Source organism: Stegostoma tigrinum, unplaced genomic scaffold, assembly GCF_030684315.1.
Source record: "Stegostoma tigrinum isolate sSteTig4 unplaced genomic scaffold, sSteTig4.hap1 scaffold_80, whole genome shotgun sequence".
Lineage (NCBI taxonomy): Eukaryota > Metazoa > Chordata > Chondrichthyes > Orectolobiformes > Stegostomatidae > Stegostoma > Stegostoma tigrinum.
The window spans coordinates 374993-650905 of NW_026728747.1; the positions used below are offsets into that span (position 1 = coordinate 374993).

The 275913-nt window shown below is 47.7% G+C and overlaps 1 protein-coding gene and 1 long non-coding RNA gene across 10 annotated transcripts; both read left to right on the forward strand.

Moving 5' to 3' along the window:
• The first annotated feature begins 30312 nt into the window (after positions 1-30312).
• Positions 30313-63852, forward strand: LOC132209283 (uncharacterized). Of its 2 annotated transcripts, XR_009445386.1 has the most exons (4): positions 30313-30469; positions 59620-59689; positions 62145-62520; positions 63623-63852. It is a non-coding gene; the product is annotated as an uncharacterized LOC132209283 (long non-coding RNA). The 2 variants fall into 2 exon arrangements; XR_009445385.1 differs by lacking the exon at positions 63623-63852 and having other exon boundaries at positions 62145-62937.
• A 12264-nt stretch (positions 63853-76116) lies between these two features.
• On the forward strand, positions 76117-233452 carry LOC132209282 (dystrophin-related protein 2-like). 8 transcript variants are annotated; one of them, XR_009445381.1, is made up of 11 exons: positions 76117-76168; positions 77323-77459; positions 98154-98355; positions 107451-107536; positions 111754-111911; positions 112189-112355; positions 113507-113618; positions 125006-125274; positions 156986-157180; positions 169145-169350; positions 169854-170550. XR_009445381.1 is itself a non-coding variant. In XM_059644410.1 (6 exons), the coding sequence occupies exons 4-6, from the start codon at positions 112234-112236 to the stop codon at positions 233126-233128; spliced, it is 357 nt and encodes a 118-aa protein (XP_059500393.1). In that variant the 5' UTR covers positions 76117-76168; positions 77323-77459; positions 98154-98355; positions 112189-112233; the 3' UTR covers positions 233129-233452. The 8 variants fall into 8 exon arrangements, 1 of the variants encoding a protein (XP_059500393.1); XR_009445378.1 differs by lacking the exons at positions 156986-157180; positions 169145-169350; positions 169854-170550 and adding exons at positions 228594-228673; positions 233006-233452; XR_009445380.1 differs by lacking the exon at positions 169854-170550 and having other exon boundaries at positions 169145-169838.
• Positions 233453-275913: the final 42461 nt, after the last annotated feature.

The window sequence follows — 275913 nt, forward strand, 5'->3', positions numbered from 1 at the left end:
CCCCCGCAGCCATGACATGATCACAGGCACTGTCCACCGCAGCCCTGTCCCGCTGACATCGACTGTGCCCCGCAGCCCTGACCCTCTGACAGCTATTTGCCACCGCAGCCCTGACCCGCTAACAGGGACTGTCCCCCGCAGCCCTGACCCACTCACAGGGACTGGCCCCCGCAGCCCTGACCCGCTCACAGAGACCGGCCCCCGCAGCCCTGACCCACTCACAGGGACTGGTCCCCGCAGCACTGACCCCCTGGTAGGGACTGGTCCCCGCAGCCCTGACCAGCTCACAGGGACTGGTCCCCGCAGCCCTGACCCGCTCACAGGGACTGGTCCCCGCAGCCCTGACCCGCTCACAGGGACTGGTCCCCGCAGCCCTTACCCGCTCACAGGGACTGGTCCCCGCAGCCCTGACCCGCTCACAGGGACTGTCGCCCGCAGCCCTGACCCCCTGACAGCTATTTGCCACCGCAGCCCTCACCCGCTCACAGGGACTGGCCCCCGCAGCCATGACACGATCACAGGCACTGTCCCCCGCAGCCCTGTGCCGCTGCCATGGACTGGCCCCCGCAGCCCTGTCCCGCCACTGGGACTGGCCCCCGCAGCCCTGACCCGCTCACAGGGACTGGCGCGCGCACCCCTGCCCGCTCACAGGGACTGGCCCCCGCAGCCCTGACCCGCTGACATGGACTCGTCCCCGCAGCCCTGACCACCTGACAGGGACTGGACCCCGCAGCCCTGACCCGCTCACAGGGACTGGTCCCCGCAGCCCTGACCCGCTCACAGGGACTGGTCCCCGCAGCCCTGACCCGCTCACAGGGACTGGTCCCCGCAGCCCTGACCCGCTCACAGGGACTGGTCCCCGCAGCCCTGACCCGCTCACAGGCACTGTTCCCCGCAGCACTGACCCGCTCACAGCGACTGGTCCCCGCAGCCCTGACCCGCTCACAGGGACTTGCCCCCGCAGCCCTGACCCCCTGACGGTTATTTGCCACCGCAGCCCTCACCCGCTCACAGGGACTTGCCCCCGCAGCCATGACATGATCACAGGCACTGTCCACCGCAGCCCTGTCCCGCTCACAGGGACTGGCCCCCGCAGCCCTGACCCGCTCACAGGGACTGGTCCCCGCAGCACTGACCCCCTGGTTGGGACTGGTCCCCGCAGCCCTGACCCGCTCACAGGGACTGGTCCCCGCAGCCCTGACCCGCTCACAGGGACTGGTCCCCGCAGCCCTTACCCGCTCACAGGGACTGGTCCCCGCAACCCTGACCCGCTCACAGGGACTGGCCCCCGCAGCCCTGACCCCCTGACAGCTATTTGCCAACGCAGCCCTCACCCGCTCAAAGGGACTGTCCCCCGCAGCCCTGTCCCGCTGCCATGGACTGGCCCCCGCAGCCCTGTCCCGCCACTGGGACTGGCCCCCGCAGCCCTGACCCGCTCACATGGACTTGCCCGCGCAGCCCTGCCCGCTCACAGGGACTGGCCCCGCAGCCCTGACCCTCTGACAGCTATTTGCCACCGCAGCCCTGACCCGCTAACAGGGACTGTCCCCCGCAGCCCTGACCCGCTCACAGGGACTGGCCCCCGCAGCCCTGACCCGCTCACAGGGACTGGCCCCCGCAGCCCTGACCGGCTGACAGGGACTGGTCCCCGCAGCCCTGACCCGCTCACAGGGACTGGCCCGCGCACCCCTGCCCACTCACAGGGACTGGCCCCGCAGCCCTGACCCTCTGACAGCTATTTGCCACCGCAGCCCTGACCCGCTAACAGGGACTGTCCCCCGCAGCCCTGACCCGCTCACAGGGACTGGCCCCCGCAGCCCTGACCCGCTCACAGGGACTGGCCCCCGCAGCCCTGACCGGCTGACAGGGACTGGTCCCCGCAGCCCTGACCCGCTCACAGGGACTGGCCCGCGCACCCCTGCCCACTCACAGGGACTGGCCCCGCAGCCCTGACCCTCTGACAGCTATTTGCCACCGCAGCCCTGACCCGCTAACAGGGACTGTCCCCCGCAGCCCTGACCCGCTCACAGGGACTGTCCCCCGCAGCCCTGACCCGCTCACAGGGACTGTCCTCCGCAGCCCTGACCCGCTCACAGGGACTGGCCCCCGCAGCCCTGACCCGCTCACAGGGACTTGTCCCCGCAGCCCTGACCCCCTGACAGGGACTGGTCCCCGCAGCCCTGACCCGCTCACAGGGACTGGTCCCCGCAGCCCTGACCCGCTCACAGGGACTGGTCCCCGCAGCCCTGACCCGCTCACAGGGACTGGTCCCCGCAGCCCTGACCTGCTCACAGGGACTGGCCCCCGCAGCCCTGACCGTCTGACCGCTATTTGCCACCGCAGCCCTGACCCGCTCACAGGGACTGGCCCCCGCAGCCCTGACCCGCTCACAGGGACTGGTCCCCTCAGCCCTGACCCCCTGGCAGGGACTGCTCCCCGCAGCCCTGACCCGCTCACAGGGACTGGTCCCCGCAGCCCTGACCGGCTCACAGGGACTGGTCCCCGCAGCCCTGACCGGCTCACAGGGACTGGTCCCCGCAGCCCTGACCCGCTCACAGCGACTGGTCCCCGCAGCCCTGACCCGCTCACAGCGACTGGTCCCCGCAGCCCTGACCCGCTCACAGGGACTGGCCCCCGCAGCCCTGCCCCGCTCACAGGGACTGGTCCCCGCAGCCCTGACCCGCTCACAGGGACTGGCCCCCGCAGCCATGACACGATCACAGGCACTGTTCCCCACAGCCCTGACCCGCTGACATGGACTGGCCCCCGCAGCCCTGGCCCGCTCCCAGGGACTGGCCCCCGCAGCCCTGGCCCGCTCCCAGGGACTGGCCCCCGCAGCCCTGTCCCGCCACAGGGACCGGTCCCCGCAGCCCTGACCCGCTCACAGGGACTGGCCCGCGCAGCCCTGCCCGCTCACAGGGACTGGCCCCCGCGGCCCTGACCCGCTCACAGGTATCTTCCCCCGCTGCCCTGTCCCGCTGACAGCTATTTGCCACCGCAGCCCTCACCCGCTCACAGGGAATGGCCCCCGCTGCCCCGTCCCGCTGACAGCTATTTGCCACCGCAGCCCTGACCCGCTCACAGGGACTGGCCCCCGCAGCCCTGACCCGCTCACAGGGACTTGCCCCCGCAGCCCTGGCCCGCTCACAGGGACTGGCCCCCGCTGCCCTGGCCCGCTCACAGGGACTGGCCCCCGCAGCCCTGGCCCGCTCACAGGGAATGGCCCCCGCAGCCCTGGCCCGCTCACAGGGACTGGCCCCCGCAGCCCTGACCCGCTGACAGGGACTGTCCCCCGCAGCCCTGACCCGCTCACAGTGACTGGCCCCCGCAGCCCTGACCCGCTCAAATGGACTGGCCCCCGCAGCCCTACCCGCTCACAGGGACTGGTCCCCGCAGCCCTGACCCCCTGACAGGCACTGGTGCCCGCAGCCCTGACCCGCTCACAGGGACTTGTCCCCGCAGCCCTGACTCGCTCACAGGGACTGGTCCCCGCAGCCCTGACCCGCTCACAGGGACTGGTCCCCGCAGCCCTGTCCCGCTGACATGGACTGGCCCCCGCTGCCCTGTCCCGCCACTGGGTCTGGCCCCCGCAGCCCTGACCCGCTCACAGGGACTGGCCCGCGCATCCCTGCCCGCTCACAGGGACTGGCCCCGCAGCCCTGACCCTCTGACAGCTATTTGCCACCGCAGCCGTGACCCGCTAACAGGGACTGTCCCCCGCAGCCCTGACCCGCTCACAGGGACTGGCCCCCGCAGCCCTGACCCGCTCACAGGGACTGGCCCCCGCAGCCCTGACCCGCTCACAGGGACTGGTCCCCGCAGCCCTGACCCCCTGACAGGGACTGTCCCCGCATCCCTGACCCGCTCACAGGGACTGGTCCCCGCAGCCCTGACCCGCTCACAGGGACTGGTCCCCGCAGCCCTGACCGGCTCACTGGGACTGGTCCCCGCATCCCTGACCGGCTCACAGGGACTGGCCCCCGCAGCCCTGACCCGCTCACAGGGACTGGTCCCCGCTGCCCTGACCCGCTCACAGCGACTGGTCCCCGCAGCCCTGACCCGCTCACAGGGACTGGCCCCCGCAGCCCTTCCCCTCTCACAGGGACTGGTCCCCGCAGCCCTGACCCTCTCACAGGGACTGGCCCCCGCAGCCATGACACGATCACAGGCACTGTCCCCCACAGCCCTGTCCCGCTGACATGGACTGGCCCCCGCAGCCCTGTCCCGCCACAGGGATTGGCCCCCGCAGCCCTGGCCCGCTCACAGGGACGGGCCCCCGCAGCCCTGGCCCGCTCCCAGGGACTGGCCCCCGCAGCCCTGTCCCGCCACAGGGACTGGTCCCCGCAGCCCTGACCCGCTCACAGGGACTGGCCCGCGCAGCCCTGCCCGCTCACAGGGACTGGCACCCGCAGCCCTGACCCGCTCACAGGTATCTTCCCCCTCTGCCCCGTCCCGCTGACAGCTATTTGCCACCGCAGCCCTGACCCGCTCACAGGGACTGGCCCCCGCAGCCCTGACCCGCTCACAGGGACTGGCCCCCGCAGCCCTTGCCCGCTCACAGGGACTGGCCCCCGCAGCCCTGGCCCGCTCACAGGGACTTGTCCCCGCAGCCCTGACTCGCTCACAGGGACTGGTCCCCGCAGCCCTGACCCGCTCACAGGGACTGGTCCCCGCAGCCCTGTCCCGCTGACATGGACTGGCCCCGCTGCCCTGTCCCGCCACTGGGTCAGGCCCCCGCAGCCCTGACCCGCTCACAGGGACTGGCCCGCGCAGCCCTGCCCGCTCACAGGGACTGGCCCCGCAGCCCTGACCCTCTGACAGCTATTTGCCACCGCAGCCGTGACCCGCTAACAGGGACTGTCCCCCGCAGCCCTGACCCGCTCACAGGGACTGGCCCCCGCAGCCCTGACCCGCTCACAGGGACTGGCCCCCGCAGCCCTCACCCGCTCACAGGGACTGGTCCCCGCAGCCCTGACCCCCTGACAGGGACTGGTCCCCGCTCACAGGGACTGGTCCCCGCAGCCCTGACCCGCTCACAGGGACTGGTCCCCGCAGCCCAGACCGGCTCACTGGACTGGTCCCCGCATCCCTGACCGACTCACAGGGACTGGTCCCCGCAGCCCTGACCGGCTCACAGGGACTGGTCCCCGCAGCCCTGACCCGCTCACAGGGACTGGTACCCGCAGCCCTGACCCGCTCACAGGGACTGGCCCCCGCAGCCCTGACCCCCTGACAGCTATTTGCCACCGCAGCCCTCACCCGCTCACGGGGACTGGCCCCCGCAGCCATGACACGATCACAGGCACTGTCCCCCGCAGCCCTGTCCCGCTGACATGGACTGGCCCCCGCAGCTCTGTCCCGCCACAGGGACTGGCCCCCGCAGCCCTGTCCCGCCACAGGGACTGGCCCCCGCTGCCCTGACCCGCTCACAGGGACTGGCCCCCGCAGCCCTGACCCTCTCACAGGGACTGGCCCCCGCAGCCCTGACCCGCTGACAGGGACTGTCCCCCGCAGCCCTGACCCGCTCACAGGGACTGTCCCCCCCAGCCCTGACCCGCTCACAGGGACTGGTCCCCGCAACCCTGACCCGCTCACAGGGACTGGTCCCCGCAGCCCTGTCCCGCCACTGGGACTGGCCCCCGCAGCCCTGACCCGCTCACAGGGACTGGCCCGCGCAGCCCTGCCCGCTCACAGGGACTGGCCCCGCAGCCGTGACCCTCTGACAGCTATTTGGCACCGCAGCCCTGACCCGCTAACAGGGACTGTCCCCCGCATCCCTGACCCGCTCACAGGGACTGGCCCTCGCAGCCCTGACCCGCTCACAGGGACTGGCCCCCGCAGCCCTGACCCGCTCACAGGGTCTGGTCCCCGCAGCCCTGGCCCGCTCCCAGGGACTGGCCCCCGCAGCCCTGACCCCCTGACAGCTATTTGCCACCGCAGCCCTCACCCGCTCACAGGGTCTGGCCCCCGTAGCCATGACACGATCACAGGCACTGTCCCCTGCGGCCCTGTCGCCCTGACCTGAACTGGCCCCCGCAGCCCTGTCCCGCCACAGGGACTGGCCCCCGCAGCCCTGACCCCCTGACAGGGACTGGTCCCCGCAGCCCTGACCCGCTCACAGGGACTGGTCCCCGCAGCCCTGACCCGCTCACAGGGACTGGTCCCCGCAGCCCTGACCCGCTCACAGGGACTGGTCCCCGCAGCCCTGACCTGCTCACAGGGACTGGCCCCCGCAGCCCTGACCGTCTGACCGCTATTTGCCACCGCAGCCCTGACCCGCTCACAGGGACTGGCCCCCGCAGCCCTGACCCGCTCACAGGGACTGGTCCCCTCAGCCCTGACCCCCTGGCAGGGACTGCTCCCCGCAGCCCTGACCCGCTCACAGGGACTGGTCCCCGCAGCCCTGACCGGCTCACAGGGACTGGTCCCCGCAGCCCTGACCGGCTCACAGGGACTGGTCCCCGCAGCCCTGACCCGCTCACAGCGACTGGTCCCCGCAGCCCTGACCCGCTCACAGCGACTGGTCCCCGCAGCCCTGACCCGCTCACAGGGACTGGCCCCCGCAGCCCTGCCCCGCTCACAGGGACTGGTCCCCGCAGCCCTGACCCGCTCACAGGGACTGGCCCCCGCAGCCATGACACGATCACAGGCACTGTTCCCCACAGCCCTGACCCGCTGACATGGACTGGCCCCCGCAGCCCTGGCCCGCTCCCAGGGACTGGCCCCCGCAGCCCTGGCCCGCTCCCAGGGACTGGCCCCCGCAGCCCTGTCCCGCCACAGGGACCGGTCCCCGCAGCCCTGACCCGCTCACAGGGACTGGCCCGCGCAGCCCTGCCCGCTCACAGGGACTGGCCCCCGCGGCCCTGACCCGCTCACAGGTATCTTCCCCCGCTGCCCTGTCCCGCTGACAGCTATTTGCCACCGCAGCCCTCACCCGCTCACAGGGAATGGCCCCCGCTGCCCCGTCCCGCTGACAGCTATTTGCCACCGCAGCCCTGACCCGCTCACAGGGACTGGCCCCCGCAGCCCTGACCCGCTCACAGGGACTTGCCCCCGCAGCCCTGGCCCGCTCACAGGGACTGGCCCCCGCAGCCCTGGCCCGCTCACAGGGACTGGCCCCCGCAGCCCTGGCCCGCTCACAGGGAATGGCCCCCGCAGCCCTGGCCCGCTCACAGGGACTGGCCCCCGCAGCCCTGACCCGCTGACAGGGACTGTCCCCCGCAGCCCTGACCCGCTCACAGTGACTGGCCCCCGCAGCCCTGACCCGCTCAAATGGACTGGCCCCCGCAGCCCTACCCGCTCACAGGGACTGGTCCCCGCAGCCCTGACCCCCTGACAGGCACTGGTGCCCGCAGCCCTGACCCGCTCACAGGGACTTGTCCCCGCAGCCCTGACTCGCTCACAGGGACTGGTCCCCGCAGCCCTGACCCGCTCACAGGGACTGGTCCCCGCAGCCCTGTCCCGCTGACATGGACTGGCCCCCGCTGCCCTGTCCCGCCACTGGGTCTGGCCCCCGCAGCCCTGACCCGCTCACAGGGACTGGCCCGCGCATCCCTGCCCGCTCACAGGGACTGGCCCCGCAGCCCTGACCCTCTGACAGCTATTTGCCACCGCAGCCGTGACCCGCTAACAGGGACTGTCCCCCGCAGCCCTGACCCGCTCACAGGGACTGGCCCCCGCAGCCCTGACCCGCTCACAGGGACTGGCCCCCGCAGCCCTGACCCGCTCACAGGGACTGGTCCCCGCAGCCCTGACCCCCTGACAGGGACTGTCCCCGCATCCCTGACCCGCTCACAGGGACTGGTCCCCGCAGCCCTGACCCGCTCACAGGGACTGGTCCCCGCAGCCCTGACCGGCTCACTGGGACTGGTCCCCGCATCCCTGACCGGCTCACAGGGACTGGCCCCCGCAGCCCTGACCCGCTCACAGGGACTGGTCCCCGCTGCCCTGACCCGCTCACAGCGACTGGTCCCCGCAGCCCTGACCCGCTCACAGGGACTGGCCCCCGCAGCCCTTCCCCGCTCACAGGGACTGGTCCCCGCAGCCCTGACCCTCTCACAGGGACTGGCCCCCGCAGCCATGACACGATCACAGGCACTGTCCCCCACAGCCCTGTCCCGCTGACATGGACTGGCCCCCGCAGCCCTGTCCCGCCACAGGGATTGGCCCCCGCAGCCCTGGCCCGCTCACAGGGACGGGCCCCCGCAGCCCTGGCCCGCTCCCAGGGACTGGCCCCCGCAGCCCTGTCCCGCCACAGGGACTGGTCCCCGCAGCCCTGACCCGCTCACAGGGACTGGCCCGCGCAGCCCTGCCCGCTCACAGGGACTGGCACCCGCAGCCCTGACCCGCTCACAGGTATCTTCCCCCTCTGCCCCGTCCCGCTGACAGCTATTTGCCACCGCAGCCCTGACCCGCTCACAGGGACTGGCCCCCGCAGCCCTGACCCGCTCACAGGGACTGGCCCCCGCAGCCCTTGCCCGCTCACAGGGACTGGCCCCCGCAGCCCTGGCCCGCTCACAGGGACTTGTCCCCGCAGCCCTGACTCGCTCACAGGGACTGGTCCCCGCAGCCCTGACCCGCTCACAGGGACTGGTCCCCGCAGCCCTGTCCCGCTGACATGGACTGGCCCCGCTGCCCTGTCCCGCCACTGGGTCAGGCCCCCGCAGCCCTGACCCGCTCACAGGGACTGGCCCGCGCAGCCCTGCCCGCTCACAGGGACTGGCCCCGCAGCCCTGACCCTCTGACAGCTATTTGCCACCGCAGCCGTGACCCGCTAACAGGGACTGTCCCCCGCAGCCCTGACCCGCTCACAGGGACTGGCCCCCGCAGCCCTGACCCGCTCACAGGGACTGGCCCCCGCAGCCCTCACCCGCTCACAGGGACTGGTCCCCGCAGCCCTGACCCCCTGACAGGGACTGGTCCCCGCTCACAGGGACTGGTCCCCGCAGCCCTGACCCGCTCACAGGGACTGGTCCCCGCAGCCCAGACCGGCTCACTGGACTGGTCCCCGCATCCCTGACCGACTCACAGGGACTGGTCCCCGCAGCCCTGACCGGCTCACAGGGACTGGTCCCCGCAGCCCTGACCCGCTCACAGGGACTGGTACCCGCAGCCCTGACCCGCTCACAGGGACTGGCCCCCGCAGCCCTGACCCCCTGACAGCTATTTGCCACCGCAGCCCTCACCCGCTCACGGGGACTGGCCCCCGCAGCCATGACACGATCACAGGCACTGTCCCCCGCAGCCCTGTCCCGCTGACATGGACTGGCCCCCGCAGCTCTGTCCCGCCACAGGGACTGGCCCCCGCAGCCCTGTCCCGCCACAGGGACTGGCCCCCGCTGCCCTGACCCGCTCACAGGGACTGGCCCCCGCAGCCCTGACCCTCTCACAGGGACTGGCCCCCGCAGCCCTGACCCGCTGACAGGGACTGTCCCCCGCAGCCCTGACCCGCTCACAGGGACTGTCCCCCCCAGCCCTGACCCGCTCACAGGGACTGGTCCCCGCAACCCTGACCCGCTCACAGGGACTGGTCCCCGCAGCCCTGTCCCGCCACTGGGACTGGCCCCCGCAGCCCTGACCCGCTCACAGGGACTGGCCCGCGCAGCCCTGCCCGCTCACAGGGACTGGCCCCGCAGCCGTGACCCTCTGACAGCTATTTGGCACCGCAGCCCTGACCCGCTAACAGGGACTGTCCCCCGCATCCCTGACCCGCTCACAGGGACTGGCCCTCGCAGCCCTGACCCGCTCACAGGGACTGGCCCCCGCAGCCCTGACCCGCTCACAGGGTCTGGTCCCCGCAGCCCTGGCCCGCTCCCAGGGACTGGCCCCCGCAGCCCTGACCCCCTGACAGCTATTTGCCACCGCAGCCCTCACCCGCTCACAGGGTCTGGCCCCCGTAGCCATGACACGATCACAGGCACTGTCCCCTGCGGCCCTGTCGCCCTGACCTGAACTGGCCCCCGCAGCCCTGTCCCGCCACAGGGACTGGCCCCCGCAGCCCTGACCCGCTCACAGGGACTGGCCCGCGCAGCCCTGCCCGCTCACAGGGACTGGCCCCCGCAGCCCTGACCCGCTCACAGGTATCTTCCCCCGCTGCCCAGTCCCGCTGACAGCTATTTGCCACCGCAGCCCTCACCCGCTCACAGGGAATGGCCCCCGCAGCCCCGTCCCACTGACAGCTATTTGCCACCGCCGCCCTCACCCGCTCACAGGGACTGGCCCCCGCAGCCCTCGCCCGCTCACAGGTACTGTCCCCCGCAGCCCTGTCCCGCTGACAGCTATTTGCCACCGCAGCCCTCACCCGCTCACAGGGAATGGCCCCCGCAGCCCCGTCCCGCTGACAGCTCTTTGCCACCGCAGCCCTTGCCCGCTCACAGGGACTGGCCCCCGCAGCCCTGTCCCGCTGACATGGACTGGCCCCCGCAGCCTTGTCACGCTGACATGGACTGGCCCCCGCAGCCCTGGCCCGCTCACAGGGACTGGCCCCCGCAGCCCTGGCCCGCTCACAGGGACTGGCCCCCGCAGCCCTGGCCCGCTCACAGGGACTGGCCCCCGCGGCCCTGGCCCACTCACAGGGACTGGCCCCCGCGGCCCTGGCCCCCTGACAGCTATTTGCCACCGCAGCCCTCACCCGCTCACAGAGAATGGCCCCCGCAGCCCCGTCCCGCTGACAGCTATTTGCCCCCGCAGCCCTCGCCCGCTCACAGGGACTGTCCCCCGCAGCCCTGTCCCGCTGACAGCTATTTGCCACCGCAGCCCTCACCCGCTCACAGGGAATGGCCCCCGCAGCCCCGTCCTGCTGACAGCTATTTGCCACGGCAGCCCTCGCCCGCTCACAGGGACTGGCCCCCGCAGCCCTCGCCCGCTCACAGGGACTGGCCCCCGCAGCCCTGTCCCGCTGACATGGACTGGCCCCCGCAGCCCTGTCCCGCTGACAGGGACTGGCCCCCGCAGCCCTGGCCCCCTGACAGATATTTGCCACCGCAGCCCTCACCTGCTCACAGGGAATGGCCCCCACATCCCCGTCCCGCTGACAGCTATTTGCCACGGCAGCCCTCGCCCGCTCACAGGGACTGGCCCCCGCAGCCCCGTCCCGCTGACAGCTATTTGCCACCGCAGCCCTCGCCCGCTCACAGGGACTGGCCCCCGCAGCCCTTTCCCGTTCACAGGGACTTGCCCCCTGCAGCCCTGACGTGCTCTCAGCGACTTTGCCCCCGCAGCCCTGACTTGCTCACAGGGACTTTGCCCCCTGCAGCCCTGACGTGCTCACAGCGACTTTGCCCCCTGCAGCCCTGACGTGCTCACAGCGACTTTGCCCCCGCAGCCCTGAGATGCTCACAGGGACTGGCCCCCGCACTCCTGACCCACTAACAGCGACTTGCCCCCGCTGTCTCGACCCGCTCACAGCGACTTGCCTCCTCTGTCCTGACCTGGTCACAGCGACTGGCTCCTGCAGTCCTGACCCACTCTCTACCACCCCACCCTCCTCCTCCTCCCCACCCACCCTCCTCCTTCTCCCCCCCGACACTCTTCCTCCATCCCCCCCTACACTCCTCTTCCTTACCCCCCCAACACCCCCTTCCTTCCACCCCCGCACCCTTCTCCTCCTTCCACCCCCCCACTCTCCTCCTCCTTCTACCCCCCCACTCTCCTCCTCCTTCCACCCCCCCACTCTCCTCCTCCTTCCACCCCCCACCCTCTTTCTCCTTCCACCCCCTATCCTCCCCCTCCTTCCACCCCCCCGCCCTCCTCTTCCTTCCACCCCCCAACCTCCTCTTCCTTTCCCCACCACCCTCCTCCACAACCTCCTTTGCCCCCACCCTCCCCCCACCCCCCTCGTTTCTCCCCCCAACCCCCCTCGTTTCTCCCCCCAACCCCCCTCGTTTCTCCCCCAACCCTCCTCCTTTCTCCCCCCAAACCCCCTCCTTTCCCCCCCAACCCCCCTTTCCCCGACCACCCTCCTCCTTCCCCCCACCCTCCTCCTCCTTCCACCCCCTACCCTCATCCTCCTTCCACCCCCTACCCTCCTCCTCCTTCCACCCCCTACCCCCCTCCTCCTTCCACCCCCTACCCCACTCCTCCTTCCACCCCCTACCCTCCTCCTTCTCCTCCCCACCCTCCTCCTCCTCCCCACCCTCCTCCTCCCCACCCTCCTCCTCCTCCTTTCCTCCAACCCTCCTCCTTCCCCCCACCACCCTCCTCATTCCCCCCCCACCCTCCTCCTCCTCCTTTCCCCCCAACCCTCCTCCTTCCCCCTACCACCCTCCTCCTTCCACCTCCTACCCTCCTCCTCATTCCCCCCCCACCCTCCTTCTCCCCCAACCCTCCTCTTGCTCCTCCTTTGTTATCACGGAGTAGGAGGAGGGTGGGGTGGAAGGAGGAGGAGTGGGCTGGGTGGCAATGGAGGAGTTGAGGAGGAGGAGGAGGAGGAGAGATCAGGGGAACTGCAGACGCTGGACAATCCACGTGAACAAACTGTGGAGCTGGATGAACAGAGCAGGCCAAGCAGCATCTCAGGAGCAAAAAGCTGACGTTTCGGGCCCAGACCCTTCATCGGAGATGGGGATGGGGAGAGGGAACTGGAATAAATAGGGAGAGAGGGAGAGGCGGACCGAAGGAGGAGAGAAAACAAGATGGGTAGAGAGGAGAGTATAGGTGAGGTCGGGAGAGGATAGGTCAGTCCAGGGAAGATGGATAGGTCAAGGAGGCAGGATGAGGTCGAGGTAGGAAATGGAGGTGTGGCTTGAGGTGGGACAGAGGGATGGGTGAGAGGAAGAAGAGATGCAGTGGGGGGAGGGGACGAGCTGAGCTGGTTTTGGGATGCAGTGTGGGGAGGGGATGAGCTGAGCTGGTTTTGGGATCCAGTGGGGGAAGGGGAGATTTTGAAGCTTGTTTTCTCTCCATCTTGGGTCCGCCTCCCCCTCTCGCCCTATTTATTCCAGTTCCCCCACCCCATCCCTGTCTGTGATACAGGGTCTGGGCCCGAAACGTCAGCTTTTCTGCTCCTGAGATGCTGCTTGGCCTGTTGTGTTCATCCAGCTCCACACTTTGTTAAGATAATAAAATGAGAGGCTGGATGAACACAGCAGGCCAAGCAGCATCTCAGGAGCACAAAAGCTGACGTTTCGGGCCTAGACCCTTCATCAGAGAGGGGGATGGGGGGAGGGAACTGGAATAAATAGGGAGAGAGGGGGAGGCGGACCGAAGATGGAGAGTAAAGAAGATAGGTGGAGAGAGTGTAGGTGGGGAGGTAGGGAGGGGACAGGTCAGTCCAGGGAAGACGGACAGGTCAAGGAGGTGGGATGAGGTTAGTAGGTAGCTGGGGGTGCGGCTTGGGGTGGGAGGAAGGGATGGGTGAGAGGAAGAACCGGTTAGGGAGGCAGAGACAGGTTGGACTGGTTTTGGGATGCAGTGGGTGGGGGGGAAGAGTTGGGCTGGTTGTGTGGTGCAGTGGGGGGAGGGGATGAACTGGGCTGGTTTAGGGATGCAGTAGGGGAAGGGGAGATTTTGAAACTGGTGAAGTCCACATTGATACCATATGGCTGCAGGGTTCCCAGGCGGAATATGAGTTGCTGTTCCTGCAACCTTCGGGTGGCATCATTGTGGCAGTGCAGGAGGCCCATGATGGACATGTCATCAAGAGAATGGGAGGGGGAGTGGAAATGGTTTGCGACTGGGAGGTGCAGTTGTTTGTTGCGAACTGAGCGGAGGTGTTCTGCAAAGCGGTCCCCAAGCCTCCGCTTGGTTTCCCCAATGTAGAGGAAGCCGCACCGGGTACAGTGGATGCAGTATACCACATTGGCAGATGTGCAGGTGAACCTATATCACAAACCATATCACAAACAGCAGAAATCACATCGATGCGGAACACCACTCGTCACTGAACTGCAGCCAGAAAAACAGCTTTCCACCACTGAGACGGCAAGAACTGCAGATGCTGGAATCAGAGTTAACCAAGTGTGGAGCTGGAGGAACGCAGCAGGTCAGGCAGCATCAGAGGAACAGGAAAGCTGACATTGTTGATGCTGCCTGGCCTGCTGTGTTCCTCCAGCCCTATACTGTGTTCTCTTTGTCCGCCTTCCACCGCTACCGTCTGCCTTATATGGGCAGGCCAAGTCACCACGGATCTCATGGATCTTAATCTTCTGGATGAGCATACCATGAGGGACCTTATTGAAAACGTTCGTAAAATCCATGTATATGTTATCAACTGTTCTACCCGAATTGATCACCCTTGTCACCTCCTTGAAAACTTCAACTGACTTGGTAAGACATAACCTGCCTCGCATAATACCATGCTGGCTGTCCCTTATTAGCCCATACTTTTGAGACATGAGACACTCACCAGTCTGTAGTTTCCTGGAAAGTCCCTGTTTTCCTGCTTGAACAGAGGAATGACTTTATCCACTCACCAGTCTCCGCAACCCCTCCAGTGCCTGGCAAGGATATCAGATCCTGTTGAAAGTGGTGTGTTGATGCATTTGTGTCATGATTGTGTTTTGTTTCAGCCCTAACATTGAAAGCAGTGAAAGAATGTCTTTGTGCAGCAGGCGAGGTGTGATGAGACTGAGCCTTCATACAATTGCAAGATGTTGAAAATTTGCCATTATTTATGAAAACAGTGATAAATTTCCATGATCAACATTTCTGTTACACTGCAATGATTATCCCGTGGCATGTAAAATGAGAAAGATACGATAAAATGAGACTGGGTCATATGCAGGGAGAATGTTTGCCTTTCATGTCTATCGAAGGAGTGAAATATTTCCATGAATCTAAAAGTCACTTTTCCGTTCATTGAAGGACACAATCATCGCCTTGGAAGCTTCATCACGATACTACTTTGCATTTCTGAAGAGGGAAGAAGAAATCAACATGCAAATTCAATTCCATGGTTTTGGAAGTCCCATTGAGAACACGATTCATTTGCGCCGGCATAATGCTCTGACCGAGAAAGAATTGAAGGTGAGTTTGTAGTTTAGAAGATCGCAGCAATTTATGCATCAACTTCTTCATCGATAATGTTCCATTGCTTTCAAACTGCATTTTCCACTCTGCGAGATAATAACTGTTAGAACAAGCAACAGCATCGGTAGATGGTCTATGGGGGATGCAATGTTACAAAACCCAATCCATTCAACAACATATTTCAGATATGTCAACAAATTAAATATTCCAGCACAGGATAAAACAAGGAAGATGAGAGTGAGGAGGCAATAGCTCTGATGACAAAAGAACAGAAATTTACCTTTATCCATTCGAGCAAAAAAGCAGGCACGCAAATAAATAATCATCTAACAATGCACATGTGCAACGGAGACTACAGGGGGACTAAAAATGCCGAATTGTTGTCATGCGTATTGCTGAAAGGATGATTGAAACAGAATCTGTGGTAAATTTGAAGAAATACAGATGATGCATCTCAGGATGTTGGAGGAAGAACATTTATGGACTGAGGCAAATTGTATTTCCCTTTTCAGGAGTTATTAGGTTCATAATGAATTGAAACACTTCCTTCTGTGCTGAAAGCTTTAGTTTAGTTGCAGCTGGATGACAATTTCTGTTCCTGGTAGTATTTAGCAAACTGTTAAAAGTGAATGTCACTGCACAGAATTCCAAACATGACTCCAATCAGTAGAGAAAATATCCAAGGGGTGTGATGAGTTGTATCCTCTCATGTTGAACAGCGCAGCTTCAGATACAATGGAGGCACTGATGATAATGTTCCAAGAATCCTTAGATTGTGGAAAATTCTCAGAGGATTGAAAGATGGTGAACATAACACCATTATTACAAAGATACTTTGACAAAATAGTAAGCAAGTATTGCCAATTTAGGTCAACCTGGGTAGATGTTCATGCCGGCAATGAAAGATGAAATAACAGGGTACTGAGTGTGCTATAACATCCGACAGAGTGAACATCCTTTCATAACGGGGAAATAATACTTGACAAACTTGCTACAGTGCTTTGAGAAGGAAACAAACATTACTGATGAAGGACCACCAGTTGATGTCGTACATTGAGATTTCAACAAAGCATTTGATAAGGTACAGCTCGTAAGGTGTCTCGAAGGAAAAGAGCCCGTGTGTTCAAGGGTAGTATGTTCGGATGGACAGAGGACTGCATCGTTAATAGAAGTAGAGTTGTAGCAGCAAGATGGTAACTTAAAAGTCATGTACGGCCACAGAGCGAATGCTGCGGAGGCCGTACACCTCATGTTGACTGGGTTGATTTCGGAAATGGCGTAGGGGATTGCTATGCTTAGGAAAGTTGGGCAGGCAGGGACTACGTTCATTGGCGTTTATAAGATTGAAAACAATCTTATTTTTTCAACATGTAAGATTCTTAAGAGGCTTGATAGTGTATATCCGTAGAGATTACTCCCATTTGTGAAAGATTTTATGACCAGAGGCCACATTTTCAAATTGGTTGCCCATTAATTCAGGGAAGAATTACTTCTTTCAGGTTGTAGCAATTTATTGAACACTTTAGCCAAGAAGGTTTTAGAGGTAATGCCATTAATCATATGCTAGGCTGTAACGGCCAGGTTAATTTTTAAATCAAGAAACAATGATAATGAGAAAAGGGTCTCGGCCTGAAACGTCAGCTTTTGTGCTCCTGAGATGCTGCTTGGCCTGCTGTGTTCATCCAGCTTCACACTTTGTTATCTTGGATTCTCCAGCATCTGCAGTTCCCATTATCAGTGATAATGAGAAAAGGGTAGTCTTTACAGTGGAAGATACTTCAAGGATCCCCTTATTACTAAAGAAAACAGGGAGGAATTAAACACATCACTACCACACCATCAGTACCATGAGAGAAGTAGCAGTCGACAATCTCATGGAGTGAAAGCAGATTAGACTCTTTGCCGTGATGGTTTACTTTCTAATATTCTAAACAATGAGCTTCAGAGTCGGTGTATGCATTGATTGTAATTTCCCAAAAAGGTTTAGATTCCAGAGAAGCATCTGAGGGCTGGAAAACTGCCGATGTGACATCCCTGTTTAAAAAGGAGAGAGGCAAAAAGAAGATAACTACAACCGAACCAGCCTAACATCTATTGTTGGTAATATGTGGCAATCAACTATGAAGAAAATAGTAGCAGAACATTTGGAAAATCAGAATCTAATCAAACAGAATCACCATAGCCTGATGAAAGAGAAATTATGTCTGGCTAATTTGTTTGGGTTTTTGGAGGAAGTTTTGGGAGGAGAATTAATAGAGGAAAACCAGTAAATGTGTTGTGTTTGGACTTGGAGAAAGCATTGAGAATGTACTCAAAAGTAATAAGCTAAGAGCTGAGGTTTTGAAGGTAGTATATTGCTATGGATCAGTATGCTCTGCACGTTCTGGAAGGAGACATGACATCTCGAGTGAAATGCACCAAGTGAATATATATTTTGGGGAACTTGGTGGCAATGCGGTAAGTCAGTGCAGAGGGTAAGAGGTGCCATTTGCTTGCTTTTTTTGCCTGATAGTTGGTAAGCATTTTTTTTGAGACAGGGTGAATTGAAGCCAGAATCAGGGACCGAGAGGGTGAACCAGTTTCATTGGTTGGTGATCGCTCCTGGTTTAAGAATCTATCAGAGGAAGTGACGAGGACCAGAGGGGCAGCCGGGAAGGAAAGCAGTGACCATATATATCAGCAAGGCGGCTTAACCCGAGACTCTACAACTGTAGTGTCTCCCACCCGCCCTCCTCCTCTAACCTAGTTAATAAGGTAAGGTTCATTCTAAACTTTCTCTAGTGAACATAAGTTTGTTATTAATTTGTTATTATTACTTGAAGTGAGCTTTCTGCTTTAGTATTGAGTGGGTGTTCAGATAAGTGGGGTATGGATGCTAGGGCAGTTGCTTGCTCCTCCTGCAAAATGTGGCAGTTGGGAGATGTGGCACACTTCTCCGCTGGCTACATCTGCGGGAAGTGCACCCAGCTACAGCTCCTTGAAAACCGTGTTAGGGAAATGGAGCTGGAGCTGGATGAACTACGGATCATTCGGGAGGCAGAGGGGGTAATTGAGAGGAGTTATCGGGAGTTGGTCACTCCTAAGGCTCAGGACGAGGATAGATGGGTTACAGTTAGGGGGAGGAAAGGGGACAGACAGACAGTGCAGAGATCCCCTGTGGGCATTCCCCTCAGCAATAAGTATACCGTTTTGGATACTGCTGGGGGGGTTGACCTACCAGAGGAAAGCCATAGTAGTCAGTTCTCTGGCACTGACCCTGACACTGTGGCAAAGAAGGGAAGGGGGCAGAATAGAAAAGTACTCGTGGTAGGGGACTCGATAGTTAGGGGAATTGACAGGAGATTTTGTGGGCAAGATCGGGATTCCCGGAAGGTATGTTGCCTCCCTGGTGCCAGGGTCCGGGACGTCTCCGATCGGGTGTATAAAGTTCTGAAAGGGGAGGGTGAACAGCCAGAAATCGTGTTACATATTGGCACAAATGATATAGCCAGAAATAGGTTTGAGGATATAAAAAGTGATTTCAGGGAGTTAGGATGGAAGCTGCAGAGCAGGACGAACAGAGTAGTGTTCTCTGGTTTACTACCGGTGCCACGAGATAGCGAGGTGAGGAACAGGGAGCGGGCGCAGCTGAACACGTGGCTACGCAGCTGGTGTAGGAGGGAGGGTTTCAGATATGTTGATAATTGGGATGCCTTCTGGGGAAGGTGGGACCTGTACAAGAAGGACGGGTTGCATCTGAACTGGAAGGGGACCAATGTCCTGGGTGGAAGGTTTGCTCGAGTAGTTCGAGAGGGTTTAAACTAGTATGGCAGGGGGGTGGGAACCTGAGCTGTATACCAGAGGTGAGCGTTGATGCAGGTGAGGCAGTCGCAAGAGGTAGACCAGCTAGTGGGAAGGATTTTCCTGGGAAGGAACCAAGGGATCGGTTAAAGTGTGTTTGCTTTAATGCAAGGAGTATCAGGAATAAAAGTGATGAACTTAGAGCATGGATCAGTACCTGGTGCTATGATGTTGTGGCCATAACAGAGACATGGGTTTCTCATGGGCTGGAATGGTTGCTGGATATTCCAGGGTTTAGAACATTTAAAAAGAATAGGGAGGGGGGAAAAAGAGGAGGGGGTGTAGCACTACTAATCAGAGAGGGTATCACAGCTACAGAAGCTTCCATTGTCGGGGAAGATCTGCCTACTGAGTCAGTATGGGTGGAAATTAGGAACAGCAAGGGAGTAGTCACCTCGTTAGGGGTTTACTACAGGCCCCCCAATAGCAGCAGGGAGATTGTAGAAAGCATAGGTCGACAGATTTTGGAAAAGTGTGGACGCAGTAGGGTTGTTGTAATGGGTGACTTTAACTTTCCTAATATTGATTGGAACCTCCTTCGAGCAGAAGATTTGAATGGAGCTGTTTTTGTAAGGTGTGTTCAGGAGGGTTTCCTAACGCAGTACGTTGACAGGCCGACGAGGGGAGAGGCCATTCTAGACTTGGTGCTCGGAAACGAGCCGGGGCAGGTATCAGATCTTGTGGTGGGAGAGCATTTTGGTGATAGTGACCATAACACTCTCTCATTCTACATAGCTATGGAGAAGGAGAGGATTAGGCAGAATGGGAGGATATTTAATTGGGGAAGAGGAAACTATGATGCGATTAGACACGAGTTAGGAAGCATGGACTGGGAGCAGTTGTTCCATGGTAAGGGAACTATAGACATGTGGAGATGGTTTAAGGAACAGTTGTTGGGAGTGATGAGTAAATATGTCCCTCTGAGACAGGCAAGAAGGGGTAAGATAAAGGAACCTTGGATGACGAGAGCGGTGGAGCTTCTAGTGAAAAGGAAGAAGGTAGCTTACATAAGGTGGAGGAAGCTAGGGTCAAGTTCAGCTAGAGAGGATTACATGCAGGCAAGGAAGGAGCTCAAAAATGGTCTGAGGAGAGCCAGGAGGGGGCACGAGAAAGGCTTGGCAGAAGGAATCCGGGAAAACACAAAGGCATTTTACACTTACGTGAGGAATAAGAGAATGGTCAAAGAAAGAGTAGGGCCGATCAGGGATAGCATAGGGAACTTGTGTGTGGAGCCTGAGGAGGTAGGGGAAGCCCTAAATGAGTTTTTTGCTTCTGTCTTTACGAAAGAAACGACCTGTGTAGTGAATGAAACCTTTGAAGAGCAGGTGTGCATGCTGGAATGGATAGAGATAGAGGAAGCTGATGTACTGAAAATTTTGTCAAACATTAAGATTGACAAGTCGCCAGGCCCGGATCAGATTTGTCCTCGGCTGCTTTGGGAAGCGAGAAATGCAATTGCTTCGCCACTTGCGAAGATCTTTGCATCCTCGCTCTCCACTGGAGTCGTACCTGAGGACTGGAGAGAGGCAAATGTAATTCCTCTCTTCAAGAAAGGAAATAAGGAAATCCCCGGCAATTATAGACCGGTAAGTCTCACGTCTGTCGTCTGCAAGGTGTCAGAAAGGATTCTGAGGGATAAGATTTATGACCATCTGGAAGAGCATGGCTTGATCAAATACAGTCAACACGGCTTTGTGACGGGTAGGTCATGCCTTACAAACCTTATCGAATTTTTTGAGGATGTGACTAGTAAGGTTGATGAGGGTCAAGCTGTGGATGTGGTGTATATGGACTTCAGTAAGGCATTTGATAAGGTTCCCCATGGAAGGCTCATTCAGAAGGTCAGGAGGAATGGGATACAGGGGAACTTAGCTGCTTGGATACAGAATTGGCTGGCCAACAGAAGACAGCGAGTGGTAGTAGAAGGAAAATATTCTGCCTGGAAGTCAGTGGTGAGTGGGGTTCCACAGGGCTCTGTCCTTGGGCCTCTACTGTTTGTAATTTTTATTAATGACTTGGACGAGGGAATTGAAGGATGGGTCAGCAAGTTTGCAGACGACACAAAGGTCGGAGGTGTCGTTGACAGTGTAGAGGGCTGTTGTAGGCTGCAGCGGGACATTGACAGGATGCAGAGATGGGCTGAGAGGTGGCAGATGGAGTTCAACCTGGATAAATGCGAGGTGATGCATTTTGGAAGGTCGAATTTGAAAGCTGAGTACAGGATTAAGGATAGGATTCTTGGCAGCGTGGAGGAACAGAGGGATCTTGGTGTGCAGATACATAGATCCCTTAAAATGGCCACCCAAGTGGACAGGGTTGTTAAGAAAGCATATGGTGTTTTGGCTTTCATTAACAGGGGGATTGAGTTTAAGAGTCGTGAGATCTTGTTGCAGCTCTATAAAACTTTGGTTAGACCGCACTTGGAATACTGCGTCCAGTTCTGGGCGCCCTATTATAGGAAAGATGTGGATGCTTTGGAGAGGGTTCAGAGGAGGTTTACCAGGATGCTGCCTGGACTGGTGGGCTTATCTTATGAAGAGAGGTTGACTGAGCTCGGTCTCTTTTCATTGGAGAAAAGGAGGAGGAGAGGGGACCTAATTGAGGTATACAAGATAATGAGAGGCATAGATAGAGTCGATAGCCAGAGACTATTTCCCAGGGCAGAAATGGCTAGCACGAGGGGTCATAGTTTTAAGCTGGTTGGTGGAAAGTATAGAGGGGATGTCAGAGGCAGGTTCTTTACGCAGAGAGTTGTGAGAGCATGGAATGCGTTGCCAGCAGCAGTTGTGGAAGCAAGGTCATTGGGGTCATTTAAGAGACTGCTGGACATGCATATGGTCACAGAAATTTGAGGGTGCATCCATGAGGATCAATGGTCGGCACAACATTGTGGGCTGAAGGGCCTGTTCTGTGCTGTACTGTTCTATGTTCTATGTTCTATGTTCTATTATCGGTAGCTTTCAGATTGAAAGTAAATCGGAGAAATATTTCCAGGCTACAAACTAAAAGACCAGAATGTTTTCAAATCAAATTAAGATCGAAGTAATTGAAATGGAGATGCCAGGCCAGATGATGATTTGTACCTACATGACGGGCGAGTGGTCAGGCCCCATACTCCAGCTTAGGGTTGATGAACTGGAATGTCAGTTTTTACCAATCAACAAATCATGTGGGGGACAGTTACTGGGGAATGCTGTGCTTCAGGAGGCAGTCACACACCTTAGATTAACTCGCTGAAACTTGGTCAGTGGCCAATGACAAAGAACAGGGCAGGTGGAAGGATTCAGGATGTAGTGCAGAAGGAACCTTGGCCTTTGATCTTATCTAACAGGTTTGAGATTCTTTCTTCGTGTGTGGATGAGAGTGCAGGGTACAGGGAAGATGAGTAAACTGACTGTAGCACTGTGGTACAGGGGGACATTGAAGCGGGAATAAAAAGTGAAATCTAGTTATAATCAGAGGTAGTATAGTTAGGGGAATGAACACTGTTCGTTGTGACCAGGATCGAGAGTCTCGAAAGCAGTGTTGCCTGCCTGGTGCCCAGGTTCAGGATATTCCATCTCGGCTACAAAGGAACTTGAAGTGGGAGGAGTAGAAATCCAGCTATCATGGTCCACACAGGTACCATTGATATGGAAGAAAGAGGAAAGAGGTTCTCCTGAGGGATTATGAGCACCGAGGTGCTGAGGTGAGAAAGCAGAACCAGAATGGTAATAATCTCTGGATTATTATCTGAGCAATTTGGCACGGTGTGAACATAATTATAGATGTACATTGTTCAAATGGTGGCATGGCAGAAATGTGTTTGAATTCATGGGACATTGGCATCGGTATGGGGAAGGAGGGAGTTGTTCTGGTGTTCTCGGCTCGACGAGAATCATATTGGGATAAGTCTCCTGGCAAAATACAGACCTAGGCCTGGGGCTAGGGCGTTAAAATAAAAAGTGTGGAGTGGGTGAGCTCAGTTGCATGGAAAATTGTGGAAAAAGTTAGAAGCTGGTAAGTGCTCAGCAAAGTTTCCAGAGCAAGTAATAGGACAAAAAGTATGGAAATGGTCAGGAGTCTCACTTCAGCTGCAGCAGATAAGAAGGGTGGCTGTAAATGCCAGACTGAAGATCTTGTATTGAATTGCAGGGAGTGTATGAAACAAAGTGAATGAGTTTGTGGTGCAGATTGAAATTGACAGATACATCACTCTGGGTATCACAGAGAGGTGGTTGTTAGGGGATAAGTGTTGGGAACGAAATAGCCAATGATTCATGTCCGATAGAAAGAACAGGCAAATGGACAGAGATAACAAAGTGTGGAGCTGGATGAGCACAGCAGGCCAAGCAGCATCTCAGGAGCGTAAAAGCTGACGTTTTGTGCCGAGACCCTTCTACTTCTGTGTGTTCATCCTGCTGTGTTCATCCAGATCCACACTTTGTTATCTTGGATTCTGAAGCATCTGCAGTTCCTATTATCTCCGATACAAATGGACAGAGATGCCAGGGTTGGCTTGTCAGTAAGAAATGAGGTCGCGCTGAAGGAACCACAGCTCTTGTGCTTGTTTATTAATGACTTGGAGGAAAGAGGTGCATGTGCTGTGGCGAAATTTGTTGATGACTGAAAAAATATTTAGAAAGACAAGGCATGGCCCAGAAACAGAGATTTACCAGGATGTTACTTGGATCAGCATGTATTAGCTATAAGCAGGGTTTGGTGGAAATGCTGTGTCATGATACATGTAATGAGATCAACCATGATCTCACCGAATGATGGAGGAATATTCAATGGGCCAAATGACTTTTTTTGTGAGTCTTCTTGTTTGACAATGCATTCATGAAGGTGTTTTTTTTTCTCTCTTGGATAAGATGTGAAAATGAAATGTATACGAGATAATGGGAACTGCAGATGCTGGAGAATCCAAGACAACAAAATGTGAGGCTGGATGAACACAGCAGGCCAAGCAGCATCTCAGGAGCACAAAAGTGCTCCTGAGATGCTGCTTGGCCTGCTGTGTTCATCCAGCCTCACATTTTGTTGTCATGAAATGTATACACTTCCTTTTCATCTGGGAATAAATAATTGTTCTGAACGATTTCCATTGACTAATAGCAATCTGACAAGCTTCGCAATGTAAAGAGATTTTTAGCTTCTTTTTAATTGTAAAGGTATTCTTTGGAATTAATTTGGCATATATTATTTGCATCTCAGGAAGTATGTTCATCACTGCATCTCAAAAAGTGCTCTGTTGTATGACAGCAGCTTTTTAAAGCTCACTTCAATGGTTGTGATTTTGAGTTGCCATAACACACATTAAATTACACTGTTGGCCAATCTGTCCATGATTATTTCATTATGTTATGCTTCAAACAGACAAGGAAATATTGGTGATGCAATGAAGTGGTTGACTCTCAAATATAATTGCTGTTATAGTTTCCACTTGGAAGAAAGATTCACATCAAATTGACTGGTCAAGGAAATGGGACACTGACTGTGAGTACTTTGAATGTTCGAGTTATTCCTAAAATGAAAGTTATGACCTTGATGATTTCTCTTTCATGCAGATATGAAGAGACTCTTTTAAAATATCCTCTCGGTTAGTGGTTCAGGCATAAAAGTGCAATATGTATATTTATGTATATACATGTACATGCGTCATCTGAAAAGATAATGAGGAAAAATCACTTGTGACAAGGTGAGAATGAGTTATCCAGATAGTAAGAACTGCCAATGTTGGTGTCTGAGATAACACATTGTGGAGCTGGAGGAACACAGCAGGGCAGGCAGCATCAGAGGCTCAAGAAAGTTGGGGTTTTGGGTCAGGACCCTTCCTGAGAAATGGAGGGTGGAAGGGAGCTCAGAAACAAATAGTGTGGAGGGGGAGGAGGTGGTAGGGAAGGTAGGTGGGATGGTGATAAGTGAGTACTATCCAGATTGGAACAGATTTTCCCCAGGGGGTATTGAGTACGAATTCCAAATCACTCTCAAAATCTTAGTGACTGTTAACATTGATGTTTTTTGTCTGTGTGTTTCAGTAATTGCATGACAGTTGAATGGTTCGTTGAGAGTGAGGAACCTATGGACTCTCACACACCAAGATGGAATTTAGTTTGAAGAGTGACTTCAAAATAGTTGCTTGCTTTTAAAATCTTGACCGTTTTTGCTGTCCAGTTGAATGAATTTAGCTTCATACTGCTTCAATAGGAATTAGTGTTTAATAGGAACATATTTGTGAAACTTACAGTTCCGTAAGTTTTAGCATAAACTGGTGCAGCCTTTCGGTGCTTGCAAAAAGGCTCACCTCTCCATTAATACCGAAGGAAAATTGGAGTTTAAAAGTAAGTTCACCCGCTGTCAGGGAATGAAATGTTAATGTTGACTCGAACATAATTTTTAAAAAAGTCATATCTTTGTGTAACACTGAACTCAAATTAAAATTTGGATATGCTAGTTTTACAGATGGTTGGATATTGAATTCATTTTAAATGAGGGTGAAGATCACTTTAAATCCAGCATATTTGTGAAGAAAAGAAATAGCATGTCAAATAAAATTAACTGCATGACTCTTCATAGCCCTATCTGTAGAATTTCATTCTGAACTGTGAGACAGTTGTGACCCCATACTACCTCAGTGCTCATGGCAAGAGTAAGACTCCTGTTTGACGTGCTGTGCACTGCATGGAATGGCGGCAACATCAGATTCATTGATGCTTGAGAATCAAAAGAATATGACGATAAGATTTAAAATCAAAATTTCATTGAACACTTCAAGGAATGTATTACAGGAAGAGGGGGAAAGCATGTATGACTAATAGAAGGTGGTGGCGCAGATCACATAGACCTGTGTGCTAAAACTTATCACAAATTTCACATTGAATGGAACAGTTTAAACAGGCTGGAGGAAGCAGACATGCCAGCCCAAACTTTTTCAATTTGAGCATTCTGTTCATAAACATCAGCAAAATTGTTGGAAACATGTTTATTCTTTCTCTTTTATTGCACAGAACCATACGATTGGACTGTTTTGATGAGAAATTTAAAGATTACGTGTCCCATCCGTTTGACTCACCGTTTGGTACCATAGGTTGGTACGATCTTCGTTCGAGAAGGAAAGGGGATGTTCCAGATACAGAAAATCGTCAAACCATTTACTACAAAGTCCGTTTCTGATTAGTATTAATTAATGCAGTTAACATTTTTAGCTCGACATGATTGCACAATCGAGTCAATAAGAAAATTCCATCTGATATTCCACATAAATTTTAAGTGGATATTAAAGCAGCTCATTTCTTTTTCATGCCGTCTGCTGCTTTGAAGAATGGTTGTCTTATTGTCGAAATGTTTAGCTTTGACTCCATGGCTTCTTCCATTAGCTCACATTGAAACACATGTTTCTTCAGCCAAAAATGCACGTTTACCCGGTGTTGACTAACCTTCCCCTGAAATCCCCTGCGGTCGCTCCCCTGAAAAACAACTATACCGTTTTGGATACTGTTCCGGGGGACGACTTACCAGGGGTATGCAGTAGGGTGCAGGTCTCTGGCACAGAGTCTGTCCCTCTTGCACAGAAGGGAAGCGGGGATAGGAAGAGAGTGATAGTCATTGGGGACTCAATAGTGAGAGGGACTGATAGAAGATTTGCCGGGAACGAAAGAGACTCACGATTGGTGTGTTGCCTACCAGGTGCCAGGGTCTCTGATGTCTCGGATCGTCTCTTTCGGGTCACGAGGGGAGAGGGTGACCAGCCCCAAGTCGTGGTCCACATAGGCACCAACGGCATATGTAGAAAGAGGGATAGGGATGTCAGGCAGGATTTGAGGGAGCTAGGGTGGAAGCCGAGAGCTAGAACAAACAGAGTGGTCATCTCTGGTTTGTCACCCGTACCACATGATAACGAGGCAAAGAACAGGGAGAGATTTCAGCTGAAGACGTGGCTGCAGGGATGGTGCAGGTGGGAGGGCTTCAGGTACATGGATAATTGGGGCTCATTCTGGGGAAGGTGGTACCTGTACAAACAGGACGGTCTCCACTTGAATGAGAGGGGCACGAATATCCTGGGTGGGAAATTGGCTAGTGCCATTCGGGTGGATTTAAACGAGCTCAGAAGGGGGATGGGAAACTGAGGTGTAGTCCTCGTACACAGGAGGATGAGCGTAGGGAGGACATGGTCAGGACCTCACTGTCACAGAAGTGTGCTGGCAGACAGCAAGCTGGATTGAAGTTTGACGACTTTAATGCCGGGAGTATCCGGAATAATGTAGGTGAGCTTGCAGCTTGGATAGGTACCTGGGACTTCGATGTTGTGGCCATTTCGGAGGCATGGATAGAGCAGGGTCAGGAATGGATGTTGCAGGTTCTCGGGTTTAGATCTTTCATTAAGGTCTGGGAAGGTGGAAAAAGAGGGGGAGGTGTGGCTTTGTTGGTCAAGGACAGCATAACGGCGGCTGAAAGAACCTTTGAGGACTCATCTACTGAGGTGGTATGGGCTGAGGTTGCCAAGGAAGGTTTGTTGACTGAGTCAGTGTGGGTGTAAGTTCGGAACAGCAAGGCAGCAGTCACTTCACTGGGGGTTTTCTACAGACCCCAAATAGCAGTTGGGAGATCGAAGAACTCATTGGCCGGCAGATTGTTGAAAAGTGCAAACGTATCAGGGTTGTTGTTATGGGTGACTTCAACTTTCCCAATATAGATTGAAACTTCCTGAGTGCAGATGGTTTGGATGGAGCCGTTTTTGTCAGGTGTGTTCAGGAGGGTTTCCTGACTCAGTATGTGGACAGGCCGATGAAGCGGGAGGCCATTTTGGATTTGGTGCTCGGCGATGAGCCAGGACAGGTGTCAGATCTTGTGGTGGGAGAAGACTTTGGCGACAGTGACCGCAAGAGCCTCCCATTTACCATAGCCATGGAAAGGGAAAGGAGCAGTTACCAGGGGAAGATATTTCACTGGGGTCAAGGAAACTATGATGCTATCAGACAGGAGTTGGGAAGTACAGATTGGGAGCAATTGTTCCACAGAAAGGGCGCAGCAGACATGTGGAGGCTGTTCAAGGAGCAGTTGTTGCGAGTGATGTATAAATTTGTTCCTCTGAGACCGGTAAGAAGGGGTAAGATTAAGGAGCCTTGGATGACGGGTACAGAGGTGCTTCTTGTCAAAAAGAAAAGGCAGCGTACGTAAGGTGGAGGAAGTGAGGGTCTGGCACAGCTTTAGTGTATTACAGGCCTGCTCGGAAGGAGCTCAAAAGATATTGCCTGTGCAATTGTTACCTGTTACAACCTTTGCGTCCACGCTTGCTCATTCAATGGTGTCAAGATGCCAGCAGTGCATGTACCTTCTCCATCCCCCAATGCCGTCAGCTCACACAAGACATAGTCCTTACTTAAAATCTTCTGATCAACCAAAGTTCATTGTAATGGACATTTTAGTTATCTGTCATGAAACGAAAACTGATTCTGACTGGCATGACCTGCAGTACAAATGAATATAATCTGCGAAATGAGATTTCTTATGGGCTTGCAGCCGCGACAAATAATTGCTTTTCAAAGACGTTGCATACATACATTTTTTTCTCCTATCACCTTAGATTATTTTTTTGTTTATGCATGTTGTGTGGGTTTCCAGTCAGGCCCATAAACACAGGTTGATGCCGTCACTGTTACAACACGGTATTGAAGGAGAATTTGTGATCTTTGGTGTTTCATTCCAGTGTCTGAAGGAGTGCACCATCACGCCACTTCAGAGCACTACTGGCGACGAATTGTTGCAAGTTTTCAAGTGTTACCGATTGTCACATAAAATATGGCCTTTTTGTTGTTGCACTATTCATCTTACCTGCACCATATCTCGTGTTTAGGCTTGGAAACTATTTCAAGTTTTTTGATTTACTTGTTCAAAATCATTTATGATTGTTGTCGTGATATCTACAATATGTTATTTTGATTGGACATAGAGGATTGGATCTGTCTTAATGGAAATAATGTATGCGCTTATAAAAGCCCTTCTGGGCAAGGTAGTTGCTCAGTGGTTAGAGCTGCTCATGCACTGGGGAGCCAATTGAGATTCCAGTCTTGGGTAAATATCTGTGTGGAATTGACACGTCCTCCCCGCGTCTGCGAGGGGTTTCTGCCAGGTGCTGCAGTTTCCTCCCATTGTTCAAAGATGTGCAGGTCCTTATATGTGATTTGTGAAGCATTTCTTAAATGTTTCAATCCTGCCAGCATCCAGTGCCTTGGACAAAATAACTGGAGATGAATAAAAGATACTGTGCCTTTTGTCACCATTTCCTGCTGGATTTTCATCAATCCTGCTTTATATCGGTGACAACTTCCATGACCTTTTTTGATGCTATGTCTGAATTGACAGTCTAGTTCCAAATATTTGTTGTGCAGTATTTCAAGGTCTCTGTTACAGCATACCCATGAATGTCCACTTCAAAAGATACTTCCATATCATAGAATCCCTACGGTGTGGAAACAAGCCCCTTTTGACCCAAGAGGTCCACAGCCACCTTCCAAAGAGCATCTCACCCTGACTCATCCCCCAACCCTTTCCTCAGTAACCCTACATTTCCCATGACTAACACACCTAATCTACACATCCCTAAACACAATGGGCAAGTTTGGCATGGCCCAGACACCTAGCCTGCACATCTTTGGACTGTGGGAGGAAACCAGAGCACCCAGCAGGAACCCGTGCAGGCTTGGGCAGAATGTACAAACTCCGCATAGAAAATCGTCCAACGGTGGGATCGAACCTGGGTCCCTGGCGCTGTGAGTCAGCAGTGCTAACCACTGAGCCACCGTGCTGCCCTTGGAGTTAGACAGAGCTTGTTTGTTCCTGGGTGGCCTCAAACTGCCAACCTCCACTTCGTGGCAAAAGTGCTGACCAACTGCACTCATCTTCACTGGTTTTTGCTTTTTATCATTGAATTCAATCCTTCAAACTCTATGATAAATATTTAAATTTCCATTGATATGTGAGGGTTGTTTTTAGTACGCAGTATTGGTTTATTATGTTTCATTGGTACATAATGAATATTGTATGTATATGCAAATGGGCAAGTTGGTAACGATGCAGTCCACAGACCTGGAGGATAATAACACTGTCCTTCAATCGCCCACGATGCCCTCTGCAAATTGGTAGAAAACAAAAATTTCTATAAAATTCATCTCTCCTCCCGTCAGTCGATCAAAATTAATTCAGGATTTTGTACAGGCCAATAACCGTAAGATTACACGAGCCTAAACAAAACTACTGGCTCATATTAGTTCAGTAAAGTGAAAGGGCAACAATAGAGGTAGTAGGAACTGCAGATGCTGGAGAATCTGAGATAAGAAGGTGTAAAGCTGGATGAACACAGCAGGCCAAGCAGTATCATTCGGCTCTACACCTTGTTATCTCAGATTCTCCAGCGCCAATTTTCTGAAGCAGGGTCTCGTCCCGAAACATCAGCTTTCTTGCTTCTCTGATGCTGCTTGACCTGCTGTGTTCATCCAGCTCTCCACCTTGGGCAACAATAGAGTATGCTTTAAGTCACTAGGTATGTTACGTGGGTTTGTCTTCCTTAGGGTGGAGTTAGTGGAACCGAAAAAGATGTCTCCCTCACAGCGTTTGTGACAAAAGAATTGCATCGTTCCTTGGCGGCCTTTCAACAGAAGAATATTCAGAGATTTCACGAGTGGTAAGAATGTAACTTCTTTTACTTCTCTTTTTCTCACTTTTTCCAACAATTGGAAAATAGATTTTAGAAATAACATTGAGCTGATGAAGTGTGAAAAGAAGAATAATTCCAAGCAGTGGTGGGAGTTGGTCAGTGAGGTGGGAGGAGTGGATAGGTGGGAGAGAAGGCGGACAGGTCATGGAGGCGGGGATGAGGGGAGGAACTAGTCTTGGGATGAGGTTGGCGGGTGGGGAGATTTTGAGGGTGGCCAAGTCCACATTGAGGCTGTTGAGTTGGAAGCTCCCGAGGCGGAATATGAGGTGCTGCTCCTCCAGTTTCTGGGTGGTTTGGTTGTGACACTGGAAGAGGCCCAGGATGGACATGTCATTCAGGGAGTGGGAGGGGGAGTTGAAGTGATGCAATGATTTGGACATGAAAATAGAAGGTGTGGTTAGTAAGTTTCCCAATGATTGAAGGTGTAGTAGCCAGCCAAGAAGGTCACCTCAGAATACAATGGGACATTGACAAGGGCCAATAAACTGAGGAATGGCAGGTGGTGTTGAGGTTAGACAAATGTGAGGTGCTACATTTTGGAAAGGCAAATCAGGGCAGCACGCTGGAGTGCAGTTTCGTAGTTCCATCAAAGTACAGCCACCGGTAGAAAGGATATGAAGGAGACATTTGGTGTGCTCGCCTTTATCGGTCAGTGCATTGAGTATAGGAGTTGGGAGATCACTTAGCAGCCATGTAGGACGTTGGTTCGGCTGCTTTTGGAATACTGCAATCGATTTTGGTCTCCTTGCGAGAGGAAGGATGTCGGCGCAACATTGAGGGCCGAAGGCCTGTTGTGCGCTGTATTGTTGTCTGTTGTAAACTTGAAAGGGTTCAGAGAAGATTTACAAGGATGTTGCCAGCATCGGAGGTTGGAGGTATACCGTGGGCTTGAACAGGCAGCTATTTCTTGGAACTTTGGAGTTCAGGGCTGACCATATAGAAGTTTATACAATTACGAGGGACGTGGATAGAGCGAACAGCCAAGATCTTTTCCCCGGATTGCTGGAAGCCAAAACTGGAGGGAATAGGTTAAAAATGAGAGAGGGAAGATTTAAAATGGACCGGATTTTTTTCATAGTGGTGCATGTATGGAGTGAGCTGCCAGAGGAAGTGATGGAGGCTTGTACATTTAAAAGGCATGTGGATGGGTATATGAATAGGCTGGGTTGAGAGGAATATGGGCCAAATGCTGGCAAATGGGACTAAATTAATTTAGGATATCTGGTCAACATAGACAAATTGGGCCAAAGGATCTGTTTCCCGACTGTACATCTCTGTGATTCTAAGTGTCTTTTTTCTTAACCACGTGGCCCATAATTAGAAAAACGTGAATCAGGATTTGGGAATGTGACAATTCTAATTGGATCTGTTTGATGAAATTAACTCTGTAGGTAATGGTGGTTAATTTATGATTCGTCAAATTTGAGTTTATTGCAGCGTCCTATAGAATAGAGGAGACACATGTAATCAAAATTGAAAATCAAAACTTGGTAAAATTTTGCATTGGAAATACATGACCAACCATTGGAGGAGATTCATGACCATTGCATTCAAGTGAGAACAACAAATGTGATTCAGTGACTCAGTGAAACGGGATGCAGTGACTCAGTGAAATTGGATGCAGTGACTGAGTGAAATAGGATGCAGTGACTGAGTGAAGTGGGATGCAGTGACTGAGGGTAATGGGATGCAGTGACTGAGGGTAATGGGATGCAGTGACTGAGGACAATGGGATGCAGTGACTGAGGGTGATGTGATGCAGTGACTGAGTGAAATGGGATGCAGTGACTGAGGGAAATGGGATGCAGTGACTGGGAAATGGGATGCAGTGATTGATGGAAATGGGACGCAGTGACTGAGGGTAATGGGATGCAGTGACTGAGGGAAATGGGATGCAGTGACTGAGGGAAATGGGATGCAGTGACTGAGAGAAATGAGATGCCGAGACTGAGTGAACTGGGATGCAGTGACTGATGGAAATGGTATGCAGTGTCTGTTGGAAATGGGATCCTGCGACTGAAGGTAATGGGATGCAGTGACTGAGGGTAATGGGATGCAGTGACTGAGGGTAATGGGATGCAGTGACTGAGGGTAATGGGATGCAGTGACTGAGTGAAATGGGATGCAGTGACTGAGGGGAATCGGATGCAGTGAATGAGGACAATGGGATGCAGTGACTGAGGACAATCGGATGCAGTGACTCAGGGCAATGGGATGCAGTGACTGAGTGAAATGGGATTGCCGTGACTGTGGAAAGGAGATGCAGTGACTGAGGAAATGGGACACAGTGACAGATGGAAATGGGATGCCCTGACTGAGTGTAAAGTGAAGCATTGAGTGAAACGGGATGCAGTGGCTGTGTGAAATGGGATGCACTGGCTGTGTGAACTGGGATGCAGTGGCTGTGTGAACTGGGATGCAGTGACTGTGTGAATAGGGATGCAGTGACTGAGGGAAAGGAGATGCAGTGTCTGTTTGAAATGGGATGCTGTGACTCAAGTGAATGGGATGCCGTGACTGTGGGGAATGGGATGCAGTGACTGAGATAAATGGGATGCAGTGACTGAGATAAATGGGATGCAGTGACTGATGGAAATGGGATGCAGTGAATGTGGGAAATGGGATTCAGTGACTGTGGGGAATGGGATGCAGTGTCTGAGGGAAATGGAATTCAGTGACTGAGATAAATGGGATGCAGTAATTGGTGGAAATGGGATGCAGTGACTGAGGGAAATGGGATGCAGTGACTGTGTCAAATGGATGCAGTGACTGAGTGTAATGGGATGCAGTGACTGATCAAAATGGGATGCAGTGACTGACAGTAATTGGATGGAGTGACGGACGGTAATGGGATGCAGTGACTGAGGGAAACGGGACGCGGTGTCAGAGTGAAATAGGATGCAGTCAATGAGTGAAATGGCCTGCAGTGATTGAGTGAAGTGGGATGCAGTGACTGAGTTAAATGTGATGCAGAGGCTGAATGAAATGGGATGCAGTGACTGCTTGAAATGGGATGCAGTGACTGCTTGAAATGGGATGCAGTGACTGAGTGAAATGGGCTGCTGTGACTGAGTGAAATGGGCTGCTGTGACTGAGCGTAATGGGATCCAGTGACTGAGGGAAATGAGATGCAGTGTCTGTTTGAAATGGGATCCTGCGACTGAAGTTAATGGGATGCAGTGACTGAGTGAAATGGGATGCAGTGACTGAGTGAAATGGGATGCAGTGACTGAGTGAAGTGGGATGCAGTGACTGAGGGTAATGGGATGCAGTGACTGAGGACAATGGGATGCATTGACTGAGGGTAATGTGATGCAGTGACTGAGTGAAATGGGATGCAGTGACTGAGTGAAGTGGGATGCAGTGACTGAGGGTCATGGGATGCAGTGACTGAGGGTAATGTGATGCAGTGACTGAGGGAAATGGAATTCAGTGACTGAGATAAATGGGATGCAGTAATTGGTGGAAATGGGATGCAGTGACTGAGGGAAATGGGATGCAGTGACTGTGTCAAATGGATGCAGTGACTGAGTGTAATGGGATGCAGTGACTGATCAAAATGGGATGCAGTGACTGACAGTAATTGGATGGAGTGACGGACGGTAATGGGATGCAGTGACTGAGGGAAACGGGACGCGGTGTCAGAGTGAAATAGGATGCAGTCAATGAGTGAAATGGCCTGCAGTGATTGAGTGAAGTGGGATGCAGTGACTGAGTTAAATGTGATGCAGAGGCTGAATGAAATGGGATGCAGTGACTGCTTGAAATGGGATGCAGTGACTGCTTGAAATGGGATGCAGTGACTGAGTGAAATGGGCTGCTGTGACTGAGTGAAATGGGCTGCTGTGACTGAGCGTAATGGGATCCAGTGACTGAGGGAAATGAGATGCAGTGTCTGTTTGAAATGGGATCCTGCGACTGAAGTTAATGGGATGCAGTGACTGAGTGAAATGGGATGCAGTGACTGAGTGAAATGGGATGCAGTGACTGAGTGAAGTGGGATGCAGTGACTGAGGGTAATGGGATGCAGTGACTGAGGACAATGGGATGCATTGACTGAGGGTAATGTGATGCAGTGACTGAGTGAAATGGGATGCAGTGACTGAGTGAAGTGGGATGCAGTGACTGAGGGTAATGGGATGCAGTGACTGAGGGTAATGTGATGCAGTGACTGAGGGAAATGGGATGCAGTGACTGTGGGGAATGGGATGCAGTGACTGTGGGGAATGGGATGCAGTGATTGAGATAAATGGGATGCAGTGACTGATGGAAATGGGATTCAGTGACTGTGGGGAATGGGACGCAGTGACTGATGGAAATGGAATTCAGTGACTGAGATAAATGGGATGCAGTGAATGAGGGAACTGGGATTCAGTGACTGAGATGAATGGGACGCAGTGACTGATGGAAATGGGATGCAGTGACTGAGGGTAATGGGTTGCAGTCACTGAGTGAAATGGGATGCTGTGACACTGTGGAATGGGATGCAGTGACTCAGTGGAATGTGAAGCATTGACTGAGGGAAAGGAGATGCAGTGAATGTGGGAAATAGGATGCTCTGTCTGAGGGTAATGTGATGCAGTGACTGAGGTTAACGCGATGCAGTGACTGTGGTTAATGGGATGCAATGACTGAGGGAAATGGGATGCAGTGACTGATGGAAATCAGATGCACTGTCTGAGGGAAATGGGATGCAGTGTCTGAGGAAAATGGGATGCTGTGACTGAGCGTACTGGGATGCAGTGACTGAGGGTAATGGGATGTAGTGACTGATGGTAATGGGATGCAGTGACTGAGGTGAAATGGGCTGCAGACACTGAGTGAAATGACATGCAGTGATTGAGGAACGGAGATGCAGTGACTGTGGGAAATGGGATGCAGTGACTGATGGAAATGGGATGCAGTGACTGAGGACCATTGGATGCAGTGACTGAGTGAACTGTGATTCAGTCACTGAGTGAACTATGATTCAGTCACTGAGTGAACTGTGATGCAGTGGCTGAGTGGAATGGGATGCAGTGACTGGGAAATGGGATGCAGTGATTGATGGAAATGGGATGCAGTGACTGAGGGAAATGGGATGCAGTGACTGAGGGAAATGGGATGCAGTGACTGAGGGAAATGGGATGCAGTGACTGAGAGAAATGAGATGCCGAGACTGAGTGAACTGGGATGCAGTGACTGATGGAAATGGTATGCAGTGTCTGTTGGAAATGGGATCCTGCGACTGAAGGTAATGGGATGCAGTGACTGAGGGTAATGGGATGCAGTGACTGATGGTAATGGGATGCAGTGACTGAGGTGAAATGGGCTGCAGACACTGAGTGAAATGACATGCAGTGATTGAGGAACGGAGATGCAGTGACTGTGGGAAATGGGATGCAGTGACTGATGGAAATGGGATGCAGTGACTGAGGACCATTGGATGCAGTGACTGAGTGAACTATGATTCAGTCACTGAGTGAACTATGATTCAGTCACTGAGTGAACTGTGATGCAGTGGCTGAGTGGAATGGGATGCAGTGACTGGGAAATGGGATGCAGTGATTGATGGAAATGGGACGCAGTGACTGAGGGAAATGGGATGCAGTGACTGAGGGAAATGGGATGCAGTGACTGAGAGAAATGAGATGCCGAGACTGAGTGAACTGGGATGCAGTGACTGATGGAAATGGTATGCAGTGTCTGTTGGAAATGGGATCCTGCGACTGAAGGTAATGGGATGCAGTGACTGAGGGTAATGGGATGCAGTGACTGAGGGTAATGGGATGCAGTGACTGAGTGAAATGGGATGCAGTGACTGAGGGTAATGGGATGCAGTGACTGAGTGAAATGGGATGCAGTGACTGAGGGGAATCGGATGCAGTGAATGAGGACAATGGGATGCAGTGACTGAGGACAATCGGATGCAGTGACTGAGGGCAATGGGATGCAGTGACTGAGTGAAATGGGATTGCCGTGACTGTAGAAAGGAGATGCAGTGACTGAGGAAATGGGACGCAGTGACAGATGGAAATGGGATGCCCTGACTGAGTGTAAAGTGAAGCATTGAGTGAAACGGGATGCAGTGGCTGTGTGAAATGGGATGCACTGGCTGTGTGAACTGGGATGCAGTGGCTGTGTGAACTGGGATGCAGTGACTGTGTGAATAGGGATGCAGTGACTGAGGGAAAGGAGATGCAGTGTCTGTTTGAAATGGGATGCTGTGACTCAAGTGAATGGGATGCCGTGACTGTGGGGAATGGGATGCAGTGACTGAGATAAATGGGATGCAGTGACTGAGATAAATGGGATGCAGTGACTGATGGAAATGGGATGCAGTGAATGTGGGAAATGGGATTCAGTGACTGTGGGGAATGGGATGCAGTGTCTGAGGGAAATGGGATGCAGTAATTTGTGGAAATGGGATGCAGTGACTGAGGGAAATGGGATGCAGTGACTGTGTCAAATGGATGCAGTGACTGAGTGTAATGGGATGCAGTGACTGATCAAAATGGGATGCAGTGACTGACAGTAATTTGATGGAGTGACGGACGGTAATGGGATGCAGTGACTGAGGGAAACGGGACGCGGTGTCAGAGTGAAATAGGATGCAGTCAATGAGTGAAATGGCCTGCAGTGATTGAGTGAAGTGGGATGCAGTGACTGAGTTAAATGTGATGCAGAGGCTGAATGAAATGGGATGCAGTGACTGCTTGAAATGGGATGCAGTGACTGCTTGAAATGGGATGCAGTGACTGAGTGAAATGGGCTGCTGTGACTGAGTGAAATGGGCTGCTGTGACTGAGCGTAATGGGATCCAGTGACTGAGGGAAATGAGATGCAGTGTCTGTTTGAAATGGGATCCTGCGACTGAAGTTAATGGGATGCAGTGACTGAGTGAAATGGGATGCAGTGACTGAGTGAAGTGGGATGCAGTGACTGAGGGTAATGGGATGCAGTGACTGAGGACAATGGGATGCATTGACTGAGGGTAATGTGATGCAGTGACTGAGTGAAATGGGATGCAGTGACTGAGTGAAGTGGGATGCAGTGACTGAGGGTAATGGGATGCAGTGACTGAGGGTAATGTGATGCAGTGACTGTGGGGAATGGGATGCAGTGACTGTGGGGAATGGGATGCAGTGATTGAGATAAATGGGATGCAGTGACTGATGGAAATGGGATTCAGTGACTGTGGGGAATGGGAAGCAGTGTCTGAGGGAAATGGAATTCAGTGACTGAGATAAATGGGATGCAGTGAATGAGGGAACTGGGATTCAGTGACTGAGATGAATGGGACGCAGTGACTGATGGAAATGGGATGCAGTGACTGAGGGTAATGGGTTGCAGTCACTGAGTGAAATGGGATGCTGTGACACTGTGGAATGGGATGCAGTGACTCAGTGGAATGTGAAGCATTGACTGAGGGAAAGGAGATGCAGTGAATGTGGGAAATAGGATGCTCTGTCTGAGGGTAATGTGATGCAGTGACTGAGGTTAACGCGATGCAGTGACTGTGGTTAATGGGATGCAATGACTGAGGGAAATGGGATGCAGTGACTGATGGAAATCAGATGCACTGTCTGAGGGAAATGGGATGCAGTGTCTGAGGAAAATGGGATGCTGTGACTGAGCGTACTGGGATGCAGTGACTGAGGGTAATGGGATGTAGTGACTGATGGTAATGGGATGCAGTGACTGAGGTGAAATGGGCTGCAGACACTGAGTGAAATGACATGCAGTGATTGAGGAACGGAGATGCAGTGACTGTGGGAAATGGGATGCAGTGACTGATGGAAATGGGGTGCAGTGACTGAGGACCATTGGATGCAGTGACTGAGTGAACTGTGATTCAGTCACTGAGTGAACTATGATTCAGTCACTGAGTGAACTGTGATGCAGTGGCTGAGTGGAATGGGATGCAGTGACTGGAAAATGGGATGCAGTGATTGATGGAAATGGGACGCAGTGACTGAGGGAAATGGGATGCAGTGACTGAGGGAAATGGGATGCAGTGACTGAGGGAAATGGGATGCAGTGACTGAGAGAAATGAGATGCCGAGACTGAGTGAACTGGGATGCAGTGACTGATGGAAATGGTATGCAGTGTCTGTTGGAAATGGGATGCAGTGACTGGGAAATGGGATGCAGTGATTGATGGAAATGGGACGCAGTGACTGAGGGAAATGGGATGCAGTGACTGAGGGAAATGGGATGCAGTGACTGAGGGAAATGGGATGCAGTGACTGAGGGAAATGAGATGCCGAGACTGAGAGAAATGAGATGCCAAGACTGAGTGAACTGGGATGCAGTGACTGATGGAAATGGTATGCAGTGTCTGTTGGAAATGGGATCCTGCGACTGAAGGTAATGGGATGCAGTGACTGAGGGTAATGGCATGCAGTGACTGAGGGTAATGGGATGCAGTGACTGAGTGAAATGGGATGCAGTGACTGAGTGAAATGGGATGCAGTGACTGAGGGGAATCGGATGCAGTGAATGAGGACAATGGGATGCAGTGACTGAGGACAATCGGATGCAGTGACTGAGGGCAATGGGATGCAGTGACTGAGTGAAATGGGATTGCCGTGACTGTGGAAAGGAGATGCAGTGACTGAGGAAATGGGACGCAGTGACAGATGGAAATGGGATGCCCTGACTGAGTGTAAAGTGAAGCATTGAGTGAAACGGGATGCAGTGGCTGTGTGAAATGGGATGCACTGGCTGTGTGAACTGGGATGCAGTGGCTGTGTGAACTGGGATGCAGTGGCTGTGTGAACTGGGATGCAGTGGCTGTGTGAACTGGGATGCAGTGGCTGTGTGAACTGGGATGCAGTGACTGTGTGAACTGGGATGCAGTGACTGTGTGAATAGGGATGCAGTGACTGAGTGAAATGACATGCAGTGACTGTGGGACATGGGATGCATTGACTAAGGGACATGGGATGCAGTGACTGAGGGAAATGGGATGCAGTGACTGAGTGAAATGGGATGCAGTGACTGAGGGACGTGGGATGCAGTGAATGAGGGACATGGGATGCACTGACTGAGGGAAATGGGATGCAGTGACTGAGCGTAATGGGATGCAGTGACTGAGGGACGTGGGATGCAGTGAATGAGGGACGTGAGATGCAGTGACTGAGGGACATGGGATGCAGTGACTGAGGGAAATGTGATGCAGTGACTGAGGGAAATGAGATGCCGAGACTGAGTGAACTGGGATGCACTGAGTGAAGGAAATGGTATGCAGTTTCTGTTGGAAATGGGATCCTGCGACTGAAGGTAATGGGATGCAGTCACTGAGGGTAATGGGATGCAGTGACTGAGTGAAGTGGGATGCAGTGACTGAGTGAAATGGGATGCAGTAACTGAGGGTAATGGGATGCAGTGACTGAGTGAAATGAGATGCTGTGACTGAGGGAAAAGGGATTCAGTATTTTTGGGAAGTAGGATGCAATCACTGAGTGAAATGCGATGCAGAGACTGAGGGAAAGGAGATGCTGTGACTGTGGGAAATGGGATGCAGTGAGTGTGGGAAATTGAAAGCAGCGTCTGTGAGATACGGAGAACAGTGAGTGATGAAAATGGGATGCAGTGACTGTGGTGAAGGAGATGCAGTGACTGAGTGAAATGGGATGCAGTGACTGACTGAAATGGGATGCAGTGACTACGTGAAATGGGATGCAGTGACTGATGGAAATTGGATGCAGTGACAGAGTGACATGAGCTGCAGTGTCTGAAGGAAATGTGATGCAGTGACTGAGGGAAATGGGATGCAGTGACTGAGGGAAATGGGATGCAGTGAGTGTGGGAAATTGAATTCATCGTCTGTTGGATACGGGAAACAGTGACTGATGGAAATGTGATGCAGTGACTGCTTGAAATGGGATGCATCAGTGAGTGCAATGGGATGCAGTGACTGGGTGAAATGGGATGCAGTGACTGATGGAAATTGGATGCAGTGACAGAGTGACATGAGCTGCAGTGTCTGAAGGAAATGTGATGCAGTGACTGAGGGAAATGGGATGCAGTGACTGACGGAAATGGGATGCAGTGACTGAGAGACATGGGATGCAGTGACACACGGACATGGGATGCAATGACGCACGGACATGGGATTCAGTGACTGAGGGAATTGGGATGCAGTGACTGAGGGAAATGGGATGCACTGACTGAGTGAAATGTGATTCAGTCACTGAGTGAAATGGGATGCAGTGACTGAGGGACATGGGAAGCAGTGACTGAGGGAAATGGGATGCAATCACTGAGTGAAATGCGATGCAGAGACTGAGGGAAAGGAGCTGCTGCCACGATGGGAAATGGGATGCAGTGAGTGTGGGAAATTGAATGCAGCGTCTGTGAGATACTGGGAACAGTGAGAGATGAAAATGGGATGCAGTGACTATGGTGAAGGAGATGCAGTGACTGAGTGAAATGTGATGCAGTGACTGAGTGAAATGGGATGCAGTGACTGAGTGAAATGGGATGCAGTGACTGAGGGAAATGGGTTGCAGTGACTGTGTGAAATGACATGCAGTGACTAAGTGAAATGGTAAGCACTGACTGAGTGAAATGCGATGCAGTGACTGAGTGAAATGAGATGCCTTGTTTGATGGAAATATGATGCAGTAACTGACGGAAATGAGATGCATTGACTGAGTGAAATGCGATGCACTGACTGATGGAAATTGGATGCAGTGACAGAGCGACATGAGCTGCAGTGACGAAGTGAAATGAGAAGCATAGAATGCACTGTCTGTGAGATACGAAATCAATGACTGATGGAAATGGGATGCACTGACTGTGGTGAAGGGGATGCAGCGACTGAGTGAAATGGGATGCACTGACTGACTGAAATGTGATGCAGTGACTGTGTGAAATGGGATGCAGTGACTGTGTGAAATGGGATGCAGTGACTGTGTGAAATGGGATGCAGTGACTGCGTGAAATGGGATGCAGTGACAGAGTGAACTCTGATGCAGTGACAGAGTGAAAGTGGATGCAGTGACAGAGTGAAATGGGATGCAGTGACTGAGTGAAATGGGATGCAGTGACTGAGTGAAAAGGGATGCAGTGACAGAGTGAAATGGGATGCAGTGACAGAGTGAAATGGGATGCAGTGACTGAGGGAAAAGGGATGCAGTGACTGCGTGAAATGCGACGCAGTGACTCAGTGAAACGTGATTCCGTCACTGAGTGAAATGTGATTCCGTCACTGAGTGAAATATGATGCACTCACTGAGTGTACTGTGATTCAGTCACTGAGTGAACTGTGATGCAGTCACTGAGTGAAATAGGATGAAGTGGCTGAGTGAAATGGGATGCAGTGACTGAGTGAAATGAGATGCAGTGACTGAGTGAAATGAGATGCAGTGACTGAGTGAAATGGGAAGCAGTGACTGAGGGACATGGGATGCAGTGACTGAGGGACATGGGATGCAGTGACACACGGACATGGGATGCAGTGACACACGGACATGGGATGCAGTGACTGAGGGAAATGGGATGCAGTGACTGAGGGAAATGGGATGCAATCACTGAGTGAATTGCGATGCAGAGACTGAGGGAAAGGAGATGCTGTGACGATGGGAAATGGGATGCAGTGAGTGTGGGAAATTGAATGCAGCGTCTGTGAGATAAGGGAAACAGTGACTGATGGAAACGGGATGCAGTGACTATGGTGAAGGAGATGCAGTGATTGAGTGAAATGGGATGCAGTGACTGAGTAAAATACGATTCAGTGACTGCGTGAAATGGGATGCAGTGACTGTGGTGAAGGAGATGCAGTGACTGAAGGAAATGGGATACAGTGACTGAGTGAAATGGGATGCAGTGATTGAGTGAAATGGGATGCAGTGACTGAGTGAAATGGGATGCAGTGACTGATGGACATAGGAAGCAGTGACTGAGGGACATGGGATGCAGTGACTGACTGAAATGGGATGCAGTGACTGAGGGACATGGGACGCAGTGACTGAGTGAAATGAGATGCACTGTCTGATGGAAATGCGATGCAGTGACAGAGTGACATGAGCTGCAGTGACAGAGGTACTGGGAAGGAGTTTCTGAGTTAATAGGGAATCAGTGCCCGAGCGGGCACGGGGTGCAGTGACTGAGGGAAATGGGATACAGTGCCTGACCGAAAAGGGACGCAGTGACTGAGTGACATGGGATGCAGTGACTGAGTGACATGGGATGCAGTGACTGAGGGACATGGGATGCAGTGACGCACGGACATGGGATGCAGTGACACACGGACATGGGATGCAGTGACACACGGACATGGGATGCAGTGACTGAGGGAATTGGGATGCAGTGACTGCGTGAAATGCGATGCAGTCACTGAGTGCAATGTGATGCAGTGACTGAGTGAAATGTGATGCAGTGACTGCTTGAAATGGGATGCATCAGTGAGTGCAATGGGATGCAGTGACTGGGTGAAATGGGATGCAGTGACTGATGGAAATTGGATGCAGTGACTGAGGGAAATGGGATGCAGTGACTGAGGGAAATGGGATGCAGTCAGTGTGGGAAATTGAATTCATCGTCTGTGAGATACGGGAAACACTGACTGATGGAAATGTGATGCAGTGACTGCTTGAAATGGGATGCATCAGTGAGTGCAATGGGATGCAGTGACTGATGGAAATGTGATGCAGTGACTGCTTGAAATGGGATGCATCAGTGAGTGCAATGGGATGCAGTGACTGAGGGAAATGGCAGGCAGTGACTGACGGAAATGGGATGCAGTGACTGAGGGAAATGGGATGCAGTGACTGAGGGAAATGGGATGCAATCACTGAGTGAATTGCGATGCAGAGACTGAGGGAAAGGAGATGCTGTGACGATGGGAAATGGGATGCAGTGAGTGTGGGAAATTGAATGCAGCGTCTGTGAGATCAGGGAAACAGTGACTGATGGAAACGGGATGCAGTGACTTTGGTGAAGGAGATGCAGTGATTGAGTGAAATGGGATGCAGTGACTGAGTAAAATACGATTCAGTGACTGCGTGAAATGGGATGCAGTGACTGTGGTGAAGGAGAGGCAGTGACTGAAGGAAATGGGATACAGTGACTGAGTGAAATGGGATGCAATGATTGAGTGAAATGGGATGCAGTGACTGAGTGAAATGGGATGCAGTGACTGAGGGACATGGGAAGCAGTGACTGAGGGACATGGGATGCAGTGACTGAGGGAAATGGGATGCCGTGACTGAGGGAAATGGGATGCGGTGACTGAGCGAAATGAGATGCACTGTCTGATGGAAATGCGATGCAGTGACAGAGTGACATGAGCTGCAGTGACAGAGGTACTGGGAAGGAGTGACTGAGTTAATAGGGAATCAGTGCCCGAGCGGGCTTTGGGTGCAGTGACTGAGGGAAATGGGATACAGTGCCTGACCGAAAAGGGCCGCACTGACTGAGTGAAATGGGATGCAGTGACTGAGGGACATGGGATGCAGTGACTGAGGGACATGAGATGCCGTGACTGAAGGACATGAGATGCAGTGACTGAGAGACATGGGATGCATTGACACACGGACATGGGATGCAGTGACGCACGGACATGGGATTCAGTGACTGAGGGAATTGGGATGCAGTGACTGAGGGAAATGGGATGCACTGACTGAGTGAAATGTGATTCAGTCACTGAGTGAAATGGGATGCAGTGACTGAGGGACATGGGAAGCAGTGACTGAGGGAAATGGGATGCAATCACTGAGTGAAATGCGATGCAGAGACTGAGGGAAAGGAGATGCTGCCACGATGGGAAATGGGATGCAGTGAGTGTGGGAAATTGAATGCAGCGTCTGTGAGATACTGGGAACAGTGAGAGATGAAAATGGGATGCAGTGACTATGGTGAAGGAGATGCAGTGACTGAGTGAAATGGGATGCAGTGATTGAGTGAAATGGGATGCGGTTACTGAGGGACATGGGAAGCAGTGACTGAGGGACATGGGAAGCAGTGACTGAGGGACATGGGATGCCGTGACTGAGGGAAATGGGATGCAGTGACACACGGACATGGGATGCAGTGACACACGGACATGGGATGCAGTGACGCACGGACATGGGATTCAGTGACTGAGGGAATTGGGATGTAGTGACTGAGGGAAATGGGATGCACTGACTGAGGGACATGGGATGCAGTGACTGAGGGAAATGGGATGCACTGACTGAGTGAAATGTGATTCAGTCACTGAGTGAAATGGGATGCAGTGACTGAGGGACATGGGACGCAGTGACTGAGTGAAATGAGATGCACTGTCTGATGGAAATGCGATGCAGTGACAGAGTGACATGAGCTGCAGTGACAGAGGTACTGGGAAGGAGTTTCTGAGTTAATAGGGAATCAGTGCCCGAGCGGGCATGGGGTGCAGTGACTGAGGGAAATGGGATACAGTGCCTGACCGAAAAGGGACGCAGTGACTGAGTGACATGGGATGCAGTGACTGAGGGACATGGGATGCAGTGACTGAGGGACATGGCATGCAGTGACTGAGGGACATGGGATGCAGTGACACACGGACATGGGATGCAGTGACACACGGACATGGGATGCAGTGACTGATGGAATTGGGATGCAGTGACTGAGTGAAATGGGATGCAGTGACTGAGTGAAATGCGATGCAGTTACTGAGTGCAATGTAATGCAGTGACTGAGTGAAATGTGATGCAGTCACTGAGGGACATGGGATGCAGTGACTGTGGGACATGGGATGCAGTGACACATGGACATGGGATGCAGTGACACATGGACATGGGATGCAGTGACTGAGGAAATTGGGATGCATTGACTGCGTGAAATGCGATGCAGTCACTGAGTGCAATGTGATGCAGTGACTGAGTGAAATGGGATGCATCAGTGAGTGCAATCGGATGCAGTGACTGGGTGATATGGGATGCAGTGACTGCGTGAAATGCGATGCAGTGACTGCGTGAAATGCGATGCAGTCACTGAGTGCAATGTGATGCAGTGACTGAGTGAAATGGGATGCATCAGTGAGTGCAATCGGATGCAGTGACTGGGTGAAATGGGATGCAGTGACTGATGGAAATTGGATGCAGTGACAGAGTGACATGAGCTGCAGTGTCTGAAGGAAATTGATGCAGTGACTGAGGGAAATGGGATGCAGTGACTGAGGGACATGGGATGCAGTGACTGAGGGACGTGAGATGCAGTGACTGAGAGACATGGGATGCAGTGACACACAGACATGGGATGCAGTGACACACGGACATGGGATGCAATGACTGATGGAATTGGGATGCAGTGACTGCGTGAAATGGGATGCAGTGACTGAGTGAAATGTGATGCAGTGACTGAGTGCAATGTGATGCAGTGACTGAGTGCAATGTGATGCAGTGACTGAGTGCAATGTGATGCAGTGACTGAGTGAAATGTGATGCAGTCACTGAGGGACATGGGATGCAGTGACTGAGGGACATGGGATGCACTGACACACGGACATGGGATGCAGTGACACATGGACATGGGATGCAGTGACTGAGGGAATTGGGATGCAGTGACTGCGTGAAATGCGATGCAGTCACTGAGTGCAATGTGATGCAGTGACTGAGTGAAATGGGATGCATCAGTGAGTGCAATCGGATGCAGTGACTGGGTGAAATGGGATGCAGTGACTGATGGAAATTGGATGCAGTGACAGAGTGACATGAGCTGCAGTGTCTGAAGGAAATGTGATGCAGTGACTGAGGGAAATGGGATGCAGTGACTGAGGGACATGGGATGCAGTGACTGAGGGACATGAGATGCAGTGACTGAGAGACATGGGATGCAGTGACACACGGACATGGGATGCAATGACTGATGGAATTGGGATGCAGTGACTGCGTGAAATGGGATGCAGTGACTGAGTGAAATGCGATGCAGTCACTGAGTGCAATGTGATGCAGTGACTGAGTGCAATGTGATGCAGTGACTGAGTGCAATGTGATGCAGTGACTGAGTGAAATGTGATGCAGTGACTGAGGGACATGGGATGCAGTGACTGAGGGACATGGGATGCAGTGACACACGGACATGGGATGCAGTGACACACGGACATGGGATGCAGTGACTGAGGGAATTGGGATGCAGTGACTGCGTGAAATGCGATGCAGTCACTGAGTGCAATGTGATGCAGTGACTGAGTGAAATGTGATGCAGTGACTGTGTGAAATGGGATGCAGTGGCTGAGTGAAATGGGATGCAGTGGCTGAGTGAAATGGGATGCAGTGGCTGAGTGAAATGGGATGCATTGACTGATGGAAATGAGATGCAGTAACTGAGGGAAATGGAATGCTGTGACTGAGGGTAATGGGATGCACCGTCTCAGTTCAATGAGATTCACTGTCTCAGTTAAATGGGATGAAGTGACTGAGTTAAATGCGATGCTCTGACTGAGGGAAATGGGATGCTGTGACTGATGGAAAGGAGACGCAGTGACTGTGGGAAATGGGTTGCAGTGACTGTGGGAAATGGGTTGCAGTGACTGTGGGAAATGGGAGGCAGTGATTGAGTGAAATGGGATGCAGTCACTGAGTGAAATGTGATGCAGTCACTGAGTGAAATGGGATGCTGTGACTCAGGGTAATGTGATGCAGTGACTGAGTGAAATGGGAAGCAGTGACTGAGTGAAATGGGATGCAGTGACTGAGTGAAATGGGATGCAGTGACTGAGTGAATGGGATGCAGTGACTGATGGTAATGGGTTGCAGTGACTGAGGGAAATGGGATGTCGCGACTGATAGAAATGGGATGCAGTGACTGAGGGAAATGGTACGCACTGAGTGAGTGAAATGGGACGGAGTGACTGCATGAATTGGGAGGCAGTGACTGAGTGAAATGGGGTGCTGAGACTGAGTGAAATGTGATGCAGTTTCTGTCGGAAATGTGACGCAGATACTGAGGGAAATAGGATGCAGTGTCTGAGGAAAAGGAGATGCAGTGACTGTGTGAAATGGGTGCAGTCACTGTGCGAAATGGGTGCAGTCACTGTGTGAAATGGGTGCAGTCACTGTGTGAAATGGGATGCAGTGACTGAGTGAAATGGGATGCAGTGACGGATGGTAATGGGATGCAGTGACTGACAGAAATGTGATGCAGTGACTGACAGAAATGTGATGCAGTGACAGTGGGGAAATGCTATGCAGTGACTGAGGGAAATGAGATGCAGTGACTGACTGAAATGGTAGGGAGTGACTGACTGAAATGGTCGGGAGTGACTGACTGAAATGGTAGGGAGTGACTGACTGAAATGCGAGGGAGTGACTGAGTGAAATGCGAGGGAGTGACTGAGTGAAGTCGGAGGAAGTGACTAGGTGAAATGGGATGCAGTCCCTGAGTGAAATGGGATGCAGTCCCTGAGTGAAATGGGATGCTGTGACTGATGGAAATGGGATGCTGTGACTGAGGGTAATGTGATGCAGTGACTGAGGTTCATGGGAAGCAGTGACTGAGGGTCATGTGATGCAGTGAGTGAGGGCCATGGGAAGCGGTGACTGAGGGAAATGGTATGCAGTGACTGTGGGGAATAGGGTGCGGTGACTAAGGGAAATGGATGCACTGTCTCAGTTGAATAGGATTCACTGTCTCAGTTAAATAGGATGTAGTGACTGAGTCAAATGGGATGCAGTGACTGCGTGAAATGGGACGCAGTGACTGAGAGAAATGGGACGCAGTGACTGAGGGAAATAGGATGCAGTGACTGACTGAAATGGGAGGTAGTGACTGAGTGAAATGGGATGCAGTGACCGAGTAAAATAGGATGCAGTGACTGACTGAAATTGGAGGTAGTGACTGACTGAAATGGGACAGAGTGACTGAGTGAATTGGGAGGCAGTGACTGAGTGAAGTGGGTGGCTGTGACTGCGTGAAGTGGGAGGCTGTGACTGAGTGAAAAGTGATGCAGTGACTGAGTGAAATGCGATGCAGTGACTGAGTGAAATGGGATGCAGTGACTGATGGTAATGGGATGCAGTGACTGAGTGAAATGGGATGCAGTGACTGAGGGAAATGGTATTAGGTGACTGAGGGAAATGGTATACGGTGACTGAGGGAAATGGGATGCGATGACTGAGGGAAATGGAATGCGGTGACTGTGGGGAATGGGGGGCGGTGACTGACGGAAACGGATGCACTGTCTCAGCTGAATCGTATTCACTGTCTCGGTTAAATGGGATGCAGTGACTGAAGGAAAGGAGATTCAGTGAATATGGCAAATGGGATGCAGTGACTGAGGGAAATGGGTTGCAGTGACTGACTAAAATGGGAGTGACTGAGTGAAATGGGAGGCAGTGACTGAGTGAAATGGGAGGCAGTGACTGAGTGAAATGGGAGGCCGTGACTGAGTGAAATGGGAGGCCGTGACTGAGTGAAATGGGAGGCTGTGACTGAGTGAAGTGGGAGGCAGTGACTGAGTTAAATGCGATGCAGTTAATGGCGGAAGGAGATGCAGTGACTATGGGAAATGGGATGCAGTGACTGAGGGTAATGGGATGCAGTGACTGAGTGAAATGGGGTGCTGTGACTGAGGGAAAGGAGATGCAGTGAATGTGGGAAATGGGATGCCGTGACTTAGGGAAATGGGATGCAGTGACTGACTGAAATGGGAGGGAGTGACTGAACGAAGTGGGAGGCATTGACTGACTGAAAAGGGAGGCAGTGACTGACTGAAATGGGAGGCAGTGACTGACTGAAATGGGAGGCAGTGACTGAGTGAAATGGGAGGCAGTGACTGAGTGAAATGGGATGCAGTGACTGAGGGAAAGGAGATGCAGTGAATGTGGGAAATGGGATGCCGTGACTTACGGAAATGGGATGCAGTGACTTAGGGAAATGGGATGCAGTGACTTACGGAAATGGGATGCAGTGACTTAGGGAAATGGGATGCAGTGACTTACTGAAATGGGAGGGAGTGACTGAACGAAGTGGGAGGCATTGACTGACTGAAATGGGAGGCAGTGACTGAGTGAAATGGGAGGCAGTGACTGAGTGAAATGGGAGGCAGTGACTGAGTGAAATGGGATGCAGTGACTGAGTGAAATGGGATGCTGTGACTGAGTGTAATGGGATGCAGTGACTGAGTGTAATGGGATGCAGTGACCGAGTGAAATGGGATGCAGTCACTGAGAGAAATGGGCTGCTGTGACTGATGGAAATTGGATGCTGTGACTGAGGGTAATGTGATGCAGTGATTGAGGGTAATGGGATGCAGTGACTGAGTGAAATGGGATGCAGTGACTGAGTGAAATGGGATGTAGTGACTGAGTGAAATAGGATGTAGTGACTGAGTGAAATGGGAAGCTGTGACTGAGGGTCATGGGAAGCTGTGACTGAGGGTCATGGGAAGCAGTGATTGAGGGTCATAGGATGCAGTGAGTGAGGGTCATGGGATGCAGTGACTGAAGGAAATGCGATGCGGTGACTGAGTGAAATGGGATGCGGTGACTGAGGAAATGGAATGCGGTGTCTGTGGGGAATAGGGTGCGGTGACTGAGGGAAATGGATGCACTGTCTCAGTTGAAGAGGATTCAATGTCTCCTTTAAATAGGATGCTGTGACTGAGTCAAATGGGATGCCGTGACTGAGTGAAATGGGATGCAATGGCTGAGTGAAAAGAGATGCATTGGCTGAGTGAAATGGGATGCAGTGGCTGAGTGAAATGGGATGCAGTGGCTGAGTGAAATGTGATTTCTGTGACCGAGGCTAATGGGATGCAGTGAATGTGGGAAATGGGATGCAGTGACTGAGGGAAATGGGATGCAGTGACTGACTGAAATGGGAGGGAGTGACTGAACGAAGTGGGAGGCATTGACTGACTGAAAAGGGAGGCAGTGACTGACTGAAATGGGAGGCAGTGACTGACTGAAATGGGAGGCAATGACTGAGTGAAATGGGAGGCAGTGACTGAGTGAAATGGGATGCAGTGACTGAGGGAAAGGAGATGCAGTGAATGTGGGAAATGGGATGCCGTGACTTACGGAAATGGGATGCAGTGACTTAGGGAAATGGGATGCAGTGACTTACGGAAATGGGATGCAGTGACTTAGGGAAATGGGATGCAGTGACTTACTGAAATGGGAGGGAGTGACTGAACGAAGTGGGAGGCATTGACTGACTGAAATGGGAGGCAGTGACTGAGTGAAATGGGAGGCAGTGACTGAGTGAAATGGGATGCAGTGACTGAGTGAAATGGGATGCTGTGACTGAGTGTAATGGGATGCAGTGACTGAGTGTAATGGGATGCAGTGACCGAGTGAAATGGGATGCAGTCACTGAGAGAAATGGGCTGCTGTGACTGATGGAAATTGGATGCTGTGACTGAGGGTAATGTGATGCAGTGATTGAGGGTAATGGGATGCAGTGACTGAGTGAAATGGGATGCAGTGACTGAGTGAAATGGGATGTAGTGACTGAGTGAAATAGGATGTAGTGACTGAGTGAAATGGGAAGCTGTGACTGAGGGTCATGGGAAGCTGTGACTGAGGGTCATGGGAAGCAGTGATTGAGGGTCATAGGATGCAGTGAGTGAGGGTCATGGGATGCAGTGACTGAAGGAAATGCGATGCGGTGACTGAGTGAAATGGGATGCGGTGACTGAGGAAATGGAATGCGGTGTCTGTAGGGAATAGGGTGCGGTGACTGAGGGAAATGGATGCACTGTCTCAGTTGAAGAGGATTCAATGTCTCCTTTAAATAGGATGCTGTGACTGAGTCAAATGGGATGCCGTGACTGAGTGAAATGGGATGCAATGGCTGAGTGAAAAGAGATGCATTGGCTGAGTGAAATGGGATGCAGTGGCTGAGTGAAATGGGATGCAGTGGCTGAGTGAAATGTGATTTCTGTGACTGAGGCTAATGGGATGCAGTGAATGTGGGAAATGGGATGCAGTGACTGAGGGAAATGGGAAGCAGTGACTAACTGAAATGAGAGGGAGTGACTGAAATGGGAGGGAGTGACTGACTGAAATGGGAGGGAGTGACTGACTGAAATGGGAGGGAGTGACTGACTGAAATGGGAGTCAGTGACTGAGTGAAGTGGGAGTCAGTGACTGAGTGAAGTGGGAGTCAGTGACTGAGTGGAACGGGATGCAGTGACTGTGTGGAACGGGATGCAGTGACTGAGTGAAACGGGATGCAGTGACTGAGTGAAACGGGATGCAGTGACTGAGGGTAATCTGATGCAGTGACTGAGGGTAATCTGATGCAGTGACTGAGGGTAATGGGATGCAGTGACTGAGTGACGTAGGAGGCAGTGACTGAGTGAAATGGGATGCAGTGACTGAGTGAAATGGGAAGCTGTGACTGATGGAAATTGGATGCTGTGAGTGAGGGTCATGGGATGCGGTGACTGATGGAAATGGGATGCGGTGTCTGAGTGAAATGGGATGCGGTGACTGAGGGGAATGGATGCACTGTGTCAGCTGAATAGGATTCACTGTCTCCGTTAAATAGGATGTAGTGACTGAGTCAAATGGGATGCCGTGGCTGAATGAAATGGGATGCAGTGGCTGAGTGAAATGGGATGCAGTGGCTGAGTGAAATGGGATGCAGTGACAGAGGGAAATGGGATGCCGTGACTGAGTGAAATTGAATGCAGTGACTGAGGGTCATGGGATGCAGTGAGTGAGGGTAATGGCACGCACTGACTGAGTGAACTGGGACGCAGTGACTGAGGGAAATGGGGTGCAGTGACTGAGTGTAATGGGATGCAGTGACTGAGTGACGTAGGAGGCAGTGACTGAGTAAAATGGGATGCAGTGACTGAGTGAAATGGGATGCAGTGACTGAAAGAAAGGGGATGCAGTGACTGAGGGTAATGGGATGCAGTGACTGAGGGTAATGGGATGAAGTGACTGAGGGCAATGGGATGCAGTGAGTGAGGGTCATGGGAAGCGGTGACTGAGGGAAATGGTATGCGGTGACTGTGGGGAATAGGGTGCAGTGAATAAGGGAAATGGATGCACTGTCTCAGTTAAATGGGATGCAGTGACTGAGTGAAATGGGATGCTCTGACTGAGTGAAATGGGATGCTCTGACTGAGTGAAATGGAATGTAGTGACTGCGTGAAATGGGATGCCGTGACTGCGTGAAATAGGTTGCAGTCACTGCGTGAAATAGGATGCAGTGACTGAGTGAAATGGGATGCAGTGACTGAGTGAAATGAAATGCAGTGACTGAGGGAAAGGAGATGCAGTGACTGTGTGAAATGCGATGCAGTGACTGTGTGAAATGCGATGCAGTGACTGTGTGAAATGCGATGCAGTGACTGAGTGAAATGCGATGCAGTGACTGATGGAAACGGGATGCCTTGACTGTGTGAAATGTTATGCAGTGACTGTGGGAAAGGAGATGTAGTAACTTGGGGAATGGAGATGCAGTGACTGTTGGAAATGGGATGCAGTGATTGAGTGAAATGGGATTCAGTGACTGATGGAAATTGAGTGCAGTAACTGATGGAAATTGAATGCAGTGACTGCGTGAAATGGGATGCAGTGACTGCGTGAAATGGGATGCAGTGACTGCGGGAAATGGGATGCAGTGACTGAATGAAATGGGATGCAGTGAATGAGTGAAGTGAGATGCAGTGACTCATGGAAATTGAATGCAGTGACAGAGTGAAATGAGCTGCAGTGACTGTGTCAAGTGCGATGCAGTGTGTCATGGAAATGGGATGCAGTGAATGAGTGAAGTGAGATGCAGTGACTCATGGAAATTGGATGCAGTGACTGTGTGAAATTGGATGCAGTGACTGTGTGAAATTGGATGCAGTGAGTGAGGGAAATGGGATGCGGTGACAGAGTGAAATGGGATGCAGTGACAGATTGGAATGCGATGCAATCACTAAGTGTAATGCCATGCAGTGACTGAGTGGAATGCGTTGCAGTGTCTGAGTGAAATGCGATGCAGTGTCTGAGTGAAATGCGATGCAGTGTCTGAGTGAAATGCGATGCAGTGACTGTGTGAAATGCGATGCAGTGTCTGAGTGAAATGCGATGCAGTGACTGTGTGAAATGCGATGCAGTGACTGTGAAATGCGATGCAGTGACTGATGGAAATGGGATGCCGTGACTGTGTGAAATGTTATGCAGTGACTGTGGGAAAGGAGATGCAGTAACTCGGGGAATGGAGATGCAGTGACTGTTGGAAATGGGATGCAGTGACTGAGTGAAATGGGATTCAGTGACTGAGTGAAAAGGGAGGCAGTGACTGATGGAAATGGGATGCAGTGACTGAGTGAAATGGGATGCAGTGACTGATGGAAATTGAATGCAGTAACTGATGGAAATTGAATGCAGTGACTGAGTGAAATGGGATGCAGTGACTGAGTGAAATGGGATGCAGTGACTGAGTGAAATGGGATTCACTGACTGAGGGAAATGGGATTCACTGACTGAGGGAAATGAGATGCAGTGACTCTGGAAATGGGATGCAGTACCTGACGGATATTGGATGCAGCGTCCGTGAGAAATGGGATGCAGTGACTGAGTGAAATGGGATGCAGTGACCAAGGGAAATGATGTGCAGTGACTCGGGGAAAGGAGATGCAGAGACTGTTGGAAATGGGATGGAGTGACTGAGGTAAATGTAATGCAGTGACTGAGTGAAATTCGACGCAGTGACTGAGGGAAGTGGGATGCAGTGACTGACTGAAATGGGATGCAGTGACTGAGCGAAATGGGATGCAGTGACCAATGGAGTTGGAGTGCAGTGACCACATCAGATTTGATACTGGGTCATGAGCCCGGCCAGGTGTTAGATTTCGAAGTTGGTGATCACCTTGGTGATAGCGATCAGAATTCTGTTATGTTTACTTTAGTGATGGAAAGGGATAGGTGTACACCACTGGGCAAGAGTTATATCTGGGTGAAAAGCAATTACGATGAGATTTGGCAAGATTTAGAGAGCATAGGATGGGGAAGGAAACTGCAGGGGATGGGCACAGTAGAAATGTGGAGCTTATTCAATGAAAAGCTCCTGTGCTTTCTAGATAAGTATGTACCTGTCAGGCAGGGAGGAAGCTGTAGAGCACGGAAGCCATGGTTTACGAAGGAAGTGGAATCTCTGGTCAAGAGGAAGCAGAAGGCTTCTGTTACTATAAGATGTGAATGCTCAGTTGGGGTGGTTGAAGGTTACAAGGTAGCCAGGAAAGACCGAAAGAGAGATCTCAGAAGAGCCAGGAGGAGACATGAGAAGTTGTTGGCGGACAGGATCAGGGTAAACCGTAAACTTTTCTGTCGGTATTTAAGGAATACAAGAATGACAAAAGTAAGATTAGGCCCAATTAAGGATAGTAGTGGTAAGTTGTGTGTGGAGTCAGATGAGATAGGGGAAGCGCTAAATGAATATTTTTCAACAGTATTCACTCTAGAAAACGACAATGTTGTCGAGGAGAATGCAGAGATACAGGCTACTGGACTAGGTGGGATTGAGGTTCACAAGGAAGAGGTATTTGAAATCCTACAGAGGGTGAAGATAGCTATGACCCCTGGGCCGGATGGGATTTATCCTCGGATCCTCGGGGAATCCGGGGAGGAGATTGCCGAGCCTTTGGCATTGATCTTTAACTCATCATTGTCTGCAGGAATAGTGCCAGATGACTGGAGGATAGCAATTGTGGTTCTCCTGTTCAAGAAGGGGAGTAGAGACAACCCTGGTAATTATCGGCCAGTGAGCCTTACCTCAGTTGTTGGTAAAGTGTTGGAAAAGGTTCTAAGGGATAGGATTTACAATCATCTAGAAAAGAATAAATTGATTAGGGATAGTCAGCACAGTTTTGTGAAGGGTAGGTCGTGCCTCACAAACCTTATTGAGTTCTTTGAGAAGGTGATCAAACAGGTAGATGAGAGTAAACTGGTTGATGTGGAGTATATGGATTTCAGCAAGGCATTCGATAAGGTTCCCCATAACAGACTATTGTACAAAATGCAGAGGAATGGAATTGTGGGAGATACAGCAGCTTGGATCAGAAATTGGCCTGCTGAAAGAAGACAGAGGGTGGTAGTTGATGGGAAACGTTCATCCTGGAGACCAGTTACTGGTGTTGTACCGCAAGGGTCGGTGTTGGGTCCACTGCTGTTTGTCATTTTTATAAATGACCTGGATGAGGGCGTAGAAGGATGAGTTAGTAAATTTGCAGACGACACTAAGATAGGTGGAGTTGTGGATAGTGACAAAGGATTGGTTGCAGAGAGACATAGATAAGCTGCAGAGCTGGGCTGAGAGGTGGCAAATGGAGTTTAATGCAGACAAGTGTGAGGTGATGCACTTCGGCAGGAGTAACCAGAAGGCAAAGTACAGGGCTAATGGTAAGATTCTTAGTAGTGTAGATGAGCAGAGAGATCTCGGTGTCCATGAACACAGATCCTTGAAAGTTGCCACCCAGGTTGACAGGGCTGTTAAGAAGGCCTACAGTGTTTTAGCTTTGATTAATAGAGGGATCGAGTTCTGGAACCGAGAGGTTATGGTGAAGCTGTACAAAACTCTGGTGCGGCCGCACTTGGAGTATTGTATACAGTTCTGGTCACCGCATTATAAGAAGGATGTGGAAGCTTTGGAAAGGGTGCAGAGGAGATTTACGAGGATGTTGCCTGGTATGGAGGGAAGGTCTTACGAGGAAAGGCTGAGGGACTTGAGGGTGTTTTCATTAGAGAGAAGAAGGTTGAGAGGTGACTTAATTGAAACATATAAAATAATCAGAGGGTGAGATAGGGTGGATAGGAAGAGCCTTTTTCTTAGGGTGGTGACAGTGAGCATGAGGGGTCATGGCTTTAAATTGAGGGGTGAAAGATACAGGACAGATGTCAGAGGTAGTTTCTTTACTCAGAGAGTAGTAAGGGATTGGAACGCTTTGCCTGCAATGGTAGTAGATTCACCAACTTTCGGTACATTTAAGTGGTCATTGGACAAGCATATGGACGTACATGGAACAGTGCAGGTTAGATGGGCTTGAGTTCGGCATGACAGGTCGGCACAAGATCGAGGGCCGAAGGGCCTGTACTGTGCTGTAATGTTCTATGTTCTATGTTCTATGGCTAGCTCTCCCTGTGCTCCGTGTGATTTAACTTCCCTACTGGACCTCTGTGAGGAACCTTCTTGAACGCCTTACTGAAGCCCATATACGTCCATGTTTCTGCCTTCATCAATGCTCTTCATTACTACTTTAAAAAACTCATTCAAATTACATGAGTTATGATTTCCTGTGCACGTGTCCTTGGATCCCATGGACTGTTTCCTGTTCTAACAGTCTTCAAATGGGGGATCTTGTCAAAAGCTTTGCTGAAGCCCAAGTAGACTGTATCAAATGCATTGCCCTCATCCACACACCTAGTTAGCTCTTCAGTCATAGATTCATAGAGTCATACAGCACAGAATCAGGACCTTCAGCCCCAATCATCTGTACTGACCAGGTGTCCCAAACTTAACCGGTCTCATTTGCCTGCGTTTGGTATCCATCTAAACCTTTCCTCATTGTGTACCTGTCCAAATGTCTTTTAAATACAGTAATATTATCTGCCTCTACCACGTCTGTTGGCAGCTCATTGCATTCACGCACCACCCTCTGTGTGGGACAAGTTGCCTCTCGGGTCACTTTTAAATCTTTCCCCTTTCACATTTGAACCTCCTCCCTTCTAGCTTTGGACTCCCCGACCTTGGTTATTCCCCTTATCAATGCCCATCATGATTTTTTACACCTCTGGAAAGTCACCCCTTCGTCTCCGATACACCAGGGAAAAAGTCCGAGCCTATCCACCACTCCTCGTAAACCCTCCAGTCCCGGCAATGACCTTTTGTAATTATTTTTGCACTCTGTATAGTTTAACAGCATTCTTCCTACGGCAGGGTAACCAGAATTCACTGAAGTATTATGACATAGAACATTACAGCGCAGTACAGGCCCTTCAGCCCTCGATGTTGCGCCGACCTGTGAATCCAACCTGAAGCCCATCTAACCGACACTATTCCATTACCATCCATATATTTAGCAATGTTCATTTAAATGCCCTTAAACTTGGCAATCTACTCCTGTTGCAGGCAGGGCATTCCGCACCCATACTACTCTCTGAATAAAGAAACTCCCTCTGACATGTGTCCCATATCTATCTCACCTCAATTTAAACCTTTCTCCACTCGTGCTCGCCATCACCATCGAGGAAAAAGGCTGTCGCTGTCCACCCTATCTAATCCTCTGATTATCTTGTATGTCTCCATTCAATTGCCTCTTCACCTTCTTTTGACAAAAACAGCCTCAAGTCTCGAAGCTTTTCCTCATAAGACCTTCCTTCCACACCAGACAAGATCCTAAGAAACCCCCTCCAAATCCTTCGATAATGTGGCGATCAGAACTGTACGCAATACTCCAAGCGCGGCTGCACCAGTGTTTTGTACAGCTGCAACATGACCTCATGGCTCCGAAACTCAATCTCTGTACCAATAAAACCTAACACGTCGTACGCCTTTTGAACAAGCCTATCAATCTGCGTGGCAATTTTCAGGGATCTACACACATGGACACCGAGATCTCTCTGCTCATCCACACCACCAAGATTCTGGGCAGCACGGTGGCTCAGTGGTTCGCATTGCAGCCTCGGGCAATCGTCTGTGCGAAGTTTGCACGTTCTCCCCGTGTCTGCTTGCATTTCCTCCGGGTCCTCCGGTAAAGGCGGATAAGGGAGAGGAGGGGAATATGTGTCTGGTGGCGGCATCCTGCTGGTGGTGGTGGAAATGGTGCCTGATGTTTGTATGGATGTGGGCATGTGGGTTGATAGGTAAGGTCAAGTGGAAGCTTATTGTTGTCTTGGGAGGGAAGAGAAAAGGTGAGGGCAAAAGTGCGGGAGCTGGGTTGGACACAGTTGAGGGCCTTGTTGACCGCGGAGCCGGGGAATCCTCAGTTGAGGAAGAAGGTGGACATTTTGGAGGCTCCCTTGTTGATGTTGGCCTCATGAGAACATATTCGATGGAGATGGAGGAAGTGAGAGAAGAGGTTGGAGTCTTTACAGAAAGTGGGGTGTGAGGATATATAGACCAGGTAGCTGTGAGAGTCAGAGAGTTTGTAATGGATATTAGTGCGAAGCCTACCCCCAGGAATGGAAGCAGAAATGTTGAGGAAGGGAAGGGTGGAGTCAGAGATAGAGCAGGTGAAAGTGAGGGCAGGATGGAAATTGGAGGCGTAGTTGATGAAGTTTTCCAATTTCAGACAAGAGAGAGAAGCAGTCGGATGATATCATTGATGTATCGGAGAAAGTGTTGTGGGTGGGAATGTTCCACGTACCCCGTGAAGAGACAGGTATAACTCGGGCCCATGCAGGTGCCCGGAGCTGCTCCTCTTACCCGAAGAAAATGAGAGGAGTTAAAAAAGAAGTTGTTGAGGGTGAGGATGAGGTTGACCAAGTGGAGGAGGGTGGTGGTGGGAGGGGAATGTTCAGCTCTTTGCTCCAGGAAGAAGAGGACAGCCCGAAGAACCTCCCGGTGGGGAATGGATGTGTAAAGGAATTACACGTTCATGGTAAAGAGAACGCAGCTGGAACCGGCAAACTGATGTTTTTAAACCTGCATAAGATGTCAGAGTATTTCTGGATGTACGTGGGCAGGGCTTGGACCAGGGGACAGAAGATTGAGTCAAGGTCGGAAGAGATGAGTTCTGTGGGGCAGGAACAGGCTGAAACAATGGATCTGCCAGGACACTCTCATTTGTGGATTTTTAGGGGGCGTAGGAGCAACCTGTGGGGAGCTGTGGCCTTTCAGCTTGGAAACAGAGGGGGAAGATCACCGGATAGACCAAGATCAGTTACTGTAGTAGATACAATGGCCCGGTGCGGTCATGGTCCAGGAGAAGTTGGAGGAAGTATCTGAGAGCTGGCGCTCAGCCTCTGCAAGGTAGACTTCAGCTCACCAGACCACAGCAGCAGCACCTTATCGGCAGGCTTAATAACAAAGTCAGGGTGAGATATGAGTGCGTGGAGGGCAGTCAGTTGGGCAGGACGTAGGTTGGGTTTGGTGCGGGGAACAGAGAAATTGAGGTGATATCACATCGACAGTTCTCAATGAACAGATTGAGTGCACCTGCATCCCCACCTTAACAATTCTGCACTGAGGGGTGCCATTAACTGTATATTTTTCCATTATAGTTGATTTCCCAAAGTGGAGCATCTCACATTTAATGGATTAAAATCCACTTGCCGTTTCTGCAACTGATCTGTATCCTTTTCTGACGTCTACACTCATCACGATTCTACCAATCATTCTATTGTCTGCAAACTTGCTAACCCATCCATCTATATTTTCACCTCAGTCATTTTGTATAGACCACAAACGGCAGAGGTCCCAGCACAGATCCCTGCGGAACACCAATCCTCCTGGATCTACAGCCTGAAAAGCACCTTTCCACCACTTGCCTCTGTCTTCTCTGGGCAAGCCAGTTGTGAATCCAAGCATCCAAGCCACCATGGACTCGGTGCATCTTAATTTTCTGGATGATCCGACCATGAGGCACCTTGTTGAAAGTATTGCTGAAATCCATGAAAACAATATCCACTGCTCTACCTTCATTGATCACATTCGTCACCTCCTCAAAAAATTCAGTCAAGTTAGTAAGACGTGTCCTGCCCTGCACAAAGCCATGCTGACTGTCCCTAATTAGGCCATGCTGTTCCAAATACAGATAAATACAATCCCTAAGAATTCTCTCCAATAGCTTCCCAATGAACGATGAGAAACTCGCTAGTCGAGTTTCCTGGATTGACCCTATTTCCCTTCTTGAACAGAAGAAGAACATTTAGCAACTTGCTAATCCTCCAGTACCCCTCCAGTGGCTACCAAGGATACAAAGATCTTGCTGAATGCCCCGACAATCTCCTCTCTCACCTCGCTCAGAAACCTTGAGTAGATACCACTGGGTCCTGAGGACTTATCCACCTTAATGCTCTTTCTTGATTTCAAAATGCTGTTATCATTTTCGCATGCTCCACACAAATCCCACTATCCTCCATACCCTTCGCCTGAGTGAATAGTGATGCACAGTACTCATTTAGGATCTTGCCCACATCCTCTGCTTCCAAACACAAGTTCCCTCCTTTATCCTGAATGGTCGTACCTTCTTGCTATTTATCCCCTTGTTTTAGATGTATGCACAGAATGCCTTGGGATTTCCTTCAACCCTCCTTGCCAAGGTCATTTCATAGCCTTTCTTTTTATGCTTTCTTTATGTCGGCCCTGTTCGATTTTAGCTTCGTAAACCTGACATATTTTTGTTTTTCCCTTTTGACGAACTTCACAACCTCCCCAATTATCCAAGGGTCTTTTACCTTGCCATCCTTGTCCTTCCTCCTTCCTGATCCTAAACTCATAAGCAGGCCTTTAAACAATTCCCATATGGCAAATGTGACAGCTCCTCCCAATTAACACACCCCAGCTCCTACCTAAAATTGATATAATTTACTCTTCCCCCAAGGTCCTGACTTATCCTTCTTCATAGCAATCTTAAAATTGAAGGAGTTGTGATCACTATTTCCAAAATGCTTTCCCACCCTTCTCACCAGTTACCTGACCAGGACAAAGTCCAGTATGGCCCATCTTCTATCCACACACTGTGTCAAGAAACTCTCTTGGATAGTCTTAACAAATTCAGCCTCATTTAAACTCTTGTTGTAAGGGAGTCCCAGTCAATACCGGGGAGGTTAAATTCACTGACTGTGACAACTCTGAGTTATTGCATCGTTTCAAAAGCTGCCTACATATTTGTTCCTCAGTGTGTCAGTGGCAACAGGGGAGCAGGCTATTAGTTTAATCTGATCAGAGTGATTGTGTCTATCTTATTTTTCAATGCTACCTCTGTTGCCTCAGTGGGCAAGCCCTCCAGAATGTCCTTTCGAGGTGCAGATGTAACATTTCCCACAGGTTAGGAGTGCACCTCCTCCTTTTATCTTCCCCTCTATCTTGTCTGAAGCAATGAAACCCTGGAACATTGAGCAGCCAGTCCTGTCTCTGTCTCAACCAAGCCTCTGTAATGGCCTCAACATCAGAGTCCCATGTACTGATCCAGGCTCTAAGCTCATCTGCCTTACCTGTAATACTCCTGGCAGTGAAATAAACATATTTCAGCTTGTTCGTGCCATCATGTTCATGTACCTGTCTCTGACTGCCATTCTTTTCTGATTTATTGGTCCCAGCATGTACCTGCCATCAATTCATCTACTTGCTGACCTGCTGCTCTGGTTCCCAGCTGCCTGCCAGTCTTTAAATCCTCCCAAGTAGCACTAGCAAACCTCCCTGTGAGGGTATTTGTTCCCGTTCAGTTTAGGTGCAACCCATCCCTCTTAGACAGGTCACCCCTTGCCCAAGAAGCGGTCGCAATTATCCATGAACCTGAAAGCCTGCCCCCAGTACCAGCTCCTTAACCAATGCATTCATCTCTCACCTATCTTTCTCTGACTTAACTCACTAACATGTGGCACTCGTGGCAACCCATAAATTATTACCCTCTAGGTCCTGCCTTTCAGCCTCTTTGCTAACTCCTTGTACACAGTCCGGAGGATCACATCCCTCTTTCTACCTACGTCATTGGTACCAATGTGCAGAATGGCCTCTGGCTGCTCACCCTCCCCGTTAAGAATTTGTTGCAACCACTCAGAGATTTCCTTGACCTTGGCACCAGGGAGGCAACACACAGCCCTGGTATCTCAAATGTGGCTACAGAAACTATGCCCCCAACGAATGAGTCTCCAACCACGATCACTCACTTGGATTTACCTGACCCTGTCCCACAGCAGGGCGGTTTGTACAACGGACCTGGCTACTGCTGATTATATAACCGTTCCAGTTTGGTTTTAGATCAGTGTTAACCTTGATGAAGTGGATAGCCAAGCACCTCAGTGGTCTACAGTACAGGAGAAATAAATTCTGAAGCTCACGGATTCTGTGACAGTCAAAGACAAGCACTGAATTGTTCTAACCTCATTTCCAACACCTGGCCCATAGCCTTGCATGGCTTGGATAACACTTGCACATTTAAAAAAAATGTAAGGATGATGGTAAGGACATGGAATTTTGTGATATGGTCATATTCTCTCTTGTTGGAGCTGATTGCTGCTTAGCACTTGTATGGTGCAAATGTTACTTATCCTTTGTCAGGCCAAGCCTGATAATTGTCCAAGTCTCACTGTATTTTCTCATCGTTGACTTCACTGTTGGAAAAGTCATGAATTCTGCTGGACACCTGGACAATATTCAATGAACATTCATGTCTCCACTTTGGTTCAAGTGAAGACATGACTTCAACCAGTGCAGGTATCCAGTGAATGCCACTGACTCAACTTCCTATAACTCTGCTGAACACCACATTCAATCAGAAGTTGCCTTGGTGGAAATGACAGATTGCAGTTTCCTTCCTTTTCAAGCTCAGGATCTCTGATCATATTTGTGGTAAATCCTGAATGAGGTTGCGAGAAGTGTGGCATGACGAAAAGTGAACTGAGCCTCAGTGTGCAAATATTTGACAGCACTGTCATCCAGATGTTGCATTACTTTGCTGATGATTGAGAATACATTGAGGTCAGAATTGGTCAGGACAATTTGTCTGCCGATTGCGTGATAGGTCATCTTTCTCTGAAATGTGAGTGTTGCAAGTGTTTAAAAATGTACTGGAAAACATTTACTGTTGGTGTGGTGACGTTGGGGCACATTGTTCCAATACAGTTTGTGGGATGCTGCCAGGTGCCATGGCATTTACAGTATCCAGAACATTCAGTCTTGTCATTGCGTGAAATAATTTGAATTGCGTGTAAGTTGAGATCTGTGATGCCTCCTCAGGATGAGCGCAAGAAGATCATCCAGACTGATGCTATGAATCGTTTCATCTGCTCCTTCACCTTTTGCTCATAACATCTTGTAGTAACTCCATGTAGCCTGATGAGAAACTAAAGCTCATCTTGATTCATTTGCATTCGAAGGTGCCTATTTTTCCCAAACAAAAGGACCCATCACTGAGCGGGAAGTATGGAGAATGTTATAGACATCAGTGGTGAGATAATGCTGGATCTTGACCAGCAAAACCATTGTTGTGTTGTTGAAATGCAAACAAAAATCTATATGATGTAAACTTTATTCTCAGCTAATCCCTTTCTCAAATGACAGATTGTGATGTTGGTAACTGGAAAGCCTCCATTGTTGGAGGACGAGAAGCCGTATCTAATTGAAGCAGCACGGGCTTTTGCGATGACTGTGGAAACCACTGCTTATGCCTTGCTTCAAGCATTGTCAAGGAATGATTTTGACTATGCAACACCGATTGTGAGGTGGCTAACGATGCAACAGAACTATGGTGGTGGATTTCACTCGACGCAGGTAAATGCTTGAGATCACAACAACAGGCATTCAGATATTTCCATTGATCATGTTACTAACTGGTGGTTGTTGCTGTTTGCAATCAAACTGGACACTGCATTTTCATCTGCAGGTTTGGTGCATTGGCACAAATTCCAGTTCTTCAATGGTGTTAATCCTTGGTTAAATTCTTACATGCACTTTGCCTGTGCATCAGTTTTCCTTCAGGCATTGTCCTTGAAAACTATCTCTTTCTGCAAACCTTCACTTACTTGTCATAGGATCATTGAGGGACAGCATAATAGAGTGCCGTGGCAATGGAACAGACCCTTCAGCAAATTGTATGTGCCCTCACAAGATGCAAGTCCCTTACTATTCTAATCACATTTCCCAGCACTCGACCCAGAGCCTTGTATGCCTTGGTATCGCAAATGACCAATCAAAAACTTGTTAAGTGTTATCATGGTTTCTGCCTCTACCACCCACACAGTCGGTGCGTTCCACATTCTCACCACAGTTTGGGTGCAAAAACAAGTCAGTTTCCTCGAGAGATAGTAGGAACTTGCCAATTCTGGAGAATCTGAGAGAACAAGGAGTAGAACTGGATGAACACAGCGGGCCGAGCAGCATCAGAGAAGCAAGAAAGCTGACGTTTCGGGTCGACACCCTTCTTCAAATATGGTTGGGGGAGAAGGGGATTCTGAAAAAAATAGGGAGAAGTGGGGAGGCAGATAGAAGATTGGTAAAGGAGAAGTTAGGTGAACTGTCCTGTGCTGTCCACTCACTGTCCCCTGCTCCAGAATCATAGAATAAGAGAATACTTCAGAATTAGACCATCAGGCCATGAGACATAGGAGTGGAGGTAAGGCCATTCGGCCCATCAAGTCCACTCCGCCATTTAAATCATGGCTGATGGGCATTTCAACACCACTTCCCTGCACTCTCCGCGTAGCCCTTGATTCCTTTTGAGATCAAGAATTTGTCGATCTCTGCCTTGAAGGCGTCCAACATCCCGGCCTCCACTGCACTCTGCGGCAATGAATTCCACAAGCCCACCACTTTCTGCCTGAAGAAATGTCGTCTGATTTCAGTTTTAAATTGACCCCCTCGAATTTTAAGTCTGTGCCCACGGGTCCTCGTCTCCCCTCCTAACGGAAACAACCTCCTAGCGTCCACCTCTTCTGAACCATACATTATCTTGGAAGTTTTTATTAGTTCTCCCCTCAACCTTCAAAACTGTAGTGAGTACAATCCCAGGATCCTTAGCCATTCATCATAGGTTAAGCCTACCATTCCAGGGATCATCCGTGTGAATTGGACAAGCACTTCATTCCATTGTGTCTGTAACCACTGAAGCCACACTAAGTTCACATTCGGCTCATGTTTTAGCAATAGGCCCGTTGCCTTGAATGTTATTTCATTTTAAGTGCTGTACCAACCCTTTTTCTTTAATGTGAAAAGATTATCCACCACCTCAACTAAAGTCCCAGACAATGAATTCCAAACACCCAGCACCTTCTGGGTGTCTTTTCTTTCCTGAAATTCCTTCCCCCTGGCCCCGCGACCTCCCACCCCATGAATGGTCGTTCTGCTTCCCTCGCCTAGACCCATCAGAATGCAGACCATTTTTTCAGGACCTTCTTCAACCTTCTCTCTTCGGAAGAAAACAAGCCAACCTTATCCAGATAAAACAGTGATGCTGCCTGGCCTGCAGTGTTCCTCCAGCTCCACGCTGTGTTATCTCAGACTCCAGCATTGACAGTTCTTGTGATCTCAAACTTATCCAGACTCTCCATCGAGTTAAAATGCTTCACCCCCTCAGAACATCCTGATGAATGTCCTCCACACATGCTCAAATGCAATCACCTCTTTTCGATAATGAAGAGACCATTAGAACATAGAACATTACAGCGCAGTACAGGCCGTTCGGCCCTCGATGTTGTGCCGACCCGTCATACCGATCTGAAGCCCATCTGACCTACACTATTCCATGTACGTCCATATGCTTATCCAATGACGACTTCAATGTCCCGAAAGTTGGCGAATCTACTACCGTTGCAAGCAAAGCGTTCCATTCCCTGACTACTCTCTGAGTAAAGAAACCACCTCTGACATCTGTCCTATGTCTTTCACCCCTCAATTTAAAGCTATTCTTTCACCCTTCAATTTAAAGCGAGAGCAGAACTGCACTCAGTCCTTCAGCTGGGGCCTAACCAAACTCCTGCACAGCTCTTCAGCCATTTGCTTTCCTAACTGTCCCTTTAAGCTGCCATGCCATGTTCAGCAATCTGTGCACAAGCACCCCAAGATAACACCATTGCTCTGACCTTCCTGGTGTCCTGGCATCCATTGAAAGATTCCTTGCCATGTTAGTTCTTCCAAATTGCATTACCATACACTTATCAGTGTTAACACTCCATCTACCACTGACCTGCCCATTTGACCAATGTATAACTTTGGATTGAACTTGCTGTATTTTCCTGGACCCCACGAGCTTTTACCTTCTTTGCCAGGCTCCCATGTGAGACCCTGTCCAAGTCTTTGCTGAAATCTGTTTTCACTGCATCAATTCCCATCTACACACTCCGTCACCTCTTTGAAAGGATCATCTAGGTTTGTGAGGCATGACCTCCCTCTGACAAAGCTATGCTGACCGTTGCTGATCAAACCCCGCTTCTTTCCAAGGAAATTAAGCCTGCCGTTCAGAATATTCTCCAATATTTTCCTATCTACTGATGTGATACTCTCCAGACTGTAATACTCTGCTTTATGTTTGTCATGCATTTTGATAAGCGGAACTATGTTACTTGTTCTCCAGGTAATTCTTCTGATTTTAAATTCACCGGATCACCTTACATGTCCCCAGTCTCTGTTAATTCTGCTCAGGAATTGTGTGCCGTAATGCTCCTTCTCACATGTAAAAGGTGATGTGAATTTCTTGTTTAACACCTGACAATTGCTGTCCAGTTCAAACCATACATTTGCCTCTTCATCCCTCATGAGACCTGGTTTTCCCTGGATTTTCTCTTTCGCTCTGAGACACTTGTAGAAGATTTTGAGATTCTCCCTGATCCTAATCCTGGTCACCAGCGTTCTGTTGCCCTCTATTTGTTCTCTTAATTGCTATGACAAGATCCCCCTGCACACCATACATCATCATCATGGTGGTTTCTCGCGGATGACAGTCTCCCACTCTCAGGCTGAATCTCCGGGTGGCTGTCCAGACCGATGCAGCTACCGTAGGCTCTGTTGCACTTGGGGCAGAAGGCGGTCTTGGGAAGGGGTGAGGGGGTTGTTGATGTAGCTGCATGGCTTCCGCTGCTTCCAAATCAAGCCTCGAGGTGTTGATGCCTTCCCAGGTGCTCCTCAGGCGTCGGACCGTCTTCGGCCGGTGATTCTCGGTGTCTGCAGGAATGTTGCACTTCACCGTTGAGGCCTTGAGTTTATCACTGAGTGCTTCCTCTGCACATCTGGGTCTCGCCTGCTGTTTTGAAGCTGGGATTAGAACATGCGGGGAGTCTCGTGTCAGTCATACAGATGAAGTGTCCAGCCCATTGTGGCTGATCGAGGATGGTCAGTGCCTCAGTGCTGGGGATGTTGGCCTGGTTGACATTAGTGTGTCTACAGGGACTCTGTTGATTTATTCCCTTGATAACTGTTATACACCTCCCTTTTCCTTCTTATCTGATCCAAGAACAAAGAAAATTACAGCCCAGGAACAGGCCCTTCGACCCTCGAATCCTACGCCAATCGAGATCCTCTGTCTAAACCTGTCGTCTATTCTGTCAGGGTCTTTGCTCCCTGCCCATCCATGTACCTGTCCAGGTACATCTCAAAAGACCCTATCGTGTCTGCGTCTTCAAGCTCTGCTGGCAACGCATTCCAGGCACCCACCACCCTCTTCCTCAGGAACTTCCCTTGCATATCTCCTTGAAACTTTCCTCCTCTCGGTTTGAACTCATGACCCCTTGTAATTGAGTCAATAACTCTGGGGGGAAAAGCTTCTTGCTATCCACCTTGTCTGTATCCCTCATGATTTTGTAGCCCTCAATCAGGTTCCCCCCTCAATCTCCGTCTTTCTCATGAAAATAATCCGAATCTACTCAACCTCTCTTCATAGCTAGCACCCTCCATACCAGGCAACATCCTGGTTAACCTCCTCTGTACCCTCTCCAAAGCATCCACATTCTTTTGGTAATGAGGCGGCCAGAACTGGACGGAGTACTCCAAGTGTGGCCGAACCAAAGTCTTATACAACTGCAAAATGACCTGCCAACACTTGTACTCGATACCCCGTCCGATGAAGGAAAGCACACCATATGCCTTCTTAACCACTCTGTTGACCTGCATTGCCAACTTCATGGAACAATGGACCTGAACACCCAGATCTCCCTGAACATAAATTTTCAGGGAGAGGGGGAAGGCAGATTGAAGATGGACAGAGGGGAAGATAGGTGCAGAGGAGACAGACGAGCAATAAGGAAGGAGAGGAGCAAATATGAAGGAAGGCTAGCTAGTCATATTAGAAATCACAGTGAAAGCTTCTTTCAATACATAAGAAACAAACATGAGGCAAAAGTAGACACTGGGCCGCTCCAAATTGATGCTGGAAGGCTAGTGATGGGAGATAAGGAAGTAGCTGAAGGACTTAATAAGTACTTTGTGTCAGTCTTCACAGTGGAAGACATGAGTAGTATGCCAACAATTAGGGAGAGTCAGGGGGCAAAGTTGAGTATGGTAGGCATTAGAAAAGAGCAAGTGCTGGAAAAGCTAAAAAGTCTAAAAATTGCTAAATCTCCTGGCCCCGATGGGCTACATTGTAGAGTTCTGAGGAAGGTGGCTGAGGAAATAGCAGAGGCTTTGGATGTGATCTTTCAAAAGTCCCAGATGATTAGAAAATTGCTGTTGTAACCCCCTTGTTTAAGAAAGGATCAAGGCAAAAGATGGAAAATTACAGGCCAATTAACCTGACCTCGGTAGTTGATAAAATTCTTGAATCATTGTCAAGGATGAGATTTTGAAATTCCTGGAAGTGCAGGGTCAGATTAGAACAAGTCAGCATGGATTTAGTAAGGGGAGGTCGTGCCTGCCAAACCTGTTAGAATTCTTTGAAGAGGTAACAAGTATGTTAGACCGGGGAAACCCAGTAAATGTTGTCTATCTAGACTTCCAAAAGGCCTTTCATAAGTGTCTCACAGGAGGCTGCTGAGCAAGGTGAGGGCCCATGGTGTTTGAGATGAGCTACTGGCTTGGATTGAGGATTGGCTGTCTGATAGAAGGCAGAGAGTTGGGATAAAAGGCTGTTTTTCGGAATGGCAACCAGTGACGATTGGTGTCGCAGGTTTCGGTGTCGGGGCCGCAGCTGTTCACCTTACGTATTGATGATCTGGATGAAGGGACTGGGGTCATTCTGGCGAAGTTTTCCGATGATACGAAGATAGGTGGACAGGCAGGTAGTACTGAGGAGGTGGAGGGGCGGCAGAAAGAGTTAGACAGTTTAGGAGAGTGGTCCAGGAAATGACTGATGAAATTCAATGTGAGTAAATGTGGGGTTTTGCACTTTGGTAAGAAGAATACAGGCATGGACTATTTTCTAAATGGTGAGAAAATTCGTAAAGCTCAAGTACAAAGGAATCTAGAAGTGTTGGTCCAGGATTCTCTAAAGGTTAACTTGCAGGTAGAGTCCGTAATTAAGAAAGTGAATGTAATGTTGTCCTTTATCGCAAGAGGGTTGGAATATAAAAGCAGCGATGTGCTTCTGAGGCTTTATAAAGCTCTAGTTAAGCTCCATTTAGAATACCGTGTCCAATTTTGAGCCCCACAGCTCAGAAAGGACATACTAGCCCTGGAGCGTGTCCAGCGGAGATTCACACGGAATATCCCTGAAGTGGTAGGTTTGACATACGATGAACGGCTAAGGATCCTGGGATTGTACTCATCAGAGTTTAGAAGGTTGAGGGGAGATCTAATAGAAACTTACAACATAATGTCTGCCTTGGAAGGGGTGGACGCTAGGAAGTTGTTTCCGTGAGGCCGAGAGACGAGGACCCATGGGCACAGCCTTAAAATTAGAGGGGGTAAATTTCAAATGGAAATGAGATGACATTTGTAAAGCCAGAGAGTGGCGGGCTTGTGGAAATCATTGCCACGGAGTGCAGTCGGGGCCAGGACGTTGGATGCCTTCAAGGCAGAGATTGACAAATTCTTGATCTCACGAGGAATCAAGGGCAACGGGGAGAGTTCAGGGAAGTGGAGTTGAAATGCCCCTGAGCCATGATTTAAATGGTGGAGTGGACTTGATGGGCCGAATGGCCCTACTTCCACTCCGATGTCTTCTGGTCTTAAGTAAAAGGGGCGGACATGAAGCCAGTAGAGGTGAGTGTGGGTGTGGAGGTAGGGAGGGGATAGGTCAGTCTGGGGAGGACGGACAGGTCAAGGGGGCGGGAAGAGGTTAGTCGGTAGGGAATGGGGGTTTGGCTTGAGCTGGGAGGAAGGGAATCGGTAAGAGGAAGAACAGATTAGGGGACGAGCTGGGCTGGTTTTGGGATGCAGTGGTGGAAGGGGAGATTTTGGAGCTTGTGAAATCCACGTTGATACCATTGGTCTGCAGAGCTCCCAAGGCTCAGTTAAGGAAGGACAATAAACACTGGTCAGTCAGTCATACATCCAGCAAAAAAAGTTTATTTTTTTCAAAAAATAGGATGCATCTGTTAATCAAGTGGCAAAGCATTATCGAGTTTTGAGAAGATTTGTAGCTCAGGGTTGAGGTTCTGGATGTAAGATTGCTCACTGAGCTGGAAGGTTAGTTTGCAGACGTTTCGGCACCATTCCAGGTAAAATCATCAGTGAGCATCCGGAGTTAGGTCCCGCCTTCTCTTTAAGTGTTCCGGTTTCCTTGGGTTGGTGATGTCATTTCCGGTTCCTTTTCTCAGAGGATGGGAGATGGATTTGGCGCCAACGTGTTCTCCCGAGTGTAGTCTGTGTGTGGCATGAACTGCCAGAGGAGTGACAGAGGCTGTTATACTCACAGTATTTAGAAGTCACCTGCAGGGACACATGAATAGGAAGGGGCTGGAGGGATATGGGCTACAGGCTGGCAAACAGAACTAGTCAGTTACGGTATCTGGTCGGCCTGGAGGAGTTGGACTGAAGAGTCTGTTTCCCTGCTGTACAACTCGACGACTCTGTCTCTCTCTCTCCCATTTTCTCCAAACCCACCCCCCGCCACACACACACAATCTCTGTCTCTCCATCTTTCTGTGTGTGCCTCACTCTATGTCTCTGTCTCTCTCTGTCGTCTTGTCTCTGCCACCTCGCTGTGCACTTCTGTCTCTCTCCTCTCTCCGCTTTCACTCTGTCTCTTTGGTCTCTGTGTGCGCCCCTCTCTATCTCTCGTCTTGTATCTGGCTCCGTCTGTGTGTGCTCCTGCCGTTCTCTCTCCCCTGTCTCCTTGTCTCTCCGTCTCTCCCTGTGAACCTCTCTCTGTCCCCTCTCCCCCGCCCCTCTGTCTCTCTCTTCCTCTCTATCCGAGCCTCTCCACCCGCTCAGCAGGGAGCGTTGTGAGTTTTTTGAACGAAGTTTAAAAATCTCTATTTAAACCCAACCCATCCGCAATCAGACTGCATTTCTAATCCCCTCTCTCTCTCACTCACACACACACACACACACACACACAGAGAGTCTGTCTCTTTCTCCCTCTCAGTCAATCCCCTTCCTCTCCTGTTCCGACTCACGCCTTCCCCCCCCCTCCCTCGGCGACGAGTCCGCTGTCTGGATCCCTTTTCCCGGGAGGGTTCTGAGGACCCAGCTGTTCGGCAACGGGGATCATCGCACCACGCTCCCGTACCCCTACAACCTCCTGTTCTCCAGCGGCCTCCAGCATGACCACCGGGCTGGGAGCAGGCATCCGGGCTGCTGGAGCGCTCGCTGCTCAGTGGCTCGGCCCTGTGCCGGGAGCGGGGATCCGAGGGGGGAGAAGGCCTCTTCGCCCGGCGCCTGAGCACAGCTGCCTGGCACTGAGCCCGCGCTCCCCGAGCACCCGGCCGCAGGTCCGCGACGCCTTCCGTAGCTGAGCAGCCGACAACTATCTCCTACTGCAAGGTAAGCTGGGGGTGGTGGTTTGGGGTGAAGGGAGGGTTGGGGACATGAGCACAGTCCCTGTTTCACATCCTGCGCCGCTCCTATCCCAAAGCGAGGGGTTGGGAATGGATGTTTTGGGGGTGAGAATTCCCCTCCCCGGGTGAGGGGAAGGCTGGGGACATTGGGAGGGTGTCTATTATCCAGCCTTGCGCGGGTTTCCGGAGCCGACCAGCCTGCAGCTCTCGTACTACATGGTAAAGGGAAGGAGGCGGATGGGATGGGGTCGGGGTTGGAGGATTGCCGTCCTGGAAGTGATTGGACATGGGGAGAGTCACTATTGTACAGCCCAGTGACTGAGTGGCCTACAGCTACTGCAAAAGTGTCGGATTAGGAGAGGGGTGTTGTAGGGAGGTTTGGGGTCACGGGCAGCGCCGCTTTCTGCAGCCGAACAGCCATCGCCACAAGATTGGATGGGAGGGGGTGTTTTAGGAGCGAAGGGATGCCACCTCCCCCTGCCGCTGTGGGAAGTAGGATCTTTATCGCACAGCCCTCCGTAGTCGAATAGCACCCCGGCGACAAGGTGAGAAGACAGGAGGGGCTCCCGGGGATGAGGGAAGGACACAACCACTGTCAGTATAAGGTTAGGGGGTGATCATACCCCTTCCTGGGGCTGAGGGGAGCTCCTGATGCCCTGCGCCAAGCGAACAGCCAAGATGGAGCCGCAGCTCTCCGACCTCAAGGGGACCCTGTCTCAGAGGCTGGAGCATTTCTAGCTGGAGCTCTGAGGGAAAGGGTCATCGCACCCAAAACGCTACCTCGGGACTTTTTCTTCACAGATGCTGAGCATTTCCAGCAACTTGTGTTTGCATTTCCACCCGGAGGTGGGTTTGTGGAGAGACACCATGGGACGGGAATGGGTGTGGGGTTTGATGGGGCAGTCACAGAGACTGTCGAGAGAGAGAGAGGCAACCCCTGCGTCAGGGTTTGGAAAATCTCCGGCATTTCTTCATTTCTCTCTCAGCCGAAGGCGCTGCGTGCTTTGGTTTCCTTTGCTCTTGTACTCTCTCCCCCTGTGAATAAAGCCAGAGTGAGTTTGTGGGCGGAGAGAGAGAGAGAAGGGACAGAAAGATGGAAATAAGGGAACATGACAAGGGAGTGAAATTAGAGCCAGCAGAGGTGAGAGAGGGGGAGAGAATCAGAGGGAGGGAGGAAGAGCAAGAAAACACAAACAAAGGAGAATGGGGGGTAACAAGGTGTTGATGTGGATGAACACAGCAGGACAAGCAGCATCAGAGGCTCAGGGAAGCTGATGTCAGAGATGATGGGAACTGCAGATGCTGGAGAATCCAAGATAATAAAATGTGAGGCTGGATGAACACAGCAGGCCCAGCAGCATCTCAGGAGCACAAAAGCTGACGTTTCGGGCCTAGACCCTTCATCAGAGAGGGGGACGGGGTGAGGGTTCTGGAATAAATAGGGAGAGAGGGGGAGGCGGACCGAAGATGGAGAGAAAAGAAGATAGGTGGAGAGAGTATAGGTTGGGAGGTAGGGAGGGGATAGGTCAGTCCCGGGAAGACGGACAGGTCAAGGAGGTGGGATAAGGTTAGTAGATAGATGGGGGTGCGGCTTGGGGTGGGAGGAAGGGATGGGTGAGAGGAAGAACAGGTTCGGGAGGCAGAGACAGGTTGGACTGGTTTTGGGATGCAGTGGGTGGAGGGGAAGAGCTGGGCTGGTTGTGTGGTGCAGTGGGGGGAGGGGAAGAACTGGGCTGGTTTAGGGATGCGGTGGGGGAAGGGGAGATTTTGAAACTGGTGAAGTCCGCATTGATACCATTAGGCTGCAGGGTTCCCAGGCGGAATATGAGTTGCTGTTCCTGCAACCTTCGGGTGGCTGGTATCATTGTGGCACTGCAGGAGGCCCATGATGGACATGTCATCTAAAGAATGGGAGGGGGAGTGGAAATGGTTTGCGACTGGGAGGTGCAGTTGTTTGTTGCGAACTGAGCGGAGGTGTTCTGCAAAGCGGTCCCCAAGCCTCCGCTTGGTTTCCCCAATGTAGAGGAAGCCACACCGGGTACAGTGGATGCAGTATACCACATTGGCAGATGTGCAGGTGAACCTCTGCTTAATGTGGAATGTCATCTTGGGGCCTGGGATAGGGGTGAGGGAGGTGGTGTGGGGGCAAGTGTAGCATTTCCTGCGGTTGCAGGGGAAGGTGCCGGGTGTGGTGGGGTTGGAGGGCAGTGTGGAGCGAACAAGGGAGTCATGGAGAGAGTGGTCTCTCCGGAAGGCAGACAGGGGTGGGGATGGAAAAATGTCTTGGGTGGCGGGGTCGGATTGTAGATGGCGGAAGTGTTGGAGGATGATGCGTTGTATCCGGAGGTTGGTGGGGTGGTGTGTGAGAACGAGGGGTATCCTCTTTGGGCGGTTGTGGCGGGGGCGGGGTGTGAGGGATGTGTTGCGGGAAATACGGGAGACGCGGTCACGGGCGTTCTCGATCACTGTGGGGGGAAAGTTGCGGTCCTTGAAGAACTTGGACATCTGGGATGTGCGGGAGTGGAATGTCTTATTGTGGGAGCAGATGCGGCGGAGGCGGAGGAATTGGGAATATGGGATGGAATTTTTGCAGGAGGGTGGGTGGGAGGAGGTGTATTCTAGGTAGCTGTGGGAGTCGGTGGGCTTGAAATGGACATCAGTTACAAGCTGGTTGCCTGAGATGGAGACTGAGAGGTCCAGGAAGGTGAGGGATGTGCTGGAGATGGCCCAGGTGAACTGAAGGTTGGGGTGGAAGGTGTTGGTGAAGTGGATGAACTGTTCGAGCTCCTCTGGGGAGCAAGAGGCGGCGCCGATACAGTCATCAGTGTACCGGAGGAAGAGGTGGGGTTTGGGTCCTGTGTAGGTGCGGAAGAGGGACTGTTCCACGTAACCTACAAAGAGGCAGGCATAGCTGGGGCCCATGCGGCTGCCCATGGCCACCCCCTTAGTCTGTAGGAAGTGGGAGGAGTCAAAAGAGAAGTTGTTGAGGGTGAGGACGAGTTCGGCTAGGCCGATGAGGGTGTCGGGGGATGGGGACTGGTCGGGCCTGCGGGACAGGAAGAAGCGGAGGGCCTGGAGGCCATCTGCATGCAGAATGCAGGTGTATAGGGACTGGACGTCCATGGTGAAGATGAGGTGTTGGGGGCCAGGGAATTTGACATCCTGGAGGAGGTGGAGGGCGTGGGTGGTGTCACGGACGTAGGTAGGGAGTTCCTGGACCAAAGGGGAGAAAATGGAGTCCAGATAGGTGGAGATGAGTTCGGTGGGGCAGGAACAGGCTGAGACGATGGGTCGACCAGGGCAGGCAGGTTTGTGGATTTTGGGAAGGAGATAGAAACGGGCCATGCGGGGTTGGGGAACAATGAGGTTGGAGGCTGTGGGTGGGAGGTCCCCAGAGGTGATGAGGTCATGAATGGTATTGGAGATGATGGTTTGGTGCTCGGGTGTGGGGTCATGAGCGAGGGGGCAGTAGGAGGTGGTGTCGGAGCGTTGGCGTCCGGCCTCGTCGATGTAGAGGTCAGTGCGCCATACTACCACTACGCCACCGTTGTCTGCGGGTTTGATGGTGAGGTTGGGGTTGGAGCGGAGGGCTGCCCGTTCTTCAGGGGAGATGTTGGAGTGGGTGAGAGGGGTGAAGAGATTGAGGCGGTTAATGTCTCGACGGCAGTTGGAGATGAAGAGGTCGAGGGAGGTTAGGAGGCCTGGGGGTGGTGTCCAGGAGGAGGACTTGTGTTGGAAGAGGGTGAAGGCGTCAGTGGAGGGAGTTTTAGGCTCCCGGTTGAAGAAGTAGGCGTGGATGCGAAGATGGCGGAAAAACTGCTCTATGTCCAATCGTGACTGGTATTGGTTGATTTGTGGTTGTACGGGGACAAAGGTGAGCCCCCTACTGAGGACTGACCGTTCGTCCTCAGTCAGTGGGAGGTCTGGGGAGACGGTGAACATGTGGCAGGGCTCAGTGTGGCTGTCTCCTCTGGGGTTGCTGGCTGTGGAGGCTGTGGGCGGAGCGATGAGGTCGTCGGCCGTGGGCGGGGTTCCGTCGGCCGTGGGCGGGGTTCCGTCGGCGGTTGGTGTATCGGGGGAGGCGGCAGCAGCTGCGGTGAGGGTGGTGTGTGAGGTGTTGTACCTGGAAGTGGAGGTGGTGAGTGCAGCAGCGGTTCCGGAAGTGGTGTCGCCGGCGGAGGCGGATGTGATGTCATCGGTGGGGTCTCCGGCCGTGTCTTCATGGTCAATGGCGGCGGGGCAGGTACAGACTCGGGATTTGGGAGGCGCAGGAATCCTCTTGTGGGTGGCAGGGGCCCGTGAGTTGGTTGTACTTACGATTTTTGGTGTCCAGTAAAGCTGAGTGGAACTGGGTGTTCAGTCTGTGGAACCTGCGGCGGATAAAAAACAGCAGGGGTCCTTTGCAGGTCTGGGAGAGGAGGCTCTGAGCTGGGGCAGGCTGGATTGCAGTGTGTGGAGGTGCCGGCGCATGGCTGCGAGTGTCTGTTTCAGGAGTCGCAGGGAGAAACGCTTATCTAGGGTCTGAATATTCTGGGTGTCGAGGTGATGTCAGCGTGTCTGCTGTGTTCATTTCCCTTCCTCCTTACGCCCCCACCTCGTCCTGCTCCCTTCCCCCCCCCCCGTCCTGCTCCCTCCCCCCCCCCTCGTCCTGCTCCCTTCTCCCCCCCTCGTCCTGCTCCCTTCTCCCCCCCTCGTGCGGCGCCCTTCTCCCCCCTCGTGCGGCGCCCTTCTCCCCGCCTCGTGCCGCGCCCTTCTCCCCCCCTCGTCCCGCGCCCTTCTCCCCCCCTCGTCCCGCGCCCTTCTCCCCCCCTGTATTGATCTCATCTTTGACTCAATACAAAAAACCAAAAAAATGAAACCCAATGAGATGAATTTTGGATCAGTAATTATACATGGCATAATTGGACAAAAAATGCACTGTTGTTAAAATAATTAGCAATTCAACCAGAAAGGCCACTAATGTGAATCATTTGAAATTACTTAATTGTATAGTTTTAGTATTTGACCACAAGATGGAGAATTCTGTTCAGGTGATGTTGTAGCTAGAAGATAGAAAGATGATAGAAATGTTTGGAGAGATATCGGCCAAGCACAGGCAGGTGGAACTAGTTGAGTTTGGGATTGTGATCAGCATAGACTGGTTGGACCAAAGGATCTTTTTTCATGCTGTATGACTCTATGAAACTCAAGCTTAATTGTTCGAAATTCACATTCAGACATATCTAACCTTTATCATAATCTTACAGAAAGATAGCGACTTTATCCCTCAGAATTGCAGACTCTTTAATTTTACATCCTCAAAGACATTTAGCAGCGATAGCATGGATTATAGAGTGAGTTGAGTAGATTGGTTCATTATTAATTCTTAACTGAATTTGATTTATTTTACATTTTTAGACAACATCAGGTGAAGATGTGCGTGATTTTAGCAAGGTGCTGAAAAATAAGTTCAGATCAAAGAAATACTTTGCCAAACATCCTCGCTTGGGTTATTTACCAGTACAAACAGTTCTAGAAGGCGAGAACCTTGAGACGTAAGTTTATTGATGTGCGATTTACTAATGTATCAATGCCCATTTGGGAGTTGACAAATATTGCAGCATTATTCATTCTGCAGCTTTGCAGGAGAGTGAGGTTGTCCATTTGCGCATATGTCAGAAGTACACAATACAAAAACAAGGGGGGCTTAACTGATATCATTGGTCCTCTCGCCTTCAAAACAGTGTAGTTCCTCAGAGAGTACATTTGCTGAGGACTTGTTGATACTGTCACTAACGTGCAACCTTCCTTGATATCTTTCTCTGTCCTCCAGTTCTGTCTTTAAAAACTACAATCAATTACTCTCTCCTGAAAAGAACCTTTGGCTGAACATAGAACAAAGAACAGTACAGGCCCTTCGGCCCACGATGTTGTGCCGTCCTATTATCCCATTAAGATCAAACTACCCTGCATACCCTTCATTTTACTGTCCTTCATGTGCCTATCCAAGAGTCGCTTAAAAGCCTCTAAATGTATCTGACTCCATTACCACTGCCAGCAGCGCATTCCACACACCCGCCACTCTCTGTGTAAAGAACTTAGGTCTGACATCTCCCCTGTTCCTTCCTCCAGTCACCTTAAAATTTCTCCCCCTCGTGATAGTCATTTCTGCTCTGGGAAAAAATCTCTGACTATCCACTCCAGCTATGCCTCTCATCATCTTGTATACCTCTATCAAGTCACCTCTCATTCTTCTTTGCTCCAATGAAAAAAGTCCTCGCCCCCTCAACCCTTCCTCATAAGACCTGCCGTCCATTCCATGCAGCATCCTGCTAAATCTCCTCTGCACCCTCTCTAAAGCTTCCACATCCTCCCTGTAATGAAGCGACCAGAACTGAAGGCAATATTCCAAGCGCTGCTCCATCCCCATGAACGAATGCTGGATTCCAAATCTCTTTCCTCTTGATGCTTTAAATTCATTGCTGTCTTTCGTGTAATTTCATACTTGAATTCACCGGATCAACTTGCCCCTGCATTTCTGAGACGCTCACAGGGACCGGCCCCCGCAGCCCTCTCCCACTCACGGCGATTTGCCTCCGCAGCCCTCTCCCGCTGGCGGCAACCGGCCCCCGCAGCCCTGTCCCGCTCACTGCGATTTGCCCCCTGCAGCCCTGTCCTGCTCACGGGGACGGGCCCCCTGCAGCCCTATCCCGCTCAGGGGGACCGGCCCCCGCAGTACAGTCCTGCTCACGGGGACCTGCCCCCGCAGCACTGGCCCGCTCACGGCGATTTGCCCCCGCAGTCCTGACCCGCTCACGGCGATTTTCCCCCGCAGTCCTGACCCGCCCCCGCAGCCCTGTCCCCCTCAGAGGGACGGCCCCCCGCGGCCCTGTCCCGCCCACGGGCCCCGGCCCCCCGCAGCCCTGTCCCGCCCACGGGCCCCGGCCCCCCGCAGCCCTGTCCCGCCCACGGGCCCCGGCCCCCCGGTCGGCATGGAGTAGTTGGACTGAAGGGTCTGTTTCACTGCTGTACAACTCTACGACTCTGCCTCTTTCTCTCTCTCTCCCATTTTCTCCAAACCCACCCCCTGCCCCACACACACAATCTCTGTCCCTCCATCTCTCTGTGTGTGCCTCACTCTATGTCTCTGTATCTCTCTCTCTGTCGTCTTGTCTCTGCCACTTCGCTGTGCACTTCTCTGTCTCTTTGGTCTGTGTGTGTGTGCGCCCCTCTGTCTCTCCTCTTGTCTCTGCCTCCCTCTGTGTGTGCTTCTGCCGTTCTCTCTCCCCTGTCTCTCCGTCTCTCCCTGTGACCTCTGTCTGCCCCCTCTCCCCCGCCCCCCTATCTTTCCCTGTGTCTCTCTTCCTCTCTGTCCGAGCCTCTCCACTCGCTCAGCAGGCAGCGTTCTGGGTTTCGTTCGAACAAAGTTTAAAAATCTCAGTTTAAACCCAACCCATCCACAATCAGACTGCATTTCTAATCCCCTCTCTCTCTCACACACACTCTGTCTCTTTCTCCCTCGCAGTCAATCCCCTTCCTCTCCTGTTCCTACTCACGCCTTTTTCCCCCTCTCCCTCGGCGACGAGTCCGCTGTCTGGATCCCTTTTCCCGGGAGGGGCTGAGGACCCAGGGTTTCGGCAGCGGGGATCATCGCACCACGCTCCTGGACCCCTACAACCCCCTGTTCTCCAGCGGCCTCCAGCATGACCACCGGGCTAGGAGCAGGCATCCGGGCTGCTGGAGCGCTCGCTGCTCATTGGCTCGGCCCTGCGCCGCCTTTGCCAGGAGCGGGGATCTGAGGTGGGAGAAGGCCTCTTTGCCCGGCTCCTGGGCACAGCTACCTGCCTGAACAGCTGCCTGGCACCGAGCCTGCGCTCCCCGAGTACCTGGCCGCGTTACGCGACGCCTTCCGTGGCTGAGCAGCCGACAACAATCTCCGACTGCAAGGTCACAGCGGGGTTTGGGGTGAAGGGAGGACTGGGGACATGAGCACGATCCCTGTTTCACACCCTGCGCCGCTCCTATCACAAAGCGAGGGGTTGGGAATGTATGTTTTGGGGGTGAGAATACCCCTCCCCGGGTGAGGGGAAGGCTGGGGACATTGGGAGGGTGTCTATTATACAGCCCTGCGCGGGTTTCCGTAGCAGAACTGCCTACAGCTCTCCGACTACAAGGTAAAGGGAAGGAGCGGGATGGGATGGGGTAGGCGTTGGAGGAGAGCCGTCCTGGAAGCGAGGGGACATGGGGAGAGTCACTATCGCACAGCCCTGTGACTGAGTGGCCTACAGCTACTGCAAAAGGGTCGTGGTGGGGGTTGGGTTCGGAGAGGGGTGTTGTCGGGAGGTTTGGGGTCATGGGCAGCGCTGCTTTCTGCAGCCGAACAGCCACTGCCACAAGATGAGATGGGAGGAGGTTGAGGAGTGAAGGGATGCCCCCTTCCCCCGCGGCTGTGGGAAGTGGGCTCTTTATCGCACCGCCCTCCGTAGCCAAATAGCACTCCGACGACCAGGTGAGAAGGCAAGAGGGGCTCCCGGGGATGAGGGAAGAACACAACCACTGTCAGTATAAGGTTAGGGGGTGAACATATCCCTTCCTGGGGCTGAGGGGAGCTCTTGATGCCCTGCGCCAAGCGAACAGCCGAGATCGACCCGCAGCTCTCTGACTACAAGGGGACCCTGTCCCAGAGGCTGGAGCATTTCTAGCCGGAGCTCGGAGAGAAAGGGTCATCGCACCCAAAATGCTACCTCGGTACTTTTTCTTCACAGATGCTGAGCATTTCCAGCAACTTGTGTTTGCATTTCTACCCGGAGGTGGGTTTGTGGAGAGTCACCATGGGACGCGAATGGGTGTGGGGTTGGGTGAGGCAGTGACAGAGACTGTCGAGAGAGAGGGAGAGAGGCAACTCCTGTGTCACGGTTTGGAAAATCTCTGGCAGTTCTTAATTTCCCTCTCAGCCGAAGGCGCTGTGTGCTTTGGTTTCCTTTCCTCTTGTACTCTCTCCCCCTGTTCATAAAGCCAGAGTGAGAGAGAGTGAATTTGTGGTGGGAGAGAGAAAAGGAACAGAAAGATGGAAATAAAGGAGCATGACAAGGGAGTGAAATTAGGGCCAGCAGAGGTGAGAATGGGGGTGAGAATCAGAGGGAGGGAGGAAGAGCAAGAAAACACAAACGAAGGAGAATGGGAGGTAACGAGGTGTTCGTGAGCATGAACACAGCAGGACATGCAGCATCAGAGGCCAGGGAAGCTGATGTCAGGATGTCTGCTGTGTTCAACTCCTCCCCCCCCACTCCCCGCTCCTCCTCCTCCTTCCCCACCGTCCTCCTTCTCCTTCCCCTTCCCCACCGTCCTCCTTCTCCTTCCCCTTCCCGACCGTCGTCCTTCTCCTTCCCCTTCCCCACCGTCCTACTTCTCCTTCTTCCCCCGTCGTCCTCCTCCTTCCCCCCCCGCCACCGTCGTCCTCCTCCTTCTCCCTCCCCCACCGTCGTCCTCCTCCTTCCCCCCCCCACCGTCGTCCTCCTCCTTCCCCCCCCCCCCACCGTCGTCCTCCTCCTTCCCCCCTCCACCGTCGTCCTTCTCCTTCCCCCCCCCTCCCCGGTCCTCCTCCTCCTCCCCCCACCCCCCGGTCCTCCTCCTCCTCCTCCCCCCCCCTCCCCGGTCCTCCTCCTCCTCCTTCCCCCCCGACCCCGGCCCTCCTCCTCCTCCTTCCCCCCCCCGCCCGGCCGCCGCCCTCCTTCTCTCTCCTCCCCCGTCCTCCTCCTCCTTCCCCACCCCCGTCCTCCTTCTCCTTCCCCCACCCCCCCACCCCGTCCTCCTGCTCCTTGCCCCGTCCATTCATCCATCCATTCCTCCCTCCCTCCCTCCCTCCCTCCAGCGATCCATTCCTCCTTCCCTCCAGTCAGTCAAAACAACAAAGCAAATTTCAGCACACGAACAGGCCCTTTTGCCCTCCAAGCCTGCGCCGATCAAGATCCTCTGTCTAACCTCTCACCTGTTTGCTCACGTTCTGTGTCCATTTGCTCCCTGCCCGTCCGTGTACCTGTCCAAATATATCTTAAAAGATGCTAATGTGTCTGCGTCGCCCACCTCCACTGGCAATGCGTTCCAGGTGCCCACCAACCTCTCTGTAAAGAACTTTCCATGCATATCTCCCCTAAATTTTCCTCCTCTCACTTTAAACTCATGACCCCTAGTAATTGAGTCCTCCGCTCTGGGTGGCAAAAGCTTTTTGCTCTTCACCCTGTCTATACCCTCATGATTTTGTCGACCTCAATCAGGTCCCCCCCAATCTCCATCTTTCTCATGAAAATAATCCTAATCTACTCAACCTCTCTTTGTAGCTAGCACCCTCCTTACCAGGCAACATCCTGGTGAACCTCCTCTGTACCCTGTCCAAAGCGTTCACGTCCTTTTGGTAATGGACACAGTACTGTAAATGTGGCCGAACCAAAGTCCGATACAACTGCAACATGACCTGCCAACTCTTGTACTCAATACCCCGTCCAATGCCATATGCCGCCTTGACCACGCTATTGACCTGTATTGTCACCTTCAGGGAACAATGGACCTGAACGCCCAGATCTCTCTGTTCATCAATTTTCCCCATTTACTGTATAGTTTGTCCTTGAATGTGATCTTCCAAAATGCATCACCTCGCGTTTGCCTGGATTGAACTCCATCTGCCATTTATCTTCCCAACTCTCCAGTCTATCTATGTTCTGCTGTAACCTCTGATCGTCCTCTTCACTATCGGCTTCTCCATTCCTCCCTTATAAGGTGATGAGTCAAGACTTAGGAGGCATAGAATGGGTTAGCAAAATGCAGGGGATGGGGACAATTGAATTGTGGAGCTGGTTTAAGGAACAGATATTGCGTGTTCTTGATAGGCACGTCCCTGTCAGGCAGGGAGGAAGCGATAAGCTAAGGGAACTGTGGTTAACTAAAAAATACTTGTATCTCTAGTTAAGCAGAAGAGGGAGGCTGATGTGATGATGAGACCAGATGGTTCAGATGAGGTGATGGAGAGCTACAGATTAGCTGGGAAGGATTTAAAGAGAGAGTTAAGAAGAGCAAGGAGGGTGCATGAGCAGACATTGGCAGGTAAATAAAGGAGAACCCGAAAGCTTTCGATAGGTATGTGAGGAATAAGAGGATGTCTGGGGTAGGCATAGGGCCAGTCCAAGACAGAAGTGGGAAGTTGTGTGTGGACGCTGTGGAGATTGGAGAGGTGCTAAATGAATATTTCTCATCTGTTTTCACTGAGGGACAGGAGAATATTGTAGAGGAGGTGACTGAGTTAGAGGCACTAGAATTGAAAGGGTTAAGGTTAGTAAGGAGGAAGTGTTATCAATTCGACAAGGTGTGAAGGTAGATAAAACCCCTGGGCCTGATGGGATTTTTCCGAGGATTGCCTGGGAAGCGAGGGAGGAGGTGGTGGAGCCTTTGGCCTTGATCTTGGAGTCCTCATTGTCTACAGGTTTCGTACCAGAGGAGTGGAGGATTGCAAATGTTGTGCCCTTGTTCAAGAGGGGTAGTAGGAATGACCCAGGCAATTATAGACCTGTGAGCCTTGGGTGTGTTGGAGGAAAAATTTTGGAAAGGATTATAAGAGATAGGATTTATAATCATCTAGCAAGTAACAATGTGATTGGAGATAGTCAACATGGATACGTCAAGGGCAGGTCGTGTCTCAGAAACTTCATTGAATTTTTTGAGAAGGTGACCAAACATGTGGATGACGGTCGGGCAGTTGGCGTGGTGTACATGGACTTCAGTAAAGCCTTTGATAAGTTTCCCCGTGGTAGGCTATTGGAGAAAATACAGAGGCACAGGATTGAGGGAGATTTAGCCATTTGGATTAGAAACTGGCTTTCGGTAAGAAGGCAACGAGTGCTGGTTGATGGAGAATATTCAGCCTGGAGTCTGATTACTAGTGGTGTGTCTCAAGGATTTGTTGTGAGACCACTGCTGTTTGTCATTTGTGTAAATGACTTGGACGCAGGCATTGGTGGATGGGTTAGTAAGTTTGCATATGACACTAAAGTTGGTGGAGTGGTGGACATTGTGGAAGAATGTTGCATGTTGTAGGGAGAATTGGATAAACTGCAGAATTGTCCCTAAAGTTGGCAAATGGAGATTAATACGGATAAATGTGAGGTGATTCACTTTGGGAGGACTAATAGGAAGGCAGAACACCGAGTCAAGGGAAAGATTCTTGACAGTGTAGGTGAGCAGAGGGATCTTGGTGTCCATGTGCATAGATTCCTGAAAATTGCTACCCAGGTAGATGGTGCTGTTCAGGAGTCTGATGGTGTGTTAGGTTGCAATGGTAGAAGGATTGAGTTGCGGAGACGTGATGTCATGCTGCAACTTACAAACACTAGTGCGGCCTCGGAATCGTTGGAACAGGTGCAGAGGAGGTTTACCAGGATGTTGCCTGGTCTGGAGCGAAGGTCTTGTGAAGAAAGGCTGAGGATCTTGGGTCTGTTCTCATTGGAGAGAAGGAGGCTAAGAGGGAGTTTAATAGAGATAATATAAGATGATCAGTGGTTTAGATAGGGTGGACAGTGAGAGTCTTCTTCCGAGGATGATGACTTCAGCTTGTACAAGGGGGTGCAGCTACACATTGAGGGGTGATGGTTTTAAGACAGATGTCAGAGGCAGGTTCTTTACTAAGAGAGTGTTAAGGGCGTGGAATGCTCTACCTGCCAATGTTGTTAACTCAGCCACATGAGGGGCATTTAAACAGCCCTTGGATAAGCATATGGTTGACGATGGGGTAGTGCAGGGGAATGGGCTTAGATTAGTTCACAGCTCGGCGCAACGTGGAGGGCCGAAGGGCCTGTTCTGCGCTGTGTTGTTATATGTTCTATTACAGTTCACAGATTACTCTACCACACATTTTAGTGTTAAGTGTGAAGAGGATAATGAACGTCTGCAGAAGGACACAGAAAGTGTAAGTGAATGGACAAGGGTCTAGCAGATGGAGTGCAATGATGGAAAATGTGAGGCTATCCATTTTGGTGGCAATTCGGGCAAAATGGAGTATTACTTAAATGGTGAAAAATTGTAGCATGCTGCTATGCAGAGGGAGCTGGGCAGCCTTGTGTATGAAGCACAAAACGTTTGCAGACGCAGCTGGTAATTGAGGCAACAAATGGAATAGTGTCCTTTATTGCTCGAGTGATGCAGTTTAAAAATCGGGAGGGGATGCTCCAGTTGTATAGGGTGCTGGTGAGGCTTGATGTAGAGTAGTTTGTACCGTTTTAGTCTCCTCACTGGAGAAAGGATGTACTGGCACTGGAGGGGGTGCAAAGGAGCTTCACAAGATTGATTCTAGAATTGAAAATGTTGCTGTATGGGGAGAGTTTGAGGAGACTACGATTGCACTCACTGAAACTTCGAAGAATGAGGGATGTTCTAATAGCAACTTTTAAAATTACGAAAGAAATACACAGGAAAGGAGCACTGAAGTTGGTTCCACTGATGGGTGAAAGTACAACTCCGGGGCACAGCCTCAAAATAAGGGTGAACAGATTGAAGACTGAGTTGAGGATGAGCTTCTTCATCCAAAGGGTTGTGAATCTGTGGAATTCTCTGCCCAGTGAAACAGTTGAGGTTCCCTGGTTGAATGTTTTAAAGGCCAAGACAGATAGATCTTTGAACAGGAAAGGAATTGAGGATTTTGGTGAATGAGAGGGTAAGTGGAGCTGAGTCCGCAAAAAGATCAGTGATGACCTTATTGAATGGCGGAGCGAGCTGGAAGAGACAGATGACCTACTCCTGCTTTATTTCTTATGTCCATATGTCCTTAGATTGCCATCCTTGTCATTCCTCCTTCCCTGGAATAGGCCAGATCTGAACGCTGATCACTAGGTCTTTAAATAACTCCCACGTATCAAATGTCGACATGTAAAATAAAAGCTCCTCCCAATTAATACTGCTCTGCTCCTACCTGATACTCCTTCCCCCAATTTAGTAGCTTCCCCCAAGGTCCTGATAATTCATAGCTATCTTAAAATGTAAGAAGAGGCGATCACCTCGTTTGAAGAAGCTCCTGGTTCAGTGTTTTTCCCCATGTGGGAGTCAGCTACAGGTTTTCTTGTTCCAAGATTGGGGAGGAAATGGCCGAGTGGTATTATTACTGGACTGTTAATTCAGAGACTTAGATCACATTCTGGGGACCTGTGTTCAAATCCCAGCACAGCAGGTGGTGGAATTTGAATTGAATATAAAAGAAAATCATGAATGTAGAATCTCATGATGACCATGAATCCATTGCCAAATGTCAGAAAAACCCACCTGGTTCACTGATGTCCTTTAGAAAAGGAAACTGCCATCCTTACATGGTCTGGCCTACATGTGACTGCAGACCCACAGCCATATGATTGACTCTGAACTGACCCCTGGGCAATTAGGGATGGACAACAAACACTGCGTAGCTAGTGATGTCCTCCTCCCGTTAACAAATAAATACAATTGGATTCTACGTCTTCCGATCGAAGATCGTTTCTTGTTCTCACAGTAATTTCATCGCTGACAGTCAGTTTCCCTCCTGCCTGTCTTTTTGGAATGTCATGTCGCCCTGCACATTTACCTCCAGTGTTGATCTCCTTATAACCATGTCTTTGTAATAGCTCTCAAATCATGCCCGCCAACCTGTATGTGTGCTATTAATTTGTTGATTTTGTTCTGAATACAATGAGCATGTAAGCAAAGAGCCACTAATTTAGCTCTATAACTTTATTTCACCTCTTGACAGTATTTACAGCTGTTTTCTGTTTGTACATGCCGTCTTTTCCAATCCCACACTGAGTATTGTTATCTCAATAGTTCTTGAATGTCAGATCGTGTGTATTCCTGGGCGACTCTGCTCGTGTGGTCTATGGAGTTGTGGAGGTCACAGTTCTAGGACAGCCATTTCATAGGCCTATGCTGCAGGTTAGAAGAAAAGACAATCTCTTGCTCTGAGCTCTGCAAACCAGGGCAATGTCAAAAAGGAAACAAGGTCAAAAGAATTTCAACAAGAATCTCAAAATTAACTGCTGAATTCATATAAGCATTCCGGGGATCGCCCAACTTAGTGGCCACAACATCCCACTTTCTATTCTTCACAAACAATCCAAAGGCTGAACTATCCGTATCCCTCTTAACGGTTATGTTTTTTGAGCTAATTTCTTGTTTCTAACTTGTGTGTATTTGTGGTGCCTTCTGACTTCTTGCATTTAGCAATTGATAAACTCACTCTCTCACTAATTTAGTAAAACCTGGTTTTATAGAATCCCTGATGTGGAAACAGGCCATTCAGTTCAACAAGTCCGCAGCAACCTTGCAAAGAGCATCCCACCCAGACCCATCCCCATTCCCTACTCTATCCCTGTCAGCCTGCATTTCCCATGGCTAATATACCTAACCTACACGTATGTGGGCACTGTGGGTAATTCAGCATTCCCAATCCACCTAACCTGCACATCTCTGGACTGGTCAAAACAATGATTCAATATGAATTAGTTATAATGCAGCTGTTAACAGCAATCCTCCGTCCCTGTGTTGGAGCGAGATTTAACATTCAAGATCCAAAATGATACACTTGAACAAGGTAGTTCAAAACAGCCAGCTCTCTGATTGAGGTTGTTGACTTGCTCGCCGAGCTGGCTTGTTTTCATTGAGACGTTTCGTCACCATGATGTGTGACATCATCAGTAAAGCCTCCAGCGAAACAATGTTACTCTACTCTGTCTGGAATTTATACTGTCCGGTCTGTTACCATGAGTACTGTCATTTCGGGTTTTGATCTGTATGCTTTTGTATGTGGGGGTCCAATTGTATCTGTTTGTTGGCTGCATTATGGGTGGAGGATCACGCCTCTCATACGAAACTGGGACAAGGTAACCATAGTAGCCCAAGCCAAGCATAGACCCGCAGAGGGATTCTCGAGGCATGGTTCTCCACCCATTCTCCAATCTCACATTCTTGGTCTCTTCAGTTTGAATATGATCACTCAACCATAGCCTTTATGACAAACAACGTAGTCTTAGTTCCCATAATCTTCAAACAGGACTGTCCCGACAGATCCACTTGTTCTCATGATTTCGTCTTCTGTTGGAGGGATTCTGAAATGTCTGCATTCTTCCTCAACTGAGTATTCCTTGCGTTTGTGGTTGACAGAGCTCTCAGCTGTGTCCAACCCATCTCCTACACTTTGGCCTCACCCCTGATGATGTGCACTGGTCCTCAAAGCCCAACCCATCAATATCCACATCTAGAAGAACATCAGCCACGATTTCCAACAAGATTCCACCACCAGGCAAATATTCCCCTCCCCTCTCTTGTCAGCCTTCCGCAGAGACCATTCCGTCAGGACACCTCAGTCCACTCTTTATCCATTCGCAACACCTCCCCATTACCCGACAGCACTTTCCATGCCACCACAGAAGGCATAATATCTGTCCATTTACTTCCTCCCGCTTCACTATCCAAGGCTTCCAGGAGAAGCAGCGATTTACCCACACTTCACTCAATCTAGTCTACTGTATTCACTGCTCACAATATGGTCTCCCTCTGCATCGGGGAGACGAAACACAGACTGACCAACCACTTGGCAGAACACCTATATTCTGTCCATAAAAATGGCCCCAGGTTTCCAATTGCCTGTCACTTGAGCACTCCATCATGATCCCTGGCCAAAATCTCTGTCTCAGGCTTGCTGCAGTGCTCCAGTGAGTGCAAGCTAGAAGGAAAAAATCTCATGTTTGCGTTGCAGAACACCTCCGCTCGGTTTGCAATAAAGAACAGCACCTCCCAGTCGCGAACCATTTTAACTCCCCCTCCCATTCCTCAGACGACCTGTCCATCGTGGGCCTCCTGCAGTGCCACAATGGTGCCACCCAAAGAGTGCAGGAACAGCAACTCATATTCCGCTTGGGAACCCTGCAGCCCAATCGTATCGATGTGAAGTTCCCAAGCTTCAAAATCTCCCCTCCCCGACTGCATCCCAAAACGAGCCCAACTCATCCCCTCCCCCCACTGCATCCCAAAACCAGCCCAGCTTGTCCCGCCTCCCTAACCTGTTCTTCCTCTCACCTATCTCCTCCTCCCACCTCAAGCCGCACTTCCATTTCCTCCTGACTAACCTCATCCCGTTTGCTTGACCTGTCCGTCCTCCCTGGACTGACCTATCCTCTCCTGACCTTCCCACCGATACTCTCCTCTCCACCTATCTTCTTTTGTCTCCATCTTCGGTCCGCTTCCCCGTCTCTCTCCCTATTTATTTCGGAGCCCTCTCCCCAACACCCTCTCTGATGAACGGTCTAGGCCCGAAACGTCAGCTTTTGTGCTCCTGAGATGCTGCTTGGCCTGCTGTGTTCATCCAGCTTCACACTTTGTTATCTTGGATTCTCCAGCATCTGCAGTTCCCATTATCTCTGGATAAAGGAGAAGATAGGTGGAGAGGAGACAGACAGGTTAAAGAGGCGGTGGATGGAGCCAGTCAAGATGAGTGTACGTGGGGAGTTAGGGAGGGGATCGGTCAGTCCAGGGAGGACAAACAGGCTAAGGGGGTGGGATGAGGCTGGTAGGTTGGAGATGGGGGTAGGGCTTGAGGTGGGAGAGTGGATAGGTGGGAGGAAGTACAGGTTAGGGAGGTGAGGATGAGCTGGGCTGGTTTTGGGATGTAGGTGGGGAGGGGAAATTTTGAAGCTTGTGAAATCCACACTGATACCATTAGGCTGCAGGGTTCCCAAGCAAAATAAGTGGTACTGTTCCTGCAACCTTTGGGTGCCATCGTTGTGGCACTGCAGGAGGCCCAGGATGGACAGTCCATCTGAGGATTGGGAGGGGTAGTTAAAATGGTTGGCGACTGGGACGTGCAGTTGTTTAGTGTGAACCAAGCCTCCGCTTGGTTTCCCTGACGTAGAGGAGGACCACACAGGTAGTGGGAACTGCCGATGCTGGGGAGTCTGAGATAACAAAGTGTAGAGCTGGATGAATCAAGGGCTATGGGGAGAGTACAGGGAAGTGGAGTTGAAATGCCCATCAGCCATGATTCAGATGCCAGAGTGGACTTGATGGGCCAAATGGCCTTACTTCCACTCCTCTGTCTTATGGTCTTATGAACACAACAAGCCAAGCAGCATCATCCAGCTCTAAGATAATAAAATGTGAGGCTGGATTAACACAGCAGGCCAAGCAGCATCTCAGGCTCCTGAGATGCTGCTTGGCCTGCTGTGTTCATCCAGCCTCACATTTTATTATCTTGGAATTCTCCAGCATCTGCAGTTCCCATTATCTCTCATCATCCAGCTCTACACCTGTTATCTCAGATTCTTTTGTGTCCAATTCCTGACAAAAGATCTGGACCAAAAACGTCAGCTTTCCTACTCCTCTGATGCTGCTCAGCCTGCTGTGCTCATTCAGCTCGACACCTTGTTATCATAGAGACAGCACATGTTAGGTGTCTTTGCTACATCAAGTTTTCTGAGTGTCATAACCTATATGACAATGTGTATCAGCTCTGAACTTATTTGTATGTTGAAGCCATTCATGTAATTTGCATGTGAATAAATTTACATTTGGACTCTGGTGAAATACAAAGAAACCTAGACTTGTTTGAAAATTAAATCGACTTAATTAATTCAGTCATATAATTGGCATAAAAATATAAGAAATTAATCCTACTCAAAATCTTGGAGATGTGTTTGTTTGGCATTAGGGTATTGAAGGTGGAGATGTGGTCAATAAGTAGGAGCTTGATGTAGATGCCCTTGTTATCTGGACGTTCCAGAGATGTGTGTAAAGCCAAAGAGAGGACATCGACGATGGATCTGCTGCATCAGTAGGTGAATTGCAGTGGATCAAGGTAATGTGGGAGGGTGGAGTTGATGTGACCCATGACCAACCTCTCAAAGCACTTCATAGTGATGAAAATGGATGTAAGAGCCACTGGGCAGCAGTCATTTGAGGCTTCTGGAAAAATTTGCTGACGTTCAGTGCGGGGATCTTAAAGCTTTAGCATGAACATCAGAAAATTGGAGAAGCCTCGAGCATATGAGCCCAGGTAGCTGAGGGTAGGGAGGGCGGGAATTCCAGAAATCAAAGAGGGCAAGACACAGAGAGAGAGAGAGAGAGAGAGACGGAGATCATAGTGAAGAAATGATTAGCCTGGTAGGCAGTGGAAAATACATGATTTTCCATGGAACATGCAGACATCTTCGAAAAACAGGACATTGAGTTTTCAAAGTTTTGAAAATTAGTGTTATAGTTGATTTAGAGTGAATCAAATTGCTGTTCACACCATTGCCATCACCTTGCCCTTGTCAAGACAGACATGGATAAAGTTCTCAAAGCTGATAGAAAATTGAAAGCACTGGCATCCTGTGACGATGGTACGTTTCCTTCCTTTAAAAATAATGCTTGCAGCTTAATTGGCATAATAAAGAGCACAGGGGCTCTGTTTGACGCTGCCGCCTCACGGCACCAGCAACTTGGGTTCAATTCCACCCTTTGACTATCTGTGTGGAGTTTGCACATTCTTCATGTGTCCGCATGGGTTTTCTCTGGGTGCTCCAGTTTCCTCCCACAGTCAAAAGACGTGCAAGGTCGGTGGATTGGCCATGCTAAATTTCCCAAGGTGTTCAGTGATGTGTAGGTTAGGTGAGTTATGGGTGGATGGGTCTTGGTGGGATGCTTTGAGGGGCAGTGTGGTTGTGTTGGACTGACGGACCTGTTTCCACACTGTAAGGATTCTCTGATTCATGATTCTATGATTTTACTGAGCACAAAGGTACAATATTAGCCCGTCATATTTGTCTCACCTCTTGACACATTGACAAGAAAGCTTTAATTTCAGTTTCTGTGCATTTTCAATGTGTCTGCTGTCTCTAACAAGGCTTGACTGTATCTCCTTCTCGAATGCACATCTCCTGTCCCCTAACAAGTAGAGGTGTCACTTGCTTTTCATTCAGTACCATCAGTAAAACAATAGCCTCCATATTATAAGATAATAAAATGTGAGGCTGGATGAACACAGCAGGCCAAGCAGCATCTCAGGAGCACAAAAGCTGACGTTTCGGGCCTAGACCTTTCATGAAGGGTCTAGGCCCGAAACGTCAGCTTTTGTGCTCCTGAGATGCTGCTTGGCCTGCTGTGTTCATCCAGCCTCACATTTTATTATCTTGGAATTCTCCAGCATCTGCAGTTCCCATTATCTCTGATACTATTTTAGCCTCCATATTCTATCCAGCGGCTTCTATTAACACTCTCACACTGTTCTTTTTTACCTCCAGGTATTGACCACTCATCATTTCTTATTCCTCTCCTCATCTCATCTCTCTCACATACGCTCTCTCGATCTCTCCTCTCCCTATTCTCCCCCAACACTTCACTCAGGCACAAACAGAAGTTCACAGTCACACTATGTTGCACATGCATATCCTATCCCTCATGCACAAACATACTATCCACACACACTGACCACGGACAGACACACGCGGGCAGACACACACGGACAGACACACACACACAGAGTCACGTTCTCACTCATTCATACTCCATACTGTCATACAATCATGCATGGTCTTGCACACATTCCGTGGCACACTTGCATGCCCTGTTCGCAGGATCTTTTGCCAATGTTCATACACTCAACTACACACAGACACACACACACAAAACTCTCCCTCACACACTTGGGGTTACAAATTCACTTGCTCTCAAGCTCACTCGCTCTCACAGACACTCTCACTGCCTCATGCATGCTGTTACACTCGCTTTTGTGCTGACTCTCGTTTACACGCTCTTGAGCACAGTCACTGGCGCACACATTCTGTCCTGCGCACACTCACACTTTCGTGCACTGTCTTTGCACTCTTGAACACAATCATATGTTCACCTCTCTCTTGCACACAGTCAATTTGATTAGAGTATTCATTGTTACATATGCCTAGGTACAGTGAAAAGTTCTGTGATGCATGCAGTATAGACAGATCATACCATACAAGGTGCATTAGTGAAATGGAACATAATGACAGCAACAGAGAAGATGCACAGAGAGCAAGATCAAAATTAGATTTAAAATTTTAAGAGTTCTATTCAGATGTCCAATAACAGTGGTGAAGAAGCTTTTCTGGGATCTGTTCACACATGAATACAAAGTTTTTGACACCTTCCCTTCAGAAAAGGGTAGAAGAGAGTGTAATTGGCGGGTGAGAAAGACCTTTGATTATTTCAGTTGCTTTCCCGAGGCAGCAGGAAGTATAGGTGGAATGAATGAGTGGAAGGCTGATTTGCATGATGCACTGTGCTGTGTTCATGACTCTGGAGTCTGTTGTTTTCTTAGGAAGAACAGTTGCCAAACCATGCTATGATATGCATCCAGATAGGATGCTTTCTCTGGTACATCAATGAAAGTTGCCCTTTATATTTGAATTGCCTTAGCCTCCTGGGAAGTAGAGACATTGGTGTGCTTTTTTGCCCATTGCGACGATCTGGGTAGACCAGATTTTTCACAGTCATTGATGTGACTCCATTATGGTGTGTTAACCAGATCAACAATGTCATTAAAAATATCCTGAAGGAGGAGGACTGTAAGACGCAGCTCGATGTACACTTTGGTAAGATGAGTGATTAGGTCTTGCATCAAGTGTTCCGAGAGCTAGGCAGTGGATTAAATAGCAGAACCTCTAAAGTTGCAATCTCTGGATTATTCCTGGTGCCACATGCTGAGAAGGCAAGAAAAAGGGGAAGAAAACAGATGAATGCTTGGCTCAAGTGTTTGTGTTTGGGGAGGGATTTAGACACATGGATCTGAAGGACAATTTGTGGGGATGGTATATCCTCTGCAAGTTGGCTGGTCTGCAGCTGAAGCAGAAAGGAACCAAAATCCTTGCACAAGGGTTTGCTAATGTGGTGAGGAATTTAAGCTGTCGGCCTCCAAGCAGTGGGCAATTGAAGAGCAGGTAATTCACTGAGGGGTGAGAAAATAATAATATAAAGATTATATTCGGGGATTTCAACTGCACAACATTAATTGAGATAACATAAAAGTTTGACTTGGGAAATAATTCTTTAAATACATTTGAGAGATTATTTAACATCACCATGTAGACGAGCTTGTAAGGGACGGTGCAATGCTGGACCTACTTCTGGGACACAAAGGCAGTGTTCAAGGTGACAGTGGCTAAGTGCTTTAGTGATAGTGACCATGACAACAGAATTTTCAACGTGGGAGAGGAGATCTGTTTAAAAAAAAATGTTTTTGGTTTGGGGTAAGGCATATTTGACTGAAACAAGGCAGGATCTGGGTGTAATATTTTGGGAAGTTGGTTGAGGGCGAATCTACAGCAGAAAAGGAACTGGGAGAGTAAAGGCCAGCTATGTTCCGTTTTGGGTGAAATTTATGATCAACAAGCCTGGAGAACCCTGGATCTTGAGGAATGTTCAGGACATGTTTATGACAAGTGCAAAGGGAGCAAATGAATGGATGACTAGTGACGTATAAAAATGAAGTGTGAAGAAACGGTGGTGGCCAAGATTGGAAAGAATATCAAGATATTCTGCAGGCATATCAAGCAGGAGAATAACCAGGGAAAGAGTAGGGCCAATTAGAAACCGGGGTGTACGAAGGGTGATGGGGCAATCTGTGTTCAGAACTGAAGAGCATCGATACAGTCGACAAGTACCTCCCATCTGTCCTCCCTTCAAGGAGGAGCATTGATGTCTATAAAGCAGGAAGATGCAGGGTGAAATTGAAATTATTGGCTGGTTTAAAAGTGAACAAATCCCCACGCCCATATGAGTTGTTTCCAAGACTGCTGTGGGAGAAGAGAAAGAAAATCTCTTCAGAGATAGTAGGAACTGCAGGTGCTGGATAATCTGAAGAAACAAGGTGTAGAGCTGGATGAGTGCAGCAGGCCAAGCAGCATTAGAGGAACAGGACGGCTGATGTTTGGAATCTGGACCCTTCTTCAGAAATGGGGCAGGGGAAGGGATTCTGAAATAAATATGGAGAGAGGGGGAGGCGGATTGAAGATGGATAGCTGAGAAGATAGTTCGAGAGGAGACAGACAGTTCGAAGCGGCGAGGATGAAACCAGTGAAGATGAGTGCTGGTGGGGGGTTAGAACATAGAACGATACAGCGCAGAACAGGCCCTTCGGGCTTTGTTGTTGCACAGACCAGTGAACTAATATAAGCCCACCCCGCGACACCAGCCCATCAGCACTCATCTGCTTACCCAAGGACTGTTTAAATGCCCCGAATGTGGCTGAGTGAACCACATTGGCCAGCAGGGCGATCCACGCCCTTACCACTCTCTGAGTAAAGAACCTGCCTCTGACATCTGTCTCAAATCTATTATCCCTGAATGTGAAGCTGTGCCCCTTTGTACAAGCTGAAGTCATCATTCTCGGAAAAAGACTCCCACTGCCCACCCGATCTAATCCACTGATCATCTTGTATGTCTCTATTAAATCCCCTCTTAACCTTCTTCTCTCCAATGAGAACAGACCCAAGTCCCTCAGCCTTTCTTCATAAGACCTTCACTCCAGACCAGGCAACATCCTGGTAAATCTCCTCTGAACCTTTTCCAATGCTTCCACATCCTTCCTGTAATGGGGCGACCTGAACTGCACGCAGTATTTCAAGTAAGGCCGCACTAGCTACATCTTTTAATATACTAGCACAGAGTACATCAGGTCCCAGATACCTATCGACCTTTAACCCCATTAGTTTCCCGAGCACCTTTTCTCTGGTGATATTTCTTGTCTGCTTTTTGCTCTTTGTTCACTAAATATTTTTGAGATGGTATTTGTGCCTTTTGCTGTGAAGACTGACATAAAGTATTTATTTGTCTCATTTGCCATTTCCTGATTCCCCATTATTATTTTTGCAGCCTCCATTCTTTAAGGGATCTGCGTTCACTTTGACCTCTTCCTTCCTTTTCATTTGTTTAAATAAGCTCTTATTGTCGGTTTCTTTTCTATTTCTCGGCTTTGAAATCTTTCCTTATTTCTGGGTTCCCACTAACCTTGGGCACTGACTGTTGAATTGGCAGAACATTGGAGAGAATGCTGAGGATATGGAAGTTTTGGTCTGGTGAATAGTACTCGACATGGTGCTGTTGCCCCCACTCCTGCTCAGGTGTCTCCCAGTTGAAATGCCAAATGGGACCCTGCCCATGCTCTTCACAGCTGCCCTGCAGCATTAAATGGCTGGAGGCAGGACATGGGGCGCCCTCTTGGATGGAAGTTCTACCTTGTAGAACTCCTGGCCACTTAGAGCCCAGAAGAGTCTGAAGTTGCTGATGGCTGGATGGCAGGTCCCGGACTAGAGGTGCGGAGTGGTCGAGGGTTGTTCGGGGTTGTTGAAACGTTGGATGAGAGTTTAAGGGCGTGAAGTGCCTTGGATCAGGCCAAGGGGCCTGTGGATGAGGATCCCCTACCAACTCAGTTTTTCGAGGCTGGATTGTGCATGTAAAGCTGACTGCCTTCCTGATTGACATCTATCTCCTTACGCAATAGAGGGGATCCCTTAAATTGCCATCAATTAGTCTCAGGAGGTCAAAGGATAGGCAGGCTGCTTGACAGTTCCCCAGAACTTCCACACATGTACACACAGTGCCCTCCAGATTTTATGTGTTTCTTCCCACCTTCGTATCTGTGGGATGGGGCTTTATAATGTAGCTCATGCAGTGCTAAAACAAAGAAGTTATCCTGAACCTTGAAATAGGACTGGAATGATACACCCAAATCTGGGACTAAACTTCAAGAGTAATAATTTTGGTAATATTGAGTAATAATGATGAAATTTACCCAACCTGTTTTAGGATTGTGACATTTTATCAACAAATTTAGCTAACGCTATTTTCATTGGAGTACAGGGGATTAATAAGTAGTTAATGGAGACATAAAGGATTATGATTGGTTGGGATAAGATAAACGTGGAGAGGCTGTGTTCCCATGGCTGGTGGATGATGTTACAAGGAGAAGGGAATGCATTCATGTTTTGGGGAAAAGATGTAGGGCGATGTCGAGGGGAATTTTTTTCAAGCAGTGAAGGTTCATGGGCCAGGATCTCTCTGCCTGTGAAAGGGTTAGAAGCCGAGAAAATCAACGATTTCACTCAGATGAATGCATATCTCTGGGAGCTTCATTCCTCATATTGCCATTAGATTTTATTTATGGAGGTTCTGTTGTATTTGGAGTGGTTCGATTGGCATTCCATGTTTTGACCATGTTTGCCAGATTTTGTTGGCATCATGTGAACTAAAATTGAATTGATACTTGTTTAACTACTAATTGTTTTTGGTAGACGCTGTAGAACATACCATGTGTATGACAAAAGAGCAAAATTATAAGAGAAATCTAGTTCAAAACCGAGGTAACAGAGCGCCTTTTTAAAATGAACAAGAATGTGTGATTAACACACTTCATAGCTGCAACCTAGTGTGATTTAAATGAATGCTGATTACCAGCAGTGAAATAGGGGCTGTAAGATCCACTATTTGAAACGAGTAAAGAGCCAATTAGTTTGTACTTTGGATTTGGATGTAGTGAGAATGCACGTCGGTTGAAAGAGATGGATGTTTTAGTTTAAATTGTACTGAGTCCTGCTTCATAAATATAAAGGAGGGCTTCATAACATACAAAGCTACTGTTCCTCCACCATTGTTCTGCAGAAATTACTGAACCAAACGACAGAATATGACCAGCATCATAAGACCATAAGACATAGGAGTGGAAGTGAGGCCATTCGGCCCATCAAGTCCACTCTGCAATTTAAATCATGGCTGATGGGCATTTCAACACCACTTCCCTGCACTCTCCCCCTCGCCCTTGATTCCTTTTGGGATCAAGAATTTGTCGATCTCTGCCTGGAAGGCATCCAACGTCCTGGCCTCCACTGCAATCTGCGGCAATGAATTCACAAGCCCACCACTCTGGCTGAAGACGTGTCGTCTCATTTCAGTTTTAAATTTACCCCCTCTAATTTTAAGGCTGTGCCCACGGGTCCTAGTCTCCCCGCCTAACGGAAACAACTTCCTAGTGTCCACCCCTTCTAAACCATACATTATCACTGACGGTTCCCGAGTTAGATTTGACATCGTGCATTTGAGAAGGAAATGGCCTGTTTCCTTCATTCCAGAGTACTTTTGTGAATCATTGTATTTATTTCTAGGCCAAATACAGGAATTAATTTTATTTGATAGCTCAATAAGTTAAAACTGTAATCAAAGTTAGTTTTCTTCCTCCTTTGTAGTGGATCTGTTGGAGTTGCACACAGCGCAACGCGTCTTTGATCAACACAAATTGACACAAACCGAGCAACTTCTGAATGTGACTGAAGTAATCAACTGTTTAACGTCCATTTATGATGTTTTGGAACAAAACCACAAGGACTTGGTCAATGTGCCACTCTGTGTCGACATGTGTCTGAACTGGCTGCTGAACGTATTTGATACGTATGTATGATTTACACTTTAATGTAGTATGTTTAGATTCTCCTAAGGTGCATTTAAACTGCATCCGACGGATTGGATTTTGATATGTATATGATCCGTTCAGTGAATATGAAGATTGTCGACTGATTAAAATCAATCCTGGTATTGTTGACATAAGGTTTCAGTATGTTCTAATTTCATTTCACTTAAACAGATAAAGTAGTTGAAAGTTTTAGCGATTTTTGTTTTAAATCGTAAAATTGAAACTGATATACTTTGGAATCCATTTGGTCAGATCTGTACAGGATCATGTAGACATCTCGACACTCTGATTGTAATGCTCTTCACGGTGACAAATGTTAGTGCTGGAGAAAGACGTGTATAAAGTACACAATATGAACATCATCCAGTTAATGTCAAGGAATAAACGGCCAGATGTAGAATAAATTTTTATGTGACCCTCAATCTCGTAGAGTCATACAGCATAGAAACACCGTGTCTATGCCTCCCAACATACACCAAGCTGCACTAATCTCATTTATCTGCACTTGTTCCACAGCCTACTTGACCGAGCATTTTAAATGCTCATCCCAGATGCTTTTTAAATGTTGAGAATACCTGCCTCAACTACCCTCTCAGGCAGCGTGCTCCATACGTCTACCACTTTTTAGATGAAAAAGCTTTTCCTCAGACTTCCTCCAAAGCATTTAATCCTCACCGTAAACTTGTGCCATCTGGTCTTAGACACATGTGCCATGGAGAAAGGATTCTCACAATGTATTCTGCCCGTGCCTGTCATAATTTTCTTTGCCTCAATCAGATCCCAACCCCAACCTCAGCCTCCTCTGCTCCAAGGAAAACAAACCCAGCATACCAGTCTATCTCATAACTGAGACTTTTTAACCTAGCCAGTATCTTGAAGAGCATTAACTGTGCCATTGTGGTATTTTCCAGACTAATTGTCGTTCAGCTTATCTCAGTCAGATTGTTTAGTAAACTCCATTTAGGAATAATGTTATGCACTTCACTTGGAAATGTATTAGGACTGTGACAGTATATTGGGGAATCCTTGCAAGCGGAGAGAATTTTATTTTCTTTCAGTCCAGGCTGGATACAATTCTAGGACTTGGCAATGGACGTCCAGGGTTAAACTTTCGGTGTCCTCCTATCCACCCCAACCACCTTGAATTTACCATTAATATAAAATTGAGCTTTGTCTGCATGAGATGTGTTCCAATATTAAATTGTTATTGCGACTGTCAATTTTGACATTCTTCATTAGGTGCGTACCCTTCATATTGATAGCAGCTCAAGCTGCTTCAGGATGTCAAAACCAAAATGTTGCCTTTTCCAGGGAAATTGTAGATATTGAGCTGAAATTCTCGCTAGGGAGCACTGAACGACATGCACTATTTCCCAGTACCACCTCATTAGTACTTATTCCCTTTTTCTACCTGCCAGACAGAAACTGGATGCTCCGAATTAACGACATGAAATTCTGAGTGGGTGTGTGGTGCTTCCACATTGCTCGATGCTCCTCTGCACCTCCAACTTGGGCACTAGTCCGCAGCATCTGCAGCCACACCCATCAGGATCACCCCATGTCCACAGTTTTGACATGTGACATGTTCCAGCCTCAGAACATCATGGCACATCACAGATCTGCTTTCAGTACTCTTCTGTACTTCATTGCTGCATTCTGGATTGCAGCAGCCCCCCTCATTGCAGTGCTACTGCCAGGGCACTTTTGGATGCAGGGACAGGCACCCATTCATGTATTGGGCCATGTTACACATCAGGACACCTTGCTTGAGCTCTCAACTCTCATTGTGTCCCTGCATGAATGCTAACAGCTCCTCTGCCTTGTCTTCATTTGCCTTGTCTTCTTAAGGTTTGCCCCTCCGCCACATCTAACAGACTCATAACGCTACTATGTTGATTAACTTTTTAGCATCGAGACCAAGCCAGACAGCTTGTCATGCTTGTTAGCAGTCATCAATCAAAGGAGTGGATGTGTTGCCGTTCAGCACCGTGATATGTTGATCTCACACCTGCAGTCTGTGCCAGCTGCAGAAGCACAGAAGGCATTGCATTGTCTCCAACCACATGGTCATGCTTCAGGTTCCGAGGGGAATGGTCTCCAGTCAAGCGAGGCACTTTCAGGTAGCAGATCTAGGTAACTCCAGGGCATTGTCTGATATCACTCGAGGGGCTTGGATGCAATTAGTTGGCTGCTCAGAATGACCATGGTCAGGACACTGTCGTCATAGGTTGTGAGAAGTCAAACATTAGACACCTCACTACCTGTGTTAGCTCTTTCTGCCCTACTGTGGGCTGTTTTTCCTGGAATGAAACAAAGGGAGGAATTGAGTGAGATGAAATGAGCTGGTGCATTTGTTAGTGCTCATGTATGTTTGGGAAGGGAGGTGAGGTCTCCTGGGTGAGAGCAAGAGGCACAGAGAACATACAGGAATAATAGCCTTGGGGCCTCAAGTAGACGAGAGCAAGCGAAGACAGACATTGAATGCTTTGGTGAGAATGGTATTACATGAGCTGTGCTGAAGGGTGGTGCAGAATTAGAGAGAGTGTGAATGTGAGGTAGCACAGACCAATGAGGATCCTCTTCCATTGGAGCAGAGGTCACTGATCCTGCAGCACTGCTGTATGGTTCTTTTGGTGGTTGAGACTGCATTGACACTGGACAGCCTCAGATGAGTCTGGCTGAATATTGTGTTGTGGCCTCCTGTGCTTGTGCTTGGGAAAGAGGACAGTCCTCCACTGCACCAAGCCATCCACCAGGACCTCCAGGTCTCTAACTGTAAATAAGGTGCTAATTTCCCCTTTCCTGCCCTGTCTGGGACAATTGCTATGAACTGTACAAGGCAGTTCTGGATTCTGGGTATTTTACTGGTTCACAATAGCCTTTAAACATGGCACTAGTGCCAGTAATACCGGGATGTTTCAGTGGTGGCAAACACGTGCAGTTACGATGAGTGTAGAACTAACTAGCGTCGGCTGAGGGAGGCACTATAGGAGCATTGTTGCTAGTTATTGAATATGTTTGCAACAACAGAGTGGGAAAATTTGTTAGGTCTTTTGGAGAGATACTGTCCTTGCAGTGCAATAAAAATAACACTGAACTAACATTCCAGTGTTTTCGACCTTCAGATTTCAGAACAGATTTAGACCATTCAGCCCATTGAGTGGGATCTGTCATTCTCAACCTCCTGTGTCCTCACTAAGCAAGAACATATCTATCTATGCCTGAAATCAACTCTGACTTGGCCTCCACAGCTTTCTGCATCAATGAGTTCCACAGATTCACAACTTTCTGACTGAAGAAATTCCTCCTCACCTCCATCCTGAAAGGTGGTCCCTTTGACTCTGAGGCTGTGCCCTCAGGTCCTGGTCTCTCCTACTCGTGGAAACATCATCTCCATGTCCACTCTATCCAGTCCTGACTGACCTTCAGTGTGACCCCCTTCGTCCTTCTAAACTCCATCGAGTACAGACCCAGAGTTCTCAGCCACTCCTCACGTGACAGTGCCTTCATCCCCAGGATTATGTTTGAGAACCTCCTCTAGACCCTGACAAAGGCCAGCACATCCATCTTTAGATAGATGGCCAAAAACTGCTCTTAATATTCCAAATGCAAGATAACCAGAGCCTTACACAGCCTCAGCAATACATCTCTGCTCTTATATTTTTGCCGTCTTGAAATGAATGCTGATATTGCATTTGCCTTCCCAACTGCCAACTGAACCTGCATGTTAAAAGAATCCTGAACTGGGGCATCTTTGTGGTTCAGATTTCTGAAGCCTTTCCCCATTTAGAAAATAGTCTATGCCTGTACTTGCCCATCTCTACAGACTCTCTGTGACCTCCCCACTTCCTCAACACTACTTGCCTCTCCACCTATCGAAATGTCATCTGCAGACTTAGCAACAACGCCCTGTGGACAACAATACCATCAGTTCCTTTGTCGAGATTGCTAATGTATAACGTGAATGGCTGTAGTCTGATCTCTGATGAGTGCGGAACTCCTGTAGTTGCTGGCTGCCATCCTGAAAAAGACCCTTTTATTGCCACTCTCTGCATTCTGCCAGTTAGCCGATCCTCTGTCCATGCCAGTACCTACTCCCGAACACCATAAGCTCATTTTTTATTTTGAAGACTCCTGTGTGTCACCTTGTCAAAGGCTTTCTGGAATTCCAAATAGATAAAGTTCAATGGCTCTCTTTGGTTTTGACTCACTGGTTACATTCCCAAAGAAACTAACAGAGACCTTCCCTTGACAAAGTTGTGTTTTCTCAGCCCAATTTACCATGTATTTCCAAGTATTGCCATGTACTTCCAAGCATTGTCTGGTCTCATCCTTAATAATAGACTCTGAAATCTGACCCAATGACCAGCGCCAGGCTAACAGGTCTGTAATTTCTCATCTTTTGCCTCCCTCCATTTTAAACAGGGGTGTTATATTTGCCATTTTGCACTCCTTTGGGACCCACCCTGACTCCAGTAATTCCTGAAAGATCACCAATGGTCTTCTCACTTATCTCCTTCAGAACTCTGGGGGACAGTCCATCTGGTCCATGTAATTTACCATCTTCTCTGAATTATAGAATTCCTACAGAGCGGAAAGAGGCCATTGGGTCTGCACCACCTCCGCAAAGAACATCCCACCAAGACCCAGCCCTGTACTCTTTCCCGGCAAGCTCACATTTGCCACGGCTGATCCACCTTGCCTGCACATCTTTGGACTGTGGATGGAAATCAGAGCACCTGGCGGAGACACATGCAGACATGGAGAGAATGTACAAATTCCACACAGACCCTTCAGCTTCCCCTGTACCTTCTCCTTAGTGATGGCCACTGCACTCACTTCTGCTTCAGACTCCCTTAAAGCTCTACTACTGGTGCCTTCCAACCTCAAGACTGATGCAAAATACTTGTTCAGTTCCTCTGCCATTTCTTTGTTCCCCAACACTACTTATTTGGCCCCTCTTGAAATTTTCTTTGCATTTTCAGGGGTGTTTACAATAACAATATCTACTTTATAGTGTTGACAAATGGATTGTTTAGATCATCACAGAAACAATAAGCAAAATTCGTCAGTATTCTCATTTAACAATTATATATATTAATATCACAGTCAATGCATTTCCATCAGGTAAGCGCGTAGCTGGAACTTTCTAACCCGGCAGTTTTCACTTTTCTGTTCTTAACAAGAATACCTATTTATTACAACAGCATAGATTCTAGCTACAGACAGATGTTTACAAACATTGGACATATATCTGTATGAATTAAAACTGTAAACCCCCTGTCAACTCATCTTCCTGCAGACAAACATAGAGTGGAGATGGATAAACCATGGATATTATAGGTGGAAAAAAATGCGAATTAAGTCCTAACTAAGTGGTCCCGGTTCACAGGATTTGCCAAGATGATCTTGAGAATGAAAAACAAATGAATAAATATCGCAGAGTGACTTATTATCTATTAAAGCATGTGTTGATGATATGGCATTGCTGTGATCATAAAATAGAACATTGTCCAATTTCCTGTGAGCATTACCGTAGTTTTCATTTGTATTCTCCATGTCGGGAACATATTTATTTGGTACTTTACTGACTAAGTGACGCTCGCTCATCTACAGTGTTCAGTTGCAAACAGCCAATATTTTATTATTCTAATTGAGTAACCATGGTTTGGAATTTTGTCATGGAAATGTATTTCACTTATGTTACTCTGCGTAATTGTAGCCAATCCTCCATTGGCAAAGAAACACACAACTACAGCAGTTAATAAAAGAAAGAACTGCATTTATGTAGCACATTTTATGGTCTCAGGCATAAAAAGTACTTTATAGGCAGCTAAACTACCTTTGAAATGTCGTCACTGATGTAGCATAAGAAAACCTGTTGTATTTAAAATAGTCAGAAGTAAAGAAATATGAAATGAAGTAATAATAAAAATAGTGAAAAAATATGAAATTATAAATGTGAAGAAATATAAAATCTCCAGTCCCTTGCGAGTGGAGACATAGAATCAGGAGATGTAGAGTCAGTATGGAGCCTACCAGGGAGGAGGCCATTCTGGATCTGGTGTTGTGCAACCAACCGGATTTGATCAGGGACCTCGAAGTAAAGGAGCCATGAGGAGGTAGTGACCATAATACAATAATTTTTGATCTGCAATTTGAGAGGGAGAAGGGAGAATTGGAAGTGTCAGTATTGTAGGAACGAGGGAGCTATGAGGGAGGAGCTGGCTAAAGTTCAATGGTTCAATACCCTCGCCGGGATGGCAGTGAAACAACAATGGCAGGTATTTCTGGATATAATGCAAAAGATGCAGGATCAGTTCATTCCAAGGAGGAAAAAAGATCCTAAGGGGAGGCAGGGATGGCCGTGGCTGACGAGAGAAGTTAAGGACTCTATAAAGATAAAAGAGAAGTAGTATAACCGAGCGAAGATTAGCGGGAAGCCGGAGGACTGGGAAGCTTTTCAAGAGCAACAGAAGATAACTAAAAAGGCAATACGCAGAGAATAAAATGAGGTACGAAGGAAAACTGGCGAAAAATATAAAGGAGGATAGTCAAAGTTTTTTTTAGGTGTGTGGAAAAAAAATGGTTAAGACTAAAATTGAGCCCTTGAAGACAGAAACGAGTGAATTTATTTAATGGGAACAAGGAAATGGCAGAAGAGTTGAATAGGTACTTTGGATCTGTCTTCACTAGGCAAGACACAAGCAATCTCCCAGATGTAATCGTGGCTGAAGGACCTAGGGTAATGGATGAACTGAAGGATATTTATATTAGGCAAGAAATGGTGTTGGATAGACTGTTGGGTCTGAAGGCTGATACGTCCTGATGGTCTGCATCCCAGGGTACTTAAGGAGGTGGCTCTAGAAATTGTGAACACATTGGTAATCATTTTCCAATGTTCTCTAGATTCAGGATCAGTTCCTGCGGATTGGAGGGTGGCTAATGTTGTCCCACTTTTCAAGAAAGGAGGGAGAGAGAAAATGGAAATTATCGACCGGTTAGCCAGACGTCAGTGGTGGGAAAGAATTATAAAATTAAATTGCGATTCATTTGGACAGCAGCAACAGGATAGGTCAGAGTCAGCATGGATTTACGAAGGGGAAATTGTGCTTGACTTATCTTCTGGAATTTTTTGGGAACGTAACTATGAAAATGGACGAGGGAAAACTCGTGGATGTAGTCTACCTGGACTTTCAGAAAGCCTTTGATAAAGTCCCACTTAGGAGATTAGTGAGCAAAATTCGGGCACATGGTATTGTGGGCAAAATACTGACTTTGGTTGTAAACTGGCTGTCTGACAGGAAGCAAAGACTAGTGATAAACGGGTCCCTTTCAGAATGGCAGGTGGTGACCAGTGGGGTACCACAAGGTTCGGTGCTGGGACAGCAGCTGTTTACAATATACATTAATGATATAGATGAAGGCATGAAAAGTAATGTTAGCAAATTTGCCAATGACACATAGCTGGGTGGCAGTGTGAAATATGAGGAGGATGTTATGAGAATACAGGGTGACTTCGACAGGCTAGGTGAGTGGACGGATGCATGACAGATGCTGTTTAATGTGGATAAATGTGTGGTTATCCACTTTGGTGACAAGAACAAGAAGGCAGATTACTATCGAAATGGAGTCAAGTTAGGTCAAGGGGAAGTACAACGAGATGCAGGTGTTCTTGTACATCAGTCAATGAACGCAAGCATGCAGGTACAGCAGGCAGTGAAGAAAGCCAATGGCATGCTGGCCTTCAAGAGGAATTGAGTATCGGAGCAAAGAGGTCCATCTGCAGCTGTACCGGGACATGGCTTAGAAGGATGAGAAGGGGTCTGATTGAGACGTATAAGATTATGAAAGGATTAGACACTCTGGAGGCAGGAACCATGTTTCTGCTGATGATTGAGTCCAGAACCAGAGGACACAGTATAAAAATAAGGGATAGGGCATTTAGAACAGAGTTGAGGAAAAACTTCTTCACCCAGAGAGTGGTGGATATATGGAATGCTCTGCCCCAGAAGGCAGTGGAGGGCAAGTCTCTGGACACTTTCAAGAAGAGATAGGTACAGCTTTTAAAGATAGTGGAATCAAGTATTATGGAGATAAGGCAGGGACAGGATACTGATTGTGGATGATCAGCCATGATTATAATGAATGGTGGTGCTGGCTCGAAGGGCCGAATGGCCTTATCCTGCCCCTGTTGTCTATTGTAAAAGTTAATTGTATAAGAATGATTAAGACGGTCCCTTTATGTATGGTGTTGGCAGCTTGTTCAGATAGGGAAAACAACATGGCTGATCTTGATTCCGCTCCTATTTGTTACACAGAAGCCTCTTCGAGCAATAATTCTTGAATGTTGATGGGACGTTGAAACACAGGTAGATTATCGTGATCACTTGTTGAAAATGGATAGCAGCTAGTAGTTCTCTTTCCACTCAACTAGTGACCAGTCGGCAATGGTCAAACAGTGCATAACCCAGAGATCACAAGCTCCCCTGAGACATGATGTCAGTTGAGTCTCATGAATAACTACCTGCAGATGGACTATCTGTAGATTAAACATGGTATTAAATCTCACATATACTGCTCTCAACCATTTTAATCAAAGTGTTTATCACTCGTTGCATCGAAACAGATCACACAAACTGAAATGGCATATGCACAAATACCAACATACAAGTTCTATATAGTGGCATTTTGTTTAAAGTTGTATTTATTAAATGAAAGGGTGGAGTATAATCTTCACAAATCATATTAAGATGCTGTAGAAATCTATGGAAGTGAGAAATTTGTTTTTTGATTCAATACATGTCTGACAAATGACAATTCAAAGAGATCTTTGTTTCAGCTCGAGTGGGTCGCGGAGTCGTCCTCATTAGGGGCATTTAAGTGACTATTAGACAGGCATATGGATGGTAGTTTAAGATAGGGGTGGAGGTTAGATAGACCTGAGGTTTAGGGTAAAAGTTCGGCAGAACATTGTGGGCTGAAGGGCCTGTACTGTTCGATGTTCTATGTATGTTATGCTGTATTCAAATAAGTAAAGTCAGTCATGACATTCTGCAACTTCCTTTTCCAGGGGTATGAGTGGAAGAATCAGAGTGCTTTCTTTGAAAATTGGCTTGACGTGACTCTTCAAGGATCATCTAGAGGAAAAATACAAGTGTCAGTACTAAATCTATCATTGCTGATACACATGTAAACTGTAGATTTAACTGTATGTAAACTTTGTTTAACAAACTAGCACACTCAATAAACTGACAAAAATTATACACCAGATGTTTACTGTATTCTCATAATCTCTGTGATGTCTGGTGAGGGTGCAAGTGAGAAGGCTCCCTGCCAGTAAGTTTTAGTTAAGGCAAAGTTGCTTCATTACTGAAGGTATTTATACTGTAAATGAAGGAGAACAGTGATGCATATATCCTGTGCATTATGTTCCGATTATTGAGTGTGTGTTTTTTTGTGCGTGTGCACCTATTGATCAACTGGAATTTTTGATTACTCAGCACATTCCTGGTACCACGGGTGCTGTTTAACAAAAGGTTTGCTGTATTAGTATATTTCTGTAATTAGTCATTACCACTATGAATGTTAAGTCATAACTTGGTCTGTGCAGAATCTGCACAGTGCATTCCTGCAAGATAAATGATGCGCTACATATGTATGATGCTATTGTTTCTCAAAGACACTAACCTTAGCAGCTGTTTTTGTTCCCAATCATGTTTTCATCATTAGAATACTGGGAAAAATATTCAGAACTGTGGTATGACTCAAGTGCTCAGTTGCAGCAGTGGTAACACTTAGTGTGAGGTTATGTTTTTGCCCATTTGTTGTGCTGTTTGTCAACAATGTATCTCACAAACTAATGGGCATATTTCATTGAAAGCTGGTACGTATGGGTATGGTCAAAGGAAGAACTGATTAGTTTTTGACAGATCCAGATTTATTTCTCTATTTTTTTAAAGCATCAGTTAAAATCGGTCGGATAGGCAAATGATCATCTTTCTGGAATATTGTTGATTGATTTAGAATGTTGTGGATTGTGTCAGCCCTGACAGTAGAATTTGTCCCAACTATCAAAATATGAGCAGATCTTTGAGAGCAGATTATCAAATTGGCCTGAAGCTTTCTCAGTGAGATGGAAGCTTTTAATAAAAAGGATTTATTTTGTTAGCCTTGCTTTTACAAAGAATCAGTCAAGTGGAGAAATGCCTCCAAGAAAAGCTGTGTAATTATAGACTCATGGATGTTTGTTGCACAGGAGGAGGCCGTGTGGTCTGTAGTTCCTGCACTACTCAACAAAGATCTGTCTACATTGAACTCACATGGCATTGATTTCCTTTTTGACTGTTTGGCCCATAGCCCTGGAGCCTACGGCAACACAAGTGAACATCTAAATACTGCTTAAATATTCAGACACTTTCTGAATCAGTCACACTTTCAGTCAGTGAACTCAGGACTCCCACCACACTGGGGTAAATAGGTTCTCCTCAACTCCCCTCCCCTGTCTACGAATGGAAAAAGCAACTTCCAGTTATCCTTTCTATGCCCTTCAAAATCTTAAACACCTTTACCAGGTCCCCTTGTCTGCTCCACTCTTGGCATCGGTCAGTTGGGCAGGTCAGTGGCAAATTGATATAGCCTGAAGAAGGAATAAGATAAGAGAGTACTTCATGTGGCAAAGCCTGTCATGCCCGATGGAGGACAGCAACGGCCGTCAGCAGTGAAGTCCACTGGCAAGGATGGGCGGGCCTGAGCCCAGCACAGGGGAATACAAGCCGTCACTGTGGAGCCCTCGTTCAGTGTGTCTGCAAACTCGTGGCTTCAGAAAGGACTGTAATGTTTGACTTTTTAAACTTTTGTTTTTATTTTTCTACTGTTATATTAAGAAGACTGTCGTGCTGAACTTGTTAACTTATTCATTTATTTTTCTAACATAGAACATGGAACGGTACAGCACAGTACAGGCCCTTCGGCCCACGATGTTGTACCGAACTTTTACCGTCATCCTAAGGTCTATCTAACCTCCACTCCTACCTTATACTGTCATTCATGTGCTTGACTAATAGCCGATTAAATGCCCCTAATGAGGCTGACTCCACTACCCTCTCCAGCATTGCATTCCACTCCCCTACGACTCTGAGTAAAGAAGGATGGATAAATTTTCTACATCTGCATCTAAAATTTCGTACCGAGGTACTTTGTACCTGAGATGGCACCGTCTGAGGTGACATTGTACTCTTGTACCCTGTATTGAATACATGTGATAATAAAACCTAAATCTAAATCTAATGCATAGCAGGACACTGGGAAGCTTAGAGGAGAAAAGGGATCCTGGGGTACTTGTTCATAAATTCCTGAAGGAGTCAGGTCAGGCTAATAAGGGTTGTTACAAAGACATATAGGACATCTCCCTTTATCAGTCGTGGCATAGATTGTAAGAGTGGGGAGGTCACTTTGGAGCTGTTTAAAAGTTTGGTTAGGCCACAGCTGGAGTCACGTGTGGAGTTTTGGTCACCACCCATTAGGAAGGATGTGATTGTACTGGAGGGAATGAAAAGGATGTTGCATGTGTTGGAGCATTTTAGCTGTGAAGAAAGGCTGGAAAAATTCAGATTATTTTCTGTGAAGCAGAGAACGTTTGGCGGGGTGAGTGGAGGTCCTGATAGAGGCATAGAAGATTATGAGAGGTATAGATAGGTTGAGTAGAAAGCATTGTTCCCCTTAGTTAAAGCATCAATAACAACAGGGCACAATTTTAAAGAGAAAGACGGGAAATTTAGAGGAGCTTTGCGGAAAATCATTTTCATCCAGAGTGTGGTAAAGGTCTGGAATGCATTGCCTGGGAGGGAAGTTGAAACAGGAAACCGTACAACCTTTGAAAAGTACTTGGATGAGCACTTGTAATGTCATAATATTTTTGAGAATGGTCTAGTGTGTAAAAATGTCGCAGTGTATTTTTAGAGGTACAGCCTTAGTGGGCTGTAGGACCTCTTCTGTACTCTATGATTCCATGAGAACCCCCAGCCCAGGCAGCATCTTGGTTTTTTCAGTAATCTCCAGGATCACACCCTTCATAGTGTGATCCCTTGCCTTGTTAGCCCTCCCGAGTTCGTTAGCTCACACTTTTCCTGGTTGAGTTCCAATTGCTGTGTCCCGCTGACCAGTCTGTTGATCTCCTCCTGAAGTTTATTCTTCCTGTCTGTCAACCAATTTGCCAATTTGCCAATTTGCCTTTGATTCCATGGCTGTTATTTACATGACCATTCCACCGATATCCTCCTCACTGAATTAGTGATTTGCTAGTGACACGGTCATACAAATTGTGTTTAAGCCCAAATGAAGAATATACATGACAAACTTCAAGGGTCCTTGTGGCAAGCCCTGCACAACCCCACTGAAAGCAAACATCCTGTCAAATAGACATCCCTCTACCATCAATCACCCTGTGCTCTCTGCCTCAGCCAGTTTTGGCTCCAGTGTGCCTCTTTGCCTTTGATCCCGTTGACTGTTGCTTTCTTGATCAGTCTGCCAAGGGGGACTTTACTAAGTCAACATCAAATGCAGAAGTTCATCAATCTTCCAACATCTCCTCAAATTTGGATCAAATTTCTGAAATGTGACCTCATCTTAACAAATCCATACTGACTGTCCCTGATTAATTCATGCAAGTACATTCTACCCCTAAGAATGCCTCTTTGTAGCTTCTCCAGTGCTGAGATTATTCTGACTGGTCTTTAATTTCCTGGTCTGTTTCTTTGTCCGTTTGATAATAGTGGGACAATGTTAATAGTCCTTCATGACTTCACGTGTGATTGACAAGGGTTTGAAAATTGCTGCCAGGGGCCCAGATATCTCCTCCCTCACTTCCCTCGCTAACTGGTATACGTTTCAGTTCGGCCTGCAGATGTATCCACTTTTAAAGTTGCTAAACCAGCTGCATCTCCCTATGTCTTAACCTCTGATGTTCCGAGGTCCTCTGCCCTGATATCTATACTTGCAGTGTCCTTCTCCGTTGTGAAGATTGACGCAAAATATTCATTGAGGACAGTGCCCATGTTTTCCAGGTCCACACAAAGATTACCTCTGTGAAATGAATGAGGAGATATCAGAGAGTTTTGAGATTTACAATCAAGAAAGAAATTGACAAAATGACTTCCTTGGAGAATCATACAACATACATTGTCCATTGTTGTAAACAAACAGAAGTTTTTGTTTCCACAGTTGTTTGCAAATAGCCAATCAAGATCATAAAATAATCTTTTAACATAATTTACAAAACAAGGCAATTGAGGAAGATGTATTGGATGTATTGAACTCTCAACTACCTCCCTTAAGTTGAGGAATATCAATATTTTTCTTCTGGATAACTTTGGCAGATCTCTTCAAACAAGTCGCTGAACCCACAGATTTATGTGACCAACGAAGCCTGAGTCTTTTGCTTTACGATGCAGTCCAGATCCCTTGGCAGCTGGGTGAGGTAGCTTCATTTGGAGGCTGCAACATTGAACCAAGTATCCGCAGTTGCTTCCAACATGTAAGTGTGCTCTGCACCAATTCATAAGGTCAAGCGGGTCCACTTGCCAGTATGATTTTTGTGCTCATTTTTGGTTTGAATTGGTTCCAGAGGCCAACATGTACCACCACTAATCCAAGGCTATCATGTTGATAAGTAGTCAATGTTTTTATTAGATTAATGACAAAAAACAATGTCAGAAACCCCAGTGATAGTGTATGAGATACCATATCACTGAGGATAGCGGACGTAAGCTTGACATAATTAATCATGCAGCTGATCTTTTATTTCCCTCCAGGGCCAGAACAAACCAGAGATTGATGTTGAACGCTTTGTCGAGTGGATGAGATTGGAGCCTCAGTCCATGGTGTGGCTGCCTGTTCGACACCGTGTGGCAGCTGCTGAAACTGCAAAACATCAGGCTAAGTGTAACATCTGCAAAGAGTACCCAATCGTAGGTTTCAGGTGAGATGTGCAAACCAGCAGAAAGTTAGTGGGAATTAGTTTTTAAAGAAAGCTTTAACTTTAGATGTTCTATTGGAAACTCTGTCAGTAAATGATAACTGAAATCGTCAAAAATCCCAACAAATTTATGGACCAGAGAAGTAATTAGGATAAATTAAGTATCAACTTCTTTACCTTAATTTTTGTGAGAGGTGAATGCTGCATGTTTATGGTATTTTGTTCACAGTTGCATTGATCACAGACACTGTGGCTCAGAACGGATTGTAACTCGACTTGCGGTTGCTTCTGTAATTTGCAATTATTGGGAATTTACAGAAAGGCCTTTTTATTAGTCCTGTAATCAGTGTGTGTGCATCCTATGAAAGTGATTGCTGTGGTGTTGCTAAATGATCGATAAAACTTCTTGTCCATAATTAGTAAATTAAAATGCATATTTGGACAGGATTTCTAAGGGGTAATTGAACCTTTTTGGTTAACTATTCTCCTACATTTCTACGATTGACCATCTTGGAAAAGGTGCATGTTACTGCCATTGATCTGACCAAACAACTCCCTGTCTAAGAAGTGAGACCCCAACTGTGGATGAAACTATGACTGCCGTAACTAAGTAAAGAGCAACAGCGACCCGGAGTCAATTGAATTCCATCTGAAGCTTGAGGAATGGTGGCCTAACTCTGAAGGCCAAGATCTGTTAGCTTTTCATGGACTATGAGGAACAGGGCAGGATTTCACAGAATCTTTAAGATGCCATATCTTGTACAAAACTGAAGGAGAAATGTCAGATTGCTCAAAGAACCATGGGATCACCAGCCTTTCCATTGCTGGGAAGATTCTGGCAAGGTTACTTCTGAATAGGTTTATGCCACCATGGCAGATGAAAACCTTCCATGTGAAGGGAACTTTGTGAAAATGTTGGAGACAGAGCAGGACCAAATTACAGGAATGATTCCAGGGATGAGATATTTCATTATGAAAATTGACTGGGGGAGTTGTGACAGTTTTCCCCGACTTTCCTAGCATTTGTTTCTCCCCAAACAATTTACCGTTTCTTCAAAATAAAAAGAAATATGTAATTTAACTACTTAACTTGCATTCCTTCAAAGGTTGAAAATATCTAAACAAAAATGAACATTTCTCTTACTTCTTTATAGGTACCGCAGTCTCAAGCACTTCAATTCTGACATCTGCCAAAGCTGTTTCTTTTCGGGGCGCACATCAAAGGGACACAAGTTACATTGCCCCATGGTGGAGTACTGCACTCCGGTGAGTAATATATTATTCCACTTGATAGAATTGTTCCAATCAGTGGAAACTTAGGGATTTAACCATTTAAATACAATCTTCCCTCAAAGTTGAAGTAGTTTGCTAAAATGATAAAAGGCCAACAGCTTAAATCAGGCTTCAATACCAGAAATGCAATATTGTGCAGAAGCTCTTTGAGGTCAAGTTGAGGCTCAAGGAAGAATGTGTCATCACGCCCACCCTTTTCTCCAGCTTTGTCACCGCCATTCTTAATCTCGTGAAGAACAAGCTTCCCAGTGGCCTGGACAGGATTGATGGAAAACCTTTTAACCTCAACCAGTTGAAATCGAAGAAGAAAATGACACTGACCTCGCATATGGAACTTCAGTATGTGGTTCACAATGTCATTTCCGCTCTCAGAAGTCTTCAAATCTCCCTTAAGGCCTTTGCAGAAGTGTACTGAAGAATTAGCCTCAACCTTAAATTTGCCACCCAGGTTGATCGGGTTGTTAAGAAGGCATACGGTGTGTTAGCTTTTATTCGTAGAGGGATTGAGTTTCAGAGCCATGAGGGCATGTTGCAGCTGTACAAAACTCTGGTGCAGCTGCACTTGGAGTATTACCTACAGTTCTGGTCACCGCATCACAGGAAGGATGTGGAAGCATTGGAAAAGGTGCAGAGGAGATTTATCATGATGTTGCCTGGTATGGAGGGAAGGCGTTTTGAGGAAAGGCTGAGGGACTTGAGGCTGTTTTCGTTAGAGAGAAGAAAATTAAGAGGCGACTTAATGGAACCGTACAAGATGATCAGAGCATTAGATAGGGTGGACAGTGAGAATCTTTTGGCTCGGATGGCCATGTTTGACACGGGCTGGACATAGCTTCAAATTGAGGGGTGATAGATATAGGACAGTGGTCAGAGGTAGGTTCTTTACTCAGAGAGTAGTAAGGGCGTGGAATGCCCTGCCTGCAACAGTAGTAGACTTGCCAACTTTTAGGGCATTTAAATGGTTGTTGGATAAACATATTGATGATAATGGAATAGTGTAGGTTTGTTGGACTTCAGGTTGGTTTCACAACATCAAGGCCGAAAGGGCCTGTACTGCGCTGTTATGTTCTGTGTTCGAACCTCAAGATGACTCAAATCCTTTACCAATCTGTCATGTTGTGATCCATCTTTTCATCAAAATTAATAGAGAAATCCTCCCAAATGTAGAACATTTCCCTTAGATGGGACGCTCTCTCTCTTTTAAGGCTGACATCGATACAGAGATTCTAACATTACGTCCAATCTGCGAGTGGCACCTTTGGACTCCTAAGGATGAGAATGCTCAATTGTGACATCTGTGCTGATCGCAAGATCCTTGAGTTCAAGGCATGCATCGTTCAGCCTCTTCTATATGACTGTGAAACCTGGATAACATAGAGCTGCCACTTCAAGACCCGTTCAGCACAGTTTTATCATGGATTCTCCACATCAGCGAGGAGGAAAAACCTCCCAGCATCAGCATTGACGCCATGATGATTTGAAACAAACCTCATTGGGATTGCCATGTACTTGGGATGCCTAAGTTATGACTACCAAAGTAAATTTTTGCCAACTCAAGGAAGGCATTTGAACAAGAAGAAGTCAAAGGAAGCATTTAAAAGACCTTGAAATGTTCCTTCAAGAAGTAGCACTTGGAGGTCAAAGTATGGATATCCCCATTCAGAAGAAACCAACTTGGGGGAATCTCCTGTATGAAGGCACATAATTCTTCATGAACACCAGACAAGAAGTTGAAGTGTGGGAAAGGAACTGGAGAAAGGAATGCCAATGTTCTCAAGGCCGAGACCACTTCCACCACTCCGAAAGACCTCCTAAACGTGTGGTCAGATATGTGGCTCCAGTTCAGGCTAATCAACCCGCACAGAGCTCAGGACCTGTGATATGGAATTTCCTAGCTGGGCAATCATACTTATCAGCCAGTGATGGTTCTTAATATTGTGCAGACTATGATTTGATCACAACTGAGTACTGTGTGTAGCTTTGAGCATTGCTATAGAAAGACCAGGTTTTATAGATTAATCAGAATGGTGCTACATGAGAAACTGGACTTAAGAAGAGATAGGTGATACTTAATTGTTATTTGTTTCTGGGCCACTGGCATCACTAACTGGGCCAGCATTTACTTCCCATCCTTAGTTACCCTTGTCATTGTTGAATCATTGTAGTCCATGTGCTGTAGGTAGACTCAGTCAGTCAGGGGCGAATTTCCAGGACTTTGACCCAGTGATAGTGAAAGAACAGCAATATATTTCCAAGTTGAGATGGTGAGTGGCTTAGACAGGGTGTTGTAGGTGGTGCTGTTCTCATATATCTGTTACCCTTGCCCTTGTAGCTGAAATTTGTCATAGGTTTGGAAAGTCCTATCTCAGGATCTTTTGCAGATTTCTCAGTGCATCTCATAGATGGTACACACTGCTGCTTTTGAGCACTGGAGGGAGTAGGTTGCTTTTTCCTGGATGGTGTTGAACTTGTTGAGTGCTTTTGCATCTGCACCCATCTAGGCAAGTGGGGAGTATTCCACCATTCTTCTGACTTGTTCCTGTAGCTGGTAGACAGGCCTGGGGAATCAGGAGGTGAGTTACTTGATGCAGTAATCCGAACTTTGGGCCTGCTCTTGTAGCCACTGCATTTAAATAGGAAGTCCAGTTGAATTTCTGTTCACTGGTAAAACCTGGGATTTTGATAGCGGACAATTCAGTGATGGTTACACCATTGAATGTCGAGGGACAATTTATGGATTTTCTCTTACTGGAGATGGTCATTACCTAGTATTTGTAAAGTATAAATGCGACTTGCCACTTAGCAGCCCAAGCCTAGACATCGTTCTGGCCTTGTTGCATTTGGACATGGACAGGTTCACTATCTGAGGAGTGGTGAATAATGCTGAATATTCTGCTATCTCTGGTGAACATCCCCACTTCTGAGCTTATGATGGAGAGAAGGTCATTGATAAGGCAGCTGAAGATGGTTAGGCTTAGGACTGTACTCTCAGGACCTCCTGCAGGTGACCTCCAACAACCAAAATGCCTCCCTTTAGGAGAGGCGATGACCTAATGGTATTATGACTGGACTAATAATCCAAACACTCAGGTAATGTGCTGAGGACTTGGTTCAAATTCCACGATGGCACATAATGGAATTTGAATTCAATGAAAATCTGGAATTAAGAGTCTAATGATGACCGTAAATCCATTGTCAATTGTTGGAAAAACCCATCTGATTCACTGATGTTCTTTAGGGAAGGAAACTGCGTCGCCTGGTGTGGCCTACATGGAACTCCAGATATCAGTTATGCAATTTGAGATGGGCAATAAAAGCTGGTCTAACCCGCAATGCCCTCTTTCCCATGAAAGAATGGAAAAAATATCGTCCTCTGTGCAGATATTATTCGAACCAGTGGTGAGTTTCTGCTGGATTCCCATCAGCTCCAGTTTTGGTAGCGCTCCTTGATGCCACACTCGGTCAAATGTAGCCATCCTTAGCTCACCTCCGGAATTCAACTCTTTCGACCATGTTTGAACAAAAGCTGTAATGAAGTCAGGAACTGATGAGGTGGCAGAATTGAGGATCTTGTACAGGGATCCGAGGGATGTGGCATATTGAGATTTCCAGAAAGAATTTGACCAGTTGCTGCATAAAAATGTGAACCAGAACGTTAGATCCAAGGGGATGAAGGGTAGAATATTGGTTTGAATAAAGGCCTGGCTAACTGACAGAAAGCTGAGTGTCAGGATAAATGAGTCTTTGCCTGGATGGTGAATTGTCACTAGTGGGGTGCTGCGGGTTCAGTTCTCTGACCTCAACTATTTGTAACCTATACAAATGATATGTAAGCAGAGACAAAATGTAACATAACAGAATGCATGGATGATTCTGAAATAGGTGGGACAACAGCCTGTGATGTGAAATAGAACATACAGAGCGGAACATTGACAGGCGAGGAGAATGGACCAGAATCTGGCAGGTGGTTTATGTGGATAAGCACAAGGCTTGCCTGTTTTGCCCAGGGGAAAAAAGGGCGAATTATTATTTAAATGGAAGGAAGATTCAAAGTCTGTTATCTGGCTGCCTTTGTGCATGAATAGCCGAAAGTGGGTATGCAGGTATAGCATAGCATAAGAAAGGCAGATGGAACTCTGGCATTTGTCACAAAAGGACTGGATCATTAAAGTAACAAAGTGTTTTTCCTCATACATTGGGTGTTGGTGAGACCAGAGTGTTGTGTCCAGTTTAGATCCCCTCACTGAGGATGGATACGTTTGTACTGGAGGCAGTTCGGAGGAGGTTTAACTGATTGATTCCAGGGATGAAAGGGCTGTCATATGAGAAGTGGCTGAGTAGCTTGCGCTTGTACTTGCTGGCGTTCGAAAGAGTGGTTCTGATTGAGGTATATAAAATAGTAAAGGGGATTGAAAAGATGGGCATTGAGCACATGTTCTGCATTGTGGAACAGTCTCAAACAAGAAGCTGTGGCTGTTGAGTGAGAGATGGAATGTTCAAAATGGAGATGAGGAGAGGGTTGTGAATCTGTGGAATTCATTGCCTCTGAATGCAATGGAGGCAGCACCAATCGACCGATCCAGGAAAGAAATAAATATGTTTCTGATGAAAAATAGGGATCAAGGGCCATGGGGAGCTGGCAGGAGAGTGGAGTTGAGATCAGGAAAAGATCAGCAACCACGACTAACAAGATAAGTCAGGGACAGGATGAAAGCAAAAGAAAAAGGATAAAATGTGGTGTAGGTGAGTGGGAAGCCAGAGGATTGGGAAGCCTTTCGAAAACTAGCAGAGGACAACTAAAAAGGCAATAAGGGGGAAGATGATGAAATATGAGGGCAATATTAATGAGGGTAATATTAAAAAAAAATTGCAGGAGTTTTTTTTCAGCTATAAAGGTAAGAGAGAGGCAAGAGTACAAATAAAGAGAAGAAAGAAAATTACAGCACAGGAACAGGCCCTTCGGCCCTCCAAGCCTGCGCCGATCGAGATCCTCTGTCTAACCTGTCACCTATTTTCTAAGGGTCTGTGTCCATTTGCTCCCTGCCCATCCATGTACCTGTCCATAAGACCTTAAGACAGAGGAGTGGAAGTAAGGCCATTCGGCCCATCCGGTCCACTCCACCATTTAAATCATGCCTGATGGGCATTTCAACACCACTTCGCTGCACTCTCCCTATAGCCCTTGATTCCTTTTGAGATCAAGAATTTGTTGATCTCTGCCTTGAAGGCATCTCACGTCCCGGCCTCCACTGCACTCTGCGGCAATGAATTCCACAAGCCCACCACTCTCTGGCTGAAGAAATGTCGTCTCATTTCAGTTTTAAATTTACCCCCTCTAATTTTAAGGCTGTGCCCACGTGTCCTAGTCTCCCCGCCTAACGGAAACAACTTCCGAGCGTCCACCCCTTCTAAACCATACATTATCTTGTAAGTTTCTATTAGATCGCCCCTCAACCTTCTGAACTCTAATGAGGACAATCCCAGGATCCTTAGCCGTTCATCATACATTAAACCTAGCATTCCAGGGATCATCCGTGTGAACCTCCGCTGGACACGCTCCAGGGCTAGTATGTCCTTCCTGAGGTGTTGTGCTCAAAATTGGACACAGTTTTCTAAATGGGGCCTAACTAGAGCCTTATAAAGCCTCAGAAGCACATGGCTGCTTTTATATTCCAACTCTCTTGAGATAAACGCCAACATTACATTCGCTTTCTTAATTACGGACTCGACCTTCAAGTTAACTTGTAGAGAATCCTGGACCAACACTCCCAGATCCCTTTGCACTTCTGATTTGCAAATTTTCTCACCATTTAGAAAATAGTCCATGCCTGTATTCTTTTTACCAAAGTGCAAAACCTCACATTTACTCACATTGAATTTCATCAGCCATTTCGTGGACCACTCTCCTAAACTGTCTACATCTTTCTGCAGCTTCCCCACCTCCTCAGTAGGACCTGTCTGTCCACCTATCTTCGTATCTTCGGCAAACTTCGCCAGAATGCCCCCAGTCCCTTCATCCAGATCAGTAACATATAAGGCGAACAGCTGTGGCCCCAAAACTGAACCCTGCGGGACAGCACTCGTCACCGGTTGCCATTCCGAAAAAGAGCCTTTTATCCCAACTCTCTGCCTTTTGTCAGACAGCCAATCCTCAATCCAACCCAGTACCTCACCTCGAACACCATGGGCCCTCACCTTGCTCAGCAGCCTCCCGTGAGGCACTGTATCAAAGGCCTTTTGGAAGTCTAGATGGACAACATTTACTGAGTTTCCCTGGTCTAACATACTTGTCACCTCTTCAAAGAATTCGAATAGGCATGACCTCCCCTGACTAAATCCATGCTGACTTGTTTTAATCTGACCCTGCACTTCCAGGAATTTAGAAATCTCATCCTTGACAATGGATTCTAGAATTTTACCAACAACCGAGATTAGGCTAATCGGCCTGTAATTTTCCATCTTTTGCCTTGATCCTTTCTTAAACAAGGGAGTTACAACAGAAATTTTCCAATCATCTGGGACTTTCCCTGACTCCAGTGACTTTTGAAAGATCACGACCAAAGCCTCTGCGATTTCCTCAGCCACCTCCCACCGAACTCTAGGATGTAGCCCATCGGGGCCAGGAGATTTATCAGTTTTTAGACCCTTGAGCTCTTCTAGCACTTGCTCTTTTGTAATGCCTACTGTACTCAACTCTGCCCCCGGCTCTCCCTAATTGTTGGCATACTACTCATGTCTTCCATTGTGAAGACTGACGCAAAGTACTTATTAAGGTCTTCAGCTATTTCCTTTTCTCCCATCAATAGCCTTCCAGAATCAATCTGGAGCGGCCCAATATCATCTTTTGCCTCTCGTTTGCTTCTTATGTATTGAAAAAAGCTTTGACTGTCATTTCTAATATTACTAGCTTGCCTACCTTCATATATGATCTTCTGCTTCCTGATTGCTCTCTTTGTTATCCTCTGTCTGTTTTTGTGGCCTTCCCAATCTTCTGATTTCCCAGTGCTCTTGGCCATTTTATAGGCTGTCTCTTTTTCTTTGATATGTTTCCTGACTTCCTTTGTCAGATGTCCAATAGCAGCGGTGAAGAAGCTGCTGTTGGGGAAATAGAGGCATTGGTGTGCTGTTTTCACTCATTGCAACGATCTGGGTGGACCAGGAGAGATCGTTGGTGATCGTCACTCTCAACTATCTCCACCTCAGCAACATCTCTCACACTGTCTGATGCAGGCACTCACACGCTCACATTCTGTCGCCCATTCTGTCTGTCTGACTGTCTCTCTCTCTCCCTCATCGCCCATCTCTCTCTCTGTCCCTGTCTCCCTCCACCCCCCCCCCCCGACCAACCTCTCTGTCTTTGTCTCTCTCTCTCTCTCTCTCTCTCACACCAACTCATTGCTCAGTATTCCATGGTATCTCAATTGTTGGAAGAATTAACTTGCACTGAGCATGGATTTTCTCCCAATATAGTTATGACAAAGCAGAACCAATTCTGCCTTGAAGAAGAAAGGCAGGAGCCATAATAACTTGTGATTGTTTAGCTGAAGGAACCGTGCTGTGATATGCATCCAGATAGGATGCTTTCTGTGGTACATCAGTGAAAGTTGTCCTTGTGGACGCACAGAATTACCTTAGCCTCCTGGGAAGTAGAGACAATGGTGTGCTTTTTTGCCCATTGCAACAATCTGGGCGGACCGGTGAACAAATCTAAGCCCATCCCCCTACATGATCCCATTATCATCCATATCCAAGGACTGTTTAAATGCCCCTAATGTGGCTGAGCTAACTACATTGGCAGGCAGGGGGTTCCACGTCCTTACCACTCTGAGTAAAGAACCTGCCTCTGACATCTATCTCAAATCTATCACCCCTCAATGTTTAGCTGTGCCCCCTCATACAAGCTGACATCATCATCCTCGGATAAAGACCCTCACTGTCCACCCTATCTAATCCACTGATCATCTTGTATGTCTCTATTCAATCCCCTCTGAACCATCTTCTCTCCAACGAGAACAGACCCAAGTCCCTCAGCCTTTCTTCAGAAGTCCTTCACTCCAGACCAGGCAACATCCTGGTAAATCTCCTCTGCACCTTTCCAATGTTTCCACATCCTTCCTGGAATGGGGTGACCAGAACTGTACACAGTATTCCAAGTGAGACCGCACTAGCTTTTTGGACAGATGCAGCATGACATCACGGCTCTGGAACTCAATCCCTCGACCAATAAAACCTAATACATCGTAAGCCGCCTTAACAGCACGATCAAACTGGGTGGCAATTTTCAGGGATCTACGTACATGAACACCAAGATCCCTCTGCACAGCAACACTACCAAGAATCTTTCCATTGACCCAATATTCTGCCTTCCTATTATTCCTCCCAAAGTGAATCACCTCACATTTATCCACATTGTACTCCATTTGCCACCTTTCAGCCCAATTCTGCAGTTCATCCAAGTTTCCATGCAACCTGCAACATTCTTCCACATTGTCCACCACTCCACCGACTTTAGTGTCATCTGCAAACTTAGTAACCCATCTACCAATGCCTCCGTCCAAGTCATTTGTGAAAATGACAAACAGCAGTGGTCCCAAAACAGATCCTTGAGACACACCACTAGTAATCAGACTCCAGGCTGAATATTTTCCATCAACCACGACTGGTTGCCTTCTTACTGAAAGCCAGTTTCTAATCCAACCTGCTAAATCTCCCTCAATCCCATGTCTCCATGTTTTCTCCAGTAGCCTACCATGTAGAACCTTATCAAAGGCTTTACTGAAGTCCATGTCCACCACGTCAACTGCCCGACCCTCATCCACATGCTTCGTCAGCTTCTAAAATGACTCAGTGAGGTTTGTGAGACATGACTTGCCCTTGACAAATCCATGTTGACTATCTCCAATCAAATTGGTGCTTGCTCGATGATTATAATACCTATCTCTTATAACCCTTTCCAAAACATTTCCGACAACAGATGTAATGCTCAATGGTTTATAATTACCTGGGTCATCTCTACTGCCCTTCTTGAACAAAGGCACAACATTTGCAACCTTCCATTCCTCTGGTACTAAACCTGTAGACAATGAGGACTCAAAGATGAAGGCCAAAGGCTCCACCACCTCCTCCGTAGCCTCCCAGAGAATATCAAAGTTTCGAAGGAACTGATGCGTTGGATCCGGAGGTTGGTGGGGTGGTACGTGAGGACGAGGAAGACTTTGTTTTGGTTGTTGTTGTGGGGTGGGGTGAGACGGATTTGTTGCAGGAAATGCTGGAGACACGGTCGAGGGCGTTATCAACCACTGAGCGGGGGAAGTTGTGGTCCTTGAAAAATGAGGACATCTGAGATATACGAGAGTAGAATACCTCATCCTGGGAGCAGATGCAGAGTCAAAGGAATGGGGAAAGTGGATGAATTGTTGCGGGAATTTGGTGGGAGTTGGTGGACTTGAAATGGATATTTGTTTCTTGGTGGTTGGAAATAGAGAGGTCCAGGAAGGAGAGAGAGGTATCAGAGATTGTCCAGGTGAACTTAAAGTTCGGGAGGAAGGTGTTGCTGAAGTGGATGTTAGAGCCCCTTGTGGGAGCACGAGGCAGTGCCGATACAGTCATCAATGTAACGGAGGAAGACGTGGGGTTGAGGGCCAGTGTAGGTACGGAAGAGGGAGCGTTCCATGTAACCTACAAAGCGGCAGGCATAGCTTGGGCCCAGGTGGGTACACTGGCCACCCGCTTTGTCTGTAGGAAGTGGGAGGAATTGAAAGAGAAATTGTTGAGGGTTGTTCAAGAACCACAACATCCCCCTCCTCAATAGTCAAAAACGCCCTCAACCGTGTCACCCGCATTTCCCACAACTCATCCCTCATACCCGCTCCCCATAATAACTACCAAAACAGTGTCCTCCTCACCCTCACCTACCACCACACCAACCTCCGGATTCCATGCATCGTCCGCTCACACTTCTGCCATCTGCAATCCGACCCCACACCAAAGACATTTTTCCCTCCACACTTAGGTGACTCCCTTATCCGCTCCACACTCGCCTCCAGCACCCCCTACACCCAGCACTTTTCCCTATATATCCACAAATATTGTCATCATAATGTTTAAAATTCACTTGTCCCAATACCTCCCCCCTCACCCCCATCCCAGACCCCAGGAAGAATTTCCACATCAAACAGATGTTTACCTGCACATCTGCTAATGTGGTATACTGTATCCGCTGATCCCTTTGTGGCCCCCTCTACATGGGGAAAACCAAATGGAGGTTTGGGGACTGCTTTGCAAATCACCTATGCTCAATGCACTAAAGAACTGCACCTCCCAGTCGTGAACTGTTTTGACTCTCCCAATCCTCAGATAGGATGTCCATCCTGGGCCTCCTGCAGTGCCACAACGATGCCACCTGAAGGTTGCAGGAGCAGCACCTCGTATTGCGCTTGGGAACCCTGCGTCTCCGTGGAATCAATGTCGACTTCACAAGCTTTGAAATCTCCCCTCCCCCTCCCGCATCCCAAAACCAGCCCACCCTGCCACCTCAAGCCCCACCCCCATCTCCTACTTCCTAACCTCTTCCCGCCCCGGAGACCTGTTCGTCCTCCCCGGACTGACCTCTCCCCTCCCTACCTCCCCACCTACACTCACCTCTGCTGGCTCCATCCCCACCTCTTTAACTTGTCTGTCTCCTCTCCACCTATCTTCTCCTCTATCTATCTTCGATCCACCTCCCTCCTCTCCCTATTTATTTCAGAACCCTCTCCCCTCCCCCTTTTCTGATGAAAGGTCTCGGTCCAACATGTCAGCCTTTGTGCACCTAAGATGCTGCTTGGCCTGCTGTGTTCATCCAGCTGCACACTTTGTTGTGTCTATATCTCTTAAGAACCTCATTAAGTGAGTTCTAGAGAGAACTATGCAGGGTAGACTTTGGGTTTATCATTCTAACTTGCCAGCCCTGAAAGATGAAAGTTGGTTTATGTTGGATGTTTGTTTCATAGCTACGAAAGAGATCCTGAAAGGATTGTTCGTATCTTTTGTTGAGAATTTTACCCATTTAGTCACTCGAATCCTTCTCCTTTTTTAAAGTTTCCTTGGGAGTCATAAATTTCAAATATCTGCAGAATTTTATTCGGCTTGGCATTGGCTCTCCGTGATTCCCTGTTAATGGCTCCGCGACCTGCTAGCTAATTAGAGAATTTATCATTGATGTGCCTGTCATAAAATCTTTAGTCTTATACTTTCTATTCCCAATTTCAGGAGAAAGTCCAGAGAGACCTTTTAGAGGAAAGGGGTTTAGAAAGAACACTTAAGTTCTATAGATCAAAGTCATGAATAGTTGATAAATTATTTGCGCTTCATATTTCCAGAACCTACCCCGGAAGAGAGAGCCCAGAGAATTGCCAAAGCTGTCCGCAAACAGTCAATAGAAGTGAAGGAAACTTGGGAGCAATTGAAAACCCATGCGAGCAACTGGCAGAAACAGGTGGAAAAGGTGTTGGAGAAACTTCAAGAACTGCAGAAAGCTCTGGATGATCTTGAGGCTCATGTGATAACAGCTGAAGGGGTCCGCACTGATTGACAACCTGTGGGTGAACTGCTTATTGACTCATTGCAGGATCACATTGATAAAACCACAGTAAGTGCAATTACATTACACTTCACTTATGAACAGATGTAACCACAATGTTGTATCGAGACGATCAGTAATATGAGTAGTGAAGTAATATTGATTGAATGGTTGTTAACTTAATTTGCAAATTAAAACTTAGTTGAGCATGCCTTCTGATGATATCACATCGGTAATATTAGTATAATTGAGGATTCTATTAGTCAGTGACATCAGCTGAGTTATCTGCTTGTTGCCATGTTATCAGGATTAAAGGTAAAGCCTTACCACGCCATTTGGCCACTCCTTAGAGAGACACAACTGGTTATGATTTAACCTGAAGATCACCATGCCTCAGGCAAGTAGAGCGGTTGAGGCGAAGACCCTTTGTGGTAAGGTCACTGGTGTGGCAATTGAGCCCTCTCTGCAGGGCATCACTCTGCATCACAAACCAACCGTTCAGCCAACTGAATTTGAATAGAGTTTAGGATTGGAGAGCAATCCATGCAATTCTATTTTTTTGAATGAATGTTTCTCACTGGGACTATCTCACTGGCAAACTTTTTAAAAGCCAGCTCAGCCATACAGGCGAGATCAGTTCCTGATCTCAGCTGAATTTTTTGACCTGGGGTGGGTCAGCGTTAGGAGTTCAGTGATTGGAATGAATTCTCATGAAGTTAGCGAGAGGGATGCTACACGTGAATAAATCGATGTTTTGAAAAGCGGATGAGATATGAGCAATAGTTTAATTGATGTGGACGACCAGCCACAATCATCATCAACGGTGGAGCAGGCTTGAGCGGCCATGCAACATTGTGCTGCTGCTATTTGACTTGTTCTGTGGAAAGGAAGGAAAATGGTCAAAGTGTCAAAAATGCTGAAGACCGCATCATTCTACAACCTCAAAATTTGATTGTGTTCAGCATATTATCACTACTGGTACCCCTAAATCCTGGTCTATCATCTCAGCAGCTCGACTCTGCCCAAAAGCTGGTTACTTGTGACATTTTTGAAGCATCTTCCCAAGTCTGAAACTCATTTTTGCTTTTGTAGAATCAGAGTTGGCGTGTGGAAGGAGGTCTCCTGGCATATCATAGCTCTTTGAAATAACTCCCCAATTCGTCCCCCTCTGCTTGGCAATGACTTCAACCACTTATGTAATCTCTTTATTGGAGAGAAACTTTGAAGACATCTGAAAGGAGTATTAACGATCCCAGAATACAACTGAGCCTTATTAAGTTGTTAGTTCTGATGATCAAGAGCTTGATCAAAGAGGATTCTTTTAAAAAGTGCCTTAAAAGAGGAAATGTACAGAGGCTAAGAGGTGTCGGAAGTTAGTGAGTTTTGCGAAGATTTGTTGCTCAGGTTGAGGTTCTGGATGTGAGTTTGCTCGCTGAAGGTGTAGGAAGTCTCTTCTTGGGTTTGAAGCCTACACAATTAAATGTTTGGCAACCAGTAGTGGGCCGTTTGAAATCAAGAGTGGGCAAGAGGACATAATTAGACGAGTGCAGATATCCTGAATTATGGTTGGACTGGTGGAGATTACGAAAATAGCGATTGGCAGAGCCAAGGAACGATTTGGAAACAAAAATGAGAATTTAATAAAATTACTGTTAATACTATCAGTCAGGTAGAAAGTACAGAGAATAGGATTTGGTTCAAGATGAGACTCGGGCAGTGGAGATTTAGACGACATCAAGCTTTCAATGGGCAAATGTGGGACTCAAACAGGCAATGCATTGGAGTTGTCAGGTCCAGAAGTGAAGTAGTTCCAGATGAAGGTTTCACTGCTAATGAGTCAAGACAAGAGACAGGTAGGCAGTATTAAAAAGATGTAAAGAGACAGCTTTAGGGATTGCATGAATGTGTGGTCGGACGTTCATCGTGGGATAAACAAGATGCCAAGGTTGTGCTGAGACAAGTGTAACATAACATTGTTGCCAAGGAGGAGTAATGCAGTCCGTAGGAAGTGAATAGAGATTGGTGTGGGGACCACAAACAGTGGTCTTCCCACTTTTAAATTGTTATCTCTACGTAGTTGCGCAACTTTATGTTCTGTTCAAAAGGCTTTACTGACAAGAAAGCAGAAGTTAGCCATTTGTTTACTTGTCAATATATCTTGATTTTTCCACCATCTTCTCCAATTATGAACACAACATGTGCAGTGTACTAAGTGAACCATTCAAACCTTCAAAGGAAATGTTAAAATTGTGGAATATAAAGTTAAATTTATTTTATTGAAAATTTAAATAAATTACATGAAGGTTTGACCAAGACTGAAAGGAATTAGATGGAACACCAGATGAATAAAACAAGCAGTAGTAAGGTGGTATTAGCTGGATGTTCCTGAAGAAAGAGAACACAGCCAACCTTTCTTCCATCAGGGGGATTAATTGTGAGGTGTCAAACACAGTCGATTAAATCATTCGTTCTGTCTTTACTGCCAGACTGTACAATGAACATAGAACATAGAACAGTACAGCACAGCACAGCACAGGCCCTTCAGCCCACAATGTTGTGCCGACCATTGATCCTCATGTATGCACCCTCACATTTCTGTGACCATATGCATGTCCAGCAGTCTCTTAAATGACCCCAATGACCTTGCTTCCACAACTGCTGCTGGCAACGCATTCCATGCTCTCACAACTCTCTGTGTAAAGAACCCGCCTCTGACATCCCGTCTATACTTTCCACCAACCAGCTTAAAACTATGACCCCTCGTGCTAGCCATTTCTGCCCTGGGAAATAGTCTCTGGCTATCAACTCTATCTATGCCTCTCATTATCTTGTATACCTCAATTAGGTCCCCTCTCCTCCTCCTTTTCTCCAATGAAAAGAGACCGAGCTCAGTCAACCTCTCTTCATAAGATAAGCCCTCCAGTCCAGCCAGGACCCTGGTAAACCTCCTCGGAACCCTCTCCAAAGCATCCACATCTTTCCTATAATAGGGCGACCAGAACTGGATGCACTATTCCAAGTGCGGTCTAACCAAAGTTTTACAGAGCTGCAACAAGATCTCACGACTCTTAAACTCAATTCCCCTGTTAATGAAAGCCAAAACACCATATGCTTTCTTAACAACCCTGTCCACTTGGGCGGCCGTTTTAAGGGATCTCTGTATCTGCACACCAAGATCCCTCTGTTCCTCCACTCTGCCAAGAATCCTATCCTTAATCCTGTACTCAGCTTTCAAATTCAACCTTCCAAAATGCATCACCTCGCATTTATCCAGGTTGAACTCCATCTGCCACCTCTCAGCCCATCTCTGCATCCTGTCAATGTCCCGCTGCAGCCTACAACAGCCCTCAATACTGTCAACGACACCTCCGACCTTTGTGTCGTCTGCAAACTTGCTGACCCATCCTTCAATCCCCTCATCCAAGTCATTAATAAAAATTACAAACAGTAGAGGCCCAAGGACAGAGCCCTGTGGAACCCCACTCACGACTGACTTCCAGGCAGAATATTTTCCTTCTACTACCACTCGCTGTCTTCTGTTGGCCAGCCAATTCTGTATCCCAGCAGCTAAGTTCCCTTGTATCCCATTCCTCCTGACCTTCTGAATGAGCCTACCATGGGGAATACTATGGTTGTAATATTTCCTTTTTTAAAGGCTCAAGGTTAGACATACTTCTCATTTTATAAATTTTAAGAAGTTGGCTTATTGTCAAGTCATGGTAGGATTGAAAACATATCCTACAACTGTGTGAAGTCAGAAGTCACATGACACCAGCTTATAGTCCAACAGGTTCATTTCAATTCACACAAGCTATTGGAGTTCAGCCCCTTCATCAGGTGCAGTTCGTGAGGTGACCACACAGACACACAGCTTATAAGCAGAGAGATCAAAAGATCATAGAATTGGCCTGAGTGGAGTGTCAGATAATAACTCTTTCCAGGCGACCAAGAGTGTTAAAGGCAAGGAGAGTGTTTATAAAGTCAATGTCAGTGCTGTGTTGTCATGATAATCAGGCAGCGCAACAGGAATGTACAAGGTGACATCTCAGGTCAGACTCTGACTTGTAGTTTAGAGGCTTGTGTTCAGAATCTGTCGTAGAGTTTTAAACTTTATTTCAAAAGCAAGAATTTATAAGATACCACACTGACTGTAACTGCAAGTTGTGTGCTTCTTCAACAAAATATCTGCAAATAAACAAACGTCCTGGATGAAGACTTATTATCTGACACTCCACTCACACCAGTTGTATGATCTTTTGATCTCTCTGCTTATAAATTGTGTGTCTGTGTGTTTTCCTCTCTGACCGCATGTGATGAAGGGACTGCACTTCAAATCTTGTGTGATTTCAAATAAACCTGTCAGATTATAACCTGATGCCATGTGGCTTCTGACTTTGTCTATCCTAGTCCAACACCAGCACCTCCACATTATAAGTGTTTGGAACCAAGTCAGTGCAACAGGTACATGTCAAACATTTGACTTCGGAAGGATGCCTAGTGCCGACAAATTCATTAATAACAAAGGATTTCTCCATTGTGCCATCTATCGTAACATGCTGCGTCTCACAGTCATAATGAAAGGATGCCCACTTTAATTTAGCACGGCCAAGAATAGTTATGGACATTTTTAGCATGGGAGGAGGCCATTCAACCTATTTTATCTGTACCAGCTCTCTCCCAGAGCAACAAAATTAATCCTTTTCTCGAACTCATTCCACATATTTCACAGAATTGAAATATATAGGTACATAGTTAAGAGATTTTAACATCAAGTGAGCAGTTCTTGCACTTCACCTTGTCACTAAAAATGGAAAACGTGACTTCGAAAGAGTGGGTCTTTATTTTGTTCTGTTGTGATGATGAAGAAGATGCAAGTCCAAGTGCTGGAACTGGCCTCTTGAACTTTTCAACGTGTATAAAATGAATTCTGTGCGCATCGACTAAAAACAGTTTTATGGAAGGAAAAGGTACCAAAGAAGATTTGGTGTATTGTACTTGATGCTATTATACTCCAACCTGTGAAAACAGAACTCTACGACTGTGAGTGTTGAGATCTGAGAGGTTGCTATCTTGTTTGAATTTACATTGCTAAGTCTAGGCCTATTTTCCCAACAGCAAAATTGGTAATCCAGAAAGAAATGGATATTTGTCGCATTTATTAGCTCTAAGTGTCTGGTCAAAGTTAGAGTACAGTTTCCTCATATACAGGTGCTTAACCTGCTTTTACAGTTTGAACATTTGTTGTGCCAATGAAAATTGTTTGAATGGTTTCACCTCCAGTTTTCTTCTTTATACATATTTAGTATTTTTCCATGGTAAGGACTGTCTGCAAAATCTGACATTGGGTTTTGAAAGACATCAGCCTTTATTTTGGAGAGATAATGGTAACTGCAGATGCTGGAGAATGCGAGATAACAATATGTCGAGCTGGATGAACACAGCAGGCCAAGCAGCATCTTAGGAGCACAAAATCTCACGTTTCGGGCCTCGACCCTTCATCAGAGAGGCTGAAGGGTCTAGACCCGAAACATCAGCTTTTGTGCTCCAGGGATGCTGCTTGGACTGCTGTGTTCATCCAGCTCCACACTTTGTTGTCTTAGATAGACTGGGCTTGTTTTTGCTGAGGTTGAGAAGAGTAAGGAGGTGATTTCCTTGAAGTATATATGATTCCGAATGGTCTTCATGAGGAATATGTAGAAAGATTTTTCCTATACTTTGGCGAGCGCTGAACTCGGGACACTTATGCAAAATTTGGACTTGCCACTTCAGGACAGATGAGCAGAGCATTTTTTCTCTGATAGTTGTATGACATTGGAACTAGCTGCCTCATAAGATGACAGAGTTGGGGTCATTGAATATTTTAAGGTGGACTTAGATTCTTGTAAGGCAGGGAAAAGGTCTTTGTTAATTGGAGTCATACCAAGCACAAAGGAAAACGTTTGTGATTGTTAGACATAGTCATTTCACCTCCAGAACATCTCTTTCAGCGTTCGTCAGGGCAGCATCCAAGGCCCAAACATCTGTGCTGCTTCAGCTTCTCTCTATAAAGTCAGAAGTGGGGATGTTCACTGATGACTCCACAATGTTCAGTACCATTACCATCTCCTTAGATAATAAAGCAGTCCATGTTTAAATGCAGCAAGACCAGTATATTATCCAGGCTTAGGCTGATAAGTGCTCGGTAATATTTGCACCACACAAGTGCCAAGCAATGGCCATCTCCAACAAGGGAGAATTTAGCCATCATCTCTTGATATTTATTGCTGTTACCATCGCTGCATCCCCCACTGTCAACATCAGAGGTGTTACTATTAACCAGAAACTGAACAAGATCGGCTACATAAATACTATGGATTCAAGAACAGGCCACCCCGTTGTAGAACATAGAACATAGAACAGTACAGCACAGAACAGGCCCTTCAGCCCACAATGTTGTGCCGACCATTGATCCTCATGTATGCACCCTCAAATTTCTGTGACCATATACATGTCCAGCAGTCTCTTAAATGACCCCAATGACCTTGCTTCCACAACTGCTGCTGGCAACGCATTCCATGCTCTCACAACTCTCTGCGTAAAGAACCTGCCTCTGACATCCCCTCTATACTTTCCACCAACCAGCTTAAAACTATGACCCCTCGTGCTAGCCATTTCTGCCCTGGGAAATAGTCTCTGGCTATCAACTCTATCTATGCCTCTCATTATCTTGTATACCTCAATTAGGTCCCCTCTCCTCCTCCTTTTCTCCAATGAAAAGAGACCGAGCTCAGTCAACCTCTCTTCATAAGATAAGCCCTCCAGTCCAGGCAGCATCCTGGTAAACCTCCTCTGAACCCTCTCCAAAGCATCCACATCTTTCCTATAATAGGGCGCCCAGAACTGGACGCAGTATTCCAAGTGCGGTCTAACCAAAGTTTTATAGAGCTGCAACAAGATCTCACGACTCTTAAACTCAATCCCCCTGTTAATGAAAGCCAAAACACCATATGCTTTCTTAACAACCCTGTCCACTTGGGTGGCCATTTTAAGGGATCTATGTATCTGCACACCAAGATCCCTCTGTTCCTCCACGCTGTCAAGAATCCTATCCTTAATCCTGTACTCAGCTTTCAAATTCAACCTTCCAAAATGCATCACCTCGCATTTATCCAGGTTGAACTCCATCTGCCACCTCTCAGCCCATCTCTGCATCCTGTCAATGTCCCGCTGCAGCCTACAACAGCCCTCTACACTGTCAACGACACCTCCGACCTTTGTGTCGTCTGCAAACTTGCTGACCCATCCTTCAATTCCCTCGTCCAAGTCACTAATAAAAATTACAAACAGTAGAGGCCCAAGGACAGAGCCCTGTGGAACTCCACTCACCACTGACTTCCAGGCAGAATATTTTCCTTCTACTACCACTCGCTGTCTTCTGTTGGCCAGCCAATTCTGTATCCCAGCAGCTAAGTTCCCCTGTATCCCATTCCTCCTGACCTTCTGAATGAGCCTACCATGGGGAACCTTATCAAATGCCTTACTGAAGTCCATATACACCACATCCACAGCTCGACCCTCATCAACCTTTCTAGTCACATCCTCAAAAAACTCGATAAGGTTTGTAAGGCATGACCTACCCCTCACAAAGCCGTGTTGACTGTATTTGATCAAGCCATGCTCTTCCAGATGGTCATAAATCTTATCCCTCAGAATCCTTTCTAACACCTTGCAGACGACAGACGTGAGACTTACCGGTCTATAATTGCCGGGGATTTCCCTATTTCCTTTCTTGAAGAGAGGAATTACATTTGCCTCTCTCCAGTCCTCAGGTACGACTCCAGTGGAGAGCGAGGATGCAAAGATCTTCGCAAGTGGCGAAGCAATTGCATTTCTCGCTTCCCAAAGCAGCCGAGGACAAATCTGATCCGGGCCTGGCGACTTGTCAATCTTAATGTTTGACAAAATTTTCAGCACATCAGCTTCGTCTATCTCTATCCATTCCAGCATGCACACCTGCTCTTCAAAGGTTTCATTCACTACAAAGTTTGTTTCTTTCGTAAAGACAGAAGCAAAAAACTCATTTAGGGCTTCCCCTACCTCCTCAGGCTCCACACACAAGTTCCCTATGCTATCCCTGATCGGCCCTACTCTTTCTTTGATCATTCTCTTATTCCTCACGTAAGTGTAAAATGCCTTTGTGTTTTCCCGGATTCCTTCTGCCAAGCCTTTCTCGTGCCTCCTCCTGGCTCTCCTCAGACCATTTTTGAGCTCCTTCCTTGCCTGCATGTAATCCTCTCTAGCTGAACTTGACCTCCACCTTATGTAAGCTACCTTCTTCCTTTTCACTAGAAGCTCCACCGCTCTCGTCATCCAAGGTTCCTTAATCTTACCCCTTCTTGCCTGTCTCAGAGGGACATATTTACTCATCACTCCCAACAACTGTTCCTTAAACCATCTCCACATGTCTATAGTTCCCTTACCATGGAACAACTGCTCCCAGTCCATGCTTCCTAACTCATGTCTAATCACATCATAGTTTCCTCTTCCCCAATTAAATATCCTCCCATTTTGCCTAATCCTCTCCTTCTCCATAGCTATGTAGAACGTGAGGCAGTTATGGTCACTATCACCAAAATGCTCTCCCACCACAAGATCTGATACCTGCCCCGGCTCGTTTCCGAGCACCAAGTCTAGAATGGCCTCTCCCCTCGTCGGCCTGTCAACGTACTGCGGTAGGAAACCCTCCTGAACACACCTTACAAAAACAACTCCATTCAAATCTTCTGCTCGAAGGAGGTTCCAATCAATATTAGGAAAGTTAAAGTCACCCATTACAACAACCCTACTGCGTGCGCACTTTTCCAAAATCTGTCGACCTATGCTTTCTTCAATCTCCCTGCTGCTATTGGGGGGCCTGTAGTAAACCCCTAACGAGGTGACTACTCCCTTGCTGTTCCTAATTTCCACCCATACTGACTCAGTAGGCAGATCTTCCTCGACAAAGGAAGCTTCTGTAGCTGTGATACCCTCTCTGATTAGTAGTGCTACACCCCCTCCTCTTTTTCCCCCCTCCCTATTCTTTTTAAATGTTCTGAACCCTGGAAGATCCAGCAACCATTCCTGCCCATGAGAAACCCATGTCTCTGTTATGGCCACAACATCATAGCACCAGGTACTGATCCATGCTCTAAGTTCATCACTTTTATTCCTGATACTCCTTGCATTAAAGCAAACACACTTTAACCGATCCCTTGGTTCCTTCCCAGGAAAATCCTTCCCACTAGCTGGTCTACCTCCTGTTACTGCCTCACCTGCATCAACGCTCACCTCTGGTATACAGCTCAGGTTTAAACCCTCTCGAACTACTCGAGCAAACCTTCCACCCAGGACATTGGTCCCCTTCCAGTTCAGATGCAACCCGTCCTTCTTGTACAGGTCCCACCTTCCCCAGAAGGCATCCCAATTATCAACATATCTGAAGCCCTCCCTCCTACACCAGCTGCGTAGCCACGTGTTCAGCTGCGCCCGCTCCCTGTTCCTCACCTCGCTATCTCGTGGCACCGGTAGTAAACCAGAGAACGCTACTCTGTTCGTCCTGCTCTGCAGCTTCCATCCTAACTCCCTGAAATCACTTTTTATATCCTCAAACCTATTTCTGGCTATATCATTTGTGCCAATATGTAACACGATTTCTGGCTGTTCACCCTCCCGTTTTAGAACCTTATACACCCGATCGGAGACGTCCCGGACCCTGGCACCAGGGAGGCAACATACCTTCCGGGAATCCCGATCTTGCCCACAAAATCTCCTGTCGATTCCCCTAACTATCGAGTCCCCTACCACGAGTACTTTTCTATTCTGCCCCCTTCCCTTCTTTGCCACAGTGTCAGGCTCAGTGCCAGAGAACTGACTACTATGGCTTTCCTCTGGTAGGTCATCCCCCCCAGCAGTATCCAAAATGGTATACTTATTGCTGAGGGGAATGCCCACAGGGGATCTCTGCACTGTCTGTCTGTCCCCTTTCCTCCCCCTAACTGTAACCCATCTATCCTCGTCCTGAGCCTTAGGAGTGACCAACTCCCGGTAACTCCTCTCAATTACCCCCTCTGCCTCCCGAATGATCCGTAGTTCATCCAGCTCCAGCTCCATTTCCCTAACACGCCTTGCTGATATATATGGTCACTGCTTTCCTTCCCGGCTGCCCCTCTGGTCCTCGTCACTTCCTCTGCTGCTCCCGCTCCTTCTCTGAAAGAGGAAAAACACCGCTGCCCGCTACCGGTAAGTAATTTTAAAAATAAACTGCTTTACCTTAGCTGCAGTCTTCCGGGTCCGTCTTGCCTCCGCTGCTGCTCGCACTCTGTGTGCAGATGATTTTCGTCACTCCATTTTTACCAAGATTTAACTGGAAATTTGGGATTTGTCATATTTCTGAAGAGTCGAACAGCAGCATGCTTTTCTTTTCGTTAATTCTTTGTAATTTCTTGCAATTAAAACTTCTGTTGCCAGAAAAAGAAATGATGTGGCTGAGCGACTTTTTTCGAATGTCTTGTGAGAAGTGCCATTCAGAGGTGGTCACATTGTTACCTTCTGATCAGTCTGGATCAGTCGGGCTGGATATGAGATGAGGCTGGGGGTGGGAAGATTTTGAAGCAGGTACTTGAGAGAAAGCAGCCTCTCCCTACAGTCAAACCCTTTAACCCTGGCAATGTTCTTGTAAATCTTTTCTGAACCCTTTCAAATTTCACGACAACTTTCCTATAGCAAGGAAACCTGAATTGAATGCAGTATTCCAAAAATGGCCTAACCAATGTCCTTTGTAGCTGCAACATGACTTCCCAACTTCTATATTTAGTGCTGTGACCAAGAAAAGCAAGCATATTAAACACCTTCTTCTCTACCTGCAACTCCACTTTCAAGGAACTCTGAACCTGCTCCCCAAGTTTGTTTGGCGACACTGCTGAGGACCTCACCATTAAGTGTATAAGTTCTGCCCTGATTTTCCCAACCAAAACCTAAAACCATTTCTGCATTAAACCTAATTGTCTGCTATTTGCTTGGTGGTATATATAAAAAGGGAAGAGTTTATGCTTGTTCAGGCAACGCATACCCGACATCCAGAGGTTGATTTCCTAATGGCTTGAATTGGAACTGGTTAACAGATTGAGTTTTGGGATGCCTCAGGATGTCTTTATGTGTGATGTGCATCAGGCAGGTGTCAAATTGTAATTTCAAATGCAGTTCTGCATACAGATAGCATAAAGTAAGGAAGAAGAACAGGACTTAGTAGTATTATCCTTCAAAGCCTTTTTGAGTTGTTTTGTCCTGTTTTAGAACATAGAACATAGAACATAGAACAATACAGCGCAGAACAGGCCCTTCGGCCCTCGATGCTGTGCCGACCTGTGAACTAATCTAAGCCCCTGCCCCTACACTATCCCATCATTATCCATATGCATATCCAAGGACTGTTTAAATGCCCCTACTGTGGCTGAGTTAATTACATTGGCAGCAAGGGTGTTCCATGCCCTTACCACTCTCTGAGTAAAGAACTTGCCTCTGACACCTGTCTTAAATCTATCACCCCTCAATTTGTAGCTATGCCCCCTTGTACACAGCGTAGACACATTGTAGCCCATTCATCAGGAAGATCCACTGTGAAGCAAGTAACAGGTCTCCAGGCAAAAAAAAACACATAATCCTACATGGTGTGTTCTACACAACCCTAGCAGGCAAAGGGGGAATGTGATAGATCCTAAAATGTGGGATTATGGCAGTTGTCTTGCAAGGAGGAAGCTAAGGACATTGAGCAGAAAGGCCATCCCCTTCTGCATGATACAGCAGAGCAGCAAGAAATGCAATCCAGTCCCAACAAATGTGAATGGGGTACAAGGATTACCCATTTATGATAAGATATGGTGGTGCTCAAAGGCATGCAGTCTGTTTCTGTTCTTAGAGGCAAATGTAGTTTCCATGTATTTGTTTTTTTTTGTTTACTTTTGCTGCTGTTGAAGGCTTTCCTGTACGGGATGTCCCACATTGAACTGAAGGAGGATGCTGGAATCCATAGGGCTTTGGGGAAAGGGTAGCATTGAATCAGGCAGGTTTGTAAGGTGGGATGTGACTTAGGACAGGCAAGTTATGTAGGTTGGTGCTTACACAGCGATAGATGTACAAACCTGAACCTGCATGAGCAAATAAGTGTCAGCTATGCTGCTGTTGTGTTCTGAGCCAGCAGTCATGTGTGGTTACTGTATCAGCGCGTGCACAATGAAGGGCAAGTCAAGACTGTCAACAACTGACCAGTGCACAGCTAAAATTCAAAGATGGTGCCAGTTCGAGGGATCCCAAGAAATCCCAACAGTGCTAAGTACTTACACCTACATCGAGTAGGAGAATGTGACGAGTGGCATGCGATGGAGACGTGGTACATATCAGAAGGGCTCAAATCTTTTGTCTTCAATGAGGCAAGTTGAGATGATAACTCAAAAAAAACCTGCTAGGCCTCACAGACTGTCTGTGAAACTCACCAAAAATTGCAACAGATTTCTAGTAAGATTCAGCCCACAGGGAATTGGGTTAGAGGCAAGTTTCAACCCCGGTCTGTGTACGCTAGTGGGTTGAGGTACACATATGTTTCAGCATCGGTTCAAGCACCCATGTGCTGTGAAAGTCACCATCGAAGAATTAACCAGTCATCACCTTTTGTTGCAAGTAAAAGGTTTTCACTCTGAGTGGCGGAAGGAAGTTAGCAAGCCAATCAAAGAAAATGGACAAGAGAATTTTGACTAACCTGCGAGGACAAGAATCCCAAAATGAGCTTTTAATGATCTACTCTCCACAAATAACTCAGAGACTGATATGTATCAGTTTTAACTTTTATCTTTTTTGGACACACCACATTTCTAGCCTAATGTATACGTGGAGTATTGTTATTTATTCCTGCATTTAGTAACGAGCAAACTTTTTCATTAAACCAAAAAAGCATGGTTAAATTGGCTCCTTTTAAAGCACAAATTAAGTTGGGTCAGGGCAAAAGGTATCAATAAGGGAGGGGTTCCTTTCTAATAACTTTGCTGTGACCAACCTATATGAGCAGCTGAATAAAGAAAAGAAGTCCAGCACTTCTTTCCTCATCCAGAAGCTTGATAATTTGATAAGGTTCCCCATGGAAGGCTCATTCAGAAGGTCAGGAGGAATGGGATACAGGGGAACTTAGCTGCTTGGATACAGAATTGGCTGGCCAACAGAAGACAGCGAGTGGTAGTAGAAGGAAAATATTCTGCCTGGAAGTCAGTGGTGAGTGGGGTTCCACAGGGCTCTGTCCTTGGGCCTCTACTGTTTGTAATTTTTATTAATGACTTGGACGAGGGAATTGAAGGATGGGTCAGCAAGTTTGCAGACGACACAAAGGTCGGAGGTGTCGTTGACAGTGTAGAGGGCTGTTGTAGGCTGCAGCGGGACATTGACAGGATGCAGAGATGGGCTGAGAGGTGGCAGATGGAGTTCAACCTGGATAAATGCGAGGTGATGCATTTTGGAAGGTCGAATTTGAGAACTGAGTACAGGATTAAGGATAGGATTCTTGGCAGCGTGGAGGAACAGAGGGATCTTGGTGTGCAGATACATAGATCCCTTAAAATGGCCACCCAAGTGGACAGGGTTGTTAAGAAAGCATATGGTGTTTTGGCTTTCATTAACAGGGGGATTGAGTTTAAGAGTCGTGAGATCTTGTTGCAGCTCTATAAAACTTTGGTTAGACCGCACTTGGAATACTGCGTCCAGTTCTGGGCGCCCTATTATAGGAAAGATGTGGATGCTTTGGAGAGGGTTCAGAGGAGGTTTACCAGGATGCTGCCTGGACTGGAGGGCTTATCTTATGAAGAGAGGTTGACTGAGCTCGGTCTCTTTTCATTGGAGAAAAGGAGGAGGAGAGGGGACCTAATTGAGGTATACAAGATAATGAGAGGCATAGATAGAGTCGATAGCCAGAGACTATTTCCCAGGGCAGAAATGGCTAGCACGAGGGGTCATAGTTTTAAGCTGGTTGGTGGAAAGTATAGAGGGGATGTCAGAGGCAGGTTCTTTACGCAGAGAGTTGTGAGAGCATGGAATGCGTTGCCAGCAGCAGTTGTGGAAGCAAGGTCATTGGGGTCATTTAAGAGACTGCTGGACATGCATATGGTCACAGAAATTTGAGGGTGCATCCATGAGGATCAATGGTCGGCACAACATTGTGGGCTGAAGGGCCTGTTCTGTGCTGTACTGTTCTATGTTCTATGTTCTATGTTCTAATTTGGGGAATCTTATCTAGAAGTGTATTAAATTAAGAAGCCTTTCTCAGGGACTGGTCATTACAGGTCTTCCCAAACTGACAGCAGAGATTATTGGATAAGAAATCAATTCTGTAGTTCATATTCCAGGAGTTTGCAATTGGACTGCTGATAAATATTGTATTTTTGGCCTTGTTAATTTTAAGGGAGAGATGTTGCATTGATACTAAATCTATTCTGTATCAATAACAGTCTGATTCTCCACATAATGTCCCCCAAACTGTGCATTTATTTTAACTCATTCACAGGATGAGGGCAGCATATTGGTCATTCCTAATTGCCCAGAGGGCAGTTAAGAGTCAACCACATTGCTGTGGGTTTGGAGTCACCAATTATGGATGGCAGTTTCCTTCCTGAAAGGACATTAGTGAACTAAATGGGTTTTTCCCCCACAATCAATGACGGATTCATAGTCATCATTAAATTCCTAATTCCAGATTTCTTTTAAAAATTGAATTCAAATTCCACCAATTTCCGGGTCCCCAGAACAATACCTGGATTAATATCCTAGTGATAATACCACTAGGCCATCCCATTGTATTTTATTAAGTTCATTCCATTAAAGCAATATCTTTGTTTGCACATTCCATTACCAATGATAGGTAAAGAGCACAACTACTGACAGCATCCACTGGTACTGGGAGACATGCAATTTTAATGTCCGAAAAGGAATATGCACGGAATGACAAGTCAATGGCAGTTTGACATTGACAGTTGCAAAATACAGGGGTAGCCTGTAAATTTAAACAGCTGTAGGCAGTGACTTTTACAGCACTAGTTACATGAGAAAATTGATTTATTTTTGTCAATATTGAATTTTTAACCAGTAATATTTCTGCTTTTAAAATTGGCATGCAAGGAGTTAACACCCAAGGCCACAAAGCTTTTGTCAGGCAAAAATTTAAACAGACAGTTGTCACAGATTGTTCTGCTCACAATGTAAATTTATTTCAACTCATGCAATGGAATCAGGTGTGTTAATTGGTTAAGGCTAACTGTCATTTGTAATCCTAAACACCTTGTGGTAATGCTGAAGATAATTTCACTGCTGGAGAAGACCACCATCATAATATATGGTCATTTAATCTGATTCAATCAAGTCCTGATTTACCAGAAGCCGAGGGAGAAATCTGCAGCATTATGAAGCAAAGCCATTTCACTAACAGAGACAGCAGGAACTACAGATGCTGAAGAATCTGAGATAACAAGGTGTAGAGCTAGACGAACACAGCAGGCCAAGCAGCACCAGAGGGGCAGGAAGGCCGACGCCCCGGGCCTGGACCCCCCCCCGACCCCTTTCTGAAGAAGGGTCTATGCCCGAAACGCCAGCCTCCCCGCCCCTCCGACGCTGCCCGGCCCGCTGTGTCCATCCAGCTCCACACCCCGTCATCCCATTTCACTAACAACCTGCTCTACTATCCCACTTCACCAACAAGCTGCTCCAATACCATCTCATCAATATCCTGCTCAAATCAAATATCATTTCACCAATAACCTGCTTCAAATACAATTTGTTGACAAACTACTCCAATACCATCTCACTAGCAGCCTGCTCCCATACCATCTCATCAAAAACTTGTTCTCATAACATCTCACCAACAAATTGCCCCAAATAATCTCTCCAATAACCTGCTCTATTACCATCTTACCAACTACCTGCTCCAGTATCCTCTTAGCAACAAATTTCTCCAGTACATCTCACCAACAACCTGTGCCAATACTATCTCACTAATAAGTATTCTAGAGCAGTGATCTGGACTCTCCAATCAGGGAGACATTATCACTTCAAAATTCCCCTCAAACTCACCATTACTGCAAACTGTAGCAGATTCCAAGTAATACCACAATACCTTCTTGGGGAAAAAACATGCTCTCAATAAATTCAACATTCACAGCATGCCTGAAAGCTTGAGAACAAAACAATCACACAGCGTGTGCGAGAGATAATGGGAACTGCAGATGCTGGAGAATCCAAGATAACAAAGTGTGGAGCTGGATGAACACAGCAGGCCAAGCAGCATCCCAGGAGCACAAAAGCCGACGCCCCGGGCCCAGGCCCCCCACCAGAAAAGGGGGACGGGGAGAGGACTCCGAAACAAATAGGGAGAGAGGGGGAGGCGGCCCCTTGACCTGTCCGTCTTCCCTGGACTGACCTATCCCCTCACTAGTTTTGTTACTTACTTCTACATTTATTAAATCCACTTTTTTTTAAAGCATTCTTTCACAGGATGAGAGCACTGCTGGCAAGGCTAACATTCATTTCCCATCCAGGAATGGCTTGGTGGGCCATTTTGGAAGTCAATAGAGAGTCAGCCATATCCCAGTGAATTTGAAGTCATATACCAGAATTGCTGAGGAAGGCAGATTCCCTTCCCTGAAGAATAGTTTAGTGAATTCAGTTTTCTGTTACAACAATTTATGATAGTTTCATCATCACTGTTACTTTTAACTCGAGATCTTTATTAATTGAATGTCATTTTCAGCAGATGCTTTTGTATTTTGTATTTAATATTAGGATGTTAGTTTTAATTTAATTTCTTCTTTACATTTAATCATTAATTTCAGGATATTTCTCAGATTTTATACGCTTCCTCTCCATTAGGTTTTTAAAGAAGAAATTGCCCCAGTCAAACAAGAAGTCAAAATATTAAATGATCTGGCCAGTCAGTTATCTCCACTTGATGTCTCTTTCTCTCCAAAGATTTCTCACCAGCTTGATGACTTAAATATGAGGTTGAAATTTATACAAGTAACAGTGAAAACATTTTCTAAACTCGCCAATCTGTTGTAGAAAGCATGTACAAATAATTTGGCTTCAAATATATGAGCAAGATAAAGAACCCTTTCAATTTAAGCAAGCAATTAATATTTTATTATCATGGTTCATGAAGTTATTTAGTTTTATAATATTTCTTTTCCAAAAATACAATGTTCTGGTCTGTAGTCTGCACTTTAGAATGTAATCGCAAAACAAAATCCAAATAGTGAGAGATGTGAGCATCCGAACTACAGTCTGAAATGGTTCAGGACTGGAACAATTTGAATATATTCATGATGAAGCTGCAGGTCGCAGATATTTTTCCCGATCCATCTAAAAGAATTTGGAATTGGACCATTGTGCTCACTGCTGTACACTTCAGTATTATGTATTGTTTCATATTTTAAGTCCCTGAGAAAGACAAACTTTAATGAATTACAACAAAGATATACTTGATACATTGAAGGGAAGAATGACATAAAATTGTGTGAACTGAATGTATTTCTTTCAACTGAGCAGATTTTGATTGATGTCAGCAAAGTAGTACATGAAAATATTCTTTATCCCATAAAGCCTCATGAAATGTTTTATTGAGCAAATTATTTCAGTCTTGTTCTGTGTCAGTAGCTTGCTTGGCCATTTAGCACAATAAAACTCCTTATCAGTTCTAGAAAGCAGACAAAAACATAAGAAATAGCACCAGGATCTGGATGTTCTACCTCTCGACCCTGCCTCACCGTCCGATAAGAACATGGCTGACCTGCCCAGGACTCAACTCCTCCTCCATACCAGCTTCTCAGAGCCCTCAACTTCTCTATTTCAAAAATCTTATCGACCACCTTGTTTAAATACTTTCAGTGATGTCCCTTTCACAATTCTCTTGTATTCTAAACAATCGCTACCTGCTGAGAGAAGAAATTCCTTTGCATCTCCGGTTTCAATAAATGTTCCCTTCTTCTGTAACTATGTTGCTGAGTTTGAGATTTCCACACTAATGGAAACATTGTCTTCACATCTAGCCTGTCAAGCCCCCTCAAAATTTTGTGTTTCAGTAAGATCACCCCTCATTCTTCTAAACTTGAATGAATAAAGACCTCCTGTGTAACCATTCTTGATAAATCATGATCCGACGAATCAGCCCAGTGAATCTCTTTTGAACTGCTTCCCATGGCTGTGTATCCTTTCTTGTATTTCTCCAAGTGTGACCTCCTCGATAGCCTGATCAGTTGCAAAAAAACTTGCCCATTTTTGAACTAAAACCTCCTTCCAATAAAGGCCAAAATTCCATTTGCCTTCTTAATTACTTGCATCACCATCGTCATGGCTCACATCAACTCCAACCTACCAAAGTGCTTTGATCCTTTGCAATTCACCTACCACTGCAACAGGTCTCCAGCTGATACCGTCTCCCTGGCCTGACAGTCATCCCTGGAATGTCTGGATAACAAGGATACCTACATCAGGCTGTTACTTATTGATCAGAGCACCACCTTCCACACTGTAATTCCAAACAATCTCCTCTCTAAACTCTGAGACCTACGCCTCAGCATCCCTCTCTGTAACAGGATTCTCGACTTCCTGACCCAGAGACCACAATCAGTAAGGATAGATGACAACACTTCCTCCACCGTAAGCCTCAACACCGGTGCCCAGCAGAGCTGCCCCTACTCTATACTCCTTATGGAATCATGACTGTGTGGCCCCAACTCCGTTTACAAGTTTGCTGATGATGCTTCCATTGTAGGTCGGACCTCAAACAACAATAAGTCAGATTACAGGAAAAACAATTGAGTGCTTGCTGGCATGATGGAAAGATAACAATCTGTCCATCAACATTGCAGAATGAAGGAGCTGGATATTGATTTCAGGAAGCTTCTGTCTGCAGCAATGGTGCTGAGGTGGAGATGGTTGATAGTGTGAAGCTCCTGGGAATGTTGCTCACCAACAATGTGTCCTGGTCTACCCATGTCAACATGATGGTCAAGGAGGCTAAGGAAATTCAGCGTGTCCATGAGGACCCTACCTAATTTTGTAGATGCATCCTATCTGGATGCATCTCTGTGTGGTATGGCAGTTGCTGTTCCCAAGACTGCAAGAAGCTAAAGAGAATCATGAGCACAGCCCAATCCATCACGCAAACTAGCCTTCCATCCATTGACTCCATCTACACTTCCCACTGCCTTGGGAAAGCAACCAACATAATCAAAATACCCCCTCACTCTGGTTATACTTTCTTCCATCCTCTTCTGTCGGGCAGAGGATATTAGTTTGAATAAGCGTACAAATAGATTTAAGAACAGCCTCTTTCCTGTTGTGACTATTGAACGGACCTCTCAAATGTTAATTCTGATCTCTCTCTCTCAGCATCTTCTCTGTGGCTGTAAACACTGTATTCTGCACTTTGTACGGTATGATTTGCCTCTCCAGCATGCAAATCAACACTTTTCACAGTATCTCAGTACATGTGACAGCGATAAAGCAATCAGTCACCTGCATGCTGTTATGTGTTTCATGGACGAGAGCATCCAAGTCCCCTACCCTGCATTTTTTTAGAGTCCCCCTCTATTTAAGTAAGAGTCTATCTTTTGATTCTTCCTACCAAAGTGTACTTTCCTACAGAAAACTCTCTCTGCCAACTTTTTTCCGACTTGCTTGACCTGTCTATCCCCTTGCAGATTCTTTATGTCCTCATGACAACATTCCCTTACTCTATTTTTGTAGCATCAGCAAATTTGGATGGATTTATGCCTTGTCCCCTCCTCTAAGTTATGAACGTAGATAGTAAATAATTGTCGTCTTGGGACTGATCCCTGTAGCACTCCACTAGTTATGGCTTTCCGGCCTGATAAAGATGGTTAGAAAATAACTGGCTGAACCACTGAAATGAAAAATGTGAAAAATATGCACTTTCATTGTTTGTGAAATACTTAAATCAGATTGTATATAATAAAATATAAATATTACAGTAGTTCTTGATGAATTCAGTTTATCATTGAGCTTTATGAAAATTCTGAATATAGTTCATGATTTATGATAGCATCAGTTTTCATGCATCTTTATCTGAGAATTCAGCAGAACACCTCCGCTCAGTTCGCAACAAACAACTGCACCTCCCAGTCGCAAACCATTTCCACTCCCCCTCCCATTCTCTAGATGACATGTCCATCATGGGCCTCCTGCAGTGCCACATTGATGCCACCCGAAGGTTGCAGGAACAGCAACTCATATTCCGCCTGGGAACCCTGCAGCCTAATGGTATCAATGTGGACTTCACCAGTTTCAAAATCTCCCCTTCCCCTACTGCATCCCTAAACCAGCCCAGTTCGTCCCCTCCCCCCACTGCACCACACAACCAGCCCAGCTCTTCCCCCCCACCCACTGCATCCCAAAACCAGTCCAACCTGTCTCTGCCTCCCTAACCTGTTCTTCCTCTCACCCATCCCTTCCTCCCACGCCAAGCCGCACCCCCATCTACCTACTAACCTCATCCCACCTCCTTGACCTGTCCGTCTTCCCTGGACTGACCTATCCCCTCCCTACCTCCCCACCTATACTCTCTCCACCTATCTTCTTTACTCTCCATCTTTGGTCCGCCTCCCCCTCTCTCCCTATTTATTCCAGTTCCCTCTCCCCATCCCCCTCTCTGTTGAAGGGTCTAGGCCCGAAACGTCAGCTTTTGTGCTCCTGAGATGCTGCTTGGCCTGCTGTGTTCATCCAGCCTCACATTTTATTATCTTGGAACCCTCCAGCATCTGCAGTTCCCATTATCTCTGAGAATTCAGATTTGTTTTGTCAAAAATTGTGCTGTGCCACACATGATATTTGCTAAATCTGTCCGGTCCCAGCAGTTCAACTTGTTCAGTTTTGAGATAACTTTTGTAAGGACCCCACAGTTGAGCGACCTTGCGTTGATAGCGCACTACACACTTCTTGCATTGAAACAAATGCACCTCAGACCACCTGTCCGTCTGCATTCATCATCTGCTCTGTGTCTACTCTTCCTCTTAGTCACACTGACTTCGTTATCTAGTTCCTTACAGGCTGCAGTTATTATCTTGTTACTGCCCACTAACCTGTGCATTTGGTTCCCATCCCCCTGCCACATTAGTTTAAATCCTCCCCAACAGCATTAGCAAAAGCAGCCCCGAGGACATTGGCTCCCGGTGTAGACGGTCCAATTTGTAATAGTCCCGCCTCCCCCAGAACCGGTCCCAATGTCCCAAAAATCTGAACCCCTCCCTCCTGCACCATCTCTCAAGCCACTCACTTGTCCTGCCTATTTCTTCATTTCTACTCTGACTAGCATGTGGCACTGGTAGCAATCCTGAGATTACTACCTCCTGAGGTCCTACCTTTTAACTTGGCTCCTAACTCCCTAAATTCTGCATGTAGAACCTCATTGTGTGTTTTTTTTAACCCATGTCATTGATGCCTATATGCACCATTACAGCTGGTTGTTCACCCTCCCCCTTTGGAATGTCCTGCAGTCGATCTGACACATCTCTGACCGGTGGACCTGGGAGGCAACATAGCATGTTTTTGACCATAGAACCGCCTATCTCCTCCCCTTACAATAGAATCCCCTGTGGCTATAGCCCTTCCACTCTTTTTCCTGTCCTTCCTGTTTTGGAGGGAGATGACCACAGGGGACACCACTGCCTTCCTGCTTTTTTTTCTGCCTTTTGGTCACCCATTCCCTTTCTCCCTCAGCTATCCTCATTAGCGATATGACCAATTTGCTGAATGTGCTATCGTGGATGCTCCAAAGTGAGTCCATCCACAGCTCCAGAGCCATCATGTGGTCTAACGAGAGCTGCAGCTAGACACACTTCCTGCCCGTGAAGGAGTCACGGACATCAGCCACGTCCTTGAGCTCCCACATTGAGCAAGAGCAGCATAACACAGGTCTGGGATCTCCTGCCATTTTTCGTCTTCAGCTCTACTTAGTGCTGCTATAATATCAAATATTAGATTAACGAAATGAATAAAATTGTACCATGTACACAGATCCTTGAAAGTTGCCAACCAGGTTGAGAGGGCTGTTAAGAAGGCATACAGTGTTTTAGCTTTTAATAATAGAGGGATCGAGTTCCGGAACCAAGAGGTTATGGTGAAGCGGTACAAAGCTCTGGCGCGGCTGCACTTGGAGAATTGTGTACAGTTCTGGTCACTGCATTATCAGAAGGACGTGGAAGCTTTGGAAAGGGTGCAGAGGAGATTTACTAGGATGTTGCCTGGTATGGAGGGAAGATCTTAGGAAAGGCTGAGGGACTTGAGGCTGTTTTCATTAGATAGAAGAAGGCTGAGAGGTGACTTAATTGAAGCATATAAAATAATCAGAGGGTTAGATAGGGTGGTGACGGCAAGCACGATGGGGCATAGTTTTAAATTGAGGGGTGAAAGATACAGGCCAGATGTCAGAGGTAGTTCCTCTACTCAGAGAGTAGTAAGGGAATGGAACGCTTTGTCTGCAACGGTAGTAGATTTGCCAACTTCAGGTACATTGAAGTCGTCATTGGATAAGCATATGGACGTACATGGAATAGTGTTGGTTAGATGGGCTTGAGATCGGTATGATAGGTCGACACAACATCGAGGGCCAAAGGGCCTGTACTGTGCTGTAATGTTCTCTGTTCTGTGTTCTATTTATTGTTGAATAGCAGCAGGAGGTGAGGAGGCAGAGACTGCATCCCTGAGGTCACGGAGGGAAGGAAAAGAGGCTGTTACTTAGAGATTGAGAAGCAGGAGAGGGCACAACCCAAAGGTTTGGGAGTGGAGAGAGGCTGCAAGTTAGAGGTCAAGGTGAGGAGAGGCATCAGTTGATGTAGTACATTAAATGTAATACAGAAAATTGTGAAGTGGTTAAGTTCGGTCGGAAAAACAGTACATAAAATGGAAGGAACCATTCTGAATGGGTGCAGAAACCTTCCATGCTGAGGGAACTTTGTGAAAATGTTGGAGACAGAGCAGGACCAAATTACAATAATGATTGCAGTGATGTGATATCTCATGAAAATTGATTAGAGGAATTGGGACAGCTTTCCTCGAAGATGCTAAGACTTAGAAGAGATTATGTTGAATCTTGCAAAATCATTTGAGGTCTGGTCAGAGCAGACGACGGGAAGACTTTCCTACCTTGTGACAGAATTGAGAATTGGATGCAGAGGTTTGCAGTGATTGACAAAAGAAGTAACTGCCCTGTAAGAAATAGCTTTATCACAGTCTATAGAATGCATTACCTGGAGGAGGCAGTTTCAGCAAAAGATGCAAGAGAGCATTAGTTGATTAATGAAAGAAAAATAATGTGCAGGGTAAGGAAAAGGCACAAATTTGTGATATGTATTTGGAGAGCTAGTTCAAACATGATGGACCAAATGGCTTCCTTTTACCGTGATTTGGACTGAAAATTTGTTTAAAGTAAAGTGTAATTGGCTCTGGGGCACGGCGGAAAAGGGTAAGGTAAACAGGACGTGAGTGATCGGAGACTTGATCGTTCGAGGGACAGATAGATGAGTTTGTAGCCACAATCAGGAATCCAAACACAGAACTTGCATGAAAGAACAAAGAAGAGGAATAGATTCAGTTGCCCCCAGTGAAGACTGTGACCACACCTTCACCCGCTGTGGGAGAATCTGCCTGATATGAACGAAGCAACCACCAACAGGTCCGCAACCAATGAGCACAACTTTCCTCGAGTGTTCATCCAGTGAGAAGCACCAAGAGGAAGGCAGCCTTTTTCCTACATTTTGTAAGCTTGACCATTTTGGAAGAGAGCCCCCCCTTCTCTGACATTCTGTTCTATAAAGATCAAATGTATTCATTCCTGATGTTGCATGAGGCCAGAGAACTTCTACAATTCTACCACACTGTTGCTTCCAAACCTGTTTCTTTACTTACCATCTCCTCAATGTTTCATATTCTCAATCTGCCCTCTGCCTGTCTTTGTTCAGAACGTTGTTCAGAAAAGTAATTCCTTTCATCCCTTTAACTTCCAAATTATGTTTGTTCCTCATGGAAACTGGTATTCTGCTTCACTTTATCTATTGCCTCGAAAATTCTGGACTAATGTGTAATTGACAGTGAGTTTCAGTGCTATTTATAATAGGATTAACTGAACTTAACCACTTCAGGGCATAATTTAATATTGCCTTGCACATCTCCAAAAAATTTTAAGAGCCTGCTGTTTGTACTTTTATGTTGGTTTTCATGGCTATTTAGTTTCTGCTCATACATTAATGAGTGCCCTAACTGCTTGCTGAGTCTTCGAGTTTGCCTTAATGACAGGAATCCTGAAAGCAATATCCTCTGTTTTGCACCATCTCATCATATTGATGAACTGCATTCTGTATCCAATTCTATCCATTCATCTGTTGATAATTTCACACTACATTGATCAAGTCCTTCCATTTCATTATAACATGTTCCATTCTTGCAAGGGATGTGGCTATCACCGGTGAAGGTATCATTTGTTGTCCTTCACTAATTGCTGTTGAACTGAGTGGATGGCTGGGAGGGTGGTTCAGAGCTACCTACATTGCTGTGGCTCTGCAGCCACATGTAGATCAGATGGGGTAAGGATGATCAAATTCTCCCCAAAAAGACATGAGTGGATCAGATGGATTTTTACCAACAATTGTTGATAGTTTCATGATAGCGTTACTGGAAATAACTTTTAGTTCTGGGTATTTTTTTAATGAATTGTAAATTTGACCAGCTGCAGTGTTTGAACATGAACCTACATTCTCCAGAGCATCAGCCTGGGTCTCTGGATTTTTAGTTCACTGTATTTGCCACTTGCCCACTGTCTCTCAGCCATTATTACAGTTTATTTCTTTGCTATTTTTTTCTCTTTCCCTGGAGAACTTCCCTTCTGCTGTCTGAGCTGAAAATGTGTATTGTTGCCTTTACAGCTTCACATGTTAGAATTGCTGCTCGTCAGATTTACCTTTTCCAGGAAGATTCTGGCAAGGTTACTTCTAAATAGGTTTATGCCACCATGGCAGATGAAAACCTCCAATACTATGGGAATGTTGTGAATATGTTGGATGCAGAGCAGAAGCAATTTACAATAATTCCAGGGATGTGATATCCCATGATGAAAATTGACTAGGGGAGTTGAGACAGTTTTCCTTGACTTTCCTAGCATTTGTTTCCTCCCAAACATTTTTCAGTTTCTTCAAAATAAAAAAATACATAATTAAACTACTAAACTTATAAAAGTAAGCGATGAGTGCAACTGGATAAAAGTAAAAGCAAAATGCAGATGAGCCTCTGAATTATTTGTGAGGAGCAAGTGCAAAGATGTAGCAGCTGTGATTGGATTGGGCCAGTAGCGTTGACCTTGATAGTTGAGCTGACAGTTTTGATGTTGATTTTGTAATCAAAATTCCTTTGTGATTACTTTTGAACTCACTGACAGCATGTGGAGGAAGAAGGGGTGATTCTATGTTTTTTCTGGTAGGATAGGGCTGTTAAAAATCGCTATTCTCAAAGCTGTGTCCCTCAGCACTCTGGGCCATATACCAGGACATTTTCTGCTAATAGTGACAGGCTCATTGTTGCATTCACTTTTTAACCTCTTTTTCATACATTTCTGGAGGCTAACACAGATATGCCTGAAAAAGGTGGCTGTTTGCTGACAGGGGTGCAGTCAGCCCCTCGGTCTGTCTTTTTAGGAGGTCTGTCCCTGTTTGAAATTTCTGTGATTCTTTACAGCATTACGTGGGCTTCTTGTAGGATCTTTTCAGTGAGTTCACATTTACAGTTTATACTTTCTGTAGCAGTCCTGTTTTTCTTTCAAAAGTGAGTAATTTTGAAATGCGAAGTGAAAAGAGGCCTGTTTGTATTTTGAAGCTCTGATCCACTGTCATAACACTGGTTTTGTTTTAAACATTCATTGAAAGTTTTATAATTCTGATCAGGTCAGGTATGAGTTGGTTGTGACATATATCTAACTAGAAGTTTGATATTTGACTATCGAAAATGTAAATTATTTTTATTCCTGTAATTGTATAAAGGGAATTAATTTCCAATGTTTAGGTACAAGGTATTGAGGAGTTAAGGGGACATTAGGAGAGAGTAAATATGTTATATCGTCTGTCATAGTGAGATTTGAAGCCAAGTCCCAAGGACATTAGCTTGTGGGTCTGGATTAATAGTCCGATGATATCACTACTCCACCCCCACCTGTAGAATTTTGTGTCTCTTGTTTGTCCACGATAGTTGTCCACCCTTAAAAATAAAATGATTTGACAACTTGAAGAGAAAATTATCTTTGCAGTATTGTATTCTCAGCTGATTCCTTTGAAGGATTCTTTCTGATATGTTTTGACAGCCTTTCTAATAACAAACGGTATTGGAGTTAATAAAACTGCCAAGGAATGAATGGGTCTTTATGCTATATTTATGGTCGAGTGGTCAAGCCACTACCAAACTGCTAGAATTTTAATCTGGGCCGGCCTAGAGCAGCTAATCATTTTTGATGAAAATTACACGCATAACCCCTGTAGGACAGAAGCAAAACAAACATGAAGCCTAAAGTGACTCTTTATAATGTTCCCTTCAGGGCTATTAAAACTATCCTGTACTTCTAATGAGGAAATATAATTTTTAAAATTAATTTATTTTCATACAAGTCATTCTGTATCCTCAGCACATAATGAGCTTGGCTTATGACAGTCAGCCAACCAACCGCCAACTTAGACGCTCTTAATCATCATTGTGGCCCCCTTTTTGAACTTGACCAGTGACACACAACTAAGATTAACAGCATGTACCTCTGCATCCTTTGCTTTGATTAGTAATGACATTGAGCTTACCAGCTTGGAGGTTCTGAGTCTCTGCTCATTATCAAGGAGCTTAGTTAGGTGCCGCTGAGTCAATTTTTGCATCACTATATTTATGTTATTTCAGCTTCTTGATGGTGTCGACGTCAGTAACTCTTGGAAGCCAATATTATCAGTACTTTTTCTAAATGGGCCTTGTGTTGCTGGCTAGGTGACTGTTTATTGCTCATGCCAAATTGCTTAGAAGGCAGTTAAGCGTAAACTATGATGCATGGCCGAGACTGAAGGGTTTGTTCTGTACCATATGATTCTGTGATTTTATGAATGCGAAGACTGGAATCACGTGTATCCTAGGCCAGGTTTCCTTCTGTGTCGGGCATTAGTGAACCAAATGGCAATTGAGAATGGTTTAATGGACACGTTCTGGCTAACTTTTTTATTGCTGACTTCCATTGAATTCAGGCTTCGGAAAGAATGCCAAGAGTAGGTACGTCAGCATTGCAGCATTCCCTCAACATTGCCATCATTTTGTGCTCAAGTCCTGGTTTGGAGCTTCAACCTAAAATTTCTAACTGGGTAGAGGGTGGAAAGAAGAGGATGACTGTGTCAGTGGAACAAAAATGACAGACACGGAGTTTTTTTTTCCTTAAATCATTCATGGAGTGTGTCCATTGTCCAATTCTAATTGCCTTTGAGAAGGTGAGAATAAGTCACTGCAGTCCATGTGATATGGGTATATCCCAATATGAATAGTATAGTATTTATGATTATTTGGAAAAGCACAGTTTGATTCGAAATAGCATGGCTTTCAGAGGGGTAGGTCAGGCCTCACAAGCCTTATTGAATTCTTTGAGGATGTGACAAAATACATCGATGAAGGTAGACCATGGATGTGGTGTCTATGGATTTTAGCAAGACATTTGATAAGCTTCAACATGGTAGGCTCAATCAGAAAGTAAGGAGGCATGAGATTCAGGGAAATTTGCCTGTCTGGATACATAGCTGGCTGCCCAATAGAAGACAGGTTGGTAGTAGATGGAAAGTATTCAGCTTGGAACTCGGTGACTCGTGGTGTTCCGCAGGGATCTGTTCTGGGACGCCTGCTGATTGTGATCTTTATAAACGATTTGGAAGAGGAAGTGGGAGGGTGGGTTACTAAGTTTGCCAATGACACAAAGGTTGTTGGAGTTGTGGATAGTGTGGAGGGCTGTTGCAGGTTGCAACAGGATGCAGAGCTGGGCAAAGAACTGGCAGATGGAATTCAAACCAGAAAAGTGTGAACTGATTTATTTTGTAAGTTCAAATTCAATGTAGATTACAGGGTTAATGGAAGTATGGAGAAACAGAGGGATCTTGGGGTCCATATCCAAAGCTCCCACCAAGTTGCTACCCAAGTTGAGAGGGTTTTTAAGAAGGCATATGGTGTGTTGGCTTTCATTGACAGGAGAATTGATTTTAAGAGCCATTAGGTTATGCTGCAGCTCTCTGAAACTCTGGTTACTCCACACTTGTATTTTTATGTTCAGCTTTTGTCGCCTCATTATAGGAGAGATGTGGAAGCTTTAGAGAGGGTGTAGAGGAGATTTAGCAAGATGCTCAAAATTATCGGAAGTCTGTCGAGAAGCTGGGCATGTCATGCTTCCGCACTGTTTGCGAGTTTGCAGCATTCATATGATGAATGTACTTGTTCAGAACTGAGGAAAGGTCACTGAAATGGTAACTCTGATTTTCCTTCACAGATGCTGCCAGGCCTGCTGAGCTTTTCCAGCAACTTCTGCTTTTATTTCTGATTTACAGCATCCGCTGTCCTCTTGGGTTTTCACTCAGAATTTTTAATTTGTCGCAGTGGAAGGGATCAAAAATTTTGTTTTTAAGAGGGACCTGAAATAATTCCGCAGAGCTGGTATCCTGTCACCAAGTCACCTTTTATTTACAAACTGAGAGTCCTTGACACTCAACCGACTCTTTCAGAGTGAGCAGGATGTCCGACACTCCAGTTCTTATCAATCAGCCAGGGCTTCCTGACTGGACCAGATTAAGCCCCATTCAGGAAACTCACTCTGTGCTGTCCATCTGGCTGACCTCATTACATTCAATATATTCCTCCCCTTCTGAGTTCAAGGACACAGGCTGGTTCTTTTTCTTTTGTGGTTTCTGGATGTTCTAGCGTCGGGTCAGGTTCCTCTAATCCTGTCTCGGATACGGGCAGAGTGTAATGTGCAGTAGCCTGCCTCTTGCACCGAGAGTATTTCGCAAGAAATCAGTTTTATTCTGCAAGCGGAAAAGGCGTCGAGGCAGTGACCATCTCAGATTCCGAGAATCTTGACGGAGAAGTCGAACACACATGTTCCCAAACTATTGGAAAGGCTGTCGAGGAGCTGGGCACGTTGTGCCCCTGCACTGTTTGCGAGTTTGCAGCAGTCTTGGTGACATTCTCGTTCAGGGCTGTTGCATCTACTTGATCTTTATATGTCATTCGACCTGACCTCACATTGACCATGCCCGTTACTCATGCAGGTACATTCCTCTGGTTCCTACACCAAACATTATCCCCTGAAATAAACTCTCTCACTCAGCAGTCTCATGTCTGGCACTGGCTTTCCTGATGCCGTATCAACCTAGTTTGGTTAGCATGTAAAACAATACTTTTCACTGTGTCTGTCTACATGTGACGGTAATATGTCAAATCAAATCTCATTTATTACCTTCCCATGTATACAAAGGTGCATGCAGTGTGATATGTTAACCTTTGGAGTTTCACCAATAGCATTAATTCTCATTTCTGTTGCCTTTGAGCTTTTTTAATCAGCTTGCATTCCAATTGATATTTCACAGATTGTAGAGTTGTGGGTTATTTGTGTTGTGGACTCTTGCACATTGAAACTATGAATTTTGACTCTTTACTTTCATAACACGCTACTAATTATTTGCAACTAATCACAAATTCCTTTTAGTTTGTTGTTTGATTACGAAATATACATGGTGAAAGGATTTAGCGGAACTTTGTATGAAACCTGAACAGTAAATGAAGCTGTACAAAGCTTGATTTAGTCAAGACAAGAACTTTGGAACTTTGTATCCATGTTGTATGCAACAATGTACTTTATAAAGTAGGCCAGCAATATTCTGCTAAAGGTTTACTGCCTTTCTTTTAAGATTTGTTGGTGTTTGATACTGATTGCCTATTTGATATTAGTTGGAATGCTCTTTCACTAAAAGCTGTCCAGAATATTTTGATGCACTCCTGTGAACAATAAAGAAAGGCTTTGTGAAAAACTTAAAGACAGTGCATCCCTTCCACTCGTTTTAACAGGTTCAGCTAGGATCCAGCTGTGCTTAGTTTCAATTTGGCTTTGGATCCAATCTAATAATACTGTAAAGGAATATAAGAACCAAGGGCAGGAGAAGACTGTGCAGCCCACTGTGCCTGCTTCCTCATTCACTACAATTGTGGCTCATCTTGGGCTTCAAATTTGCTTTCCTGCTTGCTCCCTGAGTCCCTCGATTCCCTGAGAGAATGAAGGTAAATTTTGTTCTTAAGTACATTCAGTGAAAACACTTGATATATATTTGATTTTATCATTATGAGCCTGTTTTGAGCAGCATTTTCTTGGGACGTAAATTTTTTTTGGATTTGTCACAATCTATATTGGAAGAGCCTACTAGAGATTGAACCCCACTATTCCATAAATAATTGTAAATATGACGAGTGTAACCTCAAGGATTGTTAATGTCTGACTGTTACCGTTATTGAGGATAAAAGAAATTTTCTCCAGGCTTCATCAATTAATGGGGGAAAAAGTACATTTATTATTTTAAATGTATTCTTTAACAAGTGACAAAGTGGATTATTAATGATGAACATGTAAACTTAAACCATTCTACATTCAGGTGCAGACATGCATACACTTGTCACCAATAAGGTGGCAGGATAGTCAAGATGAACAGTTATTCTGCAGTATCGTGGGTGGGAGATATCAGTAAAAAGAACAAACCCTGCAGAACAAGACTCTCAGCCAAAAGCGGGGTAAATGAGGTGACTTTCTCACAGTTCCTCTGCTTTTTGACAATGGTGTCGTGTCACCGATCACCACATTGATCCTCAATTTGACAGTTGATCAATTGAACCTATGTCTGGGCTTGGATCAGAAAAAGGCCTGATTCCACACTGTAGGCATTCTAACACAAGTTTGATTTGTGTATGCTGAAAAGATTTTGGGCCAGAAAGTCCTCAGCAAAGACATTTTGGTTGAGAGTTATGTGCTGTGTTGAATTAATGTAGCGACTGCCACCCACTGTTGTAGAGTATAGCTGAAAAACAGATGAGTATGGAGGAACTGATGGGTACATCTCCAGCAAGGTAACAGCCTTTCAGGAAAATTGCGCAAGTAACTAGTAAAATTTGAGTGAGATTTTTTGGTAAATTATTCTTTAACTGAAGTGCGGAAAAATGTGAGCTCAGCGATTTTTTTTTGGTGATCAACTTCGACTCCATTATCCTGCATCACAATCAAATTCTAATATTTCTGAACTGAAGAATCATAGAATTTTACAGTATAGAAGGTGGCCATTTGGCCCACTCTGTCTGTACTGGCTCCTGAAAGAGCTACCCAGCTGTGTCTCTGTAGGCCTCTAAATTCAGCACTTTCAAATATATATCTCAGGAAGGGTCACCGGACCTTAGATGTTAATTCCAATTTCTCTTCACAGATGCTGTCAGGCCTGTTGATCTTTTCCAGCAACTTCTGTTTTTGTCAAGTAAAGAGATTTAGATTCTCCCTTACTGGAGATTGTCATTGCCTGACACTTTTTTGTAATGCATAATTCGTACCACTTGTCAGCCCTAGCCTAAACTTTGCCCAGGCCTTGCTGCATATGGACATGGACTGCAGTAATCAGTGCCTATACCCACTTCTGACTTTGTGAAGGAGTTACGTTCATTGATAAAGCAGCTGAAGCTGGTCAGACTGAGGAACTTTGCAGCGATGACCTGGTACTGAGCTGATGGATCTCCGGCAACCACAACCAATCCTGCCTTTTGCTGTCTATATCTCCAACTAGTCGGCCATTTCCCACCTGATTCCCAATTGACTTCAGTTTTCGGAAGGCTTTTTGATGTCAAGGTGAGTTACTTTTCTGTCACCTTTGGAAAACTATTCTTTTGTCTCTGTTTGGACCGAGATTGTATTAAAGTTAGAAGCTACGTTGGCCCTGATGGAACCCAAAATGAGCAACAGCAAGCCGGTTATTGTCCAGTTTCGGGTCCAGTTCTGAGGAACAGTCACTGGACCCGAAATGTTAGCTCTGATTAATTTCAGTCACACACAGTTAGAGAAACTACGCTATTCCAATCATAACATTAATTTATATAACCAAGCGCAACCTTGACTCGTACAATGAGTTAAAATTCTAGACTCGACCTCCAGTTACCCAGGTCATTCAGTACTTATCTCAGTCTTTTGATTGTGAACACTTTGTGGAGCTGTTTTATTAATTGTCTGGTGCTGTCATATGAACGGGAGCTGCCAGAGTTCGGCTTATAATTAGCTCTATGCAGTTGATTTCAGTCAAGTTTTCATTATGTTCAAGGAGATACAGTGAGTTGACTGACTTTTATTAAGAGCTGTGCAATTTTTACAGCCGTGTGTGTTTCTGCTGAAAGCAATATCTTTTGATTAATTGTATTGCGTGTGTCAAAAATGTGACAAGATTTAGTTCAGCACACAGTGTGATTCTGAGTTGAGTGGCTTAAAAAACTATTTACAGATTTGTGACCAACATGCTTAGTGAATTCTTTGTCCAGGGAAAGCTTTATGAATCTCAGTATTCGTAACATAATCTCAACTATGTAATTTATACCCATATTCCTGGGTTATGCTCTATCTTTCATTCAAATTACTTTATAATCCATTACATGGATAATTCAAGATAACAAAGTGTGAAGCTGGATGAGCACAGCAGGCCAAGCAGCATCTCAGGAGCACAAAAGCTGACGTTTCGGGCCTAGACCCTTCATCAGAGAGGGGGATGGGGAGAGGGTTCTGAAATAAATAGGGAGAGAAGGGGAGGCGGATCGAAGATGGAGAGAAAAGATGATAGGTGGAGAGGAGAGTATAGGTGGGGAGGTAGTAGGTGGGTAGGTCAGTCCAGAGAAGACGGAGAGGTCGAGAAGGCGGGATGAGGTAGTAGGTAGGAAATGGAGGTGCTGCTTGACCTGGGAGGAAGGGATAGGTGAGAGGAAGAACGGGTTAGGGAAGCGGAGACAAGTTGGGCTGGTTTTGGGATGCACTGTGGAGAGGGGAAGAACTGTGCTGGTTTTGGGATGCATTGGGAGAAGGGGAGATTTTGAAGCTTGTGAAGTCCACATTGATACCATTGGGCTGCAGGGTTCCCAAGCAGAATATGAGTTGCTGTTCTTGCAACCTTCAGGTGGCATCATTGTGGCACTGCAGGAGGCCCATGATGGACATGTCATCTAAAGAATGGGAGGGGGAGTGGAAATGGTTTGCAACTGGGAGGTGCAGTTGTTTATTGCGAACCAAGCAGAGGTGTTCTGCAAAGCGGTCCCGAAGCTTCCGGTTGGTTCCCCAATGTAGAGGAAGCCACACTGGGTACAATGGATACAGTATACCACATCGGCAGATGTGCAGGTGAACCTCTGCTTAATATGGAAGGTCATCTTGGGGCCTGGGATGCGGGTGAGGGAGGAGATATGGGGGCAAGTGTAGCTCTTCCTGCGGTTGCAGAGGAAGGTGCCGGGTGTGGTGGGGTTGGAGGGCAGTGTGGAGCGAACAAGGGAGTCATGGAGAGAGTGGTCTCTCCAGAAGGCAGACAAGGGTGGGGATGGAAAAATGGCTTGGGTGGTGGGGTTGGATTGTAGATGGCGGAAGTGTCGGAGGATGATGCGTTGTATCCGGAGGTTGGTGGGGTGGTGTGTGAGAACGAGGGGGATCCTCTTGTGGCGGTTGTGGTGGGGGCGTGGTGTGAGGGATGTGTTGCGTGAAACGCAGGCGACGCGGTCAAGGGCGTTCTCGACCACTGCGGGGGGAACGTTGCGGTCCTTGGGGAACGTGCACATCTGGGGTATGCGGGAGTGGAATGCCTCATCCTGGGAGCAGATGCGGCGGAGGCGGAGGAATTGGGAATAGGGGATGGAATTTTTGCAGGAGGGTGGGTGGGAGGAGGTGTATTCTAGGTAGCTGTGGGAGTCGGTGGGCTTGAAATGGACATCAGTTTCTAGCTGGTTACCTGAGATGGAGACTGAGAGGTCCAGGAAGGTGAGGGATGTGTTGGAGATGGCCCAGGTGAACTTGAGGTTGGGGTGGAAGGTGTTGGTGAAGTGGATGAACTGTTCGAGCTGCCCTGAGGAGCAAGTGGCGGTGCCGATACAGTCATCAATGTAACAGAGAAAGAGGTGGGGTTTGGGGTCTGTGTAGGTGCGGACGAGGGACTGTTCCATGTCACCTACAAAGAGGCAGCCATAGCTTGGGCCCAGGCAGGTACCCATGGCCACCTCCTTTGTCTGTAGGAAGTGGGAGGAATCGAAAGAGAAGTTGTTGAGGGTGAGGACAAGTTTGGCTAGGCGGATGAGGCTGTCGGTGGAGGGGGACTGGTCGGGCCTGCGGGACAGGAAGAAGCGGAGGGCTTTGAGGCCATCTGCATGCGGAATACAGGTGTATAGGGACTGGACGTCCATGGTGAAAATGAGGTGTTGGGGGCCAGGGGATTGGAAGTCCTGGAGGAGGTGGAGGGCGTGGGTGGTGTCATAGACGTAGGTGGGGAGTTCCTGGACCAAGGGGGAGAAAATGGAGTCCAGATAGGTGTAGATGAGTTTGGTGGGGCAACAACGGGCTGAGACAATGGGTCGACCCAGGCAGGCAGGCTTGTGGATTTTGGGCAGGGCAGGCAGGTTTTTAACACAGCACAGGAGATTTGTTGAAACAGTATCTAATGGTAATTAGATTAAATCCTTTTCTTTATTCACTGCTCACTTCGGGAGTCATTCTGAGCTATTTCCCAGAAATGGCCATGTTAGGCAATCGAATTTGAATTTCTCAGCCAATATCTTTAACCAAAGTTATTGATGTTATGAACTACCTATTATGCTCATGAATTGGTTATTGTCTCATAGAGGCCTCTAGCTCAGGAAAGGAACCTTTGGCACTGTGCCTGTGAAAAACAGCCACCGAACTATTCTAATCCCATTTTACGGCATTTGTACCATTTGCCTTGTATGCCTTGGCGTAGCAAGTATCCACCTTTATTTCGTAAATCTTACGAGGGTTTCTGCCTCAGCCACCCTTACTGGCAGTGATCCCTGCACCCTCTTGGTAAAAACATTTTTCCTTTCATCCCTTATGAATCTCTTGCCCCTTACCTTAAATCTACGTGACCAGTCATTGATCCCTGCACCAAAGCGAAAAGTTTCTTTCTGTTTATGTCTCTCATAATTTTATACATTTCAATCATATTCTCCCTTCATCTGTTCTGTTCTATGGAAAACAACTTTAGACTGTTCAATCTTTCTTCATTTCAAAAACTCTTCACCTTGGACAGCATCCTGATAAATCTCCCCTGCACCTTCTCCAGTGCAGTGACATCCCCCCAACCCTTCACTGTGGATTCCAGACCTGTGCCCATTACGCTAGCTGTGTCCTAAACAATGTTTTGCAGAGTTCCAGCATAACCACCCTACTCTTAAACTCAATGCCTTAGTTAGTAAAGGTAAGTGTCCCTTATGCCTTCTTCATTACTTTATCTACCCGACCTGATACCTTAAGGGACTGGTGTACATGTATATTAAAATCCCTGGGATCCTCAGTGCTTCCACCTTTCATCATATATTCCTATGCCTTATTTGTCCTGCTGAAGTGCATTCTCTCACGTGTATCCAGATTGAATTCCATTTGCTGCTGATTAGCCTATCTATATTCCCCTGTTATCTAAAGCTAACCTCCTCATGAATGACTACTCCACCAATTTTTGCACCATCTGCAAACTAACTGATCTGTCTTGCTGTATAGATATCTAAATTGTTTATAAATAACACAAACAGCAAAAAGTCCAACATTGATCCCTGCACTGAACACAGAATTCCAATCACCAAAACACCAAGCAATCATCATCCTCTGTTCTTTGCCATTCGACCAATTCCGGATCCGAGTAGCCAAATTTCCTCAGACCCCTTGGGCTATTCACTATTAGTCTTCCATTTGGGACATTGACAAAAGCCTTGCTAAAGCCCAAGTAGATTATTTCAAATGTAATCCCCTCTTGTACACACCTGGTTACTTCTTCAAAAAATGCAATCAAGTTATTCAGACATGGCCTCCCCTCAATAAAACCATGACTGCCCTGCCTTTCCAAGTGTGGATTAATTCTGTCCCACAGAATTGCTTCCAGTAGTTTCCTCACCTGAGGTGAGACTTACTTTTGTGTATCTTTATTTCAACATACAATTTTTATTCACTTTTGCGATATGGACATCCCTGCCTGTCTTGAGTTGCCCTTGAGAAAGTGGTGGTGAGTTGCTTTCTTAACCCGCTGCATGCCATGTGATATAGCTACTCTCGCAATGACATTAGGGAGGGAATTCCAGGATTTTGACTTGTTTTAAGCATTTATATGTACTTTATCATGAAATGCTGACAAGGTCAACAAGGAAATATAAGGATTCAAAAAGATTTATGGTCCTCATGAAGAAATGGTTAGGACTGGTAGACAGACCCTCAATAATTTGCCCAGAACTGCGTGCTGTGTGTTTGTTTGTCGGCCTTTTTCTAAAGCAGTTGATTCAAACAGTCTGATTGTAAAATTCTTTTCCGTACAAATGTTTGCTTTAAAATAAATAGAAGTAAAGAGAAGAATCCGTCTAGAATTAGATTTGATTTGTGTGTGGCTTTGAGAGTGATCTTGTCGTGAGTATGCTGTGAGATTACCCCAGAGACTCTGATATGCTAAAGTAATAGACTTTTGGAGACTGGCAACAACTGTTCTGCTTCTGTGCCACCACAAAAAATCAAATCTGTCTTGTTTAGAAATACTTGGAGGCGTCCTGTTGCTGTGCATCTGATTTGAAAACTGAAACATGCAAAAACATACTCTTAGCATTACCCTGAAAGATTCAACATAAAGTAATTTAACAGATTTCTTCTATTGTCTAGAATATCTTCTGAAATATTTGGTTTGTAAATGGGTAAGTCACAAAATTGTATCAGTGATGATGGGAACTGCAGATGCTGCAGAATCAGAGACAACCAAGTGTGGAGCTGGATGGACACCGAAGGCCAAGCAGCATTTTGACATTTTGACACATCCAGCATTGCTCAAGTGATTACCCACTGCAGTTTAGACACAACTTTATGAGCAGGCTTGTCATGAAAGACCAATTTAATCATCTAATAAGCAGTATGTTCTGGCTGAAATACTAAAATGATGAAAATCTTTGCAATTAGACAACTGTTTTACATTTTGCATTATGCATAGAAACGGACAAACAAGACGGTTGTGTTCTGAGGAGGGGTCACCCGACCCAAAACGTGAACTCTGATTTTTGTTCACAGATGCTGCCAGACCTGCTGAGCTTGTCCAGCAACTTCTGTTTTTGGTGTCATCTGATTTTCTTATTTTGTTTTGTCATGTTGATTCTTTGGAGCACATGTTTTTGAAGTTGAGCCTTCCTTCAGAAACGTCTCATTTGTTTTCACCAGCCATTTGCTGTGTTTGCCAGCAGTAAAGCCAAAATTTCTTTAATTTATTTCTTGTGAAGCATGCCTTCAACAACCTGAGTTTACCTTAGGGGTGTGCTGCACTTTTCCTCCAGGCTTGGCATTTTTCCCTGTATCCGAGTGCAGTTATCAAGTGCATTCCCATGAGAGCAGTTTAATCATGGCTTTTCTTATTTTGAATTTGCTGTTGTTTTGGGTGTATAGTTTGGCAGTCTGTCATTTGGTTGTTGTTCTGCTTTGGTTGGAAGGTTAAACTGATTACCTATAGCTGCTGTATTTGAGTTAGTATTTCTTTACCATTGAATCCATTGTACTTCTGAAATTTGACACAAATAGAATATAATTTCACTTTGTGACTTTGCTGTTAACACAGTACATGGAGGAAAGTATTGGCCAGACAATGCTGAGAGGATGTAGAGAATCTACAAACAATTGTCATAAGGGTTACGAATGTGATAACTCTAGCTGGCGTATGCCAGTTGAATTTCTTGTGTTAAATTGCTAGATTATGTTTTGGGGATATAATTCTGAAAATAATATCTTGCTGTATGGAAAAGAATATCCTTGAACACTGGTAGGTCAGTTGGAAGGCCAAGAAACACTGGGATTCCTGAAAGTAGAAGGAGAGAGAAAAATCAAAGCATTAATGAACCTGGCCCGAAGTCCATAATTGCCAGTGATACATCAGAGAATTTGTTGGTTACCTGGCTGCTGATGCACTAAAGCAGTAACACACAATAATGACGTAATAAAAAAACATTCAAAAATGAGACAGCATTGAAATACATTGAAATGAGACAGCATTTAATCTGCTCCCATTGTGATGAAAGTGTCTCGTCGATTTGTAACAAAATAGTTCCAGGTTGAATTAATAATCAGGGGCTACATTGTATCAACTCAACGTAAGAGTAGTTTGTCTGTGGGACCTTGGGATAGTAACGATAAAGATCACTCTTGTCTATGGTTCCTGATTTCTACTGGTATGTGCTGTGGCAATCTATCAGTTCAGAGATGAAAAGTGCAGAGCAAGGGAAGGAGATGCAGAAAGTAGTTCGTTCTTTCAATAAAATACTTTCCATTTCGCTTTGTTGAGAATGCAGTCTTCACTTTTGCAAGTGGCTTTAATAGCGTGTATTTCAGGTGTTGAGGGAGCCAAGGGATTTTATTTGTGATGTGCTGGTAATTGTTACGAGGAAATTATATTCTGGGAATATCTTGGTAATACAAATTGGAAACAGGTTAACTTTCAAATAAAGATCCAAAAAGATCCTCTGGTTGCTGGTTTGTTTCTGACTCAAAGGACATGTCTTTAAGGGCGGCATGGTGGTGCAGTGGTTAGCACCGCTGCCTCTTGGCACCAGGGACCCGGGTTTGATTCCAGACTTGGGTGACGGTCTGTGTGGAGTTTGCAAGTTCTCCCTGTGTCTGTGTGAGTTTTCTCCGGGTGCTCGGTTTACTCCAACTGTCCAAAGATGTGCGGGTTAGGTGGACTGGCCATGCTAAATTGCCCATCGTGTCCAGGGATGTGTAGATTAGGTGTGTTATAGGGGGATGGGTCTGGGTGGGATGTTCCAAGGATCCAACTGAACATTTTGGACCGAAGGGCCTGTCTCCACATTGTAAGGATTCTAAAACTTAAAGTTCATTACACTTAACCAAGGTCGGAGTAAAATACTGGAAATGATTGTGAGGAGTGAGGGTCGAACAGCTAATCTAATTAACATTGGCCAACATGTAGGTTTGGAAGGGGCAGTCTGGCTGACGAACCACTTTGAACTTTTAGAGGAAATCATGTTCCAGGTAGACTGTGGGAATTCCAAGATGCAGAAATAGGAGAAGGTCATTTGGATCTATGAGTCTGCTTCGCAATTCATTTAGATCATTACCTGATTTGACATATATCTAGACTTTAAAAAAGAAACTTCAGCAAAGTTCCATGTAACAGAGCTATTGAAGCTCATTGTGGGAGAATTAAAACAAAACACAGGAATGGATTAAAACTGGCTGAAGCGGTGAGTTTTCAGTTGAGAAGTGGTATCAAGATTGAGACTGGTAAGAGTACTTGCTGTGGCGTCCGAGGATCATGTTAGGATCTTGCCTATTTGTAGTTACCACCAACAACATGGACTCAGGGGTTTAATGAACTGGCCAAATTTTCTAACAGTGACAAACTGGTGGAGGGAAGGGTTTGACTAAATCTGAGATCAGATTTTTGAAAAATATGTCTACCACTTCAATGCACCACCTTTCTCCCTGACCAACATCTCTGTCTCCGGCTTGCTGCAGTGTCCTAGTGAAGCCCAGTGCAAGCTGGAGGAACAACACCTCATTTTGTGCTTGGGGACCCTCCAGCCCTCCGGACTCAATATTGAGTTGAATAATTTTTGGGCCGAAACTCTCCCATGTCCCAGCCTCCCCCACCCCACACACCAGGCCTTGTTACCACGTAGCCTCCCCCGACACACCCGCTATTGTTGATGACTAACAGTCCCCATTAACAACTATTCACCCTCCCAGCCTGATCATTAGCAAATCCTAAATCTGTCCAACTGTCTTTCTCTTTGGGCTCCACCCTGTTGATTGCTCCTGACCCCACCCACCTCCCCATTTTCTACCTATACAAACTGACGTTTTCCCAGCCACCATTCAGTTTTTCAAAACTAAAGTGCATGTTTAGGCCTGTACATTGGCATGTAAGTGAACCTGCTTCCATTTTCTCAGCTAATTCCATTTAGGAATCTATTTACATTGGGAGTTGGCCATAAGTTTTCAACTCGGAAATGTTTTTAGATTGCCCAGGGCAATTAATGTGCAGTTCATTGCAAAGTCAGAGAGTATTGAATTCAATGGATGGAGAGGAAGAGGCTTTCGTATGGAGGGATGATTATACAGTCAAAAGTATCTCATCAAAACAGGTTGGATTTGATGAAGGAACCCCGCCCACGGCCGACGCCAACGTAACCCCGCCCACGGCCGACGCCGATGGAACCCCGCCCACGGTTGACGACCTCATCGCTCTGCCCACAACCTCCACAGCCAGCAACCCCAGAGGAGACAGCCACACTGAACCCTGCCGCATCTTCACCATCCCCCCAGACCTCCCACTGACTGAGGACGAATGGTCAGTCCTTAATAAGGGCCTCACCTTTGTCCCCCTACAACCACACATCAACGAATACCAGTCACGATTGGACATAGAGCAGTTTTTCCGCCGTCTTCGCCTCCATGCCTACTTGTTCAACCGGGAACCTAACCCTCCCTCCACTGACCCCTTCACCCGCTTCCAACACAAGTCCTCCTCCTGGACACCACCCCCAGGCCTCCTACCCTCCCTCGACCTCTTCATCTCTAACTGCCGTCGAGACATTAACCGCCTCAACCTCTCCACCCCTCTCACCCACTCCAACCTCTCCCCTGCAGAACGGGCAGCCCTCCGCTCCAACCCCAACCCCACGATCAAACCTGCAGACAAGGGTGGCGCAACGGTAGTATGGCGCACTGACCTCTACATCGCCGAGGCCAGACGCCAACTCTCCGACACCACCTCCTACCGCCCCTCGATCATGACCCCACACCCGAGCACCAAACCATCATCTCCAACACCATTCATGACCTCATGACCTCATCACCTCAGGGGACCTCCCACCCATAGCCTCCAACCTCATTGTTCCCCAACCCTGCACGGCCCGTTTCTATCTCCTTCCCAAAATCCACAAACCTGCCTGCCCTGGTCGACCCATCGTCTCAGCCTGCTCCTGCCCCACCGAACTCATTTCCACCTATCTGGACTCCATTTTCTCCCCTTTGGTCCAGGAACTCCCTACCTACGTCCGTGACACCACCCACGCCCTCCACCTCCTCCAGGACTTCCAATTCCCTGGCCCCCAACACCTCATATTCACCATGCATGTCCAGTCCCTATACACCTGCATTCCGCATGCAGATGGCCTCCAGGCCCTCCGCTTCTTCCTGTCCCGCAGGCCCGACCAGTCCCCCTCCACCGACACCCTCATCGGCCTAGCCGAACTCGTCCTCACCCTCAACAACTTCTCTTTTGACTCCTCCCACTTCCTACAGACTAAGGGGGTGGCCATGGGCACCCGCATGGGCCTCAGCTATGCCTGCCTCTTTGTAGGTTACGTGGACCAGTCCCTCTTCCGCACCTACACAGGCCCCAAATCCCACCTCTTCCTCCGGTACATTGATGACTGTATCGGCGCCGCCTCTTGCTCCCCAGAGGAGCTCGAACAGTTTATCCACTTCACCAACACCTTCCACCCCAACCTTCAGTTCACCTGGGCCATCTCCAGCACATCCCTCACCTTCCTGGATCTCTCAGTCTCCATCTCAGGCAACCAGCTTGTAACTGATGTCCATTTCAAGCCCACTGACTCCCACAGCTACCTAGAATAGACCTCCTCCCACCCACCCTCCTGCAAAAATTCCATCCCCTATTCCCAATTCCTCCGCCTCCACCGCATCTGCTCCCACGATGAGGCATTCCACTCCTGCACATCCTAGATGTCCAAGTTCTTCAAGGACCGCAGCTTTCCCCCCACAGTGATCGAGAACGCCCTTGACCGCGTCTCCCGTATTTCCCGCAACACATCCCTCACACCCTGCCTCCGCCACAACCGCCCAAAGAGGATCCCCCTCGTTCTCACACACCACCCCACCAACCTCCGGATACAACGCATCATCCTCCGACACTTGCGCCATCTACAATCCGACCCCACCACCCAAGACATTTTTCCATCCCCACCCCTGTCTGCTTTCCGGAGAGACCACTCTCTCCGTGACTCCCTTGTTCGCTCCACACTCTCCTCCAACCCCACCACACCCAGCACCTTCCCCTGCAACCGCACGAAATGCTACACTTGCCCCCACACCCCCTCCCTCACCCCTATCCCAGGCCCCATGATGACATTCCACATGAAACAGAGGTTCGCCTGCACATCTGCCAATGTGGTATACTGCATCCACTGTACCCGGTGTGGCTACCTCTACATTGGGGAAACCAAGCGGAGGCTTGGAGACCGCTTTGCAGAACACGTCCGCTCAGTTCGCAACGAACAACTGCACCTCCCAGTTGCAAACCATTTCCACTCCCCCTCCCATTCTCTTGATGACATGTCCATCATGGGCCTCCTGCAGTGCCACAATGATGCCACCCGAAGGTTGCAGGAACAGCAACTCATATTCCGCCTGGGAACCCTGCAGCCTAATGGTATCAATGTGGACTTCACAAGCTTCAAAATCTCCCCTTCCCCCACCGCATCCCTAAACCAGCCCAGTTCTTCCCCTCCCCCCACTGCACCACACAACCAGCCCAGCTCTTCCGCTCCACCCACTGCATCCCAAAACCAGTCCAACCTGTCTCTGCCTCCCTAACCTGTTCTTCCTCTCACCCATCCCTTCCACCCACCCCAAACCGCACCCCCATCTACCTACTAACCTCATCCCACCTCCTTGACCTGTCCATCTTCCCTGGACTGACCTATCCCCTCCCCACCTCCCCACCTATACTCTCTCCACCTATCTTCTTTTCTCTCCATCTTCGGTCCGCCTCCCCCTCTCTCCCTATTTATTCCAGTTCCCTCACCCCCATCCCCCTCTCTGATGAAGGGTCTAGGCCCGAAACGTCAGCTTTTGTGCTCCTGAGATGCTGCTTGGCCTGCTGTGTTCATCCAGCCTCACATTTTATTATCTTGGATTCTCCAGCATCTGCAGTTCCTATTATCTCTGAAAGTACAAAATCCCGCTGTTTTTGTTCTCAATTCATGGTTTAATTTTGCAATCAGTGTCGTAAGCAGCAGATTAGTTCAGTCCTTGTGAAATTGAAGGCAATGCAACACTTTAATTGGTCACTTTTTAACATGGTCGGTTCTCAGACTGAGGAAATGGTGAATGTTGTTGATCTTTAATGCAATATAATGGAGGAGAGAAAAATCTGGACTACAGAGCCCACAGGAAGAAAATTATAATCTGTCAGTGCTGCCTCCATTAGAACAATGCCAAGTTAATCCCCATCCCCATATCGAACAATAGAAGTTTCCTGCATATCAGAACATACCCATTGAGTGGGGAACTGATGAATAATGCAGGAGCACCATCGGATTGAAATACTTTTATTCTCAGGATTTCAGAACGTGCTGGGATTTTTATTGCAAGCAATACTTGTGATGGAATATTCTTTTAATGTCAAAGTGCTGCAACAGTTTGGAAGAACCAATATTAAATGGATATTATTGCAGATAATATATGTGAATGAAATAAAATTGTTTGCTTAAGGTATTTTGTAATTCTAATTGAATGTCGCATTTTTGCATCTCAGTTGTCTTCTGTTTCTTATTTTTACAGAGCAGGTATTGTCCTGGTCACTTGTAATGCTGCCAATTCAAGATTAACTACATGGATGGTCTCTATCGGTTGCTTAATCACCAATGTCAGTTTGCAATCCTGAATCCAATATTGTCACTTCATCTTTCAGTTCTGTTGATAAGCAAAGTTTGAGATCAACAGCTTTCAGTTTACTATCTGGAAGTCAATCAGTGCAGATTTTGATGGTAAACCAGCGTTCTGTATGTAAAACTGCCTTGTTTAATTAGATTAGTTAGTTGAGATTCATTTTCGTGAAATGAATCCTAACTAAGCTTCATCTCTTCCTCATTCTGAACACATGCTATGTCATGCAATGGCTATTCAATTTTGCATTGGTGCCGGTTCAAACCATGTGTATTCCAACTACGGATTGATACAGATGAAATAGTACCATTTCCTTGTTAGTACCATTCTCGCCGTACAGTGTTTTGGCATTTCATTACGTTTCTGTGTACAGTTCTGAACCAGCCCCCTTGCCCCTGAGCTTGCCAAATGTCTCAATGTTGTCATGACATTGTCAAAGAATTCATTTCTTGGTAGATTCAGAGATAAATTAATGTAACCTAGTATGTGTTAATGCCTCTGCTGTAATCGGGCGAAATACTCAGGCCATTGTCTTAATTTTTCTCTCTTGTATTTATGTTGACCATGCCATTTGCTCCACTTACTGGGATTGGACTTGTTACAGAAGTGCTGAACGTCAACTTGCCAAATACAATTGGCTAAACAGTATGAGGCCAATCAGTCTCTTGAAACACTTTTGCTGTGCAATCAACATTCCAACATTATTTGACAATGAAAAATTACATACGTGCTTCAGAAGATTAGATTTGAAACAGAGATTTGTGAATATGAATGGAGCTATATATGTCTCCATCTCGGGCACCAACCTCAAGTCCACCTGGACTATCTCCAACACCTCCCTCACCTTCCTGGACCCCTCTATCTCCATCTCGGGCAACCACCTCGAAACTGATATCCATTTCAAGCCCACCGACTCCCACAGCGACCTAGGATACACCTCCTCCCACCCACCTTCCTGCAAAAATTACATCCCCTATTCCCAATTCCTTTGCCTTCGCCACATCTGCTCCCAGGACGAGGCATTCCATTCCCGTACACCTCGGATGTCCTCATTTTTCAAGGACCGCAACTCCCCCCAACCCATCCCACACCCCCGCAACCCCTCGCAGTGGTCAAGAACGCCCTCGACCGTGTCTCTCTCATTTCCTGTGACTCAACTCTCACACCCCGTCCCCGCAATAACCACCAAAAGAGAACCCCCTCATCCTCACATACCACCCTCCCAACCTCTGCCTACAATGTATCATCCTCTGACATTTCCACCATCTGCAATCTGACCTCACCACCAAAGACATTTTTCCTCCGACCATTGTCTACTTTCTGGAGAGACCACTCTCTCCATGACTCCCATGTCCGCTCCACACTCCCTTCCAACCCCACCACGCCCGGCATTTTCCCTGCAACCACAGGAAGTGCAACACGTGCCCCCACACCTCCTCCCTCACCCCCATCCAGGACCCAAGAAGACTTTCCACATCAAGCAGATGTTCAACTGCATATCTACCAATGTGGTATACTGCATCCGCTGGACCCATTGTGGACTCCTCAACATCGGGGAAACCAAGGAGAGACTTAGGTGTTCTGCAAAGCAGTCCCTATGCTCGGTTCACAACAAACAACTGCGCCTCCGAGTCGTGAACAATTTCAACTTCCCCTCCTATTCCTTAGACGACATGTCCATCCTGGGCCCCCTGCAGTGCCACAACAATGCCACCCGAAGGTTGCAGGAACAGCAACTCATATTCTGCTTGGGAACCCTGCAGCCCAAAGGTATCAATGCGGATTTCACAAGCTTCAAAATCTCCCCTCCCCCTACTGCATCCCAAAACAAGCCCAACTCGTCCCCGCCTCCCTCACCTGTTCTTCCTCTCACCTACCCCTTCCTCCCACCTCAAGCCACACCCCCATTTCCTACCTACTAACCTCACCTCTTGACCTGTCTGTCTTCCCCGGACTGACCTATCCCCTCCCTCCCTCGCCAACCTAACCTATCCCCTCCCTCCCTCCCCAACCTAACCTATCCCCTCCCTCCCTCCCCAACCTAACCTATCCCTTCCCTCCCTCCCCAACCTAACCTATCCCTTCCCTCCCGCCCCCCCCTCCCCTCCCTCTCCCCCTCCCCCCCCCTCCCTCTCCCCCTCCTCCCCCCCCTCTCCCCCTCCCCCCCCACCGCCCCCTCCCCCCCCTCCCCCCCGACCTCCCCCTCCCTCCCCCCCCACCTCCCCCTCCCCACCTCCCCCTCCCTCCCTCCCTCCCCCCCTCCCCCTCCCTCCCTCCCTCCCCCCACCTCCCCCTCCCTCCCTCCCTCCCCCCACCTCCCCCTCCCTCCCCCCACCTCCCCCTCCCTCCCTCCCCCTCCCCCTCCCTCCCTCCCCCCCACCTCCCCCTCCCTCCCCCCCTCCCCTCTCCCCCCTTCCCCCCCTCCCTCCACGTCCCCCTCCCTCCCTCCCTCCCCTCCCCCTCCCTCCCCCCCCTTCCCCCCCTCCCTCCCCCCGTTCCCCCCCTCCCTCCCCCCCTCCCCCCCCTTCCTCCCCCCCTTCCCTCCCCCCCTTCCTTCCCCCCCTCCCTCCCCACCCCTTCCCCCCTCCCTCCCCCCCGCCTTCCCTCCCTCCCCCCTCCCTCCCTCCCTCCCCCCCTCCCCCTCCCCCCCACCTCCCCCCCTCCCCCTCCCCCCACCACCTCCCCCTCCCTCCCTCCCCCCCTCCCCCTCCCTCCCTCCCCCCCTCCCCCTCCCTCCCTCCCCCCACCTCCCCCTCCCTCCCTCCGCCCCCACCTCCCCCCCCCTCCCCCCCCACCTCCCCCTCCCTCCCTCCCCCCCCACCTCCCCCTCCCTCCCTCCCCCCCCACCTCCCCCTCACTCCCTCCCCCCCACCTCCCCCTCCCCCCCCCACCTCACCCTCCCCCCCCACCTCCCCCTCCCTCCCTCCCCCCCCACCTCCCCCTCCCTCCCTCCCCCCCTTCCCCCCCTCCCTCCCCCCTCCCTCCCCCCCCTTCCTCCCCCCCCATCCTCCCCCCCTCCCTCCCCCCCTTCCTTCCCCCCCTCCCTCCCCCCCCTTCCTCCCCCCCTCCCTCCCCCCCTTCCTTCCCCCCTCCCTCCCCCCCCTTCCTCCCTCCCTCCCCCCACCTCCCCCTCCCTCCCTCCCTCCCCCCACCTCCCCTTCCCTCCCTCCCCCCCACCTCCCCCACCCTCCCTCCCTCCCCCCACCTCCCCCCACCTCCCCCCCTCCCCCCCACCTCCCCCTCCCTCCCTCCCCCCCCCCTCCCCCCCCTCCCTCCCTCCCCCCCTCCCCCCCTTCCCCCCCTCCCCCCCTCCCTCCCCCCCTCCCCCACCTTCCTCCCCCCCTTCCCTCCCCCCCCTTCCCTCCCCCCCTTCCCCCCCTCCCTCCCCCCCCGCCTTCCCTCCCTCCCCCCCTCCCCCTCCCCCCCCACCTCCCCCCCTCCCCCGCCCCCCCCCACCTCCCCCTCCCTCCCCCCCCTCCCCCTCCCTCCCTCCCTCCCCCTCCCTCCCCCCCCTCCCTCCCTCACCCCCCCACCTACCCCTCCCTCCCTCCCCCCCCCCACCTCCCCCTCCCTCCCTCCCCCCCACCTCCCTCCCCCCCCACCTCCCCCTCCCCCCCACCTCCCCCTCCCTCCCTCCCCCCCCCACCTCCCCCTCCCTCCCTCCCCCCCCCACCTCCCTCCCCCCCCACCTCCCCCTCCCTCCCTCCCCCCCCACCTCCCCCTCCCTCCCTCCCCCCCCACCTCCCTCCCCCCCCACCTCCCCCTCCCTCCCTCCCCCACCACCTCACCCTCCCCCCCCACCTCCCCCTCCCTCCCTCCCCCCCCACCTCCCCCTCCCTCCCCCCCCACCTCCCCCTCCCTCCCTCCCCCCCACCTCCCCCTCCCTCCCTCCCCCCCACCTCCCCCTCCCCCCCCACCTCCCCCTCCCTCCCCTCCCCCCCCACCTCTCCCTCCCCCCCACCTCCCCCTCCCCCCCCACCTCCCCCTCCCTCCCCCTCCCTCCCTCCCCCCCCTTCCCCCCCTCCCTCCCCCCCTCCCTCCCCCCCCTTCCTCCCCCCCCTTCCTCCCCCCCTCCCTCCCCCTCTTCCTTCCCCCCTCCCTCCCCCCCCTTCCTCCCCCCCTCCCTCCCCCCCCACCTCCCCCCCTCCCTCCCCCCCTCCCTCCCCCCCTCCCCCCCTCCCCACCCACCTCCCCCTCCCTCCCTCCCTCCCTCCCCCCCACCTCCCCCTCCCCCCCCTCCCTCCCTCCCCCCCACCTCCCCCTCCCCCCCCACCTCCCCCTCCCTCCCTCCCCCCCACCTCCCCCTCCCTCCCTCCCCCCCCTCCCCCTCCCTCCCTCCCCCCCCACCTCCCCCTCCCCCCCCCCACCTCCCCCTCCCTCCCTCCCCCCCCACCTCCCCCCCCACCCTCCCCCTCCTCCCCCTCCCTCCCTCCCCCCCCACCTCCCCCCCTCCCCCCCCTTCCCCCCTCCCTCCCCCCGTTCCCCCCCTCCCTCCCCCCCTCCCCCCCTTCCTCCCCCCCCTTCCCTCCCCCCCTTCCCTCCCCCCCCCTTCCCCCCCTCCCTCCCCCCCTTCCCCCCCTCCCTCCCCACCCCTTCCCCCCTCCCTCCCCCCCGCCTTCCCTCCCTCCCCCCCCTCCCCCTCCCCTCCCCCCCCTCCCTCCCCCCCTCCCCCCATCCCCCCCACCCCTCCCCCCCTCCTTCCCCCCCCCTCCCCCCCTACCCTCCCTCCCTCCCCCCTCCCTCCAACCCCCCCTCCTCCCCCCTCCTCCTCCCTCCCCCTCCACCCCCCTCCTCCCACCCCCTCCCCCTCGCCCTCCCCTCCCCCCCACCTCCCCCACCCTCCCCCTCCCCCCACCTCCCCTCCCCTCCCTCCCCCCCTCCCCCTCCCTCCCTCCCCCACCTCCCCCACCCTCCCTCCCCCACCTCCCCTCCCTCCCCTCCCCCCACCATCCCCCCCTCCCCCCCCACCTCCCCCTCCCTCCCTCCACCCCCACCTCCCCCTCACTCCCTCCCCCCCACCTCCCCCACCCCCCCCCCACCTCACCCCCCCCCCCTCCCCTCCCCCTCCCCCCACCTCCCCCCCCTCCTCCCTCCCCCCCCTTCCCCCCTCCCTCCCCCCCTCCTCCCCCCCTCCTCCCCCCCCTTCCTCCCCCCCTCCCCCCCCCCTTCCTTCCCCCCTCCCTCCCCCCCTTCCTTCCCCCTCCCTCCCCCCCTTCCTTCCCCCCTCCCTCCCCCCCCTTCCTCCCCCCCCTCCCTCCCCCCCCACCTCCCCCCCCACCTCCCCACCTCCCCCTCCTCCCCCCCACCTCCCCCTCCCTCCTCCCTCCCTCCCCCCCCACCTCCCCCTCCCTCCCTCCCCCCCTCCCTTCCCCCCCCTTCCTCCCCCCCTTCCTCCCCCCTCCCTCCCCCCCCCTTCCTTCCCCCCTCCCTCCCCCCCCTTCCTCCCTCCCTCCCCCACCTCCCCCTCCCTCCCTCCCTCCCCCCCACCTCCCCCTCCTCCTCCCCCCCCCACCTCCCCCCTCCCTCCCTCCACCCCCTCCCTTCCCCCCCTTCCTCCCCCCCTTCCTCCCCCCCTCCCTCCCCCCCTTCCTCCCCCTCCCTCCCCCCCCCTCCTCCCTCCTCCCCCACCTCCCTCCCTCCCTCCCCCCCACCTCCCTCCCCCCCCACCTCCACCTCCCTCCCTCCCCCACCACCTCACCCTCCCCCCCCCACCTCCCCCTCCCTCCCTCCCCCCCCACCTCCCCCTCCCTCCCTCCCCCCCCACCTCCCCCTCCCCCCCACCTCCCCCTCCCCCCCCACCTCCCCCTCCTCCCTCCCCCCCCACCTCCCCCTCCCTCCCTCCCCCCCCACCTCCCCCTCCCCCCCACCTCCCCCTCCCTCCCTCCCCCCCCACCTCCCCCTCCCTCCCCCTCCCTCCCTCCCCCCCCTTCCCCCCCTCCCTCCCCCGCCTTCCTCCCCCCCCCTTCCTCCCCCCCTCCCTCCCCCTCTTCTTCCCCCCTCCCTCCCCCCCTTCCTCCCCCTCCCTCCCCCCCCACCTTCCCCCCCCTCCCTCCCCCCCCACCTTCCCCCTCCCTCCCCCCCCTCCCTCCCCCCCTCCCCCCCCACCTCCCCCCCTCCCCACCCACCTCCCCCTCCCTCCCTCCCTCCCTCCCCCCCACCTCCCCCTCCCCCCCACCTCCCCCTCCCTCCCTCCCCCCCCTCCCCCTCCCTCCCTCCCCCCCCTCCCCCTCCCTCCCTCCCCCCCCACCTCCCCCTCCCCCCCCACCTCCCCCTCCCTCCCTCCCCCCCCACCTCCCCCTCCTCCCCCTCCCTCCCTCCCCCCCCCACCTCCCCCCCTCCCCCCCTTCCCCCCCTCCTCCCCCCGTCTCCCCCCCTTCCTCCCCCCTTCCCTCCCCCCCTCCCTCCCCCCCTTCCCCCCTCCCTCCCCCCCTTCCCCCCCTCCCTCCCACCCCTTCCCCCTCCCTCCCCCCCGCCTTCCCTCCCTCCCCCCCTCCCTCCCCTCCCTCCCCCCCTCCCCCTCCCCCCCACCTCCCCCCCTCCCCCTCCCCCACCACCTCCCCCTCCCTCCCCCCCCACCTCCCCCTCCCTCCCTCCCCCCCTCCCCTCCCTCCCTCCCCCACCTCCCCCTCCCTCCCTCCCCCCCCACCTCCCCCCCCCTCCCCCCACCTCCCCTCCCTCCCCCCCACCTCCCCCTCCCTCCCTCCCCCCCCCCACCTCCCCCTCCCTCCCTCCCCCCACCTCCCCCTCCCCCCCCCACCTCACCCTCCCCCCCCACCTCCCCCTCCTCCCTCCCCCCCCACCTCCCCCTCCCTCCCTCCCCCCCCTTCCCCCCCTCCCTCCCCCCTCCCTCCCCCCCTTCCTCCCCCCTCCCTCCCCCCCTTCCTCCCCCCCTTCCTCCCCCCCTCCCTCCCCCCCTTCCTTCCCCCCTCCCTCCCCCCCCTTCCTCCCCCCTCCCTCCCCCCCCACCTCCCCCCCCACCTCCCCACCTCCCCTCCCTCCCCCCCACCTCCCCCTCCCTCCCTCCCTCCCCCCCACCTCCCCCTCCCTCCCTCCCCCCCCACCTCCCCCTCCCTCCCTCCCCCCCTCCTTCCCCCCCTTCCTCCCCCCCCTTCCTCCCCCCCTCCCTCCCCCCCTTCCTTCCCCCCTCCCTCCCCCTCCTTCCTCCCTCCCTCCCCCCACCTCCCCCTCCCTCCCTCCCTCCCCCACCTCCCCTTCCCTCCCTCCCCCCCACCTCCCCACCCTCCCTCCCTCCCCCCACCTCCCCCCACCTCCCCCCTCCCCCCACCTCCCCCTCCCTCCCTCCCCCCCCTCCCCCCCCTCCCTCCCTCCCCCCCTCCCCCCCTTCCCCCCCTTCCCCCCCTCCGTCCCCCCCTTCCCCCCTCCCTCCCCCCCTCCCCCACCTTCCTCCCCCCCTTCCCTCCCCCCCCTTCCCTCCCCCCCTTCCCCCCTCCCTCCCCCCTTCCCCCCCTCCCTCCCCCCCCGCCTTCCCTCCCTCCCCCCCTCCCCCTCCCCCCCCACCTCCCCCCCTCCCCCTCCCCCCCCACCTCCCCCTCCCCCCCCACCTCCCCCCCTCCCCCTCCCCCCCCACCTCCCCCTCCCTCCCCCCCCTCCCCCTCCCTCCCTCCCTCCCCCTCCCTCCCCCCCCTCCCTCCCTCACCCCCCCTCCCTCCCCCCCCTCCCTCCCTCACCCCCCACCTACCCCTCCCTCCCTCCCCCCCACCACCTCCCCCTCCCTCCCTCCCCCCCCACCTCCCCCTCCCTCCCTCCCCCCCCACCTCCCCCTCCCCCCCCACCTCCCCCTCCCTCCCTCCCCCCCCACCTCCCCCTCCCTCCCTCCCCCCCACCTCCCTCCCCCCGCACCTCCCCTCCCTCCCTCCCCCACCACCTCACCCTCCCCCCCCACCTCCCCCTCCCTCCCTCCCCCCCACCTCCCCCTCCCTCCCTCCCCCCCCACCTCCCCCTCCCCCCCTCCCCCCCCACCTCTCCCTCCCTCCCCCCCTCCCCCTCCCTCCCTCCCCCCACCTCCCCCTCCCTCCCTCCCCCCCCACCTCCCCCCCCTCCCCCCCCACCTCCCCCCCCCTCCCTCCCCCCCCACCTCCTCTCCCTCCCTCCCCCCCCCACCTCCCCCTCCCTCCCCTCCCCCCCCACCTCCCCCTCCCTCCCTCCCCCCCACCTCCCCTCCCCCCCACCTCACCCTCCCCCCCACCTCCCCCTCCCTCCCTCCCCCCCCACCTCCCCCTCCCTCCCTCCCCCCCTTCCCCCCCTCCCTCCCCCCTCCCTCCCCCCTCCCTCCCCCCCCTTCCTCCCCCCCCTTCCTCCCCCCCTCCCTCCCCCCCTTCCTTCCCCCCTCCCTCCCTCCCCCCCCCACCTCCCCCCCACCTCCCCACCTCCCCCTCCCTCCCCCCCACCTCCCCCTCCCTCCCTCCCTCCCCCCACCTCCCCCTCCCTCCCTCCCCCCCCACCTCCCCCTCCCTCCCTCCCCCCCTCCCTTCCCCCCCTTCCTCCCCCCCTTCCTCCCCCCTCCCTCCCCCCCTTCCTTCCCCCCTCCCTCCCCCCCCTTCCTCCCTCCCTCCCCCACCTCCCCCTCCCTCCCTCCCTCCCCCCACCTCCCCTTCCCTCCCTCCCCCCACCTCCCCCACCCTCCCTCCCTCCCCCCACCTCCCCCCACCTCCCCCCCTCCCCCCACCTCCCCCTCCCTCCCTCCCCCCCCTCCCCCCCTCCCTCCCTCCCCCCCTCCCCCCCCTTCCCCCCCTCCCCCCCTCCCCCCCTTCCTCCCCTCCCTCCCCCCCTCCCTCCCCCCCCTTCCTCCCCCCCTTCCTCCCCCCCCTTCCCTCCCCCCCCTTCCCCCCCTCCCTCCCCCCCCTTCCCCCCTCCCTCCCCCCCTTCCCCCCTCCCTCCCCCCCCGCCTTCCCTCCCTCCCCCCCTCCCCCTCCCCCCCCACCTCCCCCCCTCCCCCTCCCCCCCACCTCCCCCTCCCTCCCCCCCTCCCCCTCCCTCCCTCCCTCCCCCTCCCTCCCCCCCTCCCTCCCTCACCCCCCCACCTACCCCTCCCTCCCTCCCTCCCCCCCCACCTCCCCCTCCCCCCCCACCTCCCCCTCCCTCCCTCCCCCCCCTCCTCCCCCTCCCTCCCTCCCCCCCCACCTCCCCCTCCCCCCCCACCTCCCCCTCCCTCCTCCCCCCCCACCTCCCCCTCCCTCCCTCCCCCCCTCCCCCCCCACCTCCCCCTCCCTCCTCCCCCCCCACCTCCCTCCCCCCCCACCTCCCCCTCCTCCCTCCCCCACCCCTCACCCTCCCCCCCCACCTCCCCTCCCTCCCTCCCCCCCCACCTCCCCCTCCCTCCCCCCCCACCTCCCCCTCCCTCCCTCCCCCCCCACCTCCCCTCCCTCCCCCCCCACCTCCCCCTCCCTCCCTCCCCCACCCCTCACCCTCCCCCCCCACCTCCCCTCCCTCCCTCCCCCCCCACCTCCCCCTCCCTCCCCCCCCACCTCCCCCTCCCTCCCTCCCCCCCCACCTCCCCCTCCTCCCTCCCCCCCACCTCCCCCTCCCCCCCCCACCTCCCCCTCCCTCCCTCCCCCCCCTTTCCCTCCTCCCTCCCCCCCTCCCTCCCCCCCCCTTCCTCCCCCCCCTTCCTCCCCCCCTCCCTCCCCCTCTTCCTTCCCCCCTCCCTCCCCCCCCTTCCTCCCCCCCTCCCTCCCCCCCCACCTCCCCCCTCCCTCCCCCCCTCCCTCCCCCCCTCCCCACCCACCTCCCCCTCCCTCCCTCCCTCCCTCCCCCCCACCTCCCCCTCCCCCCCCACCTCCCCCTCCCTCCCTCCCCCCCCACCTCCCCCTCCCTCCCTCCCCCCCCTCCCCCTCCCTCCCTCCCCCCCACCTCCCCTCCCCCCCCCCACCTCCCCCTCCCTCCCTCCCCCCCCACCTCCCCCCCCACCTCCCCCTCCTCCCCCTCCCTCCCTCCCCCCCACCTCCCTCCCTCCCCCCCACCTCCCCCTCCATCCCTCCCTCCCCCCCCTCCCTCCCTCCCTCCCCCCCCTTCCTCCCCCCCTCCCTCCCCCCCCTTCCTCCCCCCCCTTCCTCCCCCCCTCCTCCCCCCCTTCCTCCCCGCCTCCCCCCCTCCCCCCCTCCCTCCCTCCCTCCCCCCCCCACCTCCCCCTCCCTCCCTCCCACCACCTCCCCCTCCCTCCCTCCTCCCCCCACCTCCCCCCACCTCCCCCCCTCCCCCCACCTCCCCCTCCCTCCCTCCCCCCTCCCCCTCCCTCCCCTCCCCCCCCTCCCCCTCCCTCCCCTCTCCCCTCCCCCTCCCTCCCCTCCCCCCCCTCCCTCCCTCCCCCCACCTCCCCCTCCCTCCCTCCCCCCACCTCCCCCTCCCTCCCTCCCTCCCCCCACCTCCCCTTCCCTCCCTCCCCCCACCTCCCCCTCCCTCCCTCCCTCCCCCCACCTCCCCCCACCTCCCCCCTTCCCCCACCTCCCCTCCCTCCCTCCCCCCCCTCCCCCCCTACCTTCCCCCCCTCCCCCCCCCTCCCTCCCTCCCCCCCTCCTCCCCCCCCTCCCTCCCCCGTTCCCCCCCTCACTCCCCCCTTCCCTCCCCCCCTTCCTCCCCCCCTTCCCTCCCCCCCTTCCCTCCCCCCCCTTCCCCCCCCCCCTTCCCCCCCTCCCTCCCCCCCCTTCCCCCCCTCCCTCCCCACCCCTTCCCCCCTCCCTCCCCCCCCGCCTTCCCTCCCTCCCCCCCTCCCCCTCCCCCTCCCCCCACCACCTCCCCCTCCCTCCCCCCCCACCTCCCCCTCCCTCCCTCCCCCCCTCCCCCTCCCTCCCTCCCCCCCTCCCCCTCCCTCCCTCCCCCCACCTCCCCTCCCTCCCTCCCCCCCCACCTCCCCCCCCCTCCCCCCCCACCTCCCCCTCCCTCCCTCCCCCCCCCACCTCCCCTCCCTCCCTCCCCCCCCACCTCCCCCTCCCTCCCTCCCCCCCACCTCCCCCTCCCCCCCCCACCTCACCCTTCCCCCCCACCTCCCCTCCCTCCCTCCCCCCCCACCTCCCCCTCCCTCCCTCCCCCCCCACCTCCCCCTCCCTCCCTCCCCCCCCACCTCCCCCTCCCTCCCTCCCCCCCCTTCCCCCCCTCCCTCCCCCCCCCTCCCCCCCCTTCTCCCCCCCTTCCTCCCCCCCTCCCTCCCCCCCTTCCTTCCCCCCTCCCTCCCCCCCCCTTCCTCCCCCCCTCCCTCCCCCCCCCTTCCTCCCTCCCCCCCCCACCTCCCCCCCCACCTCCCCACCTCCCCCTCCCTCCCCCCCACCTCCCCCTCCCTCCCTCCCTCCCCCCCACCTCCCCCTCCCTCCCTCCCCCCCCCCCACCTCCCCCTCCCTCCCTCCCCCCCCACCTCCCCCTCCCTCCCTCCCCCCCTCCCTTCCCCCCCTTCCTCCCCCCCCTTCCTCCCCCCCCTCCCTCCCCCCTTCCTTCCCCCTCCCTCCCCCCCTTCCTCCCTCCCTCCCCCAACCTCCCCCTCCCTCCCTCCCTCCCCCCACCTCCCCTTCCTCCCTCCCCCCACCTCCCCCACCCTCCCTCCCTCCCCCCACCTCCCCCCACCTCCCCCCCTCCCCCCACCTCCCCCTCCCTCCCTCCCCCCCTCCCCCTCCCCCCCTCCCCCCCTTCCCCCCTCCCCCCCTCCCCCCCTTCCCCCCCTCCCTCCCCCCCTTCCCCCCCTCCCTCCCCCCTCCCCCACCTTCCTCCCCCCCTTCCTCCCCCCCCTTCCCTCCCCCCCCCCCCTTCCCCCCTCCCTCCCCCCCCGCCTTCCCTCCCTCCCCCCCTCCCCCTCCCCCCCCACCTCCCCCCCTCCCCCTCCCCCCCCACCTCCCCCCTCCCTCCCCTCCCTCCCCCTCCCTCCCCCTCCCTCCCCCCCCTCCCTCCCTCACCCCCCCACCTACCCCTCCCTCCCTCCCCCCCCCCACCTCCCCCTCCCTCCCTCCCCCCCCACCTCCCTCCCCCCCCACCTCCCCCTCCCCCCCCCACCTCCCCCTCCCTCCCTCCCCCCCACCTCCCCCTCCCCCCCCACCTCCCCCTCCCTCCCTCCCCCCCCACCTCCCCCTCCCTCCCTCCCCCCCCACCTCCCTCCCCCCCCACCTCCCCCTCCCTCCCTCCCCCACCACCTCACCCTCCCCCCCCACCTCCCCCTCCCTCCCTCCCCCCCACCTCCCCCTCCCTCCCCCCCCCCCACCTCCCCCTCCCTCCCTCCCCCACCTCCCCCTCCCTCCCTCCCCCCCCACCTCCCCCTCCCCCCCCACCTCCCCCTCCCTCCCTCCCCCCACCTCCCCCTCCCTCCCTCCCCCCCCACCTCCCCCTCCCCCCCACCTCCCCCTCCCTCCCTCCCCCCTCCCTCCCTCCCCCCCCACCTCCCCCTCCCTCCCCCTCCCTCCCTCCCCCCCTTCCCCCCCTCCCTCCCCCCCTCCCTCCCCCCCCTTCCTCCCCCCCCTTCCTCCCCCCTCCCTCCCCCTCTTCCTTCCCCCCTCCCTCCCCCCCCTTCCTCCCCCCCTCCCTCCCCCCCCCACCTCCCCCCCTCCCTCCCCCCCTCCCTCCCCCCCTCCCCCCCCACCTCCCCCCCTCCCCACCCACCTCCCCCTCCCTCCCTCCCTCCCTCCCCCCCACCTCCCCCTCCCCCCCCACCTCCCCCTCCCTCCCTCCCCCCCCACCCTCCCCCTCCCTCCCTCCCCCCCCTCCCCCTCCCTCCCTCCCCCCCCACCTCCCACTCCCCCCCCCACCTCCCCCTCCCTCCCTCCCCCCCCACCTCCCCCCCCACCTCCCCCTCCTCCCCCTCCCTCCCTCCCCCCCCACCTCCCTCCCTCCCTCCCTCCCCCCCCTTCCTCCCCCCCCTCCCTCCCCCCCTCCCTCCCCCCCTTCCTCCCCGCCTCCCCCCCTCCCCCCCTCCCTCCCTCCCTCCCCCCCACCTCCCCCTCCCTCCCTCCCCCCCCCACCTCCCTCCCCCCCCCAACCTCCCCCCCCACCTCCCCCCCCCCGCCATGTGGCAATTGAGCCCTCTGTTGGAGGGGATCACTCTGCATCACAAACCAACCGTTCAGCCAACTGAATTTGAATAGAGTTTAGGATTGGAGAGCAATCCATGCAATTGTATTTTTTTTAATGAATGTTTCTCACTGGCAAACTTTTAAAAACCAGCTCAGCCATACAGGCGAGATCAGTTCCTGATCTCAGCTGAATTTTTTGATCTCAGGTGGGTCAGCATTAGGAGTTCAGTGATTGGAATGAATTCTCATGAATTTAGCGAGAGAGATATTACACGTGAATAGATCAATGTTTTGAAAAGCGGATGAGATATGAGCAAAAGTTTTTAATTGATGTGGAAGACCAGCCACAATCATCATCAACGGTGGAGCAGGCTTGAGCGGCCATGCAACATTGTGCTGCCGCTATTTGACTTGTTCTGTGAAGAGGAAGGAAAATGGTCAAAGTTTCAAAAATGCTGAAGACCACATCATTCTACAACCTCAAAATTTGATTGTGTTCAGCATATTATCACTACTGGTACCCTTAAATCCTGGTCTATCATCTCAGCAACTCTACTCTGCCCAAAAGCTGGTTACTTGTGAAATTTTGAAGAATCTTCCCAAGTCTGAAAATCATTTTTTCTTTTTGTAGAATCAGAGTTGGCGTGTGGAAGGAGGTCTCCTGGCATTTCATAGCTCTTTGAAATAACTCCCCAATTCGTCCCCCTCTGCTGTGCACTGACTTCAACCACTTTCTAATCTCTTTAATGGATGGGAACTTTTGAAGGCATCCGGAATGAGTATTAATGATCCCAGAATACCACTGAGCCTTATTAAGTTGTTAGTTCTGATGATCAAGAGCTTGATCAAAGAGGATTCTTTTAAAAAGTGCCTTAAAAGAGGAAAGGTACAGAGGCTAAGAGGTGGAGGAAGTCTCTTCTTGGGTTTGAAGCCTACACAATTAAATGTTTGGCAACCAGTAGTGGGCCATTTAAAATCAAGAGTGGGCAAGAGGGCTTAATTAGATGAGTGCAGATATCCTGAAGTATGGTTGGACTGGTGGAGATTACCAAAATAGCGATAGGCAGAGCCAAGGAACAATTTGGAAACAAAAATGAGAATTTAATAAAATTACTGTTAATACTATCAGCTAGGTAGCAAGTACAGAGAATAGGATTTGGTTCAAGATGAGACTCGGGCAGTGGAGTTTTAGACGACCTCAAGTGTTCAATGGGCAAATGTGGAACTCTAGCAGGGAATGCATTGGACTTGTCACGTCCGGAAGTGAAGTAGTTCTAGTTGAAGGTTTCACTGCTAATGAGGCAAGACAAGAGACAGCTTTAGGGATTGCATGAATGTGTGGTCGGACGTTCATCATGGGATAAACAAGATGCCAAGGTTGTGCTGAGACAAGCGTAACATTACATTGTTGCCAAGGGGGAGTAATGCAGTCAGTAGGTAGTGAATAGAGATTGGTGTGGGGACCACAAGCAGTGGTCTTCCCAGTTTTAAATTGTTGTCTCTACATAGTTCCGCAACTTTATGTTCTGTTCAAAGAGCATGACTGACGAGAACGCAGAAGTTAGCCATTTGTTTACTTGTCAATATATCTTGATTTTTCCACCATCTTCTCCAATTATGAACACAACATGTGCAGTGTACTAAGTGAACCATTCAAACCTTAAAAGGAAATGTTAAAATTGTGGAATAGAAAGTTAAATTTATTTTATTGAAAATTTAAATAAATTACATGAAGGTTTGACCAAGACTGAAAGGAATTAGATGGAACACCAGATGAATAAAACAAGCAGTAGTAAGGTGGTATTAGCTGGATGTTCCTGAAGAAAGAGAACACAGCCAACCTTTCTTCCATCAGGGAGATTAATTGTGTGGTGTCAGACACATTCGATTAAATCATTCCTTCTGTCTTTACTGTCTGACTGTACTATGGTTGTAATATTTCCTTTTTTAAAGGCTCAAGGTTCGACATACTTCTCATTTTATAAATTTTAAGAAGCTGGCTAATTATCAAGTCATGGTAGGATTGAAAACACATTCTATAACTGTTTGAAGTCAGAAGTCACATGACACCAGCTTGTCATCCAACAGGTTCATTTGAAATCTCACAAGCTTTTGGAGTGCGCCCCTCCATCAGGTGCAGTTAGTGAGATGACCACACAGACACACAGCTTATAAGCAGAGAGATCAAAAGATCATAGAATTGGCCTGAGTGGAGTGTCAGATAATAACTCTATGCAGGCGTCCAAGAGTGTTATAGGCAAGGAGAGTGTTTATACAGTCAATATCAGTGCTGTGCTGTCATGATAATCTGGCAGCGCAACAGGCATGTACAAAAGGTGACATCTCAGGTCAGACTCTGACTTGTAGTTGAGAGGCTTGTGTTCAGAATCTGTCTCAGAGTTTTAACCTTTATTTCAAAAGCAGGAATTTACAAGATGCCACACTGACTGACTGTAACTACAAGTTGTGTGCTTTTTCAACAAAATATCTGCAAATAAACAAACATCCTGGATGAAGACTTATTATCTGACACTCCACTCTCACCAGTTGTATGATCTTTTGATCTGTCTGCTTATAAATTGTGTGTCTGTGTGTTTTCCTCTCTGACCGCACGTGATGAAGGGACTGCATTCCAAAAGCTTGTGTGATTTCAAATAAACCTGTCAGATTATAACCTGATGCCATGTGACTTCTGACTTTGTCCATCCTAGTCCAACACCAGCACCTCCACATTATAAGTGTTTGGAACCAAGTCAGTGCAACAGGCATAGGTCGAACATTTGACTTTGGAAGGATGCCTCGTGTCGACAAATTCATTAATAACAAAGGATTTCTCCATTATGCCATCTTTCGTAACATGCTGCGTCTCACAGTCATAATGAAAGGATGCCCACTTCAATTTAGCAGCGCCAAGAACAGTTATGGACATTTTTAGCATGGGAGGAGGCCATTCAGCCTATTTTATCTGTACCAGCTCTCTCCCAGAGCAGCAAAATTAATCCTTTTCTCAAACTCATGCCACATATTTCACAGGATTGAAATATATAGGTACATAGTTAAGAGATTTTAACATCAAGTGAGCAGTTCTCGCACTTCACCTTGTCACTAAAAATTGAAAACGTGACTTACAAAGAGTGAGTCTTTATTTTGTTCTGTTGTGATGATGAAGAAGATGCAAGACAAAGTGTTGGAACTGGCCTCTGGAACTTAGAAACTTTTAAATGTGTTTATAAAATGAATTCTGTGCGCATTTACTAAAAGCAGTTTTATGGAAGGAAAAGGTACTAAAGAAGATTTGGTGTATTGCACTTGATGCTATTATACTCCAACCTGTGAAAACAGAACTCTACGACTGTGAGTGTTGAGTTCTGAGAGGGTGCTATCTTGTTTGAATTTACATTGCTAAGACTAGACCTATTTTCCCAACAGCAAAATTGGTAATCCAGCAAGAAATGGATATTGGTTTCTCGCATTTGTTGGCTGTAAGTGTCTGTATAAAGTTTGAGTCCAGTTTCCTTATATACAGGTGCTTAACCTGCTTATACAGTTTGAACATTTGTTGTGCCCATGAAAGTTTTTTGAATGGTTTCACCTCCAGTTTTTTTCTTTATACATATTTGGTATTTTTTTCAGGGTAAGGACTGCCTGCAAAATCTGAGATTGGGTTTTGAAAGACATCAGCTTTTATTTTGGAGATAATGGTAACTGTAGATGCTGGAGAATGCGAGATAACAACGTGTGGAGCTGGATGAACACAGCAGGCCAAGCAGCATCTCACGAGCACAAAAGCTGACGTTTCGGACCTCGACCCTTCATCAGAAAAGGGGGAGGGAGAGAGGGTTCTGAAATAAGTAGGGAGAGAGGGGGAGGCGGATCGAAGATGGATGGAGGAGAAGATAGGTGGAGAGGAGAGCATGGGTGGGGAGGTAGGGAGGGGATAGGTCAGTCTGGGGAGGCCGGACAGGTCAAGGGGGCGGGATGAGGTTAGTAGGTAGGAAATGGGGGTGCAGCATGAGGTGGGAGAGGGGAATAGGTGAGAGGAAGAATAGGTTAGGGAGGCGGGGACGAGCTGGGCTGATTTTGGGATGCAATGGGAGGACCGGAGATTTTGAAGCTTGTGAAATCCACATAGATACCATTGGGCTGCAAGTTTCCCAAGTGGACTATGAGTTGCTGTTCCTGCAACCTTCGGGTGGCATCATTATGGCACTGCAGGAGGCCCAGGATGGGCATGTCCTCTAAGGATTGGGAGGAGGAGTTGAAATGGTTCAATACTGGGAGGTGCAGTTGTTTATTGCAAACTGAGCATAGGTGTTCTGTAAAGCGGTCCCCAAGCCTCCGCATCGTTTCCCCAATGTAGAGGAAGCCACAACGGGTACAGCGGATGTTTTGGATATTTCTGAAGCATTGATTTTCATTCAAAGTTGGTTGGATTTTGCTGAAGCAATAGACATAACTCACTATGACGTAGACCATGTCAGAGATAACGTTTCGAGTCCTTTGACCCTTCCTCAGAACTCACTCTTCACTGATGCTGCCAGACCGGCTGAGCTTTCCCAGCAACTTCTGTTTTTGTTCCTGATTTACAGTGCCCACAGTTCTTTTGTTTTTATGACACAGACAAAACTTGATCTCTGCAGGTAGCATGATGCTGCATTCTCCAACTTCCATGCCTTTTTGTAATATAATATTGTCCTTTTAGTACAGAAGTGGCTTTTTTTTTGTTTGTTTTAACTTCTGCACATACTTTCTTTGCAGGTTAAAAGTCTGTGCCTTTTCAGTTCACTGCAGTGCTGCATAATGAAGACTTTCAACATTCTTATTTTAAAAAAGTAGAAAATCAGTGTTGTTTGTTTTCCAAAATGTGATGTGCAAGTGCAACACTTAACAGTGTGTTCATCAAACTATTGTTTCCTTTGATCTTTGTATTGCAGAAATTTCTAGAATCATTTCATATATATTTTCCTTGATATATTTTAGCAGCTTTCCTGGAGCAAGTCTGTTTTCCTTAGGATGAGACTAGTTTCAGACATACTCCCTTTATTATGAGATTTGATTGGGGTAAAGCGAGGAGGATTTTTATTCACTGAGACACACATGACTATATATTTAAAGCATTGGAAAATGCATCCTGTTCGGACTGTCATGTTATCTGGTGTTTGTACCAGGCTTTCTGATGAAGTGCAAATGATTAAGGATGCTAATGGATGCTATATGTTATTACAAGAGGAAATAAACATACAAGTAAGGATTTTGTGCCACAGTTATACATAGCATTGAAGCCATACCTCAATTATGGCATATAATATAAGTTGCCTCATTTAAGGAGGCAGTTCAGATTTAGGTTTACTAGAACAATACTTGCAATTAATGGGTTGTCTTATGAAGTAAGATCAGAAGGACTGGGAAGGATGAGAAGGACCTCCTCTCTACCTATCGTCTCTTCTCTCCATCTTCGGTCGGCCTCCCCCTCTCTCCCTATTTATTCCAGTTCCCTCTCCCCATCCCCCTCTCTGATGAAGAGTCTAGGCCCGAAACATCAGCTTTTGTGCTCCTGAGATGCTGCTTGGCCTGCTGTGTTCATCCAGCTCCACACTTGGTGATCTTAGAAGGACTGGGCTTGTTTTTGCTGAAGTTGAGAAGAGGAAGGAGGTGATTTCCTTGAAGTATATTTGATTCTGAATGGTCTTCACAAGGAATATGTAGAAGGATTTTTCCTATACTTTGGCGAGCGCAGAACTAGGGACACTTATGCAAAATTTGACGTTGCCACTTAAGGACAGATGAGCAGAGCATTTTTTTCTCTGATAGTTGTATGACATTGGAACTAGCTGCCTCCTAAGATGATAGAGTTGGGGTCATTGAATATTTTAAGGTGGATTTAGATTCTGGTAAGGCAGGGAAAAGGCCTCTATTAGTTGGAGTCATACCAAGCACAAAAGAAAAGGTTTGTGGTTGTTAGACATAGTCGTCTCACCTCCAGGACAACTCTGTAGGAGTTCCTCAGGGCAGTGTCCAGTGCCCAAACATCTATGCTGCTTCAGCATCCTTCTATAAAGTCAGAAGTGGGGATGTTTGCTGATGACTGCACAATGTTCAGTACCATTTCCAACTCCCTCGATAATAAAGCAGTCCATGTTCAAATGCAGCAAGACCAATATATTATCCAGGCTTAGGCTGTTACAGTGCGAGGTAACATTTGCACCACACAAGTGCCAAGCAATGGTCATCTCCAACAAGGGAGATTTTAGCCATCATCTCTTGACATTTAATGCTGCTACCATCGCCGACTCCCCTACCATCAACATCACGGGTGTTGGTGTTGACCAGAAACTGAACAAGATCAGCCACATAAATACTATGGATTCAAGAACAGGCCACCCTGTTGTGTGCAGGTGATTTTCATCACTCCATTTTTAACAAGATTTAACTGGAAATTTGGGATTTGTCATATTTCTGAAGAGTCGAACGGCAGCATGCTTTTCTTTTCGTTAATTCTTTGTAATTTATTGCATTTAAAACTCCTATTGCCAGAAAACGAAATTATGTGGCTGAGCGACTTCTTTCGAATGTCTTGTGAGAAGTGCCATTCAAAGGTTACACATTGTTACCTTGTGATCAGTTTGGATCAGTCGGGCAGGAAATAAGATGAGGCTGGGGGTGGGAAGATTTTGAAGCAGGTACTTCAGGGAAAGTAGCCTCTCCCTCCAGTCAAACCCTCCAACCCTGGCAATGTTCTTGTAAATCTTTTCTGAACCCTTTCAAGTTTCATGACAACTTTCCTATAGCAAGGAAGCCTGAATCGAATGCAGTATTCCAAAAATGGCCTAACCAATGTCCTTTGTAGCTGCAACGTGACTTCCTAACTTCTATATTGAGTGCTGTGACCAACAAAAGCAAGCATATTAAACACCTACTTCACTACCTGCAACTCCACTTTGAAGGAACTCTGAAACTGCACCCCAAGTTTGTTTGGCGACACTGCTGAGGACCTTACCTTTAAGTGTATAAGTTCTGCCCTGATTTGCCCACCAAAACCTAAAACCCTTTTCACATTAAACCTAATTGTCTGCTATTTGCTTGGTGGTATGTATAAAAAGGGAAGAGTTTATGCTTGTTCAGGCAACCCACACCCGACATTCAGAGGTTGTTTTCCTAATGGCTTGAATTGGAACTGCTTAACAGAATGAGTTTTGGGATGCCTCAGGATGTCTTTATATATGCTGTGCATCAGGCAGGTGTCAAATTGTAATTTCACATACAGTTCTGCATACAGATAGCATAACGTAAGAAAGAAGAACAGGACTAAGTAGAATTATCCTTCAAAGCCTTGTTGAGTTGATTTGTCCTGTTTTGTTACTTCTACATTTATTAAATCCACTTTTTTTAAAGCATTCTTTCACAGGATGAGGGCACTGCTGGCAAGGCTAACATTTGTTTCCCGTCCAGGAATGGCTTGGTGGGCCATTTTGGAAGTCAGTAGAGAGTCAGCCATATTCCTGTGAATTTGAAGTCATATACCAGAATTGCTAAGGAAAGCAGATTCTCTTCCCTAAAGAATACATTAGTGAATTCAGTTTTCTGTTACAAGAATCTATGATAGTTTCATCGTCACTGTTACTTTTAACTCGAGATCTTTATTAATTAAATGTCATTTCCAGCAGATGCTTTTGTATTTTATATTTAATATTAGGATTTTAGTTTTAACTTAATTTCTTATTAACATTTCATCATTAATTTCAGGATGTTTCTCAGATTTTGTATACTTCCTCTCCATGAGGCTTTTAAAGAAGAAATTGCCCCAGTCAAACAAGAAGTCAAAATATTAAATGATCTGGCCAGTCAGTTATCTCCACTTATGTCTCTTTATCTCCAAAGATTTCTCACCAACTTGATGACCTAAATATGAGGTGGAAATTCATACAGGTAACAATGAAAACATTTTCAAAGCCAGCCAATCTGTTGTAGAATGTACAAATGAAAGCGTGTACAAATAATTTGGCTTCAAACATATGAGCAAGATAAAGAACCCTTTCAATTGAAGCAAGCAATTAATATTTTATTATCATGGTTTATGAAGTTATTCAATTTTATAATATTTCTTTTTCAAAAATACAATGTTCTGGTCTGTAGTCTGCACTTTAGAATGGAGTCGCAAAACAAAATCCAAATAGTGAGAGATGTGAGCATCCAAACCACAGTCTGAAATGGTTCAGGACTGGAACAATTTGAATATATTCATGATGAAGCTGCAGGTAGCAGATATTTTTCCCAATCCATCTAAAAGAATTTGGAATTGGACCATTGTGATAACTGCGGTACACTTCAGTATTATGTATTGTTTCATATATTTTAAGTCCCTGAGGAAGACAAACTTGAATGAATTACAACAAAGATATACTTGATGCATTGAAGGGAAGAATGACACAAAATTGTATGAACTGCATGTATTTCTTCCAATTGAGCAGATTTTCATTGATGTCAGCAAAGTAGTACATGAAAATTTCCTTTATCCCAAAAGTCTCATGAAATGTTTTACTGAGCAAATTATTTCAGTCTCGTTCTGTGGCAGTAACTCGCTTGGCCATGTAGCACAGTAAAACTCCTTATCGGTTCTAGAAAGCAGACAAAAACATAAGAAATAGCACCAGGATCTGGATGTTCTTCCTCTCGACCCTGCCTCACCGTCCGATAAGAACATGGCTGACCTGCCCAGGACTCAACTCCTCTTCCATCCCAACTTCTCAGAGCGCTCAACTTCTCTATTTCAAAAATCTTATCGACCACCTTGTTTAAATACTTTCAGTGATCTACCTTTCACAATTCTCTTGTATTCTAAACAATCGCTACCTGCTGAGAGAAGAAATTCCTTTGCATCTCCGGTTTCAATAAATGTTCCCTTCTTCTGTAACTATGTTGCTGAGTTTGAGATTTCCACACTAATGGAAACATTGTCTTCACATCTAGCCTGTCAAGCCCCCTCAAAATTTTGTGTTTCAGTAAGATCACCCCTCATTCTTCTAAACTTGAATGAATAAAGACCTTCTGTGCAACCATTCTTGATAAATCATGATCCGATGAATCAGCCCAGTGAGTCTCTTTGGAACTGCTTCCCATGGCTGTGTATCCTTTCTTGTATTTCTCCAAGTGTGACCTCCTCAATAGCCTGATCAGTTGCAAAAAAGCTTCCCCATTTTTGAACTAAAACCTCCTTCCAATAAAGGCCAAAATTCCATTTGCCTTCTTAATTACTTGAATTACCATCGTCATGGCTCACCTCAAATCCAACCTACAAAAGTGCTTTGATCCTTTGCAATTCACCTCCCACTGCAACAGGTCTCCAGTTGGTACCGTCTCCCTGGCCTGACAGTCATCCCTGGAATGTCTGGATAACAAGGATACCTACATCAGGCTTATTGATCGGAGCTCCACCCTCCACACTAATTCCAAACAATCTCCTCTGAATCGGAGACCTAGGCCTCAGCATCCCTCTCTGTAACAGGATTCTTGACTTCCTCACCCAGAGACCGCAAACAGTAAGGATAGGTGACAACACTTCCTCCACCGTAAGCCTCAACACCGGTGCCCAGCAAAGCTGCGTACTCAGGCCCCTACTCTAGACTCTTTATGCAGTCATGACTTGTTGCCCCCAACTCCATTCACAATTGTGCTGATGACGCTTCCATTGTAGGTCGGACCTCAAACAACAATAAGTCAGATTACAGGAAAAGAAATTGAGTGCTTGCTGGCATGATGGAAAAATAACAATCTGTCCATCAACATAAGCAAAATGAAGGAGCTGGTCATTGATTTCAGGAAGCTTCTGTCTGCAGCAATGGATATCAGTTTGAATAAGCGTACAAATAGATTTAAGAACAGCCTCTTACCTGTTGTGACTTTTGAACGGACCTCTCAAATGTTAATTCTGATCTTTCTCTCTCTCTCTCAGCATCTTCTCTGTGGCTGTAACACTATTCTGCACGTTGTACGGTGTGATTTGCCTATACAGCATGCAAATCAACACTTTTCACAGTATTTCAGTACATGTGACAGCAAAAAAGCAATCAGTCACCTGCATGCTAGTATGTGTTTCATGGACTAGAGCATCCAAGTCCCCTACCGTGCATTTTTTTAAGAGTCCTCCTCTATTTAAGGAAGAGTCTATCTTTTGATTCTTCCTACCAAAGTGTGCTTTCCTACATTAAACTCGATCTGCCAACTTTTTTCTGACTTGCTCGACCTGTCTATCCCCTTGCAGATTCTTTATGTCCTCATGACAACATTCCCTTACTCTATTTTTGTAGCATCAGCAAATTTGGATGGATTTATGCCTTGTCCCTTCCTCTAAGTTATGAATGTAGATAGTAAATAATTGTAGTTCTAGGACTGATCCCTGTGGCACTCCACCAGTTATGGCTTTCTGGCCTGATAAAGATGGTGGTTAGAAAATAATTGGCTGAACCACTGAAATGAAAAATGTGTAAAAATATGCACTTTCATTGTTTGTGAAATACTTAAATCAGATTGTAGATAATAAAATATAAATATTACAGTCGTTCTTGATGAATACAGTTTATCATTGAGCTTTATGAAAATTCTGAATATAGTTCATGATTTATGATAGCATCAGTTTTCATGCATCTTTATCTGAGAATTCAGATTTGTTTTGTCAAAAATTGTGCTGTACCACACATGATATTTGCTGAATCTGTCCTGTCCCAGCAGTTCAACTTGTTCAGTTTTGAGATAACTTTTGTAAGGACCCCACAGTTGAGCTACCTTGCGTTGATAGCTCACGACACACTTGTTGCATTGAAACAAATGCACCTCAGATCACCTGTCCGTCTGCATTCATCATCTGCTCTGTGTCTATTCTTCCTCTTAGTCACACTGACTTCATTATCTAGTTCCTTACAGGCTGTAGTTATTATCTTGTTACTGCCCACTAACCTGTGCATTTGGCTCCCATCCCCCTGACACACTAGTTTAAATCCTCCCCAACAGCATTAGCAAAAGCAGCCCCGAGGACATTGGCTCCAGGTGTAGACGGTCCAATTTGTAATAGTCCCACCTCCCCCAGAACCGGTCCCAATGTCCCAAAAATCTGAACCCCTCCCTCCTGCACCATCTCTCAAGCCACTCATTTATCCTGCCTATTTCTTCATTTCTACTCTGACAAGCATGTGGCACTGGTAGCAATCCTGAGATTACTACCTCTGAGGTCCTACTTTTTAACTTGGCTCCGAACTCCCTAAATTCTGCATGTAGCACCTCATTGTGTGTTTTTTTAACCCATATCATTGATGCCTATATGCACCATGACAGCTGGTTGTTCACCCTCCCCCTTCGGAATGTCCTACAGTCAATCTGACACATCTCTGACCGGTGGACCTGGGAGGCAACATAGCATGTTTTTGACCATAGAACCGCCTATCTCCTCCCCTTACAATAGAATCCCTGTGGCTATAGCCCTTCCACTCTTTTTCTTGCCCTTCCTGTTTTGGAGGGATATGACCACAGGGGACACCACTGCCTTCCTGCTTCTTTTTCTGCCTTTTGGTCACCCATTCCCTTTCTCCCTCAGCTATCCTCATTAGCGATATGACCAATTTGCTGAATGTACTATTGCGGATGCTCCAAAGTGAGTCCATCCACAGCTCCAGAGCCATCATGCGGTCTAACGAGAGCTGCAGCTGGACACGCTTCCTGCCCGTGAAGGACATCAGACACGTCCCTGAGCTCCCACATTGAGCAAGAGCAGCATAACACGGGTCTGGGATCTCCTACCATTTTTAGTCTTAAGATCTACTTGGTGCTGCTATAACATCAAATATTAGATGAATGAAATGTAATAAAATTGTACCATGTACACAGATCCTTGCAAGTTACCAACCAGGTTGAGAGGGCTGTTAAGAAGGCATACAGTGTTTTAGCTTTTATTAATAGAGGGATCGAATTCTGGAACCAAGAGGTTATGGTGTAGCTGTAAAAGCTCTGCTGCAGCCGCATTTGGAGTATTGCGTCCAGTTCTGGTCACCGCATTATAAGAAGGATGTGGAAGCTTTGGAAAGTGTGCAGAGGAGATTTACTAGGATGTTGCCTGGTATGGAGCGAAGGTCTTACGAGGAAAGGCTGAGGGACTTGAGGCTGTTTTCATTAGAGAGAAGAAGGTTGAGAGGTGACTTAATTGAAACATCTAAAATAATCAGAGGAGTAGATAGGGTGGATCGGGAAAGCCTTTTCCTGGGATAGTGACGGCGAGCACGAGGGGGCATAGCTTTAAATTGAGGGGTGAAAAATACAGGACAGATGTCAGAGGTAGTTTCTTTACTCAGAGAGCAGGAAGGGAATGGAACGCTTTGCCTGCAACGGTAGTAGATTCGACAGCTTTAGGTACATTGAAGTTGTCATTGGATAAGCATTTGGACGTACATGGAATAGTGTTGGTTAGATGGGCTTGAGATCGGTATGGCAGGTCGGCACAACATCGAGGGCCGAAGGGCCTGTACTGTGCTGTTATGTTCTGTGTTCTATTTATTGTTGAACAGCAGCAGGAGGTGAGGAGGCAGAGACTGCGACCTTGAGGTCACGGAGGGAAGGAAAAAGAGGCTCTTACTTGGAGATTGAGAATCAGGAGAGGGCACAACCCAGAGGTTTGGGAGTGTAGTGAGGCTGCGAGTTTGAGGTCAAGGTGAGGAGAGGCACCAGTTGATGTAGTAGATTAAATGTAATACAGAAAATTGTGAAGTGGTTCAGTTTGGTTGGAAAAACAGTACATCAAATGGAAGGAACCATTCTGAATGGGTGCAGAAGCAGACAGGTTTTGCTGTTATGTGCATAAACCATTCAGTTAAACCACGGCTAGTCTCAACTTCAACTCTATTTGCCTGCTGAAAAGTCATGTCGACTCAAAACATTAGTTTGCTTTCTCTCCATGGCTGATGCCTGACCTACTGTGGTCTCCGGCATTTTTTGTCGTCAGTCTGTTTACCTCCCTTTCTTCTATATCCTTTCGTACCCTTAGCTATCAAAAATAATTTCAGTCACACACATTCTTATTGATCCAGCACCCACATTCTTTTACGAGAGAGTATTTGAGATCTTGACTGTTGTTTGTATTAAGATAAAAGTGCTTCCTGATTTCAGTTCTGAATGGCTTGCCATTGAATCTCATATATTAATAGATAATCTCTGGATGCAAAATGTGTTGGGCAGAAAGGCTTATTTCCGTGCAGTGTGCCACCAAGATTCTAACTCCAGACAAACATATCCATCTTCTTTGCGCTCATTCTGACTCTTACGAGCAGGGAGCTTTCCCCCCATTCCCGTTAAAACCAGTTTTGCTCGGTTCCCTGGATGCCACATTTGGTCAAATGTGGCCTTGATGTCAAGAACAATCACTGTCGCCCTCACTCCCTCACCTCTTTTGTCCATGTTTGAACCAGGGCATCAATGAGGCCAGGAGCTGGGTGGCCCTGGTCGAAACCCAACTGAGTGTTAGTGAGTAGGTGATGCCTTTATTTTCACCTACTGTAGTCCCAATCATGCAACTATGTCAATTGCTGCCCCTGCCAAGCGCTGGAAGCCTCCCCAGCGTTATCCAGACAGCAGAAAATTTGTTTCAGGAAGACGAGGACCTGCCCTGTCAAATTTCATGTGGATGTGCTGTTGCACACGCACAGAGCGTGATTAAAGGGAGTCAGCATGGCTTTCTGAGGGACGAGTCATACCCTACAAATCTGACTGAGTTCTTTGAGGAGGTCATGAGACAGGTTGATGAGGGACGAGCAGTGGATGTGGTGTACATGGACATCAGCAAAGCATTTGATAAGGTTCCCCACGGCAGGCACTTTGATGAAGTCAGGAGGTATGGAAATCAGGGTGACTTGGCTGCCTGGATTCAGAATTGGTTGGCTGACAGGATGGAGAGAGTGGTTGTAGATGGTAAATATTCTGCTTGGAGGTCAGTGCTGAGTGGTGACCCGCAGGGTTCTGTTCTTGGGCCTCTGCTGTTTGTAGTTTTTAGAAATGACTTGGATGTGGAGGTTGAGGGGTGGGTTAGTATGTTTGCTGCTGACACAAAGGTTGGAGGTGCCATTGATAGTATCGGGTTATTTCAGGCTTCAGCGAGACATTGACAGTATGCAGAAGTGGGCTGAGAAATGGCAGATGGAGTTCAACCTGGATAAATGCGAGGTGATGCATTTTGGAAGGTCGAACTTAAATGCTGAATATAGGATGAAAGGCAGATTCTTTGCAGTGTTTAGGAATAGCGGGATCTTGGTGTTCAAGTGCAGAGCTCCCTCAAAGTTGCCACACAAGTGGATAAGGGTGTTAAGAAATCAGATGGTGTTTTGGCTTTCATTAACAGGGGGATCGAGTTTAAGAGCCGCGAGGTTATGCTGCAGCTGTACAAAACCCTGGTGAGACCACACTGGAATATTGTCTCCAGTTCCGGTTGCCCTATTATAGGAAAGATGTGGAGGCTTTGGAGAGGGTGCAAAGGAGGTTTACCAGGTTGAGGAGGTTGACTGAGCTCGGACTTTTCTCTCTGGAGAGAAGGAGGAAGAGAGGTGACCTGATCGAGGTGTACAAGGTAATGAGAGGCATGGATATAGTTGATAGGCAGAGACCTTTCCCCAGGGCAGGATTGACTGCCACGAGGCATAGTTTTAAGGTGTTAGGAGGAAGGTATAGAGGAGATGTCAGAGGGAGGTTCTTCACCCAGAGAGTTGTGAGTGCATGGAATACTTTGCCAGTGGTAGTGGTGGAAGCAGAGCCATTAGTGACATTTAAGCAACTGCTGGACATGCACATGGACGCAGTGAATTGAGGGGAATGTAAGTTAGGTTCGGTTATTTTTGGATTGGGATTATTCCACGGCACAACATCGTAGGCCGAAGGGCCTGCACTGTGCTATACTTTTCTATGTTCTATGTTGTGTGTAAGAGTCAGAAGCCCAGTTGTTAGTTGCTTGGCTCTTTAGCTCAGTAGCTACCCCTTAATTTTTTGATGGCCAAAAGTGGCTGGCAAAGCAGACTTGCAACTTGAAAGCATGATGACATTTGCCAGGATATGAAGCATTGACCTACATGGTTTTTTGCAGATGTCTATTGCTGCATCCATGTCTGTGAATGATTTGTGCAGCAGCCTTGAAGTTTTCACAGAGTCCTTCAGAACTTAGATGTGGACCTTGGCAACTTTAAAGAAGTCTAAAAAATATCAACACACATACATTTTGGCAATGACTGGTATGAATATCGATAGAGAGTGGATAGCCAGAGACTTTTTCCGAGGGTGAAGGTAGTTCTTATGAGGAGGCATAGTTTAAAAGTAAGTGGAGGTAGATATAGGGAAGATGTGAGAAGTAGGTTCTTTACTCAGAGAGTGGCAGGAGCGTGGAATGCATTGCCAGAGAGGGGAGTGGAGTCAGCTTCATTAGGAGCATTTAAGCAGCTATTAGACAGGCATATGGATGATAGTATAAGGTAAGGGTGGAGGTTAACTCGACGTTAGGTTGAGGGTAAAAGCTCAGCACAACACTGTGTGCTGAAGGGCCTGTCCTGTGCTGTACTGTTCTATGTTTGTATGCTCTATGAATCCGGAAGTAATTAATCTGCAAGTAGCTGACAGTGTCTTTAAATAACTCTGGCAGAGGGGTTATTCATGTTCCTGGTGATCATACTTTCAGCAATGTGTCATTGAAGGACTTTAAGCGTTGAGCTCTGATATCCCAGTATTGGCAATATCTTGCCTCCTCTACATCATTTCATCAGGTATTTGCTGCATGCAACGTAGAATTGTCAGAATAGCATCCATGGCAACTTGCGTTTGATGTGTGCTCATGAGTCAAATATACAATTTCAGATCTCAAAACCCTTTGTGGCCCTGAAAAACCAGGCGGCAAGAATGCAGGCTTTACACCAAGCGTGATTATCTGAATCGTTTCCCTCCTACTATAAAGCTGACAGTGAGACTTCCGTGAGTTCCACCAGATGCTGTTTGCCAGTTATGACAAGAATTTCATGTCGCTTTTGACCACCTACATGAGGAATGGGTAACAAATGCTGGTCCTGTCAGTGATGTTCCCATCCCTGAAAATATGTGGAAATAAATTGAACCTAGTAGTTATCATTTCCTTTTACTGCGCCTTGTATTCTTCGGCAGATATTTATCCCCCTGTATTCATTGCAGAGTAGTTGAGCATGTGTTCCAATTGAAATCGTTTGTACTAACAGTTAGGAAAAATGTATCTAAAGATTTTTTTGAATGCAGGTGATTTAAACACCGTGCGTTTTTCTGCATATCGGCCAGCAATGAAGATCCGCCGACTCCAGAAAGCGCTCTGTTGTAAGTACATCCACACATTCCAGAATTTGTAATCTCGTGCTGTGTTTTGTTGTGAGCTTCCTTGCTTGCCTGTTGTCAGAAGTCATTGATTACAATTAGCTTGGTTTTGCAGTTGTTGAGACATCAGTTCGGCATGACCTTACAACCTTCCACTCAAAGGACGTTTGTCTATAAAGTTGCTGAAAATGCAATCTGATAAGGGCAGCCAGGCATCTTAGACTAGAGTGAATGAGGAAAGCAACAGGATGTCTTCTTAATGATTGGGAAACAACCACATGAAGGACCGAGGAGGACAGTGAATTAAAAGAGGAATGGTTTGTTTCAAATCAGGTACAGCAAAAGAAATTAAGAGAACGTAAGGAAGGTTGAAATTGAAAAGGCAAGTAATGGTTTATGTTCATTGGAAACCATCAACAACAAAAGTACAATGAAGAAAGTATTTGAGAAAATACAGAAGATTTCTTCAAATGAAAGGGAGACACTGTCTTCATGATATAGCACGGAGTGCAACTTTGGCGTTTAACCACATCATCCCTTGGCCTGAAGTCACTGTACTATTTACCCATTTTATAACAGAAAAATACTTTAATGATGAGTGTCATGGAGAATTTCAGCCCAGAATATAACCATATTCTGAGCAATTGCCACAACAGCTTCTGTGACATGACTTTATAAAACATCCCAAGGCATGTCATAGGAGCTTTATAGAGTAAAAATTGATACTGAGTACTGAAAGAGATCCGAAGGTAGATGATTGAAACCTCACCAAAGAGGTAGATTTTAAGGACTGTTTTGAAGGAGGAAACAATGATGCAGAAGTTCAGCAAGGTAATTCTAAAGTTTAGGCCCGAGGAAGTTGAATGTCAGGCTGTCGATGATGGAACAGCACAAATTGTGTTGAAAGGCTGGAATTAAAGGAGCTCATGTTCCTAGAGGGGCTACGAGTAGGACATTATCAGGGGATGTGCATGGGTGTTGCCAGGTCAGGGAGGGATTTGAAAGCCAGGACAGCAATGTGAAAACCAAGGCACTGCTTAACTGTGAGCCATTGTAGATCAGAGTGCGCAGAGAAAGATGGGTGAATGGAACTTGGTGCGTGTTAAGACAGAGTCAACGGACTTTTAAATGATGCCATGTTAAAGAAAAGGAGAACTTGGGAGGCCAACTTGATATTCATAAGAATGGTCATGTTCAGAGTTAATCAATGCGGTCGGGTTTCAAAACTAACGGACTTACCTGGGGCCAAATGTTGTGGATGTGAAAATAAGTAGACTTTGTGACATCAGGCCTATGTGGCCAGAATTTAAACTCTGGGTCAAAATAACAACTGGTACAATGAAAACTGGTAGCTAGCAAGCAGACCTCCTTTCAAGGACCAAAGATAATGGCTTCGTTCTGCACGAGATTTAATAGATGGAAACTGTCCGGTTATGTAGAGACAGTGGAAGAAATGAATGAGGGGGTGGTGAGATAGACCTAGGCATTGCCACCATGTATGTGGAAAGTGCAGTGCTTTCACATGATATTGCTCTGGGGCAGTGTTCAGATGAGAAAAGGAGTGGGATTTTACTGATTTGGCCAGACCTAGGTGATTCACACCCACAGCCATGCTGTCAAAGATTTGTGGATGCCAGAAAAACTGAACTTGACTGTTTGCAGTAAATGTACAGCATTTCAGATGTCACTTGATCCTGCAGATTGACTCCCTAGAATCTGCTTGTCAAATGATTTATATGGCTAAAAGGTTCAAGTATGAGTTTGCGCTGTGGAACTCATCTCGCACCAAAACTGGCCAGTTGTTATATCAAGATTTGGAGAAAGTATTAGTTTTTTGAAGAATGTTCTGATACAGAGAGAGCGACTAATAGTTTCCTGAAAAATCGTGGGGCATTGGCCAGGAAGTTTAACAAACAGTGGGGAAAAAAACAAACTTGACCTGAATCCTATGTTAAGTATATAATGGATTTGTTCGACAGTGAGGATATCAGAAGATATTCTCATTTTTAAGATTAGACACGCGGGATAATTTGGGTCGGATGCACTTCTTGAAGCGACCAGAAAGGTACAGAATTATCCATTGGATGTGAAAAATTTGAAATGAAGACAAAACTTTTTGAGGCTGGGGTGGGGAAGAAATGAAGGTCCGATTTTGCTCATTCAACCTCTCCCATGACAAAATGCACTTGTCGTGTCTATAAGATTGGTGACGGCACTTAAATGAAGAAAAATCAACATGGACATTTCTTCTGCTGTACATAAACCATGAACATTGAATCTCTTGGCAAGGATAATGTGACAGGGCATTTGAAAAGCCAAGTTATTGTAATTTGAATTAAGAGATCAGGCTGTAGAACCTGAGATCAATCTCAGAATAAAATGTAACAACAGCGATAGATGAGGAACCTCTTCACTCACAGAGAGGTGAACTTTGTAATTCTGTACTCCAGAAAATGTGGCGCCTCAGCCAAGAAGTATGCTCAGAACGGGGATTGACATGCTGGGGTAGTCAGTGAAGCACTATTAATGTCACAGGATTAGTAATCTGGAGGCCTGGGACAATGCTGTAGAGTATAGGCGTAAATTCCACTGTAACAGCTGATGGAATTTGAATTCAGTTCAATATAATTTTGGGGGTAGGTAGGAATGTGGAGCCGACATTGCAGTCAAGTCAGCCACGACCTTATTGAATGGTGAAGCAGGCTTGAGGGGGCCAGTTATCCAACACATGCTCAAATTGATATAATCATAAACAAAGCTGGTCTCAGTGATGGTTACACCGTCACTGTTACACTATTCACCGTTATAAAAACTTGACTCATTCACTTATGTTCTTTAAGAAAGGAGCTCTGCCATTCTTATTTGATCTCACCTCCATCTGACTCCAGGTCCACAATAACGTGGTTGACACTTAACTGCACTCTGAAATAGTCAAACAATTTGGAGGAACTATGGATGGGCAGCAAATCCTGTCCTTGCTATTCCTGCTCCTTGTTGCTATGATTGTACATGCTTTAACATATTAACCAATTTCCTCTTTGAATCCATTTGAGGAGCAGTGTATATTTTGTATCGCTTGGTGATTCTCCAAGTATCTGATGGATTTTGCATAGTTCCTTCTACCTTCTAAATGTGAGCTCCTTCCAGTGTTTAACCTTTAAGGTAGGCAATCGTTCTCGAACCTTTTTGATTGAATGCCTACATATTAATAGCAATCACTAACCTATCTATTATTAATTGCACATTCATAATACAAAGGGCTACATGTAAAGAAGTGTTCTGATCATCTTTTTAAAAAGCTACTTCCTGACGGTTATCATGGAGATGAGATTAGATTCCCTGCAGTGTGGAAACAGGCACTTCAGCCCATCCCCCTATAACCCACACACACCCCTGAACACTATGGGCAATTTAGCATGGCCAATCCACTGAGTCAGCACATCTTTGGACTGTGGGAGGAAACCGGAGCACCCGGAGGAAACCCACGCAGACACGGGGAGAATGTGCAAACTCCACACAGTTACCTGAGGCTGGAATCGAACCCGGGTACTTGGTGCTGTGAGGCTGCAGTGCTAACCCGCTGAGCCACTGTGCTGCCCCGATGTGTGTATTTGCTTCTAACTGTGATATCTGTCAGTCCCTGGACTGGTGTTTGATACGGGCACTCACAATGTATATCCACTTGATCCAAATGCTCTTCTATTGTTAGCCTGATAAATCAAGAAAAGGTCTGGATCCTTTTGTATATTTTTCACATCACTATATAGTTGCGAGTTTCAAATTGCAATAAGTAAAAATTCATGACAAATAAAAGCATTCCAGAATTGTTTCGACTTGATGATAAATAGTGAATATCTTTTCTTGACTGCAGCTTTCCCGCCTATCAGTGCAGGGAGGCATTGCTTAGCAAGGTTGGAAGAGGAATATTACTGTTCCAATTAGTTACATTTAATTTATCACCATTGAAGCTCGCGTTAGTTAGTCTGCTTTTTTCCAATATATTTAATCTGAAGTTATGACAGATGATTTGGTTTGTAGATCTCCAATTACCTCTCTACTGTAGAACCCAGTTTTGAAACAATTGATATAAGGCACTTATTGTACTGTCACTGATGCTGTCATTATACTACCAGAGTATGGCTGTAATGCTGAATTACTTTAGCCTGCCTTCATGAAGCAGTGCAATCTTTCCTAGATAAGGATGAGGGGAAGGTGCACATAAAAGACTGATTTATAAAATTGAGATTCATGGAATATATAGGTCACTATCAAATTTGGTTAAAAAAGATGGCTGAAGGACAGAAGCAGCAAGTTATGATAAATAGATGAGAAGATCGCTATTAGCAGTTTCCCAAGTATTAGGACACTGATTTTTGGAGATAGATACATGATTTGAATTTGGGAATATGGCATACAGAAGGCCCTTCAGCCAATCAAGTCTATGCAAACCTAACTGCACTAATCCCACTTTGCAGCACTTGGAGAATAACCTTTAATTTCATGTGCTCATCCCAGCACTTTGTTAAAAGTTGTGAGCTCTCTTGTCTCAATGACCCTTCTGGGTAGTGCATTCCAGATTACCACCACCCTCTGGGTAAAAATATTTTTCCTCAAATCCCCTCTACATCTCCTGCCCTTCACCTCATAATTGTGTCTCCTTGTTATTGACCCTTCAACTAAGGATACAGCTGCTTGCTAACCTTGCCCCTCCTAATCTTCTGCACCTCAGTCACGTCCCTCCTCAGCCTTCTCTGCTCTAAAGACGACAACCTGAGCTTATCCAGCCAGTCTTCATAGCTGAAGTGCTCTGCCCCAGGCAATATCCTAGTGAATAATCTCTGCACCCCCTCCAATTCAATCACATCCTTCCAACAGCATGGTGATGAGAACTGCATACAGTTTTCCAACTTTGGCGAAACCACAGTTCTATACAATTCCAACGTAACCTTGCAGCTGAAACCATCTGTGCCATGACTGATAAAGGCAAGTTCTCAGCACGCATTCTTAATAATCCTGTTAACCTGTCCTGCCACCTTCAAGGTTCTGTGGACAAGCACCCCATGATCCGTCTGTGTCCCCTAAGCATCCTAGTGTCTTGCCATTCATTGAGTACCTCCTTGTCTTGTGACTTCTTCCGATGTGCATCACCTGATATGTTTCAGGATTAAATTCTGTCTGCCACTGATCTGCTCATCTGACCAACCCATCTATATCTCATTATGCTATATATATCACGAACAGTGAGGGACCCAATATGGAACATTGCAGTACGCCATTTGACACAAGCTTTCAGTCGCACAAACAGCCTTCTACCTCTGTGCTCTGTCTCGTACCACTATGCCATTTTAGAACTACCTTATCGCAACAGCCAGTGGTGCCAGATGTGTTTACCTTTATTATCAGTCTCACATGTGGGACCTTGTCAAAGGCGTTTTTGAAATCCATACAAACTACATCAGCTGCAATGTAAGCATAGAGCACAGAAGCAGAAATAGGCCATTCAGCCCTTTGAATCTGCCCTGCAATTCAAAGAGACCATGGCAGAACAGTTAATTGTATCAGAGATAATGGGAACTGCAGATGCTGGAGATTCCAAGATAATAAAATGTGAGGCTGGACGAACACAGCAGGCCAAGCAGCATCTCAGGAGCACAAAAGCTGACGTTTCGGGCCTAGACCCTTCATCAGAGAGGGGGATGGGGACAGGGAACTGGAATAAATAGGGAGAGAGGGGGAGGAGGACCGAAGATGGAGAGTAAAGAAGATAGGTGGAGAGAGTGTAGGTGGGGAGGTAGGGAGGGGATAGGTCAGTCCAGGGAAGACGGACAGGTCAAGGAGGTGGGATGAGGTTAGTAGGTAGCGGGGGGTGCGGCTTGGGGTGGGAGGAAGGGATGGGTGAGAGGAAGAACCGGTTAGGGAGGCAGAGACAGGTTGGACTGGTTTTGGGATGCAGTGGGTGGGGGGGAAGAGCTGGGCTGCTTGTGTGGTGCAGTGGGGGGAGGGGACGAACTGGGCTGGTTGAGGGATGCAGTAGGGGAAGGGGAGATTTTGAAACTGGTGAAGTCCACATTGATACCATATGGCTGCAGGGTTCCCAGGCGGAATATGAGTTGCTGTTCCTGCAACCTTCGGGTGGCATCATTGTGGCAGTGCAGGAGGCCCATGATGGACATGTCATCAAGAGAATGGGAGGGGGAGTGGAAATGGTTTGCGACTGGGAGGTGCAGTTGTTTTTTGCGAACTGAGCGGAGGTGTTCTGCAAAGCGGTCCCCAAGCCTCCGCTTGGTTTCCCCAATGTAGAGGAAGCCGCACCGGGTACAGTGGATGCAGTATACCACATTGGCAGATGTGCAGGTGAACCTCTGCTTGATGTGGAATGTCATCTTGGGGCCTGGGATGGGGGTGAGGGAGGAGGTGTGGGGACAAGTGTAGCATTTCCTGCGGTTCTCACACACCACCCTACCAACCTCCGGATGCAACGCATTATCCTCCGACACTTTCGCCATTTACAATCCGACCCCACCACCCAAGACATTTTTCCATCCCCTCCCCTGTCTGCTTTCCGGAGAGACCACTCTCTCCGTGACTCCCTTGTTCGCTCCACACTGCCCTCCAACCCCCCACCACACCCGGCACCTTCCCCTGCAACTGCAGGAAATGCTACACTTGTCCCCACACCTCCTCCCTCACCCCCATCCCAGGCCCCAAGATGACATTCCACATCAAGCAGAGGTTCACCTGCACATCTGCCAATGTGGTATACTGCATCCACTGTACCCAGTGCGGCTTCCTCTACATTGGGGAAACCAAGTGGAGGCTTGGGGACCGCTTTGCAGAACACCTCCGCTCAGTTCGCAAAAAACAACTGCACCTCCCAGTCGCAAACCATTTCCACTCCCCCTCCCATTCTCTTGATGACATGTCCATCATGGGCCTCCTGCACTGCCACAATGATGCCACCCGAAGGTTGCAGGAACAGCAACTCATATTCCGCCTGGGAACCCTGCAGCCATATGGTATCAATGTGGACTTCACCAGTTTCAAAATCTCCCCTTCCCCTACTGCATCCCTCAACCAGCCCAGTTCGTCCCCTCCCCCCACTGCACCACACAAGCAGCCCAGCTCTTCCCCCCCACCCACTGCATCCCAAAACCAGTCCAACCTGTCTCTGCCTCCCTAACCTGTTCTTCCTCTCACCCATCCCTTCCTCCCACCCCAAGCCGCACCCCCCGCTACCGACTAACCTCATCCCACCTCCTTGACCTGTCCGTCTTCCCTGGACTGACCTATCCCCTCCCTACCTCCCCACCTACACTCTCTCCACCTATCTTCTTTACTCTCCATCTTCGGTCCTCCTCCCCCTCTCTCCCTATTTATTCCAGTTCCCTGTCCCCATCCCCCTCTCTGATGAAGGGTCTAGGCCCGAAACGTCAGCTTTTGTGCTCCTGAGATGCTGCTTGGCCTGCTGTGTTCGTCCAGCCTCACATTTTATTATCTCAGAACAGTTAATTCTCAAGTCTACTTTCCTGCCTTTTCCCAATATCCGCTGTCTATCTCAACCTTAAATTTACTTCATGACCAGCCTCAATAGTCTTTTGTGGCAAAGAATTCCACAGATTTTCAACCCTCAGAGGGAAGAAATTCCTCCCAATCTCTGTCTTAAATGTGTGACCCCTTATTCTGAGATTATGCCCTCTGGTCCTAGATTCTCCCACAAGGGAAAACAAACTCTCTGCATCTAACCTGTCAAGAATCTTGTAAGTTTCAATCAGGTGGCGTCTCATTCTTCTGTATTACAACGAGAACAGACTCAATCTTCTTAACCTCCTGGAACTTATTTGAACTTCCTCCACATCCTTAGATATGTGTCCCAAAACTGTTCCGGTGTTACAGCTGAGATCTGACAATTGCCTCGTACAATTTTAACAAAACCTCTGTACTTTTATATTCCATTCCATTTGCCTTCCTCATTACCCAATGAACTTGGATACTTGCTTTTTGTGATTCGTAGACGAGAATATTTAAATCCCTCTGTTCTGTAGCTTTCTGCAGTCATTCTCCATTAAATAATAGCCAGCTTTTCTATTCTTCCTGCCAAAATACATTAGCTCAGATTTCCCTACATTATATTCCATCTGCTAAGTTTTTGCCCGTTTGCTTAGCCTGTCAATATCTCTCTGCAGACTTTTTGATTAATCCTTACTAATTGCCTTCCCACATGGTTTTGTGTCATCAGCTACAGTATATTCTCTTTCGTCATTCAAGGCATTAATGTATTTCATAAATAATTGTGTCCCCAGCACTAATCTGTGCGGCGCTCTGCTAGCTGCAGGTTGCCAGTCTGCAAATGCCTCCCTTGTCCCAATTCTGTCTTCTATGAGTGAGCCAGTCCTCTGTTCATGATAATATACGACAGCAACATCATGGACTATTATCTTATTAAGTAGCCTAATGTGTTATAGCTTATCAAAACCCTTGTGAAAATCTGGGCACCTACATACCTTGCAAAATTGTATCAGAATTGTGAAGTGTGACCTCACTTTGATGAAGCCATGCTGATCAAACCTTGCATTTCCAAGTGGAGATGAATTCTCTCCTCCAGAATTTCCCCAGTTGTTTCCCTCCCACTGACGTGAGATTCATTGGTCTGTAATTCCTGATATATCTCTCTCTCGCTCCTTGAAAAATGGTACCACATTAGTTGTCCTCTACCAATTCCCCTGTAGCCAGAGAAGAATTGAAAGTTTGGGTCAGAGCCCCTGTAATTTCCTCTCATCTCTCATTGCAGCATACGATACAACCCCTTCAGACCGAGAGAATTATTTACTTTTAGGCCTGGCAAAGCCTCACTCCCTCCGTCAGTCTGCTCAAGTACCTCAGTCCCTGTCCCCAAGTTCTCTACCTCCATCTTCCTCCTCTTGAATGTAGACTAAAGTGAAACATTCTACCAGTGTCCTTCTGTACGGTATAAAGTTTGCCCCCGGACCCTAATGGGCCCCATTCTTTCTCTGGTTATCTTCTTCCCCTAAATGTACTTGTGAAATATCTTGGGATCTGTCAAATTTTATCTTCATGTTTTTTCATGCGCCTGTTTCCTCCGAACTGCTTTAAGTTCCCTCTGAGCTTTCTATACTCCACTGGGGCCTCCATCATTTGCTCCCTTTGCACCTACTGAAAGCCTTTTTTTTGTTCTTAACCAATTCTGAATATTCCTACACATCCAGGGTTCTTTGTCTTGTTATTTCCAAATTTCATCCCAAAGGAAACATGTTGGGCCTGTGCTTTCCCCATTTTCTTCTCAATCACACCTTCACTTTCTACTGTAGAATTTGCCAGACGTAGCTGAACCTGGTCTACTTTGGTCAGATCCTGCTTTATTTTAATAGCATCTGCCTTCCTCCAATCCAAAATTATTTTTTTTGCAAACTACCATTTTCTTTTTCATAACAGTGGTTGTTGTCACTAAATTCTGCCCACTACCACCTTAAACAACTTGGCAACTTTGTTCCCAAGAATTAGATCTGGGACTGGACTGTCCCTTGATGGACCTTCTATATGTTGACACAATAAACTCTGCTGAACGCGTATTTAGAAATCCAACTCCTCTTTACACTCGATAACAAGGTGGACATTATTTTAAAATGAAAGGCAGTAGGTTTAAAGGGGATGAGGGGAAAACCTTTTTCACCCAGAGGGGTCTAAAATGCACTCTCTGGGATTATAGTTGAGACGGGAAATCTCAGAATCTTTAAAAAGCACTTGACGTGTCATTACGTTCAAGGCTATGACCTAGTGTGTTGACAGTGGGTCTAGTGTATTTCGTAGTATGTCCTTGATAGTGCAGACTCAGTGGGTTGAAGGGCCTCATATATTGTATGATTCACTGATTATGACTATCTCAAACAATGTTGAGGAAGTTGAAATCCCCTGGTATAGTTACCATCTTATTATTGCACACCTCAACATGAGTAATAGAGCGTGAAGTTCCAAAATTTACCACGATTGCCAAGCTTGCAGGAGCCCAAACAATGAGGATGATTCTGATCAGCTGCAATAGGCCACCAGAATGGGAAATGACACGGCAGATAGAGTTCAATACAGCAAAACGTGAGGGGATCTGGGATACAGTGTGGTTTAGTCAGCAGTGGCCCTCCTCCTGAGTCAGAAATGTTGGTGTGATTCTCACTCCGAGACAGAAGGACCCAGTATTCAGTGCAGGAAAGCAAACTTGTGTGGTAATGAATCCTCAGCCTGGATCGACGGGTTAGGTTAGTGGCAGATATATCTACGAAATCAAAAGATGATAATTGCAAAGAGTGGTGATCTTTGCTCACTGTTCTGAGTTCGGTCACTAGACCCGAAACGTTAACTCTATTTTTCCCTTCACGGATGCTGCCAGACCTACTGGGATTTTTCCAGCAACTTTGCTCTTGTTCTTTTTGTTGTTGATCAACTTGCATTGTGTTACCCCATATAAAATGTGAAATGTCAAAAGCAAAACAAAACGATGCATGAGGTGAAGCAGTTTAACTAAAGGGATAGTGGCAAACAATAAATACTCGAAAGACATTGTTCCAAAGAGTGTGTGAGGACTGAAAAACCCAGGAATGTAGGGGTCATAAAGCCATAAAATGAAGGAATGGAAGTAGGCTTTTTAGCCCATTGAATTTGCTTCACCATTCGATCAGATCATGGCTATCTCTGTTTTGAATATTCTTAGTAACCCAGCTTCAACAGGCCTCTGGAGTAAACAATGCCACAAAATCAAGCCATCAGAGGAAATAAATTCATTTTCATCCCTGTCTTAAATATGTCACACCTTATTCTGAGATGATGCCCTTTTGGTCGTAGATTCTCCTCCAAGAGGAACCAAACTTTCTGCATCGACACTAACAAGCCCCCTAAGAATCCTGTACGTTTTAATAAGGTAACCTTTTACTCTTCTAAATTCGAAAGAGTACAAGTCCAACCTATTTGACCTCCTTAGAAAGAAGATCCTTCTGTACCTAGAATCAACTTAGTTAACCTTCTCTGGACTGCCTCCAATGTTGAGATTTCTTTCCTTTGATGAAGGGCCAAAACTATTTGCTGTGTTTGATATGTGGTCTGTCTCGTACTTTGTATTGTTTCAGCAATACTTCCCTCTTCTTTTATTCCATTCCTTTTAAAGGCCAACAGGACACCTCCTTCTTAGTTGCTGAGCATGGTTGCTAACTTCTTATGATTCATGCACAAGGAGCTTCAAATTCCTCCTGCACTGCAGCTTTCTGCAATCTTTTTTCCATTTTAATAACATATAGCTCTTTTATTCTTCTTGCCAAAGTGCACAACCTGACATTTTCCACATTATATTCTATCCGCCAAGTTTGTGGCCATTCACTTTCCACGGAAACATAAGAAGTAGAATGAGAAATGGGCCATTTGGCCCTTCAGGCTTGCTTTATCATTCATTATGAATATATCCAATCATCCAACACAGTAGCCTGTTCCTCCTTTAACCTTATATCCTGTGATCCACTTAGTTCCAAGTGCTAAACCCAAACTCCTTTTTGAAACTGTGCAATGTTTTAGCATTGATTGATTTCTGTGGTAGTGAATTCTGTAGGCTCATCAGTCTCTGGGTGAAGAAATATCTCCTCATCTTAGTTTAAGGGTATGAAGAATGACTGTGACTCCTTTGTTCTGTACATCCCTGCCATCAAGAACATCTGCCCTCCATTTGACTTGTTTAGTCCTGTAAGAATTTTAAGCTTCGATGAGAAGCCCCTTCATTCTTCTGAATGCCAGTGGTATAATCTTATCTGACGCAACCTCTCCTAATATGCCAGTCTGCCTTCCAGGAATCAGTCTGCTAAACCTTTGCTGCACTGTCCCTAGAACAAGAGTGTGCTTCCTCAGATAAAGAGGCCGAAACTGCACGTAATATTCTTGGTATGTAATTGCAGCAAGACATCCCCACTCCTGAATGCAAATTCTCTCACTATGAAGGCCCTTCTGCTATTTGCCATCTTTACTGCTTGCTGCACCTGCATGCTTACCTTCAATGACTTAAGTACAGGTTTGCCCAGATCTTATTCTACATACCCATGTCTTAATTTATATCCATTCAGGTAATGATCTACCTTTCCGTTTTTGCTCCCAAAGTGAATAATCTCACATATATCCGTGTAATACTGTATCTGTCTCACATTTGCCCAGTCATTCAGCTTGTCCCAATGACACTGAAGCATCTCTGCATCCTCCTTACAGCTCACCCTCTCATCCAGCTTTGTGTCATCTGCAGATGTGGAGATAGTGCATTTGATTCCTTCGTTTGAATAGGTGGGTAGCCGGAGTCTGAGCACAGATCCTTGCGACACACCACCTGTCTCTGCCTTTGGAAAAAGACCATTTATTCCTATCCTTTGATACTTGCTGACCAGTTTTATTTCCATCTCAGTATATTGCGACAATCCCATGGGCTTTAATTTAAAGCACTAATCTCTTGTGTGGGATTTTGTTAAAAGCCTTCTGAAAGCCCAAAGAAGCCACATCTAGTGGTTCCCCCCTCATCAACTGAATGAGTTACATCCACAAAGAATCCCAAAAGATTGTCAAGTATGATTTCCCTCTATCCCTTTCATAAATCCATGCTGTCCCTGTTTGATCTTGCCACAGTTCAGCTGTTAAATATTTTATAGTAAAGAGACCTGAAATTCCTCCACCCAGAGAATCCATTGTTCCTGGTATTATGGCAGGGTGTGGGAATGTCCTTCGTTGCCTGAGGAGCCTGGTACCGCTAGAGAAACCGGGTTTCAAAACTTATGAAGAAATGGTAGGAATAGTGGCAGCTGAGAGATGAGCACCAACACAGACTCACAACTGCCATTGGTGCGAAAGAGCACTTCAATCAACAGCAAATTGCTGGTATAAATTAGTCGTATGCAGAAACTGCGGCAATAAAGGGCCCATTGAATGGGTGTGTTTGAGAAAGAAATATGAACAGTGTACAGCAAAAGTACTGAAAGTGAAGAGTTGGAAAAAAATCTACATGTAACAATGACAGCATGGATAATCTGCTAGTTTCACTGGGAGGACCATGGCTGGAAAAAAAATCAAACTCAGTTGGGTTGAACTAAGTTGCTTGTCAGATTCTGAAACTGATTCATTGCAAAATTCTAAAGAAGCGTGCAATTATTTTCATCGGGATCTGGGAGACATGGAGAAGACATCTGTCGAATTGAAAATCAAGTGTGAGAGTCCAGCAAAATGTTGCAAGGCAAGATCAGTGCCTCGTGCAATCAGACTAAAGCTTGAGGCAGAATTAAACCTACTTGACAGGGCTCAGAAAGGATTTCCAATGATGTTGCCAGGGTGGAGGATTTGAGCTATGGGGAGGCTGAATAGACTACTTTCCCTGCAGTTTTGGAGGCTGAGGGGTGAACTTGGAGGTTTATGAAATCATGAGGGGCATGGAGAGGATGAATAGCCAAGGTCTTTTCCTTCGAGTAGGGGAGTCAAAAACTAGAGGGCATAGCTTTAAGGTGAGGGGGAAAGATTTAAAATGAACGTAAGGGGCAACGTTTTCCAAGCCGAGGATGGTGTGTGTAAGGAATGAGCTGCTGGAGGAACTGGCGGAAGCAGGTACAATTAGAATATTTAAAAAGCACTTGGATGGGTACATGAATAGGAAGGGTTTAGAGGATATGGGCCAAATACTGGTAAATGGGATTAGAAAAATAAGGATATTCTGTTCACGTAGATGAGTTGGACCAAAGTGTTCTGTTTCCATGCTGTACGTCTCTATGACACTATGACCATAATTGAGTGACACTGGTCAAGATGGGAATCCTTGAATCCAAAAATGATTGGCCCACACCTATCATTCCACTGATAGATGGAGTATACATCTGCGCTGCTTACAAGTTCGCTACTAATCCAGCACTATGTGCTGAGCAGTATGCTTTGCTTGTAATCGATGACCTACTTGTTGGACCAGCTAGAGGTCTGCTTTTCAGTAAGATTGAACTTAGTCAAATCTATCTCCAGATTAATAGAGTTCCTGAGTCACGGAAATACTTGATTATTGTAACACGTAAAGTAGTATTCAATAACAAGAGATTTCCATTTGAAATCCATCCTTGCTTGGATTATTCTAACATGCCATGGATCAGATTTGAAGTGGATTGAAAGGAGTCTAGTGTTGCCAAGACAATATTTTACTCACAGGGAGAACCTAAAAAAGAGCACCCTCACAAGTTAGATTTGAAGAAGTGAGGAAAAATGACTATGATTTTAAAAAATAATTTCCATACAATACTAAGGCCATATCATTGATGCCGTGGGATTATACAAGCCCCCTTCAAAAGTAAAAACTGAAGTTCACTGTGGGATGCTGTAAATCAGAAACTGAGAGATTGCTGAAGGATTTTAGATTACCTTTGCCAAATGAGTTGACAACGAACAGTCCCTATGTAGACATTTTCTACTTCGAGCAAGTAGGGAACACTCTGGCAACGGTAGGACAAATTAAGAGAGACAGTCAAAATGACCCACGACTACGTGAGTGGTGGGTGTGGTACTGCAAAGGGAGCAACCGGAACTGAAACCATTTGTCACGTGGAAGCTAGAACTATCTATACAAGGAGGAGGTCTCCTGTGGGGAATGAGGGTCATCACTCCATCACAGCTAAGGAAACGCATGTTTAAAGGTCAGGATCGGGATTCCCGGAAGGTATGTTGCCTCCCTGGTGCCAGGGTCCGGGACGTCTCCGATCAGGTGTATAAGGTTCTAAAAGGGGAGGGCGAACAGCCAGAAATCGTGTTACGTATTGGCACTAATGATAAAGCCAGAAAAAGGATTGAGGATATAAAAAGTGATTTCAGGGAGTTAAGATGGAAGCTGCAAAGCAGGACGAACAGAGTAGTGTTCTCTCGTTTACTACCGGTGCCACGAGATAGCGAGGCGAGGAACAGGGAGCGGGCGCAGCTTAACACGTGGCAGCGCAGCTGGTGTAGGAGGGAGGGCTTCAGTTATGTAGACAATTGGGATGCCTTCTGGGGAAGGTGGGACGTGTACAAGACGGACGGGTTGCATCTGAACTGGAAGGGGACCAATGTCCTGGGTGGAAGGTTTGCTCGAGTAGTTCGAGACGGTTTAAACTAGTATGGCAGGGGGTTGGGAACCTGAGCTGTATACCAGAGGGGAGAGTTGATGCAGGTGAGGCAGTAGCAAGAGGTAGACCAGCTAGTGGGAAGGATTTTCCTGGGAAGGAACCAAGGGATCAGTTCAAGTGTGTTTGCTTTAATGCAAGGAGTATCAGGAATAAAAGTGATGAACTTAGAGCATGAATCAGTACCTGGTGCTATGTTGTTGTGGCCATAACAGAGACATGGGTTTCTCAGGGGCAGGAATGGTTGCTGGATGTTCCAGGGTTTAGAACATTTAAAAAGAATAGGGAGGGGGGAGAAAGAGGAGGGAGTGTAGCACTACTAATCAGAGATGGTATCACAGCTACAGAAGCTTCCATTGTCGAAGAAGATCTGCCTACTGAGTCAGTATGGGTGGAAATTGGGAACAGCAAGGGAGTAGTCACCTCGTTAGGGGTTTACTACAGGCCCCCCAATAGCAGCAGGGAGATTGAAGAAAGCAGAGGTCGGCAGATTTTGGACAAGTGCGGACGTAGTCATGTTGTTGTCATGGGTGACTTTAACTTTCCCAATATTGATTGGAACTTCCTTCGAGCAGAAGATTTGAATGGAGCTGTTTTTGTAAGGTGTGTTCAGGAGGGTTTCCTAACTCAGTACGTTGACAGGCCGATGAGGGGAGAGGCCATTCTAGACTTGGTGCTCGGAAACGAGCCGGGGCAGGTATCAGATCTTGTGGTGGAGAGCATTTTGGTGATAGTGACCATAACTGCCTCACATTCTACAGAGCTATGGAGACGGAGAGGATTAGGCAAAATGGGAGGATATTTAATTGGGGAAGAGGAAACTATGATGCGATTGGACATGAGTTAGGAAGCATGGACTGGGAGCAGTTGTTGCATGGTAAAGGCCCTATAGACATGTGGAGATGGTTTAAGGAACAGTTGTTGCGAGTGAAGAATAAATATTTCCCTCTGAGACAGGCAAGAAGGGGTAAGATAAAGGAACCTTGGATGACGAGAGCGGTGGAGCTTCTAGTGAAAAGGAAGGAGGTAGCTTACATTAGGTGGAGGAAGCTAGGGGCAAGCTCAGCTCTAGAGGATTACAGGCAGGCGAGGAAAGAGCTCAAAAATGGTCTGAGGAGAGCCAGGAGGGGGCACGAGAAAGGCTTGGCAGAACGGATTAGGGAGAACACAAAGGCATTTTACACTTAGGTGAGGAATAAGAGAATGGTCAAAGAAAGAGTCGGGCCGATCAGGGATAGCATAGGGAACTTGTGTGTGTGGAGTCTGAGGAGGTAGGGGAAGCCCTAAATGAGTTTTTTGCTTCTGTCTTTACGAAAGAAACGAACTTTGTAGTGAATGAAACCTTTGAAGAGCAGGTGTGCTTGCTGGAATGGAGAGAGATAGAGGAAGCTGATGTGCTGAAAATTTTGTCAAACATTAAGATTGACAAGCCGCCAGGCCTGGACCAGATTTGTCCCCGGCTGCTTTGGGAAACGAGAAATGCAATTGCTTCGCCACTTGCGAAGATCTTTGCATCCTCGCTCTCCACTGGAGTCGTACCTGAGGACTAGAGAGAGGCAAATGTAATTCCTCTCTTCAAGAAAGGAAATAGGGAAATCCCCGGCAATTACAGACCAGTAAGTCTCATGTCTGTCGTCTGCAAGGTGTTAGAAAGGATTCTGAGGGATAGGATTTAAGACCATCTGGAAGAGCATGTCTTGATTAAATGCAGTCAACACAGCTTTGTGAGGGGCAGGTCATGCCTCACAAACCTTATCGAGTTCTTTGAGGATGTGACTAGAAAAGTTGATGAGGGTCGAGCTGTGGATGTGGTGTATATGGACTTCAGCAAGGCATTTGATAAGGTTCCCCATGGTAGGCTCATTCAGAAGGTCAGGAGGAATGGGATACAGGGGAACGTACCTGTCTGGATACAGGACTTGGATGAGGGGATTGAAGGATGGGTCAGCAAGTTTGCAGACGACACGAAGGTCGGAGGTGTTGTTGACAGTATAGAGGGCTGTTGTAGGCTGCAGCGGGACATTGACAGGATGCAGAGATGGGCTGAGAGGTGGCAGATGGAGTTCAACCTGGATAAATGCGAGGTGATGCATTTTGGAAGGTCAAATTTGAAAGCTGAGTACAGGATTAAGGATAGGATTCTTGGCAGTGTGGAGGAACAGAGGGATCTTGGTGTGCAGATACATAGATCCCTGAAAATGGCCACCCAAGTGGACAGGGTTGTTAAGAAAGCATATGGTGTTTTGGCTTTGATTAGCAGGGGGATTGAGTTTAACAGTTGTGAGATCTTGTTGCAGCTCTATAAAACTTTGGTTGGACCGCACTTGGAATACTGCATCCAGTTCTGGTCACCCTATTGTAGGAAAGATATGGATGCTTTGGAGTGGGTTCAGGGGAGGTTTACCAGGATGCTGCTTGGACTGGAGGGCTTATCTGACGAAGAGAGTTTGACTGAGTTCGGACTTTGTTCATTGGAGAAAAGGAGGAGGAGGAAAGGGGACCTAATTGAGGTATACAAGATAATGAGAGGCATAGATAGAGTTGATAGCCAGAGACTATTTCCCAGGGCAGAAATGGCTAACACGAGGGGTCATAGTTTTAAGTTGGTTGGAGGAAAGTAAAGAGGGGATGTCAGAGGAGGGTTCTTTACACAGAGAGTTGTGAGAGCATGGAATGCGTTGCCAGCAGCAGTTGTGGAAGCAAGGTCATTGGGGACATGTAAGAGACTGCTGGACATGCATATGGTCACAGAAATTTGAGGGTGCATACATGAGGATCAATGGCCGGCACAACATCGTGGGCTGAAGGGCCTGTTCTGTGCTGTACTGTTGTCTGTTCTATGTTCTAACTTTGGATTGTTGGACTCAAAGCATTGGCTTTGTTTTCTCTTCACTGATGCTGCCAGGCCTGTTGAGTTTTTTTGTTTCATAATCAAGCTTCTGCTTTTGAACATTTCAGCCTCCTGGTCGTTCTTGGAACTGAATAGCCTTCCCACTTATTTTTATGTCATCTGCAAACCTGGCAATAGTATGTTTGCTTCAAGTATATAAGTCAGTAATATTTTGACAATAAGTATGGATCCAGCACTGATCCCTGTGGTACTCCATTAGTTACACCTCCCTTCAGCCCAACTAACACTTCCGCCATCTACGATCCGACCCCAGCACCCAAGACATTTTTCCATCCCCACCCTTGTCTGCCTTCCCGAGTGACTCCCTTGTCCACTGCACACTCCCCTCCAATCCCACCACACCCAGCACGTTCCCGTGCAAACGCAGGAAGTGCTACACTTGCTCCCACACCTCCTCCCTCACCCCCATCCAAGGCCCCAAGATGACTTTCCATATTAAGCAGATGCTCACCTGCACATCTGCCAATGTAGTATACTGTATCCACTGTACCCGGTGTAGCTTCCTCTACATTGGGGAAACCAAGCGGAGGCTTGGGAAGCGCTTTGCAGAACACCTCCACTCGGTTCGCAATTTCGTGAGAGAGAAAAAGTTTGAGAGGTGACTTCATTGAAACATATAAAATAATCAGAGAGTTGGAGCCTTTATCCTTTATCCGGCAAGCACGAGGGGGCATAGCTTTAAATTGAGGGGTGAAAGATACCGGACAGATGTCAGTGGTGGTTTCTTTACTCAGAGAGTAGTAAGGGAATGGTACGCTTTGCCTGCAACAGTAGTAGATTCACCAACTTTAGGTACATTTAAGTCGTCATTGGATAAGCATATGGACATACATGGAATAGTGTAGGTTAGATGGGCTTCAGATCAGTATGACAGGTCGGCACAACATCAAGGGCCGAACGGCCTGTACTGTGCTGTAATGTTCTCTGTTCTATAAACACGTACATCCCCCAGTTGCGAACCATTTTAACTCCCCCTCCCATTCCTTAGACGACATGTCCATCATGGGCGTCCTGCAGTGCCATAATGATGCCACCCGAAGGTTGCAGGAACAGCCACTCATATTCCGCTTGGGAACCCTACAGCCCAATGGTATGAATGTGGGCTGCATAAGTTTTAAAATCTCCCCCTCCCCCACTGCACCCCAAAACCAGCCCAGCTCATCCCCTCCCCCCACTGCATCCCAAAACCAGCCCAGCTCATCCCCGCCTACCTAACCTGTTCTTCCTCTCACCTAACCCCTCCTCCCACCTCAAGCCACACCTCCATTTACCACTTACTAACCTCATCCCGCCTCCTTGATCTGTCTGTCCTCCCTGGACTGACCTATCCCCTCTCCACCTCCCCACCTACACTCTCCTCTCCACCTATCTTCTCCTCTATCCATCTTCGGTCCGCCTCCCCCTCTCTCCCTATTTATTTCAGAACCCTCTCCCCATCCCCATCTCTGATGAACAGTGTCGGCCCAAAACTTCAGCTTTTGTGCTCCTAAGATGCTACTTGGCCTAGACAATAAAATATGAGGCTGGATGAACACAGCAGGCCCAGCAGCGTCTCAGGAGCACAAAAGCTGACGTTTCGGGCCTAGACCCTTCATCAGAGTTTATTATCTTGGATTCTCCAGCATCTGCAGTTCCCATTGTCACTGCTACTTGGCCTGTTGTGTTCATCCAGCTTCACACTTTGTTATCTTGGATTCTCCAGCATCTGCAGTTCCCATTATCTCTCCCTTCAGCCCAACTGCCTATTTTCTATTCTTTGACCAATTCTGAAAACATGCTAATATACTATCCCAAAATTATGTGTTTTTTTTCTCATATTAGGTAAACTTAGGGCGATATTTTTTCAAGTGCCATTTTAAAATCCAAACACAATACTTCTACTGGTTCTGTTTTATCCATCCTGTCTGTTACTTACTCAAAGAATTTTTAAAAAATTGTCAGGCACAATTTCCCCACCATGAAGCCATGCTGACTTTGCTTGATTATATTATCTACTTCCACAGTTATGGACTAGACCAAGTCCCCAACACATATGTATCAAGGAGATAACCTAGACTCCAACTTTTATTTAAAGACAAGTCTCGGGTGCTGTGTTCTAGATGTAAATCGATTAGGCACACCACTCAGATTTAAGCAAAACCACTTTCCCCCTAGTTAAAATGCAAACAAAAGAAAGAAGAATTGAGATTAGTTTAACTCTACTGGAAAACTTAATTGAATAATATATTACTTAACTACCAAACAACAACTGTTCCAATATAATAATATCCCATAAACACACCTTGGCAAAGACAAAGTCAGTAAAACAGATTGTCTCACATGATTCTGGTCACAGAAAGAGAACCCCTGCTTTTAGCTGTAACGCAGAGAGAGATGGGGAGATACGGAGAGAGATAACAGCTTCCACGGCCAACTTCAAACCTCAACAACTGTCGAAATCTAAACTAAAACCTTGGTTCTGTGGGAGCCTGACATGACCCATTCATACTGAGATAGTAAGAACTGCCGATGCTGGAGAATCTGAGATAACAAGGTGTCGAGCTGCATGAACACAACAGGCCAAGCAGCATCAGAGGAGCAGGAAAGCTGATGTTTTGGGTCGAGACCCTTCTTCGGAAGTTACCCATCCCCAAGGCCTCTCGAGCTGTTTATTGGTTTAGAGAAGAACACAAGCCAGGACAAAATACACCTCTTAAAGCCATAGTATTGCCAGACCACATGACCTGCTGTTGCATCTTTTATAACAGACTGCAATATTTTCCTAATGAGAGGTTGCCTATTTTTTGTCATCCTTCCTTTTCATATGAAGTTGTTACATTGGCAGTATTCCAATCTACTGCTTGAAATGTTCCAGATTCCCGGGATATTTGGAAGATTACTGCTAGTGCATCCAGTATCTCTGGAGCTACATCTTTTAATATCCTAGTGCAGGGTACATCAGGTCCAGGATACCTATTGACCTTTAGCCCCATTAGTTTCCCGAGCACCTTTTCTCTGGTGATATTTCCTGTCTGCTTTTTGTACCTTGTTAAGTAAGTAATTTTGAGATTGTATTTGTTTCTTTTGCTATGGAGACTCATATGAAGTAATTATTTGTCTCATTTGCCATTTCCTGATTCCCCATTATTATTTTTGCAGCCTCCATTCTTTAAGGGATCTGCGTTCTCTTTGACCTCTTCCTTCCTTTTCATTTGTTTAAATAAGCTCTTATTGTCGGTTTCTTTTCTATTTCTCGGCTTTGAAATCTTTCCTTATTTCTGGTTTCCCACTAACCTTGGGCACTGACTGTTGAATTGGCAGAACATTGGAGAGAATGCTGAGGATATGGAAGTTTTGGTCTGGTGAATAGTACTCGACATGGTGCTGTTGCCCCCACTCCTGCTCAGGTGTCTCCCAGTTGAAATGCCAAATGGGACCCTGCCCATGCTCTTCACAGCTGCCCTGCAGCATTAAATGGCTGGAGGCAGGACATGGGGCGCCCTCTTGGATGGAAGTTCTACCTTGTAGAACTCCTGGCCACTTAGAGCCCAGAAGAGTCTGAAGTTGCTGATGGCTGGATGGCAGGTCCCGGACTAGAGGTGCGGAGTGGTCGAGGGTTGTTCGGGGTTGTTGAAACGTTGGATGAGAGTTTAAGGGCGTGAAGTGCCTTGGATCAGGCCAAGGGGCCTGTGGATGAGGATCCCCTACCAACTCAGTTTTTCGAGGCTGGATTGTGCATGTAAAGCTGACTGCCTTCCTGATTGACATCTATCTCCTTACGCAATAGAGGGGATCCCTTAAATTGCCATCAATTAGTCTCAGGAGGTCAAAGGATAGGCAGGCTGCTTGACAGTTCCCCAGAACTTCCACACATGTACACACAGTGCCCTCCAGATTTTATGTGTTTCTTCCCACTTTCGTATCTGTGGGATGGGGCTTTATAATGTAGCTCATGCAGTGCTAAAACAAAGAAGTTATCCTGAACCTTGAAATAGGACTGGAATGATACACCCAAATCTGGTGACTAAACTTAAAGAGTAATAATTTTGGTAATATTGAGTAATAATGATGAAATTTACCCAACTTGTTTTAAGAATGTGACATTTTATCAACAAATTTAACTAATGCTATTTTCATTGGAGTACAGGGGATTAATAAGTAGTGAATGGAGACATAAAGGATTATGATTGGTTGGGATAAGATAAACGTGGAAAGTCTGTGTTCCCATGGCTGATGGATGATGTTACAAGGAGAATGGAATACATTGATGTTTTGGGGAAAAGATGTAGGGGGATGTTAGGAGGAATTTTTTTCAAGCAGTGAAGGTTCATGGGCCAGGATCTTGCTGCCTGTGGAAGGGTTAGAAGCCGAGAAAATAAATGATTTCAGTCACATGAATGCATATCTCTGGGAGCTTCGTTCCTCATATTGCCATTAGATTTTATTTATGGAGGTTCTGTTATATTTAGAGTGGTTTGACTGGCATTCGATGTTTTGACAAAGTTTGCCAGATTTTGTTGGCATCATGTGAACTAACATTGAATTGATACTTGCTTAACTACTAATTATTTTTGGTAGACGCTGTAGAACATACCATATGTATGACAAAATAGCAAAATTACAAGAGAAATCTAGTTCAAAACCGAGGTAACAGAGCACCTTTTTAAAATTAACAAGAACATATAATTAACACACTTAATAGCTGTGGCATAGTGTGATTTAAAAGAATGCTGATGACCAGAAGTGAAATAAGGGTTGTAAGATCCACTATTTGAAACGGAGAAAGAGCCAATTAGATTGTACTTTGGATTTGGATGTAGTGAGAATGAACATCGCTTGAAAAAGATGGATGTTTCAGGTTAAATTGTTCTGAGTCCTGCTTCATAAATACAAAGGAGGGCTTCATGACATACAAAGCTACTGTTCCTCCACCATTGTTCTGCAGGAATTACTGAACCAAACAACAGTATATGACCAGCATCACTGACGGTTCCCTCGTTGGATTTGACATGTTGCATTTGAGAAGGAAATGGCCTGTTTCCATCATTCCAGAGTACTTTTGTGAATCCTTGTATTTATTTCTGGGCCAAATACAGGAATTAATTTTATTTAATAGCTCCAATAAGTTAAAACTGTAATCGAAGTTAGTTTTCTTCCTCCTTTGTCGTGTATCTGTTGGAGTTGCACACAGCACAACGCGTCTTGGCTCAACACAAATTGACACAAAATGAGCAACTTCTAAATGTGACTGAAGTAATCAACCGTTTAATGACCATTTATGATGGTTTGGAACAAAATCACAAGGACTTGGTCAACGTGCCACTCTGTGTCGAAATGTGTCTGAACTAGCTGCTGAACGTCTTTGATACCTATGTATGATTTACACTTTAATGTAGTAAGTTTAGATTGTCCTAAGGTGCACTAAACTGCATGCGACATATTGGATTTTGATATGTACAGGATCAGTTAAGTAAATGTGAAGATTGTCGACTGATTAAAATCAATCCGAGTATTGTTGACATAAGGTTTCAGTATGTTCTAGTTTCATTTCAGTTCAACAGATAAAGTAGTTGACAGTTTTAGCGACTTTTGTTTTAAATCAATAAAATTGAAACTGATATACTTTTGATTCCATTTGGTCAGATCTGCCCAGGATCATGTAGACATCTTGACATTCTGATTGTAATGCTCTTCACGGTGACAAATGTTAGTGCTAGAGAATGACGTGTATAAAATACACAATATGAACATCATCCAGTTAATGTCAAGGAATAAACGGCCAGATGTAGAATAAATTTTCATATGACCCTCAATCTCATAGAGTCATACAGCATAGAAACACCATATCTATGCCTACCAACAAACACCAAGCTGCACTAATCTCATTTGTCAACACTTGGTCCAGAGCCTACTTTGACCTAGCATTTTAAATGCTCATCCCAGATGCTTTTTAAATGTTGAGAATACCTGCATCAAAAACCCTCTCAGGCAGTGTGCTCCATATGTCTGCCACTTTTTAGATGAAAAAGCTTTTCCTCAGACTTCTTCCAAAGCATTTAATCCTCACCTTAAACTTGTGCCATCTGGTCTTAGACACATGTGCCATGGGGAATGGATTCTCACCATGTATTCTGCCCGTGCCTGTCATAATTTTCTATGCGTCAATCAGATCCCCACCCACACCTCCGCCTCCTCTGCTCCAAGGAAAACAAACCCAGCATACCAGTCTATCTCATAACTGAGACTTTTTAACCTAGCCAGTATCTTGAAGAGCATTAACTGTGCCATTGTGGTATTTTCCAGGCTAATTGTCCTTCAGCTTATCTCAGTCAGATTGTTTAGTAAACTCCATTCCGGAATAATGTTATGCACTTCACTTGGAAATGTATTAAGACTGTGACAGTATATTGGGGAATCCTTGCAAGCGGAGAGAATTTTATTTTCCTTCAGTCCAAGCTGGATATAATTCTAGGACTTGGAGATGAAAGTCCGGGGTTAATCTTTCGGTGTCCTTCTCTGCACCCGACATGACCTCCAATTTTTCATTTGTATAAAGTTGAGCTTTGTCTGCATGAGATGTGTTCCAATATTAAATCATTTTTGCGACTGTCAATTTTGACATTCTTCATTTGGTGAGTACCCGTCATATTGATTGCAGCTCAAGTTCCTTCTGGATGTCAAAACCAAAATGTTTCATTTTGCAGTAAAATTGCAGACATTGAGCAGAAATTCGCGCTAGGGAGCACAAAAAGGCATAGATTATTTCTCAGTACCACCCTCATTAATAATTATTCCCTTTTTCTACCTGCCAGACAGGAACTAGATGCTGAGAATTACCGAAATGAAATTCAGAGTGGGTGTGTGGTGCTTCCACATTGCTCAATGCTCCTCTGGATCCCCAACTTGGACACTAGTCACCAGCATCTCCAGCCACACCCATCAGTAGCACCCCATGTCCACAGTTTTGACATGTGGCATGTTCCAGCCTCAGCACATCATGGCACATCTCAGATCTGCTTTCAGTACTCTTCTGTACTTCATTGCTGAATTTTGGATTGCAGCAGCCCCCCTCATTGCAGTGCTGCTGCCAGGGCACTTTTATATGCAGGAACAGGCACCCATTCGTGTATTGGGCCACGTTACACATCAGGACACCTTGCTTGAGCTCTCCACTCTCATTTTGTCCCCCCATGAATGCTAACAGCTCCTCTGCCTTGTCTTCATTTGCCTTGTCTTTTTATGGGTTGCCCCCTCTGCCACATCTCACAGACTCATAATGCTAGTATATTGATTAACTTTTTGGCATCGAGACCAAGCCAGACAGCTTGTCATGTTTGTCAGCAGTCATCAATCAAAGGAGTGGATGTGTTGCCGTTCAGCACCGTGATATGTTGATCTCACACCTGCAGCATGTGCCAGCTGCAGAAGCACAGAATGCGTTGCATTGTCTCCAACCTCATGGTCATGCTTCATGTTCTGAGGGGAATGGTCTCCAGTCAAGGGAGGCAGTTTCAGGCAGCAGATCTAGCTAACTCCAGGGCATTGTCTGATATCACTCGAGGGGCTTGGATGCAATCAGTTGGCTGCTCAGAATGATCATGGTCAGGACACTATCCTCATAGGTTGTGAGAAGTCAAACGTTAGACACCTCACTACCTGTGTTGGCTCTTTCTGCCCTACTGTGGGCTGTTTTTCCTGGAATGAAACAAAGGGAGGGATTGAGTGAGATGAAATGAGCTGGTGCATTTGTTAGTGCTCATGTATGTTTGGGAAGGGAGGTGAGGTCTCCTGGGTGAGAGCAAGAGGCACAGAGAACATACAGGAATAATAGCCTTGGGGCCTCAAGTAGACGAGAGCAAGCGAAGACAGACATTGAATGCTTTGGTGAGAATGGTATTACATGAGCTGTGCTGAAGGGTGGTGCAGAATTAGAGAGAGTGTGAATGTGAGGTAGCACAGAACAATGAGGCTCTTCTTCTGTTGGAGCAGGGGTCACTGATCTTGCAGCAATGCTGGATGGTTCTTTTGGTGGTTGAGACTGCATTGACACTGGACAGCCTCAGATGAGTCTGGCCGAGTCTTGTGTCATGGCCTCCTGTGCTTGTCCTTGGGAAAGAGGACAGTTCTGCACTGCACCAATCCATCCACCAGGACTTCCAGGTCCCTAACTGTAAAATAAGGTGCTAATTTCCCCTTTCCTACCCTGTCTGGGACAAATGCTATGAACTGTACAAGGCAGTTCTGGATTCTGAGCATTTTACTGGTTCACAATAGCCTTTAAACATGGCACTAGTGCCAGTAATACCAGGATGGTCCAGTTACGATGAGTAGGAGAACTAACTAGCATCGGCTGAGAGAGGCACAATAGGAGCATTGTTGCCAGTTATTGAATAGGTTTGCCACAACAGCGTGAGAAAATCTGTTCGGTCTTTTGGAGAGCTACTGTCCTTGCAGTGCAATAAAAATGACACTGAACTGATTCATTCCAGTGTTTTAGACCTGAAGATTTAAGAACAGAATTAGACCATTCAGCCCATTGAGTGGGATCAATCATTCTCAATCCCATTCTCCTGTGTCCATACTAAGCAAGAACATATCTATCTACGCCTGAAATCAACTCTGACTTGGCCTTCACAGGTTTCTGCATCAACGAGTTCCACAGATTCACAACTTTCTGACTGAAGAAATTCCTCCTCATCTCCATCCTGAAGGGTAGTCCCTTTGACTCTGAGGCTGTGCCCCCAGGTCCTGGTCTCTCCTACTCGTGGAAACATCATCTCCATGACCACTCTATCCAGGCCTGAATTACCTTCAGTGTGACCCCCTTCATCCTTCTAAACTCCATCGAGTACAGACCCAGAGTTCTCAGCCATTCCTCACATGACAGTCCCTTCATCGCCAGGATTATGTTTGAGAACCTCCTCTAGACCCTGACAAAGGCCCGCACATCCTTCCTTAGACAGATGGCCAAAAACTGCTCTTAATATTCCAAATGCAATATGACCAGAGCCTTACACAGCCTCAGCAATACATCTCTGCTCTTGTATTTTTGCCGTATGGAAATGAATGCTGACATTGCATTTGCCTTCCCAACTGCCAACTGAACCTGCATGTTAAAAGAATCCTGAACTGGGGCATCTTTGTGCTTCAGATTTCTGAAGCCTTTCCCCATTTCGAAAATAGCCTATGCCTGTACTGCCACTTCTCTACAGACTCTCTGTGACCTCCCCACTTCCTCAACACTACTTGCCTCAAGTTGATGAGGGTCGAGCTGTGGATGTGGTGTATATGGACTTCAGTAAGGCATTTGATAAGGTTCCCCATGATAGGCTCATTCAGAAGGTCAGGAGGAATGGGATACAGGGGAACTTAGCTGCTTGGATACAGAATTGGCTGGCCAACAGAAGACAGCGAGTGGTAGTAGAAGGAAAATATTCTGCCTGGAAGTCAGTGGTGAGTGGAGTTCCACAGGGCTCTGTCCTTGGGCCTCTACTGTTTGTAATTTTTATTAATGACTTGGACGAGGGGATTGAAGGATGGGTCAGCAAGTTTGCAGACGACACAAAGGTCGGCGGTGTCGTTGACAGTGTAGAGGGCTGTTGTAGGCTGCAGCGGGACATTGACAGGATGCAGAGATGGGCTGAGAGGTGGCAGATGGAGTTCAACCTGGATAAATGCGAGGTGATGCATTTTGGAAGGTCGAATTTGAAAGCTGAGTACAGGATTAAGGATAGGATTCTTGGCAGCGTGGAGGAACAGAGGGATCTTGGTGTGCAGATACATAGATCCCTTAAAATGGCCACCCAAGTGGACAGGGTTGTTAAGAAAGCATATGGTGTTTTGGCTTTCATTAACAGGGGGATTGAGTTTAAGAGTCGTGAGATCTTGTTGCAGCTCTATAAAACTTTGGTTAGACCGCACTTGGAATACTGCATCCAGTTCTGGGCGCCCTATTATAGGAAAGATGTGGATGCTTTGGAGAGGGTTCAGAGGAGGTTTACCAGGATGCTGCCTGGACTGGAGGGCTTATGTTATGAAGAGAGGTTGACTGAGCTCGGTCTCTTTTCATTGGAGAAAAGGAGGAGGAGAGGGGACCTAATTGAGGTATACAAGATAATGAGAGGCATAGATAGAGTTGATAGCCAGAGACTATTTCCCAGGGCAGAAATGGCTAGCACGAGGGGTCATAGTTTTAAGCTGTTTGGAGGAAAGTATAGAGGGGATGTCAGAGGCAGGTTCTTTACGCAGAGAGTTGTGGGAGCATGGAATGCGTTGCCAGCAGCAGTTGTGGAAGCAAGGTCATTGGGGTCATTTGAGAGACTGCTGGACATGTATATGGTCACAGAAATTTGAGGGTGCATACATGAGGATCAATGGTCGGCACAACATTGTGGGCTGAAGGGCCTGTTCTGTGCTGTACTGTTCTATGTTCTATGTTCTATGTTCTATGTTCTACTTGCCTCTCCACCTATCGAAATGTCATCTGCAAACTTAGCAACAACCCCCTGTGGACAACAATACCATTAGTTCCTTTGTCCAGATTGCTAATGTATAACGTGAATGGCTGTAGTCTGAACTCTGATGACTGTGGAACTCCTGTAGTTGCTGGCTGCCATCCTGCAAAAGACCCTTTTATTGCCACTCTCTGCATTCTGCCAGTTAGCCGATCCTCTATCCATGCCAGTACCTACTCCCTAACACCATAAGCTCATTTTTTTTATTTTGAAGCGTCCTGTGTGGCACCTTGTCAAAGGCTTTCTGAAAATCCAAACAGATAAAGTTCAATGGCTCTCTTTTGTTTTTACTCACTGGTTACATTCTCAAAGAATCTAACAGAGACCTTCCCTTGACAAAGTTGTGTTTTCTCAGCCCAATTTAACATGTAGTTCCAAGTATTACCATGTCCTTCCAAGTACTCTCCGATCTCATCCTTAATAATGGATTCTAAAATCTGACCTAATGACAGGCTAACAGGTTTTTCTCGTCTTTTAATTTCTTGTCTTTTGCCTCCCTCCATTTTAAACAGGGGTGTTATATTTGCCATTTTGTACTCCTTTGGGACCCACCCTGACTCCAGTAATTCCTGAAAGATCATCAATACCTGCATGGTCTTCTTACTTATCTCCTTCAGAACTCTGGGGGGCAGTCCATCTGGTCCATGTAATTTACCATCTTCTCGGAATTATAGAATTCCTACAGAGCGGAAAGAGGCCATTGGGTCTGCACCATCTCCGTCAAGAACATCCCACCAAGACCCAGCCCTGTACTGTGTCCCGGCAAGCTCACATTTGCCATGGCTGATCCACCTTGCCTGCACATCTTTGGACTGTGGATGGAAATCAGAGCACCTGGCGGAGACCCGTGCGGACATGGGGAGAATGTACAAATTCCACACAGACCCTTCAGCTTCCCCTGTACCTTCTCCTTAGTGATGGCCACCGCACTCACTTCTGCTTCAGACTCCCTTAAAGTTCTACTACTGGTGCCTTCCAACCTGAAGACTGATGCAAAATACTTGTTCAGTTCCTCTGCCATTTCTTTGTTCCCCAACACTACTTATTTGGCCCCTCTTGAAATTTTCTTTGGATTTACAGGGGTGTTTTACGATAACAATATCTACTTTATTGTGTTGACAAATGGATTGTTGAGATGATCACAGAAACAATAAGCAAAATTCATCAGTACTCTCAATTAACAATCATATATATATTAATATCACAATCAATGCATTTCCATCAGGTAAGCACGTAACTGGATCTTTCTAACCCGGCAGTTTTCACTTTTCATTTCTCAGATTTCACTCTCAGACAGAACAGTTGATGTAGTCACACTGTTCGTTAAAAATAGCATCCACTGTATTTTTCCCCATGTTGTAGCTCGTGGATTTGTGTAACCTTCATGTATAGAATCTGTGTTCGTTTTCAAGGAATTTATTACTTTCGTGATTTCAGGTGTTACATTCAGAAGGGTACCATGCTGCAATTCGAGCCTGCTGTTTCCAGAGTAATCCCAATGTGGAAGATTTTAAAAAGTATGTAAATTTCCCTAATTTACCTGTCTTTTAGATCCAAACTGATGAAGACCACGGTCCAGGTTTCTGTTCTTAACAAGAATGCCTATTTATTGCAAATGCATGGATTCTCACTACAGACAGATATTTACAAAGATTGGACACATATATGTACAAATTAAAACTGTAAGGCCCCTGTAAACTCATCTTCCTGCAGACAAACTTCGAGGGGAGAAGGATAAAACATGGATATTATAGGTGGAAAAAAATTCTAAGTCAGCTGTTCAGTGGTCCCTGTTCACAGGATTTGCGAAGATGATCTTGAGGATATAAAACAAATGAATAAATATCCCAGATTGACTTATTATCTATTAAAACCTGTGTTGATGATATGGCATTGCTATGATCATAAAGTAGAACATTGTCCAAGTTCCTGTGAGCATTACCGTAGTTTTCATTTGTATTCTCCATGTCGGGAACATAGTTAATTTGTACTTTACTGACTAAGTGACCTTTGCTCATCTACAGTTCAGTTGCAAACAGGCAATATTTTATTATTCTAATTTCGTAACTTTGGTTTGGAATTTTGTCATGGGAAATGTATTTCACTTATGCTCCTCTGCGTAATTGTAGCCAATCCTCCATTGGCAAAGAAGCACACAACTACAGCAGTTAATAAAAGAAAGAACTGCATTTATGTAGCATATTTTATGGTCTCCGGTATAAAAAGTACTTTATAGGCAGCTAAACTACTTTTGAAATGTCGTCACTGATGTAGCATAAGAAAACATGTCGTATTTAAAATAGTCAGAAGTAAAGAAAATGAAATAATAAAGAAATAGTAAATAGTAAAATGAATATGAAATTATGAATGTAAAGAAATATAAAATCTTCAGCCCCTTGCGAGTGGAGACATAGAATCAGGAGATGCAGAGTCAGTATGGAGCCTACCAGGGAGGAGGCAATTCTGGATCTGGTGTTGGGCAACGAACTGGATTTGATCAGGGACCTCGAAGTAAGGAAGCCATTAGAGGTAGTGATGATAATATGATAAGTTTTAATCAGCAATTTGAGACGGAGAAGGGAGAATCGGAAGTGTCAGTATTGTAGTTGAACAAAGGGAACTATGGAGCGATGAGGGAGGAGCTGTCTAAAGTTCAATGGTTCAATACCGTAGCAGGGATGGCAGTGGAACAACAATGGCAGGTATTTCTGGATATAATGCACAAGGTGTAGGATCAGTTCATTCCAAAGAGCAAGAAAGATCCTAAGGGGAGGCAGGGACGGCCATGGCTGACGAGGGAAGTTAAGGACTCTATAAAGATAAAAGAGAAGTATAACATAGCAAAGATGAGTGGGAAGCCGGAGGACTGGGAAGGTTTTCAAGAGCAAAAGAAGTTGACTAAAAAGGCAATACGCAGAGAAAAAAATGAGGTACAAAGGAAAACTGACCAAAAATATTAAGGAGGATAGTAAGGATAACAAAGTGTGGAGCTGGATGAACACAGCAGGCCAAGCAGCATCTCAGGAGCACAAAAGCTGATGTTTCGGGCCTCGATGAAGGGTCTAGGCCCGAAACATCAGCTTTTGTGCTCCTGAGATGCTGCTTGGCCTGCTGTGTTCATCCAGCTCCACACTTTGTTATCTTGGATTCTTCAGCATCTGCAGTTCCCATTATCAAGGAGGATAGAAAAAGGTATGTGAAAAAAAAATGGTTAAGACTAGAATTGGGCCCTTGAAGACAGAAAAGAGTGAATTTATTATGGGGATCAAGGAAATAGCAGAAGAGTTGAATAGGTACTTTGGATCTGTCTTCACTAGGGAAGACACAAGCAATCTCCCAGATGTAATGGTGGCTGAAGGACGTAGGGTAATGGATGAACTGAAGGGTATTTATATTCATCAGGAAATGGTGTTGGGTCTGAAGGCTGCTAAGTCCCCGGTACCTGATGGTCTGCATCCCAGGGGACTTAAGGAGGTGGCTCTAGAAATCGTGAACGGATTGGTAATCATTTTCCCATGTTCTACAGATTCAGGATCAGTTCCTGCAGGTTGGAGGGTGGCTAATGTTGTCCCACTTTTCAAGAAAGGAGGGAGAGACAAAACAGGAAATTATAGACCGGTTAGCCTGACGTCAGTGGTGGGAACGATGCTGGAGTGAATTATAAAAGATGAAATTACAACTCATTTGGATAGCCGTAACAGGATAGGTCAGAGCCAGCATGGATTTACGAAGGGGAAATTGCGCTTGACTAATCTTCTGGAATTTTTTGAGGATGTAACTGTGAAGATGGACAAGCGAGAACCAGTGGATGGAGTGGACCAGGACTTTCAGAAAGCCTTTGATAAATTTCCACAGAGGAGATTAGTGAGCAAAATTAGGGCACATGTTATTGGGGGCAAAATACTGAGTTGGATTGAAAATTGGCTGTCTGACAGGAAGCAGAGAGTAGTGATAAACGGGTCCCTTTGGGAATGGCAGGCGGTGACCAGTGGGGTACCACAAGGTTCGGTGCTGGGACTGCAGCTGTTTACAATATACATTAATGATATAGATGAAGGCACTAAAAGTAATATTAGCAGATTTGTCAATGACACAAAGCTGGGCGGCAGTGTGAAATGTGAGGAGGATGTTATGAGAATACAGGGTGACTTGGACAGGCGAGGTGAGTGGACGGATGCATGGCAGATGCAGTTTAATGTGGACAAATGTGTGGTTATCCACCTTGGTGGAAAGAACAGGAAGGCAGATAACTATCAAAATGGAGTCAAGTTAGGTAAAGGGGAAGTACAACGAGATCTAGGTGTTCTTGTACAGAAGTCAATGAAAACAAGCACGCAGGTACAGCAGGCAGTGAAGAAAGCTCATGGCATGCTGGCATTCATAACAAGAGGAATTGAGTATCGGAGCAAAGAGGTCCTTCTGCAGCTGTACAGGGCCCTGGCTTACAAGGATGAGAGGGGGTCTGATTGAGATGTATAAGATTATTAAAGGATTGGACACTCTGGAGGCAGGAACCATGTTTCCGCTGACGGGTGAGTCCAGAACCAGAGGACACAGTTTAAAAATAAGGAGTAGGGCATTTAGAACAGAGTTGAGAAAAAAACTTCTTCACCCAGAGAGCGGTGGATGTATGGAATGCTCAGCCCCAGAAGGCAATAGAGGCACAAGTCTCTGGATCGTTTCAAGAAAGAGATGGATAGAGCTCTTAAAGATAATGGAATCAAGGGTTATGGGGATAAGGCAAGAACAGGATACTGATTGTGGATGATCAGCCATGATTATAATGAATGGTGGTGCTGGCTCGAAGGGCTGAATGGCCTACTTCTGCACCTGTTGTCTACTGTAAAAGTTAATTGTATAAGATTGATTCAGACGGTCCCATATTTCTGGTGTTGGCAGCTTGTTCAGATAGGGAAAAGAACATGGTTGATCTTGATGAAGGGCCTAGGCCCGAAACGTCAGCTTTTGTGCTCCTGAGATGCTGCTTGGCCTGCTGTGTTCATCCAGCCTCACATTTTATTATCTTGGAATCTCCAGCATCTGCAGTTCCCATTATCGCTGGTTGATCTTGATTCTGCTCCTGTTTGTGACACAGTAGCCTCTTCGAGCAACAATTCTTGAATGTTGATGGGACATTGAAACGCAGGTAGATTATCGTGATCACTTGTTGAAAATGGATAGCAGCCAGTAGTTCTCTTTGCTCTCAACCAGTGACCAGTAGGCAATGGTCAAACAGTACGTAACCCAGAGGTCACAAGCTCCCCTGAGACTTGATGTCAGTTGAGTCTCGTGAATAACTACCCGCTCATGGACTGTCTGCCGATAAAGCATGGTATTAAATCTCACATATACTGCTCTCTACCATTTTAATCGAAGTATTTATCACTCGTTGTATAGAAACAGATCACACAAACTGAAATGGCATATGCGCAAATACCAACATAGAAGTTCTATATAGTAGCATTTTGTTTAAAGTTGTATTTATAAAATGAAAGGGTGAAATATTAATTTTCACAAATCATATTAAGGTGCTATAGAAATCTATGGAAGTGAGAAATTTGTTTTTTGATTCAATACATGTCTGACAAATGACAATTCAAAGAGATCTTTGTTTTAGCTCGAGTGGGTCGCGGAATCGTCCTCATTAGGGGCATTTAAGTGACTATTAGACAGGCATATGGATGGTAATATAAGATAGGGGTGGAGGTTTGATAGACCTGAGGTTTCGGGTAAAAGTTCGGCACAACATCGTGGGCTGAAGGGCCTGTACTGTTCGATGTTCTATGTATCTTATGCTGTATTCAAATCAGTAAAGTGAGTCAGTGACATTCTGCAATTTCCTTTTCCAGGGGTTGGAGTCGAAGAATCAGAGTGCTTTCTTTGAAAATTGTCTTGATCTGTCCATCCAAGCGTCAACTGGAGGAAAAATACAAGTGTCAGTACTAAATCTATCATTGCTGATACACTTGTAAACTGTAGGTTTAACTGGAGGTAAACTTTGTTTAATAAACTAGCACACTCAATAAACTGACAAAAATTACATACCAGATGTTTACTGTCTTCTCATAATCTCTGTGATGTCTGGTGAGGGTGCAAGTGAGAAGGCTCTCTGCCAGTAAGTTTTAGTTCACGCAAAGTTGCATCATTACTGAAGTTATTTATGCTGTAAATGAAGGAGAACAGTGATGTGTATATCCTGTGCATTATGTTCCTATTATCGAGTGTGTGTTTTTTGTGTGTGTGGACCTATTGATCAACTGGAATTTTTGATTATTCAGCACATTCCTGGGACCACAGGTGCTGTTTAACAAAAGGTTTGCTGTATTAGTATATTTCTGTATTTAGTCACTGCCACGATGAGTGTTAAATCATAACTTGGTCTGTGCAGAATGTGCACAGTGCATTCCTGCAAGATAAATGATGCGCTACATATGTATGATGCTATTGTTTCTCAAAGACACTAGCCTCAGCAGCTGTTTTTGTTCCCAATCATGTTTTCATCATTAGAATACTGGGAAAAATATTCAGAAGTGTGGTATGACTCTACTGCTCACTTGCAGCAGTGATAACACTTAATGTGAGGTCATGTTTTTGCCCATTTGTTGTTCTGTTGGTCAGCAATGTAACTCACAAACTAATGGGCATATTTCATTGAAAACTGATACATATGAGTATGGTCCAAGGAAGAACTGATTAGTTCTTGACAGATCTAGATTTATTTCTCTATTTTCTAAAGCATCTGTTAAAATTGGTAGGAACGGCAAATGATCATCTTTCTGGAATATTGTTGATTGATTTAGAATGTTGTGGATTGTGTCAGCCCTGATAGTAGAATTTGTCATAACTATCAAAATATGAGCAGATTTTTGAGAGCAGATTATCAAATTGGCCTGAAGCTTTCTCAGTGAGATGGAAGCTTTTAATAAAAGGATTTATTTTGTCGGCCTTGCATTTACAAAGAATCAGTCAAGTGGAGAAATGCCTCAAAGAAAAGCTGTGTAATTATAGACTCATGGATGTTTGGTGCACAGGAGGAGGCCGTGCGGTCCGTAGTTCCTGCACTGCTCAACAAAGCTCTGTCTACATTGAACTCACATGGCATTGATTTCCGTTTTGATTGTTTGGCCCATAGCCCTGGAGCCTACGGCAACACAAGTGAACATCTAAATACTGCTTAAATATTCAGACACTTTCTGAATCAGTCACACTTTCAGTCAGTGAGCTCAGGACTCCCACCACACTGGGAAAATAGGTTCTCCTCAGCTCCCCTCTTAGCTTTCTACCTGTGAACTTCAGTCTGTGCCCCCTGTTTATTGACATGTCTACGAATGGAAAAAGCAACTTCCAGTTAACCTTTCCATGTCCTTCAAAATCTTAAACACCTTCACCATGTCCCCTAGTCTGCTCCAATCTTGGCATCGGTCAGATGGGCAGGTCAGTGGCGGATTGATGTAGCCTGAAGAAGGAATAAGATGAGAGTACTTAACGTGGCAAAGCCTGTCGTGCCCGATGGAGGTCAGCAATGGCAGTCAGCAGTGAAGTCCACCGGCAAGGATGGGCGGGCCCTAGCCCAACGCAGGGGAATACAAACCGTCACGGGGGAAGCCTCGTTCAGAGTGTCTGCAAATTCGTGGCTTAAGAAAGGACTGTAATGTTTGACTTTTTAAACTTTTGTTTTTATTTTTCTACTGTTATACTAAGAAGACTGTCGTGCTGAACTTTTTAACTTATTCATTTATTTTTCTAACATAGAACGTGGAACGGTACAGCGCAGTACAGGCCCTTCGGCCCACGATGTTGTATCAAACTTTTACCCTCATCCTAAGGTCTATCTAACCTCCACCCCTACCTTATATTGTCATCCATTTGCTTGTCTAATAGCCAATTAAATGCCCCTAATGAGGCTGACTTCACTACCCTCTCCGGCATTGCATTCCACTCCCCTACGACTCTGAGTAAAGAAGGATGGATACCTTTTCTACTTCTGCAACTAAAATTTCGTACCAAGGTACTTTGTCCCTGAGATGACACCGTCTGAGGTGACATTGTACTCTTGTACCGTGTATTGAATACATGTGATAATAAAACCTAAATCTAAATCTAATGCATAGCAGGACACTGGGAAGCTTAGAGGAGAAAAGGGATGCTGGGGTGCTTGTTCATAAATTCCTGAAGGGGTCAGGACAGGCTAGTAAGGGTTGTTACAAAGACATATGGGACATCTCCCTTTATCAGTCGTGGCGTAGATTCTAAGAATGGGGAGGTCACTTTGGAGCTGTTTAAAAGTTTGTTTCGGCCACAGCTGGAGTCGTGTGTGGCGTTTTGGTCACCACCCATTAGGCCTTGTTAGCCCTCCAGAGTTCGTTAGCCCACATTTTTCCTGGTTGAGTTCCAATTGCTGTGCCCAGCTGACCAGTCAGTTGATCTCCTCCTGAAGTTTATTCATCCTGCCTGTCAACCAATTTTAGATCCAGTGTGCCACTTTGCCTTTGATCCCATGGCTGTTATTTACATGACCATTCCACCGATATCCTCCTCACTGAATTAGTGATTTGCTAGCGACACGGTCATACACTCTGTGTTTAAGCTGAAATGATGAATCTCATTGACAAATTTCAAGGGCCCTTGTGGCAAGCCCTGCACAACTCCACTCAAAGCAAACATCCTGTCAGATAGATATCTCTCTACCGTCAATCACCCTGTGCTCTCTGCCTCAGCCAGTTTTGGCTCCAGTGTGCCTCTTTGCCTTTGATCCCGTTGACTGCTGTTTTCTTGATCACTCTGCCAAGGGGGGCTTTACTAAGTCCACATCAAATGCATAAGCTCATCAACACTCCAACATCTCCTCAAAAAAGGATCAAATTTCTGAAATGTGACCTCATCTTAACAAATCCATACTGACTATCCCTGATTAATTCATGCAAGTACATTCTACCCCTAAGAATGCCTCTTTATAGCTTCTCCAGTGCTGAGATTATTCTGACTGGCCATAAATTTCTTGGTCTGTTCCTCTCTCCGTTTGTTCATAGTAGGACAACGTTAATAGTCCCTAGAGTCAGTAATTAAGAAAGCGCATGTAATGTCGTTTATCTCAAGAGGGTTGGAATATAAAAGCAGCAATGTGCCTCTGAGGCTTTATAAGGCTCTCGTTAGGCCCCATTTAGAATACTGTGTCCAATTTTGGGCCCCATGCTTCAGGAAGGACATTCTAGCCCTGGAGCGTGTCCAGCGTAGATTCACATGGATGATCCCTGGAATGGTAGGTTTAGCGTATGATGAACGGCTGAGGATCCTGGGATTGTACTCATTAAAGTTTAGAAGGTCGAGGGGAGATCTAATAGAAATTTACAAGATAATGAATGGTTTAGAAGGGGTGGACGCTCGGAAGTTGTTTCCGTTAGGAGGGGAGACGAGGACCCGTGGGCACAGACTTAAAATTAGAGGGGGTAAATTTAAAACTGAAATGAGACAACATTTCTTCAGCCAGAGAGTGGTGGGCTTGTGGAATTCATTGCCGCAGAGTGCATGGAGGCCGGGTTGTTGGATGCCTTCAAGGCAGAGATCGACAAATTCTTGATCTCAAAAGGAATCAAGGGCTGCGGGGAGAGTGCAGGGAAGTGGTGTTGAAATGCCCATCATCCATGATTTAAATGGCGGAGTGGACTTCATGGGCCGAATGGCCCAACTTCGACTTGTATCTTGTGGTCTTAAGGGGCTGGACATGAAGCCATTAGAGGTGAGTGTAGGTGGGGAGGGAGGGAGGGGATAGGTCACTCTGGGGAGGACGAACAGGTCAAGGGGGTGGGAGGAGCTTCATAGGTAGGGAATGGGGCTTGGCTTGAGCTGGGAGGAGCAGATGGGTAAGAGGAAGAACAGATTAGGGAGGTGGGAACGAGATGGGCTAGTTTTGGGATGCAGTGGTGGGAGTGGAGATTTTGAAGCTTGTGAAATCCACATTGATAGCATTGGGCTGCAGAGTTCCCAAGGCTCAGTTAAGGAAGGACAACAAACATTGATCAGTCAGTCATACATCCAGCAAGAAAACTTTATTTTTTTTAAAAAATAGGATGCATCTGTTAATCAAGTGGCAAAGCATTATCGAGTTTTGAGAAGATTTGTAGCTCAGGGTTCAGGTTCTGGATGTAAGATTGCTCAATGAGCTGGAAGGTTAGTTTTCAGATGATTCGTCACCATTCCAGGTAAAATCATCAGTGAGCCTTCGGTGAAGCGCTGGAGTTCGGTCCCGCTTTCTCTTCAAGTGTTTCGGTTTCCTTGGGTTGGTGATGTCATTTCCTGTTCTTTCTCTCAGAGGATGGGAGATGGATTTGGAGCCAATGTGTCCTCCCTGGTGTAGTTTGTGTATGGAATGAACTGCCAGAGGCTATTATACTCACAGTATTTAAAAGTCACCTGCATGGACACATGAATAGGAAGGGTCTGGAGGGATATGGGCAACATGCTGGCAAATGGAACTAGTCAGTTACGATATCTGGTCGGCCTGAAGGGTTTGTTTCCCTGCTGTACAACTCTGCGACTCTGTCTCTTTGTCTCCCCCTCCCCCTCTCTCATTTGCTCCAGACCCACCCCCCACCACACACACAATCTCTGTCTCTCCATCTCTGTGTGTGTGCGCCTCACTCTCTGTCTGTCTGTGTCTCTCTCTCTCTCGCTGTGCACTTCTCTGTCTCTCTCCTTCTCTTTCACTGTCTCTTTGGTCTTTGTGTGTGTGTGTGCCCCTCTCTGTCTCTGCCTCCCTCTGTATGTGCTTCTGCCTTTCTCTCTCTCCGTCGACCCCCCACCCACTCTGCGCCGCCCCTCCCCCCGCCTTTTCCTCCATCTCTCTTACTCTCTAGCCGAGCCTCTCCACCCGCTCAGCAGGGAGCGTTGTGAGTTTCTTTCGAACAAAGTTTAAAGATCTCTGTTTGAACCCAACCCATCCGCAATCAGACTGCATTTCTAATCCCCCCCCCCCCTCTCTCTCTCTCTCTCTCTCTCACACACACACACACACACACACACACACACACACACACTGTCTCTTTCTCCCTTTCAGTCAATCCCCTTCCTCTCCTGGTCCTACTCACGCCTTTTCCCACCCCCCGACTCTGCCTCGGCGATGAGTCCGCTGTCTGGATCCCTTTACCCAGGAGTGGGCTGAGGACCCAGCGGTTCGGCAGCGGGGATCATCGCACCACGCTCCTGGACCCCTACAACCTCCTGTTCTCCAGCGGCCTCCAGCATGACCACCGGGCTAGGAGCAGGCATCCGGGCTGCCGGAGCGCTCGCTGCTCAGTGGCTCAGCCCTGCGCCGCCTTTGCCGGGAGCGGGGATCCGAGGTGGGAGAAGGCCTCTTCGCCCGGCTCCTGGGCACAGCTACCTGCCTGAACAGCTGCCTGGCACCGAGCCTGCGCTCCCCGAGCACCCGGCCGCGGGTCCGCGACGCCTTCCGGGGCTGAGTAGCCGAAAACTATCTCCTACTGCAAGGTGAGAGCGGGGTTTGGGGTGAAGGGAGGACTGGGGACATGAGCACGGTCCCTGTTTCACATCCTGCGCCGCTCCTATCACAAGGCGAGGGGTTGGGAATGTATGTTTTGGGGGTGAGAATAGCTCTCCTCGGGTGAGGGAAGGCTGGGGACATTGGGAGGGTGTCTATTATACAGCCCTGCGCGGGTTTCCGTAGCCGAACAGCCTACTGCTCTCGTACTACAAGGTAAAGGGAAGGAGGGGGTTGGAATGGGGTGGGGTTTCGAGGATAGCCGTCCTGGAAGTGAGAGGACATGGTGAGAGTCACTATTGTACAGCCCAGTGACTGAATGGCTTACAGCTACTGCAAAAGGGTCGGTTTAGGAGAGGGGTGTTGTAGGGAGGTTTGGGGTCACGGGCAGAGCTGCTTTCTGCAGCTGAACAGCTACTGCCACAAGATGAGATGGGAGAAGGTGTTTTCGGAGTGAGGGGATGCTCCCTCACCCCGCCGCTGTGGGAAGTAGGATCTTTATCGCACAGCACTCCGACGACAAGGTGGGAAGGCAGGAGGGGCTCCTGGGGATGAGGGAAGGACAGAACCAGGGTCAGTATAAGGTTAGGGGCTGAACAGACCCCTTCCAGGGGCTATGGGGAGCTCTTGATGCCCTGCACCAAGCGACCAGCCGAGATCGACCCGCAGCTCTCCGACTACAAGGGGACCCTGTCTCAGAGGCTGGAGCATTTCTAGCCGGAGCTCTGAGGGAAAGGGTCATCGCATCCAAAACGTTATCTCGGTACTTTTTCTTCACAGATGCTGAGCATTTTCAGCAACTTGTGTTTGCATTTCTACCCGGAGGTGGGTTTGTGGAGAGACACCATGGGAAGGGAATGGGTGTGGGGTTTGATGGGGCAGTCACAGAGACTGTCGAGAGAGAGAGAGAGGCAACCCCTGTGTCAGGGTTTGGAAAATCTCCGGCAGTGCTTCATTTCTCTCTCAGCCGAAGGCGCTGCGTGCTTTGGTTTCCTTTGCTCTTGTACTCTCTCCCCCTGTGAATAAAGCCAGAGTGAGAGAGAGAGAGTTTGTGGTGGGAGAGAGAAAAGGGACAGAAAGATGGAAATAAAGGAGCATGACAAGGGAGTGAAATTAGGGCCAGCAGAGGTGAGAGAGGGGGAGAGAATCAGAGTGAGGGAGGAAGAGTGATAAAACACAAACAAAAGAGAATGGGAGGTAACGAGGTGTTCATGAGCATGAAACAGCAGGACATGCAGCATCAGAGGCCAGGGAAGCTGATGTCAGCCTGTCTGCTGTGTTCATCTCCCTTCCTCCGTTCCCCCCCTCCTCCTGCCCCTTTGCCCCCCTCCTGCTGCCCCTTTGCCCCCCCGCCCCCTCCTCCTCCTGCCCCTTTGCCCCCCCTCCTCCTCCTGCCCCTTTGCCCCCCCTCCTCCTCCTGCCCCTTTGCCCCCCTCCTCCTCCTGCCCCTTTGCCCCCCCTCCTCCTCCTGCCCCTTTGCCCCCCCTCCTCCTCCTGCCCCTTTGCCCCCCCTCCTCCTCCTGCCCCTTTGCCCCCCCCTTCCTCTTGCTCCCTCCATTCATCCATTCCTTCTTCCAGTCAGTCCTCGCTCCCTCCCTCCCTCGCTCCCTCCCACCAGCCATCCATTCCTCCCTCCCTCGCTCCCTCTAGTCAGTCAAAACAACTAAGAAAATTACAGCACAGGAACAGGTCCTTCAGCCCTCCAAGCCTGCGCCGATCAAGATCCTCTGTCTCACCTGTCACCTATTTTCTCACGGTCTGTGTCCATTTGCTCCCTGCCCATCCACGTGCCTGTCCAAATATATCTTAAAAGACGCTAACGTGTCTGCGTCTCCCACCTCCGCTGGCAACACGTTCCAGGTGCCCACCAACCTCTGTGTAAAGAACTTTCCATGCATATGTCCCTTAAACTTTGCTCCTCTCACTTTGAACTCATGACCCCTCGTAATTGAGTCCTCCACTCTGGGGGTAAAAAGCTTTTTGCTGTTCACCCTGTCTATACCCTCATGATTTTGTGGACCTCAATCAGGTCCCCCCCAATCTCCATCTTTCTCATGAAAATAATCCTAGTCTACTCAACCTCTCTTCATGGCGAGCACCCTCCATACAAGGCAGCATCCTGGTGAACCTCCTCTGCACCCTCTCCAAAGCATCCACATCCTTTTGGTAATGTGGCGACTGGAACTGTGCACAGTAGTCCAAATGTGGCCAAACCAAAGTCCGATACAACTGCAACATGACCTTGGCAAGTCTTGTACTCAATACCCCATCCAATGAAGGAAAGTATGCCATATGCCTTCGAGACCACCCTATTGACCTGCGTTGTCACCTTCAGGGAACAATGGACCTGAACACCCAGATCTCTCTGTTCATCAATTTTCCCCAAGACTTTTCCATTTACTGTATAGTTCGTCCTTGAATTTGATCTTCCAAAATGCATCACCCTGCATTTGCCCGGATTGAACTCCATCTGCCATTTATCTGCCCAACTCTCCAGTCTACCTATGTTCTGCTGTAACCTCTGATAGTCCCCTTCACTATCGGCTTCTCCATTCCTCCCTTGTAGTGCGATTAGGCAAGACTAAGGAGGCATAGAATGGGTTAGCAAAATGCAGGGCAATGGGGACAATTGAATTGTGGAGCTGGTTTAAGGAGCAGATATTGCGTGTCCTTGATAGGTACGTCCCTGTCAGGCAGGGAGGAAGCGATCAGCTAAGGGAACCGTGGTTTACTAAAAAAATTGTATCTCTTGTTAAGCAGAAGAGGGAGGCTGATGTGACGATGAGACCAGATGGTTCACATGAGGTGATGGAGAGCTACAGATTAGTTAGGAAGGATTTAAAGAGAGAGTTAAGAAGAGCAAGGAGGGTACACGAGCAGACACTGGCAGGTAAATAAAGGAGACCCCGAAAGCTTTCGATAGGTATGTGAGGAATAAGAGGATGACTTGGGTAGGCATAGGGCCAGTCAAAGACAGAAGTGGGAAGTTGTGTGTGGACGCTGTGGAGATTGGAGAGGTGCTAAATTAATGTTTCTCATCTGTTTTCACTGAGGGACAGGAGAATATTGTAGAGGAGGTGACTGAGTTAGAGGCTACTAGAATTGAAAGGGTTAAGGTTAGTAAGGAGGAAGTGTCATCAATTCCACAACGTGTGACGGTAGGTAAAGCCCCTGGGCCTGATAGGATTTTTCCGAGGATTGTCTGGGATGCTAGGGAGGAGGTGGTGGAGCCTTTGGCCTTGATCTTGGAGTCCTCATTATCTACAGGTTTCGTACCAGAGGAGTGGAGGATTGCAAATGTTGTGCCCTTGTTCAAGAGGGGCAGTAGGAATGACCCAGGCAATTATAGACCTGTGAGCCTTAGGTGTGTTGCAGGAAAAATTTTGGAAAGGATTATAAGAGACAGGATTTATAATCATCCAACAAGCAACAACTTGATTGGAGATAGTCAGCATGGATTCGTCAAGGGCAGGTCGTGTCTCACAAACCTCACTGAGTTTTTTGAGAAGGTGACCAAACATGTGGATGAGGGTCGGGCAGTTGGCGTGGTGTACATGGACTTCAGTAAAGTCTTTGATAAGTTTCCCCATGGTAGGCTCTCGGAGAAAATACAGAGGCTCGGGATTGAGGGAGATTTAGCCATTTGGATTAGAAACTGGCTTTCGGTAAGAAGGCAACAAGTGGTGGTTGATGGAAAATATTCAGCCTGGAGTCCGGTTACGCGTGGTGTGCCTCAAGGATCTGTTTTGTGACCACTGCTGTTTGTCATTTGTATAAATGACTTGGACGCAGGAATTGGTGGATGGGTTTGTGAGTTTGCAGATGACACTAAAGTCGGTGGAGTGGTGGACAGTGTGGAAGAATGTTGCAGGTTGCAGGGAGACTTGGATAAACTGCAGAATTGTCCCGAAATTTGGCAAATGGAGATTAATATGGATAAATGTGAGGTGATTCACTTTGGGAGGAATAATAGGAAGGCAGAACACCGGGTCAACGGAAAGATTATTGGCAGTGTAGATGAGCAGAGGGATCTTGGTGTCCATCTACATAGATTCCTGAAAATTGCCACCCAGGTTGATAGTGCTGTTCAGAAGTCTGATGGTGTTTTAGGTTTCATTGGTAGAGGGATTGAGTTGCGGAGACGTGATGTCATGCTGCAACTCTACAAAACGCTAGTGCGGCCTCGGTTCGAATATTGCGTGGTCGCTCCATTACAGGAAGGATGTGGAATCGTTGGAACAGGTGCAGAGGAGATTTACCAGAATGTTGCCTGGTCTGGAGCGAAGGTCTCATGAAGAAAGGCTGAGGAACTTGGGTCCCTTCTCATTGGAGAGAAGGAGGCTCAGGGGGATTTAATAGAGATATACAAGATGGTCAGTGGATTAGATAGGGTGCACAGTGAGAGTCTTTTTCCGAGGATGATGACTTCAGCTTGTACAAGGGGGTGCAGCTACACATTGAGGGGTGATGGATTTAAGACAGATGTCAGAGGCAGGTTCTTTACTCAGAGAGTGGTAAGGGCGTGGAATGCCCTGCCTGCCAATGAAGTTAACTCAGCCACATGAGGGGCATTTAAACAGCCCTTGGATCAGCATATGTTTGACAATAGGATAGTGCAGGGGAATGGGCTTCGATTAGTTCACAGGTCGGCGTAACATGGAGAGCCGAAGGGCCTGTTCTGCGTTGTGTTCTTCTATGTTCAGTTACAGTTCACAGATTACTCTACCACTCATTTTAGTGTTGTGTGAAAAGGATAATGAACATCTGCAGAAGGACGCAGAAAGTGTCAGTGAATGGACAATGGCAGATGGAGTGCAACGATGGTAAATGTGAGACTCCATTTTGGTAGCAATTAGGGCAAAATGGAGTATTAGTTAAATGGTGAAAAATTGTAGCATGCTGCTATTCCCCGGTTGAATGTTTTAAAGGCCAAGACAGACAGATCTTTGAACAGCAAAGGAATTGAGTTTAAAAATCGGGAGGGGATGCTTAAGTTGTATAGGGTGCTGGTGAGGCTTGATGTCGAATAGTTTGTACAGTTTTAGTCTCCTCACTTGAGAAAGGATGTGCTGGCAGTGGAGGGGGTGCAAAGGAGCTTCACAAGATTGATTCCACAATTGAAAATGTTGCTGTATGGGGAGAGATTGAGGAGACTTGGATTGCACTCTCTGAGACTTCGAAGAATGAGGGGTGTTCTAATAGCACCTTTTAAAATGATGAAAGAAATAGATAGGAAAGAAACACGGAAGTTGTTTCCGCTGATGGGTGAAATTACAACCAGGCAGCACAGCCTCAAAATAAGGGTGAACAGTTTGAAGACTGAGTTGAGGATGAGCTTCTTCATCCAAAGGGTTGTGAATCTGTGGAATTCTCTGCTCAGTGAAACAGTCAAGGTTCCCTGGTTGAATGTTTTAAAGGCCAAGACAGATAGATCTTTGAACAGGAAAGGAATTGAGTGTTATGGTGAATGGGAGGGTAAGTGGAACTGAGTCCGCAAAAAGATCAGCGATGACCTTATTGAATGGCGGAGCGAGCTGGAAGAGACAGATGACCTACTCCTTTATTTCTTCTGTCCATATGTCCTTAGATTGCCATCCTTGTCATTCCTCCTTCCCTGGAATAGGCCAGTTCTGAACGCTGATCAGTAGGTCTTTAAATATCTCCCGCGTATCAAATGCCGACTTGTTCAATCAAAGCTCCTCCCAATTAATACTGCTCAGCTCCTACCTAATACTGATGTAATTTTCCTTCCCACAATTTCGTAGCTTCCCCCAAGGTCCTGATTATTCATAGCTATCTTAAAATGTAAGGAGAGGCGATCACCCCGTTTAAGAAGCTCCTGGTTCAGTGTTTTTCCCCATGTGGGAGTCAACTACAGGTTTTCTTGTTCCAAGGTTGGGGAGGAAATAGCCGATTGGTATTATTGCTGGACTGTTAATTCAGAGACTTAGATAACATTCTGGGGACCTGTGTTCAAATCCCAGCACAGCAGGTGGTGGAATTTGAATTGAATACAAAAGAAAATCATGAATGAAGAATCTAATGATGACCATGAATCCATTGTCAAATGTCAGAAAAACCCACCTGCTTCACTGATGTCCTTTCGGAAAGGAAACTGCCATCCTTACATGGTCTGGCCTACATGTGACTGCAGACCCACAGCCAGATGATTGATTCTGAACTGTCCCCTGGGCAATTCGGGATGGACAATAAACACTGCCGAGCTAGTGATGTCGTCCTCCCATTAGCAAATAAATAAAATTGGATTCTATGTCTTCCGATTGAAGATCGTTTCTTGTTCTCACAGTAATTTCATCGCTTAGTCAGTTTCCCTCTTGCCTGTCTTTTTGGAATGTCACGTAGCCCTGCACATTTACCTCCAGTGTTGATCGCCTTATAACCATGTCTTTGTAATAGCTCTCAAATCATGCCCGTCAACCTGTATGTGTGCTACGAATTTGTTGATTTTGTTCTGAATACAATGAGCACGCAAGCAAAGAGTCATTAATTTTGATTTATAACTTTATTTCACCTCTTGACACTATTTACAGCTGTTTTCTGTTTCTACATGCAGTCTTTTCCAGTCCCATGCTGAGTATTGTTATCCCAATAGTTCTTTAATGTCAGTGTGTGTGTATTCCTGGGCGACTATGCTCGTGTGGTCTACGGAGTTGTGGAGGTCACAGTTCTAGGACAGCCATTTCATAGGCCTCTGCTGCAGGTAAGAAGAAAAGAAAATCTCTTGCTCTGAGCTCTGCAAACCAGGGCAATGTCAAAAAGGAACCAAGGTCAAAAGTTTCAACAAGAATCTCAAAATTAACTGCTGAATTCACATAAGCATTCCGGGGATCGCCCAATGTAGTGGCCACAACATCCCACTTTCTATTCCTCACAAACAATCCAAAGGCTGAACTATCCGTATCCCTCTTAACGGTTATGTTTTTTGAGCTAATTTCTTGTTTCTAACTTGTGTGTATTTGTGGTGCCTTATGACTTCTTGCGTTTAGCAATTGATAAACTCACTTTCTCACTAATTCAGTAAAACCTAGTTTTATAGAATCCCCAGTGTGGAAACAGGCCATTCAGTTCAAGAAGTCCACAGCAACCCTACAAAGAGCATCCCACCCAGACCCATCCCCATTCCCTACTCTATCCCTGTCAGCCTGCATTTCCCATGGCTAATATACCTAACCTACACGTATGTGGGCAATGTGGGTAATTCAGCATTCCCAATCCACCTAACCTGCACATCTCTGGACTGGTCAAAACAATGATTCGATTTGAATTAGTTAGAATGCAGCTGTTAACAGTAATCCTCCGTCCCTGTGTTGGAGCGAGATTTAACATTCAAGATCAAAAATGAAACACTTGAACAAGGTAGCTCAAATTGAGGTTGTTGACTTGCTCGCCGAGCTGGCTTGTTTTCATTGAGACGTTTCGTCACCATGATTGGTGACATCACCAGTAGAGCCTCCAACGAAACAATGTTACTTTACTCTGTCTGGAATTTATACTGTCCGGTCTGTTACCATGAGTACTGTCATTTCGGGTTTTGATCTGTATGGGTTTGTATGTGCAGTCCAATTGTATCTGTTTGTTGGTTGCATTATGGGTGGAGAATCACGCCACTCATATGAAACTGGGACAAGGTAACCATAGTAGCCCAAGCCAAGTGTAGACACGCAGAGGAATTCCTAGAGGCATGGTTCTCCACCCATTCTGCAGGCTCACATTCTTGGTCTCTTCAGTTTGAATATGATCACTTAACCATATCCTTTATGACAAACAACAGAGTCTTACTTCCTAAAATCTTCAAACAGGACTGTCCAGACAGATCCACTTGTTCTCATGATATCGTCTTCTGTTGGAGGGCTTCCGAAATGTCTGCATTCTTCCTCAACTGAGCATTCCTTGCGTTCGTGGTTGACAGAGCTCTCGGCCATGTCCAACCCATGTCCTACACTTTGGCCTCACCCCTGATGAGGTACCCTGGTCCTCAATGACCAACCCATCAATATCCACATCGAGAAGAACATCAGCCACGATTTCTAACAAGATCCCACCACCAGGCATATATTCCCCTCCCCTCCCTTGTCAGCCTTCCGCAGGGACCATTCCATCAGGACACCTCGGTCCACTCCTGATCCGTTCACAACACCTCCCCATAACCCGACAGCACTTTGCATGCCACCACAGAAGGCATAACATCTGCCCATTTACTTCCTCCCGCTTCACTATCCAAGGCTTCCAGGGGAAGCAGCGATTTACCCACACTTCACTCAATCTAGTCTACTGTATTCACTGCTCTCAATATTGTCTCGCTCTGCATCGGGGAGACGAAACACAGACTGACCAACCACTTGGCTGAACACCTATATTCTGTCCATAAAAATGGCCCCAGGTTTCCAATTGCCTGTCACTTGAGCACCCCATCATGATCCCTGGCCAAAATCTCTGTCTCAGGCTTGCTGCAGTGCTCCAGTGAGTGCAAGGTTGAAGACAAAAATCTCATGTTTGCTTTGCAGAACACCTCCGCTCGGTTCGCAATCAACAACAGCACCTTCCAGTCGCCAACCATTTTAACTCCTTTAACTCCCCCTCCCATTCCTTAGACGGCATGTCCATGATGGGCCTCCTGCAGTGCCACAATGATGCCACCTGAAGGGGGCAGGAGCAGCAACTCATATTCCGCTTGGGAACCCTGCAGCCCAATGGTATCAATGTGAACTTCACAAGCTTCAAAGTCTCCCCTTCCCCCACTGCATCCCAAAACGAGCCCAACTGCATCCCAAAACCAGCCCAGCTTGTCCCACCTCCCTAACCTGTTCTTCCTCTCACCTATCCCCTCCTCCCACCTCAAGCCGCACCTCCATTTCGTACCGACTAACCTCGTCCCGTCTCCTTGACTTGTTCGTCCTCCCCGGACTGACCTATCCGCTCTCTACCTCCTCACCTACACTCATCTCTACTGGCTCCATCCACACCTCTTTAACTTGTCTGTCTCCTTTCCACCTATCTTCTCCTCTATCCATCTTCAATCCGCCTCCCCCTCTCTCCCTATTTATTTCAGAACCCTCTCCCCCTTCCCCTTTTCTGATGAAAGGTCTCAGCCCAACATCTAAGCTTTTGTGCTCCTGAGATGCTGCTTGGCCTGCTGTGTTCGTCCAGCTGCACACTTTGTGATCTCGATGTGTCTTAACAACCTCATTAAGTGAGTTCTGGAGAGAACTATGCAGGGGAGACTTAGGGTTTGTCATTCTAACTTGCCTGTCCTGAAAGATGAAAGTTGGTTTATTTTGGATGTTTGTTTCATAGCTATGAAAGATATCCTGAAAGGATTTTTCATATCTTTTGTTGAGAATTTTACCCGTTTAGTCACTCTAATCCTTTTCCTTTTTTAAAGTTTGCTTGGTAGTCATAAATTTCAAATATCGGCCGAATTTTATTCGGCTTTGTATTGGTTCTCCGTGATTCCCCGTTAATGGCTCCGTGACCTGCTAGCTAATTACAGAATTTATCATTGATGTGCCTGTCATAAAATCTTTAGTCTTATACTATGTATTCCCAATTTCAGGAGAAAGTCCAGAGACCTTTTAAAGGAAAGGGGTTTAGAAAGAACACTTAAGTTCTATAGATCCAAGTCATGAATAGTTGATAAATTATTTGCACTTCATATTTCCAGAATCTACCCCGGAAGAGAGAGCCCAGAGAATTGCCAAAGCTGTCTGCAAGCAGTCAATTGACGTGAAGGAAAATTGGGAGCAATTGAAAACCCATGCGAGCAACTGGCAGAACAAGGTGGAAAAGGCGTTAGAGAAACTTCAAGAACTGCAGAAAGCTCTGGATGATCTTGAGTCTCATGTGATAACAGCTGAGGGGGTCCACATTGATTGGCAACCTGTGAATGACCTGTTTATTGACGCATTGCAGGATCACATGGATAAAACCACAGTAAGTGCAATTACTTTACACTTCACTTATGAACAGATGTAACCGCAATGTTGTATCGAGACGATCAGTAATATGAGTAGTGAAGTAATATTGATTGAATGGTTGTTAACTTAATTTGTAAATTAAAACTTAGTTGAGCATGCCTTCTGATGATATCACATTGGTAATATGAGTATAATTGAGGATTTTATTGGTCAGTGACATCAAGTGAGTTATCTGCTTGTTGCCATGTTATCAGGACTAAAGGTGAAGTCTGACCACGCCATTTGGCCACTCCTTAGAGAGACACAACTGGTTATGATTTAACCTGAAGATCACCATGCCTCGGGCAAGTAAAGGGGTTGAGGCGAAGATCCTTTGTGGTAAGGTCACTGGTGTGGCAATTGAGCCCTCTCTGCAGGGCATCACTCTGCATCACAAACCAACTGTTCAGCCCACGGAATTTGAATAGAATTCTCATGAAGTTAGCGAGAGGGATACTACACGAGAGGGATACTACTGAATAGATCGATGTTTTGAAAAGCGGATGAGATATGAGCAAAAGTTTAATTGATGTGGAAGACCAGCCACAATCATCATCAATGGTGGAGCAAGCTTGAGCGGCCATGCAACATTGTGCTGCCGCTATTTGACTTGTTCAGTGGAAAGGAAGGAAGATGGTCCAAGTGTCAAAAATGCTGAAGACCACATCCTTGTACAACCTCAAAATTTGATTGTGTTCAGCATATTATCACTCCTGGTACCCCTAAATCCTGGTCTATCATCTCAGCAGCTTGACTCTGCCCAAAAGCTGGTTACTTGTGACATTTTTGAAGGATCTTCCCAAGTCTGAAAATCATTTTTGTTTTTGTGCAATCAGAGTTGGCCAGTGTGGAAGGAGGTCATTTGGCATATCATAGCTCTTTGAAATAACTCCCCAATTCGTCCCCCTCTGCTTGGCAATGACTTGAACCACTTATAAAATCTCTTTAATGGAGGGATACTTTGAAGACATCTGAAAGGAGTATTAACGATCCCAGAATACAACTGAGCCTTATTAAGTTGTTAGTTCAGATGATCAAGAGCTTGATCAAAGAGGATTGTTTGAAAAAGTGCCTTAAAAGAGGAAATGTACAGAGGCTAAGAGGTGTAGGAAGTTAGTGAGTTTTGAAAGATTTGTGCTCAGGTTGAGGTTCTGGATGCGAGTTTGCTCGCTGAAGGTGGAGGAAGTCTCTTCTTGGGTTTGAAGCCTACACAATTAAATGTTTGGCAACCAGTAGTGGGCCGTTTGAAATCAAGAGTGGGCAAGAGGACGTAATTAGACGAGTGCCGATATCCTCAAGTATGGTTGGTTTGGTGGGGATTACCAAAGTAGCGATAGGCATAGCCAAGGAACGATTTGTAAACAAAAATGAGAATTCAATAAAATTACTGTTAATAGTATCAGTTAGGTGGAAAGTACAGAGAATAGGACTTGGTTCAAGATGAGACTCATGCACTGGAGTTTTAGATGACCTCAAGTGTTCAATGGGCAAAAGTGGGACTCCAGCAGGGAATGCATTGGTATTGTCAGGCCCAGAGTGAAGTAGTTCCAGATGAAGGTTTCACTGCTAATGAGCCAAGACAAGAGACAGGTAGGCAGGATTGAAAAGATGGAAAGAGACAGCTTCAGGGATTGCATGAATGTGTGGTCGGACGTTCATCGTGGGATAAACAAGATGCCAAGGTTGTGCTGAGACAAGCGTAACATTACATTGTTGCCAAGGCGGAGTAATGCAGTCAGTAGGCAGTGAATAGAGGTTGGTGTGGGGACCACAAACAGTGGTCTTCCCAGTTTTAAATTGTTATCTCTACATAGTTCCGCAACTTTATGTTCTGTTCAAAAGGCATTACTGACAAGAAAACAGAAGTTAGCCATTTGTTTACTTGTTAATATATCTTGATTTTTCCACCATCTTCTCCAATTATGAACACCACATGTGAAGTGTACTAAGTGAACCATTCAAACCTTCAAAGGAAATGTTAAAATTGTGGAATATAAAGTTAAATTTATTTTCTTGAAAATTTAAATAAATTACATGAAGGTTTGACCAAGACTGAAAGGAATTATATGGAACACCAGATGAATAAAACAAGCAGTAGTAAGGTGGTATTAGCTGAATGTTCCTGAAGAAAGAGAACACAGCCAACCTTTCTTCCATCAGGGGGATTAATTGTGTGGTGTCAGACACAGTTGATTAAATCATTCCTTCTGTCTTTACTGTCTGACTGTACTATGGTTGTAATATTTCCTTTTTTAAAGGCTCAAGGCTCGACATACTTCTCATTTTCTAAATTTATGAAGTTGGCTTCTTGTCAAGTCACGGTAGGACTGAAAACACAGTCTATGACTGTTTGAAGTCACATGACACCAGCTTATCGTCCAACAGGCTCATTTCAAGTCACACAAGCTTTTGGAGTGCAGCCCCTTCATCAGGTGCAGTTGGTGAGGTGACCACACAGACAAACAATTTATAAGCAGAGAGATCAAAAGATCATAGAATTGGCCTGAGTGGAGTGTCAGATAATAACTCTCTAACACTCTTGGTAGCCTGTATAAGCAAGTAAAGTGTTTATAAAGTCAATGTCAGTGCTGTGCTGTCATGATAATCAGGCAGCGCAACTGGAATGTACAAGGTGACATCTCGGGTCAGACTCTGACTTGTAGTTTAGAGGCTTGTGTTCAGAATCTGTCTTAGAGTTTTAACCTTTATTTCAAAACCAGGAATTTATAACACACCACACTGACTGTGACTACAAGCTGTGTGTTTCTTCAACAAAATATCTGCAACTAAACAAACATCCTGGATGAAGACTTATTATCTGACACTCCACTCACACCAGTTGTATGATCTTTTGATCTGTCTGCTTATAAATTGTGTGCCTGTGTGTTTTCCTCTCTGACCGCACGTGATGAAGGGACTGCACTTCAAAAGCTTGTGTGATTTCAAATAAACCTGTCAGATTATAACCTGATGCCATGTGGCTTCTGACTTTGTCCATCCTAGTCCAACACCAGCACCTCCACATTATAAGTGTTTGGAACCAAGTCAGTGCAACAGGCATAGGTCGAACATTTGACTTCGGAAGGATGCCTCGTGCTGAAAAGTTTATTAATAACAAAGGATTTCTCCATTATGCCATCTATCATAACATGCTGCGCCTCACAGTCATAATGAAAGGATGCCCACTTTAATTTAGCAGCGCCAAGAACAGTTATGGACATTTTTAGCATGGGAGAAGGCCATTCAACCTATTTTATCTGTACCAGCTCTCTCCCAGAGCAAAAAAATTAATCCTTTTCTCGAATTCATTCCACATATTTCACAGGATTGAAATATATAGGTACATAGTTAAGTGATTTTAACATCGAGTGAGCAGTTCTCGCACTTCACCTTGTCACTAACAATTGAAAACGTGACTTAGAAAGAGTGGGTCTTTATTTTGTTCTGTTGTGATGATGAAGAAGATGCAAGTCGAAGTGCTGGAACTGGCCTCTTGAACTTAGAAACATTTAAATGTGTATAAAATGAATTCTGTGCGCATCTATTACAAGCAGTTTTATGGAAGGAAAAGGTACCAAAGAAGATTTGGTGTATTGTACTTGATGCTATTATACTCCAACCTGTGAAAACAGAACTCTATGACTGTGAGTGTTGAGATCTGAGAGGGTGCTATCTTGTTTGAATTTACATTGCTAAGTCTAGGCCTATTTTCTCAACAGCAAAATTGGTAATCCAGAAAGAAATGGATGTTTCTCGCATTTGTTGGCTGTAAGTGTCTGTTTAAAGTTTGAGTACAGTGTCCTCATATACAGGTGCTTAACCTGCTTTTACAGTTTGAACATTTGTTGTGCCAATGAAAATTGTTTGAATGGTTTCACCTCCAGTTTTCTTCTTTGTACATATTTGGTATTTTTTCAGGTTAAGGACTGCCTGCAAAATCTGAGATTGGGTTTTGAAACACATCAACCTTTGCTTGTGAGAGATAATGGTAACTGCAGATGCTAGAGAATGCGAGATAACAATGTGTGGAGCTGGATGAACACAGCAGGCCAAGCAGCATCTCAGGAGCACAAAAGTTGACATTTCGGGCCTCGACCCTTCATGCGAGAGAACGTAACGTAAGAAAGAAGAACAGGACTAAGTAGTATTATCCTTCAAAGCCTTGTTGAGTTGATTTGTCCTGTTTTGTTCCTTACTTTTACATTTATTAAATCCACATTTTTTAAAGCATTCTTTCACAGGATGAGGGCACTGATAGCAAGGCTAACATTCATTTCCCATCCAGGAATGGCTTGGTAGGCCATTTTGGAAGTCAGTAGAGAGTCAACCATATTCCTGTGAATTTGAAGTCAGATACCAGAATTGTGAAGGGATGCAGATTCCCTTCCCGAAAGAATAGATTAGTGAATTCAGTTTTCTGTTAAAATAATTTATGATAGTTTCATCGTCACTGTTACTTTTAACTCGAGATCTTTATTAATTAAATGTCATTTCCAGCAGATGCTTTTGTATATTATATTTAATATTAGGATTTTAGTTTCAACTTAATTTCTTATTAACATTTAATCATTAATTTCAGGATGTTTCTCAGATTTTATACGCTTCCTCTCCATTAGGTTTTTAAAGAAGAAATTGCCCCAGTCAAACAAGAAGTCAAAATATTAAATGATCTGGGATGTCAGTTATCTCCGCTTGATGTCTCTTTCTCTCCAAAGATTTCTCACCAGCTTGATGACCTAAATATGAGGTTGAAATTTATACAGGTAACAGTGAAAACATTTTCTAAACTAGCCAATCTGTTGAAGAAAGTATGTCCAAATAATTTGGCTTCAAATATATGAGCAAGATAAAGAACCCTTTCAACTGAAGCAAGCAATTAATATTTTATTATCATGGTTTATGAAGTTATCCAATTTTATCATATTACTTTTTCAAAAATACAATGTTCTTGTCTGTAGTTTGCACTTTAGAATGTAATCGCAAAACAAAATCCAAATAGTGAGAGATGTGAGCATCCGAACTACAGTCTGAAATGGTTCAGGACTGGAACAATTTGAATATATTCAGGATGAAGCTGCAGGTAGCAGGTATTTTTCCCGATCCATCTAAAAGAATTTGGAATTGGAACATTGTGCTCACTGCTGTACACTTCAGTATTATGTATTGTTTCATATTTTAAGTCCCTGAGAAAGACATACTTTAATGAATTACAACAAAGATATACTTGATGCATTGAAGGGAAGAATGACATAAAGTTGTCTGAACTGCATGTATTTCTTTCAATTGAGCAGATTTTGATTGATGTCAGCAAAGTAGTAGATGAAAGTTTTATTTATCCCATAAAGCCGCATGAAATGTTTTATTGAGCAAATTATTTCAGTCTTGTTCTGTGTCAGCAGCTCGCTTGGCCATGTAGCACAATAAAACTCCTTATCGGTTCTAGCAAGCAGACAAAAACATAAATAGCACCAGGATCTGGATGTTCTACCTCTTGACCCTACCTCACCATCCGATAAGAGATGGCTGACCTGCCCAGGACTCAACTCCTCTTCTATACCAGCTTCTCAGACCGCTCAAGTTCTCTATTTCAAAAATCTTATCTACCACCTTCTTTAAATACTTCCAGTGATCTACCTTTCACAATTCTCTTGTATTCTAAACAATCGCTACCTGCTGAAAGAAGAAATTCCTTTGCATCTCAGGTTTCAATAAATGTTCCCTTCTTCTGTAACTATGTTGCTGAGTTTGAGATTTCCACAATAATGGAAACATTGTCTTCACATCTAGCCTGTCAAGCCCTCTCAAAATTTTGTGTTTCAGTAAGATCACCCCTCATTCTTCTAAACTTGAATGAATAAAGACCTTCTGTGCAACCATTCTTGATAAATCATGATCCGATGAATCAGCCCAGTGAGTCTCTTTTGAACTGCTTCCTATGGCTGTGTATCCTTTCTCGTATTTCTCCAAGTGTGACCTCCTCAATAGCCTGATCAGTTGCAAAAACACTTGCCCATTTTTAAACTGAAACCTCCTTACAATAAAGGCCAAAATTCCATTTGCCTTCTTAATTACTTGCATCACCATCGTCATGGCTCACATCAACTCCAACCTACCAAAGTGCTTTGATCCTTTGCAATTCACCTACCACTGCAACAGGTCTCCAGCTGATACCGTCTCCCTGGCCTGACAGTCATCCCTGGAATGTCTGGATAACAAGGATACCTACATCAGTCTGTTACTTATTGATCAGAGCACCACCTTCCACACTGTAATTCCAAACAAACTCCTCTCTAAACTCTGAGACCTGCGCCTCAGCATCCCTCTGTGTAACAGGATTCTCGACTTCCTGACCCAGAGACCACAATCAGTAAGGATAGATGACAACACTTGCTCCACCGTAAGCCTCAACACCGGTGCCCAGCAAAGCTGCCCCTACTCTATACTCCTTATGCAATCATGACTGCGTGGCCCCAACTCCATTTACAAGTTTGCTGATGACGCTTCCATTGTAGGTCGGACCTCAAACAACAATAAGTGAGATTACAGGAAAAGCAATTGAGTGCTTGCTGGCATGATGGAAAGATAACAATCTGTCCATCAGCATAAGCAAAATGGAGGAGCTGGTCATTTTTTTCAGGAAGCTTCTGTCTGCAGCAATGGTGCTGAGGTGGAGATGGTTGATAGTGTGAAGTTCCTGGGAATGTTGCTCACCAACAATCTGTCCTGGCCAATCCATGTCGACATGATGGTCAAGGAGGCTAAGGAAATTCAGCATGTCCATGAGGACCCTACCTGTTTTTGTAGATGCATCCTATCTGGATGCATCACTGTGTGGTATGGCAGTTGCTGTTCCCAAGACTGCAAGAAGCGAAAGAGAATCATGAGCACAGCCCAATCCGTCACGCAAACTAGCCTTCCATCCATTGACTCCATCTACACTTCCCACTACCTTGAGAAAGCAACCAACATAATCAAAATACCCCCTCACTCTGATTATACTCTCTTCCGTCCTCTTCTGTCGGGCAGAGGATATCAGTTTGAATAAGCGTACAAATAGATTTAAGAACAGCCACTTTCCTGTTGTGACTTTTGAATGGACCTCTCAAATGTTAATTCTGATCTCTCTCTCTCAGCCTCTTCTCTCTGGCTGTAACACTATTCTGCACTTTGTACGGTGTGATTTGCCTACACAGCATGCAAATCAACACTTTTCACAGTATCTCAGTACATGTGTCAGCAACAAAGCAATCATTCACCTGCATGCTAGTATGTGTTTCATGGACGAGAGCATCCAAGTCCCCTACCATGCATTTTCTTTAGAGTCTATCTTTTGATCCTTCCTACCAAAGTGTACTTTCCGACATTAAACTCTCTCTGCCAACTTTTTTCCGACTTGCTTGACCTGTCTATCCCCTTGCAGATTCTTTCTGTCCTCATGACAACATTCCCTTACTCTATTTTTGTAGCATCAGCAAATTTGAATGAATTTATGCCTTGTCCCCTCCTCTAAGTTAGGAATATAGAGAGTAAATAATTCTCGTCCTTGGACTGATCCCTGTGGCACTCCACTAGTTATGGCTTTTCGGCCTGATAAAGATGGTGGTTAGAAAATAACTGGCTGAACCACTGAAATGAAAAATGTGAAAAAATATGCGTTTTCATTGTTTGTGAAATACTTAAATCAGATTGTAGATAATAAAATATAAATATTGCAGTAGTTCTTCATAGTTTCTCATTGAGCTTTCTGAGAATTCTGAATATAGTTCCTGATTTATGATAGCATCAGTTTTCATGCATCTTTGTCTGAGAATTCAGATTTGTTTTGTCAAAAATTGTGCTGTGCCACACATGATATTTGCTAAATCTGTCCTGTCCCAGCAGTTCAACTCGTTCAGTTTTGAGAACTTTTGTCAGGACCCCACAGTTGAGCTACCTTGCGTTGATAGCTCACTACACACTTCTTGCATTGAAACAAATGTACCTCAGACTACCTGTCCATCAGCGTTCATCATCTGCTCTGTGTCTACTCTTCCTCTTAGTCACACTGACTTCATTATCTAGTTCCTTACAGGCTGTGGTTATTATCTTGTTACTGCCCACTAACCTGTGCATTTGGCTCCCATCCCCCTGCCACATTACGAGGTCTTACGAGGAAAGGCTGAGGGACTTGAGGCTGTTTTCATTAGAGAGAAGAAGGCTGAGAGGTGACTTAATTGAAACATATAAAATAATCAGAGGGTTAGATGAGGTGGATAGGGAGAGCCTTTTTTCTGGATGGTGACGGCGAGCACGACGGGGCATAGCTTTAAATTGAGGGGTGAAAGATACAGGACAGATGTCAGAGGTAGTTTCTCGACTCGGAGAGTAGTAAGGGAATGGACCGCTTGGCCTGCAATGGTAGTAGATTTGCCAACTTCAGGTACATTCAAGTCGTCGTTGGATAAGCATATGGACGTACATGGAATAGTGTTGGTTAGATGGGCTTGAGATCGGTCTGACAGGTCGACACAACATCGAGGGCCGAAGGGCCTGTACTGTGCTGTAATGTTCTGTGTTCTGTGTTTTATTTATTGTTGAATAGCAGCAGGAGGTGAGGAGGCAGAGACTGCAACCCTGAGGTCACGGAGGGAAGGAAAAGAGGCTCTTACTTGGAGATTGAGAAGCAGGAGAGGGCACAACCCAGAGGTTTGGGAGTGGAGAGAGGCTGCAAGTTGGAGGTCAAGGTGAGGAGAGGCACCAGTTGATGTTGTAGATTAAATGTAATACAGAAAATTGTGAAGTGGTTAAGTTTGGTTCGAAAAACAGTACATAAAACAGAAGGAACCATTCTAAATGGGTGCAGAAGCAGACCGGTTTTGCTGTTCTGTGCATAAACCATTCAGTTAAACCACAGCTAGTCTGAGCTTCAACTCTGTTTACCTGCTGAAAAGTCATGTCGACTGAAAACATTAGCTTGCTTTCTCTCCATGGCTGCTTGCCTGACCTACTGTGGTCTCCGGCATTTTTTGTCGTCAGTCTGTTTACCTCCCTTTCTTCTATGTCCTTTCATAGCCTTAGCTATCAAAAATAATTTCAGTTACACTCATTGTTATTGATCCAGCACCCACATTCTTTTATGAGAGAGTATTTGAGATCTTGACTGTTGTTTGTATTAAGATACAAGTGCTTCCTGATTTCAGTTCTGAATGGCTTGCCATTGAATCTCATATATTAATAGATAATACTTCTGATAAGAAATGTTTTCAGAGTGTTATAGTGGAAGCTTCTATGTTTTGTGCATCCTCTATCTAGCCACCAGACTCAGAGTACCTGTTGGGACCATCCAAAAATGACTGAATATTTTCACTCATTCGGTCAGTAGATTGATAATAGGACTCTGGTTCTGTGCCACTGTCAGATCATTGTGACTCCAAAAGGTACCAAAGTAAATTCTGGATTCTAGGCAAATATACCTATGTGTTTAGATCTATTTAGATGCATTCATGTCGGCTAAAAATACTTGAAATAATGTATAATTAGGAGTGACAGACAACATCTGTGACATTAAATGAAAAACAAGAACAAAGAACTTTGGTTCATATTTCAGCTTCGACAGGCACTAAACAACTAAAAGCACTGTATAACCAATGAAGTAATTTTTTGAAGTATGTTTGTAATGTCGGAAACACAGCAACAAATATATGCGCAGAAGGCTTTCACAAACAGAACTGTAAAAATGACCACTTACTTTGTGATATTGATTGAATGCTAAGTGTTGGCCAGAATGTAGATCCACTGAACTGAATACAGGTGGTTTGTGGGTAAGAAAGTCTTAACCCTTTGGACAAACCTAATTTTATTTGTAATTTATTAGCAATAACTGAATTGTGCAATTTAAGTTCAGAAGTTCCCAATTTTAAGTGGAGTTTTAACAAATTCACCTTTGAAGAGCGTTTGGGCTTGATGAACCCAAGTCTCAACTGAGTTAACTCAGCCTTTTGTGTTAGGGATGTATAAATTATCCATCTTAGGGGAGGCGATGGCCTCACGGTATTGTCACTGGACTGTTCATCCAGAGAGACAAATCATGTTCTGGGGACCTGGATTCAAATCCCGCTGTGGCAGATGGTGGAATTTGAATTCAATAAATATCCAGAATTCACAATCTGATGATGACCATGAATCCGTTGTTGCTTGTTGGAAAAGCTCAACAGGTTCACTGATGCCTTTTAGGGAAGGAAACTGCCATCCTTACCTGGCCTGGTCTGCATGTGACTCCAGACCCACAGCAATGTGGTTGACTTTTAACTGCCCTTTGGGTAATCAGGGCTGGGCAATAAATGCTGGCTCGCCAGTGACGCCCTCATCCCGAGGTTGAATCAAGAAAAAAAATTACGATTGCCTTTTCTAACTTCTCAGCCTTCAGTAATTGATTCTTCCAGTGCTAGAGAAGAAGTGGTGATTGTGGCTTATTCTCTTCCCATGGTTTAACATGATGCAACTGATGGTAAAGTTAATAAGCTTTATGAAAACATAAGTAAATATATATAATTAAATAAAAATAGCAAAGTCATTAATTAGAACTCGGCTACAACATGTAAGAGCTCCTGTGTTCCAGTATGGTCTGGTGCAAGCATGTTTGCTGTAAGCACTTAATGTTTGAGTAGCTTGTGTTTATGAGCTGGAGGCTGATCTAGGGATGCTGGGACACATCAGAAGGATTCTTTGCACCAAGAGGCAGTCACAGCCCTTAAGTTTGTGTTTGTCTGATTTGGTCAGTCTTCAGGCGCAGGAGAGGTCGATGGTGGAGGTTCATTACGCTAATACTGGGGAAAGTAGGACTGTCCTGTGGTGAGTTATGGATTCAACTGGGCCTGTGTTCATGAGAGTTTAAAAAGATGAGGGGGGGATCTGATTGAAATATAGAAAGTTGGAACTGAGCCAGATGAACTCAATGCAGGGAAGCTATTTTCCCTGTTTGTGGTGCTAGGACCAGGGGTCACAGTCTCAGAATTTGGGGTAGATCAGTTAGGACTAGGATGAGGACAACATCTCGTCATTCAAGCAGAGTGAATCTGTGAAATTTTCAACCACAGAAGACCATGGGGGCCATCACTGAATGTATTCAAGAACAAGACAAGGTGGCTCGGTGGCTCACCACTGCTGCCTCACAGTGCCACTGACCTGTTTTGATTCCACTCTTGGGTAACTATCCGTGTGGAGTTTGTACATTCTCCCTGTGTCAGTGTGGGTTTCCACCAGGTGCTCCGGTTTCTTCCCACAGTCCAAAAATATGCAGGCCAAGTGGATAAGGCATGGTAAATGCATAGTTACGGGGCAAGGATGGAGGGGCCAGTCTTGGACACGATGCACTTCGAAGGGTCAGTGTCGACTTAATCAGCTGAAAACATTTTGCATTGTAGGGATTCTTTGATTTTGTGATAGATTTTTAGATGTTAAAAGATTCAATAAGTATACAGGAAAGTGGGAATATGATATCGAGATGTAAGATCAGCCATGATCTTATTGAATGGTGGACTTGGCTTGAAGGGCTGATTGGCTTATTCCTGCTTCTAGTTTCCATGTTCTTCTGTGACTGAATGAGGCTGATAGCGGAACTAGAATGCCTGAGCTTTAGGGTGGATGTGCAAATTGACTATCGCACTGTGGTAAAAAACACACTTTCAAAGGGGCTTGATAAACGCAATGTAGTATAATCAGTGGGATTGACACTATTCTGTGTAGCAAAGAGTGAGAGTCTGTAACTGTGGAAGCCATTGCCACAGAAGACTGCGAAGGCTAAGTCATTGAGTGTATTTAAGACAGAGATAAATAGGTTTGTGGACAAGTAAGTGCATCAAGGGTTATGGGGAGAAGGCAGGAGAATGGGGTTCAGAAGTATGTCAGCCGTGCTTGAATGACAGAGCAGACTCAGTGTGCAGAATGGCCTAATTCTGCTCATATATCTTCGGGTCTTATTTGCTCAGACGGGAAAAGACCTTGCGGTGGGAGGTGGAGAATCCAGACATTGTAGGCAGGACAAAAAAAGAGTTTGTGAATAGTTGTAATGAGGAATTTGGCACCATGAAGCAGAGCCTTCAATGTCATAATCTCTGGATGCATAATGTGTTGGGCAGAAAGGCTTATTTCCATGCAGTGTGCCACCAAGATTCTAACTCCAGACAAACATATCCATCTTCTTTGCGCTCAATCTGACTCCTACGAGCAGGGAGCTTTCCCCCCATTCCCGTTAAAACCAGTTTTGCTCGGTTCCCTGGATGCCACATTTGGTCAAGTGTGGCCTTGATGTCAAGAACAATGACTGTCGCCCTCACTCCCTCACCTCGTTTGTCCATTTTTGAACCAGGGCATCAATGAGGCCAGGAGCTGGGTGGCCCTGGTAGAAACCCAACTGAGTGTTAGTGAGTAGGTGATGCCTTTATTTTCACCTACTGTAGTCCCAATCATGCAACTCTGTCAATTGCTGCCCCTGCCAAGCGCTGGAAGCCTCCCCAGAGTTATCCAGACAGCAGAAAATTTGTTTCAGGAAGACGAGGACCTGCCCTGTCAAATTTCATGTGGATGTGCTGTTGCACATGCACAGAGCGTGATTAAAGGGAGTCAGCATGGCTTTGTGACGGGCGGGTCATGCCTTACAAATCTGATTGGGTTCTTTGAGGAGGTCATGAGACCGGTTGACGAGGGGCGAGCAGTGGATGTGGTGTACATGGACATCAGCAAAGCATTTGATAAGGTTCCCCACGGCAGGCACTTTGATGAAGTCAGGAGGTATGGAAATCAGGGTGACTTGGCTGTCTGGATTCAGAATTGGTTGGCTGACAGGAGGCAGAGAGTGGTTGTAGATGGTAAATATTCTGCCTGGAGGTCAGTGCTGAGTGGTGACCCGCTGGGCTCTGTTCTTGGGCCTCTGCTCTTTGTAGTTTTTAGAAATGACTTGGATGTGGAGGTTGAGGGGTGGGTTAGTATGTTTGCTGCTGACACAAAGGTTGGAGGTGCCGTTGATAGTATTGAGGGCTATTGCAGGCTTCAGCGAGACATTGACAGGATGCAGAGGTGGGCTGAGAAATGGCAGATGGAGTTCAACCTGGATAAATGCGAGGTGATGCATTTTGGAAGGTCGAATTTAGATGCTGAATCTAGGATTAAAGGCAGATGCTCGGCAGTGTATAGGAATCGCGGAATCTTGGTGTTCAAGTGCATAGCTCCCTCAAAGTTGCCACACAAGTGGATAAGGTTGTTAAGAAAGCATATGGTGTTTTGGCTTTCATTGACAGGGGGATCGAGTTTTAGAGCCGCGAGGTTATGCTGCAGCTGTACAAAACCCTGGTGAGACCACACTGGAATATTGTGTCCAGTTCCGGTTGCCCTATTATAGGAAAGATGTGGAGGCTTTGGAGAGAGTGCAAAGGAGGTTTACCAGGTTGAGAAGGTTGACTGAGCTTGGACTTTGCTCTCTGGAGAGAAGGAGGAAGAGAGGTGACCTGCTCAAGGTGTACAAGGTAATGAGAGGAATGGATAGAGTCGATAGCCAGAGACTTTTCCCCAGGGCAGGATTGACTGCCACGAGGCATAGTTTTAAGGTGTTAGGAGGAAGGTATAGAGGAGATGTCAGAGGGAGGTTCTTCACCCAGAGAGTTGTGAGTGCATGGAATACTTTGCCAGTGGTAGTGGTGGAAGCAGAGCCATTAGTGACATTTAAGCAACTGCTGGACATGCACATGGACAGCAGTGAATTGAGGGGAATGTAAATTAGGTTAGGTTATTTTTGGAGTGGGATTATTCCACGGCACAACATGGTGGGCCGAAGGGCCTGTGCTGTGCTATACTTTTCTATGTTCTATGTTGTGTGTAAGAGTCAGAAGCCCAGTTGTTATTGGCTTGGCTCTTTAGCTCAGTAGCTATCCCTTAATTTTTTGATGGCCCAAAGTGGCTGGCAAAGCAGACTTGCAACTTGAAAGCATTATGACATTGGCCAGGATGTGAATCATTGACCTACATGGTTTTTTGCAGATGTCTATTACTGCATCCATGTCTGTGAATGATTTGCGTAGCAGCCATGAAGTTTTCACAGAGTCCTTCAGAACTTAGATGTGGACCTTGGCAACTTTAAAGAAGTCTAAAAAATATCAACACACATCCATTTTGGCAATAACAGGTATGAACATCGATAGAGAGTGGATAGCCAGAGACATTTTCCGAGGGTGAAGGTAGCTCTTATGAGGAGGCATAGTTTAAAAGTAAGTGGAGATAGATCTCGGGTAGACGTGAGAAGTAGGTTCTTTACTCAGAGAGTGGCAGAAGCGTGGAATGCATTGCCAGAGAGGGGAGTGGAGTCAGCTTCATTAGGAGCATTTAAGCAGCTATTAGACAGGCATATGGATGATAGTATAAGGTAAGGGTGGAGGTTAGCTAGACGTTAGGTTGAGGGTAAAAGCTCAGCACAACACTGTGGGCTGAAGGGCCAGTCCTGTGCTGTACTGTTGTATGTTTGTATGCTCTATGAATCCATCAGTAATTAATCTGCAAGTAGCTGACAGTGTCTTTAAATAACTCTGGCAGAGGGATTATTCATGTTCCTGGTGATCATACGTTCAGCAATGTGTCATTGAGGGACTTTAAGCATTGAGCTCTGATATCACAGTATTGGCAATATCTTGCCTCCTCGACATCATTTCATCAGATATTTGCTGCATGCAACATAGAATTGTCAGAATAGCATCCATGGCAACTTGCGTTTGATGTGTGCTCATGAGTCAAATATACAATTTCAGATCTCAAAACCCTTTGTGGCCCTGAAAAACCAGGCGGCGAGATTGCAGACTTTACACCAAGCATGATTATCTGAATCTTTTCTCTCCTACTATAAAGCTGACAGTGAGACTTCCGTGAGTTCCACTGTATTCACCAGATGCTGTTTGCCAGTTATGACATGAATTTCATGTAGCTTTTGACCACCTACATGAGGAATGGGTAACAAATGCTGGTCCTGTCAGTGATGTTCCCATCCTTGAAAATATGTGGAAATAAATTGAACCTAGTAGTTATCATGTCCTTTTACTGTGCCTTGTATTCTTCAGCAGATATTTATCCCCCTGTATTCATTGCAGAGTAGTTGAGAATGTGTTCCAATTGAAATGGTTTGTACTAACAGTTAGGAAAAATGTATCTAAAGATTTTTTTGAATGCAGGTGATTTAAACACCGTGCGTTTTTCTGCATATCGGCCAGCAATGAAGATCCGCCGACTCCAGAAAGCACTCTGTTGTGAGTACATTCACACATTGCAGAATTTGTAATCTCGTGCTGTGTTTTGTTGTGAGCATCCTTGCTTGCCTGTTGTCAGATGTCATTGATTACAATTAGCTTGGTTTTGCAGTTGTTGAGACATCAGTTCGGCATGACCTTACAACCTTCCACTCAAAGGACGTTTGTCTATAAAGTTGCTGAAAATGCAATCTGATAAGGGCAGCCAGGCATCTTAGACTAGAGTGAATGAGGAAAGCAACAGGATGTCTTCTTAATGATTGGGAAACAACCACATGAAGGACCGAGGAGGACAGTGAATTAAAAGAGGAATGGTTTGTTTCAAATCAGGTACAGCAAAAGAAATTAAGAGAACGTAAGGAAGGTTGAAATTGAAAAGGCAAGTAATGGTTTATGTTCATTGGAAACCATCAACAACAAAAGTACAATGAAGAAAGTATTTGAGAAAATACAGAAGATTTCTTCAAATGAAAGGGAGACACTGTCTTCATGATGCCAATAGCACGGAGTGCAACTTTGGCGTTTAACCACATCATCCCTTGGCCTGAAGTCACTGTACTATTTACCCATTTTATAACAGAAAAATACTTCAATGATGAGTGTCATGGAGAATTTCAGCCCCGAATAAAACCATATTCTGAGCAATTGCCACAACAGCTTCTATGACATGACTTTATAAAACATCCCAAGGCATGTCATAGGAGCTTTATAGAGTAAAATTTGATACTGAGTATTGAAAGAGATCCGAAGGTAGATTGATTAAAACCTCATCAAAGAGGTAGATTTTAAGGACTGTTTTGAAGGAGGAAAGAATGATGCAGAGGTTCAGCAAGGTAATTCTATAAAGCTTAGGCTCCAAGAAGTTGAATGTAAAGCTGTCGATGATGGAACAGCACAAATTGTGTTGAGAGGCTGGAATGAAAGGCGTAAATGTGCCTAGAGGGGCTATGAGTTCGACATTGTCAGGGGATGTGCATGGGTGTTGCCAGGTCAGGGAGGGATATGAAAGCCAGGACAGCAATGTGAAAACCAAGGCACTGCTTAACTGTGAGCCATTGTAGATCAGAGTGCGCAGAGAAAGTTGGGTGAATGGAACTTGGTGCGTGTTAAGACAGAGTCAATGGACTTTGAAATGATGCCATGTTAAAGAAAAGGAGAACTTGGGAGGCCAACTTGATATTCATAAGAATGGTCATGTTCAGAGTTAATCAATGCGGTCGGGTTTCAAAACTAACGGACTTACCTGGGGCCAAATGTTGTGGATGTGAAAATAAGTAGACTTTGTGACATCAGGCCTATGTGGCCAGAATTTAAACTCTGGGTCAAAATAACAAAGGGTACAACGAAAACCAGTAGCTAGCAAGCAGACGTCCTTTCAAGGACCAAAGATAATGGCTTCGTTCTGTACCAGATTTAATAGATGGAAACTGTCCGGTTATGTAGAGACAGTGGAAGAAATGCATGAGGGGGTGGTGAGATAGACCTGGGCATTGCCACCATGTATGTGGAAAGTGCAGTGCATTCACATGATATTGCTCTGGGGCAGTGTTCAGATGAGAAAAGGAGTGGGATTTTACTGATTTGGCCAGACCTAGGTGATTCACACCCACAGCCATGCTGTCAAAGATTTGTGGATGCCAGAAAAACTGAACTTGACTGTTTGCAGTAAATGTACAGCATTTCAGATGTCACTTGATCCTGCAGATTGACTCCCTAGAATCTGCTTGTCAAATGATTTATATGGCTAAAAGGTTCAAGTATGAGTTTGCGCTGTGGAACTCATCTCGCACCGAAACTGGCCAGTTGTTATATCAAGATTTGGAGAAAGTATTAGTTTTTTGAAGAATGTTCTGATACAGAGAGAGAGACTAATAGTTTCTTGAGAAATCGTGGGGCATTGGCCAGGAAGTTAAACAAACAGTGGGGGGGAAAAAAACCTTGACCTGAATCCTATGTTAAGTATATAATGGATTAGTTCGACAGTGAGGATGTCAAAAGATATTCTCATTTTTAAGATGAGACGCTTGGGACAATTTGGGTAGGATGCACTTCTTGAAGCGACCAGAAAGGTACAGAATTATCCATTGGATGTGAAAAATTTGAAATGAAGACAAAACTTTTTGAGGCTGGGGTGGGGAAGAAATGAAGGTCCGATTTTGCTCCTTCAACCTCTCCCATGACAAAATGCACTTGTATAAGAATGGTGACTATAAGATTGGTGACGGCACTTAAATGAAGAAAAATCAACATGGACATTTCTTCTGCTGTATATATAACATTAACATTCAATCTCTTGGCAAGGATAATGTGACAGGGCGTTTGAAAAGCCAAGTTATTGTAATTCGAATTAAGAGATCAGGCTGTAGAACCTGAGATCAATCTCAGAATAAAATGTAACAACAGCGATAGATGAGGAACCTCTTCACTCACAGAGAGGTGAACTTTGTAATTCTGTACTCCAGAAAATGTGGCGCCTCAGCCAAGAAGTATGCTCAGAACGGGGATTGACATGCTGGGGTAGTCAGTGAAGCACTATTAATGTCACAGGATTAGTAATCTGGAGGCCTGGGACAATGCTGTAGAGTATAGGCGTAAATTCCACTGTAACAGCTGATGGAATTTGAATTCAGTTCAATATAATTTTGGGGGTAGGTAGGAATGTGGAGCCGACATTGCAGTCAAGTCAGCCACGACCTTATTGAATGGTGAAGCAGGCTTGAGGGGGCCAGTTATCCAACACATGCTCAAATTGATATAATCATAAACAAAGCTGGTCTCAGTGACGGTTACACTGTCACTGTTAAACTATTCACTGTTATAAAAACTTGACTCATTCACCGATGTTCTTTAAGAAAGGAGCTCTGCCATTCTTATTTGATCTCACCTCCATATGACTCCAGATCCACAATAATGTGGTTGACACTTAACTGCACTCTGAAATAGTCAAACAATTTGGAGGAACTATGGATGGGCAGCAAATCCTGTCCTTGCTATTCCTGCTCCTTGTTGCTATGACTGTACATGCTTTAACATATTAACCAATTTCCTCTTTGAATCCGTTTGAGGAGCAGTGTATATTTTGTATTGCTTGGTGATTCTCTAAGTATCTGATGGGTTTTGCATAGTTCCTTCTACCTTCTAAATGTGAGCCCCTTCCAGTGTTTAACCTTTTAAGGTAGGCAATCGTTCTCGAACCTTTTTGATTGAATGCCTACATATTAATAGCAATCACTAACCTATCTATTATTAATTGCATATTCATAATACAAAGGGCTACGTGTAAAGAAGTGTTCTAATCATCTTTTTAAAAAGCTCCTTCCTGACGCTTATCATGGAGATGAGATTAGATTCCCTACAGTGTGGAAACAGGCGCTTCAGCCTAAGAAGTCCACACCGGCCCTTGTAGCATCCCACCCAGACCCATCCCCCTATCACCGACACACCACCCTGAACACCATGGGAAATTTAGCATGCCCAATCCACCAAGTCAGCGCATCTTTGGACCGTGGGAGGAAACCGGAGCACCCGGAGGAAACCCACGCAGACACGGGGAGAATGTGCAAACTCCACACAGACAGTTACTTGAGGCTGGAATCGAACCCGGGTACTAGGTGCTGTGAGGCTGCAGTGCTAACCCGCTGAGCCACTGTGCTGCCCCGATGTGTGTATTTGCTTCCAACTGTGATATCTGTTAGTCCCTGGACTGGTGTTTGATACGGGCACTCATAATGTATATCCACTTTATCCAAATGCTCTTCTATTGTTAGCCTGATAAATCAAGAAAAGGGCTGGATCCTTTTGTATATTTTTCACATCACATATTCATGATTTACATATAGTTGAGAGTTTCAAACTGCAATAATTAAACATGCATGATAGATAAAAGCATTCCAGAATTGTTTCGACTTGATGATAAATAGTGAATATCTTTTCTTGACTGCAGCTTTCCAGCCTATCAGTGCAGAAAGGCAGTGCTTAGCAAGGTTGGATGAGGAATATTACTGTTCCAATTAGTTACATTTAATTTATCACCATTGAAGCTCGCGTTAGTTAGTATGCTTTTTTCCAATATATTTAATCTGTAGTTATGACAGATGATTTGGTTTGTAGATCTCCAATTACCTCTCTACTGTAGAACCCAGTTTTGAAACAATTGATATAAGGCACTTATTGTACTGTCACTGATGCTGTCATTATACTACCAGAGTATGGCTGTAATGCTGAATTACTTCAGCCTGCCTTCATGAAGCAATGCAATCTTTCCTAGATAAGGATGAGGGGAAGGTGCACATAAAAGACTGATTTATAAAATTGAGATTCATGGAATATATAGGTCACTATCAAATTTGGTTAAAAAAGATGGCTGAAGGACAGAAGCAGCAAGTTATGATAAATAGATGAGAAGATCGCTATTAGCAGTTTCCCAAGTATTAGGACACTGATTTTTGGAGATAGATACATGATTTGAATTTGGGAATATGGCATACAGAAGGCCCTTCAGCCAATCAAGTCTATGCAAACCTAACTGCACTAATCCCACTTTGCAGCACTTGGAGAATAACCTTTAATTTCATGTGCTCATCCCAGTACTTTTCTACAAGTTGTGAGCTCTCTTGTCTCAACGACCCTTCTGGGTAGTGCATTCCAGATTACCACCACCCTCTGGGTAAAAATATTTTTCCTCAAATCCCCTCTACATCTCCTGCCCTTCACCTCATAATTGTGTCTCCTTGTTATTGACCCTTCAACTAAGGATACAGCTGCTTGCTGACCTTGCCCCTCCTAATCTTCTGCACATCAGTCACGTCCCTCCTCAGCCTTCTCTGCTCTAAAGACGACAAACTGAGCTTATCCAGCCAGTCTTCATAGCTGAAGTGCTCTGCCCCAGGCAATATCCTAGTGAATAATCTCTGCACCCTCTCCAATTCAATCACATCCTTCCAACAGCATGGTGATGAGAACTGCATACAGTATTCCAACTTTGGCTTAACCAAAGTTCTATACAATTCCAACTTAACCTTCCAGCTGAAACCATCTGTGCCATGACTGATAAAGGCAAGTTCTCAGCACGCATTCTTAATCATCGTGTTAACCTGTCCTGCCACCTTCAAGGATAATGGGAACTGCAGATGCTGGAGAATCCAAGATAATAAAATGTGAGGCTGGATGAACACAGCAGGCCAAGCAGCATCTCAGGAGCACAAAAGCTGACGTTTCGGGCCTAGACCCTTCATCAGAGAGGGGGATGGGGTGAGGGTTCTGGAATAAATAGGGAGAGATGGGGAGGCGGACCGAAGGTGGAGAGAGTATAGGTGGGGAGGTAGTGAGGGGATAGGTCAGTCCAGGGAAGACGGACAGGCAAAGGAGGTGGGATGAGGTTAGTAGGTAGATGGGGGTGCGGCTTGGGGTGGGAGGAAGGGATGGGTGAGAGGAAGAACAGGTTAGGGAGGCAGAGACAGGTTGGACTGGTTTTGGGATGCAGTGGGTGGGGGGGGAAGAGCTGGGCTGGTTGTGTGGTGCAGTGGGGGGAGGGGACGAACTGGGCTGGTTTAGGGATGCGGTGGGGGAAGGGGAGATTTTGAAACTGGTGAAGTCCACATTGATACCATTAGGCAGCAGGGTTCCCAGGTTCCCTCCTGCAGTGCCACAATGAATCGCAACAGACAACTGCACCTCCCAGTCGCAAACCACTTCCACTCCCCCTCCCATTCTTTAGATGACATGTCCATCATGGGCCTCCTGCAGTGCCACAATGATGCCACCCGTAGGTTGCAGGAACAGCAACTCATATTCCGCCTGGACTCTTTAATTTTACATCCTCAAAGACATTTAGCAGGGATAGCGTGGATTATAGAGTGAGTTGAGTAGATTGTTTCATTATTAATTCTTTACTAAATTTGATTTATATTACATTTTTAGACCACATCAGGTGAAGATGTGTGTGATTTCACCAAGGTGCTGAAAAATAACTTCAGATCAAAGAAATACTTTGCCAAACATCCTCGCTTGGGTTATTTACCACTACAAACAGTCCTAGAAGGTGAGAACCTTGAGATGTAAGTTTATTGATGTGAGATTTACTAATGTATCAATGCCCATTTGGGGGTTGACAAATATTGCCGCATTATTCATTCTGCAGCTTAGCAGGAGAGTGAGGTTGTCCATTTGCGCATATATCAGAAGTACACAATACAAAAACAAGGGGGGCTTAACTGATATCATTGGTCCTCTCGCCTTGAAAGCAGTGTAGTTACTCAGAGTGCATCTGCTGTGGACTTGTTGATACTGTCACTAACGTGCAACCTTCCTTGATATCTTTCTCTGTCCTCCAGTTCTGTCTTTAAAAACGACAATCAATTACCCTCTCCTCAAAAGAAAAGAACCTTTGGCTGAACATAGAACAAAGAACAGTACAGGCCTTCAGCCCGCAATGTTGTGCCGACCTATTATCCCACTCAGATCAAACTACCCTGCATACCCTTCATTTTACTATCCTTCATGTGCCTATCCAAGAGTCGCTTAAGAGTCTCTAAATGTATCTGACTCCACTCCCACTGCCAGCAGTGCATTCCACACACTCTCTGTGTAAAGAACCTACCTCTGACATCTCCCCTATTCCTTCCTCCAGTCACCTTAAAATTTCTCCCCCTCGTAATAGTCATTTCTGCTCTGGGAAAAAATCTCTGACTATCCACTCCAGCTATGCCTCTCATCATCTTGCATACCTCTACCAAGTCACCTATCATTCTTCTTTGCTCCAATGAAAAAAGTCCTCGCCCCCTCAACCCTACCTCATAAGACGTGCCGTCCATTCCATGCAGCATCCTGCTAAATCTCCTCTACACCCCCTCTAAAGCTTCCACATCCTCCCTATAATGAAGCGACCAAAACTGAAGGCAATATTCCAAGCGCTGCTCCATCCCCACGAACTAATGCTCTATTCCAAATCCCTTTCCTCTTGATGCTTCAAATTCCTTGCTGTCTTTCGTGTAATTTCATATTTGAATTCACCTGAACAAATTTCACCTGCAGCCCTGACCCACTAACAGCGATTTGCCCCCTCTGTCCTGACCCGCTCACAGTGATTTGCCCCCTCTGTCCTGACCTGCTTACAGCGACTTGCCCCCTCTGTCCTGACCCGCTCACAGCGACATGCCCTTGCAGTCCTGACCCGCTCCCAGCGACATGCCCTTGCAGTCCTGACCCGCTCCCAGCGACATGCCCTTGCAGTCCTGACCCGCTCCCAGCGACATGCCCTTGCAGTCCTGACCCGCTCCCAGCGACATGCCCTTGCAGTCCTGACCCGCTCCCAGCGACATGCCCTTGCAGTCCTGACCCGCTCCCAGCGACATGCCCTTGCAGTCCTGACCCGCTCCCAGCGACATGACTCTGCAGTCCTGACCTGCTCCCAAGTCAGCGACTTCGATGTTGTGGCCATTTCAGAGACATGGATGGAGCAGGGTCAGGAATGGATGTTGCAGGTTCCAGGGTTTAGATCTTTCATTAAGGTAAGGGAAGGTGGTAAAAGAGGGGGAGGTGTGGCTTTGTTGGTGAAAGACAGATCAGAGTAAACCGGTTGATGTCGTGTATATGGATGTCAGCAAGGTGTTTGATAAGGTTCCCCACAGTAGGCTATTTTGCAAAATGCAGAGGAATGGGATTGTGGGAGATATAGCAGTTTGGATCGGAAATTGGCTTGCTGAAAGAAGACAGAGGGTTGCAGTTGGTGAGAAATGTTCATCCTGGAGACCAGTTACTAGTGGTGTACCGCAAGGGGCGGTGTAGGGTCCACCGCTGTTTGTCATTTTTTTAAATGACCTGGATGAGGGCACAGAAGGATGGGTTAGTAAATTTGCAGACGACACGAAGGTCGGTGGAGTTGTGGATAGTGACGAAGGATGCTGTAGGTTGCAGAGAGACATAGATAAGCTGCAGAGCTGGGCTGAGAGGTGGCAAATGGTGTTTGATGCAGACAAGTGTGAGGTGATGCACTTTGGTAGGAGTAACCGAAAGGCAAAGTTCTGGGCTAATGGTAAGATTCTTTGTATTGCAGATGAGCAGAGAGATTTTGGTGTCCATGTACACAGATCCTTGAAAGTTGCCACCCAGGTTGACAGGGCTGTTAAGAAGGAATACAGTGTTTTACCTTTTATTGACAGAGGGATCGAGTTCCGGAACCAAGAGCTTATGGTGAAGCTGTACAAAACTCTGGTGCGGCCGCACTTGGAGTATTTTGTACAGTTCTGGTCGCTGCATTATAAGAAGGATGTGGAAGCTTTGGAAAGGGTGCAGAGGAGATTTACTAGGATGTTGCCTGGTATGGAGGAAAGGCTGAGGGACCTGAGGATGTTTTTGTGAGAGAGAAGAAGGTTGAGAGGTGACAATTGAAACATATAAAATAATCAGAGGGTTAGATAGGGTGGATATGAGAGCGTTTTTCCTAGGATGGTGACGGTGAGCACGAGGGGGCACAGCTTTAAATTGAGGGGTGAAAGATATAGGACAGACGTCAGAGGTAGTTTCTTTACTCAGAGTAGTAAGGGAATGGAATGCTTTGCATGCAACGGTAATAGATTTGCCAACTTCAGGTACATTTAAGTCATCATTGGATAAGCATATGGACGTACATGGAATAGTGTAGGTTAGATGGGTTTCAGATCGGTATGACAGGTCGTCACAACATCGAGGGCCAAAGGACCTGTGCTGTGCTGTAATGATCTATGTTCTATGAACGTATAACGGTGGCTGAAAGAACTTTTGAGGAGGACTCGTCTTTTGAGGTGGTATGGACTGAGGTTGCCGAGGAAGGGTTATCGACTGAGTCAGTATGGGTGGAAGTTAGGAACAGCAAGCGAGCAGCCACCTCACTGGGGGTGTTCTACAGACCCCCAAATCACAGTAGGGAGATCGAAGAACTCACTGGCTGGCCTATTGTTGAAAAGTGCAAACGTAGCAGGGTTGTTGTTATGAGTGACTTCAACTTTCCCGATGTAGATTGGAACCTCCTTCGTGCAGATGGTTTGGATGGAGCCGTTTTTGTCAGGTGTGTTCAGGAGGGTTTCCTTACTCAGTATGTGGACAGGCCAACGATGGGGGAGGCCATTTTGGATTTGGTGCTCGGCAATGAGCCAGGACAGGTGTCAGATCTCGTGGTGGGAGAACACTTTGGCGACAGTGACCACAACAGCCTGACATTTACCATAGCCATGGAAAGGGAAAGGAGCAGTTACCAGGGGAAGATATTTAACGGGGGAAAAGGAAACTATGACGCTATCAGACAGGAGTTGGGAAGTAGAGATTGGGAGCAATTGTTCCACAGAAAGGGCACAGCAGACATGTGGAGGCGGTTTAAGGAGCAGTTGTTGCGAGTGATGTATAAATTTGTTCCTCTGAGACAGGTAAGAAGGGGTAAGATTAAAGAACCTTGGATGACGGGTACAGAGGTGCTTCTTGTCAAAAAGCAAAAGGCAGCGTTCGTAAGGTGGAGGAAGCAAGGGTCCAGCACAGCTTTAGAGGATTACAGGCTTGCTCGGAAGGAGCTCAAAAGTGGACTGAGGAGGGCCAGGAGGGGGCAGGAAAAAGGCTTGGCAGGAAGGATTAGGGCGAACCCGAAGGCATTTTACTCATACGTGAGGAATAAGAGAATGATCAGGGAGAAGGTAGGGCTGATCAGGGATAGCATAGGGAACTTGTGCGTGGAGTCTGAGCAGATAGTGGAAGCCCAAAATGAGTTTTTTGCTTCGGTTTTCACTAAGGAAAGGGACGTTGTTGTGAATGAGAACTTTGAGGAGCAGGAAAACAGGCTTGAACAGATCAAGATTGAGGAAGTTGATGTGCTGGAATTTTGGCAAACATTAAGATTGATAAGTCCCCAGGGCCAGATCAGATTTATCCTAAGTTGCTCCGGAAAGCGAGAAAGGAGGTTGCTAAGCCGCTGGCCAAGATCTTTGCTTGCTCGTTTTCCATGGGAGTCGTATCGGAAGATTGGAAGGAGGCAAATGTTGTTCCTTTTTGCAAGAAAAGGAATAGGGAAATGCTTGAAAATTACAGACCAGTCAGTCGTCCGTCTTAGGTCTGCGGTCAACAAGATTTTGGAGAGAATTCTGAGGGATAGGATTGATGACTATTTGGAAAAGCATAGCATGATTAAAGGGAGTCAGCATGGCTTTGTGAGGGGCAGGTCATGCCTTACAAATCTTATTGCGTTCTTTGAGGAAGTCACGAGACAGGTTGACGAGGGTCGAGCAGTGGATGTGGTGTACATGGACTTGAGCGAGGCATTTGATCAGGTTCCCCATGGCAGGCTCATTCATAAAGCCAGGAGGTATGGGATACAGGGTGATTTAGCTGTCTGGATTCAGAATTGGTTGGCTGACAGGAGGCAGAGAGTGGTTGTAGATAGTAAGTATTCTGCCTGGAGGTCAGTGCTGAGTGGTGTCCCGCAAGGCTCTGTTCTTGGGCCTCTGCAGATTGTAGTTTTTATGAATGACTTGGACGAGGAGGTTGAGGGGTGGGTGAGTATGTTTACTGATGACACAAAGGTTGGAGGTGCCGTTGATAGTATTGAGGGCGATTGCAGGCTTCAGCGAGACATTGACAGTATGCAGAGCTGGGCTGAGAAATGGCAGATGGAGTTCACCCTGTATAAATGCGAAGTGATGCATTTTGGAAGGTTGAACTTAAATGCTGAATATAGGATTAAAGGCAGGATTCTCGGCACTGTGGAGAAACAGCGGGATCTTGGTGTTCAAGTGCATAGCTCACTCAAAGTTGCCACACAAGTGGATAAGGTTGTTAAGAAGGCATATGGTGTTTTGGCTTTCGTTAACAGGGGGATCGAGTTTAAGAGCCGTGAGGTTATGCTGCAGCTGTACAAAACCCTGGTGAGACCACACTTGGATTATTGTGTCCAGTTCTGGTCGTCCTGTTATAGGAAAGATGTGGAGGCTTTGGAGAGGATGCAAAGGAGGCTTTCCAGGAGCTGCCTGGACTGGAGGGCTTGTCTTACGAGGAGAGGTTGACTGAGCTTGGACTTTTCTCTCTGGAGAGAAGGAGGAAGAGAGGTGACCTGATCACAAGATAATGAGAGGCATGGATAGAGTCGATAGGCAGAGACTTTTCCCCAGGGCAGGTTTGCCTGCCTCGAGGGGTCATAGTTTTAAGGTGGTCGGAGGAAGGTCTAGAGGAGACGTCAGAGGGAGGTTCTTCACCCAGAGAGTTGTGAGCGCATGGAATAGTTTACCAGTGGTAGTCGTGGAAGCGGAGTCGGTAGTGACATTTAAGCAACTCCTGGACATGCACATGGACAGCAGTGAATTGAGGGGAATGTAGGTTAGGTTATTTTATTTTTGGATTAGGAATATTCCACGGCACAACATCGTGGGCTGAAGGGCCTGCACTATGCTGTGCTTTTCTATGTTCTATGTAGTTATAATCAGAGGCAGTGTAGTTAGGGGAATGAACACTGTTTGTTGTGACTAGGATCGAGAGTCTCGCAAGTAGTGTTGCCTGCCTGGTGCCCAGGTTCAGGATATTCCATCTCGGCAACAAAGGAACTTGAAGTGGGAGGAGTAGAAATCCAGCTATCGTGGTACACACATGTACCATTGATATGGAAGAAAGAGGAAAGAGGTTCTGCTGAGGGATTATGAGCACCGAGGTGCTGAATGAGAAAGCAGAACCTGAAAGGTTATAATCTCTGGATTCTTATCTGAGCAATTTGGCACGGTGTGAACAAAATTAAAGATGTAAATGCATTGTTCAAATGGTGGCATGGCAGAAAGGTGTTTGAATTCATGGGACATGGGCATCGCTTTGGGGAAGGAGGGAGTTGTTCTGGTGGTACAGACTCGATCAGAATCATTTTGGGACAAGTGTCCTGGCAAAAGACATAGATAATAAAATGTGAGGCTGGATGAACACAGGAGGCCAAGCAGCATCTCAGGAGCACAAAAGCTGACGTTTCGGGCCTAGACCCTTCATCAGAGAGGGGGATGGGGACAGGGAACTGGAATAAATAGGGAGAG

Bases quoted from the DNA above. Each gene is read 5' to 3' on its own strand.
- LOC132209282 (XM_059644410.1), top strand. From the start codon at position 112,234: ATGAGATTGGAGCCTCAGTCCATGGTGTGGCTGCCTGTTCGACACCGT. The intron at 112,356-113,506 runs GTGAGATGTGCA...ACTTCTTTATAG, and splicing joins TACCCAATCGTAGGTTTCAG to GTACCGCAGTCTCAAGCACT. The intron at 113,619-233,005 runs GTGAGTAATATA...TTCCTTTTCCAG, and splicing joins TGGTGGAGTACTGCACTCCG to GGGTTGGAGTCGAAGAATCA.